This window comes from Microcaecilia unicolor, chromosome 1, assembly GCF_901765095.1.
Source record: "Microcaecilia unicolor chromosome 1, aMicUni1.1, whole genome shotgun sequence".
Lineage (NCBI taxonomy): Eukaryota > Metazoa > Chordata > Amphibia > Gymnophiona > Siphonopidae > Microcaecilia > Microcaecilia unicolor.
In genome coordinates, this window is record NC_044031.1 from 214,207,531 (window position 1) to 214,492,302 (window position 284,772).

The following is a 284,772-nucleotide window of genomic DNA, read 5'->3' on the forward strand; positions in this document are numbered from 1 at the left end:
AGAAAGTCCATGATAAACAAATAATAAATAAATAAAAGGCTCATTGGCATCGTCTAAGTGCAAGTTAAGGTCCTTCAGGAAAACACCATAGCTAGTAGTCATGGACTGATGGGCAATAATAGCCTGAAGATCCAACACAAAGTCAGTGACGGAGGAGAGGGATGATACCTTAAGAGAAAAGTAAGGAGGTTAGACTGAGTGGTAAAGTCTCTATATATATGGATGCGATTGGGGGTCACACGGCTGCAAGATCAAGGAACAAATCTTGGGACCAGTAAGAAGAGGTATTTCTCTGGCTCTTGGAAAAGGTCTTTGCTGAATTTCCCCATGGGGCATAGACAGCCTAATCCTACAGCACTGTGGCTGGAAAGCTGCATTCAGAATGGTAATTACTGGCTTCAATTCCAAACATTATTACCTTGAAGGAAGTGTGGCTCGCAATCATTAGTACATGCCTGAAGCTATGGAAGGTGTAGTGACTTTCCATTGGAAGAATGGGATTTAAATCCTGGTGTCCCCTATTCTCAACCCTCTGATATAACTAGGCAACGTCTCCACTCTATTTTTGAGGTACAGGTAGGTTTAGCTACTGTGGAAAGGTGTCTAAGTTATAAGTACACAATTTAGGCAAATGGCATTCTATTACATGCAAATGAATTAATCCCCTATATGGGCTTGTTTACTATATTGAGTAATGTATGAAAGCTCAGACACAAATATGAAGCACCTCAATGAGCTGTTAGATGATATTGCTTAGAAGAAAAACAGTTACACCTCAGCTGTGCTTACCTTGAGTATGCTTGCTTTGTGCAAAGGGAACCTGCTTAAGATCTTGTGGGCTCCTTTTAAAAAACCGCGGTAAAAAGTGGCTTGTGATAGTGTAGGCACGGGTTTTGGGTGCACGCAAAAATATTTTTCAGCGCATGTACCAAAAATGCCTTTTAAAAAGTTTTGCCAAAAATGGACATGCGGCAAAATCACAATTGCTGCAGGTCCATTTTGGGTGTCTGACCTTACCGCCAGCCATAGACCTAAGGACCTACGCGGTAAGATGCCACTTGACATCCGTCCGCTACACGCGTCCGAAAATAAAAAACATTTTCCAGACGCGTGTAGCAAATGCGCACCAAAAATGAAATTACTGCAAAAGGCAGGCGGTAGTCAGGCAGTAAGTTCATTTTGGCGCGTGTTGGGCGTGCATAGAGCCTAATGCGGCTTAGTAAAAGGGGCCCTTAATGAGCCCCTTTCATTTCCTGGGGTGTTGAAAAAAGATCCTTCAAACTGGAAAAAAAAAGTTGAGGGCCAAGGTGGTCCCAAAAGTGTGCATCTTAAACCACTTGTTTTCTTTACAAAATAGTGTAGGTTTTTTTTAAAAAGATGATTTGAATTATCTTGCGGTATCACAGAGCATTCACAAGGTGGTAGCACATGGCAGTATTTAGTATAGCATTTATGTTAGGACAGCTTCCATATGAGAAGCCTAAAATTGTATATTGTGCTTCAAATGGTAAGGATTAACAAAAACCCCGAAACAAACTTCTAAGCCACGGAGCATGCTCCATTACATGGAAAGGCTATGTTAAAGATTTTTCTACAATTCTGCTGAATATCTGCTGCTTTTGCTGCAAGCATTATATGGAATTCCAATGAATGCACAATGCAGGCCTGACATTCTGGCACTAGTACTAGAAATGATGAAGGGTATGTTCAGGTCATGGTTTTACCACTGTTGCATAATTCCCGCAAATTCTTTAACTGATAGACAATGTAGGCTCACTGTGATCGTGGAAAAGATTACTGTAGTGTACTGAAAAATTTGGTATAGACCAACACCAACTTTAGAAAAACACGTATCAGAATCACAGTAAATATTTTTTTATACAATTTACAACTGCCCATTTGTTGGAAATAAATGTTATTCAATGTCATTACTAGCAAGTATTTTTGCTCTGTTAATCTTTGCCAGCAGTGTTAAATGGCTCTCCTGCTACTTTTCTTTTACAGGGAAAACATTTTATAAAAAGTTTTTAACAGAGGTTTGAAAGTGCATTTTTCTTCCCAAATTCTGATATGCCTGTCATGAAAATGTCCAGGCAAGTGTCTATAGTGTCTCCTTTTCAAAGGCTTTTAAATTGATCTACTGTAACAAAATACTCTAAAATGGGGAGGGGGTATGGAAATCCAATTCCCAAGACAAAGACAGTTCCGGTTCCGGATTCACAGTAAAGTCTCGATCATGGAGTGCAAGTGGATGGACAGGGGGAACCGGTATGATGAATTGTCTTTCTGACACTGCACCCACACCCCTTCTCTGTGAAGAAAAAACAACGAATGTTCGTCTCATCCGCATCATCGTTCATGCTTTGTGTTTGATTCGTTACGTTCAACGGTCATCCTGCTTCCGTTGCGGATCACCTCCTTCTTGCTCCAGTCCTTTTCCAAGTAAAATTCAGCTAACACAGGGCAATGATCTGAAGCCACACCACCCCAGGACCAGTTGTCTGGGATCCAAGGGTTTGTGAGGCCTTCTCTCACAACAGCCCAGTGACCTGTGAAAAGGAAAAAGTGGTGCTGTGAGAGGACTTCCAGAGAGGAAGAAAACTTCATTAGTGTATATTTTACCAGTTGGGAAATTGCATTTAAACTTGGAAAAAGGTAGACAGAGTTAAACAGGTAATCTCAGTGTCCTTATTTTAACTTACTCTGCTTATTTAGCAAAGGTAGTTTAGGGAATAGTTTTATTTTAGAATTTAAAGTGCTAAACACAGACACTTAAGTATACTAGAGCTCAGTTCTTAGTCCAGAAGAGGTGCAAATATAGAAATGTTAGCAGAAATTAGGGAAGCTAACAAACTGGGTATTTCAATTACCAAAAAATATAACTGGATAGCAAACTAAAACAAACAAAATATCTTTGCTCCAGATCGCAGAGAGGATTGCTCCCATCAAATATAGGACAGTCAGAATATTACTGCCACTAATAAAAATGATCTTGTGTATAGAGTTTTTCCCCACTTGGAATGGCAGCCAGTTACTAATGTTTGTATTAGAAACCCTATACGTTAAGGACCACTAAGGCAACTGCCTGCATTTGTCTATTATTATTTGTCTATTATTTTATCACTCTCTACTCAGTTGATAACACCCTCATCCTCCCCGTCCCATCTGCCCGCAACCTCGGAGTCATCTTTGACTCCTCCCTCTCCTTCTCTGCGCATATCCAACAGACTGCCAAGACCTGTCGCTTCTTCCTCTTCAACATCAGCAAAATTCGCCCTTTCCTCTCTGAGCACACCACACAAACTCTCGTCCACGCTCTCATTACCTCTCGCCTTGACTACTGCAACTTACTCCTTACCGGCCCTCCCACTTAGCCATCTATCCCCCCTTCAATCAGTTCAGAACGCTGCCACATGTCTTATATTCCGCCAGAACCGATATACTCATATCACCCCTCTCCTCAAGTCACTTCACTGGCTTCCGATCAGATACCGCATACAATTCAAGCTTCTACTCCTTACCTACAAATGCACCCGGTCTGCGGCTCCTCACTACCTCTCTACCCTCATCTCCCCCTATGTTCCCGCCCGTAACCTCCGCTCACAGGACAAATCCCTTCTTTCAGTACCCTTCTCCACCACTGCCAACTCCAGGCTCCGCTCATTCTGCCTTGCCTCACCCTATGCCTGGAACAATCTTCCTCAACCCCTACGCCAAGCCCCCTCCCTACCCATCTTCAAATCCCTGCTTAAAACTCACATCTTCAATGCTGCCTTTGGCACCTAACCTCTCGAGAAATATAGTATGCCCTATCAGATTGACTCTACACTTGTCTTTTAGATTGTACACCCGTCTTTTAGATTGTACACTTGTCTTTAAATTGTAAGCTCCTTGAGCAGGGACTGTCCTTCCATGTTAAATTGTACAGCGCTGCGTAACCCTAGTAGCGCTTTAGAAATGTTAAGTAGTAGTAGTATTATTCTGATTGTCCTATATTTGATGGGGGCAGTGCTCTCTGAGATCTACAGCAAGGATATCAGTTTTTGGTTTGATTTAAATAACCCAAGGGCTCATTTTACTAAGTGGTGGTAAGCCCAACACAGGCTTATCGCTTGTTAAACCCTCCAGTGATACTAAGTGAACGTCAGTGCACACAGGTGACAGAATTGGAAGAGTTGCTCAGTCACCCATTTACAGCGACTGAAAAATTACAAGCTGAGGATTTAACTCCAGGTATGTTCTTGAAGGAATTGAAGAACCTGATGTTTTGTCTTTCCCAAAAAAAGGAGGGTTAATTGCAGATGGCAATTCTGCTTCAATGACACAAAGAGAGGCACAATTATTAGAAGATACGATTCTTTCGGCAGCTGTTAATGCATGCACCAGATTCTTCTGGAAGATGAACAGCTGACTAAGTTGCTCTGCAAGAAGTCACAGAATGAATGGGTTCTATGAATGTCAGGAGGAAGAAGTTGAGGAGACTGAAGACATTGCAATACTAACACCAACTGAGGATTAATTTGATTTTGATAAACATCTGGATCAGAAAGAGCATGCAAAGCATCTCCGCATAGAAAATGATTCCTCCAAACACATAGAGAACAAATTGAGTAAATTTCAACTTAATTTCTCACTTGCACTAAAAGAAATTGAAAAATGTAATTGTTCATCAAAACAGTGCAAAAAGCTATTCCTTTATATCCTGAAACTATTAGAGATGTTGCTCTGATGGTTTCTGCTTTACCACTGACCCAAGTTAGTGTTGAGAGGTTGTTCCCTGCTTTGAGAATAATTAGATCAGATTTGAGGGCATCCATGAAGGAGGATCTGACTGAGGCGATTCTTTTTCTACTACTACTACTACTACTACTATTTAGCATTTCTATAGCGCTACAAGGCATACGCAGCGCTGCACAAACATAGAAGAAAGACAGTCCCTGCTCAAAGAGCTTACAATCTAATGGACAAAAAATAAATAAAGTAAGCAAATCAAATCAATTAATGTGAACGGGAAGGAAGAGAGGAGGGTAGGTGGAGGCGAGTGGTTACGAGTCAAAAGCAATGTTAAAGAGGTGGGCTTTCAGTCTAGATTTAAAGGTGGCCAAGGATGGGGCAAGACGTAGGGGCTCAGGAAGTTTATTCCAGGCGTAGGGTGCAGCGAGACAGAAGGCGCGAAGTCTGGAGTTGGCAGTAGTGGAGAAGGGAACAGATAAGAAGGATTTATCCATGGAGCGGAGTGCACGGGAAGGGGTGTAGGGAAGGACGAGTGTGGAGAGATACTGGGGAGCAGCAGAGTGAGTACATTTATAGGTTAGTAGAAGAAGTTTGAACAGGATGCGAAAATGGATAGGGAGCCAGTGAAGGGTCTTGAGGAGAGGGGTAGTATGAGTAAAGCGACCCGGGCGGAAGATGAGATGGGCAGCAGAGTTTTGAACCGACTGGAGAGGGGAGAGGTGATTAAGTGGGAGGCCAGCAAGAAGCAGATTGCAGTAGTCTAGACGAGAGGTGACAAGGGTGTGGATGAGGGTTTTGGAAGAGTGCTCGGAAAGAAAGGGGCGGATTTTACGGATGTTGTAAAGAAGGAAACGACAGGTCTTGGCGGTCTGCTGGATATGAGCAGAGAAGAAGAGAGAAGAGTCAAAGATGACCCCAAGGTTTCGAGCTGAGGAGACAGGGAGAATGAGAGAGCCATCAACAGAAATAGAAAACGGGGGCAGCGGGGAGGTGGGTTTGGGGGGGGAAAATGAGAAGCTCGGTTTTGGTCATATTTAATTTCAGGTGGCGTTGAGACATCCAGGCAGCAATGTCAGACAAGCACGCTGAAACTTTGGTTTGGATGCAAGGTGAGATATCAGGGGTAGAAAGGTAGATTTGGGAATCATCAGCATAGAGATGGTAGGAAAAGCCATGGGATGAGATTAATGAACCAAGGGAAGAAGTGTAGATAGAAAAGAGGAGGGGACCAAGAACAGAACCCTGAGGTACGCCGACAGGCAGAGGGATAGAAGTAGAAGAGGATCCACCAGAGTGAACACTAAAGGTGCGGAGGGAGAGGTAGGAAGAGAACCAGGAAAGGACAGAGCCCTGGAATCCAAGTGAGGACAGGGTATCGAGAAGTATGCTGTGATCGACAGTGTCAAAAGCAGCGGAAAGATCAAGAAGAATGAGGATGGAATATTGACCTCTGGATTTAGCCAGTAATAGGTCATTGGAGACTTTAGTAAGCGCAGTTTCGGTTGAGTGGAGAGGGCGAAAACCAGATTGTAATGGGTCAAGAATAGCATGTGAGGAGAGAAAATCAAGGCAGCGGCGGTGAACAGCACGCTCAAGTAATTTGGAGAGAAAAGGAAGGAGGGAGATGGGTCGGTAATTAGAGGGACAAGTAGGGTCAAGTGAAGGCTTCTTAAGGAGAGGTGTGACCACAGCATGTTTAAAGGCAGCAGGGACAGTCGCAGTGGAAAGTGAGAGGTTGAGAATGTGACAGATAAAAGGAATAAGAGTAGGAGAGATGGCATTAAGAAGGTGGGTGGGAATGGGATCAGAGGAACAGGTGGTACATTTTGAGGAAGAAAGGAGAAGTGTAGTTTCCTCAATAGTAACTTCAGGAAAGGAGGAAAGGGAATGAGGGGAAGGCGAGAGAGGGGAACGGACTAGTGGAGGGAGAGGTGGTGAGGTAGAGAAAGCAAGGTTTATCTTTTGAACCTTGTTGTGAAAGAATTCAGCAAGGGTCTGAGGAGATAATGAAGGGGGAGTTGGGGGAGGGGGCACCTTGAGCAGAGAGTTCAATGTGGTGAAGAGAAGTCGAGGATTAGAGCCAAGAGAGTTGGTCAGTTGGACATAATAATCCTGTTTGGCACGTAAAAGAGCAGATTGGAAGGAGGTCAGCATGAACTTAAAGTGTAAGAAATCAGCAAGGGCCCGAGATTTCCGCCAGAGGCGTTCGGCGGAGCGGGTACAGGAACGTAGGTAGCGGATATTAGAAGTCAGCCAAGGTTGGGGTTTTGTACGCCTTACAGGGCGGGTCTTTTTCTGAGGCTATCAATAGAAATCAAACAAAATAAAACATGGAAAAGAAAATAAGATGATACTTTTTTTATTGGACATAACTTAATACATTTCTTGATTAGCTTTCGAAGGTTGCCCTTCTTCGTCAGATCGGAAATAAGCAAATGAGGTAGCAGATAGTATTTGCTTATTTCCAATCTGAGGAAGAAGGGCAACCTTCGAAAGCTAATCAAGAAATGTATTAAGTTATGTCCAATAAAAAAGGTATCATCTTATTTTCTTTTCCATGTTTTATTTTGTTTGATTTCTATTGATAACCTTTAAGAGTGGACTAACACGGCTACCACACCTCTCTACTTTTTTCTGAGGCCAAATTCTTCAAAGATTTATTAAAATATTTCTCCTATGTGCTATTGGAGACCCCATTTGTGGACTTGAGCTGGATATAGTACAATAATATAAAACGTTTGATAGTAACCTATATCTTCATGATAATTTTGTAAATGAAATATTAGAATAAAAATAAATAGTTAGTTTTAGTTTGTAGCTAAAGTCGTGCTTTCAACCAAGAAATGTTTCCAGTGGCCTCCACAGGAATGTTTTGTCTTCTCGTCCATGTTCCCTGGGTCTGCATGATTTGAGCTGGTAACATCTAAACTGCTGCTGCTCCTTTATTATCCACTGTCAGCTTCCTTCTGCAGTCACAACCATAGATGACCCCATAACTGCAAGAAACTACACACACCTGTGTCATTCCAGCTGCAGAGGGAAGCAAGCAGTTTACATGGGGCCTTTACTGTGGAATGAGTTATCCCAGAAAATGAGGGAAGGCAGCAATTATTTGATCTTCAGAAAACCTCTAAAAACATTAGGCCCTGTTTACTAAGCCATGCTGGAGGCACACAAACCTTTTAGCATGTGCTAAAAATTAGCGTGTGCTAACGCTAGAGACACCCATAGGAATATAATGGATGTCTCTACCATTAGCCAACACTAATTTTCAGTATGCGCTAAAAGTTTGAATGTCTACAGCGAGGCTTAGTAAACAGGGCCTATGGTTCTTTGTTCAAACTCTTGTGCTGTAAAAAAAAAAAAAGTTATGAATTTTAAGTTGCAGCTATTAGATTGTCTAACTGATTAGGCTGTATATTTGTTTTATTTTCTGTTTTGTGGTTTTTTTTAAATTAGGGATTTTATTATTTGTTTTTGACTATTGCAAACAGTTTTGATGCCACATTGTGTAAAGCAATATAATAAGTGAATAAATCATACCAAATCAACTTGCCACATAAAGGATATTATGATAAGGGGAGAAAAAAGACAGATGATTCGCTTAGGACCCTCGTCTTTACTCACGGTCCTTGAGGGCCACAAACAAGTCAGTTTTTTAAGATACCCCTAATGAATATGCATGAGAGAGATTTGCATACATTGCCAGTACTGGCATACAAATCTCTTGTATGCACATTCAATATGGATATCCTGAAAATATGACCTATTGGTAGCCTTTGAGGATTGGGAGTAAAGAATAGGGACTTGGGGGTGAAAACCTATTAGTGGCCCCTGAGGACTAGGAATGAAGACCAAGGACTATGGGTATCTGGAGAGAGAAAAGGCAATTGTGCTGGGGAAAAGGGAAGGGAAAGTGACTATACCATTAGGGAATGGAAAGCAAGGAGGTTATGTCTGGTGGGGGGGGGGGGGGGGGGGGGGTGTAATCTACATGTTTTTCAATGTAAACCAAAACATCACAGGCAATGTGAACAGAATCCCAGGTTATGAGCATACTAATTCTGTTAACTTGCTTTCCGTGAAGCTAGTTACTAGACTGTAATATTTCAACACTGATTTCTGTTCATCCACTTAACATTAAATAAGGCCAAGTTGGCATCACCATGTGTGGAACACTGGTTAATACAAAGCCATATACCCCTGGATTCCGCAAATGGCGTCCAAATTTGAGCACAGATCCTAGATCCACAATCAGCTAATTAGGTAACAAGCCATTAACAATCAATTACTGAGAGTAACTGGCACTAATTAGGATTTGTGCGCTGATCTGCCTGTGTGGTATTCTATAACGCAGTGCATCTAAATTCTCACATGCAACTCAAAAGGGGGTGTGGCCATGGGAAGAGTGTGGGACGGTCAGGTGTGCTCCCAAAATTTAGGCGCGGTGTTATAGAACAGGGTCAGCTGTGCGCCTAACTGCCATCAGTTGGGTGCGAGGATTTACACCAGGCTTCAGCAGGGGTAATTCGTTGTGCCCAAAACTGAACACTGGAATTGGTGCTAAGCACTATTCTTTTTTTTTTTTCAAATGCTTTATAAGTGATATAGATCAAAGAAAACTTTGATTAAGGCAGTGGTTCCCAAACTTGGTCCTGGAGGCACCCCAGCCAGGCCAGGTTTTCAGGATACTCTCAGTGAATATTTGTGAGAGAGATTTGCAAGCAGTGGAGGCAATGCATGCAAAGCTCTCTCATGAATATTCATTGTGGGTATCCTGAAAACCTGACTGGCTGGGGTGCCTCCAGGACCAGGTTTGGGAACCACTGGATTAAGGAAAAAGGAATTTAAGTACAGTTTTGAAAACAGGCATTAAATTTAACAAAAATAATCCACAGGACTATTCTATAAAGGGCACTTGACGCAGAGTGCCCTTTAGACAACAGGAGCTTAGCATGAATCTTTCTGGAGCCCAACACTGGGTGCCATTTAATGAATCCGGCTCATGGCCACTTTCAGTAAAATGATCATCTAAGGGGCTTCACAAATTGAAGAAAATACCTTTCCCCTCCAGTCTGCACATCTGTTGAAATGCTAGCTCTTCAAGGCTAGAGATGCAAATTTGTCACAGAAAACTAACAAATTTTGCACATTAATCACAGATATATATATATATACAGTGGGGGAAATAAGTATTTGATCCCTTGCTGATTTTGTAAGTGTGCCCACTGACAAAGACATGAGCAGCCCATAATTGAAGGGTAGGTTATTGGTAACAGTGAGAGATAGCACATCACAAATTAAATCCGGAAAATCACATTGTGGAAAGTATATGAATTTATTTGCATTCTGCAGAGGGAAATAAGTATTTGATCCCCCACCAACCAGTAAGAGATCTGGCCCCTACAGACCAGGTAGATGCTCCAAATCAACTCGTTACCTGCATGACAGACAGCTGTCGGCAATGGTCACCTGTATGAAAGACACCTGTCCACAGACTCAGTGAATCAGTCAGACTCTAACCTCTACAAAATGGCCAAGAGCAAGGAGCTGTCTAAGGATGTCAGGGACAAGATCATACACCTGCACAAGGCTGGAATGGGCTACAAAACCATCAGTAAGACGCTGGGCGAGAAGGAGACAACTGTTGGTGCCATAGTAAGAAAATGGAAGAAGTACAAAATGACAGTCAATCGACAAGGATCTGGGGCTCCACGCAAAATCTCACCTCGTGGGGTATCCTTGATCATGAGGAAGGTTAGAAATCAGCCTACAACTACAAGGGGGGAACTTGTCAATGATCTCAAGGCAGCTGGGACCACTGTCACCACGAAAACCATTGGTAACACATTACGACATAACGGATTGCAATCCTGCAGTGCCCGCAAGGTCCCCCTGCTCCGGAAGGCACATGTGACGGCCCGTCTGAAGTTTGCCAGTGAACACCTGGATGATGCCGAGAGTGATTGGGAGAAGGTGCTGTGGTCAGATGAGACAAAAATTGAGCTCTTTGGCATGAACTCAACTCGCCGTGTTTGGAGGAAGAGAAATGCTGCCTATGACCCAAAGAACACCGTCCCCACTGTCAAGCATGGAGGTGGAAATGTTATGTTTTGGGGGTGTTTCTCTGCTAAGGGCACAGGACTACTTCACCGCATCAATGGGAGAATGGATGGGGCCATGTACCGTGCAATTCTGAGTGACAACCTCCTTCCCTCCGCCAGGGCCTTAAAAATGGGTCGTGGCTGGGTCTTCCAGCACGACAATGACCCAAAACATACAGCCAAGGCAACAAAGGAGTGGCTCAGGAAGAAGCACATTAGGGTCATGGAGTGGCCTAGCCAGTCACCAGACCTTAATCCCATTGAAAACTTATGGAGGGAGCTGAAGCTGCGAGTTGCCAAGCGACAGCCCAGAACTCTTAATGATTTAGAGATGATCTGCAAAGAGGAGTGGACCAAAATTCCTCCTGACATGTGTGCAAACCTCATCATCAACTACAGAAGACGTCTGACCGCTGTGCTTGCCAACAAGGGTTTTGCCACCAAGTATTAGGTCTTGTTTGCCAGAGGGATCAAATACTTATTTCCCTCTGCAGAATGCAAATAAATTCATATACTTTCCACAATGTGATTTTCCGGATTTAATTTGTGATGTGCTATCTCTCACTGTTACCAATAACCTACCCTTCAATTATGGGCTGCTCATGTCTTTGTCAGTGGGCACACTTACAAAATCAGTAAGGGATCAAATACTTATTTCCCCCACTGTATATATATATCAAACATATAAAAGGCGAGTGTCGTACTCACTCGCAAATGCGCAGTAGAGACTTCCCTCTCTGCCCCGCATAGCTACATGGGACCATGGGGGCCTGGGTCCCCTCAATTTTCCTCTGGGCCCCTAGTTTTGCTGGTGGGGGTCCCCAAGCCTTGTCCAGCGCCGGTCTCCTGCACCGCCGCATTGTCTGCTCTGCTCTTTCTTCCCCCTCACGTCCTTTTAAGGAGCGTACAGGGCGTGAGGGGGAAGAGAGAGCAGGGCAGGCAACGCGGCAGCGCTGGAGAAGGTTTCAGCTGGCGGGGGGTTGGGGACCCCTGCCAGCCAAGGTATTTGCTGCAGCAGTGGGTGGGGAGTGGCACGGCGGCAGGGGGGGGGTGACGAGGTGGCAGTGGCAGCGCCAAGGTGGCAGACCAAAATTGCCCCCTCACCTCGGGCTCTGGCCCCCTCCTACCACGAGGTCTGGCTACGCCCCTGGTTTTATGCCCTAGTGTCAGGTACTGACCCTTTTGGTATCTTTCCTGCCCTCTAACCTTGTGGATCATTTTGCTTTCTCTTCCCCTGCAAATTGTCTGTATTTTGGGTTAGTGTATACAGTACTTGCTTTGACTCCTCTCTCTTTTCACAACACTTTCTCTTAAGTCCAACATCCCACCTTTTTGCCCAACTTCTCAGCTTTCTCAATTTACGTTCTATATTACTCCACCCTCTCTGCAATAAATCAATGCATTTACCAGACACTCCATATCCACCTCTCCGCAATGTTTGTCAGTCTGTTAGTAACTGTAAATATCCAATTCAAAGACTTTCCTGCTCGGGCAGAAGGACTGAGTTCAGCTACTGCATGAAGTAAGTTATGGTTTTGTTTATTCTTGTGATAAGCAGTTGAAATTCAGGAAAAACAGGGTCTTCCTTGTGGATGTTGAGCTGCTGGTTTAGCTGGCTGTCTAGTAATACATATGAGCACAACAGTCTTAATATAGACAGAATAATTTATATACCACTTTGTCCATCACAAACCTGGTACAGCTAAATAGTCCTCAGATTCATGAAATAATACTGCGTAAATACTAGGATATTTATTTATTGGTATTTATTAAGGCCGTGTATGTTAACAAGTTCCTATCAAGGAGCCAGGACTGGTGCTTCCTGTTTTCTTTCCCTATGCAAACAATTACTATGCCCTCCTTAGTGCACCCTTCTCCTTCACTTGCCAGTAGATTCAAACGGATTCCATTTTATGTCTAATAATAACCCACTGCTTGAGGTGTGTGTTGGGGTGTGTGTGTGTGTGTGCCGCGGATGACTGGTGTTAGCTTCACATGCCAGCCACATAGGAAGAGAGGGAAATTTCATCCGTAATTCTGTCAGTGCTTACCATGCTTCCCTTTTTGCCAGCCTCATGCACAGGGAAGAGAGAGAAGAGGAGACAATAAACCAAGGCCTACTGGTGAGCACTGGTTCAACGACAGTATAAAATGTCACTCCTCGGGATTTGCCCCTGATCTGCGTTGCTGGTTGTATGGTTCCTGAGGCGAGGTCGTCTCACTAAATCTGACACATTTTGTTTTCATATAGATGGCTAAGTAACAAGAGGATCCAATCAGCTCCCTTCAGCACATATGCCCAGTACATATAATATGCTGTTTTCCAGAGTATTAGAAAATGGAAACACAGAGGACCAGAGAAAAGGATCACTTGGTCCATCTAGTCTGTCCATTAACATCTGCCACTCTCTTTAAAGGAATCTGATATACAAAAGATGGGATACCTGTAAAAGCTTTCTTCAGGCTTCGATTAATCCAGATGTTGTCCAGTGACTTCGAACCCTGTGGAGTCTTTGTGCTTATGTTTGTGAATGTATTGGCAGGAACCAGGTGATAAAATTTTTCTTTTCTCAAAATGTCAAAATCACTGCCATCTGGTGAGCGACTTAAACTTCCTAATATGATTATGTCCTTTTCCACTAGAAAAAAACAAAACAGTGGATTAAAAGAAGCTCTGTAACCAGAAACAGAAAGAAAACTTTTGCATGTTCTATTTGCTGTCTTTTTACAGCAAACTAGATGAAATTCAACTATACTCAGACCTGGAAGAATTCTTTAGAAAACTCCTCTTGAAGATACATTTCTACAAAAGAGAGACTCCTTGTGAGACTGGAACACAATTTTAAACAAAAGAACACACATTTCACCCTACATGATGGACAAAACAATAAACTAAACTAGACAACTACATAGAAAGCGTCAGACAGAGTGAAATCACAACTGTGAAGCAAACAAAAGAAAATTTGGTACAACCTCTCTCCACCAGAAGGAGCTGCCGTTAAAAAAAACCTACAAAATAATCAAAACATCGTCATCAAACCTGCACACAAAGGAGGCTCTATACTGATTACTAGCCGCTGAGCCCGTTAAAACGGGCTAGTATGGGGTTTTGGCAAGCCCCCCCCCGAGGTCACCGCTACCGGTCCCCCGGAGTCGCCGCCACCACCCCTGCACCCGGCCCGGGCCCTCTCTTCGGTATTGAACTTACATTGGCGAAACGCAGGCAGCACGCAGATCAGTTGAGCTCCCGTCGGCCTTCCTTCTCTGCCTACAGTGGGGAAAATAAGTATTTGATCCCTTGCTGATTTTGTAAGTTTGCCCACTGACAAAGACATGAGCAGCCCATAATTGAAGGGTAGGTTATTGGTAACAGTGAGAGATAGCACATCACAAATTAAATCCGGAAAATCACATTGTGGAAAGTATATGAATTTATTTGCATTCTGCAGAGGGAAATAAGTATTTGATCCCCCACCAACCAGTAAGAGATCTGGCCCCTACAGACCAGGTAGATGCTCCAAATCAACTCGTTACCTGCATGACAGACAGCTGTCGGCAATGGTCACCTGTATGAAAGACACCTGTCCACAGACTCAGTGAATCAGTCAGACTCTAACCTCTACAAAATGGCCAAGAGCAAGGAGCTGTCTAAGGATGTCAGGGACAAGATCATACACCTGCACAAGGCTGGAATGGGCTACAAAACCATCAGTAAGACGCTGGGCGAGAAGGAGACAACTGTTGGTGCCATAGTAAGAAAATGGAAGAAGTACAAAATGACTGTCAATCGACAAAGATCTGGGGCTCCACGCAAAATCTCACCTCGTGGGGTATCCTTGATCATGAGGAAGGTTAGAAATCAGCCTACAACTACAAGGGGGGAACTTGTCAATGATCTCAAGGCAGCTGGGACCACTGTCACCACAAAAACCATTGGTAACACATTACGACATAACGGATTGCAATCCTGCAGTGCCCGCAAGGTCCCCCTGCTCCGGAAGGCACATGTGACGGCCCGTCTGAAGTTTGCCAGTGAACACCTGGATGATGCCGAGAGTGATTGGGAGAAGGTGCTGTGGTCAGATGAGACAAAAATTGAGCTCTTTGGCATGAACTCAACTCGCCGTGTTTGGAGGAAGAGAAATGCTGCCTATGACCCAAAGAACACCGTCCCCACTGTCAAGCATGGAGGTGGAAATGTTATGTTTTGGGGGTGTTTCTCTGCTAAGGGCACAGGACTACTTCACCGCATCAATGGGAGAATGGATGGGGCCATGTACCGTACAATTCTGAGTGACAACCTCCTTCCCTCCGCCAGGGCCTTAAAAATGGGTCATGGCTGGGTCTTCCAGCACGACAATGACCCAAAACATACAGCCAAGGCAACAAAGGAGTGGCTCAGGAAGAAGCACATTAGGGTCATGGAGTGCCCTAGCCAGTCACCAGACCTTAATCCCATTGAAAACTTATGGAGGGAGCTGAAGCTGCGAGTTGCCAAGCGACAGCCCAGAACTCTTAATGATTTAGAGATGATCTGCAAAGAGGAGTGGACCAAAATTCCTCCTGACATGTGTGCAAACCTCATCATCAACTACAGAAGACGTCTGACCGCTGTGCTTGCCAACAAGGGTTTTGCCACCAAGTATTAGGTCTTGTTTGCCAGAGGGATTAAATACTTATTTCCCTCTGCAGAATGCAAATAAATTCATATACTTTCCACAATGTGATTTTCCGGATTTAATTTGTGATGTGCTATCTCTCACTGTTACCAATAACCTACCCTTCAATTATGGGCTGCTCATGTCTTTGTCAGTGGGCAAACTTACAAAATCAGCAAGGGATCAAATACTTATTTCCCCCACTGTATGTCCTGCCCTCATGTGACGTAAACGTCGGCGAGGGCGGGACACAGGCAGGAAAGAAAGGGCGGCGGGAGCTCAGCTGATCTGCGTGCTGCGTTTCGCCAATGTAAGTTCAATACTGAAGAGAGTGCTTGGGCCGGGTTGAGGGGGGGGGCGGCGGCGACCTTGGGGGGGGGGAGCGGTAGCGGCGATCTCGGGGGAGGGAGCGGTAGCGACGTCGGTGGCTTCGCACAGTTTTCCTCTCTGTCCCGCCCCCGTCATCACGTATTGATGCGGGGGCGGGACAGAGAGGGAAGTCTCTACTGCGCATTTGCGAGTGAGTACGGTCACTCGCCATTTATATGTTTGATAGACACACAAAAATATACTGAAGAACCCACACAGGATTATACAAAACAGTTGAAAAATCTTATCAAAACACTTCGTACAGCCACATTAAAAAAAAAACCCAACTCATACCAAACCATCCTTCTGTGGCCACATTCTACATGCTACCTAAAACCTAGAAATCCTGGCATACCAATCATATCTGGCACACTCACAGAGGAAATTTTATTTATTGGGATTTATTAACCACCTTTATGAACAGATTCACCCAAGGCGGTATACAGTAGGTATAGAACATCAAACTTACAATTTTAACAGCATACAATAGTAAAATGAACAAGTATAAACATAAATACAATGAAAGAGGAAAACTTGAAAACAACAAACAGAACCTAATAATAGGACTACCATGAAACAGGATCAAAAATATACGCATTTAACAACACTGAAATTCAAATACCAGAGATATAATACAATGTAAGCATAATAGTGATGGAATATCTAATAAGCCCATAATTAATTCTGGCATTTATATTCTGCTTAACCAATAAGTTCAAAGCCGAGAACAATCTCATATTATAAGCAGGTACTCTCTCTGTCCCTAGAGGACTCACAATCTCGGCTTTTGTGCCTGAGGCAATGGAGGGTTACACTTATCTTTACTGGGTGGATGACTGGGCTGAGTTTACACCATATTCTCCCGTGTATTGTGTTTTAAAATCCTCTTCACATCTCTCTATTCCCGACGTGGAAATCATGTTTCACTGTTGACGCTTTCTCAAGGGAATGTAATTCCAATCTAGTAAACAAGCGGGAGAGATCTCTGTGGCTGCTCCTCCCTGCTAAAGTGAACCCAGTAAAGATAAGTGAAGAAGTTTTAAAGACATTTTATGGACCGTTTAGCTAATAGAAATCTTTCTGGGGCAGCACAAGATTAAATTTATTTACATAACGAGGAGAGGAAGGAAGGATAAGTGCTGTGATGTTTGGCAGCTGATGTCTTACTCCATATTTATGGTTAAAAAGGCACTACTGAGCACTGCAAATTAAAACAGAAAAATATGTATTGTGATTGATTTGATCATATATAGGATATTCTGGTGTAATTGGAAATATCATGTATATATATCGCCAGTCCATAAAAACAGCCACCAGTGAGCTTTGTTGCTTTATGTATCAAGTGTCATCTGTAGAGATCAGGATTAACTATGCCAAGTGGAGTCGTGTCATCTGATGGTATTGGGATGGAAAGGCTCCCCAAAGTTCAAGTAGTGTAAGTTCTGAGCATGCACAGCCCTTTCCATGTGTAGTAGCTCCCTCTTAACTTAGTTTAAAGTTTGGAATAAACTCTCTGGGAGGTAGGTGGGATTGTTTGCTTGATTAATCCTGCTGTCTGTGGAGAGCACTTGTTACAGGAAGCAACTTTGCTTTCTCTGTCAATTGAATCAGGCTTACAAGCGGGTGAGGTGACTTGCAAGTTCAGGGTTGCTTGAACATCTCACAGAACTGTCCCATTGTTGAGCAGAAACTTGCTCAAACACGTATGCAAGAGATGAAAACATCATTTGGACAAATTGTTTAGTACTGCTTGACTAATGGCTCTGCCCCTGGTAGAAGACTGCCTATTTACATGTGTGAAGTAAAGCACAGAGGAAGGGCCAGGTACATGCTCTCCAGTGATGCAGATTTCTAGACAGCTATAGCAATCACAGTGCATTTGTATCCCACATTTTCCCACCTCTTTGCAGGCTCAATGTGGCTAACAATACATCATGAATGTTGGAAATGTATAAGAGAATATACATTTAGTATTACATAAGGATCCTGTTTAACATGATAATGATGAAATAAGATAGTAGAGTGACAAGCAAATGCTGTAAGACAATTCTGGGTATATTTGTAGGAGTTCACATTTGTTGATCTTTGTGATATGCCTTGTTAAAGAGATGGGTCTTCAGTAGTTTGCAGAAGTTAGTTAGTTCATAGATCGTTTTCAGGCTGTGCGGCAGCGCGTTCCAGAATTGCGTGCTCAAGTAGGAAAAGGTAGAGGCATGCGTTAGTTTGTATTTTAGACCTTTACAGTTGGGGAAGTAAAGATTGAAGAATATGCGGGATGATTTTTTTTAGCATTCCTGGGTGGTAAGTCTATCAGGTCTGACATGTAGGTTGGGACATCTCCGTGAATGATTTTGTGAACTAGGGTACATATTTTGAACGTAATGCGTTCTTTAAGTGGGAGCCAGTGTAGCTTTTCTCATAGGGGTTTCGCACTTTCATATTTTGTTTTACCGAATATGAGTCTAGCTGCTGTGTTCTGAGCTGTCTGAAGTTTCTTGATTATTTGCTCCTTGCAGCCAGCATAGAGTGCGTTGCAGTAGTCTAAATGACTGAGTACCATTGATTGTACCAGATTGCGGAAGACGGTTCTTGGGAAGAAAGGTCTTACTCTTTTTAGTTTCCACATTGAGTGGAACATCTTCTTAGTTGTGTTTTTCGCGTGACTCTCAAGAGTTAGGTGTCGATCAATGGTAACTCCAAGAATTTTTAGGGTATCCGATATTGGAAGGTTCAGTTTTGATGTGGTAATGGTGGTGAATTTGTTCATGTTGTATTGAGAGGTGAGGATTAGGCATTGGTTTTTTTCTGCATTGAGTTTCAGTTGAAATGCATCCGCCCATGAATGCATGATATGTAGGCTTTGGTTGATATCATTGGAAATTTCCTTTAAATCTTGTTTAAGTGGGATGTAAATTGTTACATTGTCTGCGTATATATATGGGTTGAGGTTTTGGTTTGATAGTAATTTGGCCAAGGGTATCATCATTAGGTTGAATAAGGCTGGTGAGAGGGGGGATCCCTGTGGAACTCCGTATTCAGGTATCCATGTGGCTGATGTAGTCAAGTTAGATGTCATTTGGTATGATTTGATGAGTCAGAGAAACATCTGCTTGAAAGCGAATGCTACATACCTGTAGAAGGTATTCTCCGAGGACAGCAGGCTGATTGTTCTCACTGATGGGTGACGTCCACGGCAGCCCCTCCAATCGGAATCTTCACTAGCAAAGTCCTTTGCTAGCCCTCGCGCGCCCGCGCGCACCGCGCATGCGCGGCCGTCTTCCCGCCCGAAACCGGCTCGAGCCGGCCAGTCCAGTATGTAGCAAGACAAACTCTCAAGGGAAGAGACAACTCCAAAGGGGAGGCGGGCGGGTTTGTGAGAACAATCAGCCTGCTGTCCTCGGAGAATACCTTCTACAGGTATGTAGCATTCGCTTTCTCCGAGGACAAGCAGGCTGCTTGTTCTCACTGATGGGGTATCCCTAGCCCCCAGGCTCACTCAAAACAACAACCATGGTCAATTGGGCCTCGCAACGGCGAGGACATAACAGAAATTGACCTAAAAAAATTTACCAACTAACTGAGAGTGTAGCCTGGAACAGAACAAACAGGGCCCTCGGGGGGTGGAGTTGGATCCTAAAGCCCAAACAGGTTCTGAAGAACTGACTGCCCGAACCGACTGTCGCGTCGGGTATCCTGCTGCAGGCAGTAATGGGATGTGAATGTGTGGACAGAAGCCCACGTCGCAGCTTTGCAAATTTCTTCAATGGAGGCTGACTTCAAGTGGGCTACCGACGCAGCCATGGCTCTAACATTATGAGCCGTGACATGACCCTCAAGAGCCAGCCCCGCCTGGGCGTAAGTGAAGGAAATGCAATCTGCTAGCCAATTGGATATGGTGCGTTTCCCTACAGCCACTCCCCTCCTATTGGGATCAAAAGAAACAAACAATTGGGCGGACTGTCTGTGGGGCTGTGTCCGCTCCAGGTAGAAGGCCAATGCTCTCTTGCAGTCCAATGTGTGCAGCTGACGTTCAGCAGGGCAGGAATGAGGACGGGGAAAGAATGTTGGCAAGACAATTGACTGGTTCAGATGGAACTCCGACACGACCTTTGGCAGAAACTTAGGGTGAGTGCGGAGGACTACTCTGTTGTGATGAAATTTGGTGTAAGGGGCCTGGGCTACCAGGGCCTGAAGCTCACTGACTCTACGAGCCGAAGTAACTGCCACCAAGAAAATGACCTTCCAGGTCAAGTACTTCGGATGGCAGGAATTCAGTGGCTCAAAAGGAGGTTTCATCAGCTGGGTGAGAACGACATTGAGATCCCATGACACTGTAGGAGGCTTGACAGGGGGCTTTGACAAAAGCAAACCTCTCATGAAGCGAACAACTAAAGGCTGTCCTGAGATCGGCTTACCTTCCACACTGTAATGGTATGCACTAATCGCACTAAGGTGAACCCTTATGGAGTTGGTCTTGAGACCAGACTCAGACAAGTGCAGAAGGTAATCAAGCAGGGTCTGTGTAGGACAAGAGCGAGGATCTAAGGCCTTGCTGTCACACCAGACGGCAAACCTCCTCCAAAGGAAGAAGTAACTCCTCTTAGTGGAATCTTTCCTGGAAGCAAGCAAGATGCGGGAGACACCCTCTGACAGACCCAAAGAGGCAAAGTCTACGCCCTCAACATCCAGGCCGTAAGAGCCAGCGACTGGAGGTTGGGATGCAGAAGAGCCCCTTCGTCCTGTGTGATGAGGGTCGGAAAACACTCCAATCTCCACGGTTCTTCGGAGGACAACTCCAGAAGAAGAGGGAACCAGATCTGACGCGGCCAAAAGGGAGCAATCAGAATCATGGTGCCTCGGTCTTGCTTGAGTTTCAACAAAGTCTTCCCCACCAGAGGGATGGGAGGATAAGCATACAGCAGGCCCTCCCCCCAATCCAGGAGGAAGGCATCCGATGCCAGTCTGCCGTGGGCCTGAAGCCTGGAACAGAACTGAGGGACTTTGTGGTTCACTCGAGATGCGAAGAGATCTACCAAGGGGGTGCCCCACGCTTGGAAGATCTGGCGCACCAATCGGGAGTTGAGCGACCACTCGTGAGGTTGCATAATCCTGCTCAACCTGTCGGCCAGACTGTTGTTTACGCCTGCCAGATATGTGGCTTGGAGCACCATGCCTTGACGGCGAGCCCAAAGCCACATGCTGACGGCTTCCTGACACAGGGGGCGAGATCCGGTGCCCCCCTGCTTGTTGACATAGTACATGGCAACCTGGTTGTCTGTCTGAATTTGGATAATTTGGTGGGACAGCCGATCTCTGAAAGCCTTCAGAGCGTTCCAGATCGCTCGTAACTCCAGAAGATTGATCTGCAGATCGCGTTCCTGGAGGGACCAGCTTCCTTGGGTGTGGAGCCCATCGACATGAGCTCCCCATCCCAGGAGGGACGCATCCGTGGTCAGCACTTTTTGTGGCTGAGGAATTTGGAAGGGACGTCCCAGAGTCAAATTGGAGCAAATCGTCCACCAATACAGGGAGTCGAGAAAACTCGTGGACAGGTGGATCACGTCCTCTAGACCTCCGGCGGCCTGATACCACTGAGAGGCCAGGGTCCATTGAGCAGATCTCATGTGAAGGCGGGCCATGGGAGTCACATGAACTGTGGAGGCCATGTGGCCCAGCAATCTCAACATCTGCCGAGCTGTGATCTGCTGGGACGCTCGCACCCGCGAGACGAGGGACAACAAGTTGTTGGCTCTCGTCTCTGGGAGATAGGCGCGAGCCGTCCGAGAATCCAGCAGAGCTCCTATGAATTCGAGTCTCTGCGCTGGGAGAAGGTGGGACTTTGGATAATTTATCACAAACCCCAGTAGCTCCAGTAGGCGAATAGTCATCTGCATGGACTGCAGGGCTCCTGCCTCTGATGTGTTCTTTACCAGCCAATCGTCGAGATATGGGAACACGTGCACCCCCAGCCTGCGGAGTGCCGCTGCTACCACAGCTAGGCACTTTGTGAACACCCTGGGCGCAGAAGCGAGCCCAAAGGGTAGCACACAGTACTGGAAGTGGCGTGTGCCCACCTGAAATCGCAGATACTGTCTGTGAGCTGGCAGTATCGGGATGTGTGTGTAGGCATCCTTCAAGTCCAGAGAGCATAGCCAATCGTTTTGCTGAATCATGGGGAGAAGGGTGCCCAGGGAAAGCATCCTGAACTTTTCTTTTTCGAGATATTTGTTCAGGGCCCTTAGGTCTAGGATGGGACGCATCCCCCCTGTTTTCTTTTCCACAAGGAAGTACCTGGAATAGAATCCCAGCCCTTCTTGCCCGGATGGCACGGGCTCGACCGCATTGGCGCTGAGAAGGGCGGAGAGTTCCTCTGCAAGTACCTTCTTGTGTTGGAAGCTGTAAGACTGAGCTCCCGGTGGACAATTTGGAGGTTTTGATGTCAAATTGAGGGTGTATCCCTGCCGGACTATTTGCAGAACCCACTGATCGGAGGTTATGAGAGGCCACCTTTGGTGAAAAGCTTTCAACCTCCCTCCGACTGGCAGGTCGCCCGGCACGGACACTTGGATGTCGGCTATGCTCTGCTGGAGCCAGTCAAAAGCTCGCCCCTTGCTTTTGCTGGGGGGCCGCGGGGCCTTGCTGAGTCGCACGCTGCTGACGAGAGCGAGCGCGCTGGGGCTTAGCCTGGGCCGCAGGCTGTCGGGAAGGAGGATTGTACCTACGCTTGCCAGAAGAGTAGGGAACAGTCTTCCTTCCCCCGAAAAATCGTCTACCTGTAGAGGTAGAAGCTGAAGGTTGCCGGCGGGCGAATTTGTCGAATGCGGTGTCCCGCTGGTGGAGAGACTCTACCACCTGTTCGACTTTTTCGCCAAAAATGTTGTCCGCACGGCAAGGCGAGTCCGCAATCCGCTGCTGGATTCTATTCTCCAGGTCGGCAGCACGCAGCCATGAGAGCCTGCGCATCACCACACCTTGAGCAGCGGCCCTGGACGCAACATCAAAAGTGTCATAAACTCCTCTGGCCAGGAATTTTCTGCACGCCTTCAGCTGCCTGACCACCTCCTGAAAAGGCTTGGCTTGCTCAGGGGGAAGAGCATCAACCAAGCCCGCCAACTGCCGCACATTGTTCCGCATGTGTATGCTCGTGTAGAGCTGGTAAGACTGGATCTTGGACACGAGCATAGAGGAATGGTAGGCCTTCCTCCCAAAGGAGTCTAAGGTTCTAGCGTCCTTGCCCGGGGGCGCCGAAGCATGTTCCCTAGAACTCTTAGCCTTCTTTAGGGCCAAATCCACAACTCCAGAGTCGTGAGGCAACTGAGTGCGCATCAGCTCTGGGTCCCCATGGATCCGGTACTGGGACTCGATCTTCTTGGGAATGTGGGGATTAGTTAAGGGTTTCGTCCAGTTCGCAAGCAATGTCTTTTTTAGGACATGGTGCAAGGGAACGGTGGACGCTTCCTTAGGTGGAGAAGGATAGTCCAGGAGCTCAAACATTTCAGCCCTGGGCTCGTCCTCCACAACCACCGGGAAGGGGATGGCCGTAGACATCTCCCGGACAAAGGAAGCAAAAGACAGACTCTCGGGAGGAGAAAGCTGTCTTTCAGGAGAGGGAGTGGGACCAGAAGGAAGACCCTCAGACTCCTCGTCAGAGAAATATCTAGGATCTTCCTCTTCCTCCCACGAGGCCTCACCCTCGGTGTCAGACACAAGTTCACGAACCTGTGTCTGCAACCTCGCCCTGCTCGACTCAGTGGAGCCACGTCCACGATGGGGGCGTCGAGAGGTAGACTCCCTCGCCCGCATCGGCGAAGCTCCCTCCGCCGACGTAGTCGGGGAGCCTTCCTGGGAGGTGGCCGCTGCCGGCACCGCACGCGGTACCGACGTCGGGGACCTCAACCTGGGCGATGGGCCAGCCGGCGCCACGCTCGACGGTACCGGAGGCGCAAGCACCGCCGGTACCGGAGGGGTAGGGCGCAACAGCTCTCCCAGAATCTCTGGGAGAACGGCCCTGAGGCTCTCGTTTAGAGCGGCTGCAGAGAAAGGCTGAGGTCGATGCAGGCGTCGACGTCAGGACCTGTTCCGGGCGAGGAGGCTGTTCCGGGCTGTCCAGAGTGGAGCGCATCGACACCTCTTGGACAGAGGGTGAGCGGTCCTCTCGGTGCCGATGCCTGCTGGGTGCCGAATCCCTCGGCGACCCAGAGCTCTCGGTGCCGACGCGGGGAGGAGACCGGTGTCGATGCTTCTTCGACTTCTTCCGAAGCATGTCACCGGAGCTCCCCGGCACCGACGAGGAGGACGTAGAATCCAGCCGTCGCTTCCTCGGGGCCGAGGCCGAAGAAGGTCGGTCTCGGGGGGGCTGTACCGCAGGAGCCCTCAGGGTGGGAGGAGACCCACCCGAAGGCTCACCGCCACCAGCAGGGGAATGGACAGCCCTCACCTGCACTCCTGACGATGCACCACCGTCCGACGACATCAGCAGACGAGGTCCCGGTACCACCGACGTCGATGCAGCTATCCGATGTCTCGGCGCCGATGCAGAGGCCCGATGCCTCGATGCACTCGATGCACTCGATGCAAGGGCGGCCGAGGAAGATGGTCTGGACGCTGACGACGTCGATGCACTCGAAGATCCCGGTGCCGATGCCGACGAAGAGCCCGAGAACAAAACGTTCCACTGGGCTAGTCTCGCTACCTGAGTCCGCCTTTGAAGCAGGGAACACAGACTGCAGTTCTGAGGGCGGTGCTCGGCCCCCAGACACTGAAGACACGACGAGTGTCGATCAGTGAGCGAGATAACCCGGGCGCACTGGGTGCACTTCTTGAAGCCGCTGGAAGGCTTCGATGTCATGGGCGGAAAAATCACGCCGGCGAAATCAAAGTCCGAAATGACGGAAAAAGAGCACCAAAAACTTTAGAGGGAGAAAATCTCGACCGAGGCCGAAAAGAGGCCTACCCCGACGACGAAAGAAAACTTATCGGGGCCAAAAGCTGGAAATACGGGGAGGATTGACACGAAACCCGGTGGAGGGGTTCCGGAGCACTTCCCGAGTACAAGAAAAGCTTTTCCGAAGAAAAAAAAACACGTTCAACAATATGGACGCGCGAGGTCGACTCTCCGGGGCTCGACACGGCGAAAAATACGACCGTACCGAGTGCGGACAAAAGAAGACTGGCCGGCTCGAGCCGGTTTCGGGCGGGAAGACGGCCGCGCATGCGCGGTGCGCGCGGGCGCGCGAGGGCTAGCAAAGGACTTTGCTAGTGAAGATTCCGATTGGAGGGGCTGCCGTGGACGTCACCCATCAGTGAGAACAAGCAGCCTGCTTGTCCTCGGAGAATACATGATACTAGCCAATTCATCAATGTACGCTGATATGTTAGGTTTGCTTAATTGATTTTGGTTTATTGTTTTTACTTTAGTTTTTAAAAATGTTTGGCAATTTGCTGATTGTATCTTGTAATCATATATATTACTTTCTGTATCTTTTTGAAAAATTCATAAGTAAAGATTAAAGAAAAAAAGAGAGAGAGACAGTTACAGAGACTTCCTGATGAACTCTGTCTTTTTCAGGTTCATGGGTCATATGGCCTTTATCTGCCGTCATGTTTCTATGTTTCTGTGTCCAGCATTCCTTCTCTATATCCTCTTTCTCTTCCCCCTCCCCAAATCCAGCATCTCCTCTATTTCTCCTTCCCCTCCCCTAAATTCCCTAGCATCTTTCCTCTGAGTCCTTATTTCTCACCAAACACCTCCTTTAGCTCTTCTCCAACTCCTCCTGTCCCCTGCAGCAGCTTCCTTCCTTGGAGCCCCACTAGCCCCTTACCCATGGCTACCATTGGCTCTCCTGAAGACGCAGCGGAAATGTCATCCTCAGAAGGCAGCATGGCACCTCCCACAAGTATGGGCTCTGATGGCTCTGCAGCATCTCACCCTCACAGAAACAGGAAGTCTGTATCCTTGGGGGGTGAGGGGGACGGGAGTCAAGACACTGCACAGTGGTTAACGTACATGAAGCTGGGAGGTCCTGCGCTGCCATCTGAGGGTGACATTGCCACTGCAGATCCTTGGGCTGCCAGATGTAGGCCGCATCGGCGGTGGTGGATGGAGGGAGTGCCATCTGCATTCGTCGGTCAGCCACTGCTCGATGGGACTGAGATGTAAGTGGATGAGCCCAGGCCCACCTCTGGCTACCTTCCTGTTTCCAGCACTCATATATCCCCATAGTGCTCTCTCTCTCTCTCTGCCTCCCTTTAACCCCACCCCCATTAAGGATATACCCTCCATAGCTCTCTGCCTCTCACCTCCTCAGCACACACACATTCCAATAGAGCTCTCTCACTTCCTCCCCCCTCACCCACACCTTCACCCCAGCACTCTTCACTCAGCTCTCTCCCTTCCTGCTCCAAATGGCCCTCTCCCTTGCACAGATGCAACAGATCTCTCCCTACCCTATCCCCACAGCACTGGCACCCAAGCTCTTGCTCCCACCCCAACAGATAACCAGAACCCTTGCTCCCCTCCTTCCTTCTCAAGTGTCTCTTGCTGCTCCCCCTCACATCAAACAGCTTCATCCTCCTCCTCCCGTGGCACAAATACAGCTCTCTCACTTCTCACATCCCCCTCCAGGCTCACAGCTTCCACCCTCTCCTTCGGCCCACACAAATGCAGCTTTGACCTCTCACATCCACACCCCCCCCCCCCCCCCAAGCTCAGAGCTTCCACCTTCTCCTCTGGCAGCACAAACAAACCCACCCAGCTCTCACAATCCCCGCAACTCACAGCTTCTGCCTTCTCCTTCCAGGACACAAAGAAACCTAGCTCTCACCTCTCACACCTGCCTGCCTACAGCTCAAACCTGGTGCTAGTCAGAAACGGATGTAAAGAAGATTGGCTGTGAGTCAGGCCACAGCTTCCGCCACTGCTGCTTTGATATTTAATGCAAAATTTGAAGAAGCAGCTCTGTGAGCAGCTGTTCTTCTTTTACTTTCACTTCTGACCAGAGCCAGGAGGGGGGTGGGAAGGTGAGTGCATACCTGCTTGAGTTGTCACCACTTTGCCTTGGGTTGGGGAGGGAAGAGGGAAGTGTACCAAGGCTGCTGCCAATGCTGGCTTGCTTTCTGCAGCCCAACCAAGCTGCGCCTATTCAGGCTGCAAAACCTAGGCACCAGGTGTTATTTTTTTTAGTCGCCACAGTGATCTGGCACCTGGGATTTGTTGATCCTCGAGTTAAGGGACTATTCCAGAGTTTATCATAGCATCAGAGATGATACTCTCAAGTAACCTCAGTCTATAGTTTAATTCCCTCCCACTCACCCCTGGCCTGATCTCCGATTTATAGGCCCTTGAAACAACTAGAAAGCTAGAAAGTTAATTAGGACACATCTAACTGCCAGTAATTAGCTCTTACAAATAGTCTACTTAGGTCTATAGAGGGGAACCTACAAATAACAATACAAATAATAAAAAAAAAACTAAATATTAGCATAGCCTAGAATATAACTAACAATTGTAGGGGACTTCAGTCTGCAAATTCCTACTCCATTAGCAACTTAATTAAGAAACTGTCAATAATAAGATAGAGTTAGCAGTCCAGCAGCAAGATGGGGGCTATCCAGTCTTTTGCACCAAGTGTCTTATATTTGATTATCTCCCAGTTGGTGAGAGGTCATATGTGTGTACTCAGTACAAAGAGCTGCTAGCACTCAGAGAACGGGTCCGAACCCTAGAGGCTAGAGTAGCGGAGGAGCTGACAGAGACAGAGAGGTATAGTAGATATGTCTCAACTCCAGTCTGGCAACCTCTGTGCTGCCATAGAGGAGAAAGGTCATCTTGAGGCAGTGGACAAAGAAATGATATTAAAAGTCTGGTGTTTAAAAAGTTCAATTTTTTACTCTGCAACTAAAGTGAAGGAATGCCAGATGGTTCAGATTATTTTCAATGTCTAGCTTGCCGAGCTAAAGGTTAGAAAGGTCAGTGAGAAATGAAACTCTGTCCCTTGTGATTGATGGATTGCTAATGCAAACACATATGTATCCTATTATGAACAAGGTATATTGCAGGCAATTTAAAAGTAGATTCTAAATAATTCTAGATATAAATGAGTTAGATTTTAGAAGTTCTTAATATGTAGATATGGCTTATAAGGAATTCTGATTCTGCTTATTTTAGAATATGTCTTATAAGGATGCTTACTTTAGAATATGCTGTATTCTGTGTAAATTAATAAGTTTTGTTTCTGTGTAGAATGTCTGTTAAATTCTGTATTACTCTTTGTCTGCTGTTTAAGAGGTCAAACATGTGTTTTGAATTATCTGCAGTTCTGGCTGATTTGATGTATGGAGCTGATAGGTGAAAAAGGTCAGGACTAGTCAGCTCTCTTCTCCTTGATTAATTATAGGTAAAATGTAGGAATGGATCTTGAAAGAAATAACAAACTATAGCTGTATGCTATTAAGTAAGACTGGCCCTTGACCCCTTTAATGAATGCCAGAGTTTAGTTAGCAGTTAGTACTAGGAATATGAGAATAATAAATGTAAGAATATCCATTATCCTCTAAGTGAACCCAGGTTAAGCTATAGATGAGAAATCAATCATAATAAGAACATGTAAGAGATGGGAGCCACAATGTCTGGTTTGAGAGGCCCCAGGTCACAGGTCAGTTTAGGATGTCTGGAACCTATGTAACTGATATTTGTATAGAGCTGATTGGTTGAGGCAAGGTAATCAATCTATTCCTTAACCAATTGGAGAGTAAGGGGGCTAGGCTAGGCTAGATAGAACTGTATTTAAGTGGGAGAAGAAGCAGTTTACGTCAGAAGGAGCTCAGAAGAAAGAGAAGGACAGAAGGAACAGACAGAAGACAGCAGAAGAAGAGAAGCAGCTGAGACAGAAGCCACAAAGACACAGAGAGCTGAGAAAGAGAAGAAGAGACTTAATGCTGATGTTCTACTTTGTTTGCTGGCAAATAAAGAAGATTTTTCTCTCATTTTGATGTGTGCTGTTTGACTCCTGAAGTATCATAAATTCATGCATCCATTCCTGCAACAATCTAAAGGGAAAGCATCACCCTGGAGAGGCAAGAGGTAATCCTGTACCCAGGACCAATCCCCCAGGGGATGCAATATCCTCTCACATCGAGGATGCATCTCCAGAAGGGATAGGATGGCTGTATTAATTGGAGATTTAATCATTAGCCATGTAGATAGCATGGTGGCTGCTGGACGTGAGAATCGTTTGGTTACTTGCCTGCCTGTTGGAAAGGTGGCGGACCTCACACGTCACTTACGGAGGATTTTAACGACAGGTTACAGATTACTAACAGCAGATCAACAATTTCATGCTTGAGTTCTTTCAGTATCCTAGGGGTGCATACCATCCGATCCAAGTGATTTACTATTCTTCAATTTGTCAATTTGGCTCAGTGCATCTTCCAGGTTCACAGAGATTTCTTTCAGTTCCTCCAGATCATCACCTTTGAAAATAATTTCTAGTGAAAAGCACTCCGGAGGGAGTTGAAAACATGAAAAAGAATCTGCAGAAGTTAGAAGAATGGTCTAATGTTTGGCAATTAAAATTCAATGCTAAGAAGTGCAAAGTGATGTACTTAGGGAGTAGAAATCCAAGGGAGACATATGTGCTAGGTGGTGAGAAGCTAACATGCACAGACAGAAAGAAGAATCTTGGGGTGACAAAATCTGAGGATCTGAAAGTGACAATACAGTGTGACAAGGCGGTGGCCGAAGCCAGAAGGATGTAGAGAGAGGTGTATCCAGCAGAAGAAAGGAGGTGTTGATGCCCCTGTACAAGTCGTTGATGAGGCCCCATTGAAGAATCATTTTGGAGGCCATATTTTGATAAAGATATAAGAAGATTTAAAGTGGTCCAGAGGAAGGTGACAAGGATGTTATGGGGCTTGTGCCAATATACATATGAGAAGAGACTGGAAGACCTAAATATGTATACTCTAGAGCAGAGGAGGAACAGGAGAGATGATACAGACATTTAAGTACTTGAAAGCTATTAATACAAAACAAATATTTTCCAGAGAAGAGAAAGTGGTAAAACTAGAGGACATGAATTGAGGTTACGAGGTGGTAGACAGGAATAATATCAGAAAATTCTTTTTCAAGGAGAGGGTGGTGGATGCCTGGAATGACCTCCCAAGGGAGGCGGTGGAAAAAAAACTGTGGTGGAATTAAAAAAGGCGTGGGATGAACACAGAGGATCTCTAATTAGAAAATGAATGATATAAAAACAAAACTTAAAGGGTTACATATGTGTTTGCAGTTCAAGTGGTGCTTAGATGACAATTCTGGCTGCATCAACTAAGGCCGGTGCTGGGCTTGTTTGCAGGGTCTGCGTCCCGCATATGGCGAGTCCCGCATATGGCGATCCATTTTAAGATGGGCTGGAGAGAGTTTGACGGAAATTCCAGCGGTCTGGAACATGAGGACAGTGCCGGGTAGACTTTTATGGTCCTTGTCCTGCAAACGACAAGATGGATTTTGATAGGCTGGAATGGACTTTGATGGCAACTCCAGTAGTTGGAACATAAGAACAGAGCCAGGTGGACTTCAATGGTCTATGTCCCAGAAACACCAAAGAATATCACAATCATTGTTGATTTAAATCTTGATTTGATCATGAATGTGACTGTTGGGCAGACTGGATGCACCATTCAGGTCTTTATCTGCCTTCACTTACTATGTTTCTTCCATAAAGACCGAAGCAAAGAATTCAGTCTCTCTGCTTGGACTTGTCATCCTGAGTGCTCCTTTGCTCCTTGATGATCTAATGGTCTCACAGATTCCCTCACGGGCTTTCTGCTTCTGATGTACTTGAAAAGTTATTACTATGAGTTTTTGCCAGCCTTCTTTATCAATGCTTTGCAGCTAACTTGCCAGTGCTTTCTATTTTCTTCCTTTGGATCCTTTTTCCATTTTTTGAAGGATGTTCTTTTAGCTTTAACAGCCTCTCTCACTTCATCTTTAACCATGCTGACTGCCGTTTGCTCTTCTTTCCACCTTTGCTAATATGTGGAATACGTCTGGTCTGGAATTTCAAGATGGCATTTTTAAACAGAGTCCATGCCTGATTTAAAGTCCTAACCTTTGCAGCTGATCCTTTAGATTCTTTTTAACTATATTCCTCATTTTATCATGGTTGCCCTTTTGACAATTAAATGCTGCCACAGTAGATTTCCTTAGTGACTTCATTCCAGATATCAGCTCAGATTTGATCATATTATAATCACAGTTTCCCAGTGGACCCAACGCTGTTACCTTTTGTAATATGCCCTGCATTCCACTAAGGTCTACTCGAAAATAGCTCTCCCTCTTGTCGGTTCCTGGTCCAGTTACTCCAAGAAGCAGTCATTTATTACTTACAGAAATTTTTCCTCCCTATAACTCCCTGTTGTAACATTTATCCAGTCAATCTTGGGATAATTTGAGTTCTCCTTCCTGAAGCAGCGTTTGCAAAACGAGGGGACCTTGTTGAAAGTTTGAGACTTGTGGATAGACTTTTGTTTAAAGAGAACTGGATATCTCTGAATGATGGTTGGTGGATTGTATAATGAATGCTATGAGAACTGTGATTGATATATGATGTTTCCAGAGCCTCAGTATGATTTCAACAACTTGAAGAGACCACTCAGATAAGTATCTGTATTTTTCCATTCATTAGTCTTTTTCAATAGTTTAAAATCAATAAACACATCATATTATCCTTGCTATGCCTTTGGATTGATTACATCTCTGTGAATTGAATAGCCAATCATTTTTTCTCCACAAATTGGCTTAGTGGAGGTTTTTTTTTTTTTTACAGATTGGGCTTTTTTTAATGTGTTGTTTTTATGAAACTGATGATAATAAAGGTGTCTTCTATTAGAAGCGATGGATGAATTACACCTCTTCAGAAGCTTTGAAGTTTCAATATAACATTTTTTGTTTTGATAATGAAAGATTTTTAGGCATGGCAGATATGATATGATCACTTAAGTTCTGTAAACATTTCTTTATCTGTCTGTTCGTTCTGTCCTGGTGGACGGTAGTAAAGCCCTACCAGTATACTCCTTCCCTTCACACATGAAATTTCTACTCATAAGGATTCCACACTATCTGTTTCACGTAGAATGTTTATTTTGTTTTACTCAATTCCCTCTTTAACATATAGCGCAACCTCCCCCCTTCCAATATGATCCACTCTGGGGCTCATTTTTAAAGCAATTAGACTTACAAAGTTTGTAAGTCTAAGTGCTTTGAAAATATGCCTATCTATCATTGTGGCCACTATGTTGATTTTTAAATCAGGTAAATTTGATAGAGTTTCATCCCTTTTGGAAAACCTCCATTGGCTTCCAATTAATTTATGTATTGAGTTTAGTGATGTGGTAGCCATGTTAGTCCACTTTTAAAGGTAATAAATAGAAATAAAACAAAAACATAGAAAAGAAAATAACATGATATCTTTTTATTGGACTAACTTAATATATTTTTTGATTAGTTTTCAAAGGTAACCCTGATCTGAAGAAGAAGGCTGTGTGCAGAGCACTACTCTGTTATGATGAAACTTTGTACAAGGTGCATCCGCCACTAAGGCCTGAAGCTCACTGATCCTGCGAGCTGAAGTAACAGCCACCAAAATTATGCCTTTCAGGTCAAGTACTTCCGATGCTCAAAGGGAGCTTTCATCAGCTGGGTGAGAATGACGTTGAGGTCCCATGACACAGCTGGAGGTTTTATAGGGGGCTTTGTCAACAGCAAACCTCTCATGAAGCGAACAACTAAAGGCTGCCAAGAGATGGGCTTACCCTCTACATGGTGATGGCAAGCACTAATAGCACTGAGATGAATCCTTGCGGAGTTTGGTCTTGAGACCAGACTTGGAGAGGTGCAAAAGGTATTCAAGCAGAGTCTGTATAGGCAGGAAACAGGATCTAGGGCCTTGCTCTCACACTAGAAGGCAAAACTCCTCTGTTTGAAAAAATAACATCTCTTCAGAATCTTTCCTGAAAGCCAGTAAGACTTTGGAGACACCCTCAGAAAGATGCAAGGAAGCTAATTCTAAGCTCTCAACATCCAGGCCATGAAGGCCAGAGACCAGAGGTTGGGATGCAGAAGAGATCCCTCATTCTGCATGATGAGAGTTGGAAAACACTCCAAGTTCTTTGGAGGATAACTCTATAAGAACAGGGAACCAGATCTGCTGGGGCCAATAGGGAGCGATGAGGATCATGGTCCCGTGGTCTTGCTTGAGTTTCAGCAAAGTCTTCTCCACGAGAGGAATGGGAGGATACTCATACAGAAGTCCTGTCTCCCACTAAAAGAGGAAGGAATCTGACACTAGCCTGCTGTGGGCCTGGAGCCTGGAACAGAACTGAGGGACTTTGTAATTAGACTGAGTGGCAAAGAGATCCACCGAGGGGGTGCCCCAATCTCGGATGATCTCATGGGCAACGCCCATGCTGAGGGATCATTTGTACGGTTGCATGACCCTGCTCAGTCTGACGGTCAGGCTGTTGAATTGCCCGCCAGGTAAGTGGACTTGAGGAGCATCCCTTGAACAACTCTAGGGGGTTACTTTTTTTTTAACCTCACTCTGTACTTGTGGACTGCACCCATGCTCTGCTCAAATGCCATCCCTGCATACACATACCAGCAAAGTACATTCCATCTTGTCATGTTGGGCGCTTTTATGCAAGTTACTATAACAGCCCATCTATGTGTGTAAATGCACCAAGGTCCAGGGTTCCTAGACATGGACTGGGTTCCTTTCAGGTTTTCTCTTGGCTAAGTCTGAGAAGATAGAGACTAATTTGCCAAAACACCTGTGAACTGAACTCTGTACTGTAAGCTCTTTGAGCAGGGACTGTCTTTCTTCTATGTTTGTGCAGCGCTGCGTACGCCTTGTAGCGCTATAGAAATGCTAAATAGTAGTAAAGTTCAGACGCAGCTCTGTGGCCTTCCCAAAGACTGTGTAACCAGCTGCACAGAGCAGGGACCTTGGATTATTCCTGATCTACAAGAGCTTGCAGGTATTCTGCTGGAGCCTAGAAGAGGAGTCGATTCTTTACATCACCCGAAGTCTGGGACCTACAGATCACAAGGGTGAGATTGCAGGGATTTTCCTCTTCTGCTCGGGATTTAGTTAGTTTGGTTTGCCTGTGACTGATTGGTTGTAACAAGACCTATGGTTGTTAGCCTAATTCTGCTGCTGTTGGTAATCTTTTCTCAGGATACTATAGTTGTGTATATTGTAAGGAATATGAGGAGGAGAGGGAGAATGAAAGCGCAAGGGGGAAGGAGGGGGCTGGAGAGAGAAAGAGAGAGGGTTCATTTTCCCCTGAAGACTGGAGGAAAGGGAAAAACTACAACTCCCAATAGCCCCTGAGTAGGACATACCATAGAAACAGGGACTTCCATTCCCAACAGCCCCCAGAGGTTGCTAGGAGAAGGACAAGAGGGGGGAATTGGGAAAACCTGTCACAGAGAACTAGGCTAAGGGAACAGGTTCTGAGCCTAACCAATCAGGGAGATCAGGAGCAGCTGAGCGGTGGGTGTGGTGAAGAACCCATGGATTGGCAAGGGGAAGAAAAGGGGGAGGAGGAAAGACAAGAGGAGCCGATGGATACTTCTGCTCTGGCTAAACTGGGAGGCACCCAGGTGAAACAGCAGCTGGCTGCATGGTATGAAGGCTTGGTAGAAAAGGGAAAAGGTGGCTAGCCCAGAAGGGGAGTTAAGAGAGCATGTTTACAACTGTTGGGTATTGGGGTGGTGGTCAGGAGGTACTGCTGGCCAAGTTGGGTGGGACCCTTTTACTCTCCCTGTGGTGATTAAGAGAGGAGGGAGAGGGGAAAGGTAGTGCTCTGCTTAAACTGCTTTATATGAACTGCTGGGTTTTGTTTTCTTTGAACCGTTTGAACTGCTCTGTTTTGGGAATTGCTTGGCATGAACTGCTTTATATGAACTGCTGGGGTGCTTTAACTATTTTCTTCGGGTTAACTACTGTATTTTCGGAATCATTTCTTTTTGGAGTGCGGGGTTTTGGACATTGGGGGCCAAGCTGCTTGGACAGCAGAGTAAGTACCTTATTTACTCGGTGGATTACCATACTATCTGTTACCTGGAGGATTATCTTATATGTTTTGTGCCTAAATAAACTGCAAACTGCCTCAGTGATGAGTCGGATCTATACTTAGAGGGCAGAGTAGGACGTGCCCAGGGGGATCCGAAGCGGGAGGTTTCACTATATATATATATATTTTTTTTTTCATATATCTATTGGTGTAATAATCAGTATATTTTGGTAGTGTACAGAGTTTTGTAACTTGCTTTGTATTTTGCCACATTGTTATTTTTATATCTATAATAAATAATATATTTCCATTTTGGCCTTATTCTTTTCATTGTTGGACAGCCTGACTATAGCCTAAGGGCCACAATTAGATACTCTCATATCCATAGCAAGCAAGCCCAGAATAATTGCTGTGAGTGATTATCTGATATAGAAGTGCCTGCAGCACAGAAACAACTGCCCTCGGCCCTCATGATACAGGGGGCTTCAAACCTGCATAAAGCTGAAGGAGATACAGCCTGCTGGTAGGCTTTGGGACCTCCTCCCAAATTTCTGCCCTGTGCCTAAGCACCAGTGCATGCTCTATGAATAGCCATAGTTGGGAGATGTATACGTGTCCTTTGATCAAAGTCTTTACATACCTTTCAGTGTTTCTTGCAGTGCCTGTGCAAATGCTGCTAATCTGTGGTTGTCACCGGAGTTCTTCCCTGAGTTCTCCCCCACTGCTGCTGAGAGGTGAATGTTCACCAGTGTTAATTCATTTTCTCCTATCTAACAGGGAGGACATCAGAATAAAGCTAGAATTAGGATGATCACTCACTTACAGAAGCATTCCTTCCTACGCATGATGTGCAGTGCTTACAGGCCTGCCTCAAACAGATATCTTTTTGCCTTTTCACAATATTACACCATATGTTTTGAGCTGTATTTTTCTAAAATCCCAAAGTGCGTCAACAAATACAGAGAAAAATATAAACAGATATTTGTCTTTGCTACAGCAGTCAGTCCTAGTGTTTGCCCAATGGCTATATGCAAGGAAGGAACTATGTACACTCACAAACACACCCAAATTCTACACAGGTCACTCAAACTTGAGTACAGAGCCCAGATGTGCGTGTAAACTAATTAGTCAATTTGGTGCCAAATGCCAATTACTGATTTTAATTGGAGTTAATTGGTACTAATTTGGACTTACATGCACATCTGCCTCTGCGCTATCCTATAATGCTGCGCATCTGAAGTGTCTTGTGCACAACCCAAAATGGAGCGTGGCCATGGGACGGTCAGGGGTGCTCCAAAGATTTAGGCGATGTTACAGAATATCAGGGTTATGGGCTCAACTGTTGTGCTAGGATTTATACCAGGTTTCAGCTGGCTAAGTCCTCGTGTCCAAAGATGGGTGAGACAATCCACTCTACGCACTGTTCCATAAATGGTGCTCACCCTGGAACGTCCTTTAAAGAACTGCACTTTGCGCAGATTTTTCCCGGTGCCTAAATTTGAGCACCATTTAATGAATCTGGCCCACACTGTGCACACACACTAAGTACTGTACAAATTACTGAATTATTTTCAATTGCTCCACTTTGGAAACTAGGAGGGGGACCTTCTATGACACAAATTACAACAGCAAAAAAGAATTCCATCGCTTGTGAGACTCTAAAAGCAAAATCCAAATGCAGGTGATACAAAACTAATGGACTGAAAGTCAGACATAAATATCTCAATCAGATCCTAAATTTAAAGAAATACTTCAATTTTTTTTGTAACTTTTTGTGAGAAAGAGATCTTGATAGATTTTCATTACTGACCACCAGGCTATGAATGCTATCCATATCTGAATGATTGTCAACCTGCTAATGATCTGATGCCATCCTCCCCTTCTTAAAACAGGACATGTTAATATTCATCTGACTTCTGGCCTTGATGGTATACTGCTTCCAGGTGGTACTCAATAGCTTGCAGTAGCTTACCTTGAAATGTGCAAGATAAGACTGTGGATAGGTGTGTTTCCCGTTGCCATTACTCTGTAGATTCTCCTGCAAGACTGCACCCGTCAGCTCTATGCCTGCAGTGGTGTCCCACAAATAGCCAGCATATTCTACACCCTAGAATTTAATTAAAAAAAAACAAAACAAGCAGTCAACATCATTCCAGAAAGATAGCAAGAAACATCAAATCATAGCTGAACTATAACCTGTTTTCAGCTCTACTTTTCTAATGGTGAATATTCAGTTTTACAGCCTGCTTCTGGAGTAGACAAAAGTAATTAGGCACAGTAACACGGCAGACTGTGCTACAGTAGCATCATTCCCGATTGTGGTAACATATCACTACAGCAAAACCCATGCACGACATCAGTACAGAACGAACTGTCAGAAACATGGATACAGCTACTGGTGTAGGGATCTATCTTATAACATTGAGAAAAAGTCTGTGAATCCCCTAGGATGGTCTGTACTTTAGCATTCAGCACAATTTATACGCAAAACATGATTAGGGGGATGGGACTCGATACACACACCCCTTTCTGTGGTTACAATCTAAGTGGTTTACATATTATATGCAGGTACCTAGTTTGTACCTGGGGCACTAGAGGGTTAAGTGACTTGTCCAGAGTCACAAGGAGCTGCAGTGCGAATCAAACCCAGTTCCCCAGGTTCTCAAGCCACTGCACAAACCATTAGGCTACTCCTCCACATTAGATCCTAATCTAAATCTTGAGAGAGAAAGATAGCCTCATTTAATAAATAACTTTGACAAAAAGATATATTTTAAATATTCATTTAAGAAAATGATTAACACTTGGGGGGATAATTCAGGCCACTGCACTAACCATTAGGCTACTCCTCCACATTAGATCCTAATCTAAATCTTGAGAGAGAAAGATAGCCTCATTTAATAAATAACTTTGACAAAAAGATATATTTTAAGTATTATTTAAGAAAATAGTTAACACTTGGGGGGATAATTCTATAACTTGGCACCTCAATTTAGATGCCACAATAGGGCACCCTCAGCACCAATGCGATTAAAGTTTCAGTGAATGCATAGAGGCATTATAGACTACAGTACAGCAGGGGTGTTCAAAGTCAGTCCCTGAGGGCTGTTACCCAGTTGGGTTTTCAAGATTTCCTCAATAAATATGCATGATGTCTATTGGCATGTACTGCCTCCATTGTATGCAAATAGATCATGCAATCCTGGGTTGCAGCCCTTGAGGACCAACACTGCGCAGTAGAGTCTCGAATATCCGATATAGACAGAATTGGCAGGTTGTTGAAAAGTCGAAAAGTCACATAATACAGAAAAAGTGGATGAAGGACGAAATAGAAGTACAGTGGTGGAAATAAGTATTTGATCCCTTGCTGATTTTGTAAGTTTGCCCACTGACAAAGACATGAGCAGCCCATAATTGAAGGGTAGGTTATTGGTAACAGTGAGAGATAGCACATCACAAATTAAATCCGGAAAATCACATTGTGGAAAGTATATGAATTTATTTGCATTCTGCAGAGGGAAATAAGTATTTGATCCCCCACCAACCAGTAAGAGATCTGGCCCCTACAGACCAGGTAGATGCTCCAAATCAACTCGTTACCTGCATGACAGACAGCTGTCGGCAATGGTCACCTGTATGAAAGACACCTGTCCACAGACTCAGTGAATCAGTCAGACTCTAACCTCTACAAAATGGCCAAGAGCAAGGAGCTGTCTAAGGATGTCAGGGACAAGATCATACACCTGCACAAGGCTGGAATGGGCTACAAAACCATCAGTAAGACGCTGGGCGAGAAGGAGACAACTGTTGGTGCCATAGTAAGAAAATGGAAGAAGTACAAAATGACTGTCAATCGACAAAGATCTGGGGCTCCACGCAAAATCTCACCTCATGGGGTATCCTTGATCATGAGGAAGGTTAGAAATCAGCCTACAACTACAAGGGGGGAACTTGTCAATGATCTCAAGGCAGCTGGGACCACTGTCACCACGAAAACCATTGGTAACACATTACGACATAACGGATTGCAATCCTGCAGTGCCCGCAAGGTCCCCCTGCTCCGGAAGGCACATGTGACGGCCCGTCTGAAGTTTGCCAGTGAACACCTGGATGATGCCGAGAGTGATTGGGAGAAGGTGCTGTGGTCAGATGAGACAAAAATTGAGCTCTTTGGCATGAACTCAACTCGCCGTGTTTGGAGGAAGAGAAATGCTGCCTATGACCCAAAGAACACCGTCCCCACTGTCAAGCATGGAGGTGGAAATGTTATGTTTTGGGGGTGTTTCTCTGCTAAGGGCACAGGACTACTTCACCGCATCAATGGGAGAATGGATGGGGCCATGTACCGTACAATTCTGAGTGACAACCTCCTTCCCTCCGCCAGGGCCTTAAAAATGGGTCGTGGCTGGGTCTTCCAGCACGACAATGACCCAAAACATACAGCCAAGGCAACAAAGGAGTGGCTCAGGAAGAAGCACATTAGGGTCATGGAGTGGCCTAGCCAGTCACCAGACCTTAATCCCATTGAAAACTTATGGAGGGAGCTGAAGCTGCGAGTTGCCAAGTGACAGCCCAGAACTCTTAATGATTTAGAGATGATCTGCAAAGAGGAGTGGACCAAAATTCCTCCTGACATGTGTGCAAACCTCATCATCAACTACAGAAGACGTCTGACCGCTGTGCTTGCCAACAAGGGTTTTGTCACCAAGTATTAGGTCTTGTTTGCCAGAGGGATTAAATACTTATTTCCCTCTGCAGAATGCAAATAAATTCATATACTTTCCACAATGTGATTTTCCGGATTTAATTTGTGATGTGCTATCTCTCACTGTTACCAATAACCTACCCTTCAATTATGGGCTGCTCATGTCTTTGTCAGTGGGCAAACTTACAAAATCAGCAAGGGATCAAATACTTATTTCCACCACTGTATACTGAATGCATATTTCAAGAGGAAGCAGTAAAAAAAAAAAAAGAGTTTAAAACTTAATGTGCCCAAGAATCTTACCTAGCACTGTTGCTTTTTAAATAAACATGATGCCGGGAAAGAGAAACTTGTGTGACATCACAGAAGTATGTCAGATAATCCAGAGCACTGGATAAGTGAAGGTCTGATAAGCGAGACTCTACTGTACTAGCGTAAAGCCGTGTTAGCACGCTGCAAAATAGGCTTGCCCACTTACCACAGACCAATGGCTGTTAGAAGTTGGCATGCCTAAGTGCGCCATGCTATACATGCAGCTGATAGTATTCTTTGCTGGCCTACCCATGCCCGTGGTCCACCTATGCTCTGCCCACATGTACACACTCCTTGTAGTTATACACTAAGTCAGCTTGGCATGTACTTTATAGAATAGTGCCTAGCACTTACGTACGTAAATGCCAATTATTGTTGCCTCTGATGTATATAAGTGCTAACATCCCTACATTCCTCCCCGTGAACTCCGCTTGCTTGACAAATCTCTCGTTGTCCCCCTTCTCCTCCACTGCTAAGTCCAGGCTTCGCTCCTTTTCTCTCGTGGCACCTTATGCCTGGAATAAACTTCCTGAACCTATACGTCTAGCTCCATCTTTACCTGTTTTCAAATCTATGCTGAAAACCCACGTTTTCACTGCTGCTTTTAGCGCCTAGCCACTACTCAATTGCCCTCCCCTTGTCCCTTCCTTCCATCTCACCCATTACTTCCCTCACCCGTAACCGTCTTGTCTGTCTGTATTATTTAGATTGTAAGCTCTTTTGAGCAGGGACTGTCTCTTTGTATCAGGTGTTCAGTGCTGCGTGCGTCTGGTAGCGCTATACAAATGCTAATAATAATAATAACATTCTATAAACCACAAAGTCAATATTAAATGCAATTTAACTGGTCGGAAATGGCTCCTGGTCTGTTAAATTGCTTGTTCAGTGCTAGTTGGTCATTTTTAGTGGCACTTAACTGGTTAGCACCAAACTCAAAACCAGCTATTTAAAATCTTTAGACTTGTTCATAAAGTACTTCATATCTCTCTCTTGGTTACTGATACCTTACAACCCATTCCTTAAGATCTTTCCTCCCAGAACCAGTTTGTAACACCTTCCCTCTGACAAACTGTATTTGACTCCACTCAGACCACAATTTTTGGTGTTACCGCCCCAAAATTGTGGAACGCCCTATTGACTGCTCGCCGCTCATAACTATCATTTAATAAATTCAAGGCTCAACTTAAAAAAACATTCCTGTTCCATGATGTCTTCTATTTACCGCAATACTAATTCATTTCTCTCCAGATATTTCTCCTTGGGGCATTAGTGTTTCCTAGAGCAAGTCTAGACCTAGATGATCAGTTCTTTCACTTCTTTCTGTTTTCCTCTAATATGATAATTAACTTACAGATCAATTGGCTTTCCTTGAGAGATGTCTAAGCTAAGCTGGGCATTTTCAGACTTGGTTCGATTGTAAACTGATGTTACCTGTGTCGTACTCTTAATATCTACTCGGTAAACTGCTGATTTTACACCTCCTTCTATTCTATTTTTTAAAAAACCCGAAAAATAGACCTGTCTTTTCACTTGCAGAGGGTATGACCTCTAAAAGTTCCTATTATCTGTCTTCATCCTTACAAACTGCCTATAACTTAAAATTGCTCTTGCATTGTGATTTCATGTTCTTAGAACTGTGTTTTGAACCTTCTGTGCCAGTGATTTCATATTTTTATGATGGAATTGTCATAAAGATGCTTTTATTAGACCTGTGTTTTCAACTTTCTGTGCCAGTGACTTAATCCAGTCAATTTGGTTTCATAGAATCTGGTGACTCTGGTGAATCTGGTGTCAAAGGTGCTTTTATTAAAATTGTGTTCTGAGACTTCTATGCCAGTGACTTAATCCAATCAATTTGGTTATATAGCAGCTGGTGACTCAAACTGTGTGCCTCTGGAGGAGGGGCAATTGTGTATAGCTGTGTGGTAAAAGAAAAAACAGAACATTTGCCTTAACTTGACAGCTGTCTGAGCTTAGCTGGGCATTTTCAGACTTGGTTTGATTGTAAACTGATGTTACCTGTGTCATGCTCTTAATATCTATCTGATAAACTACTGCATTTACCTCCTTCTATTCTATCCTATTAAAAAAAATAAAAGACCTGTCTTTTCACTTGCAGAGGGTCAGACTCTATAGTCCCTCCCACACCTAGGTGAACTCCCTTTATATAGGACAATCAAGGGACAAGTATCTTCATTACACCCTAATTGATCAATCTTATTCCTTGTTATCCTCTATCTCAGTTCATTTTTTCACACTTGAGAATCACATTAACATGATCTTCATTCAGTGCAATACATGTTCTGCTTTAATCCTAAGGCAAACTATCTGGAACCTTATACTTACATCGCAACATAATACAAGCAAATTCACCACAATAACCACACCAAACTTTTCCCTTCCTGTCTCAGACACCCTGAAAATTCTCGGAGTTACCATAGATCGAAATCTTACACTAGAAAATCATGTAAAAAACACAACCAAGAAGATGTTCTACTCAATGTGGAAGCTTAAGAGAGTAAGACCTTTCTTCCCAAGGACCATCTTCCGCAACCTGGTACAGTCAATGGTGCTGAGTCACCTAGACTACTGCAATGCACTCTACGCTGGTTGTAAAGAGCAAATCATCAAGAAACTTCAAACAGCCCAGAACACCGCCGCTAGACTCATATTTGGGAAAGCAAAGTATGAAAGCGCAAAACCCCTAAGAGAAAAACTACACTGGCTTCCACTTAAAGAACGTATCGCGTTCAAGGTCTGCACTCTAGTTTATAAAATCATTCACGGAGAAGCCCCGGCATACATGTCAGACCTGATCGACTTATCACCCAGGAACGCTAAAAGATCATCCCGCACATTCCTCAAGCTTCACTTCCCCAACTGTAAAGGAATAAAATACAAACACATGCGTCCAGCTTTTCCTACCTAGGCATGCAGATGTGGAATGTATTGCCACTTAACCTAAAAACAATTTACAAATTAACTACCTTTCGTATATCCCTGAAGACCTACCTCTTCAACAAGGCATACCACAATGAGCAACAATTATAATCGTAACATATCACTTCTGTACCTTATATTCTAATCTGATTTCTTCCAAGATTTGTTTGCATAACTGTTTAATTCTATTAAGTTTTTTTTCTATGTACTCAATGTAACACCAATTTGTATTCTTCTCACTCTGGAATGGCGAATGCCATAACGGAGCATTGTAAGCCACATTGAGCCTGCAAATAGGTGGGAAATGTGGGATACAAATGCAACAAACAAACAAACAAATAAATAAATAAATAAAATCTGTCTCCAAATATCAGCTTCGAAAGATGAGATCAACAAACGCATGAAGGAACTGGCTACAATTAAAGAAGCATCCAGGATGACTCAATTCCCAGACACCTTACCACCACCACTGCCACAGAGAATGAAATAGTAGGCTCTAGTAGACTAAGACCTGTGACACAGAAGCACTCAACCTCCCAACCTTTGCCCCTGTCTAATTCTTTTGCTGTGTTGCATCATTATGATGCTGAAAAAAGAAGTACTGAGGTGGAACCAGAGGCAATTAAGGTAGCACAACCCAAGAAACATCCTCCAAACAACGACAGATTGATGAAAATCAGAAAATTATTACTGCTAGGAGACACTATTATCAGAGGCATTAACTTAGGAACACAGTTCAAGGGTTCCAACCTAGTGAAATGCCTTATAGGATCCTTGAAATGCCTTACAGGATCCTCAGCTACCAGAAGTACCGACCAAATACTGAACGTGATCCGACAAGAGAGCAATACTTCAAACACTGATGTTGTAACTCACCTGAGGACAAATGACCTGGCCAACAATAGCAAGCTTACAGCACATAGAGTGTTACAGAAGCCTGGGGAGGGACTGAAATCTTTGGTTCTGACTGCCGGAAAGAGGGGGGGACACCGGTGCCGGAAAGAATATTTGAAGCGGGGGAGTCGGAGAAACTAAACAAATTCTCTGTAACCTTGGAGGATGTAATGGGTCAGTTCAGCAAGCTGAAGAGTAGTAAATCACCGGGACCTGATGGTATTCATCCCAGAGTATTAATAGAACTAAAAAATGAACTTGCGGAGCTACTGTTAGAAATATGCAATCTGTCCCTAAAATCGAGTGTAATACCGGAAGACTGGAGGGTAGCCAATGTTACTCCGATTTTTAAGAAAGGTTCCAGAGGAGATCCGGGAAATTATAGACCGGTGAGTCTGACGTCGGTGCCGGGCAAGATGGTGGAGGCTATTATTAAGAATAAAATTGCAGAGCATATACAAAAACATGGACTGATGAGACAAAGTCAGCACGGATTTAGTGAAGGGAAGTCTTGCCTCACCAATCTAATGCATTTTTTTGAGGGGGTAAGCAAACATGTGGACAATGGGGAGCCGGTTGATATTGTATATCTGGATTTTCAGAAGGCGTTTGACAAAGTGCCGCACGAAAGACTCCTGAAGAAATTGCAGAGTCATGGAATCGGAGGTAGGGTATTATTATGGATTAAGAACTGGTTGAAAGATAGGAAGCAGAGAGTAGGATTGCGTGGCCAGTATTCTCAGTGGAGGAGGGTAGTTAGTGGGGTCCCGCAGGGGTCTGTGCTGGGTCCGTTGCTTTTTAATGTATTTATAAATGACCTAGAGATGGGAATAACTAGTGAGGTAATTAAATTCGCCGATGACACAAAATTATTCAGGGTCGTCAAGTCGCAGGAGGAATGTGAACGATTACAGGAGGACCTTGCGAGACTGGGAGAATGGGCGTGCAAGTGGCAGATGAAGTTCAATGTTGACAAGTGCAAAGTGATGCATGTGGGTAAGAGGAACCCGAATTATAGCTACGTCTTGCAAGGTTCCGCGTTAGGAGTTACGGATCAAGAAAGGGATCTGGGTGTCGTCGTCGATGATACGCTGAAACCTTCTGCTCAGTGTGCTGCTGCGGCTAGGAAAGCGAATAGAATGTTGCGTGTTATTAGGAAGGGTATGGAGTCCAGGTGTGCGGATGTTATAATGCCGTTGTATCGCTCCATGGTGCGACCGCACCTGGAGTATTGTGTTCAGTACTGGTCTCCGTATCTCAAAAAAGATATAGTAGAATTGGAAAAGGTACAGCGAAGGGCGACGAAAATGATAGTGGGGATGGGACGACTTTCCTATGAAGAGAGGCTGAGAAGGCTAGGGCTTTTCAGCTTGGAGAAGAGACGGCTGAGGGGAGATATGATAGAAGTGTATAAAATAATGAGTGGAATGGATCGGGTGGATGTGAAGCGACTGTTCACGCTATCCAAAAATACTAGGACTAGAGGGCATGAGTTGAAGCTACAGTGTGGTAAATTTAAAACGAATCGGAGAAAATTTTTCTTCACCCAACGTGTAATTAGACTCTGGAATTCATTGCCGGAGAACGTGGTACGGGCGGTTAGCTTGACGGAGTTTAAAAAGGGGTTAGATAGATTCCTAAAGGACAAGTCCATAGACCGCTATTAAATGGACTGGAAAAATTCCTCATTTTTAGGTATAACTTGTCTGGAATGTTTTTACGTTTGGGGAGCGTGCCAGGTGCCCTTGACCTGGATTGGCCACTGTCGGTGACAGGATGCTGGGCTAGATGGACCTTTGGTCTTTCCCAGTATGGCACTACTTATGTACTTATGTACTTATGTACTTATGAATTCCTATATAGGGGAAGGGAGAAGACTACGCAAAACAGTGGAATTCAATAAGTGGCTTGAGTCTTGGTGTAAAGATGAAGGTTTAGATACATAGCAGCATGGGGCAATATAACAGGCTGTTCTGTAGTGATGGGCTACATCTTTCTGTGACTGGAAAAAAGGATACTTGGGGACAAATTCAGAGGGTATGTTTCTAGACATTTAAACTAGAGGGTGGGGGTGACAAGAGAAACAAGGGAATTCAGAAAGTCACCCCCAGAATAAACATGATGACAGAGAGAAAGGTCAACTAAATATAGAAAACCACCTAAACTCACTTAGCACTTGGAAAGCAAGGAGCACAAATGCCTGTAGTCTAAGCAAAAAGGTTCAAGACTTGCAAGCCCTGATGTTTGAAGAAAACTTGGATATTGTTGATATTACAGAGACGTTATTCACATGAATGGGTTGTGACCACACCAGGCTATAATCTTTTTAGGAAGGATAGAGAGGGCAGAAGAGGTAGAGGAATGGCACTGCATGTCAGAGATAATATTAGAGCGGCTGAAATGTGTTTTCAGTAAGTTTTTAAAAAGTGCTACAATCCAGCACTGTGATACCATGAGAGAGGGTTGAGGAGTAGGCCTGCACAATAACACAGCCGGAAAAGGGTGTAAAACTGAAAATAAGTGCTTTATTCACAGAAAACCTGAGGCCTGTTATGTCACAGGGCCAGGAACATAGGGTGAAAAGTCTCTTTGGTTTAATGAATAGAGTCTTAACCAGGGCCTATGGCCAGTGGTGTGCTGGTAAAATTTTAACAACAGGCTCTCTCCCCGGTCCACCTCGGCGCCCCCCGTCCACCACTGCACCCCCCCCCCCCCCAATCCATCTCTGCGCCCCCCCCAAAATTGCAGAGCTAGCTATAGCCGGGGGGGGGGGGGGGGGGGGGCAATGCATTACTCTATCCAGGAAAAAAAAAATTAAATGATCCCAGGTTCCAATCTAATTCATGTTTAATATGGGATAAAATGCCATAAATAAGTAAATAAATATAAACTTTTAATGTTCAGCACCTGATTCTCAAAGTGGACTTATTCCAAACACTATAATGAAAATAAAATTATTTTTTTCTACCTTTGTTGTCTGGTGACTTTGTTTCTCTGATCATGCTTGCCCAGTATCTGATTCTGCTGCTCTCTATCTGTTCCCTTGACTCCGTTTCCAGGGCTTCCTTTCCATTTATTTCTTTTCTTTCCTCCTTTCTTCTTCATTTCTGGTCCTCTGCAGACTTGACTGTACAGTGGATCCAGCTTCTGCCTATTTTCTCCATCCATGTGCAGTTTCTCTCCTCACTTCCTTTTCCCTCATCTAATCTCCTTCCTCTATCTTCCCTCCATGTCCAGCATTTCTTCTCTCTCCCTTCCCTTCCCTCCATCCATGTCCTGAAACTCTCCTCTCTCCCCTGTCCTCCTCTATCCATCCATACCCAGCAATTCTCTTCTCTCCCCTGCCCCCCTACCCATCCATGCCCAGCAATTGTCTTCTCTCCTCTGCCCCCCTCTATCCATCCATGCCCAGCAATTGTTTTCTCTCCCCTGCCCCCCTCTACCCATCCATGCCCAGCGATTCTCCTCCCTCCCCTGCCCTCCCCTCTCATCCATGTCCAGCGATTCTCCTCCCTCCCCTGCCCTTCCCTCCTGCTCCCATCCATGTCCAGCGATTCTCCTCCCTCCCCTACCCTCCTGCTCCCATCCATGTCCAGCGATTCTCCTCCCTCCCCTGCCCTTCCCTCCCGCTCCCATCTCATGTCCAGCGATTCTCCTCCCCCCCCTGCCCTTCCCTCCTGCTCCCATCCATGTCCAGCGATTCTCCTCCCTCCCCTGCCCTTCCCTCCTGCTCCCATCCATGTCCAGCAATTCTCCTCCCTCCCCTGCCCTTCCCTCCCGCTCCCATCTCATGTCCAGCGATTCTCCTCCCTCCCCTGCCCTTCCCTCCTGCTCCCATCCATGTCCAGCGATTCTCCTTCCTCCCCTGCCCTTCCCTCCTGCTCCCATCCATGTCCAGCAATTCTCCTCCCTCCCCTGCCCTCCCCTCCTGCTCCATCCATGTCCAGCGATTCTCCTCCCTCCCCTGCCCTCCCCTCCCGCTCCCATCCATGTCCAATGATTTTCCTCCCTCCCCTGCCCTCCCCTCCCGCTCCCATCCATGTCCAATGATTTTCCTCCCTCCCCTGCCCTCCCCTTCCGCTCCGATCTCATGTCCAGCGATTTTCCTCCCTCCCCTGCCCTCCCCTTCCGCTCCGATCTCATGTCCAGCGATTCTCCTCCCTCCCCTGCCTCCCCTCCCGCTCCCAAACATGCCCAGCGATTGCCCTTCGCCCCCACTGTCCCCTCCTGCTCCCATCCATCTTTTTTAAATACCTCCTCGCCGTTAAAGCGCCGCATTAAAGTCCTGCTGCCCGTCTCTAGCTTTCCCTCCCTGTTTGCTGCAGTTCGCGTGAACTTCGTGCCCTTAGTCCCGCCTTCTGACATCAGAAGGCGGGACTAAGGGCACGAAGTTCACGCGAACTACAGCAAACGGAGGAAAAGCTTGGGCAGCAGTAACAGGGCTTTAATGCGGCGCTTCAACGGCGAGGAGGTATTTAAAAAAGATGGATGGGAGCGGGAGGGGACGGTGGGGGCGAAGGGCAATCGCTGGGCATGTTTGGGAGCGGGAGGGGAGGTAAGCATGGCGCCCTCCTGCCATGCTTACCTCCTGCAATGGAGCCGGCTCGCCCCGAACAACAACCGGCTCGCAAGAGCTGTCAAAATTTAACAAGCGGCTCTTGCGAGCCGGAGCGAGCCGGCTCCAGCACACCACTGCCTATGGCTGACAGGGCCCAAACACAGTCTGAGGCTGTTGGCTGCTACACCCCAAACACAGCCTGTAAGCTTTCTCTCTCTCTAAGTTCCAGGTCTAGCTATAGCCAGACCTCAAGGCAAGGCTTACAAATGAAAAGTGGCTTACCTCAGCCAAGTCACTATTGCTAGACATATGTTGTAGAGGCATATGGTGGGGCTTTTTTACTAGTTTATAATAATAGAGATTCTGTGCTATAATCATAACGGTATCCTGATTGTTGGTAGTGTAAAAGATCATTGGCATCCAAAAAAAAATCATTCAACTGTAAAAGAACAGCCTTCTCTAAAACAAAGACAAATTTGAAACTGGCCTGAAACCTGAATATCCATCACATAGGTTTTTCTCTTTCTTAAGAATTGGAGTGATTATAGCTTCTTTAAGACGAGTTGGAACATCACTAGTGCTCAAGGACAAACTGATGAGGTGAAATAGAGTAAAAACATCTGTATATAAAGACAAACAACAAAAAGGAATTGTGTCTAATAAAATAGCTGATGAATTGTATAGACTGAACAAATTCAACCACTTTGGTCTGGGACACAGATTGAAATTGATCCCAGACACCACTCACTTCATTGGAGTGTGAAAACTGTTCAGACTAAGCCAAATCTGGGAGAAGCCCAGTACTGTTATTTAAGAAATCAGTCAGCAAACTCAAATTCAATACCTTACTGTTAAAATAATCAGAAAAACCGGTAGCAGTCAAACAGCTATCAATAATGGCATTAGTTAAAGATGAAGATGTTAGACTTGAAACAATTTTAAAAAGATGATGAGGAATATTTCCTCCATTGCCCCTGGTACAAATAGTACCTGAATATAATATGTAAACCGCTTTGAATGTAGTTGCAAAAAACCACAGAAAGGCGATATATCAAGTCCCATTTCCCTTTCCCTACTTCAGATAATTTATATATTCCTTTTCCCTTTTTAAAACCTCATGATAATAAAACTTACCTCCGAGCTCTGCATTTCTTGCGCAGCTCATCAAATGGACATTTACGCCGCTTGTGTTCAAGATGACGCAAGTGACGTTGCAAAACAAATAGACCAGAATTATACCATTTATTCCTAGCAGCAGAAGATGCAACTCACTTACCCCCCTGTTTATTAAGCTGCACTGGCGGCTGGTGGTGTGCTAATGCAGACACATCCCATTCACTTTGAATGGGCTGCGTCAGAGTTGCTGCGTGGCAGCCGATAGCACGTCTAAGTGAACAGAGGGATTAGTTTCCAACAACTCGTTCTCTGGGGTTCTGGGTCAACTGGGCTACTCAAATCGTAATGGCCTATATGAAGCACCTCATCTCTAAAAGACAAGAGTTGGGAGGGAAAAGCCAGCGCTACCATGCAGCTGCAACCAGGGGCGTAGCTACTATGGGGCCACGGGGGCCTGGGCCCCTGTAGATTTGGCCCTGGACCCCCCTGCCGACAACCCTCTCAACGCCCCCTTCCACAGACAAACCGCCGTCGCCGTCTGCTATCTTTGCTGGTGGGGGACCCCAACCCCTGCCAGCCGAAGTCTTCTTCCTTCATTTGGTTTCTGAGTCTGACGTCCTGCACGTACAACGTGCAGGACGTCAGACTCACAGGAACAGAATGAAGCCCTGCAGATCGCAAGGCTTCATTCTGTTTCTGTGAGACTGACGTCCTGCATGTTGTACGTGCAGGACGTCAGACTCAGAAACCAAACGAAGGAAGAAGACTTCAGCTGGCAGGGGTTGTGGTCCCCCGCCAGCAAAGATAGGCGACGGCGGGGGGGGGGGGGGGGGGGGTCGAGAGGGTCGTTGGCAGGGGGGGGCGGGTCAAAGTTGTTGTTGGTGGTGCTGGTGACGGCAGGGGGTGTCGGCATTGGCGGGGGAGGGGTGTTGGCAATGGCGGCGGCGGGGGGGGGGCTAAAATGTGCCCCCTTACCTCGGGCTCAGGACCCCCCCCGCCCCGGCCGAAGTCTGGCTACGCCCCTGGCTGCAACACACTAATGATTGCTCAGAAGCTGTGGACTACATAGAGAGCTGCGTATGAATTACATGTGGCTTTTCTTCCCTCAATTGCAAAAGCAGCCAGGATCACTCGCACATTTCAGCAGAACAGAGGAAGTGTTTGTCAAAGTGAAGGCACAGTGTGCCCAAGGCTGTCCTAACATCCTGACCTAGCAGAGACACTGCAGCAAAATAGCATCGCATCAATCGACAGTCACAACCATGGCCACAGAAGCAATCCCATAAATATCCAATGATGCCCCGACCAGCGGGACACGCCACATTCCTTAAAAGCAAACCGATCAGAAACGCCTGCCAAAACAAACTTAAAACTTGTCCTTGGTTCTGAAAGGAACACTTTTGAACAAACTTAAGTAGAATGGCAGCAGTTTTGGATTACAGTACCTTCTGTAAATGGCCTGAGGGCTTCTCGGATACAACACTCTTCCAGGATCCCCGGGGGCCCTTCCACTTGCGAATATTTGGAAGTGTTGGTTGGTTCAGTTCTGTGCAAAACTACAAAGACAAAAAAGGATTTTAGAGCAAGAGTTGTATAATCACACTTTTAAAATCTAGCTGCTCAATTACTGCCCCCTTCAAAAAGGAATTGTGTCTAATAAAACATAAAACCATAAAACTTAAGAAATCTCACTTATATAATGTATTACGAACCATAGGAGCCAACTTTTCAAAATTATTGGGGGTGCTAAGCCCAATGGAAATAACCACTCTCTGGACACATACAAGGAATTTTCTCAATATTGGGGGTGCTCAAGCACCCACAGCACCCATAGAGTCGGCTCCTATGTTACGAACAAAGATCCACACACTACATATTTGGATGCAAGCTACAGAGTAAGCTGAAAACTAGAAGAAACTGGAGAATTTAAAATTGCAACTAACATTTGCAAGGATTGGAGATTTCTTTAAAAAGGTTATTAAAAATCATTCTTCACCAGGGAATATTCTATGGCAAAATTTTAAGACAACACTCATTGTTACACAATAAAAATTTGTGAAGCACTGAGTCAAAACTGTACAAATTTTAAATACCGAAAAATGGACAATTCTTTTTTCTGACTTTTGTTTATGGCATTTTCTTTTTTTCCCTCTGTTCCTTCTCTTCATTCTTTATGTATTGTGTTGCTTTTCATTCAATTATCATTTCTCAGTCATCTCAATCTCATCCATTTTCTAAACCAACACACATTGTTTTTTTTCATATCTTCCTTTCTTCCCTCTCTCTCATTCCAGTGCAGACTCCTCTCTCAGGAACCTCATGACCCACTGTGCAAGGCATTTACACAGAGTGGTGGCTCTGAGGGGGTGGCAACCTGCTGAGCCAGCCAATTTATCCTGTGTAATATCACCCTGGTAAGTAGGAGGCTTACAGAGTGTGCCGTGTAGGGAGGGTGAGTGGGTGAGGACGCAGGGACAAAATGAGCTTGCTAGGTGGGGATGGTGGTGGTGGTGGGGGGGGGGGGCAGAGCAAGATGAGTGTGCTAAGTGGTGAGGGTGGGAAGAGTAAGGTTCGAGTATGCCCTGGGGTTTTTTGAGTAGGGGGCAGTGAAGGCCAAGATTATGCCGTGGGGTGAGGGCAGAACAAGCTGAGACTGTGCCACTGATGTGGGAGAAATGAAGCTTGAGGGTGTGCCATAGGGAGGGTGGAAGAGACAGAATGATAGCTGGGGAAACGAGGAGAAAGAATAAATGGGGGCAAGTGCTTGGGAGAATGAGAGGTTGGGGGTGGCAGAATTAGGGGTCTTGCTGGGAGTTAGAAGGACAGATGGAACTAGGGAGGTTGGAACTGGGGAAGGAATTTCAGGCCTTATGATGGGAAAATTATGTGCACAACACTACAAATAATGAAGAATTTTCCAGAATTTTAAAATATTGTGCGCAAAATTCCCCCAAGAGTAGATATCAGCCATATTTTGGAGATTTGGATATTGGTTTACACCCCTGATGCAGGCTTATGCCGAAACATGGCCTCATTGGATTTTCTTGAATAAAAGATTGAGTGTTTTGTGTCCTATAATTTTATAGCATTCTTTTCTATGTTATATTTATCTTATTGTAAAACCACTATGACTTTCTGTTAAATAGAGTGGAATATCAAAACTTTTAAACTATTAAAAATGACTGTTATCATACTGCTTTGGATTTTGTTTTAATATGCAACTTCTTTCTACATCGCTGTGTCTTTGTTGGAACTTGCCTCTATTTTTTGATCTCCTGAAAAGTTATGTGCCTACTTTTGAAAATCTTTTAAGTGTATGCATGCACGCTCCATCCCGATCATGCTCCTGGCAGCATCTCTCCAATACCTCACTAACACTTGTACACATTTATGCATGTATTCTACGTCCATATGTGATAGGCAATTCCTAACCACTCCACTTTTCTGTGTGGAAATGCCTGTGAAAATCCTCCTCCTCATTATTTCTTTGGGATGTTTTTACTCCGACTGCTTTCAGGATTCAAATTATGGATGTACATTTGTTTGAAACAACATTCCCAATGTTATTTGCTGCCTGAAATTTCATGACTTTTTGTTATGTTATTAATGTGTACTCTTCCAAAAATGAACAAAACAAAAATTCTTGTATGACATGGAAAACGATACAAAATGGGATTTTTTAGGCTGCATACCCTTAATTCAAATAAACTTCAAGGAAGATGAAAGGTAGAAAAAGGGAGTTGGTAGTAAGACAGTGTAGTGATGCAGAGTGTCCTTTATGCATCCTCTACTAGAGATATCAAAGGCTCTTCAGACTGCTCGATCAGTGAGAAAGAATGGGAGGTTAGTGGTTTTTAGCCATGCCCCTCTGAGAGATGTCTTCAGGAGAGTGATATTGAATATAACTCATGAGTTCACCCTGGCTCATAATCTTTTTTCTTCTCCAGTATTAAGAAGGCAGTTGGGACCCAAGATCGGGATAACCAAGCCTCTAAGATTAGGGAGACTTATTGGGGTCCCATGTGGACTACTGAGATTTTAGAAGAACCAGAGGATGACCTTTTAAAGGAGGGAAAGTAGTCCCATAATTCTCTGCTACATTGAAAGACTACCTCGAAGAGGATGAACAAGTATTAAGAAGGAAAGCAGAGGTAAGAATGCTTCCCAAAGAGTGCCTTGGCTAGGAAGTGGTAGTGAAGAAAACATCTAGAGTATGTAGATGTCCTACAAGTTACTGTTTTGTTTTTTTTATTGGCTTAATGAAATGTGTTGTATGTCAGTTCATTCAACTGCATTATGTACCGCAGTAAAACAATGTTTTTTGAACAACATTCTACAGAGTGGCAATCCACAAGCCCAGGGCTTTGAAAGCCTTTTTACTCTCCCTGTAAGGAAAGAACCCAAGGAGCAGAGAGTGTATTTCTGCCCCTAAGCTGCCCAAAGAACCCCTGTATTTGACTAGAGCAAAAGTGAGCAACCTCGGTCCTTGAGGGCTGCAACTTAGTTGGGTTTTCAAGATTTCCCCAATGACTATATATGAGATCTATTTGCATACAACTGATGCAGTGCATGCAAATAAATCCTGAAAACCTGACTGGGTCAGTGGAGTACCAAGGGGGAGGGGGGGCGGTCCGCCCCGGGTGCACGCTGTTGGGGGGGTGCCGCGCGCCTGTCGTCTCCTCTCGTTCCGTGCTCCCTCTGCCCCGGGCAGAGGGAGCATGGAACGAGCGAAGCCAACAGGCGCGCGGCACCCCCCCAGCAGGTAAAAATACACCCGGTGGGGGTGGCGTCCTTTCGCTGGGGATGGGGGTGTGTGGTCGCGCTGCACCCGGGAGGGGCGCATCGGCGATCCGCCCCGGGTGTCAGCCACCCTATGAACGCCACTGGACTGGGCTGCAGCCCTCGAGGACTGAGGTTGCCCACCCCTGGACTAGAGGGTGAAGCAGGGAATATGGAAACAAATTAAACGAAGGTGGGTGGGATGAGTAACTTAGACAAAAGAAAGCTCAAATATAAGAAACTACAGTCATGTGGATGCCTTCCACTATTGTAGTGTTTCCCATCCAGTGGCACTCCGGTTTTCCTTTAAACTTGATCATATGCCACAGGGATCCATACTGTCTCCCATTTTATTTAATATCTACCTCAAGCCTCAGGCTGAGCTGCTTCCGTCAATGGACACAAAATTCTACATCTGTGCTGATGATGTGCAACTACTCATACCCACTGAACCAGATCTACCCACAGCTCTGAGTAAACTGACTGCCTGCCTAACTGTAACTCAGGAATGGGCAAACAACAACAAACTTTAACCTGAACCCAAATAAAAGAGAGATTCTTTAGGTACCAAACACAAGTGGATAAATACCCAACTTCAAAATACCTTTTGGGAAGTATGAACTCCCCCTAAAATCACAGGTCAGGAATTTTGTGATATTGCTAGACTCATCACTCACTCTGATCCCACAAATTCAAACAACCTTCAAAACTTTTCTCTATCATCTACGGCAGCTATGAAATCTCTCTCCATATATTGAAAAGATGAATCTGACCACAGTGGTCAATGCCATGATAACATCACAACTAGACTACTGTAATGCCCTGTACACTGGCCAAACCAAAAAGAGTTTGTATCAGCTCCAACTAATTCAGAATGCTGCAGCAATTCTGACAGAAGGCTGAAGGTGGTGTGACCACATCACACCCTTCCTGCAAAAGCTGCACTGGCTACCAGTACCTTACAGGGCTAAATTAAAACTCTAAGTTTGATTTTCAAGGCCCTCAGACAAAATGGACCAGAGTATTTAAAGACTAAGTTAGCCCTTTACACACCTTTAAGACCTCTAAGGTCCTCTCACTATCATCACTATTTGTATCTTTGTAAAAAGAAATTGTACAATGTGATACCCACCAGCGAACCTTCTCAGGAGTAGCCCCCATGATCTGGAATTTACTCCCAGAGGGGCTATGTAATTGTGAAGTGCTGCGTACGACTGGTAGCGCTATAGAAATGATTTGTAGTAGTAGTAGAACTCAAGACCACCTCTATTTCACGAAGCAGGTGAAAGCCTGGCTCTTCTCCCAAGCCTTTAATACATAGGGTGACTGACTATACATTCATTCTGTACCTGGACTAGCTTGCTACACACAATGTAACTTAGATAAGTTCCTTATCTCTTGCTTAACTATACAAAGAACTTGTCTTGAGTTTAGCTAACCATCAAATTATCCCAAGTGACTCTGTACCATGCATCTTGTTCCCATCATATATCTACTCTTGGTCCCTCAGCTATATGGTAAGCCATATTGTAGAAAATCTTCAGCATCATATCTACTTTAGTTGAATATTCTAATTCATGCTTATTAGGTGTATCATTAGTATTATGCTAACATTGTATTGTATGTCTAGTATTTGAATTCCTGTGCTGTTAAATGTGTATATTTTTGATTTTGTTTCATGGTAGTTCTATTATTAGGTTTCAATCTACTTTTTTCAAGTTTACCTCATTTATCGTATTTATGTTTATTCTTGGTTATTTTACTATTGTTGTGCTGTTAACAAAATTGTAAGTTTTATGTTAAACTGAACCTGTGTATACCGCCTTGGGTGAATCTCTTCATAAAGCTGGTTAATAAATCCCAATACATTTATAAACATATGCCATGGAAAATTCACTGCTGCCTGATGCTCAGGTCCTGACCAGCACATGACTCCGCTCTCGGCGTCACAGACACTATGGTTCTTAAACATGCAGGAGCTCATTTCTGAGCATATGTGTTCTCATACTTTCTCCTTCCCAGGCTTATCATGAGCCCAGGGTTTGGGAATTAACGGCCAGCATATAAGGCATGGATAGCTGGCCCTGCTTTGTCTAGCACATACACTGTACACACTGCCTCCCCACCTTCCACCTCTTAAGCCTTGTCTTTTGAGTTCCAAAAACACCAAGGCAGTGTGACCAGGGTATAACATTAGGAAGAGTTAAGTGTCGCATTACTTTGCACATGAAGGAAAAGGAAAAACAAAAGGCAGCACAAAATGATACTTACTTAGTTTAGAGCCTCTGAAAGGATACAGAGAGAGAGAGGTGGCAATATGAATAAACTCTCTGGGCTAAATATTGTTCTCCACTTAAGGCCAGATTCTATATAGGGCGCCTAAAAAAATCTGTGCAGTAAACATTTCCAGCTATGCATATTCTATAAGTGGTGCCTAGATTTAGGTGTGGTATATATAGTATGCTTAGTTGATATCCCACGCCTAAAACTATGCAAGCTCATTTACACCAACGAAAACATGGTGTAAATCCCTGCATGTAGACTTACGCGCACTGGGCCATAGTCTATAACTACGCATATAAATTTTGGAACACCTACGCCCTTTTTGAACTGCATGCATTAGAATTTAGGCGCAGTTCATTACAGAATAAGCTAACCGAGTTGTGGGCATAAATTCTTATTGCCAATTAGTGCTCATTATTGCTTGTTAAGAGCTGTTATCAATGCTGATTAGCTTGTTAAGCCAATTAAGTGACAAGCATTGTTATGGATTACGCTTAGATTTCAGCGCAGAATGAAGGGCGCACTATATAGAATCTGGCAGTTAGTAGTTAAAAGTAAGTGTACGGGTTTCACAGCACCAGTACTTGCAGGTGCTGGGGAAAGAGATGGGAAAGAGGGAGTCAGTACCAGGGCCGAGAAGAGCGGGCAAGGGGGGGGGGGGCAAAATTCTCCGGGCTTGGCCTCCAAGGGGGGGCCCGGGTCTGGCAAGTTTCTTCTTGCTGCCTACTTCCGGGTCTCTCCTCCCCTGCTCCTGCACGCCTACCAGGACCCAGATGATTGCATTAGCGCCATATCGCGTATAATCACCCGGGTCTTGACTCCCAGCATGGACAGGAGCAGGAAAGGACAGACTGGGAGCAGGCACGCAGGAAGTGGCTTGCCAGCACGGGCCACCCCTTGGAGGCAAAGACAAAAAGGTGCAGGAGTGGCGCTGTGGGGTGGGGGCCTGCGGCAGTCTGGTTCTGCCCTAGGCCCGGCCATGTCTCTCGGCGGCCCTGGTCGGTACACTTTGAGATGTGCTCAGATTTTTCTTCCCGCTGGTTGGGCTGCTTGGCTTTTCTTCTTTTAGGCTCATCTCTCATGAAAGCAGCAGTCAGGATCACTGAGGCTCTGATGAGTGAGAGAAAGGGACTTGAAGAATGCGAGTGGTAGTGAGCCTTATAATGAGAGTGACACACTCCTAATGAGTAAGACTTGGTATCTTGGAGTTCATCAAGCATTAGCTGGGACTGTCTCCTTCTCTAGCTTTACTGCTGACCCTGAATCCTTTCCCCTATCTGCAGTGGCTGTTCCATGGAGGATGATGCATCACATAACGTGTTGGGTCTTGGGCTTGAAAAATGTTGGGAAACACTGTACTAAGGTCATTGCAAACACCTGACACACTGCTATTAATGGGGGGAAACTAAGGCCAAAGGAGATTAGACATCAGCAAACTGCCTGCATCTAGAACTTATCATTAATCATTCACAAAACGGCCACTTTGCTCAAATACAGCAGAACAAATATTGTAGGCTTCATTTTTGCAAAGGAAAAAAAAACATCGACGCTTGAGCAATTAATTGAATCACACACTTATTTCTGTCGTTGGCATGCATGCCTGCTTGGATTCAGAAATTGTACGGCCATGAAAATCTTAGCAATAGTCCATCTGTGCCTCCATTTGCTTTGCACCCTATTGAACCCCCCCCCCCCCCCAAAAAAAAAACAGCTTGTGTGTCTCTGTCTCCCACGGGCAAACATTTCTATATATTCACACTGTAGGTAGAAATGCCCAAATCAGTAATTTACAAAACCAAAAGCACACTTCTAATAGTAAGCTCTCGGTGCCCTGAAAGAGCAGGGCAATCTTGATTTTTCACAAACGGAAAAGATAACAGTACACAAAAGGAACTACACTATGTCCAGAAAAAAGTAAGCCCCCTAAACATTTTTTAATAACAACCTCAAACCTGCACCAAATTAATTTTACGTGCACAAAGGGACATCTATTTCGAACAATGTTGTGTGGTTTTGTAGAAATCCACCTTAACGTTACTGAGATGTCAAATTTTAAATAACACTACCCAAAAGTTAACACTGCTAATGTCAACCTGAACAGTCCAAATGTTTAAATCTGATCTTTTAGCACTGTATCCTTTTTAAACTCTGAGTATTTTAATTAAAACTCAGTCTTCTTTTGACATTGGAAAGAATAATCCGAATCTTAGTTACCTGATGCGTCCACCTTGGGGGTCAATGCTCAAGAAAAAGATCTGGGTGTCGTTGTAGATAACACGTTGAAATCTTCTGCTCAGTGTGCGGTGGCAGCCAAAAAAGCAAACAGGATGCTAGGAATTATTAGGAAAGGGATGGTGAATAAGACTGAAAATACTATAATGACTTTGTATCGTTCCATGGTGCGTTGGCACCTTGAGTACTGCGTTCAGTTATGGTCACCGTATCTCAAAAAAGATATAGCGGGTTCCAAGATGGCGGACGCAACTCGGTAGCGATCACCGAGGCTCCCTGGACTTACCCTTTATTTGAAAGTTTCCGTGATTAGAAATGTCACATACAAAAAGAAAGGGGGTAGTCAAAAGCCTACCATCTGCGACTGCGGCTGCCCAAACAGTCCAGACGATCCTCGATGGTTTCGCCACGAGTACTCCACGGGAGAGGGCGAGGGGGAGCTCTGCTGAGGGAACGTTCGGAGGAGCGACGAATCCCCTGGAGCATGACACCACACTTTCCTCCCCGGATCTCAATCCTCCTCCGTGTCCTGCAGACCTCAGCGGGAAGGTGGAGCTTTTGGCGGCGTCCGAAGATGGCGCCGAAGAAACCTCAGTGGATGGAGCCTCACCCAGAAAGACTGCAGAAGATTTACAATGGGAGCTTTTTGCTCCAGCGGAGGTAACCCTGGGAAGTATCTGGGCAATGTTACAGCATTTAACTACAATTACTATGAAAGCTGCTTCGGATACAACTTCTTTGGTAACAAAAGTTGATTTCCTGAATGACTCTGTAGAAAAGATACAGCAGGAAGTGAGTTCTCAGAGAACTGTTTTTCAACAAGAAATTGACTCGTTAAAAAATTCTACAGACAGCCTGATTAAGGATAAAATTATTCTACATAATAAATTAGACCAGCTTGAAAATTTTAACAGGCGTCTTAATTTGAGAATAATACATTTTCCAAAAGTCCCAGAGGTGAGTGCACTTGAACTATTTAAAAAATACCTTTCTGAAGTTCTCAATTACTCCTCTGATTTGATGCCTCCGATCAACAAAATATATTATCTCCCAATTCCGCAAAAAGAGGAGCAGAAGAGAAAATCAGAAAATCAACCTATACAACCTCCTGGATTACAAGACTTGACAGCTTTTTTGGAACAGTCTATGAGTGATGTTCAGTCTCGCACTACTTTGTTAGTATCTTTTGTTTTTGAGCAGGATGTTAACTCAATTATGAAATTATACTTTAAAAATGGATATACCCGGACGTGACAAGAGCTGCTCAAGAAAAACGTAAAAAGTTTCTTGCATTGAGAGAAGAGATTAAATTGCTGGGAGCTAGTTTCCTATTATCGTATCCGTGTAAATGTTTGGTAAAATATAAGGGTAACAAATATATATTTTATGATCCGGACCAGCTGAAAAGTTTTGTTGAATTAAAGAAAATTGTCAAGTGACCCCTAGGGAAAGTTTTGAGAAATATAGTTTAACCGTGGATCGGAGTTCAGGCCTGTTTGCTTATTTAAAATATTATTCTAGTGTTCTTCTCAACTTTAAGAATTCCCCTCCTACTTTTAGTGGTCTAAGAAGAGAGGATTAATTTCTAGTAAATGTATTTGCTTTGTATTATTTGTGTTACCCTCATGTTTCTATTGCAAGAAATTCTTGTGAATGTATTGCAAAATATAAATAAATATAAAAAAAAAAAAAAAGATATAGCGGAATTAGAAAAGGTTCAAAGAAGAGCGACCAAAATGATAAAGGGGACGGAACTCCTCTCGTATGAGGAAAGGCTAAAGAGGTTAGGGCTCTTCAGTTTGGAAGAGGCAGATGAGGGGAGATATGATTGAGGTCTACAAAATCCTGAGGGGTGTAGAACGAGTAGAAGTAAATCAATTTTTTACTTATTCCAAAAGTACAAAGACTAGGGGCCACTCGAGGAAGTTACATGGAAATACCTCAATAGCAGACTATGGACTTTTCCTCCAGGAATTTGTCCAAACATTTTTTAAACCCAGATATACCAACCGCTGTTACCATATCCTCTGACAAAGAGTTCCAGAGCTTAACTGTTTGTTGAGTGAAAAAAAAATATCTCCTCCTATTTGTTTTAAAAGTCCATAGTCTGCTATTGAGGCAGACATGGGAAGCAACTGCTTGCCCTGGAATTTGTAGTATGGAGTGTTGCGACGATTTGGGTTTCTGCCAGGTACTTGTGACCTGGTTTGGCCACTGGTCTGACCCAGTATTGCTACTCTTATATTCTTATGACAATTTGTTTATCAACGCACAATGATATCATGAATGACATCAGCGAGTAAGTAAGTAATTAAGTCATGTCGAAAACTGAGAGTTGTGACAGCAGTTTGTAAAAATTAAAAATCTCTTTAACGGGACGAGGGATTCCTATGTAATTTGGCGTCCATAACACAAATAGATGTCACTTTGTGCATGTATAATTTTAATTCGGTGCAGGTTCTACTACTACTATTACTACTATTTAACATTTCTAAATCGCTACCAGGGTTACGCAGCGCTGTACAATCTAACAAAGAAGGACAGTCCCTGCTCAAAGGAGCTTACAATCTAAAGGACAAAAAAGTGAAGTCAATCAAATTGGGGGCAGTCTAGATTTCCTGGATAGAGGTACAATGGTTAGGTGCCGAAAGCGACATTGAAGAGGTAGGCTTTGAGGAAGGATTTGAAGATGGGCAGGGAGGGGGCTTGGCGTATGGGCTCAGGGAGTTTATTCCAAGCATAGGGTGAGGCGAGGCAGAAAGGGCGGAGCCTGGAGTTGGCGGTGGTGGAGAAGGGTATTGAGAGGAGGGATTTGTCCTGTGAGCGGAGGTTACGGGTAGCAGCGTAAGGGGAGATGAGGGTAGAGAGGTAATGAGGGTCTGCAGATTGAGTGCATTCGTAGGTTAGTAGGAGAAGCTTGAACTGTATGCGGTACCTGATCGGAAGCCAGTGAAGTGACTTGAGGAGAGGGGTGATATGAGCATATCGGTCTAGGCGGAAGATAAGACGCGCAGCAGAGTTCTGAATGGATTGAAGGGGGGATAGATGGTTAAATGGGAGGCCAGTGAGGAGTAGGTTGCAGTAGTCAAGGCAAGAGGTGATGACAGAGTGGATGAGAGTTCGGGTGGTGTGCTCGGAGAGGAAGGGGCGAATGTTGCTGATGTTATAGAGAAAGAAGCGACAGGTCTTGGCTGTCTGCTGGATATGGGCAGAGGAGAGGGAGGAGTCGAAGATGACTCTGAGGTTGCGGGCAGGTGAGACGGGGAGGATGAGGGTGTTGTCGACTGAAATACAGAGTGGAGGGAGAGGAGAAGTAGGTTTGGGTGGAAAGACAATGAGCTCGGTCTTGGCCATATTCAGTTTCAGGTGGCGGTTGGACACCCAGGCAGCAATGTCAGATAAGCAGGCTGATACTTTGGCCTGGGCTTCCGCAGTGATGTCTGGTGTGGAGAGGTAAAGCTGGGTGTCGTCAGCATAAAGATGGTATTGGAAACCATGAGATGAGATCAGCGAGTCCAGGTTCGAGGTTATTACTGCAAAATGTTTAGGGGGGGGGCTCACTTTTTCCAGATACATATAGAATAAAGGGGCAGTACTATAAACTGGTGCCTCAGACTAGGAGCCCCAATGCTGACTTGCGCTTAGCCCCAACTCTATAATAACGTCTTGGCACCAAGATTTTGTTATAGAATACTAGTGCAAGTCAGCACTGGTGCACCCTCTTATGCAGCAAGTGACGTGTATAATTTCTAGGTCAATATTCAAAATAATTTAACTGGCCAGAAATGACTCCTGGTCAGTTATATTTATTTATTTGCTACATTTGTATCCCACATTTTCCCACCTATTTGCAGGCTCAATGTGGCTTACAATATGTTATAAAGATGATCACATTAATGGAATAAGAATATCACCCATTCAGGGCTAACTGCTAAGTTTAAGCAGCACTTAACTGGTTACTGCTGCTGAAAATAACCAGCTATTTTGGGGACATTTGGGGGGGAGCAGTTAGCACTTAAGCAGCCAGGTTAACTGCATAAACAGAGCCACATAACAGTCAGTCTTATTTATACTTATGCAGCAGCCCATGGCTGGTTAAGTGCTTAACATCAGACTTAACTGGCTATGTATTAGCCCCAGTATGGCAATACTTATGTACTTATAACCATATACATTCCTACAATATCCCTATAGGTGTGTATATGGTTATAAGTACATAAGTATTGCCATACTGGGGCAGACCGAAGGCCCATCAAGTCCAGCATCCTGTTTCTAACAGTGGCCAATCCAGGTCACAATTATCTGGCAAGATCCCAAAAAAGTACAATACATTTTAAGCTGCTTATCCTAGAAATAAATAGTGGATTTTCCTCAAGTCCATTTTAATAATGGTCTATGGACTTTTCTTTTAGGAAGCTATCCAAACCTTTTTAAAACCCCGCTAAGCTAACTGCTTTTACTACATTCTCTGGCAACAAATTCCAGAATTTAATTACACGTTGAGTGCAGAAAAAGTTTCTCCGATTTGTTTTAAATTTTCTATTTTGTAGCTTCATCTCGTGCCCCCCTAGACATAGTATTTTTGGAAAGAGTAAACAAGCAATTCACGTCTACCCATTCCACTCCACTCATTATTTTATAGACCTCTATCATATCTCCCCTCAGCCGTCTTTTCTCCAAGCTGGAGTCCTAGCTGCTTCAGCCTTTCCTCATAGGGAAATCTTCCCATTCCCTTTATCATTTTCATTGCCCTTCTCTTAGCACTAACGCACCTATAACGTGGCTTAGTAAACAGGGCCCTTAGATTGTGAGCCCACCAAGGACAAGAAAATACCCAGTGTATCTGAATGTAACTCACCTTGAGCTACTACTGAAAATGGTTTGAGCAAAATCTAAATAAATAAAAATAATAACCAGGGCTATGTCAGATTTATTCATGAGCTAATGACCAGACCATAAAACCATACTGATCTCATACACATAATGGTCTTAAAACTCCTCCTTAAATTGAGAAAAAGAGGTAGCCTTATGACAAAAAGCTGGTAGCTCATTCCAAAGCTTGGGATCCATTACCCTAAACACAGATCTCCTGTGCACATCCAATCTGATTAGATGAAAAGAGGGAACCTCAAGTCCTGGCTATGAGAACGAAGAGCTCTGACAGGCTGTTAAAGATGCAAGCTCGAGGCAAGAATAAGTGAAATCAATTTATGACATGCCTTCAAAACTAAATAGTCTTAAACTTTACTCTTTGCTCAATCAGTAACCAATGGAAACTCTTTAAAATAGATGTAATATGGATAATACCTAAGCACACCAGCCAGAACTTTGGCTGCCACATTTTCTGCTTTAAGGCAATTCTTTGGAAGACCCAGCAACAAACTGTTCTAGCAATCAAAGCAAGGAAAAAAAATCACACTTTGTACCGCCATCCTAAAATTAAAAAGGCTTAAAAAAAATCTCTCAATCGTCGGACAGGGCCTGGCACTAAACATCTGGGAATAACACCAGTGTGGTCAGCAAAACTCTGCATGCTGCTGGCTGAATAAACAACCCCTACGTGTGCAACTGGGACACACACCCATGGTCTGCACATGTGTACACCCCCCCTTGCAGTTTGGCATTATGGCATTTAGGTGCGGCATTTTATGGTACGGAACACTTACAAGGTGATTCTATAAGTTGGCACCCAGAGGTAGATGCCACTTCAACACATCAGAGGTGTGCATTAGAACCATGACTAATGCACACCTCTGATGTGTTGAAGTGGCATCTACCTCTGGGTGCCAACTTATAGAATCACCTTGTAAGTGTTCCGTACCATAAAAATAAATACTTTGTGTTGCTCCATCAGAGGAAGTGCCTGCCAAAGAACACAACCACTTGGGTCTGGATGAGCAGCCTGCCCCGTACATTAAGTTACAGCAATCACCATTTACTAGAGTAAAATGTTTCAACTTCTGTTGATGGGACCTGTGTGGTCTCAAAAGCTCATAGACAAGATGTGATTCATTTTTATTCTGTTAATGCTTGTGTTATATGAAATTGAATTTATGTTCACTGTTCCTCAGCTAGGACTGTATATGATAAGTGGGTTATAAATTATTATTATTATTATTTATTGCATTTGTATCCCACATTTTCCCACCTATTTGCAGGCTCAAAGTGGCTTACAATATTTCATGGATAATGGAAATGAGAAAAGAATATATAATTGGTGTTACAGAAGGATTTTGGGATGTGTGGTAAGGAAATACATAATAATAATAGAGCAGAAGGCATTATTAGACGTTTCTGGATGTAAGTGGGGTATTTCACATGTGTTGATCTTTGTGGTATGTTTTGTCAAAGAGATGGGTCTTCAGTAGTTTGCGGAAGTTGGTCAGTTCATAGATCGCTCTTAGGTTGCGTGGCAACACGTTCCAGAATTGCGTGCTCATATAGGAAAAGGTTGATGCGTGCATTAGTTTGTATTTTAGTCCTTTACAGTTGGGGAAATGAAGATTAAGGAATGTGCGAGATGATTTTTTAGCATTCCTGGATAGTGAAGTAAGCTCAAATTAAGGGTCCTCAACCAATCAGTTTGAAAAGCAACAGCCTCAGAAACTCCAGGAGCAGCTGCAAGTGGGCTTCTTTGGGCCCCCAGAGGTACTACTATCTTTGGATAATTCTTATGTTAAGGCAATAAGGGGTCCTTTTACTAAGCTGCGGTAAAAGGGGGACTGCACTAGCATCAAAGTGTTTTTGACGCATAGAGGCCCCCTTTTACCACAGCAGGTAAAAGGCTATCTTTTTTTCCCAAAAAAGAAAAGGCTGTGCAATAAGTGAGCCACTTACTGCGTGACCATTTTGGGGTGTGGAGCACTTACTGCCACCCGCTGACGTGGCGGTAAGGGCTCCTGCTCTAACCCTGCGGCAAATGGGCAGCACGTGGAACTGCCCGATTACCACCGGGTAAGCACTGGCACTACAAAAATAGAAAGTATTTTTGGAACACCAGAAATGGCACGTGTTGGGGATGGGAACTACTGCCAGGCTCCTGTAGTAGCCCAGTGGTAATTCCGGATTGGGTGTGGCCTGTTGCCGCGCACCAACCCTTTAGTAAAAAGGTATCACAACCTCCAAAGGATTCAGGGGTCCTTTTACTAAAGGGTTCGCATGCGGCAACAGGCTTCCTGCATGCCAATCCAGAACTACTGCCGGGCTACTGTAGGAGTCTGGTGGTAGTTTCCACCCCCAGCACATGCCATTTCCGGTACTACAAAAATATTTTCTAGTTTTGTGGTGCCGGTGCTTACCCGATGGTAATCAGGCAGTTTCACGTGCTGCCCGGTTACAGCAGGGTTAGTGCGGGAGCCTCAATGGGTGACGGTAAGTGCTCCCCCGAAATGGCTGCGCGGTAAGTGGTTCACTTACCCAATGGCCATTTGTTTTCCAGAAAAACGACAGCCTTTTTTACCTGCTGTGGTAAAAGGGGGCCTCAGCACACATCAAAAACACACATTAACGCTAGCGCAGACCCCCCTTTTACTGCAGCTTAGTAAAAGGACCCCTCAGTTTGCAGAGACACAAAACTGAAGAAACAATTATATTCACAGCCACGCATAATACCGGGATCCATTTATAGTTAGCTTTCATTCAATTCATGTCACTTTTCAGTTCACTTCAGTTGAGGGATGCCTGTGACCACTGACCTCTTGAGCTGGCTAACTGCAGAATCATTTTTTAATTTTTATATCTAAGGATCATCATCCTGAGGGGAAACAGCAGGATCACACTGTATGTCTAAGCAATAACTGTACTTTAGAAAAGCATCAGCTTTCCGTTTTCAAAAACGCACCTCACAGGCACCACTTACAACATACTCACCATACCTGAGTGTAATTTGCTTTGAGCTACCAGTGAAAAAGACAAACTAAACCCACATAAACAAACATGAAAGGAAAATCAAGAAACAGTTCAGCAAATCAAGTCTGGCTTCGGATGCACAAGGGCAAAATGTTATTTGTGGAGAAGTAGAGGAGGGAAATGAAGAATTGCCCCCCCCCCCACCCTGTTATGGTAATTTACAGTTAAGGGGAAGAGATATTTCATCTAACCTCTGCGCTGCTCAATACTGGATGAGAAAAAAAGCTGTAAAACATTAAAGATACAAGAACATAGATCAACCCAGGAACTTTCTGCCACATTGAACTATGAGCCTTCTCCACTCCAGTTCAGATAAATCGATCAACTCCTGGAATGGAGATTCTTAAACTAATCTTACAAAAGGCTCAAAGAGCTGAAAGTGGGATGCCAAGCTACCACGTGCCTTACTGTCTTCTCTGTTTTCCTTTGACACAATGCTTGTCTTTTAAAATTGTTTTTCTTTGTTCAAGTTGCTTTGAAGACTGCACTGTGCAAATTGAACTGAAGGCAGAAAGACATATAAGCAAAACTTTTTGTTGATTTCCATGTCCTTGATGTAGAGGAGCCAGTCCCTTGCTCCGGCTTAGCAATGTTAATGGATCAGCAAGCTCTTGAACTCTTGCCCTGGTGCAGGCCTGCTGAAGACTGCCTTTTGTGCTGTGATGAGTCAGATCTTTGGAAAAGACCTCTGCATGAGTGTTCTTTGTAGTTGAAATATTGCTTTCCTAGAAGATACGCCATGCCAACATTCCTAGCTCCTGACAGCAAGCACATTATTAAGATTGTACAGGATAAACTAAAATGTACTGCAATCAATGCCATGATTACTGGAATATGCCAATATGAATGCCTCTGAAAATTGTTCAGTGTCCTTTATAACAAGGCCTAATGATAATGGAGAACTGAGGGGGCTACACAGTAATATTAGCAACTGGATTGGTCATCTGGACATACTCAGCCAGTCCTGGTTTACTCCTGGGTGAATTCTGTGCAACTATGCATTGCAGAATTCCCTCGCCCCACAGAACGGGCAGAATTCTGCTCAGTGACGGCATTGGGTCTCTCTCTCCCTCTCCTGCAGGGATCCTGTGGCAGGCAGGAGGAGAAGGAAGTGAACAGCTGCCTATTGGGTCACTTCCTTCTCCTCTGCCGGCCTACATTGTTACTGTATGGGCAACATTAGGTGCTTAACCACTTATTTTCCCTAGTCAGAGGTATAATGAGAACGTTGTTTTAAGGTCTTCAAAGAAACTGTTAGGGGTTACACAAGGAACTGACATGAATAAAGTGATCATAATGCTATATTATTTTTATAACATTAATTATAGTGTTGAGGGGCTTTGCAAAAAAGTTCCATTTACGTCAATTTGCCATAAACCTATCTAGCATTTTAGGGTAATGAACCTTATAAAGAAATGAAACATTTGGAGAAAGTGTTACACCCAGCTCACTCATGCCCTGTAGCTACCCAACAAATGGTAATTTTGGCTTTAACTCAGCTATTAAAATAGTCTGAAGAAATATTCACTGGCATTATGATTTAACTTGCAACCAGAAATGTGCTATACTCTTTGCACAAGGTCATAAATGCTGACAGACTATTATCTGGAGCTGTAAGCATTAATAGGACGTCATCCACATAAAGTGCAAATTTATGACAGGTTTATTCTATCACAATACCTGTTAATCTAATACCTTGTCATATGGCCAAAAGGCTCACCACGTGCTACTGTAAATAGAAGAGAAGAAAGTGGACCACCCTGTTGGGTTCCCACTGCAGACTGAATTTCTCCTTCAAATGGCCATTTATTCTAATTCAGACAGTCAGTTTCTACTATATAGTTTGAATGGGACCCTTAAGAAGTCAGGACCACAGTTTATTTGTTGGATTATTTGTAGTAAATAATTAGCAGATTTTAGTACACACAGCTTCAGCTTTAGAAATGTTAATTTCTTTCTTCATCTCTCTCTCATTCATCCCTGAATAATTCACTGCTGAGTCACTTTAAAGTTGAAGTAACAAAACATCTGTTTACTCACAGTTTGTAGTTAGATTATAATCAGACAGGCTTATATATACATATTACTATACATTTGTATTATCAGCTCCTTCCATGTGCTTAGATGGTAATTGATGCTCACACCACCATAGATCCTCTCAGGTTAGGAGAGATCATGAGCTCCATGTGCTCCATGTGCTGCATCTGCTGCATCTAAACCCCCACAGGAAGTTGCATAGCTGTGTGACCTCTCTAAGTAATTCACATCAGAGGTCACAGAGTAATCACAGAGAAATAATAGGTGACAGGCAATGCATGTAAAATACAATTACATTCCAACAAACCCCTTCTCATGCATAACTGTCATGCAATTATTTATTCATACAAAGTCCAAGCTTTATACGCAGATTCACAAAATGTTCTCTGGGTAACGGTTTGGTCATGATGTCAGCTGTCATCTCACTGGTGTGACAATAGTGTAGACTGATGACCCCTTCTTTCACCAACTCTCGCACGTTGTGGTATTTCGTTGCGATGTGCTTGGTGCGTGACTGAACCTTGTCATTCTGTGACAGTCGGATGCAGCTCTGATTATCTTCCATTATCTGGATTGGTCTCTGTTCAGCTATTCCGAAATCCAGCAAAAGTTTTTCAATCCACATCAGTTCTCTGCACGCTTCCGATACGGCCACATATTCAGCTTCTGTAGAAGACAAACTCACAATACTTTGTTTATGACTGGCCCATGAAATTTGTACATTTCCATACATAAACACATATCCACTTGTGGATTTATAATTAGAATGATCCCCTGCCCAATCTGAATCACAGTAACATATTAGTTTTGGATTACTATTGGCTGAAATCTTTAATTTACAATCAATGGTACCCTTTAAATACCTTACCATCCTTTTAACTGCAGTCCAATCTGATTTGGTAGGTGAGCTGACCCTTCTGCTCAAAATTCCTACTGCATTTGCTATATCAGCCCTGTATGTGGTAGCTAGATATAAAAGCTTACCTATGGCTGATCTATATTGGATGTTATCTGGTAAAGGTTCTCTTACTGTTTCATCCTTCAGAAAATCAGTGATCATGGGAGTGCTTACAACTTGGGCATCTTGCATACCTAAACTTTCAATAAGCTCATTTATTTTCTGCTTCTGGCTTAGAAGATAAGAACCATCATTTTGTTTCTCAATTTCTATACCAAGATAGTATGACACATTACCAAGTTCTTTTATCTCAACATTGAGGTTTAAACACTTTACATGTCCTTGTACTCTTGCTCACTTTTGCTTGCAATGAGCAGATCATCAACAAAAGCTAAAATGTATGCATATTGTCCATTTCTGCACCTAGTGTACAAGCATTTATCTGCTTCACCTTGCTTAAATCCTAAATTTGTTAATATTTCATGCAATTTTTCATTCCAACATTTTGCACTTTGCTTTAATCCATAAAGACCTTTGTTTAATTTACACACTAGCTGTCTTTGTTTTGTATTTATGAAACCTGTTGGCTGTTCCATGTACAAGTCTTCAGTTATTTCTCCGTGAAGAAATGCTGTTTTCACATCAATGTGGTTGACTTGCATGCCTTTTGAGACTGCAATGCTCAGAAGTGTTCTGATTGTCGTGTGTTTCACTACAGGTGCAAACACTTCATCAAAATCTTCTCCATATTTTTGAAGATATCCCATTGCCACTAATCTGGCTTTATACCTTTCCACTTTTCCTTGTGCATTCCTTTTTAACTTGAATACCCATTTGCATCCTATAGCTTTCTTGCCAGGAGGTAATTTTGTAAGAATCCAAGTATTATTTTTATCCAATGCATCAATTTCTTCTTGTGCAGCTTTATGCCATTCAGCAGCTTCTTCTGCTGGCATTTTCTCAATCTCATCCCATGTTAAGGGCTCTTGAGCTTCTGCTGACTTTGTTAGGTAAGACAGTCTTGGGGGTGGAACACCTTTGTTTTCCCTGGATGAGCGTCTGACAACAGGTTGGTCTGACCTTTCCGCATCCTCAAAATCTGAGAGTTCTTCTCCAATTGATTCCCCTTCTCCAACTGTACTGTCTTCTGCAATGATCCTTTCTGTGTCTGCTTCCTCTGCCTGTTCCTCGTTAGATACAGATGAGTTGCTTTCAGACATCTGCCTTGGTATGGCATTTATATACACTGGCATGTCTATTATGGTTCTAGTTTCATATTCTGGATGATAAGGCTCATCTGGGATAATCCAGCCTTTATCAACCCTTTTGTTTTCATCAAAATATGTAACATGTCTTATGCCAACAATGCCAGTTTTCAGATTCAAAATTCTATATCCTTTGTGTCCTGGAGCATAGCCAACTAAAATGCCCCTTTCTGTTGTGGAATCCAGCTTATGCCTTCTTTGCTTTGGTACATGAGCATATGCTGTACTTCCAAATGTTCTTATGTGTGACAGGTTTGGCTTCCTACCATGCCATGTCTCATGTGGTGTGCGCTCAGCGCCTTTAGTTGGCATTCTGTTTTGTAGGTACACTGCTGTGAGAATGGCTTCCCCCCATAGTCTTTTAGGGAGATTGCTATCTGACAGCACACATCTGGTCATTTCCACAATTGACCTAAATTTTCTCTCTGCAACAGAATTTTGCTCTGGTGTATAAGCTACTGTTGTGATATGCTGAATGCCTTCTTGTTCTAGAAATGTGCACATGCTTTGTGAAATGAACTCACCACCATTGTCGGTCTGAAGAACCTTTGGTTTTCTTTCAAATTTATTGCTCACCATGGCTACGTATTTCTTCAGCATGTCTGTGACTTGACTTTTTTCTTTCAGCAAATAGGCCACACAATATCTAGAGAAATCATCCAAGAATATTAGCACAAATCTGTTATTTCCCAATGATGGGATATTAAACGGTCCACATAAGTCACTGTGTATTAAGTCCAGCACTTTATTACTCCTATTTCCTGTGTATGCAGGAAATGAGGGTCTCACACCTTTTTGAGTAACACAGTCTATGCATTTCTCCATTTTACCAGCATCTGCACTTATCTGAATGCCGGTGGCCAGTTGCTTACTGTAAAGATCCTGGATCACCTTAGAATCACGATGTCCCAGGCGGCGGTGCCAGATTTCCAGACTACATTTTCCATCATTCTTCCTTACTTGCGCCATATGTGAGGCTTCACCTGAAATGCTCAGTTTATAAACATCATTATGCATAAAAGCTTCAGCATACACTTCATCATTTTTAGAGATTGTGCACTTACTGTTTTCAAAATGAATCACAAATCCCTTCTTATCTAATGTAGATACACTAAGCATATTGCAAACTGCTTGGGGAATATACAAGACATCACTTACAGGAATTTCTTTAACTTCATTAGACACTTTGCATTTTAAGAATCCAATACCTTTTGCTTGGATCTTAGCAGTCCCTGCGTTTGCAGTTTTAAGAATACCTTCCTCTGGACACATTTCCTGAAAGAAATTCTTACAATTGGTTAAATGGCATGTGCTCCCTGAATCCAAAATCCAAGTACTTTCATTTGAATTATTATTTACCATAGTCAAAGATTTTTCTGCCATTAGAAAGCCCTTGTGTTTATCTTTGTCCTTCATACATTTCCTGGTTTGAAAATTCTTTAGTTCCATTGGCTTAGGTGAGCTAGAGGGAGTGTTTTGTGTTTCCTTACACCATTTAGATACATGTCCCTCCTTTCCACATGAGTAGCAAATCAGCTTGCCCTTGGGTGGAGTTTTCCCATAGCTCCGCCTTCCTCTGTTCTTTGCCAAGAAATTTGTTTCATTTCTCTCTGACTTGCTTTGAGAACACATCTCCTCAGAATCATTTATTATGCATTCCTGCCTTAGTTTTGATGTTGCCTGTTCAAAAGATTGCCCTTCAATGGCCTCATTTACAGACCTAAAAACATCAAACTTCTTTGATAGTGAGGTAAAAAGAAATGCTCTTTTCAATGCATCACACATGGGAATTCCTGAAAGTTCTAGCTTTTGAAATGAAGACATAAGATGCATAATGTGATCATTACATTTACTTTTATCCCTTAATTTGGTTTCATTCAATTCTGCCAGCCAAATTGGTTGCTGCTTTGCATATGTAGTTGCATACATAGTTCTCAGTTTATATAAAATGTCCTTTGGTGTATCTTTTCCCTCCACTAATATGGCTTGTTTCTCTGAGAGAGCTTCCAAAGCATGCACTTCACATAATAGTTTGCATTGTCCCATTCAGCCATATTTTCAGCTGTTCTGTCTTGATCTAAGCATATATTTAATCTTTTTGCTCGAAGGAGACATATGAATCTTAATTCCCACTGCCGATAATTAAACTCAGTTAATTTAGGCACCTTGAGAGAATAGAACAATGGTGAATTTCTTCCCTCAGCCATTTTCTTAGCCTTCTGTCTGCTGTGTGGGGGGAGAGAGAGACAGACTGAATCTTTCCTTTAAAACTTAAGAGAAAAATGTGGCCTTTTTTTCTGCCTGGTAATATTTCTCTTCTTTTTCAATTCCTGGCCCTGGGCCCGTAACCCTTTTGTTGGATTATTTGTAGTAAATAATTAGCAGATTTTAGTACACACAGCTTCAGCTTTAGAAATGTTAATTTCTTTCTTCATCTCTCTCTCATTCATCCCTGAATAATTCACTGCTGAGTCACTTTAAAGTTGAAGTAACAAAACATCTGTTTACTCACAGTTTGTAGTTAGATTATAATCAGACAGGCTTATATATACATATTACTATACATTTGTATTATCAGCTCCTTCCATGTGCTTAGATGGTAATTGATGCTCACACCACCATAGATCCTCTCAGGTTAGGAGAGATCATGAGCTCCATGTGCTCCATGTGCTGCATCTGCTGCATCTAAACCCCCACAGGAAGTTGCATAGCTGTGTGACCTCTCTAAGTAATTCACATCAGAGGTCACAGAGTAATCACAGAGAAATAATAGGTGACAGGCAATGCATGTAAAATACAATTACATTCCAACATTATTAACTCTAGGGTGGCCAGCAAAGAGTGCCACTCTAGCTTATGAAATGATTTATCAAGGGCAAGAAAAACCACCTGGCAATCCTGATCAGGATTAAGGTAAAGTGTCATTGGGTAAAGAGGGTTATAGATTTAATATAATGCTTCTCTGTGGTACAGCCAAAGCGGTCTAACTATATTATATGCAGGTACCGTAACATTTAAGACTCTGCATATATTGTCAGAGACCAACCTTCTTCCCATAAAACCTGTTTGATCCTTGTGTACAACTTCTGGCAGTAGAGGGGTCAATCTGGTGGCAAATACTTCTGCCAAGATTTTTGCATTTGTATTTAAAAAGGAAATGGGTCTATAAGACCTGAAGGGTATTGGGACTTTTCCAGGTTTTGAAAGAATGGCGGTAACCCCCTGCATAAAGGTGTCTGGTAACTCTCCCGTTTGTCTGATGCAGTTCATCACCCTTGTCAATAAAGAGGAAAGTAAAGAGGTAAGGCCTTATAAAATTCTGGTGGAAGCCCATCTTGGCCTGCTGCCTTACCTTAAAAGACTTAATAATGGCTTGCACCTTTGCCTCAGTGATGTTGCTCTCTAGTACAACTCGCTGCACTTCTGTTAGTTAAGTTATGAAAATATGCTGAAGGTAATGCTGAATTTCTGCCTCATCAGCAGTTAGTTCAGAGAAGTAGAGAGACTGATACAACTCCACAAATATTTTCTCTATATCCTGAGAACTACTAACTCCGCCTGCTTATTAGACATCTGAGCTATGGATTGCCCTATAGACTAGTGCAGCTGAGCAGCAAGCAGTTTATCTACTTTGTGGAGTGGAGGAGTAACCAAGTGGTTAATGCAGAGGACTTTGATCCTGGGGAACTGGCTTTGATTCCCACTGCAGCTCTTTGTGACTCTGGACAAGTCACTTGACCCTCCATTGCCACAAGTACATACAGTGCTAGTAGTAGTGGTCGTACTATTTTGTTGCCTTTCACAGTATTCCTATAAAGGATTTCTAAGTCCTCATGCAAAAAAGTGTTAAGCTGTCTTCTATTTATTTTTACATTCTTGTATCCAACTGTTATCCAAAAACAGGTTTCGGTTCAAAGTGGCTTACAAATTATGGGGTCCTTTTACAAAGGCGCGCTGAAAAATGACTTGTGGTAGTGTAGGCACGGGTTTTGAGCGTGCGACGATCCATGTTTAGCGCGCCTGTAAAACAGGCCTTTTTAAAATTTTTGATGAAAATGGACGTGCGGCAAAATGAAAATTGGCACACGTCCGTTTTGTGTCTGAGACCTTACCGCCAGCCACTGACCTAGTGGTAAAGACTCACATGGTAACCGGGCGGTAATGACCTACGTGTGCCAAATGCCACTTGGCGCGCGAAAATGAAAAATATTTTTCAGACGGGCATATCGGACATGCGCCAAAAATGAAATTACCACAAGAGCCATGTGGTAGTCGAGTGGTAACTCCATTTTGGCATGCATTGGACGCACTGTAGATAATAAACACAGTTATGCACTCTGCACAGTTATGCAAAGGCCATAAATTGTGAGGCCCAGGAACTTATGATCTGATATGATATCCTCACGGGCAAACAGGCCTGGGAAAGGAGGAAGCATAAACAAACATGGGAATGTGGTTTAGCAGGTGAGGGAAACCAGATAACTTTGAAAGAAGGCAGGATGATCCTGGGTAAGATAACTTGTTGAGGCATTGTAAACGAGGCATTGTTAAATACAAAGTGTATACAAATAGCTGTTTCAGTTCTGTATTTTGGAGCAATAGATACAGCCAGCATATTTATGCAGTAGTTCTACCCTCCCATGAGAAAATATTAATTGTATCAATACTTGGTAAGCAAATAAAATTGCCTTTCTCATAGATGGCAGCCTTTGGTCTTTTATCTCTGCAAATCGTGGGTAACTGATATATGGAGATTTGGAGAGGTGGTAAAAAGACCTAAACATTTACAAGTGTTTAAATTCAGCACGTAGATTCTTACGTGGCTTAGTAAAAGGACCCCTATGCTCTGGTTTTGACTGTTTCAATTTTGTCTTACATTTCACATTTTGTATTGATACTTATGGTGATGATTTACAATTTCTGTCTGCACTTTGGTTTGAACTTGTAATGTTGATTTATGATATGTATTTGGGATGCATATCGATAGCTAAGTTATTTATAGTAGAATTTGTTAAAGAGGTATGTTTTCTGTTCTTTCCTAAAGTGGAGATAGTTTGTGATGCTTCTTGTGATCTTTGGTATTGAGTTCCACCATTTGGAACTCAGGTAGTTGTAGTTGAAACCGGCCATGTAAATAGGTTTGCACATTATATTGCGACTGTTGGGTAGGTGAAGAAGTAGCTTCTGGTTTTTGGGCTTGCGTTTCTTGGGGATAGTTCAATTATGTCTATCATATATTCTGGTGATTGACCAAATAATGTTTTATGGATGATGGTGCTCGCTTTGAAGATCAATCTTGCCTTGGTTGGTGTTTCGAGTAGGGGAGTAGTTCTTTCATATTTCGATTTCTTGAAGGTTAGTCTTGCTGCTGTGTTTTGGACTGTTTGCAGCGATTTCAGTGCACTTTCCTTACAACCTGTGTATGCTGCATTGCAGTAATCTAGTTGCGATAGTATCATCGATTGTACTATAATCCAGAATGATTTTCTTGGAAAGTAGTCTCTGATCCTTCGTAGATTCCTTAGTGTTCTGAAGCATTTGGTTGTTACTGCTGTTATTTGACCATCTACTGTTTGGTATTTGTCAAGATTAATTCCCAGTTTTTTTAACTGTTTTGATTTGGTATGTTTGGTGGATGATTGTGAAGCTTTGATGATTGTGAAGCTTTGGTGGTCTGTGGGGTTGTGAGGACTTGACAGTACTAGGAATTTGGATTTGTCCCTGTTTAACTCGAGTTTGGAAGTTTCTGCCCAACTTTCCATTAGGTCCAGCCCTGTTTTAATTTTGTCCGTTATTTCTGTGATGTTGTTATTGAAAGGTATGTAAATGGTGACATTGTCTGCATAGATAAATGGGTTAAAGTCCATTAATTCCAGTTTTTCCTCAAGAGGGGAAATCTACCCAACTGCAACTCCTTCTGAATTTTCTCCCAAAGAATATCCCGATGAGTCAAAACAGAAGAAGAATTACGACACTTGTGCTCTAAAATAGGACCTGCATATGGAATTCGAAAACAAACTGAAAACCCCTCCCACAAAAATTGTGCTGCCCCACTATCAGGGGAAACCTGCAGCCAATTGAATAGAGTTTCCGTTTTAATAGCACATAAGTACATAAGTATTGCCATACTGGGAAAGACCAAAAGTCCATCAAGCCCACCATCCTGTTTCCAACAGTGGCCAATCCAGATCACAAATACCTGACAAGATCCCAAAAAAGTAAAAAACATTTTATACTGCTTATCCCAGAAATAGTGGATTTTCCCCAAGTCCATTTAATAACGGTCTATGGACTTTTCCTTTAGGAAGCCGTCCAAACCTTCTTTAAACTCCGCTAAGCTAACCACCTTTACCACATTCTCTGGCAACGAATTCCTGCATTTAATTACACGTTGAGTGAAGAAAACATTTCTCCGATTCGTTTTAAATTTACTACATTGTAGCTTCGTCGCATGCCCCCTAGTCCTAGTATTTTTGGAAAGCGTGAACAGACGCTTCACATCTACCCATTCAACTCCACTCATTATAGACCTCTATCATATCTCCTCTCAGCCGCCTCTTCTCCAAGCTGAAGAGCCATAGCCGCTTTAGCCTTTCCTCATAGGGAAGTCATCCCATCTCCTTTATCATTTTCTTCACCCTTCTCTGTACCTTTTCTAATTCCACTATATCTTTTTTGAGATACGGCGACCAGAATTGAACACAATATTCAAGGTGCGGTCGCACCATGGAGCGATACAAAGGCATTATAACATACTCATTTTTGTTTTCCATTCCTTTCCTAATAATACCTAACATTCTATTTGCTTTCTTAGCTGCAGCAGTACACTGAGTAGAAGGTTTCAACGTATCATCGACGACACCTAGATCCCTTTCTTGATCCGTGACTCCTAACGTGGAACCTTGCATGACGTAGCTGTAATTCGGTTTCCTCTTTCCCACATGCATCACTTTGCACTTGCTCACATTAAACGTCACCAGCCATTTAGACGCCCAGTCTCCCAGTCTTGTAAGGTCCTCTTGTAATTTTTCACAATCCTCCCACGATTTAACAACTTTGAATAACTTTGTGTCATCAGCAAATTTAATTACCTCTCTAGTTACTCCCATCTCTAGGTCATTTATAAATATGTTAAAAAGCAGCAGTCCCAGCACAGACCCCTGGGGAACCCCACTAACTACCCTTCTCAATTGAGAATAATGACCATTTAACCCTACTCTGTTTTCTTTTAACCAGTTTTTAATCCACAATAGAACACTATCTCCTATCCCATGACTCTCCAATTTCCTCTGGAGTCTTTCATGAGGTACTTTGTCAAACGCCTTCTGAAAATCCAGATACACATTATCATCCGGCTCCCCTTTATCCACATGTTTGTTCACTCCTTCAAAGGAATGTAGTAGATTGGTGAGGCAAGATTTCCTTTCACTAAATCCATGTTGACTTTGTCTCATTAATCCATGCTTTTGAATATGCTCTGTAATTTTGTTCTTAATAATAGTCTCTACCATTTTGCCTGGCACCGACATCAGACTCACCGGTCTATAATTTCCCAAATCTCCTCTGGAACCTTTTTTTTAAAAATCAGCGTTATATTGGCCACCCTCCAGTCTTCCGGTACCACACTCGATTTTAAGGATAAATTGCATATTTCTAACAATAGCTCTGCAAGCTCATTTTTCAGTTCTATCAGTACTCTGGGATGAATGCCATCTGGTGCAGGAGATTTGCTACTATTCAGTTTGTAGAACTGTCCCATTACATCCTCCAGGTTTACAGAGAATTCATTAAGTTTCTCCGACTCGTCAGCTTCGAATACCATTTCCAGCACCGGTATCACTCCCAAATCTTCCTCGGTGAAGACCGAAGCAAAGAATTCATTTAATCTCTCCACTACGGCTTTGTCTTCCCTGATTGCCCTTTTTACTCCTCGGTCATCTAGCGATCCAACCGATTCTTTTGCCGGCTTCCTGCTTGTAATATACCTAAAAAAAATTTTACTATGTGTTTTTGCCTCCAACGCTTGTAAGCCTGGAACCTCTGATCTCCTACCAGGTCTAGAGGATACCTTCAGAGACGATCTCCTTCTCTATCTGAGGGACAATCAAGCAACAGCCAAATCAAGGCATGGTCCAACACCGCATAAGGGCCAATTTCTGCCTGAGAGACTTGAGATAAAAGGGGACCCAAGAAAAAAAGCTAATCTATACGGGATTGAGAAGCATGAGCTCTAGAGAGATGAGTACAGTCTCGTTCCGAAGAGTGCAAAACATGCCACATATCTACCAGATCCAAAGCACTGCAGAACAACGATAGGGCACCATGACCTCCCCCAGAGCTCCCAACAACAGGGCCCGACCTATCTAGCGAAGGGTCAAACACAAAATTGAAATCTCTCCCAAAGATTACATTCCCACCAATGCAAGGGGTCAACTTAGCAATCAATCCTTGAAAGAAAGCTTTGTCAAAAACATTTGGGGCATATACATTGCAGAGCACTAAGTGACGACTCGCTACTTCCACTGAGGTTAAGATATATCTACCCTCAGGGCCTACCACCGTAGACTTAGTCAGGACCTATAACCCCTTCCGGAAGAGAATCATCACTCCCGCTTTCCGACCAACTGCAGGGGCTTCTACCAAAGATCCAACCCATCCTCTCTTAAACTTAGCATGTTCCCCTGAAGATAAATGTGTTTCCTGTAGGAAAGCTATATCTGCTTTATGTCTCTGCAAAACCTGCAACATCTTGGTTTGTGTTATAGGGGAGGAAACCCTCCCTACATTCCAAGAAATTATCTTAAGTGATCCTAGAGACCCAAAAATCACACATTGTCAAAACAAAATATTCCTGCTCAAAAAACGAGGAGGAACACTCCCCAGCCCCCCGGGCTCCCTCCCTCTACCCACCTATTCAATTTCTCTTTCACACAGCAAACCCACAGGTACCTCACACACACACCCCATAACTGCCACCAACCAACCCCTTCCCCTCCCTCCACCCCCCTAGAAATCCCCATATATCTTCTGTGAAGTAAGATCTCGTGAGCTCCCTCCCCTGCACCCACATGCCAATCCCCCCCCCCAAAAAAAACCATGCACACATTAATCCCCATATGGCCCAAGTAGCCCCCCTTATTAATACAGGACAACGTTGTGAAATGCATGTTATAATATTAGCATAGATCTGAGGCTATGGGCCCCTATATTTCAGTTAAGCTGAATTGAATCGAAAACATTCTGAGTGAATCGGACAGCACTACTGCACACCAACATCCTGCTCCCTAAAGCACACTGGTGGCCTAGAAACTCTTTTTCCTAACACTTCCCTGTGCCCCAACTACTCTTCTCCGCCTTTTTCTTTGGCATTTAGGAGGCATGACCCCCAAAGGACAACAGCAAAAAAAAATCCCACAATAAATCCCGAATCCCTAATATCAACACCTACAACCCGGTTTCTTTGTTTTGGGTTTTTTTGGTTTTCTGTGGAAAATACACCCACAACCCCCCATTTTTTAAAATCTCCCCTTCCTGGGACTCAAACTCATAACCCAGGAAACAACTGTGAAACCAAGCCAGCCCTAGGACTGAAGACCTAATCGCCAGCCTCACTCCCTGCACTCAACGCACCTCCTAAGAACCCGGAGACCAGCCTGAGAACGTAGGAGCAGTACTGCAGCCCCAATACCTGGGATACTCCACCACCAGATGTGCTGACAGGAACTCCTGCTGGCCAGTCACTGCACACACCGCAACTGCAAACTAATTCATTAAAAAAAAATTTTTCATGGTCCGCTAACCTGTCTTTACACCCTCCAGAAGCCTGCACGAGCAATACAAAACCACCCAAAAGAGGCCTAAAAGCACCAACCAGGTCAAGATGCCCTGGCACCCTCCTCACATCCAGCCTCCTGTTCCAAGAATTCTTCCTGACCAACCTCTACTACCACCTAATCTCTCCCTCAAAGCTGATTGGAGCTAGCGCCTATACCTAAACTCCAATCAGTTTCTTGCCCCTTTTAACTCTCTCCCTTGTTTCCAGCTACACTTCACTGCTCCCTCTGTCACAAATATTCCTTGGCCTATAAACCCCTTCTCTTTCCCTCCAAATCACCCCCCCCCCCCCATCTTAGATGTCTTTAACTTGCCCCCTTTCTGGTGCACGGCTGGGCCATGTTATGGTGCCCACCAGTTCAAGTCAGTGGGCACTCCTATATTCCTCTATATAACCATGCGTCCTATTCATAGGCGGTCAGTGGCCCAACTGTTTGGGGAGGCTAAAGGGGCGGGGTTAGGGGTGGGGCCAGGGGCGGGGTTTACATCCATAATTGTCTCATAACACACAGAAAAAAAAAAAGTAAAAATAAAATAATCACAATTAATACCTTTTATTAAATTTAGATATTAGATATGTATCATATGTCAAAGAATAAAGTGGTTGCTCAAAGCATATACTAACCACAATCGCTCAACTGCAAAACACTATGCACAACTTTGTGCAAAAACACACTCATAACCTTACTGTACCATAAATATTACACTGGGCAGACCTAATACACCAATATACCACCATACGGAAAATGCAGACCGTCAACAATATGAAACAAGGGATCATAATACCACAATTCTCATGTAGAGTCACAAAACACCCTTTTAGGGTGGATAGTGTTCACAATGAGCTCCTTTTATTAATGACCATATATAGATCCTTCAAGAGGTAGTGTGTCATGATTTAGGCTCTACACCCTTTCTGATGTTTCGGTGCCACCTCAGTAAGGTCAACACACAATCTCTCCACTGCAAAACACTATACACAAACTTGTGCAAAAACACACTCATAACCTTACCAAACCATAACAGCACTAATTCCAAGGACAGGACGAGCTACAACCATATGTGTGGAAAGGCAGCACTATAATTACACCTGGATCTAAAACACCAGTACACAACCTAGTGAAACAAAACAAAACAAAGCAAAACAAAAAGGGCTGCAAATACTACACGATAGCAGAATACTGCATCTTGATCACACATGAAAAACACATGACACAACAGATATGAAGGCAAAATACTGAACTGGAAAGTTACCTCAAGAAGCCAGACTCAGCATGCAGCAATACAAGAAAAATTGAAAACTGCATGCAAAATATCACAGATGCATATTTCCAAAAGCTGACATATTCCAATTAATAAATTCTGAATTAAAAAAAATGTTTTCTACCTTTGCTGTCTAAGCATTTAGTTTTTCTATTAGCTTTGGTCCCAGTGTCTTCTGTTTTATGCAGTGTCTTCTTTCCATTTGATATTTTTTTCTTACCATATCCACCATCCTCCTGGGTCCTTATGTGTCCTGTCTACCATCTGTAGCCCTGTCCCTATCCTTTCTCCATTTTCAACATCTGCCCTCAAAGTGTTCCAATCCAGCCCTTAAATTCAGCAATTTTCCCTCCATCCATATCCAGCATTTCTCCTCACTCCACTCCCCTCCATCCATGTGCATGTACTTCCTCTGTCTTCCCTCTATGTCCAGCATTTCTTCTCTCTCCCTTCCACTCCATCCGTGTGCATCTTTCCTTTCTTTCTTTCCCTCCATCCTTGTCTAACATTTCTCCTCTCTCCCCTGCCCCCATTCATCCATCCATGTCCAGCAATTCTCCCTTGCCTCTCCCCCCATTGCAATATCTATCCCTCTCCCTCTTTCCCTCCCGAATGTAGTGTTTATCCTGCTCCCTTGTTCCTCCCCCCCCCCCCCCCCGGAATGCAGCATTTATCCCTCTTGCTCCCTCCCTCTAGTGTCCATTTTTTCCTGTTTAATGTTTCCTGCTGCATCTTCTCTCAGCTTTGCAAGAAGACACAATTTCAGCTCCAGTCCAATAGCTTTAGCTAAAGGAGGTGGTACTGCATTGCCAACCTGTCTATGCTTATCGAGAATATTTTCAAACAATCTGTACGTATCTGGAAAACCCTGGGACTGGGCACACTCACGTACGCTGACCACACGATGCTGCTCTAGATGAAGAACACGACCCAGTTTGCCCATAAGCTCTGGATTGGTGACGGTGGTACTGAAGAAGCCTGCCCACTCTAGTCTCCCATACAAGCCTGCCCAGTGGTTGTGTCTGTTACCGGTGTGGGGCAGGCACCAGGGGATAAGGGTGCTGAACTTTGTGTCTGCTGGGTCACATGGTATACCTTCTGCACAGGAGCAGACGCCTCTGAGCACACCGGTGCTACTGCGCCCATTCTTCTTCTGGTGGTGTGTATACCTTAGTTTCCTGGTGGTTGTACCATCTGAGAGCCGCACCTCTATGTTTGGCAAGTCGCGCCAGTCTGAGCCAGGAGCCAGAGGAACATACCACATGCGAGCAGCTATCAGCGCACTCATATCCTTGCAGATGTGGTCCCTAAGAATGGGCTGGTACTGAGAACCTCTGATTTGCCTCTGGAACCAGGACTGAGGTTCCCCATTGTAGGAAATCTTGAGGGCAGAAGCCCCATTCCTAATCTCCGGCAGGTCTGACATGGTGATGGTTCGAAACAGACTGGAGTTTAGTCTCACAATGTTGCTGACAAACGTCTTGTCATCTACTATCACACTGAGCTTACAGGCCCGAGGTGCAAAGACATGCAGTGGCTCAGGGAACATGGGCAGCTTCTCTCCTGGAGCTGCTGCCAGAATAATGGCTCTTCTCCTCGTCTGAGCTACTCCTTACTGCCCAGCCTGCAGCACACCAAACGTGCACTGGTAGCCCATGCGCACAAGGGACTGCAGGGAGGGATAAACCGTGCATTGAGGGGGGGGAATGAGAGAGAGCGGAGAGCCTTTCAGTAGCGGTGGCGTTGCGAGCCGATCAAATTATAGGGACTGCGGCACACCAACCTTATTACAGCTTGCTTCGGGGCTTCTCGGCCTGACACATGACGTGCCCCGCCTCCTCTGACCAGCCTTCCTGCTTCCGCGAGGGCTGGACTTATCATAAGGAAGGCTGGTCAGAGGAGGCGGGGCACGTCATGCGTCAGGCCGAGAAGCCCCGAAGCAAGCTGTAATAAGGTTGGTGTGCTGCTACCGGCAGCGATAGGCGTTCAAAATCACATTGGAGGGAGTGAGAGGGATAGGGACTGCACTGCAGGGAGGGAGTGCGAGGGATAAACGGTGCTTCGAGGGCTTGCGGCTGGGGAGGCTTAGCCTCCCCAAGCCTCTTATACCGGGCGCCTATGGTCCTATTTCTTTCTAAAAAGAGGGTATGATATCTGGGAAAGAAGGTCCAAAGGAAGATCATTTCAAAGAATAAATCAGTCCTTTCTGCTCACTCCCAGAGAAAAAGTAGAGGTTTTCAACTTTTCCTCCAGAAACTTGTCTAAACACTTTTTAAACCCAATTATGTTTAGTATCCATTAGATACATCGGTTAAAAATGATTTTCTGTAACCCCTCTGAACAAATCATTCCAGCACTCTTATAAAGACAAGACTCAGAACCCATCTCTCTCCGTGAAAGTTCTGATCTTATACGGGATTAAACCATGCATGAGCATTTCAGACTCATTGGGGAAAATTCTATAACACAGGCACTAACATTTACATGTGTAACTGCCAAAATTCCACCTAAGCTCTGTCAACACATGCTTAACTTACATAGCACATATCTGCAAAAAGGGTGTGTGTGTGTAGGGGGGTGTACACATGGGCAGAGCTCAGGTAGGGCTAAAACTTATATACGTAACCTGTAGAATACTTTATTTTATGCACGTGTCTGCAGAATTTAGATGCTAACACAAGTGCCTAGCTTTTAAGTGTTTATTTAAGCGGTTACGCAGGGAAAGCAGGTGCCTAAGTTCCTTTATAGAATAGGCTTCTATCAGGCACCTAACTATAGGTACTCAGTTATAAAACTGCCCTCATTCTGCCTCCTTAGGTCACAGAATTGACTCCAAATGTTTGTTTGATTTTAAGAAAGCTTTGAAAATTGTGTTGTTTCAAAGAACATTTCCTTGTAGTCAAGATGCAAAGTATAGATCGATCCTATTGCTTTTGACTTATTTTATTTTTAACAAGAGTTTGTTTTGTTTTGTTCTTCTAATCTGTTATCTGCTCAGATTTGTAGATGAAGTGGGCTATAAATTTTATAAATAAATAAACAGAAAGAGATTTATCTTCTGCCTCTCTAAAGCACCGATTGGGGACAGAGCACAGTGAAAGTTTTATTACTGAACCCTCAATCCTGACAGGAAAAAACTCTTCAACCTTCTCTGACAGCTACAGGACATTGTCTGAGTGGAGGTGCATAAAATCTTTCTCCTTCCCTAAGAAACCTGTTTGGAGTCTATAATTTCTAAAGACAAATACAAATTAGCTGAGCCCTTAACCTGCTGTTATTTTCCTTGCTCTATCCTCCTTTTCCACCCATGCACACAATGATTTTTCTCTGACCTCTGAACATGACTCGATCTGACATGGGATCCTCCACTCCCGTGCTGTTTTGAGTTCGATTAACAAGATGATAAATGAACTTCTATTTTTCCGCCTCGTGATTACAGGACCAAGCATCTGCACTTTAGCCACTCATATTTCTGCCTGGAAAGCCTTAATGGCCTCATGCTCTTTGCACAGCACATATGAATTAATAAGCCACTTAGACAGCTAAAAGCTGACTGAGCATTAAGTGAAAATATCTTCCAGCTCGCTGCGAATGTTAAAACAGAAAAACACTTAACACACAAATCAAGCAGAGATGTGCAAGTGTTTTCCTTTTTGCTTGCTTAGAGAGGTGAATAAAGTACAGCAGCCACAGAACAGAGACCCCTCCATCTCCACGGGACATGTGAAGAAGGGCTATTAGCATTTGGTAGAATTTCCCAACCAATTTGCCATGGTATGCCATCAGACCTGATGAATATACAGTTGCTGACACATTAATTTTACTGGCGAAGAAACGCCATCTTAGAAAAACAAGGATGTATATTCCCCGGAAGCAGGTCGAGTGGACCGAAACGCCAATTGTTGAATGTGGGTGTCGGGTATTGTCAAAGTTTTTGTCAGTGCTATGCAGATAAGCAGTTGCTTTTTGGTTTATAATGAAAAAAAAATATACTCACATTGTAGTGGTATTTAAAGGTTGCAGATGTGGAGTGGAGGGAGTAGCCTAGTGGTTAGTGCAGTGGACTTTGATCCTGGGGAACTGAGTTCGATTCCCACTGCAGCTCCTTGTGACTCTGGGCAAGTCACTTAACCCTCCATTGCCCCTGGTTCAAAAATAAGTACCTGAATATATGTAAACCGCTTTGAATGTAGTTGCAAAAACCTCAGAAAGGCGGTATATAAGTCCCATTTCCCTTGTTTTATTACGTTTGGGGACAATGGAGGCAAATGATTGGTTACACTTGAATGGTTCGGTTCTGGAACACCTGTGTGCTATAAGAGATCCTCTAGCCAATCTTCAGTGTGTGTCTGATGACATAATGTTAATTCTGTTTGCTGTGCTTTCCTGTCATGAATGGAGTTCCATTGATTGTTTAACTGTATATATGATGCTGTATTTTTCTTTTCATAAATGTAAACTGTTCTGTTTTGCAGTTGCAATAAGATACGGTATATAAATGGACATAAATAAATAAAAATAAATAAATATTGAATTATATCTACTTTCGTATACCTTCACTATTTGGATTATTTTGCTGCTATGTATTTTATCACTCCTTCATTTCTATAATATCCTCTAGTGTGGAATTGTTGTTTTTTCCATCTATGTTGTATACAGAATCCCAACTAGTAACAACATTCCATTCTACCTATCCCCGGAACAAGCAGTGGTTTCCCCATGTCTATCTCAATAGCAGACTATGAACCTTTCCTTCAGGAACTTGTCCAAGGTAAGTTAACTGCCATTTTCAGATCTTCTAGTAACGAGTTCCAGGAAACAGAACGGGGTGCAACACCCCACAGGGAACTAGAACAGATAAGGCAAAAAGCCCAGGAAGCACCCCACAACAATAGAAGGGTACGGAGAACAACTAGAAGGCAGGGCTGCCACAAGAACCCCGCAGCCAGGAAACCTAGAGGACAGAGGGAAAAAGCTAACTCTAAAGTCACAATAGCCAGAGACTGGGGCACAGAAAACAAAAGGCAATCTAGCCTTCTGAATAGAAGCCAGAGGCAAAGACACAATAGGTAAGCAGAAAATCTATCTATCTAAACACACAGAAGGAAGACAGAGACACAGTATACAAGGGGTTAAAAACCAAAAGCCCGAGGCAGGAACACAGAGAAAAACGAACAGGCAGGACAAGATAGGGTAACATCAGGGCCGGTCTTAGGCCGAGGCAACCGAGGCGGCCGCATAGGGCCTCGCGCTTATGGGGGCCCCGCGCGGTGCGCCTCGGCTCTGCCTCCTCCGCTCCATCCTGCTCTGCTCCCGCACTGGCGCCGCCCACCCCCCCGTCCTTTGCGTTTCTGCCGTGGCTCAGGGCTGCTGCTGCGACCAGGGCAGGGCAGGCCCCCCAGTTGAAATGCTTTGTGCTTTTCCTTCTAGTCCCACCTCCTCTGACGCACCCCGCCGCCTGCTATTCTCTTAAAGCAGCCGCGGCAGTCAAAACACAGCCGGCACCTTGCCTTTCTATTACTACTAGCGACGGCTCACCTCCGCTCCAGCCTTTCCCTTTTCGCTCAGTGTCCCGCCTACCTCTGATGAGGTATTTCCTGTTTCCTCGAGGGCGGGACACTGAGCGAGAAGCAAGAAGAGAAAGGCTGTACACAGGTAGGAAGGAAGGAGCAGAAGAAGAGAGAGCACAGTGATGGGGTCCGGGGTAGATACGACGAGTCGCGAGTTCTTTGGGCTCCTGATCTTGGTATGTGGTGAGTTCAGCCTTGACTCTTCCTGTACCTCTATCTCTGGCTGCATATGGGTATGTAGTTGTGCGGCGTGCCTGAAAGGAGATGGGTTCTGTATCTGTGGCTCTAAAATAGGGGGAGGGGGGTCTTGGACTCAGAAAACTGAGTGAGAGGGGACTGTAGTGTTAATTTTAAGTTGGGGGGGACGCTTTGATTAAGTGAAATGGACTGGTAGATTGTTTGAATAACAGTGGGATGCAGGGATTGTATAAAATGACGGTGCTATATAGGATATATAGATGACCAGTTGTTGAGACAGGAAGTGACTAGGTAAAGAAAGGGGGGGAAAAGACCCTGGAGACCTAGGAGGGAGACATACTGCTGTGGGGGAGGGGAGGGGGATGAAAGAGGGAGACATCCTGGCCTCAGGGTGGTGGAAGAAGGGAAGAGAGAGGAGAGTGACAGGGAAACAAGAGATATGAGATATGGAGGGAAAGGGATAAGAACACAAAGGTGCACCACTGGACAGGGGGGGGGGGGGGTAGGGACACAGAGAGGGGCAATACTGATCACAGCAGGGTATAGGGAAATGCAGGCCAAGGCAAGACAAAGATATAGATGGGAAACTGTTGAATTTAAGGGCTGGATCGGAACATTTTAAGGGCAGATGCTGAAACTGGAGGAAGGATAGGGACAGGGCTACAGGTGGTAGACAGGACGCATAAGGACACAAGAGGATGGTGGACATGGTGAGAGAAAAAAATATCAAATGGAAAGAAAACACTGCATAAAACGCTGGGACCAAAGCGAATAGAATAAATGCTCAAACAGAGGCAGAAAAAAGTATTTTATTCAGAATTTATTAATTGGAATATGTCAGCTTTTGGAAATGTGTATCTGATATTTTGCATGTGAGTTTCAATTTTTCTAGTATTGCTGCATGCTGAGTCTGACTTCTTGAGGTAACTTTCCAGTTCAGTATTTTGCCTTCATATCTGTTGTGTCATGTGTTTTTCATGTGTGATCAAGATGCGTGTAGTATTTGCAGCCCTTTTGTTTTTGTTTCACTAGGTTGTGTACTGGTGTTTTAGAGCCCGGTGTAATTACAGTGCTGCCTTTCCAAGCATAAGGTTGTAGCTCATCCTGTCCTTGGAATTAGTGCTGTTATGGTTTGGTAAGGTTATGAGTGTGTTTTTGCACAAGTTTGTGTATAGTGTTTTGCAGTGGAGAGATTGTGTGTTGGCCTTACTAAGGTGGCACCAAAACATCAGAAAGGGTGTAGAGCCTAAATCATGACACACTACCTCTTGAAGGATCTACATATGGTCGTTAATAAAAGGAACTCATTGTGAACACTATCCACCCTAAAAGGGTGTTTTGTGGCTCTACATGAGAATTGTGATATTATGATCCCTTGCTTCATATTGTTGACGGTCTGCATTTTCCATATGGGTGGTATATGGGTGGTATATTGGTGTATTAGGGTCTGCCCAGTGTAATATTTATGGTACAGTAAGGTTCTGAGTGTGTGTTTGCACAAATTTGTGCATAGTGTTTTGCAGTTGAGCGATTGTGGTTAGTATATGCTTTGAGCAACCACTTTATTCTTTGTCATATGATACATGTCTAATATCTAAATTTAATTAAAAGTCTATCTCTAATATAGCTGATTTATGGAAACATTTGGTACTGTAAATGTATTGTGTGTGTATGTGGGTTTTTTTTTTTTTTTTTAAATGGGAACCTATGCACTTACATCTTTTTTGGCTACTAGGGGTTGGGGATCTCTGTGTTGCCTCTCTGGTTTGATGGGTTACAGAGTAATAGGGGAATTTGAAAGTACTGAATCTTTTCATAATATTTTTCCTTTATTCTCCTTTGTTATGAGAATTGGAACTACTAATTGTAGTGGACTTGAACTGAATAATTTCTGGGGAGGGGGGTTTCATGATAGCATTGTGCTCATTATTTCAATCAGTTTTTTCTGTACACGTTTAGCTTCATTTGTCTTTATTTGAAATTTCATAAATAAAAATTTTCTAAAAATTTCATATTCAATGGGGTGGAGCTAGGGTGGGGGCAGGGCTAGGGGCGGGGCCCCACCAACTTGGTCTGCACAGGGCCCCGCACTTGCTAAGACCGGCCCTGGGTAACATCAAACAGAGAACCCCAGGGTACCTCCAAAGGGAAGGCCAGCAAAGCCCCCACTGAACAAACAAAGCAGCTGGCCTCCCACAGAGAACTGCTAAGGAGAGACCCAGCTGGAAGTAAGTGAACTGATCTCACACACACACACACACACACACACACGCGCACGCGCGCTGACAGAAGCTAACCCAGGAAACTAACAGAGAGCTGAATACACACACACACACACTGGCAAGAGATAGCCCAGACAAAGGGAAAGTAACTGAAAGTCCCCAATAGGGGAAAACAGATTCAAAACGAGAGCACAGAACAAATGTTCTGACAGAGAACTGCAAAGGCTTTAGCCACCAAGGAAAGTAACGCCAAAGCAGGGGTAGCAGGGACAAGTAGGCTTAAGTACTACCCACTGACGTCAGCTCAATCCCTGACAGCCAATCAGGAATGAAGTCCACACACCCTCCCCTGCCAAACTGGCAGAATCATAACACCTAGTCAGCCATGGCAGTGGAGGGGGACCTCCCTCCCCTCCAGTCAGTCAATTTCAAGTCCATTATTTTCCACTGGAACTATTTTGACATTTAATGATCTTGCATTGTCAAGTAGGACTTTATGAAATCATTTCCATTTAAAAGGATTTTCTAATTATTAGCTATCAAGCCTCTTCGTTGTGAAATTACCAGAAGAAATTGGATTAGAAACTACCTATTTCAGGTTCCATAAGAAAATTTTCCTATTTTTGAAATATGTTCAAAAATAACTGATTTAAGAATAATACCTTAGATGTTTACATATTAATAACTGTACATCCCAGTGTCGTACTGTACTCTTTTTCCCTCTATAATCTGCTTTGATCGAATGTTATTTTTATTTATATTTTGCTCACACCTTTTCAGTAGGCTCAAGGTGAGTTACATTCAGGTATACTGGGTATGCTTAACTTCTTATGACAGCCTCTAGCTTCTCTTCAGTGAACAATCCTGTGGCCTGTGTCGGGCCGACTTGTATATACTATTTTAGTACTCTCTAATAAATTATATTTTGTTATTTTAGTACTCTCTAATAAATAATATTTTGTTTCATAACGATCTGCTCTGTTCATTTTCCAAAACGTTTTGAGAGCCTGAAAATTTTTCCTGCATTGCCCTGCTGGTGTCAACAAACTCTCTCAATAAAGTGGTCTTTTCTCCTGTTTCCTAATGTTATGAAACCACCTAGCAGGTAAAATGTTAGCACCTGCTACTAGATGGCAACCAACTATATTTTGTTTAACTAGCAGAACACTATCCATTTTCCCTTTGCTTACTGCACAATCTGTGTCTTGGCAAAAGCAATATAGGTGCAGGCCTGTACTATACCTTATACCTTTCGTCACTCATTCCTGTTGACAACACAGTCCCTTATCCTGCATATATATTGGGTAATGTGGAATACAAATCATATTGTATTATATTGTAGTCTGCTCTAGACAGTCACACACAAAAAAAGGGAGTGACAACATTTAAAACACAACCTCTTTCCTTGTTTATATGAGATGTTAGAGAAAACATGCTTTACAGATTTCCTCAGGAGGCCCCTAATGATAGTAAAACTCAGTGCTTTATTGGCGCGTACCGGCACCTTTTTTTTTTAACCTCCCGAGTCCCCCCGATCAATCAGTACAAGACCCGGCTGGCACCAGCACACTCAGCCTTCGAGCCTATCCGCTTGTGGAGGCCCTATTGGTACCACCCCTCTGAAACATTGTGCCGTGTCAGAGAGGGCGGAACTAACAGGGCCTTCCTGAGCACGTGGCATTGCCGTGAAGGCTCACTAGCGCTTGTGCCGGGCCTTGTACTGGCTGATGCTGGGTGCGCCTGGACTCTCAAGCAAGCAGGTAGTGGAAGGAGGAGGATGGGCTGGGGGGAGGAAGAATTGCTGGACATGGCTGGGAGGGGAGGGAAAGGAAGAGAGAATCGCTGGACTTGGATGGGAGGGGAGGGCAGGTGGGGAATCGCTGGACATGGATGAGAGGGGAAGGCAGGGGAGAGAGGAGAATCGCTGGGCATGGATGGCAGGGGAGGACAGGGAGCAGAGGCTGCTACTGTTTCCTGTGCCGGTCCTGCCTCCTCTGAGGTAAATTTCTGGGCCGGCACAGGAAGCAGTAACGGCCAGCAGACAGCAACAGAACCACGCCTCTGCCTTGGTTGTTTATTAGTGCGGATCCAGAGAGGTGCAACGGGAGGGATCATGCTGCACGGTGGGTGGATGAAAGGGGAGGGACAGAGAGAGGAACAGGCACAGGGTCGAGTCCTAGGGGAGCTCTCATGAGTAGCAGTTGTTTGCTGTTGCTGGACTGGCGGCACGGTTGCAGATGTGTGAGTGAAAGGCTGTGCAGCTACGTCTGCAGCCAGACCGGTCTGGCACCGAATGGAGGGTCACAAAAGACTGGGTGGGACTGAGCAGAAATTGGGTGGGCCCAGCTATGGCCCTGCTAAGGTCCCCCCCCCAACCCTGGTGGACAGTGAAGTGCCTGTGTTTTAGGCACTACTGGCTGCCTTTCCACTCCCTGCACTGCTGTCCACTGCTCCTTGCACCGCTATCCTGCTCTCTGCATCGCTCCCTGCACAGCTATCCTTCAATTTTACAGGCTGCCAGAAGCGTCAGTGAGGTAAACACACTGCTTTTGGCAGCCTGGAAGCTTTTCCTTTGCTATAATTTCCTGTCCCGCCTAGGTGGGATGCTGCAACAGAGGGAGAGCTTCTGGGGCTGCTGAAGGCAGCGTGTTTACCTCACTAATGCTGCCGGCGGCCCAGAAAATTGAAGAAGGGCAGCGATGCATGGAGCCAGAACAGGCGACATTAAAAAGCTTAAGCCAATTAGGTAAGTATTCTTTTCCCTCTCCTCAGTGCAGCTGTCGGTTATCCCCATTCATGCAAAACAGAGGAAGCAAACCTATGAGTCACTCTACCTATGTTGTCGTTCTTTATGGTTGGTAACATTTTTATTTGATCTCGCTTTATATTTTTGGTAATATGGCTTTGGAGCATGTAGATGTACACAGGGGAAGTATTGAGTAATTACTTCTAAATTGTAAATCATGGTGTCATTTGGAGGGGTTGGTTAGAAGGACTCTCTGTATTCGTAAAGAGATGTTTTCACCTAGTAAAGGGCCACCAAAACAGATATGTTATGAGAATCAGGTGCTTAACAATCAGACTTACTATTTATAACTACAATTAAAAAACAAACAAACATTAATTAGGTTGAGACCTGGGAGCAGTTAATTATTTTTTTTCCTGTGCTACATCAAAAGAAAAAGATGGCATGTGGGAACTTGCTCTGTTTGTTTTGTGGAATGCAGCGGTTATTATAAACATAAACTTGCCTTTTTTATTACTACTATTTCACAGAGAGGTATTGAATAATGAGGTAGGGGCTTCCTTCATGCAGAAGTTCTCTCCAGAGACAGTCTAAGTGTGCCAACATTATCCAGTTCAGCACACTGTTAGCCACCAAGTTCATACAAAGTTAATTATCTTCAGTGGAAAATAAATTTGTTGGCTCAGGCTGCTTTCTATGTGAATATTCCATCACTGTTTCATTATTGCTACCAAGTATTACATATTATGGCTTTTGCTTCAAACTTTGTTTTAATTCGTTTATCCAGTCCTTACATGCACGTAGTTTTGCTTTTTAAACCCAAAGGTAAATCCTAAGGGTGGTTGAACAATTAAGTCTAAACTGTGTTGTTTCTACTTGTTTTGGACTGCTTTGGGTGCTACTGATCTGTACGTCTGCTGTCCAGAATTTTGGAAGATGGAAATGAGAAAATAAAAATTAAGCTTTGTAAGTACTCTGTAGAAGTTGTTCACTTTTGCAATGTGTGTATGGATGCCTGTTCTGGTATGTGCATGTCTATACATATGGCTATGATTTCTGAACATGCAGCATCATTAAAGGACAGACTTAAATGCCCAGTTGGGTATATATGCTAATCTGTTTCAGACATATCCATCTATTTGCTCCCATGATATAACTGAATTCTATTATTCTGTCTCGCTGTATTTCCAAACGTAAGCCACAATGAACCTGAGCTTGCTTCGGATAATGTGGGATATAAATGTTAAAAAAACAACAACTTTATCCTCCACCTTTTTTAGACACTGCGTGGGATAAACACAAAGGAATCCTGTTTAGAAGGAATGGATCCACGGAATCTTAGCGGAGATTAGGTGGAAACGCTGGTAATTGGGAAGCAAAACCAGTACTGAGCAGAGTTCTACAGTTTATGCCCTGATCATGACTGAATAGATATGGATGGGCTAGAGTATAAATTTTAAGGGGCTTCGATGTTAGCTTCAGAACTTTTAGTACAAGAACAGTGCTGGGCAGACTTCTACGGTCTGTGCCCTGAGAATGGCAAGGAGAAATCAAACACATTGCCATCTCTGACCTTATCCCAGCAGGAGTTTAATACACACACGCACACAAAAAACCGGTCCTTCAACTACTTTGGAGCAAATATATAGCTTGATGAACAAAACAAAGAACACTGAACTGTACTCTATATTGGATAGGCCAATGCAGCTGTTTAAGAACTGGTGCATTCAACCTGGCAGCAGCATTTTGTACTAATTACAGAGCTCTCATCCTGGTCTTAATCATTCCAAGATAAAGGTAATCTAATCTAATCGAGATAGAATCATACTCTGAATCACTCCACGCAAGTCATATAAAGGCAACATTGGTTTTAGCCTATATAACAACTGAAACTGTGCAAAACATGTCCGAATAACATTTACAATCAGATTCTTCATGGTTAGTCCTGAATCTGAGAAAACGCCTAATTTCTCAGCTTGTAAACTGGTAATTTAGCATCATGTAAATTCAAAAGTTCAAGCCAAAACTCCTGCATATTTTCCCCTATTATCATTACCTCAGATTTTCCTATATTCAACAGATCATGTTTACACATCCATACATTGGTCAAATCCATGTAAGACTGCAACTGAGCTTCAAGACCAGCTCCCCATAAAATAAAAGGGAAAAAGAATAGTATATCGATTGCATAAATACAATATCCAATTCCAAATCCCTGAAAAACTTTATCTAAAGAGGACAAGTACACATTAAATAACAACGCCGAAGGGCTGACTCCTGAGGTACCCCTCTATCCAACATAACCTCCTGGGAAACCTGTCCCCCACTCCACACACAATGACCGGCCCTTCAAAAAGGATGAAAACCAATCAAGAACTTTTCCGCTCATTCCCAAACTATCCAACTTTCATAACAACAACCGAGTATTAACAGAGTCAAATGCATCGGAAACATCTAATGAGACCTGACAAAACCAAATCTTTTGATCAAAACCTTTCCTCTACTCAACAGTGGACAGCAAAAGAGACTCAATCCCGTGAGAGCTCCTAAAACCAAACTGATTTGGATCAAGGCAACCATCATCTATAAACTTCTCTAGTTGTCCCAACACATATCTTCACCAACACTTTCCCCCCAAAAGGTACTACTGAATGCTTACAAGTATCTGGACAAATTTCATCATGAAAGGACTTATTAATAATCCCTGTTACTGCTGAAGCAACTGCATTAGCTAGTTGCCTAATTACACCTGAAGAACAAGGCTACGAAAGCGATCTAGTAGGAGTCACTAACACCTCTTACCTCATATCCACCACAACATCATGAAACACAGACCAAACCCCAACATTATCCTCCTCAACATCTCCTCCATCATCACAATCATCCAAACATTTAGCACCCAAAGATCTCAGCTTATTCTCCCCAAAATCTGCATACTGATCTGCACTTGGACCCAGATGTACATTCAAGTTCTTACTAAGCACGCCTCTAGGTGCCTGTGATTCAGATTACGAAACAGTGCTGTAAACTGCACAGATGAGGGACTCTCTCAGGTCCACATGTACAGCGTTGTATACGTCTACCACTGCGACAGAAATATTAGTAAGCTCAGCCATTAACTTCTGGTAGAATTAATGCATCCTCATCTATTATTTACTGAAAATTCCCATCATGTTAAGACTAAACAATATATTTAGCTATATTCTTTTGTAAAGGAGTTAGAGTAGATAACACATGGAGGATCATGGTGAGAATGTGAATATTAAGCCATTACTGAAGGTGCTTCTGTTTCACACATTTCACTGCTCTTAATGAACCTGAGGCAGAAACAATGTGCTGAACAGCTGAGAGAGAGTACTGTTTTCAAGTAGATATCAAACATGCAGCCTATGTTAATGTTTTGTAGCTGGAAGCAAAGAGTCCCCCCCCTTTAGAGAGTACAAATCTTCCCTAAGGGAAGCTTCCAGTTCTGACACAACCTGTTTCTACTGGGTGCTGTACAAGCAAAAGCGGGTATGGATAGTTTAATGCTTTCAAGTAGATATGAAAATAACCAAGGACTATCTCATGCACAGTTTTTGCTTCTGTTCCCTTCTCTTGAAGTCCAGCCTCTCCAGGAATAAAATAGTTCCTTGCATTCCTTTCTTGATCTTTCCTCTTCTGTAGCTTCACAAGACGACCTATTGTCCATGAGATTTTCATTTTATGGAAAATGTTACCATCTGGTACTTTAATTAAGCCTGCTAATGTTTATCATATTTCCTCTTTCATTCCTTTCATCTAGAGAATACATTTTTAGCTTCTGTAGTCTCTCTGGACTAGATTCTGTAAATGGCGCCCAAATGTGGGCACTGAAAAAAAAATGAGCAACGGCACTCTGAGCTGGGCACTGTTTATAGAATAGCGCTAACTCTCCAATTCTATAAAAGTTGCTAAAAATTGTATGTGCAAATTTGGGTACATGTCCACTTTGCACATGCAATTTAACTGACAATTAGCGCCAATAGATTAACAACCAATTATTGGCACTAATTAGATTTAAGTGAAATAAATTAACCTAAATTTTATGCACGAGTTCAAAAAGGGGGCACAGAAATGGGAAGGTCATGGGTGGAACGTGTGTCATTAGAGAATGAAGGGGATATGCATCTAAATTTAGGCACGTACATTTGTACCACATTTCTGTTGGTGCAAATGGCTACACCTAAAGTTAACTGTGATTACCAACTATAAGGGTTATTCTATAAACTGTGTCTAACTTTAAGCGTGGTGTATAGAATAATGCTTTTTTCAGCGCCAATTGTTTTGTGCCATATGTAGAATTCACCCCTTAGCACCAGGATCCGTACCCAAAATTTACACCAACTGAAACCTGGTGTAAATCCTTATGCCTAAATTAGGTACGAATTTACCATATCCTATAACACAGAGTGCAAATTTAGGAATGCCCATGATCAAACCATGCCCCTCCCATGGCCACACCCCCTTTTCAGATCCACATGGAAAAATTTATGTGCACATCTTTATAGAATCCTGACTAGGAAGCTGTGTGCATAAATTCTAATTGTTGCCAATTAGCACCAGTAATTGGTGATAGCACCCAACTACTGGCGCTAATTGGTTCATTGTTCAATTAAATTGTGCACGCAAACTGGTCATGCACCCAAATTTGCGTGCACAAATTTGAGTGCCACATAAAGAATTTATGGATCTGTGTGTTGTTTCTAGTGCAGGCCATGCATGTTGTGGTGGCTTTTCTCTGAATTGCAGTCACGATCTCCAGAACTGAACCCTGTATTAGAGGTGGAGTTAGGGGAATGCAAACAGGGCAACTGCACTGGGTCCCCATGCTACCGAGGGCCCCAATCCTGCTTAAAGCCACAGGGGATACAGCCTATATTTCTACCCTTGGCCCCAGCACATTTAACACTGGACCTACTCAATATTCAAGATTGGGTCTCATCAGAAACGTGTAAAGAAGGTAAAATTACTTCCCTCTATTTACTAATGATAGGCATCGTGGCAATGTAATAGTCGCACAGAATAAAATTAAATAGGAACAATGACACCAGTCCTATCAAGTATACTATTAGCTTTTCCAACTGCCTGTAACACTGACTGGCTATCTCGAGGTCATCAAAGACGATGTGGCCTGAAGGATTTTCGTGTTTGACAACTAGTGGGAGTGGTAGAGAGATGAGGCAAGGCAAAACGAAAGCTAGTTTTCAGTACTTCTGTAACTGTGCCATTTGTCAAATCATGACAAAGTGTAGAAGGCTGCTAGCCTGTGGTTGCTGCTGCTGCAATCATAACTGGATTTCCTAAGTTTTAAGTATATGTTAGAATCTTAAGTGTGGCACAGTGCAAATTCCCTCTGAACAGTCATTTCTCTTTATTGCCTGTGTGCATGTGTCTTTCAGCATTAAAAGGACCACATAATCTCTTCCCTCCAGGGTACGAGAGCATAACAGCTTGTATTTCCATGTTTGAATTCCATTACCGTTTTCATCTCCACCACCTCCCGCGGGAGGGCATTCCACGTATCTATCACCCTCTCCTTGAAAAAATACTTCCTGACATTACTCCTGAGTCTACCCCCTTCAACTTCAATTCATGTCCTCTAGTTCTACCGCTTTTCCATCTCCGGAAAAGGGGAGGTGGTAGAACTAGAGGACACGAATTGAGGTTGAAGGGTGGAAGACTCAGGAGTAATGTCAGGAAGCATTTTTTCATGGAGAGGGTGGTAGATAAGTAGAATGCCCTACCGTGGGAGGTGGTGGAGATGAAAACAGTAATAGAATTCAAACATGCGTGGGATAAACACAAAGGAATCTGGTTTAGAAGGAATGGTTCCATGGAATCTTAGCAGAGATTGGGTGGCGACGCCGGTAATTGGGGAAACAAAATGGGAGCTGGGCAGCAGAGCCATAGCGAGGGGAGCTGACACCTGGGGCAGGTCGCCGCTGCGCACCCCCCCCGGGTGCAGCACGGCGCACCCTCCTCCCTCTGGAGCGCATAACCCCCCCCCTGGGTGCATACCTCCCCCCCCCGGAGCGCATACCTGCGGCGAGGGACGGACGGGAGGGCCGATCCGCCCCGACTGCATGTTGCTGGGGTGTGTCGGCTCCGCGCTGGTTCACTGCTCTCTCTGTCCCAGAACAGGAAGTAACCTGTTCCGGGGCAGAGAGGGCAGTGCACCAGCGCGGAGCCGACACCCCCCAGCGGCGTGCACCCGGGGCGGACCGCCCCCCCCCCCCCCCGCCTACGCCACTGCTGGGCAGACTTCTACGGTCTACGCCCTGATCATGACCTAATAGATAGGGATGGGCTGGAGTGTAAATTTTAAGGGGCTTCGACGTTAGCTTCAGAACTTAGTACAAGAACAGTACTGGGAAGACTTCTATGGTCTGTGCCCTGAGAAAGGCAAGGACAAATCAAACTCAGTTATACATATAAAGAAACACATACCATATAAAATGAGTTTATCTTGTTGGGAAGACTGGATGGACCGTTCAAGGTCTTTATCTGCCATCATTTACTATGTTACTATATGTATTTCCTGACCTCACCAGGCCTGAAATGAATGTCTGGTGTATCTGGCCTAATCCCAGTCCCCAAAACAATGAAAAGGAAAAGAAAGGAAAAAAAAATTCTCAAATCCCAAAAGAAAGGTTGTGCTAGAATTTCACCTCATTTAAAGTGTAATTTAATCTCCAGCAACCTGTTTTGAATTTGTAATTAATCTGCAGTGAGATCTATTTTCTTAGATAAGTATGCTAATTGCTTTGTTCAGCTCAGCAATTGGAGGCTGCAGGTTCCACTTTTTGATGCAAAATTAATATTTTATGTAGTCAAAGACTAAAGAATGCAGCGTTGTTAGTTTGTTGGGCTCAAAGTACTTATTATTTAGGTCTTTTACTAAAGTTTATTCCGAGTTATCTGCAGCAGGGCCCATAGGAATAAAATGGGCCTGCTGAAGATAACTCGAGCTAAGCTTTAGTAAAAGACTCCCTGTAACTGTCACGTGCACATTGGGCCTGATTCTATATATCGCGCCTAAAATTAACGTACATTAGGCAATCACGCCGAAGCGTATTCTAAACACTGTGTGTAGATTACAATATGCTTAGGCATAGTTCATGCGACTAAATCTAAGTGCATCCATTTATGCCAATGAAAAGCTGGTGTAAATCCCTGTGTGTAGATTTACATGCACTGGCCCATATTTTATAACAACATGCGTAGATTTTGGAATGCCCAAAAAACACCTATTTCCATGCCCCTAAGAACGCCCCTTTTGCCTGCAAGCGTTAGAATTTAGCTGCAGTACATTACAGGATACGCTTAGCAATGTACGTGCATAAATTCTAATTTTTGCCGATTAGCACTTGTTATTGCTTATTAAGAGCTGTTAACACTTAACAGCTTGTTAAAACAATCTATGCGTGTAGTTATAGAATAGGCTTAGATTTACTTGCAGAACCGCACGGAACTCTAGGTGCGCTATACAGAATCTGGGGGATTATGGGAGTAATGTCACTGGATTTTTCACATGTAAAAAGGCTTCTTATAAAGTCACTTCACAGTTTATGCACCATTAGTCATGTACTTTTACACGATCCATAAGTAGGCACATTTGGAGACATAATTTGAATGGAGTCATGAAGTATTTGTGCAGTTTATAAAATATGCACCTACATGCATACTTCACCTGTGCATGCTAAGCAGGTAGCCTGTTGTGACGATGTTTTACAAAGAAACAAGGGCATCCGTGTGTCTTTGTTAAGAATCTTCAAAACAGGCACCTATGTCAACTTCCAACTTAGGTGGCCTGTTATAAAATTAACTTCTTTATCCAGGTAAGTAACTGCATCCTCCTAAACAGAGTGCATTCTGCTCAGGTCACCCTGGAATTTGGTCAGCAAGGAGGCAGAAGTGGCAAGGGCCCTCAAACAGTATTAGATATGATGGGGCCAAGGGTAAAAATCTGGGGAGTGAGCAACTGTTCTGCTTGTACCTCTCTAAATACCAGCCCTGATAAAGACAGTAGATAACACTGCTTATTTTAGAAGTGCTAACCATGTTTTATATGTGTGAAAATTGGCATTTAGATGTGTACAGTGGTGAAATATACATACCTACAACTCAAAAACATGCATATAGCAAGAGGACATGATCTGGGTGTATTTTGGGTCGGACAAGAAACATAGAAACAGAGGGAAATGTAGGCAAATAAAGACCATATGGCCTATCCAGTCTATCTGTCCATGCCATCTATTTTTCTTATCACTCCCTTAGAGATCCTATGTACTTTTCACAAGCTCTCTTGAATTCAGATTTTCATCTCCACCACTTCCACCAGGAGGCCATTCCACAAATTCAACACCCTTTCCATGAAGAAGTATTTCCTCAGGTTACTTCTGAGTCTATCCCCTTTCACCTTCATCCTATGCCCCCCCCCCCCTTTTTTTCCAGAGCTTCCTTTCAATTGAAAGAGTCGCCTCCTGTGCATTTATGCCACATATTATTTTATTATTTATTTAGATTTTGCTCACACCTTTTTCAGTAGTAGCTCAAGGTGAGTTACATTCAGGTACTCTGGATATTTCTCTGTCCCAGGAGGGCTCACAATCTAAGTTTGTACCTGAGGCAATGGAGGTTTAAGTGACTTGCCCAAGATCACAAGGAGCAGCAGTGGGATTTGAACAGGTCACCTCTGGATTGCAAGACCGGTGCTCTAACCACTAGGCCACTCCTCCACTCCATAGGTATTTAAATGTCTCTATCATATCTCCCCTCTCCCACCTTTCTTCTAAAATATACATATTGAGATCTTTAAGTCTGTTCCCACACACTTTACAAAAGATCACTGACCATTTTAGTAGCCACCCTTTGGACCACCCCCATCCTGTTTATATCTTTTTGAAGGTGCAGTGTCCAGAACTGTATACAATATTCTAAATGAGGTTTCACCAGAGTCTTATCCAGGGGTATCATCACCTCTTTTTTTCTATTAGCCATTCCTCTCCCTATGCACCCAAGCATCCTTCTAGCTTTCCCCATCACCTTTTCTATCAGTTTGGCCACCTTAAGATCATCAACGTACAATCACACCCAAATCTCACTTCTCTTTCATACACAAAAGTTCTTCACTCCTTAAACTGTACTAAACGTGTATTTCCCTATATCAAAAGGGGAATGCTTGCATTGAGCAACGCTCCACTGGATGGATTAGTGGGAGCTACTTCCTTAATCTCCCAGTGGTTGATGACTGCCCTGAAAGCAAATGTAGGTTTCTAAAATGGTCAACATAAACACGCATGTTCCAGCAGATACACATACATGTATGTTGCTATTTCAGAATAATCCAATATAAGGACAGCAAAATGTGCAACAACTACTCACTGAAATATTTTGCTGAAAATGGTCAACGGTGGCTTGGCCACTGTTTGGAAAACAGGATACTGGGCTAGGTGGACTATTGATCTGATCCAGTATGGCTACTCTTATGTTCTTATGTCCATTTAATCGTAATTAAACTAATAGAAACCTCAACTGCCTGAGGGAGGTTCAACATATAGCCTTTCAACCCCCTAATAGGCTTCAATCACTGGTTTCAAATTGTCCGGTAAAAAGGAGCAGCAGGAAACTACTCTGCAACTGTGGAGAAAAAAAATTGCTGCTCCAAAAACCCGGAAATGAATCCAAACTAAAGCTAAATAAAGAAAATAAACTAAATTCATGGTCATTACCAACCTATTTGACCAAAGCATCAACAACAGTTTCACAACTGACAATACTTCATTCCCCATTGACAATAATCTGAAAATTCTAGGTATAATTATATACAAACATTTAACATTTGATACTCAAGTTTCCTCAGCAATCACAAAATCTTTTAGGTCTCTTTGGAAACTAAAAAGGATCAGACCCTATTTCTCAGCAGAAATATTCAGACTATTGGTACAATCATTAACATTATCCCAATTTGATTACTGTAATGCTATATATGCTGGCTGTAAGGAGCACCTGGAGATTTTTCAACTCCACACAGTGAGCTCAAAACACTGCTGGCCAGGTTCATATATAAAATCTCTCGTCTTGAAAGTGCCTCCCCTTCATTAATCAAATTGCACTGGCTTTCCATCAAAGCCAGAATCACCTTCAAATTATGTACCTTTATCTTTCAAATACTAATTGGCATAGCTCTAGACTATATGGCACATTAATAAACTTACCTCAAAGAAACACTAAATATGAGACAAAAAGTTATCTCAGACTACACCTCCAAAATTGCAAAAAAGTGATCTACAAAACTGTCTACTCTGCAGACTTCACTTACCTAGGAACCAAATGGTGGAACTCCTTACCACCCAAAATAAGAAATATACAGGAACTAGATTCCGCAAAATCCTCAAATCGTTCCTATTCATCATCAGTAGTACCTGAAGACTGGAGGGTGGCCAATGTAATGCCGGTTTTTAAAAGGGTTCCAGGGGTGATCTGGGAAATTGCAGTCTGGTAAGCCTGACTTCAGTGCTGGGGAAAATAGCGGAAACTATTATAAAGAATAAAATTAAGGAACATGTAGATAAACATGGTTTAATAGGACAGAGTCAGTATGGTTCAGCCAAGGGAAGTCTAGCCTTACCAATTTGTTTCATTTTTAAGAAGGCATAAATAAACTTGTGGATAAAGGTGAGCCAGTTGATGTAGTGTATCTGGATTTTCAGAAAGCTTTTGACAAAGTTCCTTATGAGAGTCTCCTGAGAAATTTAAAAAGTCACGGGATAGGAGACAATGTCCTTCGGTGGATTAGTGGACAGAAAACAGAGGGTAAGGTTAAATGGCCATTTTTCTCAATGGATGAGGGGTGAATAATGGGAGTGCCACAGGGATATGAACCAGTGGTGTATCCACGGGTGGGCCTGGCTGGGCAAGGGTCTACCCAAAATTTCATTGCCCTTAATGTGCTGGCGGGGACCCCCAAGCCCTACCAGCCAAAAATCTCCTTCCTGCCAAACTTACTTCTTTGGAGGACGCCAGCACTGTCCCTGAGCTGCTGCTGCCCCTTTACCATGCAAGCTCAGTTTTCATGCATGCGCAAAATTGAGCATAGGCGAAGGCTGGCATCTGGCAGCCGTAGTTCGGGGTCAGTGTTGTCAGCCGCCCAAGAAGTAAGCTTGTTTGGAAGGAAGGAGGTCTTCGGCAGCAAGCAGGCGGAAGCTAAATTTGGGTTTTGCTTTGCATTTGGGCGGGGGTGGCCGTCGGCAGTAGATATGAAATTTTTGGCTCACCCACTTTGATCTCGGGCCCGCCCTAAATCGGCTGTCTGGTTATGCTACTGATATGTACTGGGACTGGTGCTATTTAACATTTATAAATGATATGGAAATTGGAACGATGAGTTAGCTGATTAAATTAGGAGATGATACAAAACTATTCAAAGTTGTCAAAACACATGCGGATAGTGAAAAATTGCAGGAAGACCTTAGGAAACTGGAAGACTGGGCATCGAAATAGTAGATGAAATTTAATGTGGACAAATGCAAAGTGATGCACATTGGGAAGAATAATCCGAATCATAGTTACCCGATGCTAGGATCCACTTTAGGAGTTAGCACTCAAGAAAAAGATCTAGGTGTCACTGAAGGCAATGCACTGAAAGCTTCTGCCCAGTATAAAGTGGTGACTAAAAAAGCAAACAGAATGCTAGGAATTATTAGGAAAGGGATGCAAAATAAGACCAAGAATATTATAATGCCTTTGTATTAACCTCACCTTGAGTATTCAATTCTGTTTGCTGTATCTCAAAAAAGATACAGCGGAATTAGAAAAGGTTCACAGCAGAGCGACCAAAATGATAAAGGAGATGAAACTTCTCCCATATGAAGATAGGATAAAGAGGTTAGGGCTCTTCAACTTAGAAAAGAAATGGCTAAGAAAGGATATGTCTGACGTCTATAAAATCCTGAGTGGTGCAGAATGGTAGAAGTGAATCGATTTTTCACTCTTTCAAAAAGCACAAAGACCAGGGTACACTCAATGAAATTACATGGAGATACTTTTAAAACAAATAGGAGGAAATATTTTTTTTACTCAAAGAATAGTTAAGCTCTGGAACTCGCTGCTGGAGGATGTGGTACAGTGGTTAGCGTGTCTGGATTTAATTTTTTATTTTTGTTACATTTGTACCCCGCGCTTTCCCACTCATGGCAGGCTCAATGCAGCTTACATATTGTATACAGGTACTTATTTGTACCTGGGGCAATGGAGGGTTAAGTGACTTGCCCAGAGTCACAAGGAGCTGCCTGTGCCTGAAGTGGGAATCGAACTCAGTTCCTCAGTTCCCCAGGACCAAAGTCCACCACCCTAACCACTAGGCCACTCCCCCACTCCTGGAGGAAAAGTCCATAGTCTGTTATTGAGATGGACATGGGGGAAGCAAGTGATTGCCCCAGGACTGGCAGCATGGAATGTTGCTACTAATTGGGTTTCTGCCAGGTACTTGTGACCTGGATTGGCCACTGTTGGAAGCAGGATAAAGGGCTAGATGGACCATTGCTCTGACCCAGTATGGCTATTCTTACATTCTCCCCTGTGCTGATTTTTTCTATTTTGGAATAGTTTTTATGGAATATCAGTGGGCTGTCACCAGAGGGGATCTGTATCCTACATTCTACACTACGACTGAAGTGTAGGTTTTCCACTGCAAAATTCATCACAATTAAATCAGCTATTATATTGCCCAAGATTTTGTAAATTCCACTAATACTGGGATTATAGGACTGTGTTTCAATTATGTGATATATAGCTTTTTTAAATCATGTATCCCATACGAGTTCTCTTAATACTTTAATTGCTTAATTCTAATCACAAAATTGGTAGCTGTCCAATGAGTGGCAGCAGCCAAAAAACAAAACAAAAACAAACCATGTTAGGAATTATTAGGAAAGAAATAGAGAATAAAACAATTATCATAATGCCTCTTTACTACTCCATGGTGTGATCTCACTTCGAGAACTATGTGCAATCCTGGTCTCCAATCTCAAAAAACATAAGAGCAGAATTAGAAAAGGTATAGAGAAGGGCAATTAAAACAATTAAGAGGACGGAAGGACTCTATGATTAAGGTCTATAAAATCCTGAATGGAGTAAACACAAATTGATTGGCTATTCTTCCAAAAAGTACAAAGACTAGGGGACATGCCATGAAATTACATAGTAATAGCTATAAAACAAAATAGGAGAATTTTTTTTCACTCGATGCCTAGTTCTTTGGAACTCATTGCTTGAGGATGCGGTGAAGCTATTTATCGTAGCTGAGTTTAAAAAAAAGTTTGGACAAATTCCTTGAGAAAAAAGTCAAACTGTTATTAAGCCAGACCTAAGGAAAGCCACAGCTTACCTTGGGGGGTGGGGGGGGGGGGGGAGGGTTGATAAGGAACCTGGAATCCTGCTACTTCTTGTGATCTTGCCAGGTATCGGTGACCTGGGTTGGCCACTTCTGAAAACTTATACTAGATGGACCTTTGGTTTGACCCAGTAAGGCAATTGTCATATCTCCTGAAACAAATTCCATGCTCTCCATTAAATCTGCAGCAGTTATTTCTCTTGGTCACAAAACCAGTCAAACATCAATCAGTTCAGGTTTGAAAGCATCTTTTGCCCCTAGGCTGGTAGTTAAAATGCATAACAAGGTAGTAGAAATCACTATCAACTAATGCCTAATTTCTGATTTATGTGAAACAGATGATCCCAGGATCAGATTACTTTGAAAAAAAGAGTAAAGAAAAGAAAAAAGGTAAAAAATATAGGAAAAGTAACCAAAAAAGTACAAAAACTAAAAACAGACAAAATTAAAAGATAAAAATTAAATGTCCCAGGTTCATAGAAAGGTTTTGGCTATCTGTGATACTGTGAGCGAGGGTTCAGTGTAGGCCTTCAATTAACACAGTCGGACAAGGTTGTGTTAATAAGGTAATACTTTTATTCACTAAATCTGAGCCCTGTTACTTCACAGGGTCAGGAACAAAAGGCAAAGTCTCTTTAGTTCTCACAGAAAAGTCTTAACATGGGCTTATGGCTGACAGGACCCCAAAAATACAGTCCCAGTCCATGGCCTGCAACTATCACGCCCCACACAAAGTCTGTAAAGTTTCTCTCTCACTCTGTCTGGGCCAGCCAGGCCTCAGAACCGGGCTCACAAATATCCAAATGAAAAGGTTGGCTTACCTCTTCCAGGTCATACTAGTTGGACGTACTTAGTGAAGGGGGGTATTTATAACAGGCATATGCTGGAGATCACTTGTTCCACCCCTGGGCCCTCTTAACCCCACTCTGGCCCTGCCTTTTACAGTTCCTGGTTCCTGTCTTTTCGGCTCCACCCCTTCCCATCTCACTTCCTCTCTGGGCAGGACTAGGGGGTTTTAAGGTGGTTCGAACTACCTGATGGACTATTCTATATACCCCCTCACACTACCATTTAAGGTTTTTGAGGGACACATATTCAACTGGCGGCACTCAGTGTTGTGCTGACCAGTGGTGTTCCTTGGTTGGCTAGCACCCAGGGTGGATTGCCACTGCGCACCCCCCCCCCCACACCCCGATGCAGCATCGTCGTCCCCTGAGTGCAGCATCATCATCCCCCCTCCCCCCCGGCGCATTGCCTCTTACCTCCTGGGGTGCTGGGAGGTGCTGTGCGGCTCTGCCAGTTCCCTGCTCCCTCTGCCCTGGAACATGAAGTAACATCAGAGGGAGCAGGGAACCGGTGGGGCCAACAGCTGCACAGCTGCTCCCTGCAACCCCCCGCAGCGTGCACCCGGGGTGGACCGCCCCCACCGCCCCGCTCTCTGTATGCTGCTGGTGCTGACCACTATCAGTGTTATCCCTAGAAATTCAATGCCAGGTCATGTCCAGGTTCTGGCACTAAATTTCCAGGTACACACATGTAGCGAAAACATAGCCAGTTAAGTGCGATATTCAGCACTTAAATGGCTATGGTGAACCACATAAAGACAGGACTGTGTTTTATGCGATCCTATTTATGCAGTTATCCAAGCAGCTTGAGTGCTGAATATCAGCACTTAACCAGCTCAGTGCTGACTCCGCCCCAGGAATGCCCACAAAGTATTTTTCCACGCCTGTCCAGCATGTGCCTACTGGTAAGCAGAAGAAGTTCTCCTCTGCCTTGTGTCTTGCTAGAGAAAAGACTGTGCTGTTCTCTGTTCCGGAATTCTGGAATTACAGCAAGTATTTCAGTCCTGGGCGGTTTTCCAAGAGACAGGAGGAATTTACAGGAGTGTACAAATCCTGGTGTCTCACAGCTGAAATGTTACTTAGTGCATACTGAGCTCAAGACCACCTGTGTAAAAATCTGAGCCAGGCTGGACTGAACAAGTTGATAGTCATCTATCACGCAATAGCCCCCAAGTGCTAAGCCAGGACTTTGTAATTCCTTAGGTTCTGTACATTTTAAAGTCTATAGCTCTAGCAGGGAAATAAATGGAAATAAGCTGGCAATAAATCATAGTCAGCCAAAGACCTAATTATTTCCTTCATGTAAAATAAATGTCACGTTATGGAACATTTGTTGTTATTTTGGTTTTGTTAACTGCTTGAGCAGATTGCCAAGTTTTGTACTCTTTGTTTCTTTAAATAAACATATGTCACTACGCCTCGCAGCAGTGATGTTTTCTGCTATCTATGGCAGTGAGGCAGAGGCGGGAAAACCTTCTTGAACAGCTTTTTAATGAAATGTACTTCCAGATGGTTTTGGTACAGAATTAGGAGTTAGGTGTGTCACTACTGAGAGCATTCAGGACCCAACCCAGGCAAAGATCTTTGCCTGCCCCAGGGGATCCACAACCCAATAATCAGCCTGTGGATTCAGGAATTCTGTACTGCCTTGCAAAAATGCATTGCCAGGGCTGGTATTTTTGCCTGGGCATTGAGTGCAAGTTGTTTGTTATTACAGAGTGTGTTAATGGGAAAAGATCATACCTTTTCTAGTGCATCTCTGTCCGTCAGTTCCTGCACACTTAACAGCTTGATACTGTTGGAGAAAAACAAACAGAAAATACACCACTTAATATAAATAGTGAAAAGCTAAATGTTTAAAAATTTTTGTTTTGATGGTTTAGAGCAGGAATAAAACTTTGGGCTCTAGTTTTGACATTTTCATGGCTTTCCATGTCTGTTGTAAAACTATGTATCTTCACTTCGAAATGTTTTCCACTGCGCCAATCTGAAGGCAGAGCATAGAGGTTATTTTACTGCAAACCTTAAGCATTACAGACTGTACCTTGGAGAGTTAAAAATGAAAGATGACTCCAAAGGCAATTCTTTCAGAGTGCCTCACTTGGTGCTTTTCTAGATAACCATACAAAGATAGTGTGTTTCTGATACATTTGAGGCTCACACGATGTACCGGGAATATCTACCTTTCTAATTTGTGCTTGCTGCCAAGTATTTGGAATTTACTCTGTCTTGTTCATACACGTAATCCTGGGAGACACAGGAGATTAATGCAAAATGCACAAGTAATTTACAGATTTTAGACAATTAGTAATCTGCAAAATCTATTTGTCAAAAACATTCTTATGTGACATATGTCCATACAGTCAAGTTATGCTGTGTTGGAAATATCTGAGAGTCTTTGCTTTATGGAGTTTGAGAGATTATTTTATAGACTGAGTAATGACACTGTACAATATTTTGTAAAGCTGTAAGAAATCAAATTAAGCCCAGGCCAATCATGAAAGCAAAACTATACAAAAGCTGCCTCAACTGTATTCATCACAGAGAAGACACATGTTTACCACCAACAAACTCTGCTACTCATTAGCTGATAAGTGAGGAGAGAGAGACCAAGTAGAATGGGTAGGGAGGGGACAGTATCCTCCTAAATAAACAGCCCCCCCCCCTTAACCAGTTCTGCAGCTGTAGTGGGGAGGAGGGAATAGAAAGGTTTCCCCTGGGCTCATGGTCCAATTAAAACAAAGGAATGGTAATTTCCCAATACCTGTGATTGTGGGGCTCATTTGCATTTCATAATCCTTATATAAAGGGTTTACTATTATGGGGGGGGGGGGGGGGGGAAGGAGCGGGTACAATTTTGGAAAGATATCCATGGGAAATTATATGGATTTGACATTTCCCTCTCCAAGAGAAGTTAGTTGTAAGACACCACATAATACCACTTTAACATATTTATCAGAAAAATGATGGAATGTCCAAATAAGGATTATCCCATGTTATAAGATGTTTCAAAAAGCTCTGAAAACTTATCTATTTGAAAAATATGTTTTAGATAAAATCTGAGGAAGACGCATTTTTATTATTAATATTAGTTTAAAGTGTATTTTATTGTAATTCCTGGAATTTCCAGCTCTTCATTTTACCTATGTAAATTGCACTGAACTCCTTTGGGTACGTTGCGATCCATAAAAAATAAAGGGGCTCATTTTTGAAAGAGAAAAACATCTAAAAACTGGCACAAAGCACCATTCAGTGTTTTCAAAACCTTTTTTGCAGATGTTTATCTATGTGATTCGTCTGCAGTTTGTCCAAATCACAGGAGGGTGTATCAGGGACATTTCGGGGACAGGATTTCGGTGTTCCTAACACTTGGATGTTTATCGCCATAATGAAACAAAACAAAACCATCAAGGGCTGAAACGTCAACGTTTTGATCTAGACCTGTTTTTAGAGCGAGTAAGGCATACAAAGGTGCTCTAAATGACCAGATGACCACTGGAGGGAATAAGACACTCCTTTACTCCCACAATGGTCACTGATACCCTTCCAGCCCCCCCAAATGTGAAGAAACATATTACTTACCAGCCTCTATGGCATGTTATAGCTGGTCTATTAGAGAAGCATGCAGGTCCCTGGAGCAGTCTAGTGGTGTGGGTGCAGTGCACTGTAGACAGGTGGACCCAGGCCCATACCTCCCCCTATCTATTACACTTGTGGTGGAAACTGTGAGCCCTCCAAAACTCACCAGAAGCCCACTGTATCTACATATAGGTGCCCCTTGACCTATCAGGACTACTGCAGTGGTGTACAGTTGAAGGCAGTGGGTTTTGGAAAGCTCAGCAGACAATATAAGGGAGCAACAGTGAGATGTGTACCTGGGACCTTTTATGTGAAGTCCACTGCAGTGCCCCCTAGGGTGCCCCACTGCTCTCCTGGGATGTTTGTGTGGACAGTCTACTAAGAATTCTGGCTCCTCCTACATCCCAATGGAAAATGGACCAAAAAGATGAATGTTCTAGTGGTTAGGGTGGTGGACTTTGGTCCTGGGGAACTGAGGAACTGAGTTCGATTCACACTTCAGCCACAGGCAGCTCCTTGTGACTCTAGGCAAATCACTTAACCCTCCATTGTCCCATGTAAGCCGCATTGAGCTTGCCATGAGTGGGAAAGCGCGGGGTACAAATGTAACAAAAAAAAAAAGGTAGACTTTTTTTGTTTCGAAAATGGCTATATTCTCCACTTGAATTTTGGATGTTTTGAGCAAAACGTCCAAATTGGATGTCATATTGAAAATGCCCCTCAAAGTAAAGTAAAGTAACCTTACAAAGTTACTGCATGTTAATGTTTCAATCCCTACATGTATTTATCTGACTGAAATGAAGCTGCTGAAGGGAAACTGCACACAACAAACACACAGTTTTCCCATCTTAAACTTCTAAAATGCAAGACAAAGCAAAATAACCGTCCTGAAAAATTGATACAGTATACTGTGGTAAAAAGTAAAAGTACAGTTAAACACAGGAACAATAGGAAGAAAAGTGGTACTGTACTTTTGAAGCTGTAAAGGTTGGTCATACATGACAGGGAAAAGGGCATTAACACATACAGGTCAACAGCCAAACTCCCTGGTCGGTAGCTGAAATTAAGTACATACGTATTGCCATACTGTGACAGACCGAAGGTCCATCAAGCCAAGCATCCTGTTTCCAGAAGGGCCAATCCAGATTACACGTACCTGGCAAGATCCCAAAATAGTAAAACACATTTTATGCTGGTTATCCTAGAAATAAGCAGTGGATTTTTGCCAAGTCCATCTTAATAACGGCTTATGGACTTTTCTTTTAGGAAGATATCCAACCCTTTTTTTAAAGAGCTAACTGCTTTTATTATATTCTCTGGCAACAAATTACAGAGTTTAATTACATGAAATATTTTCTCTGATTTGTTTTAAATTTACTATTTTGTAGTTTCATTGCATGCCCCCTAGTCCTAGTATTTTTGAAAAGAGTAAACAAGCAATTCACGTCTACCCGTTCCACTCTACTCATTATTTTACAGACCTCTATCATACCTCCCCATCAGCCATCTTTTCTCCAAGCTGAAGAGCCCTAGCCACCTTAGGCTTTCCTCATATGGAAGTTATCCCATCCCCTTATGATTTTCGTCACCCTTCTCTGTACCTTTCCTAATTCTACTATATCTTTTTTGAGCTGCGGTGACCAGAATTGAACACAATATTCGAGGTGCGGTCACACCATGGAGCAATACAAAGGCATTATAACGTCCTCATTTTTGTTTTCCATTCCATTCCTAATAATATCTACTGTTGATAGAGAGAAAAAAGGCTTGTGAGGTCAGAATATAGTCGATGCAAGAAAAGATGTTGTGTGCCTTGGACAAGTGTGTGTAATCGTGTTTGGTGGGATGCAGTAGGCACCAGGGATCAGCAGGTCCCAAGGATGAGCACAAATAAGGGAGCCTTTTGCCGAAATGGCAAGCAGGCACTGCTTTGGCAAAGGATTTTTCTTGATCCAGCACCTGATTGAAATCCCCCACCAATACTAAAGGCACTGAAATCTTGTCTAGGCACAATGCACCACCCTCTTTAAAAATGCATGCTCATAAACATTTGGAGCATAAATAACAAAAAAGTATAATTTGCTGCTTTGAAGTAGAATTTTTAAAAGCAAAAACTGTCCATACTCATCCTTGGAGATCAACTGAACTTTACAGGGCAGGTTCATTCTATTTACTAACATTCTATTTACTTTCTTAGCCACCGCCGCACACTGAGCAGAGGGTTTCAACGTAGCATCAACGATGACACCCAGATCCTTTTCCTGGTCGGTGACTCCTAATGTGGAACCTTGCATCACGTAGCTATGGTTTGGGCTCCTCTTTCCCACATGCATCACTTTGAAGTTGCTTACATTAAACATCATCTGCCATTTGGATACCCAGTCTCCCAGGGTCCTCTTGTAATTTTTCACAATCCTCTTGCAATTTAACAACTTTGAATAACTTTGTGTTAACAAATTTAAATTACCTCACTAGTTACTCCCATCTCTAGATCATTTATAAATATGTTACAAAGCAGTGGTCCCAGCACAGACCCGGGGAACCCCACTATCTACCTTTCTCCATTGAGAATACTGACCATTTAGCCCTACTCTCTGTTTTCTATCTTTTAACCAGTTTTTAATCCACAATAGAACACTACCTCCTATCCCATGACTCTCCAATTTCCTCTGGAGTCTTTCATGAGGTACTTTGTCAAATGCCTTTTGAAAATCCAGATATACAATATCTGGCTCACCTTTATTCACATATTTGTTCACCACTTCAAAGAAATGTCATAAATTGGTGAGGCAAGATTTCCCTTCACTAAATCCAAGTTGGCTTAGCCCCATTAATCCATGCTTTTGAGTATGCTCTGTAATTTTGTTCTTTATAATAGTCTCTACCATTTTATAATATATATGTAACATATACGAATAATCAGTGATGGCCTCTATGAAGATATCAGTGTAGAATATCTGGGCATAACAAGCAGCGCAGAGGTAATCCAGATAATGATATTCAGTGCTGTTATTCAGACAACCAAAAACAGCCTTTTGACTGTTCAAAGTTAAACATATGGTTATTTGGGTAACATGCTGAATATTGGCGGTCTTTGGGTTAACTGCTGACTACATCTACGTTCTGCCCTAGGCCTTGATGTTCAAAGGTCTGGTGCTAAAGCCAACAGCGTAGATCCCATAGTGCAAGAACAGTGCAGAAATCTAGCTCTCCAATGCTCAAAGGATATGACATTCAAAGTATATGTGCGCAATGAAAGCATAAGCAAGTGGGAGGAGCATAAGAACATAAGAACAGCCATGCTGGGTCAGACCAATGGTCCATCTTGCCCAGAATCCTGTTTTCCAAACAGTGGTCAAGCCAGGTCACAAGTACCTGGCAGAAACCCATTTAGCAGTTGCTTCCCATGTCTGTCTCAATAGCAGACTATGGACTTTTCCTCCAGGAATTTGTCCAAACCTTGTCTAAACCCAGATACGCTAACCGCTGTTACTATATCCTCCTATTTGTTTTAAAAGTATTTCCACATAACTTCCTCGAGTGTCCCCTAGTCCTTGTACTTTTGGAACAAGTAAAAAAATCGATTTACTTCTACTCGTTCTACACCACTCAGGATTTTGTAGACCTCAATCATAGCTCCCATCATCTGTCTCTTTTCCAAGCTGAACAGCCCTAACCTCTTTAGCCTTTCCTCATATGAGAGGATATCCATCCCATTTATCATTTTGGTCACTCTTCTTTGAACCTTTTCTAATTCCGCTATATCTTTTTTGAGGTACAGAACTGAACGCAATACTCAAGATGCGGTCGCACCATGAAGCGACAGAAAGGCATTATAGCATTTTTGGTCTTATTCACCATCCCTTTTCTAATAATTCCTAGCATACCATTTGCTTTTCTGGCCACCACCACCACACACTGAGCAGAAGATTTCTGCATATTATCTACTACAATATCTAGAATATTTTCTTGAGTAGAGTGTATGGCGAGTAGATGTTGAGCCTACTGTGGAGATTGTATTACTGTATCTTCTGTAAGGTGTGAACATGGCGTGACTAGGATTCACTGATTTTCTATTATTCTTGTGCTCTGATTTTGATATAGATTATAGGTGATTCTCATGTGTGTATATATAGCTTCCTGGAATGTCTCTGGTATCACTTCTATTAAGCGAACCAAGATTCTAGCAGCACTGAAGCGACGGGCTGTTGATATAACTTGCCTACAAGAGACAAAATTAACTGATGCTGAACATGCTAGTTGAAATGTAGTTGGGTTGGGGAGATTTCTTAGTCATCTTCTTCCAATAAAAAAGCAGGCGTGATAGTGCTCACAAGAATGAACCTGCCCTGTAAAGTTCAGTTGATCTCCAAGGATGAGTATGGACAGTTTTTGCTTTTAAAAATTCTACTTCAAAGCAGCAAATTATACTTTTTTGTTATTTATGCTCCAAATGTTTACGAGCATGCATTTTTAAAGAGGGTGGTGCATTGTGCCTGGACAAGATTTCAGTGCCTTTAGTATTGGTGGGGGATTTCAATCAGGTGCTGGATCAAGAACTTGATAAATCCTTTGCCAAAGCAGTGCCTGCTTGCCATTTCGGCAAAAGGCTCCCTTATTTGTGCTCATCCTTGGGACCTGCTGATCCCTGGTGCCTACTGCATCCCACCAAACACGATTACACACACTTGTCCAAGGCACACAACACCTTTTCTTGCATCGACTATATTCTGACCTCACAAGCCTTTTTTCTCTCTATCAACAGTGCAAAGATAGGCCCTATGGCAGTGTCCGACCACTAGATTTATTTGAGTGGCTGTGACCTTTGACGGCTTTCCCTATGGGACTAGAGGGAGGCACTTTCCTTCTTATCTATCACGTGATAGGAATTTTCACACCTACTTAACTCAGAAGTGGTCAGATTATGTCACAATTAATGGCCAACATGTGTACAACGGGGATCCTTTTTTGGGAAATAGCAAAATCAGTCTTGAGAGGGGACATTTTGGAGTATACAATTTCCAGGGCCAAACATCTCTCCTAAGGAATCCAATTTTTGGAACAAAAATACCAATGTGCTAAGCGTCATTATATTCGCCACCCATCTCGTACACTGAAGGAATGGAATTTCTGTTGGCTTTAAACTCACTTATCTACAAGCGCACTAAGATGATGTTTGTTTTTTTTTATAAATACAAATTTCACAGATTTCGGAACAGACCTGGGAAGTTGCTTGCAAAATTAACCAGGCTCTGGTAGGGCTCTAGGTACATCTTGCAGCTGCAAACCCCCACTGGGAAAGTGCTTCATAAACAGCAAGACATTGCTAATTGCTTTGTCCACCATTTCTCGCAAGTTTATGCAGCCCGTGTGGGGGAAGACAGCCCTGATGTTTCAGATTACTTGGTAGATTCAGGTTTAACTTGGCTCTATATAATGCCCCTATTCGTGACACAGAGATTCAACAAGCCTTCTGAGTGGGAAGGAATACTACTGTACCTGGCCCAGATGGCTATACCCTGGAATTTTATAAAATGATGGCCCTTCAGCTCTGTGGTCCTCTTGCAGCTTACTACACTTCTGCAATGGATGAGGGCTCCTTCCCATTAACAGCAAACGAGTCTCTTATAACTTTACTTCTGAAGCAAGGAAAACCTGACTGTAATCCAGAATCATACTGTCCTATTTCCTTGATCAATGCAGACAAAAAAATATTTTCTAGGATATTGGCAGTGTATTTTCTAGGATATTGGTGTGCCTCAGGGGCGTAGCCAGAAACCCAATTTTGGGTGGGCCTGGGCCAAAGATGGGTGGGCAGAACTCTGCCTTGTCCCACAAGTGATATGGTCTCGTACTCTCTCTCCTGCATGCCATATGGTCTCTCAAACATCCCCCCCCCCCCCCGCATACCTTTTAAATAGTAGATTTTCATTGGCAGTGAGCAGCAACTAGTATACACTGCTCATGTTGGCCCCACAGCATGTATCAGTTGCTCATCGCTGCAGGTGAAGATCTGCTATTTACAAGGTATGCAGTTGTTGAGAGTTTTCGGCTGGTGGGGCTTGGGATCCCTGTCACCCACATCATAGGTGTGCTGCTACTGAGTGGGCCTGAGCTCAAAGTGGGTGGGCCTGGGCCCACCTGGGCCCACCCTTGGCTACGCCACTGGTGTGCCTTCAGTAATAAGAGACTTATCAGGTGGGCTTTGTTAAGGAGTGACAATCAGTGTTTAATGTCCAGAAGGTGCTGCTGGCAATGTCTCATTGCCAACATCATCAAATACCATAGTAATCATAGTAAGCTTGGATGCTGCTAAGGTCTTTGATCAGGCAGAGAGGCCATATCTATTTCAAGTCCTTCGTTAGTTTGGAATACAGGGCTGGTTCTTTCAAGCCATCACTACTCTTTATACCAAGCCCATGGCACATCTTCTGGTTAATGGGGTGTGGACAGAGACATTACAGATTTAGCATGGCATGAGGCAAGGATGCCCCCTATCCTCCATTTTGTTTTATTGCATCTTGAACTCTAGTTGCGCACTTTGACCATTGATGGTGAGATTCGGGGAGTGTGTTTGGGCAATTCTCAAATCGAAGTCTTGGCATATGCTTATGAAACCTTGCTAGCTCTGATGCAACCTCAATCCTCATTATGTAGAGTCTTGGGCGCAGTGGACGAATTTGGTTTTTATTCAGGCTTTGCCCTCAATTTGCTCTTCCGCTCCACCCAGATGTTGTCGCCAATTAGGAAGGCGTCTTTCCTCTAACGTTGGCAGGTGGGTCTATTAAGTATTTGAGTGTTATCATGCCACAAGATCTTCACACCCTGCATACTTGTAACATTATACCCCTACTCACCTCTATGATTGCAAAGCTGCGTATGTGGACTTCTTATCCTCTCGTTGCTGGAGAAAGTAGCATTGTATGATAATAATCTCATGCTGGCTATATGTTTTCAAATGTTGCCTATCATTCTTGCCTCTTGCCATGCCTGACAACTTTCTACAGCAATTTTTGCCTATTTGTGGGCTGGTAAAAGGGCATATCTGCCTTACTCAGCTGTCTCCACCCCACAGGAGAAAAGAGGCCTGGTACTTTTGGACATCAAGTGCTTTTCAGTGGCTTCTCAAATGCAACACATGACAAACTGGTTCTGAGCTACTTGACGTTACTCTTGTACCCCAACACAAATGGGCTTTCCCGATTAGGCACTTCAGTTATGTGTTGCATGCCAAGGCCTGTGGTTTAAATGGTTTAAAAACTGTTACATTAACTTGCCCTATCTATATGCATTTACATCAGGCGTGGCGCTGGCTCCACTGTTGTCATGATTTGCCTGCAGCTGTCACCCCTCTTTTGGCTTTATCGGGCAATGCTGACTTTGAGCCCGGCTCAACTTCCCCTACTGTTAAGCGCTGGTTTTCGTCTACCTCCTTATACCTATGACATGTTCTCACAGATGATGGACAACCGAAAAGCTTTTAAATGCTTTGTGAGGAATCTGATCTCCAGCCTTGTGAAGCCCTCGCTTACGTTACTATGTCTCTTCGATTTCGCGTGCTGCTTTGGATATAGACAAATTTGAACAGTTGAAGGACTCCCTCTCTTTGTAGAGGCACAAGTTCACATTCCGCTTCGTTTTCATCATCAATCTGGATTGGGTCCCGCCCTATAATTATGATGCACTTGGCCACAAATGGGAGTTGGATCTTCGGCTATGTGTCTATTGAACAGCTTAACTGCAGCCTCTCCCTCTATGAAAAGGCACCTTAAAGCTCTGGGAAACTCAACATAAAATGGTGATGAGGCTTTACGTGTCTCCCCATCAAGCCTGTAAAGCTACTTTAATGCCTGACTACAGGTGTCTTAAATGTTTCCACCCAGCACCTATCTTAGGCCACATGCTCTGGAACTGTGTCAAAGTTCAGCGTTTTTGGGAAGCACTGTGCGCACAAGTTTCAGCTCTGTGGAGTGTACACTAGTTGGTGACACCAAGGATGCTATTTGACTCTTATACTGTGGAGCCATGTATCCCTAAGGGACTAAAAGGGGTAAGCAATGCATACTTTCTGCGTTGGTTGACCTCTGATATGCCCATTCTCACCCACTGGTGATACATCAAGGTACTCTAGAGCGAAGATATTTTACTGACATGGATCCTGTGCAAGGCCAGGCCTTCTATTGTATCTGGGAACCTTTTTGGAACTCTCTCACCAACACAGCCCGCAGTAGATTGCTCAACAAATAACTCATCTGGTGCCTTTTTGAACTTTGGGGGTAATAGTTTTTGTTTGTTAGTTTTGGGGGGTGAAAATGGAAATCGGGCTCCTTCTGCCTCATTGTTTATTCTTGTTAGTTCTGCCTTTTTCACTCTGTATAGATACCATAATCTTTCCAGTTTGTTCATTTCTGGCTGATGCATTTCTGTTTATTGCTCATATTGTACTGTTTCTGGAGACCTCACAAAAATTGTTTAAAAAAAAAATATTCTGTAGCTTCCAATTCATGAACCTCCGGACTTGAACTAGCAAAATTCAGTATCAGAGGCAGGAGAGAAAGCAGTGGAATGGCACAAACCCACATCTCTCTGTATCGCTCCATGGTGCAACCTCACCTTGAGTACTGTGTTCATTTCTGGTCACCATATCTCAAAAAAGATATAAAAGAATTAGAAAAGGTTCAAAGAAGAGCGACCAAAATGATACAGGGGCTACAATTCCTCTTATATGAGGAAAGGCTAAAGAGGTTAGGCTCTTCAGCTTGGAAAAGATACGGCTGAGGGGGAATATGATTGAGGTCAATAAAATCCTGAGTGGTGTAGAATGGGTAGAAGTGAATTAAGTTTTCAAAGACCAGGGGACACTCAATGAAATTACATGGAAATACTTTAAAAACAAATAGAAGGAAATATATTTCAGAATAGTTAAGCTCTGGAACTCGTGCCGGAGGACGTGGTAACAGCGGTTAGCATACCTGGGTTTAAAAATGGTTTGGACAAGTTCCTGGAGGAAAAGTCCATAGTCTGTTATTGAGATGGACATGGGGGAGCCACTGCTTGCTCAGGAATTGGTAAGCAAGGAATGTTGCTATTAATTGGGTTTCTGCCAGGTACTTGTGACCTAGATTGCCACTGTTGGAAGCAGGATTCTGGGCTAGATGGACCATTGGTCTGATCCAGTATGGCTATTCTTATGTTATGTTCTTACAGTATGATAAAGAACATATGTGTGGTCAGCACCTGATATTGCAGTCTTGGCTGCATAAGTGCTATTTTTATCCTTCAGTATTATAAGCAAAATGAATATATTGTGGATTGGCAACTCAGTGTCTGCCCAATAAGTATCTGCTTACAGAAAGGAGTGGCTGGAGCATGCCGGGGCTAGGTGTAAATTTTTCTGGACACTGCTAATATACAGATGCTATCTGATCAATTTATCTTTTCAGACAGACTGCATGAAAAGCAGTCCTAAATTTTAATGGATACATTATCTAAATGTCGAAACACACCTTCAGAAGTCCTACCTAAGCTGAGAGGCCTGCCAGATATTAGGCATAAAGTTACGCATTATCTATTTATCATTATATGGCGGCTGGACTTCTGAATGTTATCCATACATATATGGCCTCTCCAGGAGCATTCTGAGATGCACCCCTAGGAATCAGTAACAGGGAGCACAATTTAAGGTTGAAAGAAACGGGTAGGGGTTCCTGGTGTAACAACTCATGTGCCTGCTTCCTCAATTGCCCTGACTCTTGAACTTCCCTCTCAGCACATCTGGCATGCCGGGGAGTGCTCTACTCCACTACACCCTTCCATGCAACTGCCTCTCCTGGACCCCAGAAAAAATCTTTTCATGGAAGCAAGGTATGTGAACACATCTCCCCAAGACAGAGTGTGGCTAACTTAAACCCTGATACATAAAAAGGTAGTAACACAAACAGCTGAGAACAGATACTCTGCATGCTATTTTCAACCCATGGGCATGGATTCCCGCCTCTCTGTATCTAATCAGAAGGTGTCAGATAGGGAGAAAAATCGCTTCGTGTTCGAGCTGAAGAGAATCCTTGCATCCTTCGTGAGATGGGGAAAAGGAGAGGGAAGGTGCGGAACTTACCCTCAACCCCGGCTGGAACCCAATCTTTACAGCAACCGACGTTGGAACGATTTGGAGTAACGATGGGACCTTCTTCTGCGTCTTCCCTGAATATCGGAGCCAAGCTTTTTGAATCGGCCGACAGTGCAGATAGGGTTTCCCTAAGCCCCTTCGAGCGTGCGGCTCCCCCACAGCCGGGAAGTGGAAGCAAGGAACTGGAGCATGACGCTCAGCTGCCTGAAGAGGTTGAGAGGAGTGTGCAGAGAGGGAGCTCACCCTTGCCGGTAGAAATGGTGGAGAGTGTCCTGGTAGGAAATAATATCTTAAATATTCCAACTAAAATAATTACTACTTTAAACCAAAAGCCTCCCCCCCCCCCCCCCTCCCCGGATATTTCAGTGGGTTGAATGAGTAAACCAGCAGTAGTGACAATGGAGTCACTCTGGGACCTAACTTATAATTTACATTCTTCTTTACAATCATTGACTTTAAAAAATACTTTGGAAATTAAAAGTTGAAGTCTTGGGTATGTCAAGTGATTTGCTGCCTCCTATTGTTCGAGTGCAATATTTTCAGAACAGTACTAAATTGGACAAAGCTATTTCTCAATCACACACGGGGGACAGCATGAATTTAACATCCTTCTTAGAATCATCATTGGAAGTTATTACCCAAAGAACCACTGCTGTGGTGACGTTTGCCCTGGAAATGGACAGAGATGCTGTTTTGAGACTTTTCTTTAGAAATTTAGATTCAATGTTCTTAGGATCTAAAATTAGAATATATCCTATCAAGAGAAACACAGGAAAGGCATAAGGCCTTTTTGGCAATGTGTCAGAGAACTATGGTTCTAGGGGCCAATTTTGTACTTAAATTTCCATATTTATGTTGTATATTATTATTTCAATCTAAGAATTTCCAATTTTTTGATCCTAAGCAACTAGAAGAAGTTTTGATTTCAAAGGAAGAAATGAATGTGAATGTTGAGTTGAGTAACAGAATGCACACTGTTTAAGATAGATGGGGAAAAGAGAATAGGTCATGAGCATACCCCGCGTTTAGTTTCATTATTTAAATATTTCTTTTCTTGGATCTGTATTTTCTAACTTTTTAATTTAAAAGTCGACAGTATTAAATTAGATTTCTACTTATGTTAATAAGGATTTTTTCTTTAGATCTATTACAATTGCTATATTATCTCGGATTGAGTGTATACTATATAATCAATAAAGAAATAAATAATGAAAAAAAACCCAGCCCTAATTTGTACCCAAGGGTGAAGTACCATGAAAGGCGCAGCAGCAGTGGTGGGATTTGAACCCTGGCCCCCCTCATTCTCAGCCTCTAACCATTACGCTACTCCTCTGTGGACAAAAGAGCAACCCAAAGTGATGCGCTTGGCTTCTAATGTGTTAAACTGCTAGAGAGTTCTCTTCCTACAACACACAGCAGCAACCTGGCAGTCAACTACTCTCATCCTGAACCTTTGCAGCTGGCGAACTGCACGTCCTGAAAAACATTTAATTGTTGATCTTTTGAGCACAGGCAGTTCCTGAAGACATATATCTGACAAAGTAATGCCACTGTACAGGCAGTAACATCCAGTGTCATGCTGCTGATACCAACAGAGAACTTGATACTTACAAATGTTTATGTTCAATATATGATTCAACTTATGAACAAGTCAAAAGAGGAGAATGTGAAACCACCACTGTTTATTACTCTATGCCCTCACACTGCACTCAGTTAATATCCTACAGTGCTTTGGCTACTGACTACTGCACATCCCCAGGGAAAAGAGAGATGCGGAGGAGTGGCCTAGTGGTTAGGGTGGTGGACTTTGGTCCTGGGGAACTGAGTTTGATTCCCACTTCAGGCACAGGCAGCTCCTTGTGACTCTGGGCAAGTCACTTAACCCTCCATTGCCCGCCGCATTGAGCCTGCCATGAGTGGGAAAGCGCGGGGTACAAATGTAACAAAAAAATAAAAACAAAAAAAAAAATTAAGAACAGCAGAGACCCCTACAACGTAGTACAGGAAGAGATAACCCCCACTTAGAATCCTGATATAGATATATATAGATGTTAAGCATAATCTGTAACAGATTACATTACCTGTGTCTTCAAATAAGGGTTGTGCCCTTGAAGGGAGTTGAAGGGAGGATGCTGAAGGTGGAGGGGTGTGATAGATAAGTAAAACAAATCTGAAGGGGAAGGTGTACAAAGTCTGAAGCTGAGGGATTCAAATAATGAATGTGAGAGAAAGGAGAATTGTGAGAGCTGCAGGTGGGAGGAGTACATCACTGCAAGGCCTCTTCTGCCATGGGTGCTCTGGGTGCTCCAGTTACTAATGTGGTTTTGGAATCCAGAAGGGGCAGCCTGATTAATGTAGGCAAGATTAACTTAGGCAAGATCAGAGTCTGTGAGCCATGTTTCTGTAAGGAACAGAAGAGATGTATTTTGTAGGTGAGAATAAGATCACGTATAAGGTGATGTTTGCCTCGTAGTGAATGGGAATTAAGTAGTCCTATAGAGATGGTGTCATTAGCGGTAGAGATAGGCTCAGGGGTAGAGCAGAGTAGGCAAATTGTAAGAAGGTATCTCAGCTACGGCGGCAAAGCTGAATGATGCATTTGCAAAAGCCTACGTTCCCAGAGAATGGGCATTGGCTGTACAAGACACATGGTTGCAGCAGTGATGAAACTAGCAGTAGGAAGCCATAGTATAAGTGGGTGCGCACAAAGGAGTGCCGATTTTTCAGGCGCCATATATTAGAATTTGGGCCTTAATTTATAAATAATATTCTATATGTTACATGTTTAACTTTGTGTCATCTTTCAGTGTGTATGCCCAACTGCAAGTATGCACTATTGGAGTTACAGCACTTAGGTGCATATTTGATATTTCTGCACATCTGTGTGCATATGTATGCCTTATGTTAACCTGATACAACGCTGGCAGTCAGCACTACTAATCAGTTAACCATACACTGTGCTCAATTAGGGCCACTTCATTGTGCATTCCTTTATGACTTTATATGAATACATATATCTAGTGCAACCATCGGTATTGACTCCTGAGGCAGGCTCTCTGTGGCCGAAACAAGGCCCGCATCGAGTCGACGATACCTGTTAATATTAGAATAAATTATTGCATTACACCATTTGTTTTCTGGACTTCTGTGTCACCTTTGCTGTATATATTTTTTTTGCCATTATGCTAACCATTTATGCAATGTTTTCCAGAATTGCTACTCTAACCAGCTTATTTTCGAAAGAGAAAGACGCCCATATTTCGACCCAAATTGGGAGATGGGCGCCTTTCTCTCATGGGCGCCCAAATCAGTATAATCGAAAGCCGATTTTGGGCGCCTCCAACTACAGTCTGTCGCGGAACGAACAAAGTTGATGGGGCGTGTCAGAGGCATGGTGAAGGTGGGACTGGGGCGTGTTTATCCGCTGAGGAGAGATGGGCGCGCTTGGCCGATAATGGAAAAAAGAAGGGTGGCAGAAGCGAGAATTTGGGCCGCTTTGTTTGGACCCTTTTTTTCACGAACAAGTCCCCAAAAAGTGCCCCAACTGCCCAGCTGACCACCGGAGGGAATCAGGGATGACCTCCCCTGACTCCCCCAGTGGTCACTAACCCCCTCTCACAAAAAAAAAAGAACTTTAAAAACTTTTTTTTCCCAGCCTGTATGCCAGCCTCAAATGTCATACCCAGCTCCATCACAGCAGTATGCAGGTCCCTGGAGCAGTTGTTAGTGGGTGCAGTGGACTTCAGGCAGGTGGACCCAGGCCCATCCCCCCCTACCTGTTACACTTGTACTGGTAAATGGGAGCCCTCCAAACGCTCCTAAAACCCAATGGACCCACATCTAGGTGGCCCCCTTCACCCATAAGTGCTATGGTAATGGTGTAGAGTTGTGGGGAGTGGGTTTTGGGGGGAATGTGGGGGGGCTCAGCACCCAAGGTAAGGGAGCTATGGACTTGGAAGGTATTTTAATTTTTTTTGTTACTTTTTACAAGTGCCCCCTAGGGTGCCCGGTTGGTGTCCTGGCATGTGAGGGGGGCCAGTGCACTATGAATCCTGGCTCCTCCCACGACCAAATGCCTTGGAGTTGTTCGTTTTTGAGCTGGGCACCTTCGGTTTCCATTATCGCTGAAAACCGATACCGCCCAGCTCAAATCCGCACAAATCCGATGCATTTGCCCAGCACCAACCGTATTATCGAAACAAAAGATGGACGCCCATCTTTTTTTGAAAATATGGTGTCCTGCCCCTTCGTGTACCCGTCCTCTGAGATAGGCGCCCATGGAGATGGGCGTTTGCGTTCGATTATGCCCCTCTAAGTCAATTAATATACATTTTAAAAAGTTTTAATGCAAGTTTTTGAAATATTTTTCAAAAGCAAATGTGTGAAATGAAGAGTAACAAGTCCTTAAAAGTCAAGGAAAAATGCCAACAAATGGAAAATATTTCCCTCTGCACATCCCTAATAACTTAAATAATCCCAGTTTACGCAAAGTAATTTATTTTATTTTGCAAAGTAGTTCATATTATGACTATGACTCACTGTAGCCCAATACCATGGGGAAAACCAAGTGAACAAGGGTAATTGAAAACAAATTTGCAGTTTTTGTTCACTGTAATTGGATATGTGTGTCAAATAGTGGCAAGCAGGAGGTACCTGCAGGAACTTGAGCTCTCCTTCATGAGTCTGCAATGCGATAGTCACTATAGAAGAAGCAATAGAAAAATGAGAAAGAGAAAAAGCTTGGCAGGTAAAACAAAAATCCCTCAGATTCTTATTGTTAATATTTTGATTCCTTTAATTGTAAACATATGCAGGGCAAGTCTTTTACAGGTGTCACAGGGACTCTAATGAACAGCAATGAAACTTGGCCTTGGTTGTGACTAGGGTCTCAGTCCATAGTCCTCTGAAGCACACTTTCAAACTTGCCTGTAAGACAGATAGATCAGAGACAAACACTTCCAACAGTGGTGCTTACTCTCAAAGTCTTGAATACCGAGCAGCCTCTCACTTAGGGTGACTTCATCTCACAATACTCTATCGGGCTCTCCTTTGGGCAGGACTATCCTTTTTCTCAAGCAATCATGAGCTCTGTTACTTCTTTAAGCCCTTAAGCTATTGATGCAACAAAACAACCTTGTCAAGGAGGCTCGGCAATATGCAAATTAAGCCTTCCTCCTAGGCCCCGACCTATACAAATCAGCCATCACAGCCCCTGGAAACACTCTGATGACATCTGCTAGATCTCCCGTAGCCTGACACCACTGGGAGGTTAGGGTCCATTGTGCGGATCTCATGTAAAGGCATGTCATGGGTGTCACAAACTGTGGAAGCCATGTGGCCCAACAACCTCAACATCTGCCGAGTTGTGACCTGCTGCAAGGCTCAAACCTGGGAAGCTAGAGGGACTACTAGAGTGTCCGCTCTCAGTCCTCGAACTTGTTGTGTATCGAGCAGGGCTCCAATGTATTCCAATTGTTGAGCAGGGTTAAGATGGTGTAGTTTATAAAGAACCCTAGTAAATCTAGCACCCGAATAGTCCTCTGCATGGACTCCTGAGCACCGTCCTCCAACGTGCTCTTCACCAGCCAACTGTTGAGGTAAGGGAACACATGGACTCCCAGTGTGCGTAGCAACGCTGTGATTACTGCTAGACATTTGATAAATACCTTGGGAGCTGATGCGAGGCCAAAAGGCAACACACGGTACTGGTAGTGATGTATTCCCAGCCGAAATTGGAGATACTTCCAGTGGGCGGGATGTGAGTATCCTTTAAGTCCAGACAGCATAGTCTATTGTTTTCCTGAATCATGAGAAGGGTGCCCAGGGAAGCCATCCTGAACTTTTCTTTGACAAGCAATTTGTTCAGGGCCTTCAGGTCTAGGATTGGATGCATCCCCGTCTTCTTTTGCACAAGGAAATACTTGGAACAGAATCCCTGCCCTTCTTCCCCTGGTGGAACGGGTTTGACCGTATGGGACTTTAGAAGGGCGGAGACTTCCTCTGCAAGTACCTGCTTGTGCTGAGAGCTGCAGTAATAAGCTCTCAGCGGGCAATCTGGAGGTTTTTGAAGCCAAATGAGGACGTATCCGAGATGGACTATTTGAAGAACCCACCTGTCAGAAGTTACAAGGGGCTACCTTTCGTAGAAAAACTTCAGCCTCCTCCTGACCAGCAAGTCATCCGGGACAGACACTCTTACAGTGGCTATGTTCTGCTGAACCAGTCAAAACCTCGTCCCTTGCTTTTTCTGGAGAGCAGCAGGGGCCTTAGGTGCATGATGTTGCTGAGAACGAGTGCGCTAGGGCTGAGCCTGAACAGGCTGGCGAGCAGAGGAGGTGTACCTATGTCTCTGAGTAGTAGGCACTCCTCCTCAACTTGCTAAAAGACCTTCTGGATGAGGAGGCTTTTACAGAAGGCGCCCGGTGGGAGACAAGAGATGGTATCAGTCTTTTTTTTTTTCATTTGGTCAGCAACCTCTTCAACCTTCTCTCCAAAAATGTTATCCCCCGGCATGAGGCATCTGTTAACCTCTGCTGAACAACTATTCCAAGTCAGAAACACGCAGCCATGAGAGTCTGCGAAATTGCTATACTCTTGGCAAAGATCCTGGATGCCATGTCAAAGGTGTCGTAGGCGCCCCTGGCCAAGAACTTGCAACAGGCCTTCTGCTGCATGATCAACTGGCAAACTGACCCAGCTTGCCCTGGTGGGAGAAAGTCTGCCAAGTCTAGCAACGTGCGCACTGAATCCCACAAGCACACGCTCATAAAGAGCTGGTAGGACTGTATATGGGACACAAACATTGAGGCCAGGAACATCTTTCTCCCAAAAGAGTCCACGGTCCTAGCTTCTCTGCCTGGGGGCACTGGGGCACAGTCTCTAGAAATCCTGGCTCTCTTGAGAGTGGATTCCACCACCATGGAATTGTGAGGCAACTGGGGTCTATCAAATCCAGGTGTGCTGTGGATCTGATACATTGTGTTGATCTTCTTAGGCAGGACAGAGACCAACAGAGGGGAATCCCAGTTCCTATTGAGGACTTCCTTGAGTACCTTGTGGAGAGGGACAGTCACAGCCTCCCTAGGAGGGGACTCATAGTCCAGGACCTTGAGCATCTTAGCCATAGGTTCGTCCTCCACTTCCAGATGAAATGGAGTAGCATCAGACATTTCCTTTACAAAAGAGGGGAAAGAAAGATTCTCCGGAGGAGACTTTCTCCTTTCAAGAGGAGGGGAAGGTTCAGAGGGGATGCCATAGGACTCATCCTCTGAAAAGTACCTTGGATCCTAAATTTCCCTGTCAAGTTTTATACCAGATCAAAGACAAGCAAAAAAATAAAGTCCCTTAATCCTGTTTATTTTTGTCTCTAGAACGAAGAAAAATAAAAACTGAGTTTTCACTACTTAACTGGCGGCACTTACAAATCAAAGTTTGCAAAATGATTTAGCTACACATGGATGTGGTGCCATTTCCCTGTAAAACCTGCTGGGTTTGTGCCACTTATTTTTTCCACATGTATATTTGTAAAAATATTACACTGGCTCCCACTGAAAGAACGAACTGCTGGTTCATAAAATCATTCATGGCGAGGCCCCGGCATATATGTCAGACCTCATAGACTTACCAACCAGGAACACAAACACCAACCAGCACGCACATTCTTGAACCTCCACTACCCCAGTTGCAAAGGACTTAAATATAAATCAATATATGCATTTAGCTTCTCCTACATCAGCACACAACTATGGAATGAACTACCAAAAGCCTTAAAAACAATGCACGACCTAACAGCCTTCCAGAAATTACTAAAGACCAACCTGTTCAAAAAGATATACCATAATGAGCCATCATAAATGACCTAACATCAAAACTCTACCAAAACCAGATAAAACCGAATTCTCTACACCTGACCGCTTCAATCAATTTTCACCAATGAACATTAACGAATCACCCCCTTTCTCTCATGCCTGAAATGAACTGTCTATCTAACTTACTTTATAATTTACTTTAATGTAACACTATTTTGTATTTCTCATTCCGGAATGGCAATCGCCATTACGGCATAATGTAAGCCACATTGAGCCTGCAAAAAGGTGGGAAAATGTGGGATACAAATGCAACAAACAAACAAATAAATAAATAAATAAATAAAACGGCTGCTCCCCTTGTATGTGCAAAATGTATATGTACTCTTGCATGTTCTTAGAGGTATTTCACAAAAGGCTTTGCATTTGGCAGTCCTTTTGTAAAATACTGCTGAAACTGAACATGTCCTGACCTGGACATCTGAATTCAGATTCAAAGTTCTATGTAAAATGGTTCTTTTAGGGTATTATCTCTGTTGGATCTGAAAGTCTTGAATACAGTGCACTGCCTAATGATCCCTTCCAAGCTGATAAAACAGTTAACTGATGGCCTTAATGTACTTTTGTTGAGGAGTGTGAGTAGTTCCCCTGAATGATGGCGTTTTCCCACTTTTTCACACCACTCGCAGTCATATTTCCAATGCTGAAGCAACCAGCTTTAGACACTTCTGTTTGTATCAGCCGTAGGTCAATAGCTAATATTCCTTTATTGGCCATACTCCCACCTGACTTCCTTCATGGAGGGTACAGAGGGTGTCGATCATTACTAAGATGGTTTCTATAAAGGATATGGTAGAGAGACCACTTTCTTTTATTTAATTAAATTCATTGCCTGCACTATTTGACATTTCAGGCAGGAATGCAAAATAACACAAATAAAGCCATAAACACACTAGAACATTTTATAATCAACAAAAATACAACTAAAACATGTCAAACAGACTAGAGTGAGGCTCCAAAAAATTCCTGCTTGGCTTCAATTTGTTCAGTTTTTAATTAAAAGCTTGGATTAAAAAATGGGCCTTAACATTCTTCCTACAAGTCAAATCAGCTTCCATTCTTAATCTTATAGAAGAGAATTTCACATTACTAGGCCTGCCACTGCAAAAGTGCAAGCATGAGTTTCAGCTAATTGGAGAAGACATTTAGAAGGAATATCTAACAAATTCTGATTACTATGACCTCAATGCTTGAGGTTGTTTATGCAACTCAAATATGGAACTAATATAATATGGAAAATCATTATTAATGCATCTTGAAACTTACTTGTCAGTCTACAGGTAATTCATATAAAGAACACAAATCAGGAGTGATATGTGCAAAAAACACAAACCACAATAAATGTCACCCATTTTACCTTGATTCATGATCCCTCCAATCTCTCTATGTTCTGTTTACCCAGGAACATGAGGGTAGAGGGAAAGAGATTTGTGTATCTAATTCAACTTTGGATGAGGCCCTTCCTGCTCTGTGGTGGGAATGCAGATGGTTCCTTGCCTGCCGTATACCTGTAGATGCATCATGTGCTGGAGAGATTCCTTGATGGGACTCATGCCCTTCAAGATGTGAGTGAAATGAAGGAAGAGCAGCCTAAGAGAGGCATATCTAGCATATATGAGTGTTCTCTCAGTTAAGCTTGATGGAAACACTCTTAACTGGACTCTACATGGGTGAAACGAGGATCTGGGCCTTGCCCTTGATGCTTGAACTTGGAAGAACATCTGGACCTTGGTACAGCATATCTCTATATGCAACCAAAGGGCAGAAATTAAGTTCAGGGTACTGCACAAAACCTATTTCGTTCTGGTGCTGCTATTTATTTATTTCACAGACTTGATATACTGCTAAGGCCTGAACATAGGCATAAAGCGGTTTATATAGTAAACACAGGAAGGGATGGGGAGAAGAGCCTAGGAAACTGTTACAGAAAAGTCTATGTGGTGTTAGGAAAGGAGATGGAGAAGAGATGAGTTTTTGAGGGCCTGCTTGAACTTTGAGAGCAATGTCTGGTTTCTGATGTGCAATGGTACGTTATTGCACAGTTTCATACCTAGGTAGCAGAAGGCTGAGTCACGAGTGGAAGACAGTCATACATGGAAGGGAAGTGGAAGAGCAAGGAAGTTATTGTCGGCTGAGCACAGACAGCAACGTGGAATGTAGGGAATGAGAAGGATACTGAGGCAGGCAGGAGCAGTTGAGAATCTAGATTTGTATACCAGCAGAAGGATTTTGAACTTTAAGCGCAACAAAACAGAAGTTAGTGTTCAGCACGGAAGAGTGGAGTAATATGGTCATATCGGTGTGCACTGTACAATAGGAGGCAGGAAGGTACCAGTAAACTCTACTGGTGCATGGCTTATGGGCACTTACATGACTTTGGTTGCAAGTGGCCCTGGAGACAGAAGCTATTACCGCACTTTCAATTCAGGTCTCCCAGCTGTTGGGCAGGTAGGACGGGTCTGGAATTCCTTGTAGGGTCTGGCTATTAGTCTATCAACTGTTTGCAGTCCAGTCTATCATAGCCTGCACACTGGAAGCTCCATCCCACATTAGATTTCTGGCATCATCACATGCTGAACAAAAAAACAGCACCACGGGCCTTTAAAAATGGAACACAGTTCTTTAATGAATGAGCCTTGACAAAAAGACCCGACACGGGCCGTGTTTCGGTGACTAGCACCTGCGTCAGGGGTCACAATGATGATGTGGAAAACTTGGGGAATAACTCTAATATATTCCTCTACAATATATTATTCCTTACCCCACGTCTTATATAGTAAAAGCTACAAAGCACCAAGGAAAAAGTGCCTTGGTGCTTTGTAGCTTTTACTATATGAGACGTGGGGTAAGGAATAATATATTGTAGAGGAATATATTCGAGTTATTCCCCAAGTTTTCCACGTCATCATTGTGACCCCTGACGCAGGTGCTAGTCACCGAAACACGGCTCGTGTCGGGTCTTTTTGTCAAGGCTCATTCAATTTATAATTTTATACTTATATATATTCTTTTGTTCAGGTTTTTAGTTCAAACTTGTGTTCTATTAGTCCTAATTTTGTACATAAAGAAATATCCTATAGTTTCTGTAGTTAATCAAATTTCTCTAGATTTATTATACATAGTAGGAGTTGGAGTCAGAGTTGAAGGTTTGCTGTACTGACTCCACAGCCCTGCTTATGGGGCTGGTTTGGGGAGTACTATGGATCTGATCTGGAGTTGTTTGGGTCCTGATGGCGTACCTAAGATTCTGCATATGGCTGAATGTTAACTTCCAGACCATTACAGATTGTTTGTACACCACTGTGTTTGCTTTCTGGACAAGCCCTGGAAACATATTAGTGATTAGATGTCTGCCTTAAAAATTTTTTTTAAAAAGGCTGTTAATATTCTGAATAATAGGCAGTGCTCTCGTGGAGATGGCCAACCTACGTAGAAAGCATTGCAATAATCCAAACCTGTCAGAACCGTAGTTTGTAGTTTCTGCAAGTAATGACATTCACCATCATTTGGACAGGAAAGAGCAGGAACTTCTGCTCTTATTTCATCTATCCAGATCATTTGATCTCATGGACCATTCCATCGTTCTGGACAGGTCACTTGGAAGAGGAGAGCTAATACTAAAATAGTTGATTCCTTTCTATCTTGTACATTATTATTATTTGTTACATTTGTATCCCACATTTTCCCACCTATTTGCAGGCTCAATGTGGCTTACATACCGTAAAGGCGTTCACCAGGTCTGGTAAAGAAACAAATACAAGGTGATATAGAGGGGCGTTTTTGATCGTGGACGCTCATCTCTAAGGGCGCCCATCTTCGAGGCCGGCGCCGCAAAGGGGTGGGGCCAACCGTATTTTCGAAACGAGATGGGCGTCCATCTTTCGTTTCGATAATACGGTTTGGGGCGCCCAAATCTCGACCTAAATGCTGAGATCGCCGGATTTAGAGATGGGCGCCCTCGGTTTTCCCCCATAATGGAAACCGATGGCACCCATCTCAAAAACGAATAAATCCAAGGCATTTGGTCATGGGAGGGGCCAGGATTCATAGTGCACTGGTCCCCCTCACATGCCAGGACACCAACCGGGCACCCAAGGGAGCACTACAGTGGACTTTGCAAATTGCTCCCAGGTACATAGCTCCCTTACCTTGGGTGCTGAGCCCCCAAAAACCCACTCCCCACAACTATACACCACTACCATAGCCCTAAGGGGTGAAGGGGGGCACCTACATGTGGGTACAGTGGGTTTCGCGTGGGTTTTGAAGGGCTTCCATTTTCCACCACAAGTGTAACAGGTAGGGGGGGATGGGCCTGGGTCCGCCTGCCTGAAGTCCACTGTACCCACTAAAACTGCTCCAGGGACCTGTATACTGCTGTCATGGACCTGAGTATGACGTTTGAGGCTGGCATAGAGGCTGGCAAAAAAAAGTTTTGAAACTTGTTTTTTTGAGGGTGGGAGGGGGTTAGTGACCACTGGGGGAGTCAGGGGAGGTAATCCACGATTCCCTCCGGTGGTCATTTGGTCAGTTCGGGCACTTTTTTGGGACTTGGACCTGAAAAAAAAGGGACCACATAAAGTGGACCAAATTCTCGCCACAGACACCCTTCTTTTTTCCATTATCGGCCGAGGGCACCCGTCTCTTAACCACGCCCCAGCACGCCCCTGTCCCGCCTTCGCTACCCTTCCGACACGCCCCCAGGAACTGTGCCCGTCCCAGCGACGGAAAGCAGTTGGGGATGCTCAAAATTGGCTTTCGATTATGCCAATTTGGGCGCCCTTGAGAGAAGGATGCCCATATCCAGATTTGTGTCGAAAGATGGGCGCCCTTCTCTTTCGAAAATGAGCTGGATTGGGGTCGAATAAGGTACATGTGTTTCAGATACAATGGGGATCGAGGAGAGGAAAGGTTATATAGTGTCCATTATGAGCTTTGGTTTTGCTGTGTTGCAGAGTGTAGGTATTTATGTTGGGTCGGTGGGATATGCCTTTTTGAACAGGTAGGTTTTTAATGATTTCCTGAAGTTCAGTATGCAGGAAGGATGCTCTCTTAGTACCCAGAAGTCTTAGCTGCGGTGTTCCACATATCTCAGGCTGGCTATTGAGGAATAAGTTATTGAATGTTTTGGATGAGTACGCTGCCCCCCCCCCCCCCCCCCCCCCCCCCCCCCGGCTATCCAGGTCACAACAAACAAACAAACACTCTTCAGATGCAGTGATTCTTCTCTGAGGAGAAAGAATTCACTCATGGGCCTCCCAGTGTTTCTTTGATTCCCTTAAATCAAATCAGGCAGTTTACTCGTGTGCTTCCCAAAGAAAATTAAAGCTTTACTTGGAAGTTTAAAAAAGTTCATAACATCTTAACAGACAGTTGCTTCCTTATATGTCCATAAAAAAAGTATTTACAGTCTTAAACACTCCCAATCACATCTCAGTCTTCAGTTATCCTTTGGAAAGTCTAATACAGCTAAGCAAGGAAATTACAGCATGGCTCCTGACCCTGTCAAGGTTTCTCCTTCTTACTGAGAAATATAATTCTTTGTTTATTCATGACTTTAGAAAGTAGGTGGAGGTTTCCCCCCCCCCCCCTCTCTCTCTAGCCCCTCTGAGAGGCTGATGCTCAAAGCCTGAGTGGAAACCCCATAGCACAACAGCACTGAAAAATAGCTAACCAAAGCTCAAAGTAAAATGACATTCAAATGTTATGCATGGATAATTTGCAATATTTACCTGAAAGAGGAGGAACGTAACTAGCGCAGGCACACAAACGTTTCGCAGTAAGCACAGCTCTTGTGTGCATAGCCAGACAAAAACAGAAGTGCAAGCACACATCGGAACTGTTCTGTGCTTTTAAAAAATGAGCTTTTCAAAAATTTTTGTGAAATTTTTTGAAAAGCTACTACTACTACTATTTAGCATTTCTATAGCGCTACAAGGCGTACGCAGCGCTGCACAAACATAGAAGAAAGATAGTCCCTGCTCAAAGAGCTTACAATCTAACAGACAAAAAATAAATAAAGTAAGCAAATCAAATCAATTAATGTGAACGGGAAGGAAGAGAGGAGGGTAGGTGGAGGCGAGTGGTTTTTTTCTGTGGTCATACTTAAGCACAGAAAAAAAGGTGCCAATGTGTGCTTTCATTTTCAGTTTTGCTCAGACTCGTACCAGGGGCGTAGACAGACATCCAACTTTGGGTGGACCTGGACTCAAGATGGGTGGGCAGAAGAACCCCTCCCTGTCCCACAGGTGATTTGGTCTCTCCTTGTCTCACCTGCATGCCATCTGCTATTTACAAGGCATACAGGAGGGACAGTTGTTGGGCGTTTGTTCAAGTGTACAGCGCTGCGTACGTCTAGTGGCGCTTTAGAAATGATAAGTAGTAGTAGTAAATTAACACCAATTAAAATTAAAATCACACATTTAACAAAACAAAAGGAACACTGATCAAGAACCTGTGGCACAAACTGCCAGTGGAAATATACAAGTGACAGCCAACGACAAAGCTCAGAGTCAATTTCAGCCTGGAACAGGATTATTACATGTGACCACAGAACAAAACACCATAAAATACTCAGTAACACAGCTTCAACATTTGTTTTAAAAGGCTAAAACCAGATTTTGGCCCAGTGATGCAGGACTTATGAACATCACTGTATGTTGTGCTGGTTCGCTAAGAAAAGGTCAAAGCCCCCCAAACTGCCTAAAGATACAGAAACATATTTTGACAACAGCTGAAACTTGTTTTGAAAAAGACAATTGATTGTCTATCTGAACATCCAGATACTTATTAAAAGTGTCTGCCAAAACAACTGCAACCCCTTTAACTGAAGGAGAAAGAGAAGGTCTATACCAATCTTGTCCAACCTTTTTCTACTGGGGGCCACACATTTAATCTTCTGTTACATCTGGATGGCCAAAACACGCGCCATCGTAATTTGCCAAGTTTTGTCAAATAGCTGCAAAATATGACAGTGCCTCATCCCCTGCTCAGCTTTCACCCAGTCTCACTCTTGCTCACGTAACTCCCCCCCCCCCCCCCCCACCACAGCCTTCACCAAGTCTCGCTCATGTAAACACCCCCTCAGCCTTCACCCAGTTATAGACCTGCTATCATATTTTTAAGCTTTAAAAGTATAAAAAAAGAACTGGGAGAAAAAGCAACAGTAGTGAAGATCAAGATAGGCAGTCTCCAGCAGGGTAAGGAGCCATAGCGGTTAATGCAAACAACCTTGGGCAAGCTGTGAGGTCCCAGCAGTGAACAGGCAACCTCTGGCGGGTTACAGCGCCTTCTCTCTGCCACGCCCCCTCCTCCGCATGGATGGCATGTGGCAGAAAGAAGGCCCCATAGTCTGTCGGATGTTTGCCTGTCTTCACTGCTGTGACCTCATAGCCTGTGGGAGGTTGCTATGTTAATGGCTGAGGCTGACAGCTAAAGAAGACAAGTTTTAAGGAGTACATGAGGGGAGGCAGAGAGAATGGTAGACACATAGAGTGAGGCATTAAAGATAGATGGCGAGAGACAGGGGTGGAATGACAGTGATCTGTGTCCCTGGGCAGTAAAGGTCATTGGGCCCCCCCCCCCCCGGCCGCTGCCTACCTCACCCCGTGCAGCTGCCCCCCTACCCCTGTATATGCACATACATATACCCCATCCACCTTTGTTTCCAGCCCCCACACACACACTCCAGCCCCCCCTTGTTTTCATCCTCCTACACGTACACTCCAGCTCCCTCTCCCTGCACATTACAGCCTCCAACTTTTGTTTCCAGCACCCCGACCCCCAAGGGGGTGGGGGGGTGGGTGGGGGAAGAGTGTCTCTGGGTCCCTGGGGCACTGCCCAGTTGCCCATATGGTAGAGAGACCAGATTGGAGAAGCGTTAACTGCTGTAGTTGCTAGAGACCAAAGCTAATTTTAAGGACCCCATGGGGGGAAAACAAGAGGGGAGATGTGAGAGATGTGAAAAAGAGGAGGGGGGAGAAGAAAATTTAGCACTTCAGCAAAGATCGAAATGGACACTATATAACCTTTCCTCTCCTCAACCCCCATTGTACCTGACACACATATACCTTATTCAACCACAATATCACCTTGTATTTGTTTCTCTTCCGGACTTGGCGAATGCCTTTATGGTACTATGTAAGCCACATTGAGCCTGCAAATAGGTGGGGAAATGCGGGATACAAATGCAACAAATAATAATAATAATAACCCATCCCCTCTACCCCCCCCTCCAATGCTCACCTACCCCTTATTCATACCTCTCCTACTCCCTTCACCCTTACCCATCTTTACCCAGCTCTTTTTTATTATTCTGCTATAAATATCTTACTTTGTCTCTATCAATACTCTGTAATCATTATTATGTAAGCCGCACTGAACCTGCTTTGAGTGGGGAAGCGCGGGGTACAAATGCAATAATAAATAAATAAACCTCACTGTGATTGTTTGGCTTTTGCTTGCAATAACATGGTTGGCCACGGCAGGAAAAGCATTAACGTCTGTGATTGGTTCTTGGCACTCACATAGCTTTTGGCACTCTTTTCTAAAAATCTGATCATCACTTCATAGTTGCTATTGCTGTGTAAGAATGATCCCGTCTCTTTCTGTGTATGGTATCCTTAGTGTATGCTCACATATGTTTTTTGAAAAACTTATAGAGCGTGAGCATCAAGTAGGCTTGTAAACTGAGAGCTAGATTTAGTAAAATATGCTTAGCATGCACTAATATTGTTAACGTGTGTTATTAGTAAAACAGGTCCCAATGCATAAGATGGGCTCTGCAGTGACAAATGCTATAATGTGGTCATGCTTTAAGGGGCCCATTTACAAAGGCGCCAGAAAGTGGCCTGCGGTAGTGTGGGCGCATGTTTTGGACCCGCACTGGACCATTTCTCCACCGCATCTGGAAAAAAAACTTTTTTTTGGGGGGGGGGGGGGGGGGAGGCGGAAGAACTGGACATGCAGAAAAAATTAAAACCAGAGTGCGTCTATTTACGGCCCTTAATGCTACCCGACTTAGCGGTAAGGGCTCACGCGTTACCTGTGCGGTAACTGTCCAGCATGCACTTACTGCCGATACTGCTGGGCACGCCCCCAAGGTAGAAAATAGAAAATTATTTTCTACCATGAGTTTTTGGTGTGCACCAAACTTGGAATTACCACCAGGTGCATGTGCTAGCTGGGCGGTAATGCCGATTTTACGCATGCTGCATGCGCATAGGCCCTTACGTGCCTTTGTAAAAGGGCCCCTAAGTAAATCTAGCTCTATACTTGTTTCTTTTTGCAGAAACACTGCTGCATTGTTCCATTAGAAGATTTAGAATAATAAAATAGGACTTGCATCTGGAGAGGGCTTGAGAATGGATAGTTTGAGAATTTTTGCACATTCTGGGGCTCTGATGGCAACAACCTGACAGTCTTGCACCTAAATACATTTGCAGATTGGTACATAAAGACTATTAATTCATAGGACCTGCCACGATTATATGTTTCTGGACACGGTCTGCTGCAGTGTCTTACAGATAGCTTAAACAGCACACAGATTTTTACGTTGTATGAGCGTGTTCCTGACAGCCAATTTCTAACACTCAAAGAAATGCTAAATCTCAGGGATTTTAGTCTGGTGATGAGAAAGTCCTGCCAGAATGTAGTTTAGTGCTGAATCTGTGGACTTTCTTACCATTTCCCATTTGACATTAGGCTTGAACAAAATGACTTTACTTTTCAGAAGAAAATGAAGTCCAGGGATTTTTCCATGTCTCGACCCTTAGCTGAATTATGTGCCTCCATCTCTTTGAAGAGCTAGAGGTCCTTTGGGGTAGGGCTTACTGCTTATAGAGATGCTGAGTTTTAATTTTTCTGCTTCAGTGGAGCCTTAGGTTTGGATGCCTAGCCAGGTGGGGGTTGGCTGTTTGATGGATCAGGCGATTTTTGGATTCTTTCAGTTGTTTTTTGTTTAGTTTTCTTCTTGTCTGTTTTATGATGGCTCTATAATATATTTTTAGCTTTTGTACATCACTTTGGCAGTTCCTATTTCTGTGGTGAGAAATATAATCCAAAATATATCTTTTTGACATCAACCTGCCTGTTTAGTAGCAATATGGTCTGTACTGCTTTTTGTCCTTATTCTCCTTTTCTTTTTCTCTCAGTGTATGATTTCTCTCTTTCTTTTTTTAGTTCCAATATTCTTTAATAAGTTTAATCAGAAAAAAAGAAACAATGAAAATAATTACAGACCAGACTACACATCAGTTGAGTCTATTTACTGCCCAACATATTCATTAAGAGATGACCATATTTCTTCAGACAAAGTCAAGGTGCCCTCTGCCCCACTTTCACCCTTTCATATTTGTAGAATTGGCACACAGAGTTCCATCAGAGTTGCACCAACAAATCAGCTGCTGACTTTCAATGATTAATAATCAGTTTTAATGCTAAAGTGAGCAAGATACTGAACAACTTGGTTAGTTTTTTGTACTGTAAATCAGGAGACTGCATAGAATGACAAATCACAATAATGTAAGTGGAACAACAACATGAAAAACAGCCTGGATGTGCTGCCAGATCCCAGCCCAATAGGGTACCAGGATACTGCAATAAAGCAATGTATGCGAGAAAATCCCTTTGTCATGCTGACAAGACCAACAATTGGGGCTCATGGAATTACTGGCCTTAAAAGCCTTAACTGGTGTCCAAAAGACCCTATAAGCTTTAAAAAAATGGAGTAGTAACCAAGGCTGATTGTAAGGTCCTAATGAGACTAGTCCAGAATTTCCGCCATTGTGGTAGTGTCAATTAATTTTCTCAGAGTTTTTCCCTCCCAGGCAATTAATACAATTGAGCAGAACATAAAACTGTGAGGCTAAATGCCCCAAAGCAAGCTTCTTCTGGCAATAAAGCTCCAGTGTCCTGTCTTCTGTCAGTTCTGCCAAATTCCCCAAATATTTACAAAGGGAGCGCCTAAGCTGTAGATAGGAGAAAAAAGTTATTGGACGGCAATCCAATTCAGCTTGCAGCATCATAAAGCACTTAAACTTATCATCAGATACAGTATATGCCAGTGTCCAAATTCCCTACACCTGCCAGGCCTTCCATAAAGTTAGTCAATTATTTATTCATATGGTTTTGTTATAATGATTAAGAGACACAGGTTCATCTCTCCAGGGTAGAATGTACAATTGGATATTTAGCAAAAGTATAGAGATTCATAATACCTGGGGCAAATACAGGGGTCCTTTTACTAAGGTGCACCGAAAAATGGCCTGTGCTGTTGTAGGCGCATGTATTGGACGTGCACAGGTTCATTTTTTACCGCGCCTACAAAAAAGGCCTTTTTTTTTGTGGCCAAAAATGGACATGTTGCAAAACAAAAATTGGTGCGTATCCGTTTTGGCCTGAGACCTTACCGCCACCCATTGACTTAGCAGTAAGGTCTTGCGCGTTAACCGGGCAGTAATCATCAGTGCGTGTACACTGTGATTACCGCCCTGTTCGTGCCACACAATATAAAATAAAAAATATTTCTGCCGTGTGTATCGGACACACATAAAAATTGGAATTACCGCCCGCGTAGGCGCTTACGTGCCTTAGTAAAAGGGCCCTGCAATTGGAAACAGATGGAGAACTTCTTCCAGCATCAGCCATATAGAGTTCGCCTCTGAGGATCAGGGGAGAATCAACAAATAACCATGCTCAACAAATATGTCTACTGCTAGGCAAAAATCTGGGAACTTTACCCCTCCTTTATACTTGGAGCACATATGATTTCTCTCTTAAGCATAAACGTTTTTGATTAAGAGTTGCACATATTATGTCAACAGCTTCTCCTACCATTTTTAAATCTTCCTCAAAGTGTGAGCTTTATCAGTGGTGTATTATGCATTCATACTGGTGATGGGTTAGTGTGACACAGAACTGCCTGGTTTTGCTTCCATGTTCAAAAAGACAAGAGCGACTGAATTCAATACAAAATCAAAAGTATTAAGAGGCAATTTTCAAAGTGATTTCCATGGGAAACTGAGTAATTAAGAAAAAAATATTTTCACAGCTGCCAATCTTGGGGGGTGGGAATGAGAGCTGTCCACAGCATAAATCGGTGGTTCCCAAACCTTTTTAGTTCACAGCACCCTTCGTGTCCAAGCAACTTTTCGCTAAACCTCCCAACCTCCCACCCCAGCCACACAGGTCTCCATCTTTTTATCTGCACAAATATATCAGTGCAAGGGTGTCCCTAAAATCAGCCTCTGTAAAATAACACACTTATTACGATTTATAACAAATTACTATTCTACCTATGAAAAGTTATTCCATTATTATACTTCCACTTTGTACATCTGTATCAGTGGCGTAGCCAAGGGTGGGCTCGGGTGGGCCCAAGCCCACCCACTTAGGGTTCAGGCCCACCCAGTAGTAGCACACCTATGATGTGGCTGGCAGGGATTCCCAAGCCCCACCAACTGAAAACTCCCAACAATTGTTCCTCTTGCATATCTTGTAAATAGCAGATCTTTGCCCGCAGCAAGCAGTGACTGATATATACTGCTTGCTTCGGCCCCACAGCCTTCCCTCTGATGTATTCCCACCTATGCGGAAACAGGAAGTTACATCAGTGGGAAGGTTGTGGGGGGGGGGGGGGGAAACATGAGCAGTGTGTATTAGTTGCTGCTCGCTGACAGTGAAAATCTGCTAGTTAAAAGGTATGCGGGGGGGGTGGGGGGGTGGAGTTTGAGAGACCATATGGCGTGCAGGTGAGAGAAGGAGAGACCAAATCATCTGTGGGATGGGGCAGGATTCCTCTGCCCACCCATTGTGGTCTCAGGCCCACCCAAAATTAGGTGTCTGGCTATGCCTCTGATCTGTATGCTGCACAAGCCAGCATGTTTAAGAATATAAGTGAGACTAAATTAAAAAATTCTACCTACAATAAAGAATGACAACTCAGATGCAGCAGCTCATAGGTTTGCTTGCTTTTTTTGAATGGGAATGGAAAATGTTGGGTGTTATTAGGAAGGGTATGGAGTCCAGGTGTGCGGATGTTATAATGCCGTTGTATCGCTCCATGGTGCGACCGCACCTGGAGTATTGTGTTCAGTACTGGTCTCCGTATCTCAAAAAAGATATAGTAGAATTGGAAAAGGTACAGCGAAGGGCGACGAAAATGATAGTGGGGATGGGACGACTTTCCTATGAAGAGAGGCTGAGAAGGCTAGGGCTTTTCAGCTTGGAGAAGAGACGGCTGAGGGGAGATATGATAGAAGTGTATAAAATAATGAGTGGAATGGATCGGGTGGATGTGAAGCGACTGTTCACGCTATCCAAAAATACTAGGACTAGAGGGCATGAGTTGAAGCTACAGTGTGGTAAATTTAAAACGAATCGGAGAAAATTTTTCTTCACCCAACGTGTAATTAGACTCTGGAATTCATTGCCGGAGAACGTGGTACGGGCGGTGAGCTTGACGGAGTTTAAAAAGGGGTTAGATAGATTCCTAAAGGACAAGTCCATAGACCGCTATTAAATGGACTTGGAAAAATTCCGCATTTTTAGGTATAACTTGTCTGGAATGTTTTTACGTTTGGGGAGCGTGCCAGGTGCCCTTGACCTGGATTGGCCACTGTCGGTGACAGGATGCTGGGCTAGATGGACCTTTGGTCTTTCCCAGTATGGCACTACTTATGTACTACAGACTACTGACCTACTGGCTTCAATTTTTTTACTTCATCCTGCTCCTGTTTTCATCCAACCTTCTTAGCAGTCGCCTCTGAGTCCTTAACCCCATCTACTCCCTGTCCCCATTGGCTGTGACAAAAAAAAACAGTGTAGGGCCGCTGCAGTCTTCAGCAGGAATGTGCTGTCGGCTCTGCTGGTCCTCTGCTCCCGCTGACGTCAACTTCCAGTTCCGGGGGTAGAGGACCGGCAGAACTGACAGCACAAGCTTGAAGGCTGCTGCAGTCCTGTGCTTGTTTTTTTGTTTGTTGTTGTTTCTCTGCCACTGCTGCGCTGCTGTGTGCAGTAGCGGTTCGGGCAGTAGGGATTTGCCGTGGCACCCCAGAGAGGTCGCTGCGGTGCACCAGGGTGCTGCGGCGTACAGCTTGGGAAATGCTGGCATAAATAAAAGATGCAGTGCTGGGATAGGGCAGGTGAAAAAATTTACTCTGGAAAATACAGGAGGTAAAATGAATGATGAATTACCAAAGGAAAACTGCAAGAGCCACTGGAACCTTGAAAACTGGCGCTAAAACTTCACTTTCCAACACGCAGTGGAACTATGTAAAATGTGTTTTGCTGCTATGGCTGAGGTGACTAAGAGTTATTGCGTTTTAAGTCAGCAGTTTCAAAAGGTCACTTTTCTCAAAGTGCAATAAATTTTCACTTTCCTCCACTGCTTTAGTCTGCAGTAACTGTATTTTTGTACAATTTGATCAGAATGTGCACCAGCCACCAGCCCGCACTTCTCGCAAATGTGTTTTCTTGCAGACAGTACTTTAATTTTCAAAATCTATAAGCTGAAAATATTTGCCCTTACCGTATCCTTACCCACTTTGATTTCCCAGTGACTATATTTTTATTTCACTATTTTAGAGTTTTAAAAAGGCTACCCAATTCAGAACTCTGGCTAAGTTTTCTAAAGGAAAATTGCAGCTGACCCAGTGAAACACACTGTGACAGATATTTAACCTTCAAGATACAACAAAAAGCACCAAGGGCCTTTAGAAACGGGACACAGTTCCTATTAATGCAAAAATCACTAAGGACTAGGCCTAGAATTTTTTCTTCTCTTGTCGGTTCCTGTACCAGCTGCTCCATAAAGCTGTCCTTGATTTCATCAAGGAATTTTACCTCCCTAGCGTGTCCCGATGTTACATTTACCCAGTCAATATCAGGGTAATTGATATCACCCATTATTATTGTGTTGCCCAGTTTGTTTGCGTCCCTAATTTCCTTTAACATTTCTGCATCCGTCTGTTCATCCTGGTCAGGCGGACGGTAGTACACTCCTATCATTATCCTTTTCCCTTTACACATGGAATTTCAATCCACAGTGATTCCAAGAAGTGTTTTGTTTCCTGCAGAATTTTCAATCTATTTGATTTAAGGCTCTCGTTAATATACAATGCTACCCCTCCACCAATTTGATCCACCCTATCACTACAATATAATTTATATCCAGTCATGATAAGGGTGTAGACTTTAGAAGTCTGCCCAGCACCAGTTTTGCTTCTCAATTACCAGCATTGCCACCTAATCTCCGCTACGATTCCGTGGATCCATTTCTTCTAAATAGGATTCCTTTGTGTTTATCCCACGCATATTTGAATTCCATTACCGTTTTCATCTCCACCACCTCCCGCACGGGGGGGCATTCCACATATCCAATACCCTCTCTGTGAAAAAAAAACTTCCTGACATTACTCCTGAGTCTGCCCCCCTTCAACCTCAATTCATGTCCTCTAGTTCTGCCGCCCTCCCATCTCCGAAAAAGGTTTGTTTGCTGTTTAACACCTTTCAAATATTTGAACATCTGTACTATGTCACTTGTTTCTCCTTTCCTCCAAGGTATACATGTTCAGGTTAGCAAGTCTCTCCTCGTACAGTTTGCAATGCAAATCTCATACCATTTTTGTAGCTTTTTTTTTTGCACCGCTTCCAGTCTTTTTACATCTTTAACAAGATACAGCCTCCAAAACTGAACATAATACTCCAAGTGGGACCTCACCAATGACTTGTAGAGGGGCATCAACACCTCTTTTCTTCTGCTGGTTATACCCCTCTCTATGCTACTTATCACTACTACTTATCATTTCTATAGCGCTACCGGACGTATGCAGCAGCCTAGCTTCCTTCTGGCCACGGCCGTTGCCTTGTCGCATTGTTTCTTCACCTTTAGATCCTCAGACACCAACACCCTAAGGTTTCTCTCCTGAGGTGAGCTTACTAATCTCTCCTCTCCTATCCAGTATCTCTCTTTCGGGTTTCTGTACCTCAAGTGCATCACTCTACACTTCTTGGCATTAAATTTTAACTTCCAAACCCTCGACCATTCTTCTAACGTTTGAAGATCCATTCTCATCATTTCTACTCCCTCTAGGGTATCCACTCTATTGGCTATTTTCGTGTCATCCGCAAAAAGGCAAACCTTTCCTTCCAACCCTTCAGCAATATCTCCCACAAATATATTAAACAGAATAGGCCCCAGCACTGACCCCTGAGGAACTCCATTGCTCACCTTTCCTCTGAACGGATTCCATTTACCACCACTCTCTGCCACCTGTCGGGCAACCAGTTTCCTATCCAGTTCACCACTTTCGGTCCTAAGTTCAACCCTTTCAGCTTATTCACGAGTCTTCTGTGGGGGACCGTATCAAAGTTTTTGTTGAAATCCAAGTAGATTACATCTAGCGCAGGTCCTTCATCCAGTTCTTTGGTCACCCAGTCAAAGAAGTCAATAAGATTTGTTTGTCAGGACTTTCCTTTGGTAAAGCCATGTTGCCTTGGGTCCTGTAACCCATTGACTTCTAGCAGGTTAACTATCCTTTCTTTCAGCATAGACTCCATTATTTTTCCTACCACCGATGTGAGACTTACCTGTCTGTAGTTTCCCAATTCTTCCTTGTCTCCACTTTTGTGGAGAGGAACCACATCCGCTCATCTCCAAACTCATGGTACCTCTCCCATCTCTAAAGATCTATTAAATAAATCTTTAAGAGGTCCCGCCAGGACATCTCTGAGCTCCCTCAGTATCCTGGGATGTAACATATAAAAAACACATCAATAAAAATCTTTAATTAATAAGTTCTTAAACATCACGTATAAATCAGAACAAAAAAAAAGACTAAAAGGTTAGGCTCATTGAGCAAATAATTAAAGTCAAAGCAAACATACCTAACCAAGGACAAAGAAAGGCTTAGCCCGGATAGCACAACTGATCATCCAAGATGACCTAGAAGAATAATGTAAAAGGCACACTAGTAAAAGTGGAAGGCATCTAGCTTAGGCACAAGAAAATTCTTTTCAATCTTATCTGTGTCAAAGCCAAAAAGGTAAAAAAAACTTTTAAAAGAACTAATGAGTCAAAAATCAATAAAAGCAATTAAACTAAAAAAAAAAAAAAAGAACTAATGAGACATTCACACAGTATAAGAGCATTGCTGGAGTAAAGGCTGAAAATAAGACTAAATAAAATCACTGGTCAACTATATGCATAGAAGCTGCAATTTAAAATGTTTAGTTTAGGGCTGTACTTTCAGAAAGCATGTCAACAACACCAACTTTTCTGAGCCAGGAAAGAGGAATTTTAATGACATGGTCATACCAAAGTCAATATTCAAAAGATCTGTCTAGGTAGTTAATTTCACCACGCCCTCCAATTTGAATGTTTACATTTTATCTGGCTGGCTGGGTAGCCACTACCACATAGGTAGCCCTAGGGAAGTTCCAGAGGTGCAGACAGGAGTTTTGCCAGACATCACTGCTATTTGGCACTACCCAGTTAGAACAATTCTTGTCAGGGCCAACACCTGTCCCAGAGCTAACCAGATATATTTATTCTCTGAATTTTTACCAGACATAGTCAATGGTACTTTTACCAGTGCAGCTGAATATTTTGGTCAAATTAAGCAGATAAGTTATCTGCTTAACTTTTCCACTCACTGGACTGCTGCCATTTTATTCTTATATTATCCTTTTTTGCATTTCTTTTAGTGGGAAGGCAAGTAACAGAATAAATAAAATCATCTTTTTTGAGTACCTAGAGCAATTCATTCTCCCTCATGGGGAGAACCTTTGAGCATCAGTTGAGATATTTGCTGCGTATGTACTAAGGCCCTTATTGTCTTTTCTTTGCAGCGGTTTGTTATCCAGTATTAAAATGAACTAGCAGCCTCTGTCAGCTCTATATACTAATCCATTCATCTATGTTACTGGTTTCAATGTACAGACATCTTTCTGCACCCACCCTCCTGTGTGTGTCCTGTCTGAGCATACTAGTTTTAGCCCTAGGTAGGTTTATGAGCAGAGAGGAAGCTATAGGATTTTAAGGCTCTTGGAATCCATTAACCTCTTCAGGGACCTGACACCCAGATAAATTCATATCTTTAGCTTACAGGATCAAAACCACACTTCAAATTGCTTTTAATTTTTCTGTCTCAGAATCTTCAAATAACATGGTAACGCGAAGATACTTACCTGTAGCAGGTATTCTCCAAGGAAAGCAGGATGCGTCATGTAATAGGCCAACGATTGCTTGCAGTCCAAGATCTGTAAGGCGCTCTCGCCAGGATGGGTATGAGGTCGGGGAAAGAATGTTGGCAAGACAATTGATCGGTTCAGATGGAACTCCAAGATAACCTTTGGCAGGAACTTAGTGTGTGCAGAGGACGATTCTGTTATGATGAAACTTAGTATAAGGTGCATCCACTACTAAGGCCTGAAGCTCACTGACTGAACTGAAGTAACAGCACCAAGAAAATGACCTTCCAGGTCAAGTACTTCAGATGGCAGGAATTCAGTGGCTCCAAAGGAGCTTGCATAAGCTGAATGAGAACAACAATGAGGCCCCATGACACAGGCGGAGGTTTGAAAGCGGGCTTAGACAAAAGCAAACCTCTCATGAAGCAAATAACCAGAACAGTGTTTCCCAAGTCCGGTCCTGGAGTACCCCTTGCCGGTCAGGTTTTCAGGATATCCACAATGAATATACATGAAAGAGATTTGATTATAATGGAGGCAGTGTACGCAAATCAAGTTCAGGCTGTGTTTAAGCAGTGGTGTAACATGTTCAAACCAGTTACTCTAGCAGCAGAATTCTGGACTACCTGCAGTGCTCTGCATTGGGACACTGCCATACCCAAATACAAAAGAACTGCAGTAGTCCAATTTGTTCAACATTAAACTTTGTACAACGATCCGAAAATCATAGGCACTTAAACCTAGGCCTCAATTTCAGCAACATTCTCAAGGTACACATATACATTGGCAGAGCCCTCCCAGCTATGTGTGTAACTTACAGAATACAGTAAATTAACCCAGGGCCGTCGAGAGATTAAGCCGAGCAGGGGTAGGGCTGTTGCTGCCGGCCCCCCTCCTCTGGACCACCGCGTTGCCAGACCCCAAACATTGGGGGGAGGGAGGCAGAGCCCAAAGCAGGGGGGGGCACATTTTGCCCCACCTCTCTGCCCCCCACTTTGAGGGGGGTAGGGAGGTGGGGCAAAAGCAGCTGCTGGAGAAAAGCAGCTGCAGTGGAAGCAAACAAAAGCGCATCAATCAAGGTATGGTATACAACTTTATTCTAAAAAAAAAACCCCGACACAGACTGTGTTTCACCCACTAGGGCTGCGTCAGGGGCTCTACAATAACAAATAATAAACATATAAATCATAACTTAATCCTGTTCAGAAGGAATGGATCCTCAGGAGCTTAGCCGAGATTGGGTGGCAGAGCCGGTGGTGGGAGGTGGGGCTGGTGGTTGGGAGGCGGGGATAGTGCTGGGCAGACTTATACGGTCTGTGCTAGAGCCGGTGGTGGGAGGCGGGACTGGTGGTTGGGAGGCGGGGATAGTGCTGGGCAGACTTATACGGTCTGTGCCAGAGCCGGTGGTGGGAGGCAGGGATAGTGCTGGGCAGACTTATACGGTCTGTGCTAGAGCCGGTGGTGGGAGGCGGGGCTGGTGGTTGGGAGTGGGGATAATGCTGGGCAGACTTATACGGTCTGTGGCAGAGCCGGTGGTGGGAGGCAGGGCTGGTGGTTGGGAGGCGGGGATAGTGCTGGGCAGACTTATATGGTCTGTGCCCTGAAGAGGACAGGTACAAATCAAGGTAGGGTATACACAAAAAGTAGCACATATGAGTTTATCTTGTTGAGCAGACTGGATGGACCGTGAAGGTCTTTTTCTGCTGTCATCTACTATGTTACTGTGTTAATAATATGTTGGAAGACATTACTTCCTGAGCTATGGCGCCAACAGAGGAGCCGAGGAGACTATTCCAAATGGAAAGGGCCTCGCTCGCTCAAAATGTCACACTAAGTTCTGAGCACTGAGAGGGCTGTACCATCCAGGGATATGTGATGATGTCACCCACTTGTGTGCCAGACTGAATCCTGCTTGTCAACAGAAATGCTTTACATGCTGAATACAGCTCCTATAAAACTGCAAATATACGTTCCAAGATCATAGGTACTTGCATGCGCTCTATGAGCAGGCATTCCCTGGAGTGTAGTTTGAATGCAGTTGTGATGAATGTGCATATTTTATAAAATACACAGGTACATGCATACAGCATACACACACATTTATTTTCTTCAGAGCAGGGGCAAATTTGTGTGTGAGAATTTGCCCATTATTGGAGATAGGCATCCAGAACTATTTTAAAAGGCCATGATGGCTCCTATGTTGACCAATGATTAGTTTGTTATCTGTGGGCTGCAAGAAGAAAGTTTAGAATAAAAGTAGACACAAATTTCTGACTCCTGTTTCTCCTTATTTTCACCAGTATATAGGTTCCATTCATTTTCCACATTGATGTGTTTATTTTGAGACAATTGATAGTTTTGTGGAAGTTTCATGGTGTGACAATAAGAGGGTTTTAAGAACTGAGCATCAAATAGGTACCAGCTTTGAAACCTTTGCCCCAGGCACCCTTTTATACAATTACACCCACAGGGATCTTGGTGGCAGGGTGAGGGGTAAGACAATAAATCAATACTTATAGAGGTGTATTTTCAACCTATGGAACTTTGTAAGTCTGTTTTGAAAATACGCCTATATGTCTATTGCTTATGTTTGATTTATTCTAACGGTACACTGTCTTGAGTAAATTCCTTCAAAAAGGTGGTAAATAAATCCTAATAAATAAATAAATAAATAAATAAATAAATAAATAAATAAATAAATAAGACAGACCTGTGACAAAACAGCAAGCAGGTCCAAATGGGTATACAGGGTGAGCCATAATGCTCCTTCTCTGCCTTCTCTATGGATGTTTAATGCAGCCCGGAGGGACTCTCGCTGTCCTTCTAAAACCCTGGGAATAAGGGCTGAGAAAAGAAAGTTTTAAGAGTTCAGTCCTTCCAAGCACACTTTGGCCATCGTTATCACCCTGTGCATGCTGTACAGCTGGTTACGGCAGATAAATAACCTGTAACATCAAAACAGCACGACACACATCCAGCATATACCAGGTGTCAGATCACCGACAAGTACAAAAAACACTTCAAGAGAATCCCTTGTTTTTCTTTCAATAAATTTATTCACACCGGTCCAGCAGTAAATGCTGTCCTGGGGGCCAGCAGCATAGCCAGGGAGTGCCAGTTAGCCAAGGAATGGCCCCAAAACACATTCCATTTGGTCAATCACCAAATAAAAGCTTTACTTCGAAGAATCTCTCTATATAAAAGGCAACCCAACGTTCTATGAAGCCTCCAGCCGGAAGTGTGAAGGGGGCGAGATATCCGGTTTCCCTATGAGTGTCTGCCCCGCCCTCTCTGTAACACAGTCAGTGAAGGAAAACAGCAGAGCACGAAATCAAATCGCTGGCTCTGTAACAGTGAAGGACTCAGAGGGGGGAGGGGAGAGAGGCCAGAGGGCAGGGACACACACACTCCCACATGCACACAGAAGAAAACATTGCTAGCCCCCGTTTCATTTGCATCAGAAACGGGGCTTTTTTACTAGTCATTAAATAAATGTGTCCAATTAAATAGGTTGATAAGTCTTTCACTAGCAAGGATCTTGCAAATGCCTACTGGAGTGTAAGAAGGGGCTTCCTAATCCCTAATCATCTCTGGAAATGATCTATGCCACAGCATCCACACTTATATTCGAAATCATTGCAATGCAAAATAAATGAATGCTCATGAACAAGGATAGAAATGTCCTGATCCCTTGGTTGTCCTGTCCAGGGTGAGCAAAATGTGATTTTTAAAGCCTCCAAGAGGGAGCAGAGCAGCAGCCCCTCCAGAGTCGAAGTGTGTGTGTGCTCACACATGCTGTGGGGAGGAGGGTTCTGGGCAGCAGTGCAGCCTGGTTAGGACCCCAGAGAAGGCTTGAGATAAAGATGTCACCTGATAAAGAGGCAGATGCACTAAAGCTAAATGAGCCTTTAATGACCCTCCAACGAGGAAAATTTGATCCGTTGCATGCATCAAAGGGCTTTTACCGAGGAAGCTAGTAGCTAACGAAAACGGAATGGAGATGAGCAATTAGTGTAAAAACCCCATTGAAACGAGATGCACAAACCTTTTCCGATTGCCTTTACGCAGGAAAAAGGCAGGAAATCTAACGAGAGGTCTGGACCTCTCGTTAGGACAGCTCTGTGCCAGGAAAAATCATTAAGTGAAAAAATAAACACACTTTGAGCCAATCCCAGCGCATTAGCAGAGCTAAAAGCGCTGTGATTGGTCCAAAGGACGTCAGAAAACACATCAAATAAAAAAAATTAAAAAAGGGTCGGGAGGGGGCAAGGGCGCTCGTCCGAGGCGTCCTGTATGGACGGCCTTGCCCCCCCCCCGCTGCTCCCCACTTTCCGCCGCCCCCCCCCCCCGAAAAAGCAAAATTCTAGCAGCCCCGGTCCCCCTCCCTTCCTGTTCTTGTGTTCTGCAGAGCTAACTCCGCCTCCCGTCATTCTTCCGCCCCGTGCCCCGCCCCCGCTGCCCCCCCTGAGGTCGACTACGCCGCTCCCCCCCTCCACCGAGACCCCCCTCCCTATTAACGACCCGAGCAGCGCCTCTCACCTCTTTCTGAAGCGCTGCATGGGCAGGAAGATCTGTTGTGTTGGTTGTAGAGTCTCCATGACGTCTCTTCTTCTCTGGCCTAGGCCCCGCCTCCTTCTGACGTAGGTTACTTATGTCAGAAGGAGGCGGGGCCTAGGCCAGGGAAGAAGAGACGTCATGGAGACTCTACAACCAACACAACAGATCTTCCTGCCCGTGCAGCGCTTCAGAAAGAGGTGAGAGGCGCTGCTCGGGTCGTTAATAGGGAGGGGGGTCTCGGTGGAGGGGGGGAGCGGCGTAGTCGACCTCAGGGGGGGCAGCGGGGGCGGGGCGGAAGAATGACGGGAGGCGGAGTTAGCTCTGCAGAACACAAGAACAGGAAGGGAGGGGGACCGGGGCAGCTAGCATTTTGCTTTTTCGTGGTGGGTGGGAAAGCGGCGGAAAGTGGGGAGCAGCGGGGGGGGGGGGGGGGGGGCAAGGCCGTCGATACAGGACGCCTCGGACGAGCGCCCTTGCCCCCTCCTGATCCTTTGTTTTTGGATTTTGCTGACCGCTTAGCCACGTGTATGTGTTGTGGCTTTTTTTTTGTTTGTTTTTACGTTTGCAGCATGCGCAGAGCAGCCAGCAAAACGCTTGGCTGCTCTGCGCATGATTCAGGGGCCGATTACCGATGTGTATTGTGATTCTTTGATACATTGTAAGTTTCAATACCGATCTGAGCATGTGTGACTTTTTTTTTTGGTGCATTCTTCGTTTTTTAAAAATCGTTAGGGACTTTAACGATTTTGATTTTTTTACGTTTGGTTGCTGCATCTGCCTCAAAGTGGATAAGGAGAGGCTTGGAAACAATAGAAAAAGCTCTGCAAAACTTCCTCCTCCTAGAAATAGGAAAGAAAGGCGAACTAAAGACATAAAAAGTTCAACTACAATTTTTGTTTCTTTAGAATTTTAGTAACATCTAACTTGTACAACCATTTTTCTAGTCTCCAAATAATGTTTGTTTGTTTTTTACTGTAACAAAAATTTGGAGAATAAGCTTCACCTTTTCCCTCCTTTAACAGTTCCACAGGTTAGGTGCTGGAAGACTGACTGGGGACTGGAAGCAGTCTACAAAGGGTCATACCTCTTCTTGATTTTAAGGAGGATGTCGTTAAACTGTAGGAAAGCTCATTGAGGGCCAGATACACTAAACTTAAGGAGCCATTAATGAGCAAGTAGAAAACCCTGGCATGCACTAAAGGCATCACACACTGCTCTTTGCAACCCTAGGCTATATCTGAGGTTGCAAAATAGAGGGGATCTCTTTTGCACTGATTTCATGTGACAGCATGGAGTCCCTTTGAACTACTGACATACATGATCTGAATACATACGCAGAAGAAAAAATTAATCACTCCTGCCCATGCCAGGCTGCCATTTTGCACATGGAGCCAACTTAGGCAGAAGTGGGGTTTGCTTCTGCCTGGACACCTCCGGACTACCAAGGATGGTAAGGTAGACCTGGGGGATGGGGCTTCTCTTGGGGAGACAGGAGTGGGAGGGAGGAGAGAAGTGATTTCCTTCAAAAAGGCGGTAAATAAATCCTAATAAATAAATAAACAGAAACAGATTCAGGCTGCTATCCAGAAGTTATGCGGGTGCTGGCCGGTGTTTAGTGCCGGAACCCACATAGCTAAGTGACTTTAGTTAGCACAGCTTTTTGTGCGATCCTGTCTGGTTACTTAGCTATGTGGGGACCAGCACTGAATATTTTATTTTATTTATTTTGGATTTTGTTCATACGCTCAAGGTGAGTTACATTCAGATATATTGGGTATTTCACTGTCCCCCCCCCGACTGCCCCTCTCCTGCCCAGTTAAACCCTTTTGAATATCTGGCACTAGATAAATAAATGCTTGTGGATTACCCCTGTCAAGCTTTAATAGCCAAATGGCTTTTTAAAATGTTGCTACTGGACATCCTGACACTCACTTTATGTTACAGTGGATTCAAATGAAATCTGAACTCATTTGCAGAAGTTAAAAGGCTGTTTTAAAACCGTAAGTGCCATTTCAAAAGTGTTCCTTTTTTGTTTATCCGCAGTGTTTGCATTAACTCTTCCTACCCAGCAGAATCAGACTGAACGATAATAAACTCTGTACAGAGTGAATCTGCTAAACTCAAATAACCCTCTGTAGGCAAAGATCCAAACCACATCTTAAAGGTTACTAAGAATTACACTAAGAGGAACACACTCTTTCCCTCTCAAACTGCTGAGAGGCAGATGATGACTACTAGCGGGTTTTGGAGTGAGGTCTTATCTTGCTTCAGGGCACTGTGGCTAAAGAATACAGCAGTTAATTTCTACAGCTAAAACAAGTCAGAGATAAAAACCTTCATTCCAAGAAAACAGCTCTGTTTCAGGAAATCACAAAGGTATGGGATAGTCTGAAGAAGTGAGGAATTGGCTGTTCTTGTCCCTCAGTGCTACTACTGTGAGCTGCCATTTGCTCTCCTCTTCCACTCACTGGGTTGGCCAGGGCAGGGGATTTCGCAGGCAGCTTTCAGTGCACTCCTGGCACAAAGGAGCTCCAGTCACTGTTAAACCTTGGCATCTAGTTGCCAGACTTAGGGTTCACAATAGAAGAATTCCAAAGAGAGCCAAAGAAAGTTGCTATGATGGCTGGGCCGCGTTGGAAAGGGATTAGAAAATAAGGGGAGATCAGTCAGATCCTACTACTTCCACTGTACGCCAATCTCTCTCAAGCACATTCACTAGAGAGAGCCTGAAAACCTGACTCGTTGGTGGCCCTCACAGATTGGGAGTGAATGTCACTGCTGTAAGTGAAAAAAAAGTACAGTACAGTCTTGATTATCCGACCATCCGGTATATCCAACAGACAACAACCCCCCCCCCCCCCCCCCCCCCCCCCGGTGACACTGTGTCGCTGTTAAGAAGCGCACGGCTTCTCTCTCCATTTTGCTTTGGACCCAGGACCCTGCTTTTACTGCAAAACAGCCACCATTATGACCTGGGAACCCTGCTTGGACTGGTGAGATTCTGGAGCACAGTGAGATTTACTCTTTTTCGGCAACATTTTAAATAGGTACAATAATATACTACAGTACTGTATTTTTATTCTTCCCCTTCAGATCTGTAGAAGATCACTTCTGAAATGGTCAGTCAAAAGAGGAAAAAAAGGTGATTTGTCTACGGAGCAGAAACTTGACGCTTTAAAAAGAATTGACAAGGGTGAATCCGTCAAAAAAATTTTGCAACAGAGATAGGAGTGGGGAGAGTAACAGTCATTGACTAGAAAGGCAACACAATGACCTGGAGAAATAGGGCTCAAATCGTGCCTCTATTTTTTCATTGAACACTACAAAAACTATGAAAAAATGTGAATATGACTGTCACAGCTACTGCCGTGTCCCTCCCACCAACGCCCCTCTCCTGCCAGACGGGTCCTGCAGTGTTCTTTTCACTGGCAGCCAGTTTCTCGATAGCTCCCTCCGCCTCGACCAGCGCTGGCGTCCTGGCGTGTGCCAAAGAGATGGGGTCGGGGTTCGGCGATGGGAACCTCTGGATCCACGTGGGACTCCTGAACTTCCAGTTTGGGGTCCACACATTCTTCCAACACCTTTGCAATGAGGTCGCCTTACCTTGCCTTGTTTGTCTTGGCTCCAGCTTGCTTTGCTTGGTCTCATTGCTTTGCCTTGCCTCCAAGCCCTACCCGTCTCCAGCTCCAGCCCTACCTGCATTGTCTTCTGCTCTAGCCCTGCCTCATCTCCAGCCATAGCTTTGCCTTGTCTCATCTCCAGTTCCAGTCTTGCCTGACTTCAGCCTGCCTTGTCTCCAGTCAGCCTTGATTAGTTCTTTACGTAGTGCTGTGCCTAGCCCAAGAGACTAGCCAGTACCCGGCAGCAGTCGAAGGGTCAATTTTCCCTGAGTTCAGGACAATGAGAAAGTGAGCAAAGTCTTATTCCTGTGGTTCACACAGCAAAGAGACACGTGCATACCTATATCAGGGCCTATAATACAAAAGAAAGCCCTGGTTATTTGAAAGGAATTCAATGAAGGTGACCCTTATTTCACTGCTAGTATTGGGTAGTTTGATCACTGGAAGAAAAAAAGATATGGAATACATTGCTGGGGAAAAGCTGTCATAGGATTCTGAGGAATTTGTCAGATTCAAATCGAAATTTCAGTGTCTTATTTAAAAAGAAAGCATATCAAGAGACCAGTTAATACAACTGTGATGAAATCGGGTTAAATAATGTTGCAATGTAATTATTTAACCCGGCTCCAGGTTATAAACAGAGTAAAGAAAGAGTGACTATTATGGCATGTAGCAATGCAACTGGTAAACATAAATTATCACTGACTTTCATTGTAAAGTCAAAAAATCCTTGGGCCTTTAAAAACATGGCTCCCGCTGCACTTCCGATGTCCTATAGGAACCAGAGGAATGCTTGGATGGACAAAGACATTTTCCGTAACTGGTTTTTCAAGGAATTTGTTCCGTCTGTAGAAAACTTCTTGAAAATGATAAACTGCCTAAGAAAGCAATCCTTCTCTTGGATAATGCACCATCTCATCCTGACGAAGACAAACTGAGAAGTGCTGACAGAGTGCTTTTTCTGCCTCCCAATGTCACATTATTGTGTCAGACAAAGACACAGAAGAAGAAGCCCTCACACTCAAATGAGATGCAAGGACACAATGAAGGAGACAAGAAAAATGTTCAAAGCGTTGAAAGATTCAATTCTTTATTATATCCAAGAGTTGGCACGGGCCGTGTTTTGGCCTTTAGCCTGCATCAGGAGTCTCAATAGGATGTACGTGGAAACAGCTGATGTGGCTGCAGAACACAATGTAAAGGACTTTGGCAAAATGCTGATTTCACAAGGAAAATAGCTGGTAAAATCCCAATGATGTTGATGAACAGGATTCCCCAACAACAAAAAAAAAAGTATAACCTTCTCTCAGTGAACCTGCTAGGAACTGATTTTACCAGCATATTGCTGAAGTCCTTTACACTGTGTTGTGAAACCACATCAGCTGTTCCCACGTACATCCTATTGAGACTCCTGATGCAAGCTAAAGGCCAAAACATGGCCTGTGTCATGTCTTGGATGTAATAAAGACTTGAATCTTTTAAAGCATCATCTGAACATTTTTCTCATCTCCTTCACTGTGTCCGTGCGCACATCATTGTGTTAGCCAAAGGACCAGGGTGTACTGGAAACCTTAAAGAATTGCCATAAGCTTCTTAACAACCCTCGTTTGTGCACTGGACGAAGGGAAAGGAATGATTAAGTTTTAAAGAAAGTGATCATCAAGGATGTTATCTACTGGATCACTCAGTCAAGGGACAGAATTGAACCTCGAACCCTAGCAAAATCATGGAGAAAAGTTAATTCCTGAGAATGAAAATGAACAAGGACATGACACTGAACACAGAGCAGCTGAGCAAGATCTCCTTCCTTTGTTACAGGAAATACCGGGCTGTGAGAATGCTTGTGAGGTTGACCTACAAGAATGGATGCAGGCAGACGAGCAAGAAGAACTAACTTGACAATGATGTTACTGCTCTAGTGAATGGGAATGGAAATTATGCTGATGAAGACATCTCGAATGAGGCTGAACATGCAGTAGATAAAATTGTAAAAAAGTCAGTCACAGTGAAGGGGTCAAGCCAACTGAGGTTGCACTGGCATATGTGAAACAAGAAGAGAAGGTGACTGCTACTGATGTAATGTTATTTAGACACTGGTGTAACCTTGCAGTGAGGAAGAGAAGTAAAATGCGAAAACACTCACAACATTTTACAAAACACTCATAATTTGTTTACCAGTTGCATTGTACAACAATTATGTTTTAGCACTCCAGGCATGCTGCAGAATACGCTAGCTACAGTGTTGTTAATAAACAATTTTTGAAAATCGGGAACTCTGTGCCTTTGTTTATGCATTGTTTGAGGGGTTATCATTGTTTTCCCTATTATCCGACTTTTCACTGATCTGACAACAGGTCGGCCCCATATACATCAGATAATCGAGACTGTACTGTATATGCATTCCCTCCCATTTCTAGACAATGTACAATACAGACACCCAGGGCTTTTTTTGAGGGGGTACTTGGGGGTACTGAGTACCGGCACCTTTTCCATTGTCTGCTAAAATTGACCCATGGACCCCAAGTTTTAATGAAAGAGCTCAGGCCCTACATACCAATTCTGCCTTGTCATAGAGTCTGTGACTGGTTGCAGGGGGCCTGGCCCCTCAGTGATCACCCCACCCCTAAAGGGTAGCCTGGCATTTGAGTACCGGCACCTTTTTCACTAGAAAAAAACACACTGCAAACACCGAATGGTCAAATTCAGAGCTCATGACTACAGAGTGCCAGAAGCAGCCTGGTACAAGGCACTTGGCCTAGGGCTGTCACTGCAATGGTCTAAATGCAAGCTGAGAGGAGACTGCTGGATCACAGAACTTGCTGTTTCATATCACTAGAAGTCTAATGCAAGGAAAAAAATGGGAGTATTTATATTCTTTTCTGAGGTTTCTTTATTAGTATTAGCATCTGTATTTGCAAACAGAGAACCCTACTATTACTTGATATACTGTACAAGCTTAGCATGTCTCAGCTGACCAGCAAGCAAGACTGGCCAGTTAGCAAGGACTACTAATTCAGGCTACTGAATACAGCTGAAGCCTGTTTACAGAACAGCCTCTGTGTCAAAAATCATGCAGCACCATAACACCAGGATGCAAGGACCAAATATGCAAATTTATCTGATGCATCAGAGAATTTCCAGGCCCTGTTTCCATTCTATGCAAAATTTATCTCATTCATATTCATTGTGGATATTCTGACAATCCGACAGGCTGAATACATCCCAACACCGGGCTAGGAGAAATGAGGGAGCACAAGATGTTCAAATACCTCAAAACCTACACATAATGCACAAGGAGAGAAGCGTTTTGAGTGGTAAAAAACATAACAGAAAAAAGGGGCATAAAATGAGACTGAAAGGGGGATAGCATCAAGAAAAAAAAAAAGAAACATTTCTGTACAAGGTGATGGATGCATGCATGGGGCAGCAAAAAATGTTACTGGATGTCGGGAAAGCACAGCACAAGCACAGAGTGTTCTCATATAAGGGGTCATAAGCTTGGACACCAGTAGATTTCTGTTCTAATTCTATCAGAAAGAAAAATGAGCAGACTTATGAGCCTTGTCGTCTCTATCTGCCATTCTTGCCTCAATATTTAGGTGCCTCTATACTAAAGGAGTTTTCCTGTGTAGAGGGGAATTCTATAATAGGGTGTAATTTTAGGCACCCAGAGAGCACCTGGTAAGAGCCTATTCTATAAAGGAATGTAGGTGCCTTTATAGACTATGACCCTAACTGGGTATATACATACTTAATGTTTAGGTGTGAGCCGGTGAGTTAGCACCCAAAAGCTTCAGATGCCTGTGTAACTTACAGGGTTCTATAAGTTACGAATGCAGGTTTGAGCCCTGCCCAACCTCCACCCAATATGTATACTCCTTTTCCAAATACACACCTGTGAGTCACATAGGGGGGGGGGTCTTTTACTAAAGGTTAGATCGAGTTATGTGCAGCAGGGCCTATAGGAATAAAATGGGCCCTGCTGCAGATAACTCAGGCTAATCTTTAGTAAAAGACCCCCATAGGTATTTAAAGAAGTAACTGTACACAGAAAGTCAAATATGTTAGCGTTTAACTTTAAAAAAGGAGACTATGATAAAATGAGAAGAACGGTAAAAAAAAAACTTAGGGGGGCAACTGAGAGAGTAAAAACTGTACAACAGGCGTGGACGCTGTTCAAAAATACCATCCTGGAGGCCCAGGCCATACATATTCCACGAATTAGAAAAGAAAGACGGAACTCCAAAAGACACCCGGCCTGGTTGAAAAGTGAGGTGAAGGAAGCTATTAGGGCTAAAAGAAACGCCTTCAGAAAATGGAAGAAGGAACCGTCTGAAAATAACAAGATGCAGCATAAGGAGTGTCAAAGCAAATGCAAGGCGCAGATAAAGAAGGCCAAGAGGGATTACGAAAAAAAGATAGCATTAGAGGCAAAAAAACATAGTAAAATTTTTTTTTGGTATATTAAAAGCAGGAAGCCGGCAAAAGAATCAGTTGGGCCGCTGGATGACTGAGGGGTAAAAGGGGCGATCAAGGAAGACAAAGACGTAGCGGAGAGACTGAATGAATTCTTTGCTTCAGTCTTCACCGAGGAAGATTTGGGTGGGATACCAGTGTCGGAAATGGTATTTCAAGCGGACGAGTCGAAGAAACTTACTGACTTCACGGTAAACCTGGAGGACGTAATGGGGCAGTTCGGCAAACTGAAGAGTAGGAAATCTCCTGGACCGGATGGTATTCATCCTAGAGTACTGATAGAACTGAAAAATGAGCTTGCGGAGCTACTGCTAGTGATATGCAACTTATCCTTAAAATCGAGCGTGGTACCGGAAGATTGGAGGGTGGCCAATGTAACGCCCATTTTTAAAAAAGGCTCCAAGGGAGATCCGGAAAATTATAGACCGGTGAGTCTGACGTCGGTGCCGGGGAAAATGGTAGAGGATATTATTAAAAACAAAATTACAGAGCACATCCGAGGACATGGATTACTGAGACCGAGTCAGCACGGCTTTTGTGTAGGGAAATCTTGCCTGACCAATTTACTTCAATTCTTTGAAGGAGTAAACAAACATATGGACAAAGGGGAGCCGGTTGATATTGTGTATCTGGATTTTCAAAAGGCGTTTGACAAGGTACCTCATGAAAGGCTACAGAGGAAATTGGAGGGTCATGGGATAGGAGGAAATGTCCTATTGTGGATTAAAAACTGGTTGAAGGATAGGAAACAGAGAGTGGGGTTAAATGGGCAGTATTCACAATGGAGAAGGGTAGTTAGTGGGGTTCCTCAGGGGTCTGTGCTAGGACCGCTGCTTTTTAATATATTTATAAATGATTTAGAGATGGGAGTAACTAGCGAGGTAATTAAATTTGCTAAAGGATTTTTGTTCTCTGCATGGGTCCGGGCAGCACCAACTAAACTAAATTTGCTCGGGGGGACCTGCATACTGCTGTCATGGAGCTGTGATTGGCTGACAGAAACTTGGAGGGACTTAATGGAAAGGGAAGAACATCTAAACAGCTGATTCATGTGGTGCAGTGCTTAGAGCAGTGGCCTGGGAATCAGAAGGTGGCTGGTTCAAATCTCCCTTTTACTATTTTTTTTAATTTGGACGTCCCCAACTGCACTTGCATGTTTTTTTTTTTCTTCCGATTTTTGCTCTCTGCATGGGTCCGGGCAGCACCAACTAAACTAAATTTGCTTGGGGGACCTGCATACTGCTGTCATGGAGCTTGGGGATGATATTTGAGGCTGGCATAGAGGCAACTCAGGGGGACCAGAACACTACCAATGCTGGCCCCTCCCACGACCAAATGCCTTGGATTTGTTCGTTTTTGAGCTGGGGCGCTTTGGTTTCGATTATCGCTGAAAAACAAAAACGCCTAGCTCAAAAACGCCCAAATCCTATGCATTTGCCCGGCACAAACCGTATTTTCGAAACCAAAGATAAACGTCCATCTTTTTCGAAAATACGATTCGGCCCGCCCCTTCATGGACCCGTTCTCGGAGATGGACGTTTTTACAAATGGGCGTTCGCGTTCGATTATGCCCCTCAAAGTTATTCAAAGTCGTTAACTCGCGACAGGATTGTGAAAAATTACAAGAGGACCTTACGAGACTGGGAGACTGGGCAGCTAAATGGCAGATGACGTTTAATGTGAGCAAGTGCAAGGTGATGCATGTGGGGAAAAAAGAACCCGAATTATAGCTACGTCATGCAAGGTTCCACATTAGGAGTTACGGACCAAGAAAGGGATCTGGGTGTCGTCGTCGATAACACACTGAAACCTTCTGCTCAGTGTGCTGCTGCGGCTAGGAAAGCAAATAGAATGTTGGGTATTATTAGGAAAGGTATGGAAAACAGGTGTGAGGATGTTATAATGTCGTTGTATCGCTCCATGGTGCGACCGCACCTTGAGTATTGTGTTCAATTCTGGTCGCCGCATCTCAAGAAAGATATAGTAGAATTGGAAAAGGTGCAGCGAAGGGCGACTAAAATGATAGCGGGGATGGGACGACTTCCCTATGAAGAAAGACTAAGGAGGCTAGGGCTTTTCAGCTTGGAGAAGAGATGGCTGAGGGGAGACATGATAGAGGTATATAAAATAATGAGTAGAGTGGAACAGGTGGATGTGAAGCGTCTGTTCACGCTTTCCAAAAATACTAGGACTAGGGGGCATGCGATTAAACTACAGTGTAGTAAATTTAAAACAAATCGAAGAAAATGTTTCTTCACTCAACGTGTAATTAAACTCTGGAATTCATTGCCGGAAAATGTGGTGAAGGCGGTTAGCTTAGCAGAGTTTAAAAAGGGGTTGGACGGTTTCCTAAAACACAAGTCCATAAACCGCTACTAAACAGACTTGGAAAAATCCAAAATCCCAGGAATAACATGTATAGAATGTTTGTACGCTTGGGAAGCTTGCCAGGTGCCCTTGGCCTGGATTGGCCGCTGTCGTGGACAAGATGCTGGGCTCGATGGGCCCTTGGTCTTTTCCCAGTATGGCATTACTTATGTACTTATGCTTAGCTGGAATTTAGGCAGTTATGTGCATAAATACCATTAATTTTAAACACTCCTGCATATGATTAGCATGTAACTGTTAGTACTTATGTATGTTTGTAGGAAAAAAAAGTTTATTACAGCTGGCCCTTTAGTCTTGCTATAGTAATGGATGATATATTTCCCAAAAGGATTCACAATTTAGCCTGATTCTCATGGATAAAGTAGTGTGGTTGCCATGTTAGTTCACTTTAAAGGTAAACAAAAATAAACCAAATTTGTTGACTAGCTTTGGAAGGTCAGAACCTTCTTCCTCAGGTCAGGCTCTCATCAGCACTTTGCTTCAGAAGTTATACAGTAATAATTCAAGTTCCTGGTTTAGTTACAACCATCAGCAATGATTTTACTGATAAGTTGCATAACAGCTCAGAAATTTTAGAAGTTTACATAGAGCAGGTGGTGATGCAACACTCGCTTCAACATAGTTACAGGGTCCCTGAACTGAACTGAGGCACTTAGCACTGCCCTCTTTATTAAAGGGACATAAACTAGACTGTACTAGTTACTGCCTTGTGACTACTAGGATTGTGCAGGCCAAAAAATGTTGTTTTGTTTAGTTTCCCATGTTTATAGGATTTTCATTTTACTTTGGTTTTCTTTTTTTAATTTTGGGGCTAATACTGCCAATAGTGCACACTATTGACAACACAGAAATATTGGGGGAGGGGGGGGAGGTCCTGTTATTTTTGATTCAAATCATGAAACGACTTAAGAAATGTCATTGGGGTGTCCCGTGTCATTTCAAATGGCTAATATTCCAATCATCGCTACGATTCCTGAAGCCGCTGTAGTGACAGAATTTAGAAGATTACGATCTACTCAATAAGGTGGTAGCGTCATTGCTGAATGAACTTCATAGTATAATAAATAGTGGCAAACAAGCTTTTGTGGTGCAACTTGACTTGTCTGCAACAGCCAATTTAGTAAATTAATGACTTATTATCTTGACTGCATGATGCTGGTATAACTGTTACAGTGCTGAACTGGTTTACAGGCTTCTTAAAAAAAAAAAAAACAGATCACAATAGATGATTTGGCAAGGAAAGTTATCAGCCTCACGGTCAATGTAATGTGAGGTGTTCCAAGGTCCCCCTTATCTGTGTTTTTATTTAATCTCTATTTGAGTTCATTGGTGAAGAAAACAATCTCTGGTTGTAATCTTTTTTCTCTTACGTAGATGGTATCATAATTTTTTCTAACAAAGGTCTCTACTTGCAGCATCTTTGAGCATATACATCAAACAGACTAAAGGTTCATGTGGAGAAGACTAAGATTCTATGGGTAGGGGGGGCAGAAGGATGACAAACTGCCTGAAGAACCCAACAGAGCAGATAATAGTAAACAAACACTGGGGATATATGCCGATTCCAGATTCGCTACAGAAACTCAAGTGGCAAGAAAAATATTTTGCAACACTTAAGTAAGATCACCGAATAAAGGCATATCTCAAGACGAGTCAATTAATGAATGTTGTCAGTACATTTTTTCTAGTGAAAAAGGTGCCGGTACTCAAATGCCAGGCCACCCTTCAGGGGTGGGGTGATCACTGAGGGACCCACCCCACAATAGCCAGACTTCCTGCAACCAGTCACAAAATCTATGACCAGGCAGAATTGGTGTGTAGGGCCTGAGTTCTTTCATTAAAACTTGGGGAGCATGGGTTAATTTTAGCAGACAATGAAAAAGGTGCCGGTACTCAGTACCCCCAAGTAACCCCTCAAAAAAAGCCCTGAATGTTGTACAAGTTCTTGTCCTAAACCACTTGGACTACTGTAATATAGTTTTGTTGAGTCTCTTCGAATTGCAAATGTCTCAGCTGCAGGTTTTACAAAATGTGACAGCGAAACTAATACTGAAAGGCTGCAGGTGGTACAGGACAACTCTGTATACGACTGAATTGCACTGGCTCCCGAAACAGGTCCAGCATAGCTTAAAAACTTTTCCTGTTTATATTTAAAATTCTGCACAGATTGGCACCAGGTTAAATGAGCTCTTTTATGTCACTTATGTGCCAGAAAATCAGTTACATTTGGTTGTTATACTGAGATTAGATCTGCCTACTGAAGGAAACCAGGAAAAATACGGGGAGGGGACCTGAGATCTGAAACTCTATCATTGGAATTGAGCAAGATATTGTCTCACGGACAGTTTTGATGTGGTGTGAAAACTCATTTGTTCTGTTAGTTTTATTATAGATGTCTTGTATACTTCATACTGTATATTTACTGTTGGAATCCACCTAGAACTTACTACTACTAATCATTTCTATAGCGCTACAAGGCATACGCAGCGCTGTACACCATACAGCAGTTAAACGGAACATACCTATATCAAATTTTAAAAAGTGACACTCATTTTCAAAGGCCATGAGACTACCGGTCTTCTTTGCACCGCTTCAATTCTTTTTACATCCTTAGCAAGATATGGCCTCCAAAACTGAACACAATACTCCAGGTGTTGATATTCAATTAGCCAGATGTACTACATATGCTAGGGACATGCAATAAAGTGCAGCTGAAGAAAAACAAAGAAAAGGCTTGCATTTATGACCCAACTTAAAAGTGTAAATAGATCCTGTTTTCAGAAGCATTGCCACCAGTGCAGAACAGATGCAGCTCTTTTGTAAACAGAGACCTGCCAATAGAGAATGACGAAGGGACAGAGTTTGTCCCCACCCCGCCCCATTCCATCTCTGTGAGCTGTCCCTGCAAGCGCCATCCCTGTCCCTGCAAGCGTGCTGTCTAATCCCATCTGTACAATCCTCAAAGTTATATATTTAAATTATTTTATAAAAGTATAAAAAGAAACAATATTCTGTACAATTGTCCTATATAATAATTCTCACTTCCAACGTTCTAATGTGCCTGGGACCGTGGCTCCCTAGGAGGTGGTCTGCTAGGCAGCTTAGAATGCACTGACATCAGTGATGTCACTGACAGCTGATTCCAAGGGAAGGGGAGGAGTAGGGAAACACTCCTCCCCCTGCCTGGGAAACAGCTGTCAGTGCCCCCCCCCCCCCCCGACACAACACCTAAGCCCCTGCCCTGCAAAACCGCGAGCCAGGCAGGGGGAGGAGTACTACTCTTCCCCCTGCCTACCAATCAGCTCTCAGTGTCCCCCCCTCGGTGCAACACCCAAGCCCCTCCGCCCCTCCGCCCCAGCGCAGCACCCAAGACCCTCCCTCCGGTGCATCACCAAAGCCCCTACCCCCCCCCCCTCTCGGGCACATCAATTCCCTCGCCACCCGCAGCCGCCAATACTAACGCTGTCCGGCCGCTGCTGCTTCTCCTGTAGAGCAGCAGCAGCCAGTACAAAAAGAAAAAAAGCCAAAAAACGATTTTTAACCTGAAACGCGGCTCTGTAGACAGCCATCTGGCATTGGCTGTTGTCACTGCAGCCGCTCCTCCTTTCCCTTCCACGTCACTGCCCCTGCAGAAGACCCTGGAGGAGCGCAGCAACGTCAGAGGGGAGAGGAGGAGCGGCTGCAGAGATGACAGCCAATGCCAGATGGCTGTCTACGGAGCCGTGTTTCAGGTTTAAAATCTTTTTTTGGCTTCTTTCTTTTTGTACAGGCTGCTGCTGCTGCTCAACAGGAGACGCAGCAGCGGCTGGACAGCATTAGTATTGGCGGCTGCGGGTGGCGAGGGGGTTGATGTGCCCGAGGAGGGGTAGGGGCTTGGGTGATGTGCCGAGGGGGGAGGGGAGGGTCGCTGGACATAGGTGGCTGCAGGGGGAGAGGAGGGTAGCTGGACATGGATGGCTGCAGGGGGGGGCAGGGAAGAGGGAGCTGGGGAGGGGGTCCTGAGACCAGATGGGTGGCTGCAGGGGAGGGCAGGGGAAACAGAAGGGACGCTGCAGGGGGGGCAGGGGGAGAGGAGGGTTGCTGGACATGGGTGGCTACAGGGGGGGCAAGGGGAAAGGAGAGGAGGGTCGTTGGACATGGGTGGCTGCAGGGGGACAGGGGAAAGGAGGGTCTCTGGACATGGGTAGCTGCAGGGGGAGAGAAGAGTTGCTGGACATGGGTGGCTGCAGGGGAGCAGGGGAGAGAGGAGGGCCGCTGCACATGCGTGGCTGCAGGGGCAGAGGAGGGTTGGTGGGGAGGGGGTCCTGAGACCAGATGGGTGGCTGCAGGGGGGGGGGCATTACCTTGCTAGCGCCCGTTTCATTGCCTACCGAAACGGGCCTTTTATACTAGTTGTTTTATAAATCACAAACAATACAATACAAGGATCAACAAAACCCCTGTCCCCCCTCCACCCTCACAAATATCCCCTCCACTATCAGGAAAACTGAACAAGCAAAATTACTATAGAATACTACATAGAAAATTCATGCTAACAGATGACCTCGGTCACACACACACAGAACACAAATGCCAAATACTGTACATAATAGTTGACCAAAAGTGATAAAACATAAATTAGACCAAAATCTCAAGAAGCAACACCTCGCATGTAGTACACCACCAAAGAAATAGAAAGAGATGCATTTCCTCCTATATTGTGCAAAATATAAAGATGACACATGCCAGGGATGGTGTTAGGGAAGTGAAACTATCCTGCTTATTTTCGAAGGAGATCGCCGGCCATCTTTCGACACAAATCTCCTGAACCCGGCCAAATCGGTATAATCGAAAGCCGATTTTGGCCGGCGCCAACTGCTTTCCGTCGCAGAGCCGGCCAAACTTCAAGGGGGTGTTTCGGTAGGTAGTAAAGGCGGGACGGGGGTGTGGTTACGAGATGGCCGGCTTCGCCCAATAATGGAAAAAGAAAGCCGGCCCTAACAAGCATTTCGCCGGCTTCACTTGCTCCCTTTTTTTTCAGGACCAAGCTTCAAAAATGTGCCCCAACTGACCAGATGACCACCGGAGGGAATCGAGGATGACCTCCTCTTACTCCCCCAGTGGTCACCAACCCCCTCCCACCCCCCCACCCCCAACAAAATATATATATTTTTTGCCAGCCTCAAATGTCATACCCAGCTCCCTGACAGCAGTATGCAGGTCCCTGGAGCAGTTTTTAGTGGTTGCAGTACACTTTAGGCAGGTGGACCCAGGCCCATCCCCCCCTACCTGTTACACTTGTGGTGGTAAATGTTGAGCCCTACAAACCCCCCCCCCAAAACCCACTGTACCCACATGTAGGTGCTCCCCATCATCCCTAAGAGCTATGGTAGTGGTGTAGAGTTGTGGGGAGTGGGTTTTGGGGGGGATTTGGGGGGCTCAGCACACAAGGCAAGGGAGCTATGTACCTGGGAGCAATTTTTGAAGTCCACTGCAGTGCCCCCTAGGGTGCCCGGTTGGTGTCCTGGCATGTCAGGGGGACCAATGCACTATAAATGCTGGCTCCTCCCACGACCGAAAGGCTTGCATTTCGCCGGGTTTGAGATGGCCGGCCTCGGTTTCCATTATGGCTGAAAACCGAAGCCGGCCATCTCTAAATCCGGTGATCCTTAAATCTGGCGATCTCAACATTTGACCTAAATGTTGAGATTTGGCCGGCGCCAACCGTATTATCGAAAGAAAAGATGGCCGGCCATCTTTTTCGATAATATGGTTGGCGCCGCCCCTTTACGGAGTTGGCCCCGTAGATGGCCGGTGTCGTTCGATTATGTCCCTGCATAGCAACTGCCCCCTGGCCAGAGAAAACCCTAAGCTTCCTAGAAGCTGTAGAAGGCACAGCCTGGTAGGGTACCCTCCCAGATTTCTGTCCTGGGTCCCCAACCATGTCTAACAGCAGCTCTGGCACGACACACATTTCAAATCTGACATATTCTAATCACAAAATAGAAAATGAAATTATTTTTTCTCTACCTTTTGTTGTCTGGTCATTTTATTTTTCAAATCATGTTGGTCCCATGCTCTGGTTTTTTTTTATCACGAGAGCAAAGCTTTTTACTGTTCCACAGGGTGGTAAAAACTTTTGCTCCCGCACCCAAGGTAAATGCGCCAATTGTTTTACATTTACCAAGGATTTACCACGGTTCCCAATTTCCATGTCATTCTCTACCTGCCATCTGACCTTGGGCAGCACAATTTCTAATCTCTTTTTTTATTTTTTGCTTTACAGACATGTGTTCCAAAATTTAAAACTTTATATCATGGACCAGATGCATAGCCAGTCCTCGATTGTGTGTGTGTGTGTGGGGGGGGGGGGGGAGGGGGCATTTTGCCCTTCCTCCATGCTGCTTTCCGCACCTACCGCAACTCCACATACCTGAGCTGGAGGGGGTCCTCAAGCCCCCCAGCAGATTTTCTTTGGTGACATTCAGCCTGCCCTGATTTCCTGCTCCTTTGCATGTGCTGGGTTTTAGTGTAATTGAGCATGCGTGAAGCTTGCGCATGCTCAATTTCATTAAAAACTAGCTTATGCACAGGGGAGGGAAGACGCAGGGCAGGCAGCGCAGCAGTGAATATCGCTGCAGGAAAGCTTCTGCTGGGGGGGGGGGTCTTGGGGACCCCCAACTGTCATGGACAACCTGGATAAGGAGGCTATAGGCTTCTCAGGATCAACAATATAGTGTAGGTGGCATGTATCAATTGTTCCTTGTTTTGGGGTAGGGGTCCCAAACTAAGACTCACGGGCTGGATGGGTTCTCATCCCTCTTCTGAGCCCAGATCAAACCTGGCCCCAGGGCAAGTTTTTTTCCTCCCTATGCACTCCATCCTGTCTTTCCCTCCCTCCCTCCTCCTTGCAGCTCAGGGAATTCAGTCAGCAGACTAAGCAGTCCAGCCTCATTCTTGGCAGTCCTTTCATCTCTACTGATCTTTGTCACTACTCAGATCCTCTTCCTTCTCTCTGCCAGGAAAGTGGAAAAAGTCCCAGGAATAAGGTGTGAGAGTGACAGGGCTGGGAACTGCCACTAATTCCAGAAAATTGAGCTGCTTAACTTGCCAAAACTGAATCCAACAAACCCCCTTTGATTCTTTAATCACAGCTGAGCCCTGGGTAGCAGCTGTCACAGACTGTATCATCACTACTGGGACAGGAATGCTCCCCACACTTGGTGATGCAGGGTTGAAGCTACCAGCTTTTCTCCATGCTTCAGAGATGCAGTACTGCAGATATGTGTGACAGCTTTTGTCTCCTGGAGCTGCAGAACTGAGGTGTATGCAGCTGGAACTGTATGACCTGGGAGCTGTCCTGGTGCTTCCTGCTGTCAATGATGCAGGACAGGGTGTAAAAGCATGGGTAGTCATATCCAAGACTGCAGGGACAGGGGGCAGAGGAGACAGATGGGAGGACAGAGGAGAGGGCAAGAGTGGAGTGCGAGGATATTGTGAGACTGAGTGGAAGATAATGTACTATACATACTCCATGCCTTGTCAGCCACCCACCTTCCACTCCCGTGGGAGCAAATGCTGGAGAAAGGGTGGAGAAAGTAGGGGGTAGGTACATCTATTTTATCACTGGTAACTATGCCTCACCTCCCTCCCCACCACTTGAAATCACTGAAAAAGGCCAGCCATGGCCTGCCTACCTTCTCTGCTGCTTAGCAAACTCCTATGTGAAGAGGACCCCACCCCACCTAAACCTTTAGGTGATTCGAAATGACCTATGTGGCCCTTCACGTAAAATGTTTGTGGACTACTATTTTGGGAGAGGCATCTTGCCACTTACAGGCTTTGAGGATCATAGCACACACTGAAGATTGCTCCAGATTAATGTTTCTCAACCCAGCCTGGACTCTGGAGACACACTTAGGCAGTCTGGTTTTCAGGATATCTTTTCATTAATATTCATGGGAGTTATCTGCATGCACTGCTGGGTCTCCAGCATATCTTAGGGACCAGATGAATTTTGGAGGTATTCAGCAGTTAATAAAGTTAGATTTAAAAAGTATTAACATCTTGCATTTCATTTTAAGTGACAATGGTGTGGAACACTCTCCCGGCCTCAATTAGAATGCAAAGAGGTTATCTTTTATTTAGAAAGGCAGTGAAAACGTTTCTGTTTCGGAAATGTGTATTGACTTCAGAATTGTCGCAGAAGCTTTCATTTGAATTATGGATAGCTTAGGAGATTTACCAATAGCTAACTATTATTAATTTTTATTGTCATTTCCATGGTTTTATACTTTCATCCAAGCTTCTTACCCATTACCCACATAGAATCCAATCAGGTATTTCTGGTAATGATGTAATGCAAGGATCTCGTTCATATTCACTGTGGATGGCCTGAAAACCAGACTGGTTAGATGTATCTCCAAGACCGGATTGGGAAATGGTAATCCAGACAGTGAGTGCCTACTCAGAAAAAGATGTTTTTTCTGTGTGTTAATTAAACATATTTTAAAAAATTTTCCCAAAAGAGCCACTTAGATTGTGACCATTACTGTTGGCACCCTTAACACTCAAAATGTGATGCTAAAGGTTAGTCTTGGGAGCAGACTTTCTGCCAGCGAGGGGTCCTATGTCAATCCTGGGGACAAAACAGTAGTTTCCAAGATAGTGCTTGAGACACCCCCAGCCAACCAGTTGGGGTTCTGGGACATGTAGCATTAATATACATGAGACAGATCTGGAGCTAGTGGAAGCCGTGCCTGCACATCAGTATTATTCATATTCATTATGGATATCCTGAAAACACAAGAGGCTCAGAGTGTCCTGAACAGCAGACTGAGAATCACTGGAACAAAGGAAAGGGGGAAAAATATGTGTGGAAGAATCCCTTTCCTTCATCTGATGCCTACTGCATTTCCTCATTCATCGTACAGTGACATTCACACCAGACCTTGTAGCACTGAATGCCCACAGGCCCACTCAGAACAGGGGGCACACCTTAGTGTCTACAGATGGGCTTTATACAAGAGTTAAATGCAGGGTCAGTGTTAGGGGGTGGCAAACAGGGCAATTGCCCTGGGCCCCCATACCATATGGAGCCCCAAACTTGCCTCAAGCTGAAGGAGGCATAGGCAGAAGGCCAGATTTCGGTCCCCCTCCCTGGTTTCTAACCTAGGCAACTGAATGTCTAACACCAGCTCTGGTTAAATGAAAAGTAATGCCTCCACCTCCATAATTCATCAACAGATGGTAGCACTGACATGCTACACATGTTCACTTGTTCTTTGAAATCTCTTCTTTCACCCCAGTTGGCGAGAAATGCCTGTATGTGAAGGCTGTTTTGCAATTGCTTGAGAAATGGAAACATGCAGAGGGCACTTGATGTAATTTAAGCAACGTGCTGTGATAGAATGCTTTCTAACTGTTGAAGGAGTCCCTCCAATTGAAATTCACTGCCGCATGCAGGTTGTTTATGGTGATGATTGTTGGTGTGAGTAGTGAGTAGTGTGTCACTGGGCCGAAAAAAATGTAAGAACTCTGGACCGAGAAGGGCTAATTTGTGTGATCAAAAATGAAGTGGATGACCCATGACAGCAATAGACGAATGCCACACGAAAAGGATGACACACTTGTAAAGGACAATCGGAAGATCACTCAAAGCATTAAACTGTAATCCTGAAAACTTTGAAAGAACAATTGAGAAGCATTCAGAAGCATAAGGAGGAACTTTTGTTGCAACATGACATCGCTAGACCTCACACTGCAGGAAACAGCACAAAGGCAATTATGAAGATGGGTCTCACAGACTTACTCAATTCCCACATAGCCCAGACTTAGAACCATGCGATTTCCATCTTTTTCCAAAATTGAAGGAATACCTTCAAAGGCATCTGTTTGACTCAAATGATGAGATGGAAAGGACTGCGAGCACCTGGTTGAACAGATAAGATGTGCAGCTCTGTTGCGATGACTTTGAAAAACTTGTCTATCGCTGGCAGAAATGTGTGGTGAATAATGGTGACTATGTAGAAAAGTAAGTACATGTAATGAAAGAGCAAGTTTCAAGCATTTCTTATGTGACTTGACATCTTCCCTAGGAAAGCGTATAGAGTAACTATACCAACCTTAGATTTTTGTCCTAAATGTTGGAATGGCAATGCCACTGAGTCATGTGTTCTGGTTTTGTCCTCTCATTTTAACTATTTGGCAAACACTGATTACATTTCTCTCTCATATTTGGTCCCATACAGTGAAGGTTCTACTTGGAAGACGTGCTGAGCCAAATCGATAAATTAAAAAGTAGTAAACCACCTGGAAAGGAAGGCATACATCCAAGAGTATGGAAAGAACTCAGACATGAAATTGCTAATCTGCTGTTATAATCTGTAACGTGACATTAAAATTGCCCATAATACCTGAAGATTGGAGGGTGGCGAATATAACACCGATTTTTAAAAAGGGTTCCAGGACTGATCTGGGAAATTACAGACTGGTAAGCCTAACATCAGTGCCGGGTAAAATAATGGAAACTATTATAAAGAATACAATTATGGAACACATAAACATGGTTTAATGGGACAGAGTCAGCATGGATTCAGCCAAGGGAAGTCTTGCCTCACCAATTTGTTTAAATTCTTTGAAGGTATGAATAAACATGTTGGAGTGGGGTATAAATGCAACAAATAAATACATAAATAAAGGTGACCCAGTTGATATAGTGTATCTAGATTTTCAGAAAGCTTTTGACAAAGCTCCTCATGAGAGACTCCTGAGAAAATTAAAGTAATGAGATAGGAGGCAACATTCTGTTGTGGATTAGGAATTGGCTATTTCTCTCAATGGAAGAGGGTGAATAATGGAGTGCCACAGGGATCTGTACTGGGACTGATGCTATTTAACATACTTAAAAATGATCTGGAAAATGGAGCAAGTAGTGAGATGATTAAATTTGCAGATGACACAAAACTATTCGAGGTTGTTAAAAAAAACATGCAGACTGTGAAAAATTGCAGGAAGACCTCAGAAAGTTGGAAGACTGGGCATCCAAATGGCAGATGAAATTTAATGTGGACAAATGCAAAGTGATGCACATTGGAAATAATAATCTGAATCATAATTACCTGAAGCTAGGGTCTACCTAAGGAGTCAGTACTCAAGAAAAAGATTTAAGTGTCATTGTAGAAAATACACTGACATCTTCTGCCCAGTGTGTGGCAGCAGCCAAAAAAGCAAACAGGATGTTAGGAATTATTAGGAGAGGGATGCAAAATAAGACCAAAAATATTATAATGCATCTGTATCACTCCATGGTGCACCCTCATGAGTATTACATTCAATTCTGGTAGTCGTATCTCAAAAAAAGATATAGCAGAATTAGAAAAAGTTTGATGGTGAGCAACCAAAATAATAAAGCGGATGGAACTCCTCCCATATAAGGAAAAGCTAAAAAAGGTTAGGGCTCTTCAGCTTGGAAAAGAGACGGCTAAGGGGGAATATGATTGAGGTCTATAAAATCCTGAGTGATATAGAATGGGTAGAAGTGAATTGATCTGTCACTCTTCAAAAAGTACAAAGACCATAGTACACGCAAATGAACTTGCATGGAAATACTTTTAAAACAAATAGGAGGTCAGGAAATATTTTTTTCACTCAAAGAACAGTTAAGCTCTGGAACTTGCTACCGGAGGATGTGGTAACAGCGGTCAGCATATCTAGGTTTTAAAATGGTTTGGACAAATTCCTGGACTAGTCTGTTAATGAGATGGATTGGTAGCATGGGATGTTGCTACTAATTGAGTTCCTGTTAGGTATTTGTGGCCTGAATTGGCCACTATTGGAAGAAGGATACTGAGCTAGATGGACCACTGGTCTGACCCAATATGGCTATTCTTATGTTCTTATGTTAACGAGTAGAAGTGAATTGATTTTTTACTCTTCCAAAAACTACAAAGACTAGAGGACACTCAATTAAGTGAAATGAAAATACTTTTAAAACAAACAGGAGGAAATATTTTTTTCACTCATCAAATAGTTAAGCTCTGGAACTTGTTGCCAGAGGATATGGTATCAGCGGTTAGTGTATCTGGGTTTAAAAAAAAAAGGTTTGGACAAGTTCCTGGAGGAAAAGTCCATAATCTGCTATTGAGGTAGACTTAGGATTGCCCTGGGATTGATAGCATGGAATCTTGACATTATTTGGATTTCTGTCAGGTAGTTGCGACCTGGATTGGCTACTGTTGGAAACAGGATACTGAGCTAGATGGACCATTGTTCTGACCCAGTATAGCTATTCTTATATCTTGTTTAATGTTTGACATTTCCTTCCCAGTGCCTGTTGATAGGAAGAGTTTTCTTAAACAAGCAATCCTGATGTCAAAGAAAGTCATATTGATTAACTGGGTAACACGGGATCATCCCCAGCATGCATCAGTGGCATTCCCAAATGATTATGCCTCTAACGATGGAAAGGTTTACGATACAGGACCTTACTAACATTAAGGAACTCGCCTTTAGTAAAATATGGGAACCCTTCTGGAGCACAATGACAGCAGCAGCTTGTGACAGATTTCTGTATGTGACCCATTAAGGACGAGAGTCTCCACCACATTAACTCAGAATATCATTGGTTGTTGTTGAGAGGAGGGAGTTTATTCTAAACATTTGGGAAGCATTTGGTACTTTTCACTGCTTGATCTGATTTACTTAATATACCACTACATAAAAAAGTGTTGTCGCAGTTTACAATAAAAATAATCAATTAACAATTAGACTAACATATTATTACAAAAATAAACACAATAGTCTCAATTACAATGTAGTTAAAATAACCACCTAAAACTTAAATTATCGCACTGCACCGAAACCTAACAAATCATAAACCAATTGTAAAGAAAATATCAAACATTAAGCTCATAGTACTTTTGGAACAGCCATGTTTTCAAAACTTTACGGAAAATGATATAAATATCTTATGAAATTCATCTGGCAGGGAGTTCTGTAATACACATTTTTATGAAGAACGTAATGACCAAGAAGGCTCATATTTGACCAATTTATCCAACAAATATACTGACTGCTTCAAATAAAAAGCGTTAAAAACAAGACAAAGCAGTTTAAAAGAAATTCTGGCTGCAATTGGTAGCCAATGTAAACCAATCTGAATGGGTGTAACGTGTATGAATCGGATTTGTTTTGTGACACTAATGTAGAGGATGTGTCATTAAATAATGGTTCTAAGTTTTTATTTATACAATTTTTGATATCCCGTGACTGTGTTATTTCTTTGGTTTAATAAATTTAACATTAAAAAAAAATGGCAGGAGCTAGACCATCTAGTGAAATCTTTTCACCTACCATGTTATTTGCATAGTCCCTAGAAGACAACTTTTCAAAATAATTAGGGGGTGCTAATAATTACTCAATAATTACTCTTCCCTGAACACAGTCAAGGAATTTTCTCAATATTGGGGGTGCTCAAGCACCCGTAGAACTGGTATCTATGGCTCAGTCATCGCATTAAGCCATTGCAGCTCATAGATTTGTGGTATTTAAAAAAAACCTGAAACTGAAAATATCAAAGCAGGTCAGACTTAAAAAAGGAAGAGATAGCATCTGCTGAGCAGAAGGTGGGTTAGTCACCAATCACGTGACTGTCTCCCTCAAATAACCCGGTTCTTTATCTCACAGGCTCATCTGCCCAAGCAAATACGAGGTATTTAATCACAAAATCTCTCCAAGGAAACGAAAACATTTGATGACCAGGCTTACAACAATACGTGCTGGAGGGTGGAGAACTTATTCTGTTGGAGAAATTCTTTTAATTGCTACAATAAGCAAGAATTTAGCAGAGATCAGCTGCCACAGAAGGGACAGAAAAAAACCTCAGCTCATTTGTCACATACACAGTAGATGTCAGCAGGCAGGAATCATTTGGCTTATTCAGTCTACTCAGTGTATGTTGTCACCACCATGAAAATACTCTATGCAGCAGGATTCTTCTTATCCCACTACCCAGAAAAGATGTCAGAATAAGGAAAATTGCATCAGAAATCATTGCAGGTGCTTTTACAAAACAACATCATGATGGCATTTCTCTACAAACAGCACAGCAAAAGGAACACTGTGTTAATCTAAGTAAAGATGTGCCGGTGCCCAATGTCCCTGAACTCTGCTCAAAATTTAATAAGCACACAAAAAAGTTGTGCTACAAGGGAAGTCAAAACGTGAACTAAAGATAGTGCAACTCATGTAAATCAAAGTAATAGCTAGTACTCCCTAACGCAGGCAGGTGTATTAAAGCCTGAAGGGCTTAACACTGTTTCTTCAAAAGAAATTTACCTCCTGGCTCAGAGGTGGACTATAGTTAACTCACTTTTTTGACTGCACTTTTTTGTCCTTTAGATTGTAAGCTCCTTCGAGCAGGGACTGTCCTCTGTGTTAAATTGTACAGTGCTGCGTAACCCTGGTAGCGCTTTATAAATGTTAAGTAGTAGTAGTAGTAGTAACTCACATTTGTGGGACTGTTAGTGTGAACCTGTACCAGGGATTCTCAGCTGCAAAAGTCACAGATTTAAGGTTCCCAACTTAAGCAATCAGGCCCCTTGATATTCAGACGGCGGCTGATGCTGATCCTGGATATTCAATATCGGGCCGTTTCTGGTGACCAGCATTGAATGTCCGGGTGTTTTTTTTTGCCAGCTCTAACTAGCTATGGGGTCCTTTTACTAAGCTGTGGTAAATGGGGGTGGGGGGCCTGCACTAGTGTCAGCATATGTTTTTGACACATGCTGAAGCCCCCTTTTGCCACAGCGGATAAAAGGCTTTGTTTCCCGAAAAGAAATGGCCGTGCATTAAGTGAACCACTTACAGTACGGTCATTTTGGGGGGGGGGGGGGGAGCATTTACCACTACACACTGAGGTGTGGTAAGGGCTCCAACGTTAACCCACCGGAAAAGATGCGCACTGGGGGTGGTAACTACTGCCGGGTTCCTGTGGTAGTCTGGTGGTAGTTCCGGATTGGCATACGGATAACCTGTTGCCAATCGCCAACCATTTAGTAAAAGGAGAAATTAGGTCTTACCTGATAATTTTCTTTCCATTAGTTCTTCACATTATTCCAGGGCAAGTGGGTAGTTATGTCCATCGACCAGCAGGTGGAGATAGAAAATCCAGAACTGAGCACTACTACCTAGCCACGTGTTAGCCGCCCAGATCCTCAGTATTGTACATAAGCCAGCAGAAAGCCAACCTAAATGCATGAACAGCAACAACCAACAAACAAGGCAAAAAAAATCCAAATGGGATGTTCAAAAGCAATCCCTATGAGAGTGAGACATCGGCCCTGCTGCTCTTAAGACCGCCGCCCCAAAGGACGCATCTGACCGCGCAGCAACATCCACCCTATAATGCTTGCTGAAAGAATGCAACGACGACCACGTCGCTGCCCTGCAAATGTCTACCAGAGAAGACAAAGACGTCTTTGCCCACGACGTCGCCACATGCCTAGTCGAATGGGCCTTCAAACCCAAAGGCGAAGCCTTCCCTGCCAGGAAGTAGGCGGACGACACCACCTCCTTCAACCAGCAGGCAATGGACGCTTTGGAGGCCATTAGGCCCAACTTCTGTTTACCGAACAAAACAATCTATCTGAGTGACGAAACTCGTTAGTCGCCTCCAGATACCAGATAAGAACTCTTTGAACATCCAGAAGCCGTAAGGACGCATACCGGCTCTCCACGTCCTACCGACAAAAGGAAGGCAGCTCTACCGACTGATTAAGATGAAATTCTGAGACCACCTTGGGCAGAAAAGACGGCACTGTTCGTACAGAAACCCCCCCTCCGAAAAACGGAAAAAGGGGTCCCTGCAAGAGAGCGCCTGGAGCTCAGAAACGTGACGGGCTGAAGCGATAGCCACGAAAAATACCACCTTCAGAGTAAGATCCTTCAGGCAAGCCTGACGAAGAGGCTCAAAGGAAGAACGCTGAAGTGCTCCAAGCACCAGATTGAGATCCCAGTCAGGGCAGGGAGCCCAGAAGGCCAAAGACAACCCACTCCTTTCAGAAAATGGCCCACATCCGGGTGAGCCACCAGCGAAGAATTGCGCAAGTGCCCTCAGAAGCAGGCCAAGGCTGCCACCTGGACCTTCAAGGACCCCAGCGCTAAGCCCTTGTGCACCCCCCCTGCTGCAGAAAATCAAGGATGCTGCCCACCGAAGCGCTAAAGGGATCCAAACCCCTTTCCGTGCACCAACCTTCAAATATTCGCCAGACACGGGCATAGGCCGAAGAAGTAGACCGCTTGCAAGCCTGAAGCAGGATAATAATAACTGAATCCAAATAGCCCTTCTTCCTCAAACGAAACCTTTCAAGGGCCAGGTCGTAAGACCAAAGTGGGAGGGATCTTCCATAGCTACCGGTCCCTGCTGGAGAAGACCCCTCTCCTGTGGAAGCTGCAGCGGCTGGCCGTCCAGAAGACTGATGAGGTCGGCATACCAAGGACGCCTGGGCCAGTCCGGAGCCACCAAAATCACTCTGCCGCAATGAGTTGCTACTCTTCTCAGCAGACGGCCCAACATCAGCCAAGGAAGAAAGACATACAGGACTCCCTCTACCGGCCACGGTTGAAGTAGGGTATCCAGACCTAACGAATCCTGCTCCCTGCGACGACTGAAGAACTGTGAAATCTTGACATTGTCCTTCGTGGCCATCAGGTCCATGCAAGGAAGGCCCCAACGCCGCACCACAAGTTGGAACGCCGCGGCAGACAGCTCCCACTCACTGGGATCCAAAACATGATGACTGAGAAAGTCGGCTTCTACTTTGAGGACCCTGGCAATGTGGGTGGCTGAAAGACAGGTTCCGCTTCACCCAGACCATCAAGAGGCCAGATTCCCTGGTTAGATGGCTGCTGCAGGTTCCCCCCCCCCCCCCCCCCCCCGCCTGTCGATATAAGCTACAGTCGTTGCATTGTCAGAGAAGACTCAGACCGCCGTCCCCTTCAGGAACGGGAGAAATTACTTCAGAGCTAGCCGCACTGCCCGAAGCTCCAGAAAATTGATAGTCCAGCGGGACTCCTGTGGTGACCACGTACCCTGAGCTAAATGGCCCCTGAAATGGGCCCCCCCAGCCCGACAGGCTGGCATCCGTTGTCACTACCTCCCACTGCAGAATGGGAAAGGACATTCTCCGAGCCAGAGACTGGGGGCAGAGCCACCATCTCATGCTCCGTCTGGCCGCCAACGTCCAAGGCAGTCTGACTTGGTAAGCCTCCGACACCGGAGACCAGCGGGAGAGCAGAGACCTCTGAAGCGGACGCATGTGAGCTCGCGCCCAAGGGACTACCTCCATGGCCGCTGTCATGGACCCTAGAAGCTGGACATAGTCCCAAATCCGTGGCCTGGCGGCCAACAGAAGGGAACATACCTGCCTCACCAGCTTCACCCGCTGTGGGTCAGTCAGAAAGACCTAAGTATTCCAGGCGCTGAGAGGGGATCAGGCAGCTCTTCTCGAAACTGATCACCCATCCCAAGGACTGAAGCAGCATGACAACCGTGGAAGTCGCTTCCAAGCTGTCCTGGTAGGACGACGCGCGAATTAGCCAGTCGTCCAGGTAAGGGTGCACTCAAACACCCTGCTTCCGAAGGAAGGCTGCCACCACTACCATCACTTTGGAGAAGGTCCGTGGGGCCGTAGCAAGGCCAAATGAGAACACCCGAATCTGGAAGTGCTGACCCAGTACCGTGAAACAAAGGAATGGCTGATGGAGGCCACAAATTGGAATATGAAGGTATGCTTCTTTGAGAATGAGAGAGGTGAGAAACTCACCCTCCCACACGGAGGCAATGACGGACCTGAGGGTTTCCATCCAAACGTGCGTAACCCACAGGCACTTGTTGAAACTCTTGAGGTCCAGAATGGGCCGGACCGTGCCTCCCTTCTTGGGGACCACGAAATAGATGGAGTACCTCCCCTGTCCGCGCTCATCGAGCGGCACAGGCACAATGGCCTGGAGACAGTAATGCCTGAACGGTGGACTTGACTTGTGCCTCTCAGACACAACCTCGACACGGAGACTGTAAGACGAGAAGAGCGACCGGGCGGCAGAATTCTAACCAGTAACTGTCGTGCAGGATGTCCAGCACCCACTGATCTGAGATGATGGAGGCCCATACGTTCTGGAACGCCTGAAGACGTCCCCCTATCGGACTAAACGTGTGGACCAACGCACCATCATTGCGACTGTCGGGCAGGAGGACCTGTCCGACCTGACTTGCCGGTCCCCTTCCTGTCCCTCCCAAAAGGCCTGCAAGGGCTGAAACTTAGGCCATTGCCCAAAGGCCGGGTGACCTGGTCTGTATTTCTTACTGTCCTGAAACCGAGGACGAGAGAACCCGGACTGCCGACCTGATGACCTAGGCCGGTCCTCAAGCAGCCGCTGGGGTCTAGACTCTCCGAGCTCTTTCACCACATTACTCAAGTCCTCGCCAAACAGTAACTTCCCCCAAAAGGGCAGCTTGACCAACTGGGCTTTGGATGCCGCATCCGCAGACCACGCCCAGAGCCACAAGTTGCCTTGCGGAGACCACCAACGACATACCCTTGTTCTTTAGGAAACCGCCTAACCCCTTTTTAAACTCTGCTAAGCTAACCGCCTTCACCACGTTCTCCGGCAACGAATTCCAGAGTTTAATTATGTGTTGGGTGAAGAAAGATTTTCTCCGATTTGTTTTAAATTTACTACACTGTAGCTTCATCGCATGCCCCCTAGTCCTAGTATTTTTGGAAAGCGTGAACAGATGCTTCACATCAACCTGTTCCACTCCACTCATTATTTTATATACCTCTATTATGTTTGATTAAATTTCCTGATTCTAGTTTTCTTTGATCCAATTCAACTAAAGCAATTACTTAGAAAGAAAGAAGCTAACCCCCAGATTCTATTTATTACACTCAAGTTGTGTGCCTAAATTTGGCCATGCACAACTTAAATCGATTAATGAGCCCTTAACAATAACTGGGTGTCAACAACCAATTATTGCAGTTAACTGGCTTTGACTAGAAATTATACGTGTTATCTGGCTGTATGGTATTCTGTAAGAATCAGCACCCAACATTTCTAGTGTGTATCTGAAAAGGAAGCGTGGTCGGGGTATGTCGAGGGCATTCCAAAAAGTTGCATGGTGAATTACAGAATTTGGCTAAGTGCATCTGCTTTCAGCAGGCAGGCATAAGTGCAGCACCTAAGCACTATTCTATATAAGGTCCACACCCTGTATAGAATAGTGCTTACCGTCAAATTTTTTTCAGTTCCATTTATAGATTTCCCCCATAAGTGATTTCTCTGTTATTTGTGTAGGTTAAAAGGCCAGAATTATTAGGTACTATGTTATTAGCATTTATTCTTTATTTTTTTCAATGTTTTTTTTCCTTCCCCTTTGGTGCCCTTTTCTCTCCCCACTGATGTGGACTTGAAATGTTTTCGTTTTGCTACACTGAAATGTATTTAACAGATAATGCAAAAATATTTAGAAATGCCTGGCACTGAGGACAAGTCAGCCAGGAAGCGTTACATATAGTGGCTTAAGAGAGGGCAGGTAAGATGGAGGTTAATGAGTGGGTGGTAGGATTAGTGACTAGGTCAGGTAAGTGGGTGAGCAGGAAAATTGAGGATCTGGTCCTTCGAGTATAGTCCTTTTGGTTTGGGCATCCTGGAGCAGACTCCTTCTCGCTCTGGGACCTGGGTTCGATTAGAGAACCTCCAAATTTTAAATTCAATGCTTAAAGGGGCAAGTTAATCTTAAATTCCACCTCTAACTCTGAAATTAAATAGTATTAAAGTTAGGGGATGTTGTTACCATTTCAGTTTAATATCCAAAATATAAAGATATTCTAAGCTTAACACATCTTTTAGCATGGTGCATCTGCTTACCATTAGTTTACTGTACTGGGAGTTAACGTCATTTTCTATTATGAAATACAGTAGTAAATAAAATATGCTATTCTTTTCTTTCACAATTTTTACTGCACCCTTGCTTTAATGAAAGATCTTGCCCTTGCATCATAGTTTTAGGACCTTTTCCTTTGCAGTCTGCAAAATCTGTCCTGCCAAAACATGAACCAGGAGAGCCCAGGTAACCATTTGGACTCTGACGAAGATGGATGTTGACTTTTAGGAAGGTCCCAAAGTACCCACTTGTTTGCTAGCATAGATTCCCTAGGTACACAGGCTAATTTATTTACAAAAGGCAGATGAGAACATTTATAGAAATGAAAAACCATGTGACTGCCCAAAGGAGCATCTCTTACTGGGAGATCAATCAACAATAAAATCCAACTACTAAAACCATTGGTTCCTCTTTACTGAAAAGGAAAGAAAAGAGTCGCTCCTCAAAGCTTACTATCTAATAAACATAATGATCTTTTATTATCAATAAAGATATATTTCGATTCAAGCCTTTCCACCTACTTCATTTTAACATTTATCACCATTCTCTTTAAGCATGGAATGAGAAAAAAAAAGGATTGTATTCAGGGAACAATTTATACTAAAGAATTGTCCCAGTCATTTTAGAAGGCTAAAATGGTTTTTACATGTCGCAGTGGACGTAAACAGATATCTTATAAAGCCAGTATGTACATTTCCAAGGGCACGAAGTTTGAGAGGCTAAAAAAGTATGTGCATATGTCTGATTTTACAACGGTAAGGCACGCATTCTTTGGAAAATATGGATATTGCATTTTATACCCAACTCTGAGGCAGGTGTCAGTGTCAAGTAATTGCTCATTTAGACCCGGGGTTTGTGCAAGCGATTGACAGCACAACTGTGCTTATCTCCATGGTGTCATCTTAATTGGCTCTTCCTAAATGTCCAGTTCTGTAAAATCCAGCCATTACACGCGTAGGTTTTAAAATCAGCAGCCTGTGTGACTGCCAGCACTCACACTTTCAGAACCTTGAGCAATGCCACATTCCCCCCACCCCCTCGAACATGTTGTTTACTAAGGGGGTCTTTTACTATGGTGCGATAGCATTTTTAGCTGGCACTAAACGTCCCCCTGAAATGGCTGGACATGCTGGCATTTGCATGTGCATTTCCGTGTTCAGACAGCCTTTAGTAACATAGAGAGTAGAGGAGTGTGGTAGCCATGTTAGTCCACTCTTAAGGTTATCAATAGAAATCAAACAAAATAAAACATGGAAAAGAAAATAAGATGATACCTTTTTTATTGGACATAACTTAATACATTTCTTGATTAGCTTGGGAAAAAACATAGGTCTGGAAGCTGGGAAGCCTGTTGTCAGGTGTGTGAAAAAAGAAAAGCCAGAATTCTATTTTATAGAAAAACCTTTGTTATGTAAGGGAAGCTCACGTTAAAGCCAGAGCTGGGAAAATAGTAAGGGCTTTTCTTGAAAGTCAAGCTCTTAAAGAAGTTTGATGGGATTTCATTAAATTTGATAGTGTTTGAAGTATACAAGGAAAAAAACAAAAAGATTCTTTAGGGCCAAGTCCTGAGGGAGCCATTGGGCAAAGGACTCAATTGGGAGAAAAGTTTACTGGAGTGTGAATCCTGTCATTTTCTTACCGAATTTACGGAGGCTGGCAGAAAGCTGAGGGCTTTAAAGCCAGGAAGCTGATTTACAATTTTCAGCTGCAGTGTGGCTCAGTGGAGAAGCAGCTTGGAATTTTCAGGAGCTGTTGATTTTGACTGTGAAGAGTGAGAGACTGTTAAAGCTGATGGCCAAGAGCAATTTATGTTTGGGTTCCTGCAAGGTGGTGCACCCTCACTCAGGGTTTCAACACTGGTTCATTTTAGTGGCACTGGTGCAAAAAGTGGAAGTGTGCTTTGTACCGGGGAAAACCATCCTACTCCTGACTACTGTGACCAATAGCAGGCTTTGTAATTGCCAGGGAACAAAGCATCGCTGAAGCCTAGGGGGTGCTACACCAGCAGCCCAGCTGGCATCTCCCACATGCTTGGCTCCCATGATCTGCCGAACTTGCTTGAGGACGCCGCTGCCAGTAGCCATGATAGGGACCTTTCTTCTGTCGCTTCCACCTCCTCTGACGCTACTTCCGGTTTCTGGAGGCAGGCACGGCAGAAGAAAGGCCACATATGTTCAGCGCTACCTTTGGCAGTATCAAGCAGGTTCGGCAGACCACGGGAGCCAGGAAAGTGAGAGATACTGGGCCAGGCTGCGGGAGTAGGGGCAGGAAAGGGAGAGAGAAAGAGATTGGCAATGCGTGAGATTCAAGTAATTATGCGTGTGAGCTGATATGTGTGTCACACGTCAAATGCTTGCGACTTGGCATATGTGGGTGTGTCCTGAGGACTTGGTTGAGAACCACTGCCCTAAATTACTATTTTCTCTGATCCCAACTTTGTTATTCTCATAACTAAACGCCTATCTTCTTCTTCTTTTCACCACTTTCTTCTTTCTTTCCTTCTCTCCCCTTTCCAAAATCCAGCTGCTGAAGCTCTCCCCCTTCCTCTTCAGGAATGAGATCCTGCTGTGCCCTGTCAAATGTGGTGAATCCGTAAGCCAGTACCATTTCCTCTCCCTTTCTTTCTTACTGGATAGACATCCCCTCCCGCTTTTCTTACTCATCTCCCCTACATGTCCGGGCTGCCATTTTCTTCCTTCTATGGGTCTGCATGGAAGAGATATTCAGGTTCATGCTATTGACTCCTATCCAGGGCTTTTTTTTGAGGGGGTACTGAGTACCGGCACCTTTTCCATTGTCTGCTAACATGGAACCCAAGTTTTAATGATAGAGTTCAGGCTCTACACACCAATTCTGTCTTGTCATAGCTTTAGTGACTGATTGCAGGGGCCTGGCTATGATGGGATGGGTACCTCAGTGATCACCCCACTCCTGAAGAGTGGCCTAGCATTTAGTACCGGCACCTTTTTTGCTAGAAAAAACACACTGCTCCTATCAGATTTTTTTCTGTGGGCCACACTGAGATGTCCAGGCCCAAATCATTGCATCCTCCTGCACCACCAGCTGGCCGGAAGACTGTATTACTGAGACCTGTATGAATTTCGGGCCAGTACTAGCTTCCCATGGGTAGATACTCCTAATAGAACAGGTACTGCAAGCATTTAAAGCTGTGCCAGTCTTTTTTTTCCCCACTTTGGGGGTCTTTTACTAAAGCTTAGCTCGAATTATCTGAAGCAGGGAGCAAAGGAATAAAATGGGCCCTGCTGAAGATAACTCACGCTAAGCTTTAGTAAAAGACCTCCTTTACTTGCATCAATTCAAAAAAAGCCATAGAGGGGCATAATCGAACAAAACCGTCTATCTCCATGGGTGTTTATCTCCGAGAACGGGTCCGTGAAGGGGCGGATCGAACCGTATTTTCGAAAAAAATAGACGTCCATGTTTTATTCGACAATTTGTGAGCTGAGCGTTTTTGTTTTTCAGCGATAATGGAAAATGAAAGCGCCCAGCTCAAAAACGAATAAATCCAAGGCATTTGTTCGTGGGAGGGGCCAGGATTCGTAGTGCACTGGTCCCCCTCACATGCCAGGACACCAACCGAGCACCCTAGAGGGCACTTTTACAAAAACAAAAAAAAAAAGTTAAAGAGCTCCCAGGTGCATAGCACCCTTCCCTTGTGTGTTGAGCCCCCCAAATCCCCCTCAAAACCCACTGTCCACAAGTCTACACCATTACTATAGCCCTAAGGGGTGAAGGGGGGCACCTACATGTGGGTACAGTGGGTTTGGGGGAGTTGGACGACTAAGCATTAAGCAGCACAATTGTAACAGGTAGGGGGGGGGGGATGGGCCTGGGTCCACCTGCCTGAAGTCCACTGCACCCCCTAACAACTGCTCCAGGGACCTGCATACTGCTGCCAGGGAGGTGGGTATGACATTTGAGGGTGAAAATAAAAAGTTGTGAAACATCATTTTTTTGTGGTGGGATGGGGTTAGTGACCACTGGGGGAGTCAGGGGAGGTCATCCCCGATTCCCTCTGGTGGTAATCTGGTCATTTAGGGCACTTTTTGGGGGCTTATTCGTGAAAAAACAGGGTCCAGGAAAAGTGCCCTAAATTCTAGCTACAAACGCATACTTTTTATCCATTATCGGCGAAAGGCGCCCATCTCTGTTCGGGTGATAACCATGCCCCAGTCCCGCCTTCACCACGCCTCCGACACGCCCCCGTCAACTTTGTATGCTTCCGCGATGGAGTGCAGTTGAAAACGTCCAAGTTCGGCTTTCGATTATACCGCGTTATTCGTTTTTGTGAGATAAACGTCCATCTCCCGATTTAGGTCGGAACTTGGGCGTTTTTCTCGTTCGATTATAAGCAGGATAGAGACCTACAAAAGATAACAGTCCAATACTGACAACTTCCACAAGGGGAAAATACTGTCTATATGATGCAGCAGTGTATATTAACTTCTCTTTTGGTTTCTCTATGTGTGTCTCCACTTAATGATTTTGGTTCTACTTTACTTCTGACCTACTTTTTGTTGAAATATTAATGTATTTTGTCTACTTTGGCTAGATTGCAATCTTTACTTCAGCACGAACTAAAACTTTGCTCCTTCACTGTTTACTCTCCTTGCTTGTCTTGGACCAAGCAGGCAACTCCAGAAGGAGCCAAAGGTGCAGAAATTCCTCAAAGAGAAGTAAGGGGGTGAGTAGCTCTAAGAACAATGAAGGAGCAGGGGAATAATCTCTAGTGACTCCCTCTCCTTCTAAGCTGATAGCTATCTCACAAGATATATGGAAGATATCCAGGTTGCAACAGATTTTTTAGAAGAGAAAAACAAGGTACTTATCTTGCCCCTTTTGATCTGTCTACAAACATTAATTTGTTTTGCTTTTACTGTATTTGCCTTTCACAGCATCAGCATTTCAAAGTGAACAAAATGGCTGCCCTGGAAGTGAGGCAATCCTATCTGCAGCCGGCCACAACAGCACACTTAACTTAGAGGAAAATGCTAGCTCCCTATTTAAATCAGCTTTGGAAATACATTTTTTAACACAAAAATGTAAGATACAATCTTATGTTCTTCTCAAAGAAATATTAAATATTTATAAAGTAGTAACAGTAGTAGTGAAGTAATATACTTTGGCAAGTGGCCATTTTTTAAAATTGCATTATCAACAATTATAATATAAGAACAAATAAAGAAAAACACAGCCAAAAAAATACACAAAAGAAATCAAAATAATCCTCAAGCCCACTTCAAGGATATGACTAGAGTCAAACAATATAGAAAAATACAGCCATTAGGAAATCAAAGAAAGAAACCTCATTATAATGGTACCCTACATTAATTACACTGCCACAAAACCCTACAAACTCAACTTATTTTTCCTTCTTAGCTAGAAATGTTTCCAGCTGTGAAGTATCCAAAAAGTAAAACAAGCTATCCTGATAGCATATTAAACACTTACAGGAGAAATTGCCAATAAAGAAGATTTAGGATTCAACAATAATAATTTAACCACAAAACTAGTTGTTGTTCTTAAAATAAGAAGATTTTAACTCCAAAATGTTGGCTTTTTTGGAGGTGAATGAGACTAAAAGCATAGACCTAGTAATAATAACATCTTGCAAATTCTCCCAAAAGTTAAACAAATCAAGACTACCTGCCTCTTCTAAATGGTCCACCCCACCCTCAGTTGACATATTGCCAGGATTTGAAATCATAAAAACTTCAGAGACACACATCTGGTCATCAGAATTTCAGAAGAAAATAGTCAGGTAACTAAAAAAAATTCAGAACCTAAATTTTTTTGCCTTTGTTACATTTCACAAATTATCCAATTTGGAATGCAAATGTAAGCTATCCTTAATTCCAGAAACTCTGACTGCTTAAAAAGTTTGGCCATGATGATCCAGTGCAGCTAACCTCATTTATAAAACCAATATTCTGCTCATGCTCATTAAGGGCCTCTTTTACTAAACTGCACTAGTGATTCCCATGTGGCAATGTCAACGAACCCCATTCAAAGTGGGTTCGTCAGCACTGTCACACCGGGAATCGCTAGTACGATTTGGAAAGAGAGGCCCTAAATCTTGTAAATGCCTCAGTGGTGAAATTACACAACCGGTAAACAGTATCTTGCAAAAAACCTTTGGTCCAAGTAACAACCTTCCACATATTTGTTGTAGGGATTCTCAACCCAGTCCTTGGGCCACACGTAGCCAGTCAGGATTTCAGGATACCCACAATGAATATGCATGAGATAGAAAATCTCTCTCATGCATATTCATTATGGGTATCCTGAAAACCTGACTGGGTGTATCCTGAGGACTGGAACCCTTGTATTAATATTAGAAGAGCCAAAGTCTAACTCAGAATCAACAGTTAAGGGTATCTTGACTGCTTTAGGAACACCACTCTTATCATTCGTAACACAAATGAATGAAGAGGAATCCAAATTCTCACCAGGACCCAGTTCACAGTCAACAGAAGGGGAGGAGTCTGCCTGCCTGAAATGCGAGAAACAACCTCGGTCCCAGATAACCCTGATGAATCACTGACCAGACTTCCCGAAGAAATCACCATCACATGTTTATCTATAGGACTGGATACTGTAGGAGAGGAAGCAGGTAGAACTTTGATCTTAAATCTTCTGCTTGCCCATGATATGTCCAAAAGGAAATAAAGAATAGTTCCTCACTCACAGAGAATGATCCCATATTCAATCAGCAACTGTACAGAAATCCCCACAGTTTCATACACCAGTGCTCTTCCAGCTGCTCGAGTGCTCTGAAGGGCCATGCCCCTTTGGGTACACCCCTGCGGCCATGTGCCACAGTCCAAGTAAGCTTTTGAGCAGTTGATTCAGCAACTGATGTCAGTGCAGCAATGTCTACCTGGCGCCCATGGTGTTTCCACTCCAAGCAAACAAGGGGACTTCTCCATGGTACACTTAGTACCTCATCAGTTCTGTCCTCTCAGACAGCATCGTAGTCCAAGAGTGCTTTTGAGCAGTTGACCCAGAGCGCTGATGATGCCAAAAAAGTGATGGCCACTCATGGGGGAATTCGGTAAATGGCACCTAAAATTAGGTGCCAGGTTGATCCACGCTGTTAATATTCTTCAAAGGCCGCTCTACATAGAACGACCTTTACAGAATAGTGGCTTAGCGTGCATCTCGCACCTAACTTTGGGTGCAAGCACTTAAGTTTACCAAAAGCTAGAGTAAATGCTGCTGCCAAATTAATGGCAGCTGGGTGCGTAGATAACATTATTCTATATCAATGCGCCTAAATCCTAGGAACACACATGACTCGCCCATGGCCACACCCCCTGTGGAGATGTATACCATAACATTTAGGCGCACATGTTATAGAATAGGGCATAGGGCAGCTCTGATTGTAACTCCTAATGATGGCCAATTAACACAAATTGATTGTTAATGCCTGATTGACTAATTAATTTATACGCCCAAATTTCAGCAACCAACACAGAGCCCGGGGGACAGTGTCTATGGTGCTTTTACACCAAGCAACTGATGGATTTCTCCACAGGACACTTGGTACCTCACCAGTTCAATTCAACTGCAGCCTAATCTCATTTTTTAGGGTTCCACAATTAACATGTGTGTGGGTGCATAAAAAACTTACATGTACATCCACATACATGTATATGATACAAGGACACTTGCGGGTCAATATTCAGCCGTCCATCATGCACAGAATATTTTCCTGACTTAACCAGGACTGTATGTGAGAGAGGTCACATGAATGAATGAAAACAATGACTTTGTTCTATCCCTCAACCCATTACACTTTGTTTTAATAATGACAAAAATCAAAAGTCACAATGAAGCTTTCCACGAAGCACTTATGTTTCTTGAAAGGACTATTCCATTCTCGGTACAGAAGGCAAGGTGCCACAATAATAAATATGCAATTACCCTGATAAGCAGTTTTATTATCTACAAAGGCAGGATAAACTCAAGTTACATAATAGGCTCAAATTCACATATTCACTTCATAATCTACACTCTTATTCATATGCGCTATAAATATTGCTCGCCTAGTGTGAAAAGCCAATCTGATAACTAGACATATCCAGAGGCCTGTTTTGTAGCCATTGTGCATTTTCATTTTGGAAGTTAAATGTGAGATTATACAAGTAACCTAGCTGTGGGTTATCAGCTGTAGTACAACATGCTTGCTTACTGCTATCACACCCAATTGTAAGACAGACATGTGGCATCCCTAGTGCAGTAAATACAGGGCAATTACAGCTCCAGATGTCTCTGGCTCAATTTCCCAAACAAACAATGATAAGAACATGTATAAGAAAACCTATTTACCCTGAACACTTAACTCCTCTTACCACAGCTAGCCCTGAAACATGTCATACAGTTATTAAAATTACAATCAGATTTTTTAAGCAGTCTGAGCTGCTGACAGCTTTTAATTTTTTGAGGATTTATGACGAGATTCATCTAAGGTGCATAAGTACATAAGTGTTGCCATACTGGGACAGACCAAAGGTCCATCAAGCCCAGTATCCTGTTTCCAACAGTGGCCAATCCAGGTCACAAGTATCTGGCAAGATCCCAAAACAGTACATTTTATGCTGCTTAAGCAATGGATTCTCCTAAGTCCATTTTAATAATGCTTATGGACTTTTCTTTTAGGAAGCTATTCAAACCATTTTTAAATCCCACTAACTGCCTTTACCACATTCTCTGGCAATGAATTCCAGAGTTTAATTAAGGTGGTGTGCCTTGTCTCTTTAAAAAATATTCAAGTTTCATAGATTTGTATTTGGTGCCTTATATTTTCCTCATACATGGAGTTCAGGAGAAATGTTGAAGATACCTCCATGGGGGAGGCACTGGAATTACTGGCTGGTGTTATTAAAAAAGCTCATGCATGCAGTCAGATGGACTTCTTTTTGTTCCCAATGTTCAAACTCTATGAATGATTCTTACAAACCTTAAAAATAAGCCCCACAGTATGGTATGATCATCATATAGTTCTGAGACTGTGGTTTAGACACCGACGGTGAGAGTTTGCTCTCTATTGTTGAATGACTTAGAAGTTTAATGGTTTGCTATTCCTGGATGACGTTTCTTAATGATGGGTGGGTGGTGGGGGGAGTTTGGGGGATTTGGGAAGGTGTTCTTTGATTCTTGTTGCTGGGAATTATTGCACACAGTAGTGTGTGTCTGCAACTGAATTTCCCATTATTTGTCGGCTGTTTTGAAAATTGAATAAAGAAATTTCAACATTAAAAAAATCCACAGAAAAAAAACTTCCATAACATTAAACACAAATAAATGTATCGAAAACCAATGACTCTTAAACCCCATTAAACAATTCTACATCACCTACATCTGTCTGTTGTCCTTGACTCTTCACTTTCAGTAGACAGAGTGCTTTCTACTATCCCTGTGCCGCAGTGACTCAAAGAGCAAGCAAAAAAATGTAGCTTTATTTCTTTTAGCGGCTTTTTGTGTGTCAGTTTGCCTATATATCTTTGACTCTTTTATGGTTCCCACACATTGGTCTTTTTGGAAAGAGACAGACTACCCTACTCCTCTCTTCGCTTGATTATTCTTACATAGCAATTGAGCGGTCCTCCGCTTTTGTGGTTCCTCCTGGTCAGCAAGTTACAGATTTTACAATACAACTGGTTAGACCATGCACAAGTTACAAATTTTACAACTGGTGACAGGGAGTGCTTGTAGATCTCACATCACACCAATTCCATCTGGTCTTCATTTGGTTATCTGTTTCATTTGTAAAGCTTTAAAGGGCTTGGGCCCCGATTACCTAAAAAAACAAGTAACCCATTATAACCCACTGCTGTCACTGGAGTCTTCACGAGATGCTTTGCTCAGCGTTACTCTCTTTAAAATATTTTACTTTGATCAAGACACATCCTTGTTCCTTTACATACACCACTCCAACTATTTGGAACTTTATTTCAAACGAGAATCACTCAGAGGAAGTATTGTAAAGATGTTATTATAATGACTCTGGTTTTAAGATGGCATTTGAGAGAACTGCAGGCATTTGTTGTTTTATACTGTCTAATTTTTATGCCCAGTCTGTATGTTAACATGCACGTTCTGTACTATGTTTACTGTTTGCACTGAACTTATTTATGGAAATGATTATTATTTTTGTATGTCACATTGGCTATTTGGAAAAGGCTATTTAAAAACGTGAATAAATAAAAATGAGTCAGGTTCAGTGTGATCAGAAGCCCTTGAGGGGCATTTTCGATATGACGTTTAAGTCCGACTTTGGACATTTTGCGCAAAATGTCAAAATCCGAATAGGAAAGAAGGTCATTTTCAAAAAAGAAAAACATCTTTTTTTTTTTTTTTTTTTTTTAATATCATTTTGCACAAGGTTTTTGTGATTTGGACATTTTGTTTTTTGGTCTATTTTCGAAAACAAAACATCTAAGTGCAAAACGCACAAAATCAAACCATTGGGATGTAGGAGGGGGCCAGCATTTTTAGCAGATTGGTCCCCCAGACATCACAGGAAAGCAATTGGGGACCCTAGGGGGCACTGCAGTGGACTTCATAAAATACTCCCAGGTGCACATCTCACCGCTGCTCCCTTATCTTGTCTGCTGAGCCCCCCCCAAAACCCACTACCCCCAACTGTACACCACTACAATAGCCCTGAAGGGTGAAGGGGGCACCTATATGTGGGTACAGTGGGTTTCTGATGAGTTTTGGAGGGCTCACAGTTTCCTTCACAAGTAGGAAGGTATGGGGAGGTATGGACCTGGGTCCACCCATCTACAGTGCACTGCACCCACCACTAGACTACTCCAGGGACCTGTAGGCTGTTCTAATGGGCCTGAGTATAATATCTGAGGCTGGCAAGTAATGTTTTTAATCACATTCTTGGTGGGTGGGAGGGGGTTAGTGATCACTGGGGGAGTAAGGGGAGGTCATCCCTGATTCCCTTCAGTGGTCATTTAGGGAACCATTTTGTGCCTTATTCGATATAAAAACAGGTCTAGCTCAAAATGTCTTAGTTTTAGTCCTGGATGGTTTTGTTTTGTTCCATTACAACAGAAAAACGTCCAGATCCCACCCTTAAAACGCCCCCTTGTAATTAAACGTACTTCTGACGGACTTTTTTTTTCCTTACATTTGTACCCCGCGATTTCCCACTCATAGCAGGTTCAATGCGGCTTACATATTATATACAGGTACTTATTTGTACTTCATAGAAAAAGTCTAAAAATTGGGTTTGAAAATACCAATGTGGACGTTTTTTGTGAGAAAAATATCCAAATGCAGATTTATGCCACTTTTTGGATGTTTTTCTCTTTTGAAAATGAGCTCTCTTGTCACTAGAGAAGGACAATAGAGGCCGACACCCACAGTGCCAGATGTGCTAAAGCGTTTTTCTTTTCTTGTGTCCATGGGGTAAAATGCTTTATACAACTAGTCCATAACAAAAAAATAAAATTCCAAACTTTTTAAAATAGAGCTGCAAGATTAATTTTTAAGGGGATCTTTTACTAAGGTGTGCCAGCGGGTGCTAAATGCTGAGATGCCCATAGGAATATAGGAGGTCTTTTACTAAGCAGCTGTAAGCCCAACGTGGGCTCACTAAACCAGAAGTACTGCCGGGCTAAGTACTGACGGGCTACCACAGCAGCCCAGCAGTAGTTCCCTCCCCCAGCACATGCTACTTCTGGCGCTGCAAAAATATTTTTATTTTTGTAGCGCCAGTGTTTACCCAGTGGTAACTGGACAGTACCGCATGCTGCCTGGTTACAGCCGGGTTTGCGTGGGAGCCCTTACCCCCATCGCAATGGATGGCGGTAAGTGCTCCCCCCGAAAATGGCCACACGGTGTTTCACTTGACGCACGGCCATTTCTTTTTTTTTTTTTTTTTTAAAGACAGCCTTTTACCCACTGCAGTAAAAGATGGCCTCAGCGCACAGCAAAACCGCACGCTGACGCCAGCACAGGCCCCCTTTTGCCGCAGCTTAGTAAAAGGACCCCCATAATTCGCATCTCAGCATTTAGTGCCAACTAAAAACGGTTGCACACCTTAGTAAAAGGCCACCTAAGTTGGGAAAATTTCATGAAGCTACTTCACTTTTGAACAAATTACATTGGTTAAATTGGAGTCTCATTTACATTCTTAACATTTCCAATTAATAAGTCATATTTAAGAAGTAGTCTGAGGTTAACCTTGGATTTTTCATCAATGAAAAATATTAAAGTCAAAAATCTATCTGGGAGCGACATTTGTTTTCCAGAGTATAAAAATTTGGGATACTATCCCAGTTCTGATTTGTCACATTACAACATACCTTCTTTTTCATAAGGTGCTTAAAACCTATGTGTTCTTGAGCAGATTGTAAATTATACTGTTTGTAATCTGCCTGATAGGATATGATTGTTGTAAATTCCTTCAAATGTGAATCTATTCTTTATATGTAATCCGCTTTTCATCCTTCAGGTTAAAGGCGGAATATAAATTGCACAATACAATACAAATGTGATTATGTAATCAGTTTGAACTATTCTGTCAGTTTGCATGAGACTGGTATTTACCAGTCTTCCTCTGCAGCCCATTTAAGTGTCATTATCAAATTCCCAGGATGGACCACAAGCTCAAGTAGCTTCAGACTTCAATTTGTAACAGTTGCCCGGGTATATACTAGATTTTTTGCAAAACTTTCACTTGTTCTAACCTAAAAATCACCCAAAACGGGGTTTAAACCTTAGTGCTCTAGATCACAGAGGTCATGGTCTTACAATATTGACTGAATTTATGTTGTGTTAATTTTGTAAAACTAACAACTTCTCCAGATTTTCAGATTACACAAGCAACACTCACATTTGCAGTAAAGTGCTTTAAATTCAAGGCACATCAGCACACTGCAGCATGGATGGATTGTGTCCTACTGGAGTTCCAAAAGGTGGCTCATTTGTTACTCTTCCCAGAATTAAATTCTTCCTCTTGGTCCTGACACCCCTCTCCCGCCCAGGATTCAGCTCTGTTTAAGATATCTGGAAGTCAAAACAATAAACCCTCCTCCAAAATTGAACAGAACTTTAGATGACATACTCCTTTACCCTGGAAGTTTTGGAGACATTCACATATAGTGAGGACCATCCTCTTTCTTTTAAACCCTCTTCTGTTCCTTTCAAACTGTTAAAGACATTTTTTTTTCCTGGGGGGAGGCCTGCACCAGTGAATGTTAAAATGTGCCTAAAGAAGTTTGCATTTATCCCTTTGTGAGACTTGCAAAAAAAACAACTCTCCTTTCTCTTTGCCCTGAAACCTCTGTTCTACACTACAAAAGCTAAGCACATTTAACATCCCTCCCCTTTCCACCCACTGTTTTCTGTCTCACACAGCATGCTTGGAAGAAGTTTAAAACCCCCTCTAATTGTAAATTGGTTCAAATCCTGCTGCTGCTCCTTGTGATCTTGAGCAAGTCACTTAACCCTCCGTTGCCTCAGGTACAAACTTAGATCGTGAGCCCCCCTGGGACACAGAAATGTCCAGTGTACCTGAATGTAACTCACCTTGAGCTACTACTGAAAAAGGTGTGAGCAAAATCCAAACAAATAAAAATTGAGCAGCTCTTGTAAGTACAAGGACTGAGTTCACAGATCCGGCACTCTGGGGCTGAAGCAGTAATCGCTGGATGCTCCGCCCACTGCAGAGTTCAATGACCGCCAGTTACTGTAGATATAACTGGAGGGGAAGCAGAGCAGAAGTCCTTTCCTGCCAAAAGCATGTGACACCCAGACGGGTGAAAAAAGAAACGCAGGCAAGACAGGACAGAGGGAAAAGGGCCAAGGGTGCAACGCTGCAAAAATAACCTTCTCGATTTCAAGCACAGGCTGCCAAACTTTCTGAAGAGGAAAAGGAAGTGAAATAGTGAAATTTGGTCACTGATGATTTTTTTTTTTATTATTGTTTATATTCTTCAGGGCTGATGCGTCGGGAGGGGGGAGAGGAGAGAAGTGTACCTGAATGTGACAGAAACACAACCTCCGAGGGGGGGGGGGCTTTGGGGTCCCCTTCCAAATTTACTGCCCGGGCTCTAGCACAGCATCTTTAATACCGACCCTCGTCATCTGTAATTTTCCTGCATTTTGCCAAGTGTATATTAAGCACTTCTCAGTGTTTTCTTAGCTACCGTACGTTCAACTAATGATCAAAAGAAGCAGGGAGGTTGCATAAGCACAAAACCAAACCCGATGCTGTGTAATAATACACAGCAAAATCCTTTCCGACACAACAGCTGCCTTAACCTAGTAAAGGAGCTCATCTGTCAACTATTTACCTACACGGAATGACAGGTAGACGGAGCTGGTAGGTATATCTCCAGATGACAGACAGACAGTTCCTGCCTGTAGGCAGACTATCCTAATCCGATTCTAAAAACCTCCCAAGCAGGAAACTCCACCCTCTTTATGGAGTAGGTTTCCCAGGTTTATACAATTATCACATTGCATCACTAGCTAAATTTGGTATACACTGTATATTGACCTTGTCTATAGATCAAGGCATCCCTTTATGGTCATGTGTTGAAAGAGATCTGAACTCACCAATATCTACCTCTTATAACAATATTCCTATCACTTAATCTATTTAACAATAAACTAATTAAAGACATAAATACTGCTCTTTTGCAAATTGATAAAGCCATGAAAAAAAATATTAGGAACTTCTCTCAAATTTCTATTTGGCATAACTCTAAATTCAGAATTGAACGGAAAACTATGTGGCAAAAGTTAAACATTTGGGGCCCTTTTACTAAGCGGCAGTAAGCCCACTGCAGGTTTACCTCATGCCAGTCTGGAGCTACCGCCACCCAACACGAGTACAGTCGGTAGTTCCAAGCGCTAGCGGAAATATTTAGTGGAAATATTCAAAAAAATATTTCTGCAGGGAGTTACACGTTGGTAATCTGGCAGTGCCGCGTGCTATCTGGTTACTGCCAGGTTAGCGCAGGATCCCTTACTGCTACCTCAATGGGTGGTGGGGTAAGGCGTCCTTTTACTAAGCTGAGGTAAAAAAAAAGAGCCCTGTGCTAGCAGCAAGGGCCGTTTTTGCCACGCACTGAGGCCCTTTTTACCGCAGAAGGTAAAAAGGCCAAAAAAAGACATGGCCATACATTAAGACTGCTCTTACTGCATGGCCACATAGAAAGTAGGTCTTTCCTGTAGAAACTCCTGCTGGCATTGTACCAGTTTATATGCTATATTTCTGTCCAATTATTAAATTGTTTGGGTTGCAGGGCTAGCACAATATAAGGAAAAAAATTCCTTCTATGGTGTTTAGCCACATCCAGTGCATCCCAGAATGCACTGGGAAGGGCCTGGGCATCACCATTTTGTTCCAGGCGGGCCCGAAGCAGGAACTGTTGCTCCTGCCTCCACCTCCTGTAAAGGTACAGGGAGGGGTGTGGTTCACTGAACCACCACGGAAAAACTTTTTTAAAATGATTCGGGGTCCACTGGATCACCAGGGAAATTTTTTTTAAAAAGGATCGGGAGGGGGGAATCGAGAAGCAGGTGTGTCGAGGGTGGGCCAGAAGGTGAGTCGGGGAGATTCTGGCAAAGAAGCTGTCGGGAGGCACAGTGGTGTTGGGGTCCGGTTCACTGAACCGCCAGAAAAAACTTTTTTTTAATGATGATTCGGGGTCTAGTGGACCACCAGGGAAATTTTTAAAGAAGGATCAAGGAAAGTCATGGGGAGGGGTGGTTGAGAAGCAGATGTGTCCCAGGTAGGTCAGGAGGCAAGTCGGGGGGGGGGGGGGGGGGGAGGAGTTCTGGCAAGGAAGCTGTTGGGAGTGATGCACAAAAGGGGGATCCATACAGCTCATTTGTATGAGATCCCCTTTGTGCATCCCTCGCTGTTTGCAAGTCGCTAATTTTTAAACAAGGCAGCCATATTTTACAGTTGCCTTTGTGCATCGGCGCCTGAAAGTCAAGTAGATGCGTGCTTTGCTTTATAAATAGGCATGTGAAAATATGCATTACTTAGATGCGATTTTATAAAAATTACTCTCCATGGATGCAATCACAGCCAAGTTGGTAAAGAATATTACCTTTTTAGAATGATTTCCCATGGTGGTGGCCCTGGCAGTGTGCGGCAACAAGGTCTTATACTGGTATAACAACCTGAGGTGATTAGTAGGCAGGTGGCTAAGTATTCAATGATAATGGAGTTAATGAGAGTGTTTTTTCAGCTCTGTTTGCAGCTCAGTTCTCATTCAAGACTCATTCTGGGTGCAAGAATTCTATAGTGGACTCTATCTCTCATTTAAAGTGAGACAATTTCTATGGCCTGGTGCTATAATCCGATCCAGGAGTCGCGGCACATGCAAGTGTAGAACGTGATTCAAGAACCTGTCACATAGGCATAAAATGTCCGAGATAGGGGAGTAGTTGTTGAATTTCTGGAGTGGCAGGGCTGGCAGAGGGGCTGTAGATGAATTGCTTAACAATTATATTTTGCAGACAAGAGAGGTAGGGTTGACTGTGAGAAAACAGTTGGCAGATTTTCTTTATTCACAAAGTTATATGGGCAGGGGAATTCAATATGGAGAGATATTTTGACAATGGATTAAGTGAGGGGGCGGGGTGATGAAAAGGAAAGAACATTGTCCACTACAGATGGATTGCGGAAGGAATTGGTAGCTCATCCGCCAAGTGTTTACTGTAACCCCGAAAGGCTAATAAATGTAAAGGGTACCTGTGGGGAGTGAGAAGTCCCGCAGTCTTCGGGCCATTCCTGGCCCTGGTGGTGTCATTGGTGGCCTAGGCTCTCGTATCTCCATGCTCCAGGTTTAAACAAAAAAAAATCTCTCTTAAATGTATTATTTATTTATTTGTTTAGATTTTGCTCACACCTTTTTCAGTAGTAGCTCAAGGTGAGTTACATTCAGTTACACTGGATATTTCTCTGTCCCAGGAGGGCTCACAATCTAAGTTTGTATCTGAGGCAATGGAGGGTTAAGTGACTTGCCCAAGATCACAAGGAACAGCAGTGGTGGGATTTGAACCGGCCATCTCTGGATTGCAAGACTGGTGCACAATCAGGACATTCATGAGGTCTTTCAAATTGGTTTAAAATAATTTTCCTTCCACACAGACAGCTATATCTGGACTCTTTTCACACAGATGCAGCAGCCACCCCACAGAAAAGACAACGCTCAGCTCTTCTGACCAACAGTCTCTGAGGCTGTTTCTACGGAGACACTGGCTCGGGTGGATCACCTGACTTGACCCAGCAGTTAGAAAAAGTTTGAGAAAGTGGCATAACAACATACCATAGGAAAGGAGAGAATTTCTTGGCCAGAAAAGAAGAAATGGCCGGAAGTAAGAGGAGAAAAGAAGAGAAGTGAGAGCATAAAGATTGCATTTACTCATATGGGTGTCTTCTAAAGAAAGGCAATGAAGTTGCTGGGAAGGAAATTGGATGGTTACTGTTTAAATTTTAAGAAAAGAAAGAAAAAGGAGTCTACAGATTGCATAGTTGCCATCTGGCAAACACAAGAAAAAAATGGCTGAACCTGAGGGAGGAAAATCACAGTAGAGAGAGGAGGAAATAAAAATTGAGACAGATGTCTATAAAGATATGAAATATGGGATTCCAGTTAGGCAGTGGCTCATTTGGAGATGGGTTTGGTTTTCTTTTTTTTCCTTCAGAGGGGAACAGGTAAGCATATTGTTGTTTAATCAATGAAAATATTGGGAGATAATTTAAATGTAATAAGAATTCAGAATAAAAATGAAGAAGTAAAAACAGTATATAGAAACTTAGTGAAATGTTTAATTTAGAAGTGATTGAGCCTGAACCTAATAAAAATGAAACCGAGAAATAAAATCCAGTGAAAACTTCCAATGAATCAAAATGTTGGTACACTATCCTGGCAGATATTGTGGTGGGACCTAACGTACCTGAATGTTCTGTTCCTGTAGTTGAAAAGAGAAGGAGGAACAACAAAGGTTTATGTCCTACATTTTTAAATGAAAAATTTCATACTTGAGGAAACATGAAAGAGGGTGGAAAATTTGTTCCTAGTTAAACAGATTTAGAAGCTGGGTACTTCATACCTCAGTACTTGGGGGAACTAAGCTGGTGCTGAAGGGGAGTGAATGAAAGGATTTGTGCCTAACATCTTATTGCACATGCATTTCAAATGATGGAAATGCTGGATAAAAAAAGAATGTGATTATCAGTTTGTTGGTTGGTTTATAATGTGGGTTTGACAGAATATTTATGGAATGCAAATAGAAAACTGTTCCTGAAAAAGAGAAAAACAATTAGGGTTGGGCCAAAAAGTTAAATTTGGCTTACTTGGCTGTGTTCAGATGTGTTGGCTTCTGACTGGGTTAACCTGGAGGACGAACCAGGTTTTAAGAAAAAAACTGCCTAAGTGTGATTCCTTTTTGAATGTTTGTTGGTCCGGCACACCTGCAGCCAAGGGATCTTTGTCGGGGTACTGGCTTCCATGTCTTCAGGATGCACCTGAGGAAGGGCTGTCATCTTTTAGTAGATAACCCGTATGAGGGTGTGTGGGGTTTCCCCTTTGAAGGCTCTGTCCACTTATCCTAAACTACACAGGGGTACATATTTCAATCATGTGTAAGTATTTGATTTTTGGTTGGGAATTTATGGGGGGGGGGATTAGAATGTCGAGGGCAACATTACATTTTAGCTGGGACGATTGTAACCCTGAAGGGTTAATAAATGTAAAAAGGATACCTGGGGGAAGTGAGGAGTCCTGCGGTCTTAGGGTCATTTCTGGCCCTGGTGATGCCACATTATACTTCAGAATACAAAGTGATGTTGTTCAAAGTGGCAGTTGTGTTGGTGGTTTTTGGACTCCTCAAGAGTGGTGGAGTTAGTATTGAGGTCTACAGCATTACCAAAAATGTGAGTTTGCTGCCAGGCAATTTGGAGACCTAGGTTGGCCTATTTAGGTATGCATAAGTCAAAAAATAGAGTAAGGAGCAGCTGATTGTCTTTATTCTCATGCGTGGAGATGGATAACCGCTTATTTAAAACTAAAGGCCTATGTTAAGATGGGGAAGGAGGGCAGGCGTAGCTACAAGAGCAGCAGGAATGACAGAAAGGCAGATACTTCAAATAGGGAGGTAGAAATTGGAGGCCTATAAGTCGGACTGATGACGTATTGTTTATTTTAATTTGCAGGCACTAGTGGACAAATAAACAGAAGATGCACCTGAATCATGGGCTATTTCTTTATATACTAGGCCCCAAAAAGAATATTAATTCAACCATATGGCATGCACCTGGATTTACCAACATCAAAAAGGAAGATATAAAAAACTCACTATAGGGAAACGCAAATCAAAATATAAAAATAAATCCCATATAGAAAAATATATTACAAATTGACCATTATCAAAATATACTCAAGCATTTAAAGAATTTTTTGAAAATGTGCTCATGTTCTCAAAGGGATTGTCATAGACTGACTGGCCATAAGTTCACAGGCATCTTCATCTTACATTTATACTTTTATTTTGTGCTTTATGAATTGGAGCGTAAAGTACTTAACTTATTTAAATTGCAGTCTTTTGGGTCCCAACATGGACCATGTTTCGCAATTGCTGTTTCAAGGAACCCAACTGTTCATTTCAATGTTGGACACCCTTGACCCTTAAATACTAACTGAAGAAAGCACTTGATGGGCCAGATTCCGGCCCATGGGCCGTAGGTGGGACAAGCCTGAATTAGGTACTATCATTCCAGGGGTGTAGCCAGCACTGGATTTTTACAGAGTTCCAGGGGTGGAATGGGGGGGGGGGGCAATGCATTTCTTCTCTCCCCCCTGCCAAAATCCCCCTTGCCGGCATGGATGTGCAATGGCCACCAGCTAATGAGATCCACTATCGGATCTATCCCAGTGCTGCCTCAGTAGGGAAGAATTCAGCAGCCTCCCTTCCTGCCGCTGACATCAGCGCTCCTTGCACATGCTCAGTTCATGCATAAACTTAGGCAGCACTGGGGCTACAATACTAGCATATATGCACTATGGGCTAGATTCTGTATATGGTGTCCAAAATGCAGACGCACTGGAATAATGTGCCAAGTGCTATTCTATAAACCAGTTTACAGTAAGGGAACAAACATACATTTAGGCGCGGCCATTTACGCCACTGAAAACCTGGTGTAAATGTATACACGTTTCTCCAAATTCTGTAACAATGTGCATAAATGTGACTGACACCACCAAAATGCCCAACTCGCCCACATTCCTCCCATGGCCACACCCCTTTTTGCAGCTACGTGTGCTGGAATTTATACATGCCTCTTTTAAGAATACACCTAAAAACATGCACGCATAAATTCCAATTATTGCCAATTAGTGATGATTAATTGGTCATTACTGGCCAATTACCAATTGGTCATTACTGGCCAATTATCATTAAATGGCTCATTACTCAATTAAGTATCATACCTAAACTGGCCGCATGCACAATTTAACATGCACTACCCTACACGACGTATATAGAATCCTGATGTTGTAAGGATTATGAGGCTGTCCTACCCTGGTTAGGCCCCCAGAGGGCGCTGACCCCCCTAAAATGTCCAGGGAGAAGGGCTAGGTGAGTCAAAGGGGAGGTATAGCTGGAGCTCGCTAGGACCGGGGAGAGTCCTGGGGGTGGAAACAGGTGCAGCCGGTTATGGGCTGGGTCCTGTTTGCCATTAAACCCTTAATACCCCCACCTGAGAAGGGGGGAAAGGGTGAGGGGAGAGCTAGCAGCTGAAGAAGAGAGCTGGGGGCTGGTAGCTGGAGATCCCCATGTGAAGTACTGGCTGAGCCCTTTGACTTGTGGTGAACTGGGTGCAAGGCAGGGAAGCTGGCTGGGGTAAGAACTGAAGGCTTTAGAGTGCCAGGATAAGAACTATGTGTTCAGAGAGCTACTGTGTGTCCCAGATGCCAAGGCTGTGTTTAGAACAGTGAAGAGACCTACTGTGTGTCCCAGATGCCAAGGCTGTGGTTAGAACAGTGAAGAGGTACTGTGTGTCCCAGAGTTAATATTGAGAAGAGACTGGGTGTCCTGGACTGAGCTAGTACTGAGCCAAAATGCCAGTGGGAAAGGGCTCAGGGGGAAGAAATAAAGGGACATGGGACTGTGCAAGAAGAAATGTTTAAACTGGAAGATTGCACTGAGAGGAAGAAAGGAAATGGTTAAGCTGGAAGAACTGTTGAGCTTGTGAAAGTGTTTTAAGCTAAGAGAGGTGTGCCCCATGGGCTGAAATAAAGATTTGTATGGAAGAAATCCTGTTGATAAGGCCTGACTCTGTTTGCTTTTTTTGAGAACCAGGTCACCCCGAGTAAAAGGGGTAGGATCTGAATTTGCATAAAATCTGCATACTAAGAACCAGCTCACCCTGAGTGAAAGAGGGACCTGGGAGCCTGAGGTGAGAGCTCCATCCTCACAATTCTTCACAATTAACCTCATCATGTTTACAAATGGTGGCAGCAGTGGGATCTATACTGAACATCCACGTGGGAGCAGTTGGATTCCGGTTCAAAAACAGATGAGGGGTTGGCGTGAGATGGAGATGTCCTTGGAGGTTCCAGAGGCGGAACTAAGCCTGGTAGTCCTCTCGCATCTGAGCCTAACAGATCAATGTTTAGGATTATGTAAGGGCAATAAAGTGAGGTTTGGGGTTCGTGGGAGATATCTGTTCGTAGAAACCCGACACAGACATGTTTGAAGGCAGTTAGCCACTGGGGCTGTTGTGGACTGACTGTCCAGATGGCAGGGGGTGGTATGGACATTGGGGAAGGAGGGAAATGGTTCCCTGTACTATGTTGCTTGGTATCGCAATAGTTAGTCTGACCAAATAAACTACAGCCCTCCTTATATCCAAAGGTTGTGTGTGTGCGTGCATTTCTTTGACATTCTAAAATGAAACAGAGAGGGATGACAGTGCCCTTGACTATGCTAAACTTTTCTAGTTTGTTCTGAACTCCGACAGAGCTTCTCTATCTCAGCGGTGTGGGATAACATCACCTGTATGCCCAACTCATCCTGCTTATCTACCGAGAACAAATATGGAGCACATTGCTTGAGGCACTGCCCGAGTCTGATACAAAATCAAGGTGGAGGGAAACTTAGCAAGCTTATCTTTTTTTAACAAATTTACTTTGTTCAAACAAAGGTTTACATAAATCATAGCTGTTGCTCTCAAGACTCTGGTCAATCTCCATCTAGAAGTTTGCTTTGTTTTACACTTCAAGCAAACTGTAAACATCTCTCCCAACTTCAGGGCAGGAAATCACATGTCTAAGAGATGTTTTTTCAACACAGAAAACCAAGGTTTTATGATTATTTTGCCTACTAAAATCCCATGTATATGGAATCATGGCAATTTTTTCATGTCCACAATTCAAAATTCAACTGGCCCCCATTTGCCTTCACCTCTACTGAAGACGGAGAGACAGAGAATACACAATAGTTGTTCATTAACATTTATGTTCGTTGACAAGTGGGAACAAAGTAGTAAAAACTACGCTCGACCACTTAAATTTCCGAAAGGCCCTAAAAACAAACCTGTTCAGAAAGGCATACCGCACCAAACCAACATAAAAAAACCTGGATATCTGCGACATAATGAAGCCAAAGACCGTAATGGGCATATCCAAACTCTTCCTCTTCCCCCCCTAAACTTCCCCAAAGCATTCATCATACCTGAACCTTATTCTACCATAATATCACCTTGTATTTGTTCATACTGGAACTGGCAAACGCCGTTACGGTACTATGTAAGCCACATTGAGCCTGCTAATAAGTGGGAAAATGTGGGATACAAAGGTAACAAATAAATAAATAAATCTTAGCAGGCCCCATACTAATTATGATCAGGCACACACAGTACATTCTTCCCGCCCTCTTTCTTCCCCACCTAACATACAAGCATTGTGTGTCCTAGTTCTGCTCTACAACAAATCACCTTCTTTTGAAGAAAACTGATCAATCAGCTCCCAGGATGCTAGTTCCAACTATTTTTGTTTCACAGGTATGGCATGTCACAGCAACTTTGTCATAGTGACCCCAGTAAAAACATAAGAGTAGCCACACTGCATCAGACCAATGGTCCATCTAGCCCAGTATCCTGTTTTCCAAACAGTGGATAAGCCAGGCCACAAATACCTGGCAGTAAAAGGAACCTTTTGAACACCGTCTAAGTTTACAACATTGAGTCAGACTATTTGAATATCAGAGGCGAGCTTATAGTGTCTGCTAATTTAAAAAGAGTCTCTGGCATGACACTTTCACTGAGAAATGCACACTGGTTTGTGGTCCAACATATCATCAGCTTTCCATACATAAAATGAAAATTACTTTTTGTTAGGTCAAAATATCTGCATGCCTGCCCCCCCTTAAAAAGTTCCATTTTGTCAGTGCCTTTCATAGGGACATTAAAATACTCACTTTAAATACTCTATTAAGTACTCCTTAGTACAGGGATGTGCAGCTGCTCTGTTGGGATTGCTCATTTTACAAGTTAAAAATAATTTTCTTTTTTTACACATTCAGTTTCCACTCATTGAACACAGGTCAAGAAATTTAGGGATATATTATTGAATTGATATCATTAGACAAAGACAAATCTATTGAAAGTTTTTTTTTTTAAATGCTATCAGGGAAAAGCATGAGGATGGGCCAGCCAGTCCAGAGGCAGGGCTGCCCACACAGTGCACTGCAAATGAATGGAATGATCCAAGTTCAATTCCCAGATCAGGTCTTTTGTTTCTCTGATCTTGTTGCAAACGAAGAATCATTCAAACCCTTGGAGGGAAGGGTGCCCTAGTCACTGTTCAACAGTGACACCTACTGGCCAGCCTTTCAGCCTATGACTGCAGGGTTCCTTGGTCTATGACCCCAGGCTGTGACCTGCCACTATGATGGCTGAGAGGAGAGTGGAGGGAGGGGGACATATAAGATGGGGAAAAATACTTCGTCAGTAGGTGAAGGTTCATGGCACTATAACCTAATGTTGGTGCTCTGAAACCAGTCCTAGGATGCACACAGCCAGTCAGGTTTTCAGGACATCCACACTGAATATGCATTACAGAAATCTAGATGCACTGCCTCTCTGGTATGCTAATCTCTCTCATACATATTCATGATGAATAGCCTGAAAACCCAACAAGCTGGGTGTGTCCTCCTGAGAAATTGGTTGACAACTATTGACCTCATGTGAATTGATCTGACTGAGATGGAAGCCCAGAGGATCGGGAAGAAACTTCTGGACAAAAAAGAAAAACAGAAAACCATGAAGTCAGAGGAGAAGCTGAGCAAAGCAAGATCTCAGAAATTAAATGAAATGAGTCCTTCAGCTGTGAGCAACCCCATTCCTCCACAGCAGCAACCAGTTCATGTTTCCCATGTGACCAAGCTAGGCACAAAAAAAATTCAGCTCCGAGCATGTGTTCGAACAAATGTAAAGTGGAAAAATCTCCTAATATACTTCAAGTACGTAGAAATATACTTGAAGAATATTCATCAAGCATGTCTTGAGAATCAAAGCTGTTTGCAGCCCATAAGGATTAGAGAGGTCTGCATCTCTGCTCTACTTATTGGTTCATTCCGCCTGCCAATCATATTCCAGATTAACTGGGAGAGAGCTCTATGGGACTAAACAAACACAAGTTCCAGTCACAGAAGCACGAGCAATTGTCCCTCCCAGCACTGGCGAAAAGACTGGATTTAGATGGAGCTCAAACAGGTACTAAAATAGAGCAGCAGGAATTCAGTAACTAGTTTTAACTGGGTAAAATTTTAAGCCCCTTGGCGTACAGATAGCTATGTGTGTGTGTGCACATACCTATCCAGCTATAGATTAGTGAAATATGTACACGCACACACAGCTGGCTACAGTGGCACCCTATATTCCTGTTTTATTCAATATTTAGTGCATGGCTGGCCGAATAACACACGCTAGGCTGGTTTTTGCAAATATTTGCAGACTCCAGCGAAAGACAGATTGTGACCAAATTATTGCTACATTTATGGAATCGCTTTGGGAAATGTTAATTATTCCGCTGAGTGCTGAGCCCTGGGACTTCAGCAATTAAGCCGTGCAGGTCCCATGTGCTCTCTACAGTATAGCAGAGAACTTGTAAACAAGTTATAAAAAGGCCATGCTCTTTAACAAAAATCTTTGGCATTTGTGGGGGAATGAGGGCACGTGGATCATTCATGTGGGGGGAGGGGGAGATCCAATAACCACCACACAATTTGAGTAACACTGAAACACAAAACAGGGAACATACCCATTTCCACTCCTTAAAAGAACAGCATTAAGACATCATCCTTCCACCTCACAGCGCAGGTTATGGGTAAGAAAAGGCCTATCTAGCAGTAATCTGGGTACAGGCAAATCAGGAGCTCAATTTACCATGATGGGCATTTTGTTGGGTTCACAATATGAAAGTAATCCCAAATTAAATCAGCAGCATACCATATGTGGCAGAGAATGGTGGAGCTGCATGCTGCACATATCCGGGGACGGCACACAGCATGGAATTGGAGATGGTGCAAGGCATGCAGTGGAGATGCCACGGTCTATAACTAGAGGATGCACAAGATATCTCAGAAGCTTGCACAGAGGAGTGGTGTATCAGTTCTCCTGGCTGCTCTAATTCACACGCCAAAATGTTCAGTTATGCGTATGCAAAGAACTTAGTAAATTAGAGACTTATAACGGTATTTTTTCTTGCCAATGATTGAATAAGAACAGAGCACTATTATGTGCCATTATAAATTCTGAGGCTTTTTCCTTCCACCGGGCAAAAGAGGTGCTATTCCATTTTACTTCAGTCTGAGTCACTCCTTTTACATTTGGTGGAGGTTTCTGATTTAGTTGAATTGGGTTTTGTAGACAGTTCTCCATGCTTCCTGTGTTGTGGTTATGTACAAATATGCACATATTCTTTTATGAACAACATTCACAGATCTAGAAGCAAACATACAAAGGCAAAATTATGGTAGATGTGGCTGCAATTTAGAGATATCGTATGCCACCCTTTTGGGAAAAAAACCCGTACAAAGGGGATCACAATAAAATTAAAAATACAATTAAAATATACTAGACATCAAGCATTAAAGGAAAATAAAACAAAACACAACAACAGTATATTGCAATGCACAAGTAATCTGAATCAGTGAGTCTTGGTATAACAGGAGCCGGTGGTGGGGGGGGGGGGGGGGGGGAGAGCGGGAAATCAAAGAGTACATTTGACTAGGAACACAAAAATTGCCACTGAAATAAGGTAGGGAGCAGGGAGAAGCTGAGTTATTAAGACTACCGTGTTTCCCCGAAAATAAGACAGTGTCTTATATTAATTTTTGCTCCCAAAGATGCACTAGGTCTTATTTTCAGGGGATGTCTTATTCGTGAGTAGTAGGAGGACTGTGGCGGTCAGGAACAGTATTGAAGTAGGGGGCGGTATCCTGCAGGAGTAGGCAGTGGCTCGCCTATCTGCCCACAGTGACCGCAGGACTCGAGCAGAGCAGAGCCGCCCTGGCCGGGCTGGGAATGGAGGAGGGGTATGAACTAGGGAAGGAAATGGAATGTGGGGCCGGGCTGCTCTGGCTGGGGGTCTCGGGAGGTTGTGATAGGGCTTAGGGCGCAGGATCATCCCTACCATATTACAAACGTTAAAAAAAAATTCTACGGTAGCTCCGTTCCCTGTTGGTGGCGCTTTATGCGCTCCTCCTGTACATTCGCAACACTTTCCTTCCTTCTAGTCTGACTTAGCCCTTGGGCGATGGAGCAGCGCCGAAAGGGCTCGGTTACTCATTTTCTTTCCTTTTATTATTTCTGCAAGGGGGATGTTTTTTTTCTTTCCGGGCTCACTTAGTTGATCTTCAAAAAAACGTGAAGGAGGATGATAGGAGTCCGCTGGACGATAGAATTTCCACCTCAGTCTTGTTTCTTGCATTTCTTTAATGTTATTTCGTCTTTGGGTTGCAGCGAAAAAAATTAAGGTTTCTGTGTCCATGTCCCATCGGGGCCAAATAAAAACTTTGCTAGGTCTTACTTTCGGGGGAGGCCTTATATTTAGCAATTCAGCAAAACCTCAACTAGGTCTTATTTTCAGGGGATGTCTTATTTTCGGGGAAACAGGGTATTATACAGACCTCAAGAACAAGGGAAGTGGGTGCATTCAAACATGATAGCGAGCCACAAGGAAGGTCCTTCTGGAAGGCAACTGCAATCCACTGTAATCACCTCTGGCCTGGGAGAGGGGGTGACTAGATTATTAACAGCATTTAAGTCCTCTTTCTCATTTCATGACCTGGTTTTGGTACACAATAGCCATGGAAGGAAAAAAACCTATGTTGTGTATGTGCAAGTCTCTATGTATGCCCATGCTAGCTGCTAATGCTTTCCTGAGATTCCTTCTCCTTTTCCAAAACTGCAGAATGGTTTCCTCTATTTCCAGAGAGTAGCAAATGTACAGTTAAAGCTGGTAAATGGTATTAATGAAAATAGTCTTTATTCAAGTACGCTCAACAGTCCAGTTAATAGAGATAGCACAACACTTTTATCATACATATACATTCAGTGAAAAACATACAGCCCCTCCCTCCCTCCCTTCCATAGTTGTACAAGACCTCTAGTTATTAATGCTCTTATATCTCTCAATTAAGGATTCGACTGTGAGCTGCAGGCGACAAAGCACTCCAAAAACGCTCCCAGCAATATCCTTGACAACCAACCGTTCCAGTGAAAGCAAGGTTACCATCTGTGATCACCAAGATTGCATCGTTGGTGGAGTGGTCTCCCACCAATTTAGCAGGATAACTTTCTTAGCCAGTAATGTCAGATGGTTCAAATAATCCAACATTCCAGGGCCTATTGGAGCTGTCAGTCCGTATTCAATGAGTAAGAGGAAAGGAGACACACGTACAGGGTGTCCCCAATGAGCCTGTCCAAAAGTTTTTAATTAGTAGGCAGTTCCAGAACATGTGGCCCAAAGTGGAACTGCATTTTGGGCAATGTGCTGTGGTCGCAATTGCCACTTGTGCTCTATGCGGGGAGTTATATAATCTTAAAACAAATTGTGAATCAACTTGTACACTATGCCCCCAGATTCTATAAACGGCGACTACAGTTGTGCATGCAAATCAGCACGTGTAGCCAATTTGTGCACGCAACTTAGTGTTTAACAAGCTAATCCGTGCCAATAATTGGCCAATGACATGCAGTTATCAGCACTAATTGGCACTAATTAGAATTTACGTGCACAACTTTCTAAGCGTATTGTGTAAAACGGTCTGCATAAATTCTAATGCACGGATCACAAAAGGAGGAATGGACATGGGAGGAGCATGGGCAGGTCACGGGCATTCCTGAAAATTATGTGCACTGTTACAGAATATGCCTGATTAGCACCTAAAAAAGACCTGGACATTTACACCAGGTTTTTAGTTGACGTAAATGGCTGCATCTAAATTTTAGACATGGGACGGCCGAACTCGTATTTTATACACCACACCTAACTTTAGGCGAGGTTTATAGAATAATGCTAAGTCGGCATTACCGCGTGGGTTTGTAAAAGAGGGGTGGGATACAGCAGCAACAGTGAGCCAGTTGTTAATTTTTTATAAAAATCTTTAATGCTCCCAAAACAGCCTAGTAACAAGTGGAAATACTGAATACAAAATACTTTTGTTTAATTCAATGGCCCACTTGTTTCCAAACCTGGTCCTGGAGGCACCCCAGCCAGTCAGGTTTTCAGAATATCCACAATGAATATTCATGAGAGAGATCTGAATGCACTGCTTCCACTGCATGCAAACCTCTCTCATGAATATTCATTGTGGTTATCCCGAAAACCGCCTCCAGGATCAGGTTTGGGAACCACTGCATTAAGAACATAAGCAATGCCATACTGGGACAAACCAAAGGTCCATCAAGCACAGTAGCCTGTTTTCAACAGTGGCCAATCCAGGTCATAAGTACTGGCAAGATCCCAGAACAGTAAAACAAATTTTAGCCTGCTTATCCTAGAATATGCAGAGGATTTTCACAAGTCCATCTTAATTATGGACTTTTTTTTTTCAAGATTTTTTTTTATTGGTTTTAGTACAATGTAAATAGTACATACTGTAACATTAACCAAAAGAAATAAAAAGATGCATTATGGAGATATATAATAGATTATAGTGTGTCAAGGAATTATAAAATTATAGTTATAATAATAATTCTAAGATAAGTAGTTATCATTTATGTAGTTTCGTTTGTAATGGAATCAAGATAGAAAGCAACTGGAGACCATACAGTATTTGTTTTAATTATTGATCCTGTGAAAGTGGCGGAAGCCAATTCTAGCTTGTGGTACATTAGAACAGATTGCCACCAGAAATGTTCATTTAACATTGAAGAGGTTTTCCAATTATTTAGAATCATACGTTGTGCTATAGTAACTAATATGTCGAACAATTTGTAATTATTGGGAGAGAACGTGAATTTTGGAGAACAGGATTTCAAAATTATTAATGAGGAAGTTAGTGGAATATCTGAATCAAATATTTTACTAATGATGGTCCAATTCATTTTAAATGTATTACTTAGTAGCTTCTTTGCATGCTCCTTAGTCCTACTATTTTTGGAAAAAGTAAACAAGTGATTCACATCTACCTCTATGATATGATATCTCCCCTCATCCATTTCTTTTCTAAGCTGAAGAGCCCTAGCCACATTAGCCTTTCTTCATAAGGAAGTCATCCCATCCCTATCATTGTCATCTCTCTTCTCTATACCTTTTCTGAGACACGATGACCAGAACTGCACACAGTATTCGAAGGTGCGGTCGCACCATGGAGCAATACAAAGGCATTATAACATTCTCAGTTTTGTTTTCCATTCCTTTCTTAATAATTCCGAACATTCTATTTGCTTTCTTAGCCACCGCTGCACAATGAGCAGAGAGTTTCAACGTATCATCAACGATGACACCTAGATCCTTTTCCTAGGCAGTGACTCCTAATTTGGAACTTTGCATCAAGTAATTATAGTTTGGGTTCCTCTTTTCCACATGCACCACTCTGCACTTGCTCATGTTAAAAGTCATCTTCCAATTGGATGCCCAGTCTCCCAGTCTCGTAAGGTCCTCTTGTGATTTAACAACTTTGAATAATTTAGTGTCATAAGCAAATTTAATTACCTCACTAGTTATTCCCACCTCTAGATCATTTATAAATATGTTAAAAAACAGCGGTCCCAGCACAGACCCCTGCGGAACCCCACTATCTACCCTTCTCCATGGAGAATATTGCCCGTTTAATCCTACTCTCCGTTTTCTATCCTTTAACCAGTTTTTAATCCACAATAGGACACTACCTCCTATCCTAACATTATTATAGATGATTAATATCGAGATTATTGTTTTTCCCAGAGTTCCGGTTATGACTCCTAAAGTTTTCCTTAGAAATATTTCCTCAATTATTACTTTAAAAGGAGTGAAGCCTATGAAAACTGGGATTACTTTAATTAGTGGGATTTGATTTATAGACAAGTATATGTATTGTTAAATAACTTCTGGTTTTTAAAAGAGAAAGAATGTAATCAGATGTATTATTTCTAACTAATATTGGACAATAAGTATGTTTTCAATGAAATGATTTGACTATACACCGTATTGGCCTTGAAGAAGCCAACCAGATGATCAATGTGGAATAATGAATTAGATGAGTAATATCTGGGGATAATCAGGTTAATACCACTTTTTTTTCTGCTCACTGTTTAATTGATCTCCTTGTCTTGTTTCACTCTCCCTATTTAGTGGTCTAAGGAAGAGAAAAGAATTACCTGACTGAAATAATTCCTATGTATTACTTTCTCTGTATTTCCGGCAAGTTGTTTTATCGCTTGTAAAAATTTAAATGGTTATAAATAAAAAAATTTAAAAAAAACAACAAATTACATATTACTAACAATAGCTCTACAAGTTCATTTTTCAATTCTATCAGTACTCTGGGAGTATACCAACCGGTCCAGGCGATTTGCTACTCTTCAATTTGTCAAATTGCTCCATAACATCTTTCAGATTTACAGAGATTTGTTTCGGTTTCTCTGACTCGTCAGCACTGAATACCATTTCTGGCACCAGTATCTCTCCCATATCTTCCTCAGTGAAGATTGAAGCAAAGCATTCATTTAATCTCTCTGCTATGATTGCCCTGATTGCCCATTTTATCCCTCGGTCATCTAGCAGTCCAACTGATTCTTTTGCCGGCTTCTTGCTTCTAATATACCTAAAAAAAAGTTATTATGTGTTTTTGCCTCCAATGCAATCTTCTTTCAAAGTCTCTCTCTGCCTTCCTTATCAGCGCTTTGCATTTGATATGTCATACTGTTATTTTCAGTCAAATCCTTCTTCCATTTTCTGAAGGAATTTCTTTTAGCTCTAATAGCTTCCTTCACCTCACTTTTTAACCATGCCAGCTGTCATTTGGCTTTCCTTCCTCCTTTTTTAATATATGGAATATGTCTGGTCTGGGCTTCCAGTATGGTACTTTTGAACAGCTTCCATGCCTGATGTAAATTTTTGACCTTTGCAGCTTCTCCTTTGTTTTTGTTTTTTTTCAACATTCTTCTCATTTTATCATAGTCTCCTTTTTGAAAGTTAAATTCTAACGTATTGAATTTCCTGTGTGTACTTACTCCAGAGCTAATAACAGTGATCATAATAAGATCAGATTTGATATCAAGTGGCCCCAGCACCACTACCTTCTGCACCAGATCATGCGCTCCACCAAGGACTAGGTCTAGAATTGTTTCCCCTCTTGCTGATTCTTGAACCTGCTGCTCCATAATGCAGTCGTTGATTTCATCAAGAAATTTTACTTCCCTTTCGGAACAGGCTCCCCCTAGCCCAGAATGTTGCCCAATTCCTAAGAAATCTAAATCCCTCATCCCTGCACCATCATCTCAAACATGCATTGAGAATTCTGCCTCTTGGGTCCTGCACATGGAATGGGGAGGATTTCTGAAAATGCTACCCCACTTCATTTTCCTATGTCACTGGTACCCATATGTACCAAGACAACTGGCTCCTCCCCAGCACTATCTAAAATCTTATCTAGGTGACGTGTGAGGTCCGCCACCGCACCAGGCAGGCAAGTGACCAGGCAATCCTCACGTCCACCAGCCACCCAGATATCTACATGCATAATAATCAGATCACCAACTACAATAGCCGTCCCAGTTAAAAGCTCCTGGAGACACATCCTCGGAGTGAGAGGATATTGGACACATTCTCGGTGCTAGAGGATATTGCATCCCCTGGTGGGCTGGTCCTGGCTACAGGATTACTTCCAACTTCATCAGGATGATGCTCTCCTTTTAGGAGACTTTCCTCCTCCAAGGCAGCACAGGGGCTGCCAGACTGGAGGTGGGACTTCTCTACAACGTCCCTGTAGGCCTCCTCTATTTAACTCTCTGTCTCCCTCTGCTAATCTAGCCTCAACAGAACTGAATCATTCACCGAGAGCTAGGGGCTCTTTGCATCGAGAACACACATATAACCTTTCACCAACTGGGAAATAATCATACATGAGGCACTCAGTGCAAAAGACTGGATAGCACCCCTCTTGCTGCTGGACTGCTACCTGCAGCTTAGTATTATAGAGTTGTTTAATTAAAATTTCTTAAGGTACTAGGGATATTAGATGATTATAAAGAACCTTAAGATTATATGGTATAATGTGTAATTATTTAGTGCTTGCTTCTCAGAAACTAAAACTCTAATGAAAACTCTCCTCTTGTTATCTTAATTAAAATAAATGACTATAAATGAAGACACGTGCTAGGGGTGTTTCAGCTACTACCTGCTTCAGGGGTAAATTAAAAAATAAATTGGATCAGACCACCACCTATAAACAAAAAGAACAGAGGATAAGAACTTTGAGAAACACCCAGCATCACATAAAAAGATCCCCCAAACGGCATATAGAAAAAAAATATAATATTTTATATTTACCTAGGCCACCGCCTATAACACCTCATAAGGTTGTGAAAGATTTTTAGCTCACAAAGTAAACAGTAATTACCAAAAAAAAATTTTTTTAAACAGCTTAAATATTACTGCTACCAATGCACATTTATATACCTCAATTACAACCAAACAGGAAAACGCAGAAAAAAAACCCCACTGTCCTCACAGGAGCTCCTTTAAACCAGCATGAGTAACAACCTCACAAAAAAAAAAGCATATGTATCTTAGCATAATATTGCCAAACCCATTCAAAAAATCTTATATAAAATTACAAAAAGACAGACTGAAAAAACATTAAAGACATGTTTCCTTAACTTAAAAGAGGTCACCAGAGATACAACTACTACTAATCATTTCTATAGCGCTACTAGATGTATGCAGCGCTGTACACTTGAACATGAAGAGACAGTCCCCGCTCAACAGAGCTTACAATCTAATTAGGACAGACAAACAGGACAAATAACAGATAAGGGAATTACTATGGTGGGAATGATAAAACAGACATTGGTACTAAACAAGTGAGTTATGGGTTAGGAGTTAAAAGCAGCACCAAAAAGGTGGGCTTTTAGCCTAGATTTGAAGATGGCCATAGATGGAGCTTGATGTACCGACTCATATTAGCCCTCTCCTCAAGTCACTTCACTGGCTTCTTATCCATTTCCACATACAGTTCAAACTCCTCTTATTGACCTATAAGTGCATTCACTCTGCAGCTCCTCAGTACCTCTCCACTCTCATCTCTCCCTACATTCCTCCCGGTAACTCTGTCCACTGGGTAAATCTCTCTTATCTGCACCCTTCTCCTCCACTGCTAATTCCAGATTCTGTTCCTTTTATCTTACTGCACCATATGCCTGGAATAGACTTCCTGAGCCGGTATGTCAAGCTCCATCTCTGGCCGTCTTCAAATCTAAGCTAAAAGCCCACCTTTTTGATGCTGCTTTTAACTCCTAACCCTAATTCACTTGTTCAGAACCCTTATTTTATCATCCTCACTTTAATATTCCCTTATCTCTTGTTTGTCCTGTTTGTCCTAATTAGATTGTAAGCTCTGTCAAGCAGGGACTGTCTCTTCATGTTCAAGTGTACAGCGCTGCATACGTCTAGTAGCGCTATAGAAATGATAAGTAGTAGTAGGAAGTCTATTCCAGGCGTATGGTACAGAAAGATAAAAGGAACGGAGTTGAGACCAGAAGAAGTTATAAAATGGTTTACCTGCCGATTGCAGAAAGTAAAGTTTAATTTGCATAAAGACTTAGAGGCAGATGCACTAAAGCTAAATGAGCCTTTAATGACTCTCCAACAAGGAAAATTTGATCCGTTGCATGCATCAAAGGGCTTTTACCGAGGAAGCTAGCAGCTAACGAAAACGGAATGGAGATGAGCAATTAGTGTAAAAACCCCATTGAAACGAGATGCACAAACCTTTTCCGATTGCCTTTACGCAGGAAAAAGGCAGGAAATCTAACGAGAGGTCTGGACCTCTCGTTAGGACAGCTCTGTGCCAGGAAAAATCATTAAGTGAAAAAATAAACAAACTTTGAGCCAATCCCAGCGCATTAGCAGAGCTAAAAGCGCTGTGATTGGTCCAAAGGACGTCAGAAAACACATCAAATAAAAAAAAATTTAAAAAGGGTCGGGAGGGGGCAAGGGCGCTCGTCCGAGGCGTCCTGTATGGACGGCCTTGCCCCCCCCCCCGCTGCTCCCCACTTTCCGCCGCCCCCCCCCCTCCGAAAAAGCAAAATTCTAGCAGCCCCGGTCCCCCTCCCTTCCTGTTCTTGTGTTCTGCAGAGCTAACTCCACCTCCCGTCATTCTTCCGCCCCGTGCCCCGCCCCCGCTGAGGTCGACTACGCCGCTCCCCCCCTCCACCGAGACCCCCCTCCCTATTAACGACCCGAGCAGCGCCTCTCACCTCTTTCTGAAGCGCTGCACGGGCAGGAAGATCTGTTGTGTTGGTTGTAGAGTCTCCATGACGTCTCTTGTTCCCTGGCCTAGGCCCCGCCTCCTTCTAACGTAGGTTATTTACGTCAGAAGGAGGTGGGGCCTAGGCCAGGGAAGAAGAGACGTCATGGAGACTCTACAACCAACACAACAGATCTTCCTGCCCGTGCAGCGCTTCAGAAAGAGGTGAGAGGCGCTTCTCGGGTCGTTAATAGGGAGGGGGGTCTCGGTGGAGGGGGGGAGCGGCGTAGTCGACCTCAGGGGGGGCAGCGGGGGCGGGGCGGAAGAATGACGGGAGGCGGAGTTAGCTCTGCAGAACACAAGAACAGGAAGGGAGGGGGACCGGGGCAGCTAGCATTTTGCTTTTTCGTGGTGGGTGGGAAAGCGGCGGAAAGTGGGGAGCAGCGGGGGGGGGGGGGGGGGGGGCAAGGCCGTCCATACAGGACGCCTCGGACGAGCGCCCTTGCCCCCTCCTGATCCTTTGTTTTTGGATTTTGCTGACCGGGTAGCTACGTGTATGTGTTGTGGCTTTTTTTTTTGTTTGTTTTTACATTTGCAGCATGCACAGAGCAGCCAGCAAAACGTTTGGCTGCTCTGCGCATGATTTAGGGGCCGATTACCGATGTGTATTGTGATTCTTTGATACATTGTAAGTTTCAATACCGATCTGAGCATGTGTGACTTTTTTTTTGGTGCATTCTTCGTTTTTTAAAAATCGTTAAAGACTTTAACGATTTTGATTTTCTTACGTTTGGTTGCTGCATCTGCCTCTTAATCCTTGGACTTCTGTGAAGCCAACCACAGGAGCTTTGAAATGCACTCAGCCCCAATTACTAGTGTTTAAAGAGTCTCGATTTGATCAATAGATAAGCATGGTCCTGAGTGAAGCCATTTATCACTGAGCAGGCATGATTACAGACCCTTGTCTAGTAGCCTAATGGTTAGTGCAATGGGCTCAGAAGGGGGGGGGGGGGGGGGGGGGGGGGAGAGAGGGACTGGGCTCAATTCCAGTTGTGACTTTTTGTGATCTTGGGCAAGTCACTTAACTCTCCTTTGCCCCAGGTACAATTTAGATTGTGAGCCCACTAGGGACAAAGAAAGTACCTATATATAGTATGTAAACTGCTTTGGTTACACCACAGAAAGGTGGTATATGAAGAATCTAATGAACATTTGATTTTTATCACGTTTCCACAGTCTGATAGCCCGCAGCTTCCCTCGGCCTGCAAGTTTAAACCATTAGCCAAGGAAGCAAACGATATGAAACCGGACATTGCATAACCACTTTCATCCTCTTTAATTCTACTGCCAAGACGGAGCCCAGATAAACAGGTCTAATTCCTACAAAGCGAATCACATTATATAGGCCGCAGTGAGCCAAATCTTATCTTCATGTATAATCTTATAAAAACTGCTTTGCTATTCTTGTACTGATACACACACAGAAAGCAAGGTTAGTAAGAGAAGTAATTAGTTGCTTATTTTGTGCCAGGTTTTTTTTCACTTTTAAAGGAAGAGGCCTTGTTCTAGTTCAGCTCCTTGTGTCTCTGTCACACAGCAGTGATGAAGTGTGCAGCTGAATTCAGGAGCCATGAGGGGAGCGCTTCTGCTATGTCCCCTGGAACGCAACTGAGTCTCAAACCACTATCTCCTTTCTCTTGCAGTGTCTTTGAAGAAGTCTTCACACCCGTGTAGATTCCCCCAGATATTTGAAAAATACAGTTCAAAAGGCATTAAATTAGAAAGGGTGCAGCAAGAATAAAATGAATGTCCTCGAGCAGACCAGTCAAAGACCAGACCTAAATCGAAACGGAAAATCTCTGTTAGCCCACAGATAATCCCCAATCAACTCAAAAGAGCTTGAGCTATCCTACTAAGAAAGATGGGCACAAGCTTTACCACCTCACTGTGCAAAACTGCTAGACACTTATCCTAAATGAGTCACGGTTGGTACTGCCACAAAAAGAGCTGCCACCAAGCACCACATACAACTGAGACTTTTCAGTTTCTTATTCTTAATTACTTTTTTTAATATTTCTATAATTGTTCTTTCACTTTGGAAATGTAGAGAGTTGTGTAGATCAGTGAAACAAACTTCTACTTTAATGCACTTTGAGCTGAATGTTTTCAGATAGCAGAATGTGAATAATGTACAAGGCTGTGAAAACTTTGCAAGCCAACACTGTATACAGCCACCCGAGTTGCAATGTGGAATCAGTGGTCTAAAGGTGAAAAGATCTGTAAAACTATTAACAATCCCCTAAGTCATCCAGCCCAGCTCCCCCCCCCCCCTCAATAAAACTAATGTTGTGGAAGGAATAGCCAAGGGGCCCTTCACTACTTCCCAGTCATTGCCAGTTTGCTTCCTTTCACTTGCTACACCTGCTAAAAACAATTCCAGTGTTTCTGTAACAGATCCCAGACACACAAGATCACTCGGATTCAGCAGTAGTATGTCTGCACTCTCCCTGAACTGACTGTCACGTCATAGAAAGGAGGAACTGAAAATACTGCCCAACTTTATTCACAGCTGTGTATAAGCTTTTCTGATGCAAGGCTTACTGGGAACCCAGGCAATGCATCAGTTCTTCTATTCCAGAGCAAGTAGGATTTTCCTATCCAAAACACTGCTGTGTCCTCAGATCTACCTGTACCAGAAATGGTTTTCAAGAGAGTGACGATGCAGAAGAACTGGAACAAATCACTGTGAACCTGAAAGATGTATTGAGCCAAATTGACTACTTTGATAAATCACCTGGACCAGATGGTATACACACTAGGGTGCTGAAAGAACTCAAACATGAAATTGCTGATCTGCTGTTATTGATCTGTAACCTGTCATTAAAATCATCGGTAGTACTTGAAGACTGGAGGGTGGCCAATGTAACGCCGATTTTTAAAAAGGATTCTGGGATGATCCGAAAAACTACAAATCAAGAAGCCTGACTTCAGTGCCGAGGAAAATAGTGGAAACTATTACAAAGAATAAAATTACGAAACATATAGAAAAACATGGTTGTAACCTGTTGCTAAAATCATCGGTAGTACCTGAAGGCTGGAGGGTGACCAATGTAACGACGATTTTTAAAGAGGGTTCTGGGGTGATCCAGGAAATTACAAATCAGGAAGCCTCACCTCAGTGCTGAGGAATAAAATTATGGAACACATAGAAAAATATGGTTTAATGGAGCAGAGTCAGCGTGGGTTCAGCCAAGGGAAGTCTTGCCTCACCAATTTGCTTCATTTCTTTGAAGGTGTAAATAAACACGTGGATAAAGGTATGCTGGTTGATGTAGTGTATCCAGATATTCAGAAAGCTTTTGACAAAGTTCCTCATGAGAGACTCCTGAGAAAATTAAAAATCCATGGGATAGGAGGCATGGTTCTGGTGTGGATTAGGAATTGGTTATTGGACAGAAAACAGAGGGTAGGGTTAAATGTTCATTTTTTCTCAATGGAGGAGGATGAATAGTGGAGTGCCAAAGAGATCTGTACTGGGACCGGTACTATTTAACATATTTATAAATGATCTGGAAGACGGAATGACGAGTGAGCTGATTAAATTTGAAGATGACACAAAACTATTCAAGGTTGTCAAAACAAATGTGAATTGTGAAAAATTGCAGGAAGATCTTAAGAAACTGAAAGACTGGGCATCCCAATTTAATGTGGACAAATGCAAAGTGATGCACATTGTGAAGAACAATCCAAATCATGGTTACCTGATGCTAGGGTCCACATTTGAGGGTCAGCACCCAAGAAAAAGATCTAGGTGTCATAGATAATACGCTGAAATCTTCTGCCCAGTGTGCAGCGGCGGCAGCCAAAAAAGCAAACAGGATGCTAGGAATTATTAGGAAAAGGATGCAAAATAAGACCAAGACTATTATAATGCTTCTGTATCGCTCCATGGTGCGACCTCACCTTGAATATTGCATTCAATTCTGGTCACGTATCTCAAAAATGATATAGCAGAATTAGAAAAGGTTCAAAGAAGACCGACCAAAATAATACACAGGATGGAACTTCTCCCATATGAGATAACGGCTCTACAGCTTGGAAAAAAAGACGACTGAGTTTTGGGGTGGGGGGGTATGATGTCTATAAAATCCTGAGTGATAATAGAATGGTTAGAAGTGAATTGATGCTTCATTCTCAAAAAAGTACAAAGACCGGGGACACTCAATGAAATTACATAGAAATACTTTTAAAACAAATAGTAGGAAATATTTTTTCACTGAAAGAATCTAGAACTTGCTGCCTGAGGATGTGGTAACAGCAGTTAGCGTATATGGGTTTAAAAAAGGTTTGGACAAATTCCTGGAGGAAAAGTCCATAGTCTGTTATTGAGATGGACATGGGGGAAGCCACTGCTTGCCCTGAGATTGGTAGCATGGAATGTTGCTACCAATTGAATTTCTGCCAGATACTTGTGATTTGGATTGGCCACTGTCTGAAGAAGGATACTGGACTAGATGGACCACTGATCTGATCCAGTATGGCTATTCTTATGTTCTTAAATTACTCTCTCAAGATTAGGGCTATTATTTATTTATTTATTTATGAACATTTATACCCCACTTTTTTCCACTTGAAGCAGACTCAAAGTGGCTTACAATGCACAGAAGAATCAGTTACAATTACATTAGATAGGGGAGAAAGAACAGGATAAGAAGGGAAAGGAAAAGGGAAGAGAGACAAAATGGACGGTGGAAATCCAGACGCTGAGACGGACCAGAGTGGCTCGAGCAGTTCACGGCAAGGCGAAGTTGCAATGGAGACCCAGCTGATCGTGTCGGCGAAGTGGCTGCTGCTGGTTTAGCTACGAAGGATCGTGGGCAAGACAGGAGCCGCTGGACTGCAACCAACGATCCAGACGCCATGGAGAGGGATCCACAGCGACGCAGACTCAAACGTTCCTTCTCCATAGTCCCAAATGACGAGGCCGTCCAGACCAGGGACAACCGTCTGGTTCTCAGTGGTCCAGTCCTATACTGTTCCACCTTCTTGTTATGTCAATGTACAAGATATCTACAGATGCCATTGAAAAACTATTATTACTCAGTTTGCAGTTCCTTATGAACATTTGGAAGCTAGTTGGTCCTAATTTCATTGTGCCTTTTATTCCAAGAAATCTGATAAACAATGAAGCTATTCGTTCTTTCAATCGCAAATAGTTGAACTGCTTGGCATACTTCGGAAACACTTGTTTTAGACAAAGAGAAGGTAGGCTGCTTTCTGGATTTATAACTGCATCTTTTTCAGGTTTGGTTGAGAATAAATCATCATTCACATCCTGTATTTCCGTTGAGTTCTCTGATACATTAGAGTGTTTCCGACTGTACTTTTTTTTTTTCATAGGATCCACTAAACGGAGGGTGTCTCTGATAACTGCTACTTTTACTTCTTCATCAACGAGACTTGGAACATATTCAACCACTCCTGATATTTTTGGTATCAAGTTAGCTGTTCTGACAGCAGTGGCAAAAGTTGCTAGGGTGCACCCGAAAACTCTTCATATCACCTATATTCCCAACAGCCACTATATTGCACTGTTCCAATCTGAATTTAGCTTTAACAAGCTGCATCACTGCTTTGCACACAAGAACTCCTGTGCCTGCTGACACAGTGCAGCCATAGTGCCCACTGCAAGGCTGAAAGCACTGTGACCAGAATGGAAAACTAAAGGGCACATCAGCCTAAAGGGTTTGCCTAGTGGTTACAGCAGTGCGCTGTGAACCTGGGAGACCTGGGTTCCAATCCCAATGACACTCTCGGCAGGCAGGCTCAACCACCAGGCAAAACTAGGCAATCACCTAGGGCTGCAGCTTGAAGGAGGGCAGCACAGAGCAGTCGTAGTCAAAACAAAGCAATAACCCTGACCAATGTTCCCTCTAAGAGGGAACAGATTTTACAAGGTAGCTCACTGAAACGTGTTTTTTTTGTGCTGTATACACAAATGCACTGCTAACGATGGCACTCAAAAATGGTTGGTTTTTAAAAATTTGTTGCTCACACGAAAAAAAATTTGCACACACCAGGCCACTCCTTAGAGGAAATATTGGTCCCGACAGCCGCACAAACTCAAAATAACCATCAGCCCCTACTTTTAACCACAGGAAGTATAGAAATTTCCATATAGTCCATTTACCCAGGTAACTGGCTTTTGAAAATTACTCTTATTAAGTATATACTAAATAAAATTGAACATTTAAATGTATGATGTCCAATTATGCATCTTTACAGGATTATTCTGAGAGGTACGGAATTCAGGTGATCATCATTGTTCGGTTTATCCAAATCTCAGGAAGTGCCTTAAGGCTTGAAGTTACTGGGGGTTTTTTTGTTTGGGGGGGGGGGGGGTGCAAAGCTGTTTGCCTGCAGTGCTTTTTAACCTTTTTCTTATACCATTTTGCGTGTTGTTGAGATGTCTCGGAGTACAATATAAATTGTTGAAGGGACAGTACCCAACAGAGAAAGGCAATATTATACTGACCCCTATCCCAGAAAATGAAAAGACCAGCAGAGCCCAAGTGAAAAACTACAGGCCACTGGCATTGATCCCCCTCATGAACAAAGTCATGGAAGGAATAATAGTTAACCAGCTGACAGAATACCTGCACAAATCACAATCAGGATTCACAGAGAATGCCCTAAAAACGCTAGTCACTAATTTTACTACTACAAATCATTTCTATAGCGCTACTAGTCGTACAGTAAGCCTAGGCAAAAAGATCCTTTATGTCCTCAGCATTTGACATGGTGGACCACCCACCTTGTTAAGACTACTAGACGAAATATGGATCGTGGGAATGGTACAAAACTGGTTTGAAGGATTCCTCACGACGAGATCATACCAAGTAAAGAAGGATGACACAATCTCCCCCCCTTCCTGGAGTGCCCCAAGGATCCCCAATCTCACCCACCTTATTTAATATAATGATGATTCAGTTAGCAAAAATCACTAGCAAAGAGAGAGGTCTTCAACCATTCATTTACGCCGATGTATCCATATTCATCTCCTTCGAAAAAGGCCTAAATGAAAATTACAGATACGATCAAATTAGGACTCAACACAATGGAATCCTGGGGCATCAGCCTTCAAGCTAAAAATGAAAAGGGAAAAGACATAACTTCTAGTAATGACATCACCATACTGCAACACAATATTCTCAAGCTTCACTATAGACGGATCCACATACCCCACCGCCAATCATCTTACGGTTGTAGGAGTAATTCTGGACCAAAAACTGTCCTTTGATAAAGAAGTGGACAGTGTCACCTCCAAGATGTTTCACGCAATGTGGAAACTGAGGAGAATTAGCGGGTACTTCCCAAGGTCCATATTCTGTATGCTAGTACAAATCAATGGTGCTCGCCCACACAGACTACTGCAATGGAATCTATGCCAGTTGCAAAGAGCAACTACTATATAAACTGCAAACTGCGCAAAACACAGCGGACAGTCTAATCTTCATATGCTCACTATTTGACAGAGCCAGCCACTGTTGCAAGCCCAACACTGTCTCCTCATTAGGGCACAGATAATGTTCAAACTCTGCATTATGGTCTACAGAATACTCTTCAGCGCTGCACCAAAATACATGAATAATATGATCACACTACCACCAAAAAACGCAAACATGAATGCCAGAAATAAATGCCAGGATACAGTGGGCAGTGCTGGGCGCCGCCATTTTGGGCTTCGACTGACAGGAAGAGGAGGGAGGCAGGCAGGCTGCGTCTCTCCTCCAACACAAGGTAGGGGGGCCGGGAGGGGGCCGAGACGGGGCCAGGGGGGTGTCACGACACCACGGACCACCAGGGAATTTAAGGAGAACGCTGGGGGGAGGATTTGGGGTGGACTGGAGGACCACCGGACCTCCAGCCCCCCCCCCCCCCCCCGTCGATGGAGCAATGATTTCTGGGGGTTTCGGGGGCTGGAGACCCACCGGACCTCCAGCCCCCCCCCCCCCCCCATCGATGGAGCAACAATTTCTGGGGGTTTCAGGGGCTGGAGACCCACCGGACCTCCAGCCCCCCCCCCCCCCCCGTTGATGGATCGACGATTTCTGGGGGTTTCGGGGGCTGGAGACCCACCGGACTTCCAGCCCCCGTTCGCGTTTGCCTTGGGGGTAGAATGGGGGCCTGCCAGCATGCAACTGCATGCTGGACAGGGCTCACCATTCCTCCCCAATGATCCGCAAAATCTAACGCCAGCTCGGAGCTGGCGTTGATTTTGCTGCAGCCAGCGACCCAATCTTTGGCGCGCTGGTCGCTGATCATTAGGGATGAATGCGTTAAGCGCCAATTAGCATGCATTTGCAAGCTAATTGCGCTAGAAGCCCTGTTTAGCATGCATTTGCATGCTACTTGCGCTGAGAGCCCTTGAGTGCGCTGTTTCAGGCGCTCGAGGGCTCTGATCATGGGTCGGCTGCAAACTCTGGCGCTAGTATGGCGTTAACAGCCTCTAGCGCCAGAGTTTGCTTTTGATCATGAGGGCCTTAGAGTACTGTGTACAATCCTGGAGACCACACAAGGTTCTGGGCAAATGTGGATGGACACCCTTTTCAAGCCAGCTGATCGCCCACAGGATTTATCATTTGAATGTGTCACTTGCTGATTGAGACTCAGTTACATTACGTTATCACATTGTGTTATAGGCCCCCATTATGAGTCACCTGATATGCAGGGGTCGCAGGACAACAACAGCCCCTTCTGGACAGAAGAAAAGGTGGCCACAGAAATCACGTTAAACAATCTGGCATACTGTAACCCAGCATCAGTTTGTAAAAGATGCATCACAAACAGAGGGTCACACAGGGCACATTCAGCAGAGCCAGAGAATCTCAAATGCCAGGCAGGTCTCTTGTAGCATAATACACAGAGGCTTATCCATTGTCAATAACATGTACCAAATGGTCTCCTGTTTCCCACTGGGCTGTTTGAACTGGGGTTAACAGCTATTTTTACAAAAGTAGGCATGCCATTTGTGGTTCTGTCTGCCAGACCAGCTCCTTGTAGTTAGTTCTTCCTTCCCCTTCAAATCAGCAACAGCCCTGCACCAGAAACCTTTCCCCCATCCACAGCAAACATCCAACTGAAAAATCCTGCTCACAGGTGGGAAGAGGAAAGGGAAGAGGTCATTCTCCCCAGCCACCCAATATTGAATATTATTTCTATTACTATTTCTAGGATTTTGTAATGCCTTTAATTTTTTAATGTGACTTTTTGTTGTTGTTGTAATGCCCCTTCCTGCCCACATGTCTCAGCTGCTGATTTTGATTAGGTGCTCCTTACATCTGTAGATTGGTTAAGCTCCACTACAGAAAAGAAGCTTTTTCATGACATTTCAAATTGGCTTGCTGTGTATTTGTTGAGCTAAAAAAAAAAAAAAAAAAAAAAAAAGATACCCAGCAACAGTACTTGTGGCACCAAAACCACTGATAAAACATATTACTCCCAATGTAAAGCATGTTTAACTAAAATACTTTAGGTGATTAGGAGACAGTATTTGTTTAGCCCATGCATAACAATTAAGCTCTATGGAGCAGGTATTTTCGTATGCGTCTGTGCAGCACTGCCTTTCTCCTACAGCGCTACAGAAATGCTTAACAGTATCACGGATTTGAGGGCAAATGAGCCAACTTTTCAGAATGATTGGGGATGCTAAAGCGATCACAAATTACTCCTCCTGAATAAAGTGAAGGCATTTACTTAACACCGTGAGTAAACACTGCCCCATGTGTGCAGATTGCACATGCGACCTCTGACCCCTTACCCATTTTCCAGCAGAGTCATGCACAGCACCTCGCGCACGCCCGGGTTGTTGGCCTTATCCACAGAGCAGCGCTGCAGGTTCCAGGTGGCCACGCGCAGCACAGCTCGGCCCTCGCGCACGCCGGAGAAAGGCTCGAAGGGCGCGCGCGCCACCCGCAGCTGCCCCGGACCGCCGGCAGGAAGCTCGAGCTCGTCGCTTTGCAGGCTCAGCGAGGTGGGGCTGGGCTGCGGCTTGCACGCCGTCAGTAGTCCTCCGTTGGGCTCCCGGCGCACGGAGGCGGGCGAGTGCTGGCTCACGCAGATCTCGAACTTGACCTGCTCCAGCCTGGCGGCGCCCACCCCGCTGACCAGCGCCAAGTCCTCCACCTTCTTGAAGCCGCCGATGTAGTCGCGGTACTCGACGATGTTCTGCGCTATGGCCCGGCTCACCCCCGGTAGGGTCATCAGCTCCTCCTCGGTGGCCGCGTTGATGTTCAGCCGCTCCGGACTCACTAGGATCTGGCTGAAGTTGCAGGCGGCGCTGAACTTGCGGCTCTTGGAGCAAAAGTCTGAGGGGTCTTGGGGAATGGAGCGGTGGCAGCCCAGAGTGCTGCCCATTTTTTTTTTAAAGTTATTGATGCTGTTTAAGTGCAAAAGTTGCTAAAACGATAAACCTTCAGAGCAGAGATCGTCCAAATGACAATAAGTAGTATGAAGGGCTAAAAAAACGGAGTCTCCATTTACAAATCGGGGGAAAGAGAAAGTGTCAACACAGAAGTCCGACACCAAGAGGCGATCTCTCAGCTGAGTAGTTGCTGTGGGGTCCTGCCAAACAGTGCACAAGAAAAGCACGATTTCAGAGTTCAAGAAGCACCTCAAACTTAGGACTGGAAACGAACTACGAAAATTAAAAAAAATAAAAATCTCCTCCTGTTTTCCTTCTCCAGCGCAACTACCTGCATGCAGGCAATGTGCAAGGGAGGCGGGGTAATCAAAATAAAAACACAAGAGGCAGCCCTCTCGGGGAGCGCTGCGAGGAGAGGTGGGTGGTGTCCGGGAGTCGCATGCTGCACAGATCATGGACAGTGACAGCGCTCTTGTCTTTCCTCAGTGCTGCTGCAGGTATATCAGCCCGAGAGCTACGTCCTCTTTTTTTCACATTTCCCTCCTGAAGTCTCTCCCTTTCTGGGTCTTTTTGCAGCGACTTTCCCCGCCCCTGGGCTCACACTCCCTCCTCCCCCAGTGTATCTCCTTGCTGAGTTTCTGCTCGCAAGGGAGACATTGGTTTACATGGGGCGGGGCGGGGCAGGGGACAGCTTCCTCTCCCAGTCGGGCCGTCCGTCACGTGAGACGCGCTGCCTGGCTCTGGCCCAGGGCGGCAGCTCACAGCCTTGATCGATGCGGGCGGTGCAGACTCGGCCTTGGTGCGGGCTGGTGGTTAACTCATTTGCAAGCTTTTTGCCTTCTGGCTCAGAGAGGTGGTGTACAATTTGCAGTGATAAAGAGCTAAAAATCAGGCTGGAGTCAATGGTGCGTGTCGTTAGTAGAAAGGCTTTTAAAGAGCAAAATTTGCTGTCCTCAGTGATCGCAACCGGAGAGGTATCATTTCCCCCCCCACCCCCACCTTGGATTTTTATCACTGTTATAGTTCAACCTGAAAATTTTAAATAAATAACACGATTTTGTCCAGTGGTTCCTTCTGGATGTATATTACAATATTATTACATACAAATGTCCAGTTGAAAACTCCATAACAAAGTACCCGGCCCCATAAGCTATTCCACTCAGCATGGGCTTAGTTTGTTTCATTTGGGCGGCATATTAGCATATTCATTTGCATACATATATATCTCATACATATTCATTATGGTTATTCCCAAAAAAGCCAGCTCCCCCACAAAAGCTCAAAATATCCTTTCCCAATCCTATTTTTACCCAAAGACTTTGCACAACAGCTTCTCCATTTTCTGCCTGCCTTGCTGCCCTGGATGGTGAAAGGATAGGACTCTGAGTTCAACCTACTCTGTTTTAAGTTAGTAAGACAGCAGGGCCTTCTATGCATAAAGAAATCATCCCCTTCCAGCTAATTTCAGTTACCAGGTAAAAAAAACCCAACATTATAACTGATAGCATCATTCAAAAAATTCTTTTGTGTGGGACTCGAGTGAAGTCTGAATCAAACATAATCTCAGCAAAACTGCAAACTCTATATCCCCCCCCCCCCCCCCAAAAAAAAAAAAAAAATAGCAAAGTGGAGATGACAACAAATCATACAAATGTATTCAAATTCTGATTTTGTAGATGATGCCTACACACTTCATAGAGGCCTGCAGTCTGCCTCTCTTCTCTCTTACACATCCCACTTGCCCTCAGTCAACACACCTATGGAACAATTAAACTTTTTAAAGATCCTTCAAGAGGTAGTGTCTCATGATTTAGGCTCTAAAACCCTTTCTGATATTTTGGTGCCACCTCAGTAAGGCCAACACACAATGTCTCCTCTGCAAAACACTATACATAAACTTGCGCAAAAACACACTCAGAACCTTACCAAACTATAACAGCACTAATTCCAAGGACAGAATGAGCTACAACCTTACGCATGAAAAGGTAGCACTGTAAATATTACACCAGGCTCTAATACACCAATACACTACCTAGTGAAAAACAAAACAAAAAGGACAGCAAATACTACATGCTAGCAGAATACTGCACCTTGATCACACATGACACAACAGATATGACACAAGGAACTGGAAATCAAAAGATATGAAGGCAAAATACTGAAATGGAAAGTTACCTCAAGAAGTCAGAGTTAGCATACAGCAATACTAGAGAAATTGAAACTTAAATGCAAAATATCACAGATACACATTTCCAAATGCTGACATATTCCAATTAATAAATTCTTAATAAAATACTTTTTTCCAATACTTTTTTCTACCTTTGTTGTCTGAGCATTTAGTTATTTTATTCGCTTTGGTCCCAGTGTCTTCTCTTTTATGCAGTGTCTTCTTTCCATTTGATATTTTTCTCTCACCATGTCCACCATCCTCCTGTGTCCAAATGTGTCCTGTCTACCATCTGTAGCCCTGTCCCTATCCTTCCTCCACTTTCAGCATCTGCCCTCAAAATGTTCCGATCCAGCCCTTAAATTCAGCAGTTTCCCATCCCATGTCTTTGTCTTGCCTTAGCCTGCATTTTCCTCTCTTTTTCCCTATCCCCTGCTGTGATCAGTATTGCCCCTCTGTCACTAAGCCCCCCCCCCCATCCAGTGGTGCCCCTTTGTGTCCTTATCCCTTTCCCTCCACATCTCACATCTCTTTACTGTTTCCCTGTTACTCTCCTCTCTCTTCCCTTGTTCCCCCACCCTGGGGCCAGGATGTCTCCCTCTTTCATCCCACTTCCCTCCCCCACAGTTCAGTACAACATAGAGGCATATTTTCAAAGCACTTTGGGAGCTAAGTTCCATAGGTTTCTATGGAACTTTGGGAGGCTAAGTGCTTTGAAAATGAGCTTGTATAGTAACATAGTAGATGACGGTAGAAAAAGACCTTCATGGTCCATCCAATCTGCCCAACAAGACAACTCATATGTGCTACTTTTTGTGTATACCCTACTTTGATTTGTACCTGTGCTTTTCAGGGCACAGACCTTATAAGTCTGCCCAGCACTATCCCCGCCTCCCAACCACCAGCCCTGGCACAGACTGTATAAGTCTGCCCAGCACTATCCCCGCCTCCCAACCACCAGCCCCGCCTCCTGATCTCGACTAAGCTCCTGAGGATCCATTCCTTCTGAACAGGATTCCTTTATGTTTATCCCACGCATGTTTGAATTCCGTTACCATTTTCATTTCCACCACCTCCCGCGGGAGGGCATTCCAAGCATCCACCACTCTCTCCGTGAAAAAATACTTCCTGACATTTTTCTTGAGCCTGCCCCCTTCAATCTCATTTCATGTCCTCTAGTTCTTCCGCCATCCCATCTCCGGAAAAGGTTCGTTTGCGGATTAATACCTTTCAAATATCTGAACATCTGTATCATATCACCCCTGTTTCTCCTTTCCTCCAGGGTATACGTGTTCAGGTCAGCAAGTCTCTCCTCATACGTCTTGTAACGCAAATCCCATACCATTCTTGTAGTTTTTCTTTGCACCGCTTCAATTCTTTTTACATCCTTAGCAAGATACGGCCTCTAAAACTGAACACAGTACTCCAGGTGGGGCCTCACCAACGACTTATACAGGGGCACAGTGGCGTAGCTAGGGTAGTTGACGCCCGGGGCCGGTCATGTTTTAACACCCCCCCCCCCCCCCCCCCCCCCCACGAAATCCAGTACTAGGCATACCGAGAATACAAAACACTCAGGACCTATAGAGCAATTCTACCATACCATAAGCAGTAATTTGTACAAGTCACACAAGGAAAAGGAATGCATCTTAAACACTACAGTGGGCACTAGAACATCAATTCACCTATTGTAAAACGAAAACAGACAGATTAGTACAGATCGTCGATCCTGCACAGTCAATGCCAACCAAAAGCCATGTCTTTTTCACAAATAGATACACCCTTATCCACTATAGAATAAGTAATCATAAACTTTCTATTTAGACAAAAATTAAACTGAACCCCCGATGCCAGACTCTGCATACAATGCAACACCACAGAAACAGAAAATGTCCTCTAGTACTGTGCAAAATATAAAGACAGCAGATGTAAATTTGAAAAAACTAACAAATACCAATCACCACTTTACAAATTAACAAATAGAAATAAAACAAATAATATCATTTTATTGGACTAATACATTTAGACTTCAGAGGCCAAAACCTCCTTCCTCAGGTCAATTCAGTATAGTACTGTTAGTGTCCTATCCTGACCTGAGGAAGGGGGTTTTGTTCTCTGAAAGTAAAATGTATTAAAATTAGTCCAATAAAAGATTACCTTATTTACATGTTCTATTATAAACATTTATTAACACAGCTACAATACTACTTTATCCTAAAGCAAAAAAATAAAAATATATATTTACAGTTCGTTGTCTCTGGTTTCTGCTTTCCTCATCTTTTCACTGTCTTCCTTCTATCCAGCATCTGTCTTCGCTCTCTCTCTCTGCCATCCAGTGTCTGCCCTCTCTCTCTGCCCCTTCCATCCACTGTCTGCCCGCTCTCCCTTCCATCCACTTCTGCCCCTTCCATGCACCATCTGCCCCAGTCTGCCATCTCTCTCTCCCCCTTCCATCAACATCTGCCCTTTCTCTCTGCCCCTTCAATCCGTCTGCCCTCCCTCTCCCATCCGCCCAGGGTCTGCCCTCCCTCACGTGCCCCCCTTCCATCCAGGATCTGTCCCCTCTCTGCCCCCTCTTTTCAGCCCCCAGTTCCAGTCCCCTTCATCCACCACATGCCTTGCATCCCTCCCTTTCAGCCCCAGACCCTTTCTCCCACCTGCCCCAGGCATGGACCCATTTTCCCTCCTGCCCCCTTGTCAGACACCAGTTCCAGCTTCAGACCCCTTCTCCCATCTGAGCACTCCCCTCCCCCCCAATCCCCTTCTCCCCTCTCTGAGCACCCATCTGAGCTCCCCCACCCCTCCCCAACCCCCTTCTCCCCTCCTTGATGCTCTCCCACCCTCCCTAATCCCCTTTAAGAACCCCTCTGAGCTCCCCCACCCCTCCCCAATCCCCTTCTCCCCTCTCTGAGCTCCCCACCCTCCCTAATCCCCTTTAAGCACCCCTCTGAGCTCCCCCACCCTTCCCCAATCCCCTTCTCCCCTCTCTGAGCTCCCCCACCCTCCCTAATCCCCTTCTCCCCTCTCTGAGCTCCCCACCCTCCCTAATCCCCTTTAAGCACCCCTCTGAGCTCCCCCACCCTTCCCCAATCCTCTCCTCTCTGAGCTCGCCCACCCTCCCTAACCCCCTTTAAGCACCCCTCTGAGCTCCCCCACCCTTCCCCAATCCCCTTCTCCCCTCTCTGAGCTCCCCCACCCTCCCTAATCCCCTTTAAGCACCCCTCTGAGGTCCCCCACCCTTCCCCAATCCCCTTCTCCCCTCTCTGAGCTCCCCCACCCTCCCTAATCCCCTTTAAGCACCCCTCTGAGCTCCCCCACCCTTCCCCAATCCCCTTCTCCCTTCTCTGAGCTCCCCCACCCTCCCTAACCCCCTTTAAGTACCTCTCTGAGCTCCCCCACCCTTCCCCAATCCTCTTCTCTCTGAGCTCGCCCACCCTCCCTAACCCCCTTTAAGCACCCCTCTGAGCTCCCCCACCCTTCCCCAATCCTCTTCTCTCCTCTCTGAGCTCGCCCACCCTCCCTAACCCCCTTTAAGCACCCTTCTGAGGTCCCCCACCCCTCCCCAATCCCTTCTCCCCTCTCTGAGCTCCCCACCCTCCCTAACCCCCTTTAAGCACCCCTCTGAGGTCCCCCACCCTTCCCCAATCCCCTTCTCCCCTCTCTGAGCTCCCCCACCCTCCCTAATCCCCTTTAAGCACCCCTCTGAGCTCCCCCACCCTTCCCCAATCCCCTTCTCCCCTCTCTGAGCTCCCCCACCCTCCCTAATCCCCTTTAAGCACCCCTCTGAGCTCCCCCACCCTTCCCCAATCCCCTTCTCCCCTCTCTGAGCTCCCCCACCCTCCCTAATCCCTTTAAGCACCCCTCTGAGGTCCCCCACCCCTCCCCAATCCCCTTCTCCCCTCCTTGATGCTCTCCCACCCGCCCTAATCCCCTTTAAGCACCCCTCTGAGCGCCCCCAGCCCTCCCCAATCCCCTTCTCCCCTCTGAATCCCCACCCGAGATCCGTTCTCCAACCCTGTCCTGCTTTAAATTTTTTTTTTTTTGAAGCGCCGGAAAGTGGCAGGCAGCGCGCCTCGCGTCTGCCCTGCTAGTAAAGAAGATCTCGCTGACGTCGTCGCCCTTCCCACATTGAGTCCCGCCCCCTTCTGAGGCAACTTCCTATTACCGCGAGGGCGGGCGGGACTCAGTGTGGGAAGGACAACGACGTCAGCGAGATCTTCTTTACTTCCAGGGCAGACGCGAGGTGCGCTGCCTGCCACTCTCCGGCGCTTCGAAAAAAAATTTTTTAAGGCGAAGCAGCGGAAGCGGAGCACCCCCTCACCCGATGACACCCGGGGCGGACTGCCCCGCCCTTGCTATGCCACTGCAGGGGCATCAACACTTCCTTTCTTCTGCTGGTCACACCTCTCTCTATACAGCCTAGCAACCTTCTAGCTACGGCCACCGCCTTGTCACACTGTTTCATCGCCTTCAGATCCTCAGATACTATCACCCCAAGATCCCCAAGTCGATGGCAATAGGCAGCCATTGACTCAACTGCTTGGGTAGAGCTAAGGTGGGGTGGGATGGGGTATGATGAGGCAAGTTAAAATCCTTAGGGTGGAGGAGGCAACACCTACATCAACAGTAAAGGTACAGAAGGGGCATTTTTGAACACAGCAGGTAAGGACTCCTTTAAGGTGTCTCTAGTGCAGAGACACCAGCTGCCACCCCCTATGATCTCACTTACTGATGGTAATATATACACTGAACACCACTCCAGGGAATTATGTGCCAAAAAAATCTAAATAATGTACCCCAAAATAATACAGCATATTAAACAGAATAGTATTTGCAGTATTCTGGTAATACATGCAGGTACTTTAATACTTAGCTAGCAGTCAGTTGTGGCTCCCCAGTCCAGCTTCATGTTGGCCATGTGAACAGTAGTGTTACCAGCAACCATAAACTGATTTGCTTAGTAGGTTACCAAATGGCCACCAGGCTTCAGGTCTACCAGCCTTTAAGTTTATTGTTGGGTTACTAAACATGTTTGGAACAGATATCATCTATATCAGTTGTACCTAATGGTTAGAGCAGCAGGATGCCAACCAGGGAAGTCAGGGTCTAAATCACACTGCTGTTCTTTGATTTCTTGGACAAGCGACTTAACGCTCCGTTGCTCCAAGTACACACTCAGACTGCAAGCCTTCCAGGAAAAGGAAGTATCTACTGTACCTGAATGTAACTTAGCAAAATATTCTCTTTTCCTGATATGAGGCAGGACACTGATGTGCCATTTACACGTTATTAATTACACAGGAGAATGGTTCACTATTGGCTTCTAGTCAGGAGTTTTCACAGCTAACGTACAGTTCACTGCACAACTTTATCCAGAATGCATTTCAGTTAAACAATAAACTACAACTAGTTTGTCTGACTGGATAATGTAGACCTCAATTTTTGTGCTTCTTGATGGTTAAACCCCTCTGCATTCACCTCTCCTGCTTCTGCAAACAGTCAGGCTTTTTGTTTCATTCAAGGAATTTAGATTGAGAACAGGAGATGGTGAGCCTACCTAGCCCATTATATGGGCTGAAGCCAGTAGGCAGAGCTTGCTACCATTTTCACCATCCAAAACTATAGCAAACGCTATTGAAAACAATAGAAAAGGTTAGTAGTAATAATGGACTGCCTATGCATGGTCCATCTGTAAGAAGTCAAAAGCTGTTCCAGTTGGATATGCACTGCCTTAAAAGGTGGAGGACAAAAGATTTTTTTTTACTTATTTGACAGCTTTTTTATTTCGTTGAAAGCTTCCCATGTGTAGATATAAATATCATGAAATAAAAATGGAATATCACTAAAGCAGCTTAAAAAATTATTGTAGCTCATAGAAGCCACAGTTATAAACTCTGTATGTTGTGCTCATTTTTCTACACTGTTCTATACAATACAGATGGCCAAATTTCAGTGAGGATATCCTGTTTCCTGATGGATTCATCTTAACAATTGTTGTCATCTGCCTTGGGAAGCCTGGTGTTATAAAGATGGAATATATTGAAATTAAATGTAAGTAAAATTAAACTCTCCTTTCATTGGGGCACATGGAATCACATGTTCACTTTATGTGTTTTGTAGAAGTTTATATTTTAGATACACAAATGGATTATTGTATTTTGAGCATGTTCGGGGACAAGTGGTTTTATAAGTCAAAATAAAGGGGGGAGGGATATAGTTGGAGTGATAATCATATTAAAGTTGTTTTCTTGCCTGTTTTATGATGTATATGTGCATCGGTTGACAATAAACATGATTTCAACATAAGTCAAAATAAAAATAAATATTTTGTTTTATGCAGATCTCTTTTGTTTAAACATAACTAAATGGGTTATAAGCCCCTAATGCAGTCCATTGGTTTTCTTATATTTTGTTCTTGTGATGACTTATACTGTGCCAAAACTGAAAACTCTTCTCTTCTATTTGATCTATAATAAAAGAAGTTAATAGTGAACACTATCCACCCTAAAAGGTTGCTTTGTGGCTGTACATGAGGAATTGAGATATTGAATAAATAAGTACATGTTTTCGTTCCTAGTCATGAATCCAAAGGTTATATAATCCTTTCAAGAAAGCCAGTTAATTGTTTAACTAATTAGTGGAACATAACCACAGAGGCACGGTATGGTTGCATTTTCAACATGGTAATACTAGAGCTCAGCTAAGGAACAGGTTATTTTGATTTAGTCTTCACTGGACCAAACTTGCTTTCCTTGTGCCATTATCATCCAACTGGATAGGCACTGTCTTAAAAGGTGGAGGATAAAGAATTTTTTTGACATATATATCCCACATTATCCCAAGCAACCTTGGGTTCAATGTGGCTTACATTTGAAAATACAGTGAGACAGAATAATAGAATTCAGTTATATTATGGGAGCATGTAGATGGATATGTATGAAACATTTAACAAAGTTGAGATTAGCACATATATCCAACTGGGCATTTAAAAGTCTTGTCTTTTAATGATGCGACATGTTCAGAAATCATAGCCATAAGTATAGACAGTTATTCGAACATTATCACATGGGCCGCTGAGAGGGGGGACAGGGGGGACAAAAGTCCCCGGGCCCAGGCCTCCGGAGGGGGCCCAGCGCCACCGCAGTCAGGCCCGCCTGCCGTCGCTCCCGAACTAACTAACCTTAAACGCCTCCTTCCTTTCACCATCTTCGCGGCAAGCAGCAGCAGGGCAGGCCACTCCTTCCTTCTGTGTCCCGCCCTCGCCTGACGTAACGTCCGCGAGGGCGGAGCACGGAAGGAAGGAGAGGTCTGCCCTGCTGCTGCTTGCCGCGAAGGTGGTGAAAGGAAAGGAAGGAGGCGTTTAAGGTTAGTTCAGGGCCTGGTAGCGGGTGGAGGGAGAGCCCGGCGGCGACGATGACCTCGGGTGGGGTGGGTGAGGAGGCCTGGGGGCGGCCTTGTCCCAGGCCCGGCTCTGGCTCTCGGCGGCCCTGCATGCACATACCAGAACAGGCATTCATATACACATTGCAAAAGTAAACAACTTCTACAGAGTACTTCCAAAATTTAATTTTATTTTCTCATTTCTATCTTCCAAAATTCTAGACAGCAGATGTACAGATCAGTAGGGCCCAAAGCAGTCCAAAACAGGTAAAGTCTGAAGCAGGTAAAGTCTAATTGTTCAACCACCCTTAGGATTCGCCTTTGAGTTTAAAAAGCCAAACTATGTGCATGTAAGGACTGGTGGCCTTTCACTAGGTGAAAACATATCTGCACGAATACACGAGTCCTTATAACCAGCCCCTTCAAATGACACAATGATTTACAATTTAGAACTAATTACTATTCTAACAGATGAAACCAGTAATTCCTTTGTATACATCCATATGTTGCACAAGCTGGCATGTTGGAAAATATAAGTGGGATCAAATAAAAATGTTACCGACAATGAAGAACGACAACGTGGATAGAGCAGCTCATAGGTTTGCTTGCTTTGTTTTGAGTGAACGGGGATGACATCTGCGTGGGGGAGAGGGAAAGGGAAATCTATCTAATTGGCTTCAGTTTTTTGTTGTCATGCCATCTCCTGTTCTCAATCTAACCTTCTTGGTTTCATTCCACCAGCAACATTGGCTTTAGAAGCTTAGCTGTTTTCACCTGTACTCTGAACCTCAACTGCTTCTTGACTTCTTCTCCCAGACTGCTACTGTTCACATCCTGTGAACTCAAACCCTCAAAGACTATGTCTGTCAGGATTACCATTCGCTCATGTCCTTTCAGAGATCGCATATACTCTCTGGAGTGTCCTCTAGTGGTAAATATAGCTAGTGACAGCTCTCCAACACACCTTGATATCTCTGTCCACAGCCTCTTACTGTCTCCCATCATCTTTTAGTCTCTTCCTCTCCGGTCTCTTTCTTCTCTTCATGCTGCTGATTCCCTTCTCTCACCCAACTTCCTCTACCATCCCCTTCATCTTTGTCCCACTCAGCTCTACTACTAGCTTTCTTTATCTCTTTCAAGGAGGAGTGGCCTAGTGGTTAGAAGACCAGTCTTGACATCCAGAGGTGCCCTGTTCAAATTCCACTGCTACTCCTTGTAATCTTGGGCAAATCATTTAACCCTCCATTGCCTCAGGTACAAAATTAGATTGTGAGCCCTCCAGGGACAGAGAAATACCCAGTGTACCCAAATATAACTCAGCTTGAGCTATTACTGGAAAAGATGTGAGCAAAATCTAAATAAATAAAAAATTCTTCTCTCTTCCTCTTAAGTTCCCCTCTCTCAGCCTATACCCTCCTCAGCCAACTTCTCTTTACCACATGCCCCCGCCATATCACAGTCTGAGTCTGTGCCTCCTTCTCCTGTCTCTCAGCTTCTCCACTCTCCCTGCTCCCCCAGTCTGCATCTTGATTATTCCTCCACCCCCTGCTCTAGTCCTAGTCTCTTGCCTATCACCTAATCCCTCTATCTTTTCCATCCTGTCTCTCAGCTCCTTTCCTAGTCATCACAGCTGTATTCTTTCCATCCCAGTTGATGCTTGTGTAGTCCTATTTAATCATGCCATTCATGAGGTACAGTACAAAATGTACACAAAAATAGAAACTATATTCTCTTTCACTACCCCACATAGAAACAGATAAAAATGAAGGCAGATAAAGACCAAATGGCCTATCCAGTATGCCCATGCATGCCATCTACTATCCCTTCCTCTCTCTTAGAAATCCTATGTATTTGTCACAAGCTTTCTTGAATTCAGATAGTGTTTTTGTTTCCACCACTTCCACCAGGAGGCCATTCTACAAATTCACCAACCTTTTCATGAAGAACTATTTCCTCAGGTTACTCTTATTCTGCCCCCTTTCACCTTCATCCTATGCCCCCTCATTTCCCTCTCTTAGCCAACATACCTCTTGGCCTTCCACCCAATACTACCCTTAGCCCATCATTTACTTCTCCCATATATTCCTTCTCCTCTTAACCTCTTGTCCCTTGTTGAGTCCATTTCCTACACCTCTCACCCCGTCACCATTAGCAGGGTCTAGCAACGAAGACCCCCAGGTAGGAGCGGGGTGGGCTATAGATGGAATGAGATATAAATAACAGATCTAATCTGGGATCCTGACAGGTAGGTACTTGCGACCTGGATTGCCAATGTTGGAGACGGGTTGCTGGACTCACTGAATCTTTAGTCAGACTCAGCATTGCACATCTTACCATCTTATGGTTACTCCATTATTTAATATTTCAGTTACTAGTTCTATTTATGTGTTTGACAGAGAAAATGAAATATTACAGTTTATTGAATGTCATTTTCTGTTCTCTCCTGCTTATTGCAAAGTGCTGTCTTGTAACAGATACTGAAGCCAGCAGATCAATATAACATCAAAAAGATTTTATTGAAGATACCATATATGAACAAATTGCCCGACACAGGCCGTGTTTCGCCCACCAAGGGCTGCGTCGGGCTACAATAAACAAATGTATCAAATTATAATATGTAAAATGTAAACAATAAAACATATAAACATAATGGATCATATATCTATAAATAAACAAATAAATTATATATAAAATATGAAACAATAATAAAATGTGGTTCATACATATACACAAAGCATAGACATAGATCAATAATATGGAATATTTTCTAAAAATATTACTTGATATGTAATACCAAATATAAAAAAGGGGAAATATATAATAAAAATATAAAGTTATAAAGGATAATAAAAAAATTAAAAAATAATAAAAATAGAGAATAATAAATAAAAAATCAGAAAATAAAAGACACGGCCTGTGTCGGGCAATTTGTTCATATACAGTATCTTCAATAAAATCTTTATGATGTTATATTGATCTGCTGGCTTTCTTTACCATATTGGATTTTGCAGATCGCTTGCCTTGTTGTTTTTTGTAACAGATACTGTACAGAGGACCATTTAGAGATAGTGAATGAGAAAAGAGCTGCTCATTCTTTATTTATTATGATTTATTTACTGTCTTTTTAAAGAAATTCAGTCAAGACAGTATACAACAAGAATAAGTCTAACAGAGGCAATAGACAATTACAGCAGTAAAAATATTCTAATAACAATACAATGTATGGCATAGCATGCTACATTACAATGTCAACACAATACACAACAAAATTTTAATAGGCAGCATAGGGTGTAAGCAAAGATGGAAAATGTAGATAGATAAGATAGAGTAAGAGGAGTCAGAAAATAAGGGGACTAATTCAGGGCTGCCGAGGGGGGGCAGGGGGGACAAAATTCCCCGGGCCCGGACCTCCAAGGGAGATTCGGCGCCACAGTCCCCGGTCTCACCTGCCTGCCCTCAGCTCCGTCGACAGCTCCTCTCCGTCCACCACTGGGCCCCCTGCATTCAAATCGGCAGTGCCTCACCTCCGTGTGAAAGCGCAGCGGCAGATTGCCTCCCTTCGGGCCTTCCCTCCCTGTGTCCTGCCCTTGTCTGATGTAACTTCCTGTTTCTGTGAGAGCGGCACACAGGGAGGGAAGGCCCGAAGGGAGGCGATCTGCCATTGCGCTTTCACATGGAGGTGAGGCACTGCCGATTTGAATACAGGGGGCCCAGTGGCGGACGGAGGGGGGCTGTCAACGGGGCCGGGGGTGGGCGGGTGGAGACTGGGGACTACGGCACCAGCAGCCTGAGTAGCGATTGGAGGGTGGTGGCGGCCTCGGGGGGCGCGGCGGCGGGGCCCCAGGCCCAGCTCAGTCTGTCAGCGGCCCTTGACTAATTTAAAGAAAGCTGCGCCTGAAGTAGAAAGGTGCTTAAGTATTATCTCATCTACTACTACTACTACTACTACTACTACTACTTACCATTTCTATAGCGCTGCCAGGGTTACGCAGCGCTGTACAAGTTTAGACAAGGGGAAGGACAGTCCCTGCTCAAGCGAGCTTACAATCTAAAGGCAATAAGCTATGTAGTCAGTGTATGTATCTGGAATGGGGAAGGTGGTTAGGCGCCAAAAGCAAGGGAGAAGAGATGGGCCTTGAGTAAGGACTTGAAAATGGGCAGGGAGGGCGCACGGCGTATGGGCTCAGGAAGTCTGTTCCAGGCATAAGGTGAGGCGTGGCAGAAGGGGCGGAGTCTGGAGTTAGCGGTGGTGGAGAAGGGTACAGATAGGAGTGATTTGTCCTGAGAGCGGAGGTTACGGGTGGGAACATATGGGGAGAGGAGGGTAGAGAGGTAGTGGGGGGCTGCAGATTGTGTGCACTTGAAGGTCAATAGGAGAAGCTTGAATTGTATACGGTAGTGGATCGGGAGCCAGTGAAGCGACTTGAGGAGAGGTGTGATATGAGAGTATCGGTTCACGTGGTAGATAAGACGTGCGGCGGAGTTTTGGACAGATTGAAGGGGGGATAGGTGGCTGAGCGGGAGGCCAGCGAGGAGAAGGTTGCAATAGTCAAGACGAGAGGTAACGAGTGAGTGGACGAGAGTTCGGGTGGTCTGTTCAGAAAGGAATGGGCGAATTTTGCTAATATTATAGAGGAAGAAGCGACAGGTCTTAGCTGTCTGCTGGATATGGGCAGAGAAGGAGAGGGAGGAGTCGAAAATGACTCCGAGATTGCGGGCTGAAGAGACGGGGAGGATGAGGGCATTGTCAACAGAGACAGAGAGTGGGGGAAGAGGAGAAGAGGGTTTGGGTGGGAAGACAAGGAGCTCAGTCTTAGCCATGTTCAGTTTCAGATGCCGGTTGGACATCCAGGCAGCGATGTCGGAGAGGCAGGCCGAAACTTTGGCCTGGGTTTCGACTGTGATGTCGGGAGTGGAGAGGTAAAGCTGGGTGTCGTCAGCATAGAGATGGTACTGGAATCCATGTGATGAGATCAAGGAGCCCAGGGAAGAGGTGTATATCGAGAAAAGAAGCGATCCAAGGACAGATCCTTGAGGGACCCCAACAGAGAGCGGGACGGGGGTGGAAGAAGAGCCATTAGAAAATACTCTGAAGGTGCGATGGGAAAGATACGAGGAGAACCAGGAAAGGACGGAGCCCTGGAATCCAAATGAGGACAGTTTGTCAAGAAGTAACTTATGATTGACGGTGTCAAAGGCGGCAGATAGGTCGAGGAGGATGAGTATGGAATAGTGACCTTTGGATTTGGCAAGGAACAGGTCATTGCAGACTTTAGAGAGTGCTGTTTCTGTTGAGTGTAGTGGGCGAAAGCCGGATTGAAGCGGGTCGAGGACGGCCTGAGAGGAGAAGAATTCAAGGCAGCGGCTGTGGACAGCACGTTCAAGTAATTTGGAGAGGAAGGGTAGAAGAGAGATGGGGCGGTAGTTGGAGGGACAGGTGGGGTCAAGCTATGCTTTTTTGAGAAGTGGAGTGATTACAGCGTGCTTGAAGGTGTCAGGGAACGTAGCAGTGGAGAGAGAGAGGTTGAGGATGTGACAGATTGAGGGGTTAATTGTAGGAGAGATGTTGGTAAGCAGGTTGGTGGGAATGGGATCAGAGGAACAGGTGGTGCACTTAGAGGAAGAAAGAAGGCGAGCAGTTTCCTCTTCGGTGATCTCAGGAAAGGAGGAGAAGGAGGAGGCCAGGTTAGGTTGTTTGAGGGAGTGGGTTAAGAAGCCACAGGGAGGAGAAGGCATGGAAGTGAATTGAAGGTTTATCTTCTGTACTTTATCTTGGAAGTAGTCAGCTAGTGTTTGAGGGGAGAGTGGGGGTGGGGGTGGGAGCGGAGGGTACTTTAAGTAAGGAGTTGAGGGTGGCGAAGAGGCGACGAGGGTTGGAGCCAAGAGAATTGGTTAATTGAGAATAATATTCCTGTTTGGCAAGGAATAGGGAGGATTGGAAGGAGGATAGCATGAATTTGTAATGGGTGAAGTCTGACAGGATGCGAGATTTTCTCCAGAGACGTTCAGCAGATCGGGTGCAGGAGCGGAGGTAACGGATGCAAGGGGTTAACCAGGGCTGAGGATTAATGCGCTTAGTGGGGCGAGAGACAGCTGGTGCTAGGGTATCCAGAGCAGTGGAGAGAATTTCATTGTAGGTAGAGACAGCCGTGTCGACAGAGTCAGAAGACGAGATGGAAGGGAAGAGAGTGGAGATGTGAGAGGATAGGGTAGGGGGGTCGACAGCTTGGAGATTCCTGAAGGCAGTGGTTATAGTTGGGCGAGGTTGAGGGGGAGGGTGATGAAGTGTGAGGGTGATTAGGTGATGATCTGAGATAGGAAGGACTGAGGTGCAGAAATTGGAAGGTGAGCAGGAAGAGAAGAGAACGAGGTCGAGACAGTGGCCATCACGGTGAGTAGGGGTGGTAGAGCATAGTTGGAGGTTAAAGGCGGTTATCAGAGTAAGGAATTTAGAAGCGTAGGAGTTGGATGGGTTGTCAACGTGGATGTTAAAATCGCCAAGAATGAGGGATGGAGATGCGGGATCAAGAAAGACGGTGAGCCAAGCGTCGAAGTCAGTAAGGAATGAAGAGAGGGGCTTATCCGGGGGGCGGTAGATGACTGCAACTCTGAGTGGTAGTGGGTAGAATAGCCGGATGGAGTGAGCTTCAAAGGACGAGAAGCAGTGAGATTGCGGTAGGAGGAGGGGTTGGAAACTACAGGAAGGCGAGAGAAGTAACCCGACGCCTCCGCCACGGCCATCTGGGCGGGGAGTGTGGGAGAAGAGATAACCTCCATGACAAAGAGCCACGACTGAGGCAGAGTCGTCAGGGGAGAGCCAGGTTTCGGTTAGGGCGAGCAGTTGGAGGGAACGAGAGATGAAGAGATCGTGGGTGAAGGGCAGTTTGTTGCAGATCGAGTGGGCATTCCACAAGGCGCATGAGAAGGGGAGGGAAGAGGAGGGGAGGAGGGGAATAGAGACGAGGTTGGAGACGTCACGGAATCGTTTGCATGGATAGGAGGACAGGTGAGGGGGGCCAGGATTAGGATTAATGTCTCCCGCGGAGAGCAGGAGAAGGAGTAAGAGAGTGCGGAGGAGGGTGGGGGAGGTCGGGCGACGAAGGCGACGAAGACGGGGTGCACTTAGGAGGAATGGTGAAGGGTTAATGGCAGGAAGGAGGTGTTGGAGATTAAGGGCTAGGAATGAGGAGGGGGACAAGAGAGATGGAGAGGTGGTGAGGGATGGGGGTGAGTAGGGTGTTGCCGTAGCAGGCAGGACGGGAGGGAACACAGGTGGGCAATGAGTTCCAGCGGTAGACAGGGGTAAGGGGAGGGGAAAAAGATTAGGAAGGGACAGGGCAAGGAAGAGGATGTGGACAGGGGCCATAAGTAGTGATTGCGATGTGAGTCAGGTAAGTCAATAGCTGATGAGTTAGCAAGCTAGTAGGCAGGCAAATAAATCAATGGCTGACAGGCTAGCTGGAACAAGCTGGTGCAGATGAACAGGAACGAGCAGGGAGAAGCTGGAGCAAGCAGGCTGGAGCAGATGGACTGAAGCAAGCAGGGAGAAGCAGGTTCAGGCGGATTGGAACACGCTGGAGCAGATGTACTGGAGCAGGCAGGCTGGAGCAGGTACTGAAGTAAGCAGGGAGAAGCTGGTTCAGGCGGATTGGAACACGCTGGAGCAGATGTACTGGAGCAGGCAGGCTGGAGCAGGTACTGAAGTAAGCAGGGAGAAGCTGGTTCAGGCAGACTGGAACATGCTGTACTGGAACAAGCAGGGAGGGGCTGGATGAGGCGGACTGGAACTTGCTATACTGGAACAAGCAGGGAGGAGCTGGATCAGGCGGACTGGGTAGGAGTGGATAAGAAAATCCTGCTATAGGATGTGCAGCCAGTTTCACTCCAATGTGTGCGTGTGACTAGCAAGTTAGTTACTTCTTTCATTAAAGACTTGGATAAAGAACCAAGCTTTCATCTGCATCTTGAAGTAGAGATAGTCTTGTGTTAAGTGAAGCCTTTCAGGGAGCACATTCCTGTGTGGGGCTACTATGGAAAAGGCTTTGCTAGTAGGTATCACATCCATGATGTCCTTGAGAGAGGGCGTGGTTAGGGATACTCCCAGGGGAGACCTTAGTGACCTTGGAGGTATGTAGAGGGAGATCTTGCACTTCAAGTACTCTGGCCTATTTCCTTTAAGGGCCTTGAAGATCAGACGTGGCGTTTTAAATTTAGGCCTATATTGTACTGGTAGCCAGAGAAGAAAAATGGTGTAATGTGGTCACGTCACTTCTTAGTCTTGTTGCAGTATTCTGAATCAATTGGAGCTGGTGCAGACCTTTGTAAACAACTAGTATTAATACGCAACTGCACACATGTGCTTAATCCTTAGTACAAACTACAAATAATCAGTTGCCAGTGTATTGCTAGATAAACCACATGCTATACAAAGGCATTACTTGTTGCTATTCTGACATTTTCAGAGGAGAAAAGACCTCAGAGACCTCTACTGGGTCTGACTGCAAATGCAATGGCAGCAGAACTGCATCCTCGTCAGCACTCAATCCATTTTTTAATTCTATTTTTACTTGCTTAGTGCAACAACATGATCCAAACAGTGCAGCACTTATCTTTTAAAAGCCCAATGGGGCCACCATTTCACTCCTGTAGAAGCTTTGTCAGGGGCAGTGCTGATTGCTGCAGTGTCATGCAGTCTACAAACAAAAAAGATAGAGCGAGCTCATAAAAGAAAAAAGGGGTTATCTGGACTTACTAACTTAAGTTTCCTGCTGGAACTCACAATACAGATACTCCGCTTCTATTTTCAAAATGGCGTCCATGACAGACACTCAAAAAGCATTTAAATAATGTATTCACCTTCATGTCATTTCCCTTATATCAGCATACCCAAATATCTTTATAAATGTCTCTATAAAATGAAAAATAATCACTGTACTACAAAGGGAATGGTGGAAAGAGCATCTCTGTAAAATGAAAAACAGTCACTATGCTGCAAAGGGAATAGTGCAACAGTTGTTACTGCCTTAAGGAAAAACATTAATTATATTGCAGAGTGCATGATATTGCCACAGACTTTCATAACGAGATTTTTCAAAATGTAGAGAAAACTGTCAGTATTTATGCATATCCCTTGGCATACTGAAATAGAAATTACTTGTTGTGTAAAACTCACTTGCTTAAAAGCTAGAAGTGCATTCTAACACATAAATCCATGGTTAAACAAATAAGATTATGGTCTCTAATAAAAACTGCCTAGCATCGTTAAAATAAATCTGCCTCATACTGAACATATGAGGTAGATTTTTAATGGCAAATTTTTAAACCCCCGAAGATTTAGAACAGCAGGATTTAAACCTGCAGCTCTTGCTACCCTAATATTGTCTTCTTTGTTCTGTTTAAATGCACTATCCTCATTCCCCCGCAACAAACCATACTACAAAGGCTGTGTGATAATATTGTTCAGTAAAACGCTGTCCATTCTACTACTGAATTAAGACCATCTGGTACTAGAGCGGATAACCTAAAAATCCACTGTGTTTTTTTCCCCGCTGCAGTTTCTTCTGTCTGTTTTCACCCTGCTTGCTTGTTGTCATTTGGTCAATCACAAAGTACTTTAAATCCACAAAAGACTGGCATCTTCATACAGTTCTGCACAATAAATGCTCGGATTACCTATCTCTTGATGTTTGATTTATGCTCCAAAATACGTGTCTTGAAAGCTCTAGTGGTCATACCAGTTTGTCACAAGGACATCTACTGGCATACACCACACGATCACTTCTGCAATTGATTGGTAACCCCTTGTAATTTATATACGTTACCAATTTGAGGATTCACAAACTCCTTTAATTCAACCATTACTGCACAGATCTAGCAGGACCCACATCTGGACTGCTTTGGTTGCTTCTTTGAAAGTTTAGCTGGACTTACTTGCTCTTTAATATTTCTACCTCTTGCATAGGCAATTCGGAACCTCTTATCAAATCAAATCAATTCATGCATACGGCTAATATCCCCTTTCTATGGTTCAGTGCAGTTTACATTCTAGGTGTGATAAAGTCAGAAACTGTTACAGTGATGTATGAGACAAAATCAAAGAGTAATGCATGAGACCAAAGGGCATTATATGAACATGTAACAGATGATACGAGAAGGCAGAAGTTGTAATGGATTGTTATGAAGCAGTCTTTGGGAAGAGAAAAGTTTTTAGCCTCTTCCGGAAGCTAAGGTAGCTATTATCTGTTCTGATGGCAATAGGTGAAAGGTTCAATAATGTAACTCCAAGTACAGGGAATAGAGAGCCAAAGATCTTCTGATATCGAATTGCCTTATGAAACGGTGTCACTAGTATCAGTTCTTCTTTCAGTCTGTTATACTGGGCCAAACATAGTGAAGCAGCCCTAGTTAGCAATTCAGATGTGAAACCCTGTAAGATTTGAAAAACTAAACAAGCAACTTTAAACCTGATTCTTTCTGATATGAGAAGCCAGTGCAGTTTGGTAAGATAAGATGAAACACTAGTATATCTATTCAAATTGAATATTAGTCTGGCAGCTTTGTTCTGTATGATTTGCCATTTTTTCTGATATTGACACTTAATACCAAGAAATAAGATATTACAGTAATCCAGGTGTGGTAGGACTAACATTTGAGCTAACAATGCAAAGGCTTTTTGGTTGAAGAATGATCTGACTAGATGTAGCTCAGAAGCATAGCCAGGTTGGAGGCACTGGGGGAGTGGAGAGTGGACTTCAGATGGCACTTGCGCATGTTTTAAATGTAACAGATCGCATAAAAAATAGGCGCCGTCAGAAGTCCATTTCAGAGAGTGGCCTCTCCCATGGCACCCCCCCCCCCCCAGCTACACCACTGACGTAGCTGTCTCATTTTGAATAGCGTTTTCTTCCATAGCTGGTTAATATAGGAAGGAAAAGTAAGTGAGGAGTCAAGCAAGACCCCCAGCACTCTGGTTTCAGACTCAACTGCAAAGTTTTGAGCATTAGACAAAGATATTGAAGATGGGACCACAACTCCCTGATTCCGGAACCACAAGATCTTGGTTTTCTGCACATTCAATTTCAGTTTGTTGGTAAGGGCCCAGGTACTAACAGCATTGAGCTAACAATAACGACTGGCATGAATTGGGTCTTTATTTAAAGAGGTCACCGGTAGGAGAAGCAGGATGTCATCAGCGTAGGATAATAGTAGCTTGCTAAGACCCAGATGTATTGAGCCAAGGGATGACATAAAGAAATTAAACAGGATAGGAGAGGGCGAGGATCCCTGAGGGGCCCCACAGTTAGGAGGCCAGTAGTAGGAAAGTTGATTATTTTGCTTAACAGAATAGCTTCAGTTTGAAAGGAATTCACTGAACCATTTGATCATAGTACTTGTTATTCTTGTCTGATCCAGGTGTTCAAGTATTCCATCTGTTCCTTAATATATGCGCCAATGCTGAACTCACTGCTGTGTGTTTCAAAACTATTGTTATTGAATCATTCTCTTCTGAACTTCTTGAACCTGAATTTTCCATAAGCAGTAAATTCCTGTTATTATACTTGGCTCTACGATATGCTCTTTTCAGGATCCTCTTTGAATATCCTCTCTCCTCCAACTTAACCGTAAGATTCTTGGCTTGCTCTTTAAATGTATCATAATTAGAACAGATCCTGCGTAGCCTTAGCATCTGTGAAAAAGGTAAACTATCCTCGAGGTGTGATGGATGACAGCTCGTGCTATGTAGAAATGTATTCCTATCTGTGGGCTTCATAAAAACTTCTGTAGAGAAACCCTCTCTGGTACGTTCAAGATGCACATCTAAAAAATGGATTGCTGTGCTGGAATGCTCTTCTGTGAACTGTATAAGTTCAGCCAACCTATAAATGAAGGAAGGTCATTTAATGTACCTGTCCACAGCATAAAGACATCATCTATATACCTCCACCGGCAATGAATATAATCACTGACAGGAGAGGTCTCTATCCAATCCAACTCAAAAAAGGACATAAATAGATTTGCAATAGATGGGGCAAACGTGGTCCCCATTGCCATTCCACTGGTTTTTTAATACATTTCTCTTTCAAACAAGAAAATGTTTTCTTTCATAGCTATCTTTGTAAGGTGCACCAAAAAATAAGTAGGGATCATATGTAGTCTCTCACATCCAGGACCTCATACACCACCATCAAGGCAGAATCTTGTGGGATAGAAGTATACAAAGAAGCAACGTCCAAAGTCACCATAATAAAAGGTCCATCATCAAGGTTGACCTCATTAAGAAAATGCTTGGTATCTCTAATATATGATTTATGCTGGGGTTTACTAAGCTGCTAGTGCAGCTGACTGTGTCTAGTGCCAACACAGCCCATTCACTTTGAATGGGCTGTGTTGGCAATGCCGCATGGAAGCCACTAGCACGATGTAGTAAACAGACTCCTTAGTGTCTTTTACAGCAAGTTTCAAAAAGGCATCCACAAAAGTGGATAAAGGTTCCAACACAAAACCTCTAGAAGACAGGATTGGTCTGCTAGGAGGTGATGCATCTTTGTGCATCTTAGGGAGGAAGTACATTACTGGAATAACAGGCTCATACTTGTTCAAATATCTAAAATTTCTATTGGATAAAAAACCTTCCTTCACTTCTTTTTCTGTTATCCTACAAATTACCCCTTGCAGCAGTGGAATTCATCTTTAATTTTCTATTACAGTTGTCATCCTGTAATTGTCTCACTGCTTCTTTAATATATGCTGACCTTTCTTGTATGACAATTGCTCCACCCTTGCCTGCTGTTTTGATCACAACAGTACAATCATTGCTTAAAGCTTGCAGTGCCTAATGTTTCTCCTTGGACAAATTGTGTCTAAATCTTGACAATCCTCTTCTACTACATTTAGGATCTTTAATGTCCTTTAGGACCAGTTGCTTAAAGGTACTTATGACCAGATCCAGAGGTCCAGGTGGTTTCCAAGATGATTTGGGGGGGAAGAATGGATCTATCCCTATTGCCAGGACTATCATGGAAAAGCAATTTTAATTGTAAATTCCTGATGAATTTTCCAAGTCAACATTAAATTGAAATTCATTGAAACCCATAGTGGGAACAAAAGAGAACCCTTTTGATAACACCCTCTCTTCCACCACGCATACATGACGTCTTGATAAATTGATCACCTTTGATTCCCTGTCCGTTGAGATCTTGTCCACGGCCTTCTTCTTCCCACTCCTCTTCCTCCTCTTTGGCCTTGCCCTTTCCTGATCCAGCCCTGTCCTAAAAATTCCCCATTTCTCCACTACCAGATGTGCTATCACTGCCCAAGCTTGAAGACACATCCTCCTGAACTGGGACTTGCCTGTTGCCCCCACTAACTTCATTCTACTGGTACATCCTTGGATATGCTCTTTTGCTGGCATAACCCTTCTTATCTCTATGAAATTTCTTCAACTTGGATTTTCTGATGGTCACCCTGAATTTATCCACAGACTCCTGCGTCCACTGTCTTAATTTCTCAAACTCTTCAGTGATCTCTTTACTTACTTCTGTTAATCTATTGACCATTGCCCGGCTCTTCTCTATGATCAATAGCATCAGGTCAAAGGAACATTTATTCAATATCCTGTTCCACTTGTCTATAACTTCAGGATCATCCTTAAAGTTCTGTGGCTCCTTACTAATGTGGAGACCCCTAGGGATCCTTTCTACCTTATAATATTCAACCAGGAATCCACTGTTCAATTCAATTTTAGAGATGTTCTTTGAGGAGTAACTGTAAGTGGTGTTCCAAGCACTGGAAGACTTGTTGCAAACAAACTTGCAAACAACTAGTATTAATATGCAACTACACACATGTGCTTAATCCAGTAGCGTAGCTAGGTGGGACGCAGGGGGAGCAGTCACTCCCCCAAACAGATTTTTAGAAGAGATGGTGCCTAAGCACCAAATGCCTGCAGTGCCAATGGCTTTCTCTGCCTCCTCCCCTCTACTGCGTGAGTCTTACACGTACTCCGAGTCCTGTCTGTTCCGCCCACTCTCGCCCATCCGCGTGGTCACTTGTTTTTAAAGCCCTGAGGTGATCTCCCTCCAACACCGGCGATTCACATAACCAGCCTTCTGCCAGCATCGGGGCCTCTCCCTCAGATGTGTTCCACCTCTGCGGAAGACAGGAAGTTGCATTGAGGAGGCAGGACGCGCCTGAGGAGAGGCCCCGACGCTGGCAGAAGGCTGATTATGTGAATCGCCAGTGTCGGAGGGAGAACGCCTAAGGGCTTTAAAAACAAGCGACCACGCGGATGGGCGAGAGCGGGCGGAACAGACAGGACTCGGAGTAGGTGCAAGACTCATGCAGGAGGGCACTGAAAATCAGCATGGATGTAACATGTATATTTGGGGGGGGGGGGCGGCTGGAGAACGGAGAAAGCTGCCCAAGAAGGTTTAATACACAGGAGTAGAACTCAGCCTATCTAGTCCGTGATAGGAACATAGGGGCACTACTAGAAATGGGGGTAAGGAGATAGGGACACAAAGAGGCACTACTGGAAGGGGGGAATGGGAGTATGGGGAGAAGGGTGAGATGGGGAGAAAGAGGTAATGCTGGAAAAAGGGGGAATATGGGGACACAGGGCAATGTTAGAAAAAGGGAGAGATGGCGACACCAGGAGGGTAGATATTAGAAAAGTGGGAGATGAGGAGACCAGGTAGGCTTGTGCTGAAAAAGGGGGAGATGGGGACAAAGAAAGGGCAGATGCTGAACTTGGGGGTAGGATAGGAACAAGGGACACAGAAGGGAGATACTAGACAGGACAAATAGTGTTGCAGAAGAAAGAAGGCTGGTTCACTTGGCGACAGAAGAAATGTCAGATGGGCAAGAGACCCTGTAAAGGCAGAAGAAACGGAGAAAAACAGAAAAGAGACAGTGGGACCAAAGCAAATGAAAAAAATAAATTGTTCAAACAGTAGAAAAAGGTATTTTATTTTGAATTTGATTTAGAAATATGACAGTATTTAAAAATGACCATCTCCGATGTCTTCAAATTAGCAACCCTTCAGGGGTCCGAGTGCACAGATTTTGTTGGGTAGAATCAGGGACTGCAAATCCCACATGAATTTGGGATGTCAGTTCACACTAGGAATGGTTGAAAAATCTCCCTTCTGGAGCTCAATCACTTGGCAGCTCTATGCACAGCTATTTCATAGTGGGGACATAAAACGATGTAGACAAGGGGACACTGCCAACAGAGTGGTTAGGGTGGTGGACTTTGGTCCTGAGGAACTGAGTTCGATTCCCACTTCATGCACAAGCAGCTCCTTGTGACTCTGGGCAAGTCACTTAACCCTCCATTGTCCCATGTAAGCCACATTGAGCCTGCCATGAGTGGGAAAGCGTGGGTTACAAATGTAACAAAAATAAAATAAATAAAATGTAGAGAAGGAAAGGAAGAAGACAGGAGGCGAGAGAAGAAATGGAAAAGCCAACATGGAAAAGAATTTGTATGGCTGACTCGTGGAACGTGGAAAAAAGATTGGGACCAGCCAAATTCCCAGACAACAAAGGTAGAAGAAAATTATTTTTATTTAATACTTTGTAAGGACCGAGATGTACCTGCTTTGTAAAAGGTACATTTTTTTTCTATTTTTATTTTGCAAAGTACAGGAGAAAATGCATTTCTGTTTCTTTTTTACCAGTATTGCACTGTTTATAGAGTCTGGCTTCCTTGGGCAGAGAGGAGGGGGGGGGGAGGGTCTCTATTTCAATTTTTGTTGTTTTTTTGTTGTTGTTGCTCTCTATTCTGTATTAGATTGGGAGCATGGAATGTTGTCACAATTTGGGTTATTGGGCTAGATGGACCATTGGTCTGACCCAGTATGGCTACTCATGTTATATAGATGAGGGTCTATCCATGTTCTGCATGTGTGACTGAGGTGAAGGATTCTGCTAGCATGTAGTGTCTATGTAACAGTGCAGCTTGTGCCAGTTTTCCAATAGTAGGTATATTGGTGCTCCAGAACCCAGTGTAATATATATGGTACTGTATTTTCATAGGTAGGTTAGGGCTGTTATGGTGTGGTGAGTTTTGTGTTCTAGGGCAGTGTTTCCCAAATTGGTTCTAGAGTACCCCCTTGCCAGTCAGGTTTTCAGGCTATCCACAATAAATATGCATGACATTGATTTGCATATACTGCCTCCATTACATGCAAATCCTTTTCATGCAGATTCATTGTGGATAGCCTGAAAACCTGAATAGCAAGAGGGTGCTCCAGGACCACCTAGGGAAACACTTCTCTTGGTCCCACTGTAATATTTATAGCACCATCTTTTCATACGTAGGTTAAGGTTGTTATGGTGTGGTAAGTTTTCAGAATAGGTTTTGGATGTCTTTTTGCAGGGGTTTGTGTTATTTCACAAAGTGTCTTGCCCTATTTGAATGTAGGCTGTGGGGCAAGGGCCACCCAAAATAAAAATGCTCAAGACTAGTGTTCTTCACTTCCTGTAGAGTCACCTCACAAACAAAAGCCCATTTGATTTAAACAAGGTGTCTAGCAGTGGAAGGAATATGTGTGCTATTCCTGAGGTGATGGTCACTATTTGAATATTTTTACTTTGTAGTTAAGAAGACAGGTTGCCTGCTCTGGCCAGTCCAGGGACCTCTTCTGCATCCTGCCTCCTGATGCTGTTTCCTTGTAGGCAGGACGCAATGGAGACAGCCTGTATTAACCGTGCCTGCTACAGCCCCTGAGCAACAACACAGTCACTGTTGTCTAGCTGATACCAACCGGCGCCTATTTTATAAAAGTCTGCTCCCCCTGAGATGAAAACCTGGCTACGTCTCTGGCTTAATCCTTAGTACAAACTACAAATAATCAGTTGCCAATGTGTCGCCAGATAAAACACACGCTATACAAAGGCATTACTTGTTGCTATTCTGACACTTTCAGAGGAGAAAAGACCTCAGAGACCTCTACTGGGTCTGACTGCAAACGCAATGGCAGCACAACTGCATCTTCGGCATGCTCGGGTTCATGCCCAACTCGGGGAATTACAGCAAATCAGATATGAGATATTTTTCAACTACTATCAACTGAAAATGTAAAATCACTGCTACTGAAATGCTCACACTAACATTGTTCCCTAGACCTCTGCCCAGATTTCCTGTTCCAAACCATTCCACCTGATGTTCTTCAAGGCTAACAGACTGCCTCAACGAGCTACTAGAATCAGGCTCTCGTCCTTCAGATATTGGCAAAATTGTTTTCACACATTACTGAAGTGTTCAGGTTTAGATATAACATCAACAGCAAACTATCGCCTGGTGGCCAGCATCCCCCTCTTCATAAAAATCCTGGAATCCTACGTAAGCAAACAATTTTCTAAATATCTGGACAAATTATCTACTCTACACCAGTCCCAATTTGGATTCAGAGCTGCACACAGTACAGAATCACTACTCCTAGTGCTTACAACATATGTCAAACAGTATCTCTGCAAGGGTGTCATGTCCCCTACCTCAACACAAGCGGCATCTTCGGGCTGCGCGGGGTCCCATCGACATGCACACTTGACTGGCACAACCCTGAGCCATGTGTGTGTAGTTCTTCTCTGGATGCAGGCTCCTTGATTGATTTACTTCCATGCACCTGGCTCTGCTCTCTCTCAGCCTAGCTTCCAGGCTCCTTGATTGCTTTGCTTCCAAGCACCTGAGTTTGCTCTCTCTCTGCCTGGCTTCCCTTGCTTCTCTCCTATTGGTCTTCTGGTTCCTCCTTCCCCTGCTCTTGTCCTATGGCTGTGCTCCTTCTCCCTGCTGGTCCCTGCTGATGTCAGACGCCAGCACTTTATCAGCTGAGCTCTTCCTGGACTCCATGCTTCGGCTTCTACTTTGGTAGGTGTTACTTGCTCAGTAGTGTGCTTCTTCTCTACTTTGTCCTTCATTGCTGACTTTGCCTGTGCCTGGATTACTCTCTTGAACTGCTGTCTGCCTACTGACTTTGCCTGTACCTGGATTACTCTCTTGCCTGCTGCCTGCCTACTGACTTTGCCTGTGCATGGATTACTCTTGACCTGCTGCCTGCCTACTGATGTCGCCCATACCTGGATTACTCTCTTGACCTGCTGCCTGCCTATTGACTTTACCTGTGCCTGGATTACTCTCTTGCCAGTTATTGCCTATTGACATTGCTTATACCTGGATCACTCCCCTGCCTGCTGCCTGCCTGTTGACATTGCCTGTTCCTGGATTACTCCCTTGCCTGTTGCCTGCCTATTGACTTTGCCTGTACCTGGATCACTCTCTTGCCTGCTGCCTGTCTGGCCGTTATGTTCACCACCCCGCTTCCTGCTCCGTCTCGTAAGTCTTGCAGGCTGCCCGCGCCTAGGGGCTCAACCTCTGGGGAATGGCGGTCAGCACAGGTGAAACCTGGGGTTGTCTGGCCACCAAGCAGAACCTGGTCCAAGTACCAGATCAGCAGCGCTCTACTTGGTACAAGAACTCACAAGTCTGACAAAGGGGAGCCATCCTCAGCTCCTCCCAGACATTCTCCTTTCACATCAACCAACTATGGAAGAAAACACTGTTTAAATGAGACAACTACGAATAGTCAGGTCATTGTTTGACCAAAAAGCCTTTGCGCTACTGGTCCAAATGCTGATCTTACTGCATCTGGATTACTGTAATTCCTTATTCTGTGAATTAAGAGTATATATATATATATGTGTGTGTGTGTGTGTATATATATATATATATATATATATATATATATATATATATATATATATATATATATATATATATATATATATATATATATCTTATCTATCTATCTATAAACAGATCATAAAGAACACAGTGGCTAATTTTGAAACAGAATAGATATACTAGTGCTTCGCCATACCTGACTAAAATACACTGGCTACCCATAGCTGAAAGAATTAGGTTTAAAGGCGCCTGTCTACTCTTTCAAATTCTACAAGGTGTCACATCTGAACTATTGATTGATATCTCATCAATGTATACTGTTCATTTCAGCAGACTGAAAGAACTAATCTTAGCAGCACTGCTCTACAGGGGAATCCAATTTCAGAAGACCTATGGAACTCATTCCTTCCTGCTATCAGATCTGAAACTAACTACAAACTAGCCAGAAAAACATCAAACCAAACATCTCAACTACTCTCACACTCTATAGTTTTATACAAGATTGATTTCATCTAACAAATTTGTAAAGCTGTATTCAACAATTGTTCCACCTATAACACTGTATCTGACCTAAGTCCCACTTAAGATGTAAACCATACTAAACTCTGAACAGGGGATATTATCTGTGTATAAGACCTAAATTGAATTGAATCCTCATCAGCAGCCAACACTCAATCGTTGGTCATAAGAACTCCTCATTTTTTAAATTCTATTTTTACTTGCTTAGTGCAACAACATGATTCAAGGACACCCAAACAGTGCAGCACTTATTTTTCAAAAGCCCAACGGGGCCACCGTTTCACTCCTGTACAAGCTTCATCAGGGCAGTGCTGATTGCTGTAGTGTCATGGAGTCTACAAACAAAAAAGACAGAGTGAGCTCATAAAAGAAAAAAGGGGTTATCTGGACTTACTAACGTAAGTTTCCCGCTGGAACTCACAATACAGATACTCCGCTTCTATTTTCAAAATGGCGTCCATGACATCAGACGCTCAAAAAGCATTTAAATAATGTATTCATCTTCACGGCATTTCCCTTTCCAAATCTATATAAATAATTCTCACCTCCAACGTTCTGAAGCTCACTGTGTGCCAGGGAAGCACTGAAGCCCTGTAGTGTTCCAGGCTGTCAGCACCACTCACTCTCACTCTTAGACCTGCCCTCAGCCACGCCCCATCCACACATAATTCACAACCCCAACATTCTAAATGTAAATTTGTAGTTGCAAGATCCCACGAGTGTCTGCCCTGCCCTTGTGTCACAATGTGATGACGTTGCGGGCGGGGCTATGACACTCGGCGAATCGCCAGTTCCACCGCCCTCCGACGCTCCCCCCCCCGACGCACAATGACAAACAGCGGCCTACGCAGGGCCTCCACCCCCCCGACACACAGCGACAAACAGCGACCAACGCAGGGGGTGGAGTGCCGTCCGAAAAGCTGATCCGCTGGGACCCCGAAGCTCCCACCCTCCAAAAAACGAGGCACCTCCACCCTCCTGATGCTGCCCTCCTGACTCTGCCATGCAAACAGCTCACCACAATGCCGCGATCCCGAAGCTGCCACCCTCCAAAAACAAACGAACCGCCTGGAGCAAAACGTGGGTGTGTAGCAGGCAGGGGGTGGAGTAACGAGGCTCGACGCTCAACAGACAGGAAGGTCCGGAGGAGGAGAAGGTGGGTGTGTAGCAGGTAGGGGAACGAATAACCACGATCGCAGATCAAGAGGCACGGAAGCCCAGAGGAGCAGGAGGTAAAACCTGTCACGGCTAGCAGGCAGGGGGAGGAGTTCGGAATAACGCCGATCAAGTGGCAGGCAGGGGTGCAGGAGGAGTACGAGGTGGGGAGAGAGGCAGGGGGGGGAGGCCCCTTGGTAGGCAGGCAGGCACGCTGGAAAACATGTCACTGCTAGCAGCCAGGGGGAGGAGTACCGAATAACGCCTCAAGTGCCAGGGAGGGCTACAGGAGAACTACGAGGTGGGGAGAGAGCCAGACGGATGGAAGCCCCTTGGCAGGCAGCCAGGCAGGCACGCAGTCACTGCCATACACACACACCCACTCTCTCTCTCACAAACACACTGTCTCTCACACACACTCGCACACACTAACTCTCTCTCTCTGTCTGTCACAAATACACACTTGCATCTGGCACGCAGGCAAGAGGGAGGGATGGGGGCCACCTGGCACACACTCTCTCTCTCTCTCTGTCACAAACACACACACTTGCTAGCACCTGTTTCATTACACACACACTCTCTCACACACACAAACACTGACACACTCTTTCTCTCTCATTCTCTCTCTCACACACACACTCCATCTCTCGCACACAGTCTTTCTGAAACATACACTCCGAGGAAAACCTTGCTAGCACCCGTTTCATTTCTCACAGAAACGGGCCTTTTTTACTAGTGTCTCTATAAAATGAAAAATAATCACTGTACTACAAAGGGAATTGTGCAACGAGCATCTCTATAAAATAAGAAACAGTCACTGTGCTGCAAAGGGAATAGTGCAACAGTTGTTACTGCCTTAAGGAAAAACATTAATCCTATTGCAGAGTGCATGATATTGCCTCAGACTGTCATAACGAGACTTTTCAAAATGTAGAGAAAACTGTCAGTGTTTATGTATATCTCTTGGCATAGTGAAATAGAAATTACTTGTGTAGTACTCACGTGCTTAAAAGCTAGAAGTACATTCTAACACATAAATGGATGCTTAAGCAAAGAAGACTATGGTCTCTCAAAAATACTGCCTAGCATCGTTAAAGTATGACAAGACTTGCCTTCTCAACGTAAGAGAGGCAGCATGGTTGCCACAAATGATAGAAGGAGCTCTTGAAAGTTGCTTGGATTTGGAGTAGAGACTTGCATGGGAACGGGGTTCACGGGAATCCTGCGGAAGCCGTTCCTATGGGGTTCCCGCGGTTCCTGCGGGGTTCCCATGGAAGTGTATGCTGCACTTGTGCCAGCCTCTCACTTACTGAGTACCAAGTTCTTTGAGTGCTGTCTCCTCCTCCTCCTCCTTGCTTTAATAGCACAGATGCGGAAAGTCTCCATTAAGGAGGTGGTAGAGACACAATTGGTGATGGAATTCAAAAAGGCATAGGATGAAGAGGATCTCTAATTAGAAAATGAAAGTTATAAAAAGCCTAAACTTGAATGGCTGCATGTGTGTGGATGTGTTGAGTGACACTTAGATGGTGACTCCAGCTGTGATGAACTAGGGCCAATACCAGGCAAATTTGTATGGTCCGTGTATCATATATGGCAATCTGGTTTAGGATGGGCTGGAAAGGGCTTAGATAGCAACTTTAGTGGCTGGAACATGAGGATTGTGCTGGACAGACTTTTACGGTCTGTTTCCCCGCAAATGAGAAGACAAATAGGCTGGACTGGGCTTTGACAACAACTCCAACAGTTGGAACATAAGGGTAGGGCCAGGTGGACTTCTATGGCCTATGTCCCAGAAACATAGTCCATAGAAGACCATAATCAAGTATATAATATCACGTTCATTGTTGATTTAATTATGAATTGATAATAAGTGTGACTACTGGGCAGACTGGACCGTTCAGGTTTTTACCTGCTGTCACTTACTATGTTACTATTAATCCTCTTTGTTCCCGGACTGATGCACAGACCTCAGCTCTGACACAGGCACACGCATCAGATGTCACCTGACCTACTGGCGCATGTATGTGGCGACCTCTCAGCACACAGTGGCAGTGAATCGGAGACAAATCTTAAATGCGCTCACCAGAGTGTTCCAAGTTCCAACTTCTTTCCTTGCCTGCAGTTCTGCGGCTCGAACCCAGAGAGCAGACCAGAATTTGTTTTTTTTATGTACCATTAAATTCTTGTGGGGATGAGTAAGGATGAATAAAATGCCAGCGGGGACGGTTGGGGATGGGTATGATTCCAATGGGGCGGGCGGGGACAGGTAAGATTTCTGTCCCTGTGCAACTCTCAAATTCGGAGGCATCAGCATAAGTACTGAGTCTAGCTATTATCCAAGGTTTCTGACTTGTGATTTAAGGGGGAGTTCATATTTCCCAGATGAGATTTAGGTATTAGATACGTATCCACTTGTGTTAGGGACCCACAGGAGCTCGGTTTTACTTGGGTTCAGGCAAAGCATGTTATTTTTAGCCCATTCTTGAATTGCTGTTAAACAGGCAGGCCAGTGAATTCAGGGCTGTGGGTAAGTCAGGTTCAGTGGGTATGAGTAGCTGTACGTTGTCCGTATGGATGTAGAACTGAGTGACCATTGAACGATTCAGCTCAACTACAGGCTTGAAGTAGATACTGAACAGAATAGGTGACAGTATTAATCTTTGTGATACCCTTCAGGTCAGTGTACATAGTGGAGTTGAGGTGCTACTGATCAGTATGGACTGTTGCCTATCTGATAGGATCTGAACCAAGCAAGTACTGTTCCATTGATAACCTGCTTCTGCCAGTCATGCTAGCATGATATTGTGGTCTACAGAGTCAAAAGCTGCTGAGAAATCCAGCACTACTAACACCGAGGCAAATCCCCTGTCTCGTTTCTGTGAAGATCATTTAGTAGGGATACTAGGACTGTTTCTGTTCCATAACTGGGTCAGATCCAGACTGACATAGAGCTAGTCACTTTTTGTCTTTTAACAAATCATTGAATTGAACAGAGACTTTTTTATAAGTTTTCCTAAAAATGGGATGTTAGATACTGGCCAATAACTTTCAAGCATGTCCTAGTCAAGGTTGTTCTTCCATAGCAAAGCACGTACCACTGCCCCTTTTAATGCCATTGGTAGATACCCATTAGAAAGGGAGGAGTTCACAATTTTTTTGGCGCCTTATATGAGGCTCCTGCTTGCTTGTTGCACTATCTTTGATTGGCAGGGGTCGAGGGAGTAGGAAGTTGGTTGAAGGCCTTTTAGGATTTTGTCAAGGCCCTTCTCTGTTACTGGGTTAAAAAACAGTCCCATATGTGTGTGTGAGGAGGGGCCAAGTTTGTGCACTCCTAGTTAACTGACAAGAAACTGGGTGAGACTGCCTGTAAAGCCTGATGGAGACTTTTAATTTTGTTGGCAAAGTACGCAGCAAATTCATGTCCAGTGACTGGGCAGACTGGTTCTGTTGTGGGGGTTACAGAAGGCTGTTTACTATACTGAACAGGTTCTTGGTTGAATTGGCAGTCTGTTCAATGCATTGGGAAAAATATTGTTGTCATGTGTTTCCTACAGTTTAGCCTGTCCTCATCCAGGCAAGATATGCATCTCTGGGATTTTTGCAGAAAGGAGAGGCTGTGTGTTTGCAAAACAGAGTATCATGAGCTTTAGTTTTCCCTGTCCAACTTTATTAATTTCAGTCCTTGACTTCTCCCCTACAGATGTATAGGGATGCTGTAAGCTTTAAAAATTAATAGGATACATATGCCTATTTGTTTCCAATTGTACATCTGTAAATCAGTTACTGACTATTATTTTATGCACTATTTAGTGTCTGCCCTTATATGGAAGGTTGACCCCTAGTGGTATTCTTGCGGGACTACCGCTAGAGCTCATGCACGCCATTTGCTGTGCCAGAGCTAGACAGAGAGGGGGCCGCTCTCGTCTTTATGCACTAGACTACCAGGCTACCCTCCAGGTAAGCCCTGGGATGGGTTGAGGGAGGAGCTGGCACAGGTGTTCTGGTGTGTGATGGGATAAACAGCTCTGGAGAGAAGCAATGGTATAAGGGTATATGGAAATTGGGGGTGATTCAGGTTTTAGGGGGCCCATGCTTTTCAGGGTTAAGGGGGGCAGGCCAATTGGGTTGGGAACTGGGCTTACAAACAAGTAATGCCAATGTGCCAGTTTGGGCAAGAAGTATGTGCAACATAACCTCCTGCCCAAACTATCACCTTGCCATTACTTGTCCTTAGGTCAGAGCAGGTATAAATCCTGATATTGATGTGAAGGGGCTGAAACATTTATTCCCCTTCTGAAATGGGGAATAAACATGAATCTTCTGGGCACACCTCTCCCTATGTGCACCTGGGAGACATGCCCATGGCCTGCCCCTGCTCTGCCTATGTGTACATCCCCTTGCAGTTAGGCTCTATGACACTTAGGCCCTATCTTATATAAAATAGTGCCTAGTACACAGCCACCTGTCAATTATTGGCTCCTTTAATGCACCTAAATGAGGCCTACCTCTAGTCACCACTTTATAGAATTGCCCCCTATATGCTTAGTAGATTTATAGGAAACTTCAAAAACATTTTCTATTAAGCTTATTTCCTAATGAATGTTTTTGTCTTTATCATCCCCAGGCAAAATGTAGCCATATCATGGAAAAAATTGCTTCTTCTGAGAGATGGAGTGGGGTACCCGTGACCTGCTTGAGAATGCACAATTGTCATCCAGAAATCCCTAACAGAATAGTGGGACTAAAAAGCATAACCTAATGTGCCAACTGCAGGCTTGCATTTTACACACTCAGCTGTCTGCACAGTTTTGACCTTCAGAGCTCTATTCTCAAGATGAACATTCATCTCAGAATTTATTTTGTATTTCTCTTAAGGCAACATTGTCTACTAAAAGTCTGATGTGAGTAAAATTGCTTCTCTGTTGAATCTATATTTGTATCTCTCTTGCATGTTCCTAATAAATGTTTTAATCCCTCTTCCTCTTCTATTTGCTTCAGTGATGAGTGAAGTGCTGAGATAGACACTTGTTTCACATCTGAGTATTTTTATACTTTTTTTTTTTTAAAGCTCTTTCACACTACCACCTTTCAAATTATCACTGCCTAAGGACTGAATGCTATGTTGGATTTGCAGAGACATAAAATTATTTGTGGCTCAAATCATATTCTTATGTTGGCTCTTGGAATAACTTGCCTGACCTATTTCCATTCACCACTTAAGAGAGGACCACAGATCTTTGCTATTTTTCAAGCAGGGGCCAATTTGTCAAATACATTCAGTATGAGAGTCAAGACCATCCTGGCTGCCCCCCATCCCTTACCCACTATGGCGCTGTCTTCCAATGCTAACAGCTCCAGTTTCTCAAAGTTTCATTCAGAGAAAGCCATATTTGGTAAATTTATGCATGATGTTCTAGTTAAACTCTCTGACTGGTGATGTGAACTAGAATGTCACCAGCAAATGCCACCATCTTATATATTCTGTCATCCATTTGCATTCCTTTAACTGTTTGGCTCAGGTGACAAGCATCAAAAGGGGCCCTAGTGTTAGCAAAAATGAGGTGGGCAGGGGATAACAAGTAACTCTGCAGGATGTCACATTGCAATCTGATCTTCTCTGAAGTGATGCCATTAGCAAGCACTAAAGCCTCTGGGGTGATATATTAGTCTGACAGCTTTTATAAAATTTATTTCCATTCCAGATTCCTTTGCCCTGATCTACCTTATCACTTTCTCAGTGTCAAAACTCACTAACATAGGGGTCCTTTTACTAAGGTGCGCCGAAAGGTGGCCTGCACTGGTGTAGACGCATCTATGGGATGTGCACAGGTCCATTTTTCAGCGCACCTGCAAAAAAGGCCTTTTTTTTGGCTGAAAATGTACGTGCTGCAAAATGAAAATTGGCCCGTGTTCATTTTGGGCCTGAGACCTTGGTCACCCATTTACTTAGCGGTAAGATCTCATGCTTTAACTGGGCGGAAATTGTCAGCATGCATACAATGCTGATTACTGCCCAGTTAGCGCTGTGCACCAGAAAATAAAATATATTTTCTGGCATGTGTAGTGGGCACACATTAAAAATAAAATTACTGCCCAGGCCATGCGGTAGTTCCCAATTGGCGTGCGTTGGGTGCACGTAGGCGCCTATGCAGCTTAATAAAAGGGCCCCTTAGAGAACATAAGAACTGCCACACTGGGTCAGACCATCAAGCCCCATATCTTGTTCCCAACAGTGGCTGATTCATGTCACAGATATCCTTCAGGCAGGAGCGTCGGAAGCCGCCCTGCGTGGTGCACTCCTGCCCTACCCACTTGCATCATGATGGCAAGGGAAGCCAATGGATGGGGCACAGTTTGGGCACCTCAACTTTCCTTGCACCCTGTGTGGGCACACCGGCTGCACATAGCCAGCTGTGGCCCTGCTTGCAGGATCCCAAAAGCAGATAGATTCCATGTTGCTTACACCCAGGTTTGTAGACTTTTTTTCCAGGAACTTGTCCAAACATTAAGAAACCCAGTTACATGTGAAGAGCAATTATATAACGAGGTGGATGCTCACATTTCTTCATAGTATACTAGTATAACTGGATATACACACGCATGAGCATTTAGGTGTAAACACTTAACACCAGCCATAGAGTTGGTGTAAATGCTTGTGCCTAGATTCCAGAGATACATGTGTGAATACCCACCTTTAAAATACACACTATAGAAGATATACACATGCTTATGAAACAGTGTTTCTACTCCTACTTATTTCTATAGCGCTACTAGACGTACACAGCGCTGTACACTAAATATGTAAGAGACAGTCCTTGCTCGATGGCGCTTACAATCTATTTATTTATTTGGATTTATTAACCGCCTTTATGAAGAGATTCACTCAAGGCGGTGTACAGTAGGTACAGTTTAACATCAAACAATTTTGTTAACAGCATAACAATAGTAAAATGTGCAAGTATAAAGATAAATACAGTAAATATAGCAAATTGAAACCTAATAATAGGACTTTCATGATACTGGATCAAAAATATATACATTTAACAGCACTGAAATTCGAATAACAGAGATATAATATGATGTAGGCGTAATACTAATGAAGTATCCAATAAGCACACAATTAGAACATTCAAATAACATTGCTATAATACTAATGCTTTTCTACAATACAGCTTACCATATAGTTGAGGGGCCAAATGCAGATATATAGATGGGGACAAGATGTGGGGTACAGAGTCAGTTGGGATAAATAATGGGTGGCTAAACTAAAGGCAATTTTTTTTGTAGTTAATCAAGATATATGGAACTGTGTGTAGCAAGTTAGTCCAGGTGCACAGTGGGTGTACAGTCGGTCACCCTATATATTAAAAGCTTGGGAGAAGAGCCAGGTTTTCACTTGCTTCCTGAAGTAGAGGTAGTCTTGAGTTGTACAAAATGAGAAAAATGGTGAAAAAAAGACTGAAAGGAGCAGCTCGCAGAGTAAAAAACTTGCATCAGGCGTGGATGCTGTTTAAAAACACCATCCTGGAGGTTCAGGACAAATATATTCCACGTATTAGAAAAAAGGGAAAAAAGACTAAACGTCAGCCGGCGTGGCTAAACAGTAAGATAAAGGAAATCATTAGAGCCAAAAAACAATCCTTCAGAAAGTGGAGAAGAGAACCAACTGAAAGTAACAGGATAGATCATAAGGAATGCCAAGCCAAATGCAAGCGGAGATAAGGAGGGCAAAAAAAGGACTTTGAGAAGAAATTAGCGTTGGAAGCAAAAATACATAGTAAAATTTTTTTAGATACATTAAAAGCAGGAAACCGGCCAAAGAGTCGGTTGGGCCGCTGGACGAAAATGGTGTTAAAGGGGCGATCAAGGAGGACAAAGCCGTAGCGGAGAAATTAAATGAATTCTTTGCTTCGGTCTTCACCGAGGAGGATTTGGGGGGGACACCGGTGCCGGAAAGAATATTTGAAGCGGGGGAGTCGGAGAAACTAAACAAATTCTCTGTAACCTTGGAGGATGTAATGGGTCAGTTCAGCAAGCTGAAGAGTAGTAAATCACCGGGACCTGATGGTATTCATCCCAGAGTATTAATAGAACTAAAAAATGAACTTGCGGAGCTACTGTTAGAAATATGCAATCTGTCCCTAAAATCGAGTGTAGTACCGGAAGACTGGAGGGTAGCCAATGTTACTCCGGTTTTTAAGAAGGGTTCCAGAGGAGATCCGGGAAATTATAGACCGGTGAGTCTGACGTCGGTGCCGGGCAAGATGGTGGAGGCTATTATTAAGAATAAAATTGCAGAGCATATACAAAAACATGGACTGATGAGACAAAGTCAGCACGGATTTAGTGAAGGGAAGTCTTGCCTCACCAATCTAATGCATTTTTTTGAGGGGGTAAGCAAACATGTGGACAATGGGGAGCCGGTTGATATTGTATATCTGGATTTTCAGAAGGCGTTTGACAAAGTGCCGCACGAAAGACTCCTGAAGAAATTGCAGAGTCATGGAATCGGAGGTAGGGTATTATTATGGATTAAGAACTGGTTGAAAGATAGGAAGCAGAGAGTAGGATTGCGTGGCCAGTATTCTCAGTGGAGGAGGGTAGTTAGTGGGGTCCCGCAGGGGTCTGTGCTGGGTCCGTTGCTTTTTAATGTATTTATAAATGACCTAGAGATGGGAATAACTAGTGAGGTAATTAAATTCGCCGATGACACAAAATTATTCAGGGTCGTCAAGTCGCAGGAGGAATGTGAACGATTACAGGAGGACCTTGCGAGACTGGGAGAATGGGCGTGCAAGTGGCAGATGAAGTTCAATGTTGACAAGTGCAAAGTGATGCATGTGGGTAAGAGGAACCCGAATTATAGCTACGTCTTGCAAGGTTCCGCGTTAGGAGTTACGGATCAAGAAAGGGATCTGGGTGTCGTCGTCGATGATACGCTGAAACCTTCTGCTCAGTGTGCTGCTGCGGCTAGGAAAGCGAATAGAATGTTGGGTGTTATTAGGAAGGGTATGGAGTCCAGGTGTGCGGATGTTATAATGCCGTTGTATCGCTCCATGGTGCGACCGCACCTGGAGTATTGTGTTCAGTACTGGTCTCCGTATCTCAAAAAAGATATAGTAGAATTGGAAAAGGTACAGCGAAGGGCGACGAAAATGATAGTGGGGATGGGACGACTTTCCTATGAAGAGAGGCTGAGAAGGCTAGGGCTTTTCAGCTTGGAGAAGAGACGGCTGAGGGGAGATATGATAGAAGTGTATAAAATAATGAGTGGAATGGATCGGGTGGATGTGAAGCGACTGTTCACGCTATCCAAAATACTAGGACTAGAGGGCATGAGTTGAAGCTACAGTGTGGTAAATTTAAAACGAATCGAGAAAATTTTTCTTCACCCAACGTGTAATTAGACTCTGGAATTCGTTGCCGGAGAACGTGGTACGGGCGGTTAGCTTGACGGAGTTTAAAAAGGGGTTAGATAGATTCCTAAAGGACAAGTCCATAGACCGCTATTAAATGGACTTGGAAAAATTCCGCATTTTTAGGTATAACTTGTCTGGAATGTTTTACGTTTGGGGAGCGTGCCAGGTGCCCTTGACCTGGATTGGCCACTGTCGGTGACAGGATGCTGGGCTAGATGGACCTTTGGTCTTTCCCAGTATGGCACTACTTATGTACTTATGTACATAGCCCCTCTGGGAGTAAATTCCAGAGCGTGGAGGCTAGGCCTGAGAAGGCTCACTGGCGGGTATCACATCATACAATTTCTTTTGATGAGGGGACAGATAGTGATGATCCTTGAGGCGATCTTAAAGGTCTTAAAGGTGGGGAGCAGGGGAGGGGGTCTAAGATGGCGGCCGTGTAGGAGGCATTGAAAGAAGCTCTGTTGATATCCGCTCTTGACTCCTGATTTTCTCTATAATTACTTATTCAACCATGCCTAAACGGAGAGGAAAACCGCGAGTAGGGCCTGCTACTCCTCTTTTACCTGGAGCAGGAACGATAGATCGCTTCTTTTCGCAAGGTATGCAGACGGGACTGGGATCGCTGCTGGAGGGATTGGGGAGAGGTCTCCCGTTCCCCCAGCTTGACCAGGAGACATCGTTCAGTCCCGAGATGAGGCATCCCCCTCCTATGCCGGCTGTGACGCTGAACTCAGCTCAGAGAACCCCAGAGGCGCAGGACGCAACAGGGTTTCCTGGTACAGGCGCTGAGTCGACGCCTGAGACGCCGGCAAGCTCCGCTGCGGAAGCAGCAGGAGCGAGTGGAGGAGATGGCGTCCCCATGGAAGAACGAGGAGCAGTGGGAGGTCAATCGGACTTAACTTCAACTACTATCTTGGAACTTCCAAGTAAGTCTTTTTTGCCTGAAAAACCTCAACAAATTACGTTGGACAATATTTGGGAAGCACTTGTTGGTTTGGAAGCTTCTTTTACACAAAAGTTTACTCAGTTTGATAAGAAATTCAGTTCTGATTCAAAAATGATATCTGAAATGGATAAGAGATTGATATCTCTGGGCAAAGAAACGGAAGTAAATTCCTCCGCAATAAAAAATTCTCAACTAATTCAAGTTAACTTAATTAAAGAAAATCTGTATCTTCAAAACAGAATTGAAATATTAGAAAATTACCAACGTTCCAATGCCCTCAGATTGATAAATGTTCCTAAGCAGATTGCCATTTCACCATTGATAACCTTCAAACAATATTTAACTGAAGCTTTAAAGATTCCAGAAAAATCACATCCACCAATTTCAAGATTTCTACGTAGAACCATTTCGTAAGAAAGATTTATTTTATTTTATTTTTGTTACATTTGTATCCCGCGCTTTCCCACTCATGGCAGGCTCAATGCGGCGGGCAATGGAGGGTTAAGTGACTTGCCCAGAGTCACAAGGAGCTGCCTGTGCCCTTGTGACTCTGGGCAAGTCACTTAACCCTCCATTGCCCGCCGCATTGAGCCTGCCATGAGTGGGAATTTATCGCAAAGAGATGAAATGAATGTTCAAACTTTGGATTTGACTCAAATTATTGAAGGAGACAATGAGGGCCTGACAACTGCGACACTCAAAGTGATTTTCATACTTCAACCAGATAGAGACTGGATACTTAAACAATTTTTCTTGAATAAAAGACCAGATTTCCTAAATTGTAAAATTAGAATGTATCCCGACGTCTCAAGATCCACCCAAAAGAAAAGACAAGAATTCCTCAAACTGAGACCAAAGGTTTTGCAACTTGGGGCATTATTTTGGCTGAACTTCCCGTGCAAGTGTGTGATAAAATTGAATTCAATCAAATATGTATTTTTTTGAGGTGAAACAACTGAATTCCTTTTTGGAAGCTAAGCTGAGAGACCCACAGTCTCCATTATTAGGGACTCTAACAACTTCAACCCCATAAATAATATATATATTACCTGGCCTACCTATACTAACCGCCAAGTTAAATTTGGAAGTTGATTTCTAAATTTGATTTATATGTTTTTCCTTGAAATTGTGATAATCCCCCGATATTGTGGACTATAGACAAGTATTGATTTCCTATCCTATATTTTTTATATTTTTACCTCTTTTTCCTTTATTGATATTGTTATGAAAAAATTTGGAAACTAAATTGTCTTTTTCTGTATTTCAAGATGTAATGCTTGATATTTAAAAGAACATTTATAAATAAAAAATTTAAAAAAAAAAGGTCTTAAAGGTGTGTAAAGGACTAACTTATTCTTTAGGTTCTCTGGCAGTTCTTGTACAGATGATGCGTTGTTGCGAGGTGCTCTGTAGACCATGAGCAGCCATACTGGTTCCTTATCTCCCAGCTGGATTAGGAGGCATTCTGACTCAGACAGATGGGGGATGGAGACTGTGCAGTTTGATTGTCTCTCAGATCAGGACTGCTATCACTCCACCTCCTTCCCTTGTCTTGGTTGGTGCAGGATAGTGAATCCTGTGGGGCATAGCTCAACCAATGGTACTCCTCCATTTTCATCCAACCAAGCCTCAGTTATTCCCAAAATGTCTAAGTGGTACTCACTGATGATATCATGGATCATAGGAAATTTTTTGTTGGCTGATCTGGCATTTACTAGGCCCAAGTTCCCAAGTATTGGTCTGCTAATTGTAGTTGTAGTTTTAGGGGTTACTTGATGGTGGTAGGCAGGTATTCATGTGGGTATAGTTAATCAAGACAGAAACAGGACAAATATGAGATTAGGGAATGATAAAACAGACATGGGTACTGAACAAGTTAGGAGTTAAAAGCAGCCTAAAAAAGGTGGGCTTTTAGCCTAGATTTGAATACGGCCAGAGATGGAGCTTGACGTACTGACTCAGGAAATCTATTCCAGGCATGTGGTGCAGCAAGATAAAAGGAACGGAGTCTGGAGTTTGCAGTGGAGGAGAAGGGTACAGATACGAGAGATTTACCTGATGAACGGAGTTCCTAGGGAGGAGTGTAAGGAGAGAGAAGAGTGCGTATTGTGATTTTTGGCATTTATGCACACATATATACTGGTACTCTAGTCATTTATGCACATGTTTTCTGCATAAATATTAGCGCCTTCTTTACAGAATTAACCCCTAACTGCTTTTACCACATCCTCTCTCATCAAATTCTAAAACTTGTGTGTTGCATGAAAAAGATTTTCTTTGATTTATATTAAATGTAACGTCATGGTGCACTTCCTAATCTCTATACTTTTGAAACACTAAACAACAGATTCAGATTTGCCTGTTCACTCCAGTCAGGATTTTATAGACCTCTATCACCTCTCCCCTTAGCTGCCTCCTCTCCAAGCTAAAGAGCCCTAACTTCTTTAGTCTTTCCTCATACAAGAGTCATTCCATCCTTTTAATCATTTTGATCACCGTGTTCTGTACCTTTTCTAGTTCCATTACATCTTTGAGATGTGGTGACTAGAACTGCACAAAATACACAAGATTTAGTTACAGCATGGTGTGATACACAGATATTATGATATTCTCTGATTTATTCTCTGTTCCTTTCCTAATAATTTCTAACAGTCTAATTTCCTTTTGAACTGCTGCTACACACTTAGCAGAGGATTTTAACATATTATTCAGAATGATACCTACATCATTTCCCTGGTGACTCCTAATGTGGAACCTTGCATCATGCACTTCCTGAGGAACCATCTTAAAGTGGTGAAGCTGTTGTAATATCAAGCATAGTCTATCCTCTTCCCTAGCAAAGGGACCTCCCTCCTCCCCCAAACAGATTTTCCAGCCTTCTAAAGACACTTTTACAACATACAGTGGAAGCCCCCTCCCCAGCCCCAAAGACCAACCAGTCCCTGTAGGCCAACAGGACTACTTCAGCCAATCTCTAGTGATCTAGTGGATCAGAGCAAGAGTGATCCCCAGTCACTTTTACCCCATGTGGCTCCAGGTTCAAAATGGTGCCTCTTGGCCCCTAGTAGTAGTCTTGCAGTACTATCACCACGCATCAGTCTGCTACCTATTTCACATCCATAGGTCTAATGTGTCCCTCTGGCGCTTTTCAGTCTTCTATCATGTCCTGCATGCAAGTTATTTCATGCAGTAGAGAGTCTTTATACTGTTATTTTTGCCAATATGCTTTCAAGCTCCTTCTTCAGGTATTCCCCCATTTTATCAAAATCAGTACATCTGAAATCCAGTACTTTGAGTTTTGTGCGTCCGCACTCCGCCTTCTTCCTTATATCAAACCATATGGTGTGATGATCACTGTTACATAGGTGGGCACCCACCCGGATATTGGAAACACTACCTCCATTTGGGAGCACTAGATCCAGCATCAACCCTTCCCTCGTGGGTTCCGTCACCATTTGTCTGAGCAAGGCACTTTCACAGGCATCCACAATCTCCATACTTCTTTCCGATTCTGCAGACAGGATGTTTAAATCCACGTCAGACAAATTGAAATCTCCCAACTGTAGCACCTCCCCTTTCATACCAATCTTTTGAATATCTTCTATCAGATCCTTGTCTAACTTCTCCGTTTGCGCAGGAGGTCTGTAGATTACTCCCGTGTGGATACAGTTTCCATCTTCTCTTTCAAGGACGATCCATAAAGCTTCTTCCTTTCCCCATGTTCCCCGCATTTCAGCTGCTCTGATATTGTCTGTCACATACAGAGCCACTCCTTCACCTCTTCGTCCCTCTCTATCCTTCCTTATGTTCTTATGCTTCTTGTGGCTTTGGGTATTGAGTTCCACCATTTGGAGCACAGATAACTAAATCCTGCTGTGTAAATGGTTTGTAAGTTATGTTTCTGCAATTGGGAAAATGGAGAAGTAAGTAACTTCCAATTTTAGGATTGTGTTTCTTGGGGATAGTTCAATCAGATTTGCCATGTATTCAGGAGCCATTCCAAATAGTATTTTGAAAATTATGGTGCTAGTTTTTAAAACAGTCTTGCCTTGATTGGAAGCCAGTGTAGCATATGAAGCAATGGAGTTGGTCTTTCATATTTCAGTTTTTTTAAATATCAGTCTTGCTGCCGTATTTTCAACAGTTTGCAACAATTTTAGTGTGTTTTCTTTACACCCTACATATGCTGCATTGCAATAGTCTAGTTGTGACATTATCAATGATTGTACTATTAACCGGAATGATTATCTGGGGAAGTAGTTTCTGATCCTTCTCAGTTTTCATTGTTCTGAAGCATTTTGATGTGACTGCTGATACTTGGGTTTCCAGAGATAGATGTTTATTTTATTTGTTGCATTTGTATCCCACATTTTCCCACCTCTTTGCAGGCTCAATGTGGCTTACAATACATCATGAATAGTGAGAATGCATGATAAAGTATACATTTAGTAATAAACAGAAAGATTTTGGGTAACATGATAGTGATAAAACATGGTAGTGTATTAGCAAGCAATCATATTAAGAAATATTTAAGAAATTTATAAGAATTATATAGAAAATTAGTACAATTAGTATTAGCAAGAGAAAGGAAAAAAATATGATAGTGGTTTGGCAAGCACATATTATGGGGCAGTTCTGGATCTATGTGCAGGAGTTCATTTTTATTGATCATTGTTGTATGCCTTGTTGAAGAGATGGGTCTTCAGTAGACTTCGGAAGTTGGCTTGTTCATAGGTCGTTTTTAGGTTTCGCGGCAATGCATTCCAGAATTGTGTGCTCAGGTAGGAAAAGGTTGATGCATGCGTTAGTTTGTATTTAAGGCCTTTACAGTTTGGGAAGTGAAGATTAAGGAATGTACGGGATGATTTTTTAGCATTCCTGGGTGGTAAGTCTATCAGATCTGACATGTAGGCTGGTGCGTCTCTGTGAATGATTTTGTGAACTAGGGTGCATATTTTGAATGTGATTCATTCTTTGAGTGGGAGCCAGTGTAGTTTTTCTCGTAGGGGTTTAGCGCTTTCGTGTTTTGTTTTACGAAATATGAGTCTAGATGCAGTATTCTGAGCTGTCTGGAGTTTCTTGATTATTTGCTCTTTACAACCGGCGTAGAGTGCATTGCAGTAATCTAGATGACTGAGTACCATTGACTGTACCAGGTTGCGGAAGACGGTTCTTGGGAAGAAAGGTCTTACTCTTTTTAATTTTCACATTGAGTGGAACATCTTCTTGGTTGTATTTTTCGTGTGACTCTACTAGAATGATTCCCAGTATTTTTAGTTATGGCTTGATTTGGTATGTTTATTTGTTGGTTGTGAATTGTTGTTGAGTGTTGGGATTATGTGGACTGGATAGCACTAGGAATTTGTTTTTTTTCTTTATTGAGCTTGAGTTTGAAGGTTTGTGGCCCAGTTTTCCACAAGGTTAAGGCCTTTTTTAACCTTATCCAGTATTTCTGTGATGCTGTTGTTGAAAGATATGTAAATGGTGATGTCATCAGCATAGATGAATGGGTTGAATTTCATTAATTCTAGTTTTTTGCTGAGTGGAGCCATCATGGCATTGAATAGCGTGGGTTGTATTGGGGACCCTTGTGGCACTCTACATTCAGAGATCCAGGAGTCTGAGAGCTGGTTCACCATTTTTTACAATATAGGATCTGGTCCTTAGAAACCATTGAACCATGCTGCTATTGCACTGCTAATTCCCATGTGTCGAGCAGGGTCATTAGTATTGTGTGGTCTACTAGGTAGAATGCACTTGAAATATCAAATTGTAATAGTAACATATTCTGTCCTTGGCATATTAGACTTTTGAACTTTGTTATTAAAGTTGAAATGACTGTCTTGGTACTGTGCAGTGGTCTGAAACATGATTGTGAGTTGTAAAGGACTGAGAATTGTGTCAGATATTCCATTAGTTGTTGTGTTACCAGACCCGCCATCATTTTGGTCAGTAGTGGAATTGAACCCACTGGTCTGTAGTTTTTGAGGTCTTGATACACAAAACTGAGAACAACCACAGCCTGATTTCCCCCCTTGTATCACATCTTTCCTCAATATGGCCAATATAAGGGCATGGCTTCTTTACAACATGATAATAATCTGGATAGCTGGACTTGCCCAACGAATGGAACAATATCCCGATACACATTTCTGACATGTTGATGAGTTCCGGGTTCGCATATGTGCTGTAGTGTGCTGCTTTAGCTTTCTTTATGTTGTGGTTGTATTGTGTATATTCCTTCCTCTGCTTGGTCTGCAAGCTTGGCCTGCAAGCACTCAGATCAGCTGTCATGAACATAAGTTTTGTTTCTCCCTAATGCCTACTGCCTGAACATTGAGTGCATAATTTTTCATTTTCCAGTAGATAGCAAATATTGTTATCTACTTCTGATAAATCACATGACAAGGAGAAACACATGAGGAACTGAAGCTATGCGGCCCATATATGGCAGACAAAATGTCATCTGTCAGAAATGTGTATCGGGATGTTGTTCCATTCATTGGGCAAGTCCAGTTATCCAGATTATTATCATGTGGTAAAGAAGCCATGTCCTTATATTGGCCATGTTGAGGAATGTTGTGATACAAGGGGGGAAATCAGGCTGTGGTTGTTCTTAGTTTTGTGTATCACTCGGATGAGTCAGAATTTTTCATCTGAAGCGAGTGTGTTTGGGGGTGTGTGAGTGTGTGTTTGTATATGTGTGGGTTTTGCTCAGCCCACCATTTCTCTGTTGCTTGAGTTGTTGGTTTCCCGCTTCAGTAGTTGTTATCCATGCAGGCACCTCTCTTTTTGAGTGGGTGACTAGGTTGAAGGCAGTTCAAGGGCTTGCTGCCTTGTCCTGTTATGAGTGGCTCCCTCCCATGTGGATTTCTTGGTCGCTCCCCGGCTTTTGGCTCTAAGGAGTTATGCGGTCATCCGTGGGGTTGGTTTTGGGTCTAGTGCCAACATCTTGCTTGCTCGCCATCTCTTCTTTCCGATGATTGGCTCCGGCAATAGGATGTTATTCATGCAACATCCGATTCCTTTTGTGCAGCCTCTAGGATGGGTGCTCCTGATCAGAATCAGGGCAGACTTTTCCCTGCTATTTTCCTTCTTGTTTCTGCTTCTGTTACTGGGATGGATTCCTGCTGGAGATTTCCCTTTTCCTGTACGGTGTTGGTTGCTCCTGCTTTTCCTGTGCCACGACTCTTCTCCTCATTTTCCTCCTGTGTCTGGTCATGTTGTTGGGCTTATTGTGGGTGTTTTCTTTCATTCTCCAATGTGGGTTGAGAATGGATGGTGTGCAGGAGATGTGGTGTGGGTCGTTATCACTGGAGTTTCTCACCTGAGGCAGAGGATGAGGGCGGTGAATCCCGGGACTTTGAAAATGGAGTAGCTACAGCATCATGGACCAATCGGTTGCTCTCTCTTTGGTGCCATGTAGTTGTCTGCTGTGCCGCCAAAACCCTTCTCACCCCCTCCTGGGTGACACTCAACAGCGGAAAGGTCTGGGCATCTCAGCCGCTCTCCTGTAATGCAGAGCCACTGCCAAGCAGCCAAAGAACAAAAATGCTTAGGGCCAAGGCATAGCGGACAAAGCACTGCAGAGCCTGGGTGGAGCAGTAGGTCGGTGGATAACCATGTTCCCTGGTTGTGTGCTCCCACTTCCAATGCGACCTGGGATTGCCCGCAGGTATGTTGGAGCCTTCTTCGGTTCCTATTAAGGCTCTGGCAGTATTCCCTGGTCCAATTGGGCTGGCACCACCATCTCCACTTATGTATGGTGGTCTGTGTTACTCACTCGAATCTCACTGAAGCTTGGGACTGCAGATCAGCAGATCAGTGGTCTGCAGTGTTCCTTAGCTGGGCGCGCCCTCTTACAACGTGGTTTGAGATCGCCCACCAGTGTGTTCAGGTCTTCTTCTGCTTCTACTGCGGTTCCTGGGGCGTTCCCTCTCACAACGTGGTTCGGGGTCACCTGCTGGCATGTTTGGGTCTTCTTTGGCCAACATAGATCCGAGGCTGACTGCCCAGTGCACACCCTTCTTTTTTGTGGTTGTGGCCTGTTGCTAGAGGAATTGGCATTTTTTATTATATTTAATTGTGTGTTTTATTTTATATATAATTGTAAACTGCTACAACGTCTTTGCCCTAGAATGTCAAGAAAGTTATGTCTTAATGTTGCCAGACTGTTTCCTCTTTATAGCAATGGATCTGACAGTTCCAGCACATTAAAAGTTTCTTACAGCTTTCATCCAGTCTGTGCCGTTGAATAACTTTATCTTGCAGCTCTTTCCACATCACCATGTATGGTGTGTTTTGACCTTTGTTTCAAATTCACTTCATGCAAAAGAACAGCTTGATTCTTTATCTGGGAGTATTCAAATTAGCTCAGCAATGATGACTGGACCTTGTTAAGGGAATTATTGGAACTAGAGCTAATTTACATTTGCTGTGACAAAGGGTATGACGATCTATGCAGCTAATACAATTTGTTTTCTTATTTTAATTTGTTTTTATATTTGTATATATTTGTTCTTTCTTGTTGAAAATGTAGAATGTGTTGTACAGATCAGTGATACAAACTCCTACTATAATACATTTTGAATTATGTAGGGTTTTTTTTTAATGTAAAAAACATACAGTGGTATGCAGGACACTGTACATCTGGAATGTCTCTGAACAGCTGCAGAATTTTCTCTGTGACTTAAAACCAATCAAAACAATACAAAAAAAGCATCTTAAACAAACTAAACAGTCCATCTACTAATAAAACATTAACAGTGACACAGATAAAATAAAACCACGAGAAAGGAAATGAAAACAAAATTGTAATATCAAGATGAAGATCCAATAATATAAAATAAAAGCCCACATTGGACAAAACTCCAATAGATTAGAACTGAAATGCACTAATACAAACAACAAAGAAATATAATCTAGAACTTCCCAAACTGTAAGTTGGGACCCCAAAATGGGGTTACAAAACCCACATTTGGGATCACAATTAGGGTAGGCTTTCCTCCTGAGGAGGAGTGGCCTAGTGGTTAGGGTGGTGGACTTTGGTCCTGAGGAACTGAGTTTGATTCCCACTTCAGGCACAGGCAGCTCCTTGTGACTCTGGGCAAGTCACTTAACCCTCTATTGCCCAATGTAAGCCACATTGAGCCTGCCATGAGTGGGAAAGCGCAGGGTACAAATGAAACAAAAATAAAATATGTGCATTATTGTTCTGCACCCTCAGGGGTCACATAATTATATTTGGCCACTATTATGGGGTCATGGCTACAAAAATACTGACAAGCCCTGATATAACCCTTTGTCCCTGCACTCCAAAATATACGACTGGCGATCATTCAGATTGGTACTTTTTCTGTTTGTGGTCTGATTGAATGGAATAGACTGCCCTTATGACTTAAAGGTGAAGCTTCCTTGTCTGCTTTTAAAAAGGGCTTGAAGGATTTCTTACTGTTCCAGGCTTATCAGGCTTCTGGTTAATAGATGAATGAACTGGATTAGTATGGATTCCTTGTTGGTGCCAAGTATTGTATTCTTTTTGTAATTTTATCATATTTTATGTCTGTATTTTGTTTCTTTTATTATGTATGTTTTTTCTGTACCCCATCCAGCATAAGGGCAGGCTAGAAGTAATAACATTCAAATTCAAATGCAAGTCTGACAATTGGGATTTCTCACAATAGTATTTACATATGAATCCAATACCAAACCATACTGTCTTTAATATGTTTCTATTGGAAAGTGTATGAAGCCATTTGGATAACCACCTGCACAGGTTTGTAAAACAAAACTGTCATCCAAATAAAATGATCTTTTTTACTAGTAGACTTCTTTATAGGACTATCTCTTTACTGCTCATCTATGAGACAGATAATCATTAGACAGACATGCTTCATTTGATAGTGCATTCCATAAAGTGAAAACCCACCTGAAGAAGAAGCTAGTCAAAAAATGTGTTCAATTAGCCCAATAAAAAAAGGTATTACTTTGTTTTATTTCTATTTATTACCTTTAAAGTGGCCTAACATGACAACCACACTATTTTATCCATAAAGGGCTAGATTCAGTAAATTGTGCTGAAAAATCGGCACAGAAAAAATTATGCATGAAGTGCTATTCTATAAAGGGTATCCTTACTATATAGAACAGCATTTTTATGTACTCTGCTTAGTTATAGGTGGATTAGAAATTTTTAAATAAATAAATAAGCACCTAATCTTAACTTGTTGCCAGTGCCACACTGATATGGCAAGTCATTTATCGCTCTTTGTACTCTGGACAATCAGTAATACAAATGTAAACAATATCCAGTGACCTATACTATTTAAAGGAATATGGTGTAATGACCTCAAAAGTATTATACCATGGAATTATACTTTATCCACAATGATTTACATACTATAGTCGTCACTGGCCAACACCTCCTCCCATCCGATTTAAGCAAGATTTATTTCAACATTATCTCCATATAATATTAAAAAAAACTTTACTCATTTGAATTATTGGCTGTTTACTGCAGTGTTGGCTTAGAGGCATTTATAATCTAACATGGCACATGTTTTGCTAATCACTTTCTCAAGGATATCCCCTAAAAATAAAAGATCATATTAACAAAATTCTTAAATACAAAACTCCCAAAATACAAAGTGAAATATTGTATAATGAGGAGTGGCCTAGTGGTTAGAGTACCAGTCTTGCAGTCCAGAGGTGGCCAGTTCAAATCCCACTGCTGCTCCTTGTGATCTTGGGCAAATCACTTAACCCTCCATTGCCTCAGACACAAACTTAGATTGTGAGCCGTCCTGGGACAGAGAAATATCTAGTGCACCTGAATGTAACTCACCTTGAGCTGCTACTGAAAAAGGTGTAAGCAAAAATCTAAAATAAAAAAAATACCTTATGTTAGCCCTAGCTCATCCCACTGACAAGATCTAATGTGGCCAAGATGGCAGCCATGTCTTTTTCATCTAAATTTATAGTCCCAGTTGAAAGACCTCCCACCAATCACAGGGCTCCGAATTAGATTAATGTCATCCATTCACCTCTGCTTTGAGTCCCTTGGGACACACTGGGTTTAAAGTAAAAATCCATTTCAAAGAGCAAGAATGAATTTTTACAATCCATACTGCTAACTTTTCATATCAAGGCACTAAAATGTGAAACTCCTTACCTAAAACCATCAAATGCACCGATGGTTATTTGTTATTCCGAAGTCTATTGAAAACTCACTTCTTCAGTTTAGCCTTTAAGGAAATAAGCACTCTTCTCAAACAAACTCATGGCATTAATTTTACCTCATACCACCTCCCACTACTCTCGTCTATCCCAGTTAATCCTAGCCCTAGCCCTTTACCTTTTTCTTCCATATTTCAATTATCTAGCTTAAATCACTAAGGGCTCCTTTTACAAAGCCACACTAGGAATTGAATGGGCATCCTCTCATTTGCCGCACCGAGAATTGGTAACGCAGCTTTGTAAAAGAAGCTCTAAGTATTTCATTACATCTGTTCCTAACTCAGGTTTTACCGGTCTAACATTATATGACGTATTTTACTTTCTGTTTAATACATTTTGAACATGTCATGGCTTTTCTAATTATTATGTGAGCCACATTGAATCTGAGTTCTACTCGGGCTAATATAGGATATAAATAAATAAATAAATAAATATTCCTTTAAATACTGTAGGTCACTGGATATTGTTTACATTTGTATAACTTAAGTCGTCTGCATTTATAGCTGTTGAAACCATGCACCCGTGACATTATGCACTACACGAGTTACACACACATCGTTATAAAATACATAACTCACAATTAAGGCCAATTAACACCAATAATTGGTTGTTAGCAGCCAATTATTGGTACTGATTGGCTCATTAATCAATTATGTTGCACGCACAAATCAGCAATGGACACTGATTTGCGCTTGCAACTTTAGTCACCATATATAGAATCTGGAGGAAATTGGGCATTGGATTTAAATAGACATACTTCTCTTTTAATGCTGAACACCAAGATTCTTCAAGTGTCAGGAAGATGAGAAAAACAAAAGGATGAAACTGAAAACTTTGAAAAGCTTGTATATGTAAATAAGACTAAAGTAACAAGTCTATTAATTAGTGCCACAATTTAAGTGCCTCAATGCCATATACTGAGTGCCAATTCTATAATGGCATTTAACACCAAGACGCCGTTATAGAATACTAGCATAAGTCAGCATCGATGTGCCTAAAGTTAGGTGTCAGAAAGAGAATACTTGAGTGGAGGAACATAGAAATCCCACAAGAAAACGCACAGACACAGGAACAGTGGGAAGTGGACCAGGCGCTCTGGGGATAAAACGAGGATACTTCAAGTTCTCAATTAAACAAAATTTATTGATGAAGACTCGACACAGCACTGTGTTTTGGCCAAGGGCCTGCCTCAGGAGTCTTTCTGGAGAGTAAAACCATCCAATGATGAATGTGCCAATCAGCATTTAAAGCAAGCGGTCTTGAAACAGACCTTTCTGAAACTACCACAATGCCACCAGGCATTTTGCTGTTCATTTTCGCAAGAGCGAGTATCTTCAGTTTTGTGGTATTTCTAAAAGGTCTTTTTCAAGACCACTTGCTTTCAGTGCTGATTGGCACATTCATCATTAGATGGTTTTACTCTCCAGATTATATAGAAAGACTCCTGAGGCAGGCCTTTGTCCGAAACACAGTGCTGTGTTGTATCTTCTATCATAAATTTTGTTTAATTGAGAACTTGAAGTGCCCTCATTTTATCCTCGAGCACCTGGTCCACTTCCACTGTTCCTGTGTCTAAAGTTAGGTGTCAACAGTTATGCTATTGCTAAGTCAATGGTAATCAGAGCTGTTGTCATCTATGTGTGCCCTGAAATATGCATGACTTATGTATTCTACAAGTTTCATGCATGTCTCAGAGACGCATTCATGACCCGCTCATACTTTGCCCAAGTTTAAGCCCCGGATTCTATATATGGCAACCAGATTTGCATGCCTAAATTTGCACATGCTCCCCAGATGCATGCACTAATTAATTGAATAACAAGATCTGCACTGTCAATAACTGGGTGCTAAGAACCAATTATTGAAGTTGATCGGCACCCGTTAGAATCTGTGCAAACATCTGGCTGCACGCTATACTATAAGGCAGGGTGCCAAACTCCCATAGCGCATATCTAAAAAGGGGGCGTAGCCATGGGAGGGGCATAAGTATGTCAGGGGCATTCCAACAATTTGCACACGTACTGATAGAATTTGGGGTCAGTGTACCCAACTTGGGCCCCAATATTTACACTAGGTTTCAGCAGATGTAAGTCTAGTGCCCACAGTTTGGGTGCAGGAATCAGTGCTAAGCATGACTCTATAAAGGGTGTTTATAGAATCATGCTTAGTGCCGATCTTCTCTGGTGCCCATTTCTGAGCACGATTTATAGAATTTCCTCCTAAATGATTTTGGTACATATGTTACAGAATAGCGCCTAGCACAAATTCCATGTAAATACCAATTGCGGACATCATTTATTGTTTGTTTTTAAATTTTTATATGGAACAATACCTGATTATTTACAGAATTTTATTTCTCTTTATTCAGCCACTAGAACATTGCATTCTAAGCAGGAAGTAGGATTGATTGTTCCCTTCGTGGCAGAATACCGCAAGGCTATTACTAGGCATAGATCCATCAATGGAAGGGGTCCTGAGTTATGGAATAAGTTACCTAAAGAAATCAGAACCATCATTTATTATTCTGCCTTTAGGAAAGCAATTAAAACTGTTTTATTTTCCCAATGTAAGGACTTCAGAATTTGAGATAGGAGGAAGGCCGTGGGTTAAGTAAGTATTAAGTAATTGACTGTATTTCAATGGGCTTATCCATGTTAATTTTGGAACCCTTTTACAAAGCGGCAGTAAGCCCACTGTGGGCTTACTGCATGCCAATCTGGAGCTACCACTGGCCCAACGTGGGCACCAGCAGTAGTTCCACCCCCAGTGTGCGACATTTCTGGTGCTAGCGTAAATATTTGAAAAATATTTCCACAGCCAATAACCCGGCGGTAATCGGGCAGCACTGCACACTACCCTGTTACTGCCGGGTTAGCGCGGGACCCCTTACCGCCACTTCAATGGGTGGTGGTAAGTGCTCCCCGCTCCCCCCCCCCACCCGCATGGCCACGCAGTAAGTAAAATCTTACAATATGGTCATTTCTTTTTTCTGCCTTTTTACTCACTGTGGTAAAAAAGGCTTTGTCGTGTGACAAAAACATCCCCCACCACTTGCCCAGGACCCCTTTTACTGCAGCTTGGTAAAAGGACCCCTTTGTATTGTGATCCGCCTTGAGCCTTATTAGGTTACATGGAATAAAAATGTTAATATTAGATTAGATTATTCTATAAATTGGTGCTTATAGATGGTGCCTAGATTTAGAAGCACCTTAATGAGCATAGGGAGAGTTCAACCTAGGCCTGTCATATAAGCGGGAAACACTGTTGGTTACTTGTGTAGTAAAAAACCTCATTTTGTTAAGTACTTTCTGAACTGGAGTCTCTTATTTCAATCCTTCTGATGCTTTTGTCAAATGTCAAACTCTGCAGCAGACTACCAAGTAAATATTTTATGATGCGGCTTTTCAGTTCTATTTTTACACATAGAGTACGTGTCGTTAAAAGTCAAAATCATTGCAGTGGTCTGGTTTTGAGTTCAAAGATCAGTTTTTTTTCTTCACAGAATTTCATAAAGACTTTGCCTTATTTTTGAAATTGCATCTGATATTGAATGTCATCATAGATTTTGTAATTTTGCATAATGATCTCTGTTGTGGGGTAAGTAAACCCTACACATGGTTACTCAGGAAAAGTTCTCAGAATTGCAGATGGAGCACAGCAGACAGCATGTCCCTGCTGCTGGGAGACCCAGTTGTCTCCGAGTAGGAACTTGGGCAGGACTTTCCCTATGTAAAAATCCAGCAGCTAGAGCAAAGGAAGAATATCTGGGAAATCACTGTTGTGTCTCTTTCCAGGTGTTGCTGTTTCAGTCCAGATTCACCAAGCATTCTGGTCCAGATCTGATTTTGCCCCATGTCATACAGTTATAGATTTGTAGTTTAGGGAAGTTAATGGGAAAAATCAGAAGAGTAAAACTTGCAGTGAAATAAAACTATTTTGAGTAAAAAGCTGCCATAAGTTGACATCACTGCTATTTACATACCCAGCTGCAGTGAGGACATTTCGATGGGCAGAATCAGAGACTACAGATAATGCACTGCCTTGGGATGTAAGTTCAAAACTGGGACTGGCCTAAAATGTCCCTAGTGGAACTGGACAAGATGGCAGCTCTATGTAAACTGAACTACAGTGATTTTTATTCTGGCTGCAGCAGTCCATAAGGACAGTTCCTGCAGCATGAGCCTACCCTATGTAAAAACTGAGCCCTAAATCAGGAAAAGCTGTTTAGCTCTTTCTGTATTCTCAAAGAGGTTGACTAAAGGTGAGGCTTATGTCTTTAGTCCAGGATACTTAAACCCAGTCTCTTGGGACACACCCAGCCAGTCAGTTTTTCAGAATACCCTCAATGAATATGCAAGGTTACCATGTCCGGTTTTACCCGGACATGTCATGTCCTCTTTTTGAGGACACTGTGGGACATCCAGGCGGGTTATTCCAACCTGCCCGTTTGACTAGGTTTGTAGGCAAGTGGGCAGGCTGGCTGGCACTGGTGCTGGCGGGCCTCAGGGTGTCCTCCCCTCCCTACCTTATCATTCCCTGGTTGTCTAGTGGCATCTTTGGGACAGGAAAGGATCCCATTCTTTCCTGCCCAGCGATGCCACTCCCGCTCGTTGCCGGTGCCACTTCAAAATGGCTGCCAAGCCTTCAAGCAGCGGCCTTGTGAAACTTCTGCAGAAGTCTTGCAAGGTCACACCGCTTGAAGTCTCGGCAGCCATTTTGAAGCGGCACCGGCAGTGAGCAGACAACGGCATCGCCAGAAAAGAGTGGGGTCCTTTCTTACCCAAAGAGGCCACTAGACCACCAGGGCATGATAAGGTACGGAAGGGGAGGTGGATCATGGATGGAATATGGGTAGGGGGGTGAGGGAGGCTTTCTTTGGGGGGGAATCAAGGTGACTGTGTGGCATGGGGTAGGGGGCATTGCAGAGGGTGTAGTGGAGTGGAGATGGAGCGTGACATGGGCATGCTGGGGTGGGGAGGAGTATGGCTATTGGTATTCTCTTTTTTGGCAAGGCAAATATGGTAACCCTATAAATATGCATGAGATAGATTTATATAGAATGGAGATAGTGCATTGAAATATTTTTCATCCATTTTCATTGTGGGTATCCTGAAAACCTGACTGGTTAGATGTGTCCCGAGGACTGGGTTGAGAACCCCTGCTTTAGTCTGACCGCCCCCCCCCCCCCCAGCTCTATAGTAAGTGCGGCCTATGGACTATGTAGTACCTGTGTGACAAGGTTATTCTATATATTTTTGTGCCATACCTAATAATAGGGAATGAATGTTTTTATGTCCAGGCCCAACAATTTGTAAGATCCTTTATGTGTTTTCAAAAGCCTCTAAAGTAGTGGTTTTCAACCCAGTCCTCAGGGTACACCCAACTAGTCAGGTTTCAGGATACTTGCAATGAATATGCATGAGACAGATTTGCATACAATGGAGGTCATGCATGCAAATTTATTGTGGATATCCTGAAATCTGACTGGTTGGCTGTGTCCCGAGGACTGGGTTGTTAACCCCTAAAGGCTTACAAAAACATCTGAGTGCGGAAATGACACTTACATTTATTTATTTATTAGGGTTTATATAAGACAATAGGTGCTCATGTTATGTATTTATTTATTTATTTATTTATGGCATTTCTAACCGACATTAGCCCAAGTGGAACTCAGGTTCAATGTGGCTTATAATATAAACATAAAGAAAAGAAATAAAATAGTTACATTTAAAGAATACATCATACAAATATTATATAAGAAGTGATGGGGCAAATTCAGTGGGACATCAGGAAGAAGTGAAATATAAGGAACTAAATAACATACAATACTGAGGGGCCAAAGGCGTGTTAGGCTCTATGTGTGTGCAGCATGTGCCAAAATGAGACTACCGCCAGGCTACCATGCCCCTGGCTGTAATGTCAGATTTGCCCGTGCCCATAATACCTGGATGATTTATTTATTTCCTCCCATGCGTGGCATTTCTGGCGGTAATCGGCAGTGGGCACACGCTGATCAGTCACCGCGTCTGTAGCATGTGAGCCCATACAGCTAGATCAATGGGTGGAATTAAGGGCTCAGGCCAGTTTTAGGTGCACGCTGGGCTAGTTTCAGTTTTACCACATGCCTTTTTCCCATCCCATTAAAAAAAAAAGCTCTTTTTTGCAGATGCGGTAAAAACTGGCCTGGCGCACG

The 284,772-nt window shown here is 43.6% G+C and overlaps 1 protein-coding gene across 1 annotated transcript; it reads right to left on the bottom strand.

The window, feature by feature from the left end:
- Nucleotides 1-1,170: 1,170 nt before the first annotated feature.
- EEPD1 (endonuclease/exonuclease/phosphatase family domain containing 1) lies at nucleotides 1,171-227,669 on the bottom strand. The gene is made up of 7 exons (XM_030204174.1): nucleotides 226,465-227,669; nucleotides 108,702-108,753; nucleotides 50,910-51,020; nucleotides 36,912-37,046; nucleotides 35,580-35,709; nucleotides 13,283-13,477; nucleotides 1,171-2,549 (listed from the first exon to the last, which is right to left on the bottom strand). Exons 1-7 carry the CDS (start codon nucleotides 227,058-227,060, stop codon nucleotides 2,350-2,352), a joined length of 1,419 nt encoding a protein of 472 aa, XP_030060034.1. The 5' UTR covers nucleotides 227,061-227,669; the 3' UTR covers nucleotides 1,171-2,349.
- Between the last annotated feature and the right edge of the window lie 57,103 nt (nucleotides 227,670-284,772).

Coding starts and splice junctions, on each gene's coding strand:
- EEPD1 (XM_030204174.1), bottom strand. CDS start 227,060: ATGGGCAGCACTCTGGGCTGCCACCGCTCCATTCCCCAAGACCCCTCA. Junction 51,021..108,701: donor ACAGAGATGCACTAGAAAAG/GTATGATCTTTT, acceptor TTGTCTTTGTAG/TTTTGCACAGAACTGAACCA. Junction 37,047..50,909: donor CCTCAGGCCATTTACAGAAG/GTACTGTAATCC, acceptor ATTAAATTCTAG/GGTGTAGAATATGCTGGCTA.